The sequence below is a fragment of the Podarcis raffonei genome, chromosome 1 (assembly GCF_027172205.1).
Source record: "Podarcis raffonei isolate rPodRaf1 chromosome 1, rPodRaf1.pri, whole genome shotgun sequence".
Lineage (NCBI taxonomy): Eukaryota > Metazoa > Chordata > Lepidosauria > Squamata > Lacertidae > Podarcis > Podarcis raffonei.
In genome coordinates this window covers 49905247-50135849 of record NC_070602.1, presented here as the reverse complement: position 1 = coordinate 50135849, position 230603 = coordinate 49905247, and the positions used below count along the sequence as shown (strand labels likewise).

Genomic DNA, 230603 nt, shown 5'->3' with positions numbered 1-230603 from the left:
GTTTGCCATGTGCCACAAAACACTAAGCCATGGATTGTTGTAAGCTTGGCTTGTTCAACAAACCACGAGCTATTCGACAGACAAACAAACAAGGAATGGATTGTTTCTCCAAAACTTTCATTCTTTTCCAGCAGTTCTTGCATTGTGCTTTTGTATATTGATGAGGGTCTGATGTGGCCACATAAACCATGCTTAAGCCAGACCAGCGGATATAATACCAAACCATAGTTAAAACAAACTATGGCTTCACATTGTGGTTTGCTATAAGAAAACAAACCATGATTTGTCTGCTGGACTGGCTTTAGATGATCAAACAAACTATAGTTAGGTTAAAACAAACAATGGATTATGTGTGAACCAGCAGAGCTGTCTCACAGGTAAGTTTACAAAGGCTTGAACCATAGAATTACAAAAAAATCCTCATGTCTAATTCTCACTTCTAAGGGTGAAAATGTCTTCCTTGAGAATGTGTTCAGAAGCCTTCCTGTTCCATTCTGAAGATGGAGATTCTCTAGTCTCCTTGAGCAGCTTGTTCTCTTGATGAACTGCTCGTATAATTTGGAAGCTTTCCCTCATGTTTAACCTAGATTGGTCCTGTCAGTTAAACCCACAGCTTTCTTTTGCAACTTAATTTTATTAATATTTTCCAGGTACAACAACATGAACAAAAAGACAGCTTTCAGAAAATAACAAGGAATCAAGATAATCTGGGTGTTCAAGTCATCCTGACCTGTCTTAGTATGTATAAATAACTTTTTAAGACATCCCTTACAGACACCCTTTAAAATATTTAACAATGTTATGTTCACACCTTGATCTTATCTCTAGTTTTGTTTGGTGAGGCATTTTTGTCTATCTTGATCTTTTTCCTGACCTAGCTTGAACCAAGATATTTGTGTTTATTTTGATTAGGCCAGAATACAGAGTGTGTACCTGCCTCTATCCATGGTGAGGCCAGATGTGTGTCCTTTCTAAATGGGCTGATTAATCTTGGGAGAAATGAAACAATTCCCTACTTTTTGCAAAAAAAAAATCCCCCTTGAAAAATCAAAGAGATTTATAGCTCAGATCCTGGTCTGTTACACACCATGTCTGGGACAAGTGAGGCCTCATAGCTGATCTGATTTTTTGATGTCTTAAAACAATTCATGTGATTTCTCCAGAGCAGCAGGATTATGTTTTCTTCACAACTAGCATGGAATTAGCCCTGGTCCAACATTGGTAACTTGATTATTGTTATGCTTAAGTGGTAAGAAAATAGTGATTAATTATGATGGGGGGGGGGACACTGTTTGCATGGGAATCCATGGCAGGGGTGGGGCAGTTGTCCCACAGATTGAACAGTCACTGCCCAGACTGAGCGATTATGGTGCCTGCCTGCATTTTGCTACAACTGCATTGTGGGAGGAGGTGGAGGTCAAGAGAAATCCGCCCTGTCCCAATTGGCAAATGGGGATGGAGGTGCAGAGCAAGCAGCTTGTACTATTTTTCTAATTGCCTAGTCCAAGGATTTAGGGTTGTCATATTTCAAAAAGTAAAAACCAGGATTCCCCAAAAGTTGTTGAGCTCAAAATTGTTGGGCTGGACGTCTATTCTGCCTTTGAAATCCCAGTAATGTCCAGGAACATTCGGACGTATGGCAGTCCTAAAGGATTCCCAAAATGTGGCGTATGGACCATCAGTGGTCTATGAGCTTTGCGGTCTACAGCATGTTTGTAAATCTGTGTTTGAAGATGGGAGGTGAGATATCTGTCACATTAAATATTTATTCCTCCTTCTGTTTCTTCTGCTGTAGCTGATTGCATTACAATCTAACTTTCAAATAATTCAAATAAATAAAAACACCATTAAAAATCTACATCCACCTTTATCTATGCATCACATCCCACTTGGCTTGCTCCTGTCCTTGCAACAACAGCTTGTGGTTATATGTATTGACCAAGAGTCACTAAGGTTGCAGTGTGCGCTTCCTAGAATTTTCCTAGAGAACCGCAAAAGTAAAAAGTGGGTGTTGCAGGCCCAGTTTAGATCGCTGTGGTTAGCATGGGTACAGCAAACATGAGCTGGAAGGTATGCCAAGGCGCAATTGGCTCGAGGCCAGAACCGTAATTATGGCTCTCCTTCTAGAATACTGTATCACTTACACAAAGCATGACGGAGCAAGGTCAAAAGGATATAATACCCTTTGTTCCAGGATTTGTCACCCTAGGTGGCATCTGGGCATATTCACAGTACTCTTAGGATGCTCCAAAGCAGGACACTTTTAAGATGGAGGGGGTGAGCGGGGCAAGAGGCCTATTATGGCTATTTGTGGTGCTGAAAAATATTTGGCATTTGCTATAGTACAGACTTTGAAAACTGCTTCTTCCAGCACAGTTATGTAGCTACTATAGCAATAATTGCCAGAGACCTAGGCAAATCAGATGTTTTAATCTGTCTGAAGGTGGTGTGAGCCAGATGAAAATGTTCCAGTGACTGAGCCTTTTTGAAACAAGACGTTTCCCTTGGAATGGTTGCATGATGTTAATTCGTAGTTATTAGTCTCTGTGTGTCATTCACCCTACTGCTGTGGATGAGGAACTGGTGTTTAAGGAACTTCAGTTAATGAGTAAAAAGAGTTTTCTACTTAGGTTTGGTTGTGCCAAAAAGCAAGGCACAAAACAGAAAAAGAAAAAGGAATGCATTCACAGGCCAAATATCCCATAGAGCTAAGATTGTGACTTAACAGAAGAAACAGTGCAAAAAAACCCACAACAAGATGGAGATCAGGGTGTCTAAGCATATGTTCTTCTTGGTATGCAGTCTTTATTATGTCGTATTTGAGCAAATTCCAGACATATCCCTGCATTGCCACTCTGCACAGCCTTCTGCACGTGTGGCCATTAACCACCATTCTACTCAGTGAAGCACCCCTCCTTGCTCTTTCAGTGAGACCTAAGGAATGGCATGGGAAATGCTCACATTACACTGGAGTTTTGTGCAGCAAATACATAAAGTGGAGACATCATCCAGGCTTATGCCTGCATATGGGAACTGGAATCATGACTGGGTCATGGTTTCCATAAGCATGTATAGTGGTACCTTGGTTCTCGAACTTAATCCGTTCTCGGAGTCCGTTCGACTCCCGAAACAGTTTGAAAACCAAGGTGCAGCTTCCAATTGCTTGCAGGAGCTTCCTGCACTCAAACGGAAGCCGCATTGGACGTTCAGCTTCCAAAAAATGTTCGCAAACTGGAACACTTACTTCTGGGTTTGCGGTGTTCGGGAGCCAAAACGTACGAATACCAAAGCGTTCAAGATCCAAGGTACGACTGTAGAGAGGTGTTTAAAGATAAATGTATACAACACTTTCCCCCCCAAGGGGTGCTCAAGGGTACGCAGTACCAGCACCTCTTTTGTTGTTGTTAAAAAGTGTGGCACTTACTGTAACAACTTCATGGTGAGTACTGGCACCTATTTTTCTAGAAAAAAAGCACTGCATGTATATCTTTATTTATTAAATTTATATACTGCCCTTCATCCGAAGATCTCAGGGTGGTTCACAGTATAAAAATACAGGATAAAAGTGCAAATAAATAATTAGAACAAAACTAAACAAAACCAATCACCACCCACTCCCACAAACAGGTTTAAAAGGCTGTACAATATTAATCAGCCAAAGGCCTGGTTGAAGAGGAATATTTTTGCCTGTAGCCTAAAGGTATGTAATAAAGATGCTAGACGATCCCACATTTTCTGCAGGAAGCAGTAGTGTAACCCTGGTGTTTCTCACCGAAAGCCTAACAAAAAGTGTTGCCCATTCTTTTGGGTAAATATAGTTAGGAATTGCCTAGTATATGCTAAGTGTTTTACTGTCTTTGCCATCACATCAGTCCTGTGATTGATTTCCTATATACTAAGAGTGAACTAATTATCCATTTGTGAATTAGCACAACTCTGATGTCATGTAATGTGAATTGGCTCTCTTTTTAAAAAAAATAATTTTTATTAACAGGCCAATCACATCACATTATCCAAATCACATTAGTTCCAAATTATACAGCCAAATTTTAAATTTTGTTGGGGGTACCCATACATCAAGCTCCGAACGAGTCCAAAACTCCGAACGAGTCCAAACATCACTTATATTACTGCTTTAATTAAACAGTTCTATCCAGTTCAATCCAGATAGTCCTTTATTACTTAATTCATCTTCTTGTTGTTATCGTATATTCCTTTCTTTGCGATCTCTGATAATTTTCACAAGCAGATTGAAAACAGGCATCCTCTGTGTGGGTTTTGTACTCTCCAAAGATCATATCACTCAGGGACAGCCTCTGTTCAACGCTTCCATAAAAAAACTTAATCTTCGGTCTGTCCTTTACTTTTCTCAGGCTTGCCAAATAAATCAGGAGGCTCTGTCAGGTCAAGATTGCGTTCCAACATTCCTTCTCTTTCCAATGGTCCTGATTCTCCTCCCCCTGTCCTTCTTTCTCCGGCAAGCCTGTCTTGGCGAGACGCCATTTTTTAACTGCGTCATAAAAATTTTCCTCTTTCTCACCGTTCACCAATCCTCTCTCCTGTTATAATCCATCCCACACAGTTCTTGAATTCCTGCTTGTGATTAGTAAAAACGCAACAATCTTATTTCTATCTGGGGTGAAGGGTTATTAATATCACATCGTGCAAAGAAAAAAAGTTTTTTCCTCCACCCCCCCTTCATTCCAAACATACAGTCTCTTAATGGTGATTCATCAGAAGATTTACTTATCCGTCCGTCACTCCCGGTCACAGAGATCCATTAGTCAGCAGTCTTATCTCTCGAACGTTACTTGATGTATGTGCTTCAGCTTCTTTCCAATCGTATGTTTCCAATTATAATTCCGAGCTGAAGCTAACCAGCACGCGCTGATTGGAATCGGCGTCAGGAAGATCTGACTTCATCGAGGGCTCGTGCCAAGTGTTCAGCACCCCCATCTCTCGGATCAGGGGGTGCATTGTGAACACCGCTGGCAAGGCAGCCCCCCACCTCCTGGGGGGAGTAGGAAGACTGCATACTTCCCATAGCAGCCCCTTAATTACCTCGTATGGGTCAGAGAGATGTTATTGTCGGCCATCTTCCAATGCGCCACCTGGTGGCCCCCGTGAATTGGCTCTCAGATGCAAATCAGTGTCTTGATTTGGATTGATTTTTTCCCTCAGTGTAAGAAATACTTACTGTAGGGTTACCAGACGTCCTCGATTCCTGGGGACAGCCCCTGGATTTGCAAATCTGTCTCCGGACAAATTCCGTCCCCGGAATATCCCCAGATTTGCAAATCTGTCCCTGGGAAATGTAGTGGCGGCAGTTCCAGCAGCCTGGAGCCAGCCTGGTAGCGCAGTTGGCTCTGGCTGGCTTCAGGAGCTGCTTGATGCTTGCTGCCGTGGCACCTGCCATTTTTCCTTGCCGGAAGTCCCCATATGATGTGTTGCGCACAAGACACATTATATGGGGACTTCTGGGAGGCAAACTGGCGGGCGCCATGGCAGCGAGCAGCAAGCGGCTCCTGAAGCCAGCCAGAGCCAACTTCGCTACCAAGCTGGCTCTGGACTACTGACTGCCACTGCCACCACCACTGCTGAAGGGGAACCGGGGACGTCCGGCGATATAGCTCTCCTGCCCCCTTCCCCCTTTATATTGACTGGGGGGGGGAGCCCCCAGATTCATTGAAAAAAATCTGGTAACCGTACTGAAAACACACAATTATAATAAAAGCCATTATGTACTTATCAGAGTTTAGCTTTTTAAACTCTCCTCACTTGCTGAAGAGCAGGTGATCTCTGTAGCGGATCTTGTAATAAGCAGCTTCAAGCTGGGGCAGGCCAATGGGCAAGCGACAAAGCAGAATAAAGTGTGTGAAGGGCTCAAGACGCAACATCTTGTTTTTATTTGGTTCTCTTTTGAGTCATTAACAGTCAGGCGCCAGTAGTGCTCAAACTTATCATTATTACAACCACAAATGGGCTTTGTGTGTGAAAGGAAGATTTCATCCTTTTAGCTGGTCTTAAGAGAGAGTAAACCCTCACAGAAGCAACAAAATATATTTTGGGCAAAAAGATTTAGAGAAAAGAAGGACCACAGAAATACCCACAGAAATTCCAAATGTAGCTTTTAAACCTACATGCAAAACAGCATGTATAAGTGAGTGGTCCATATAATGACAGATGAAATAGCAATATCTTGAAAAGAGCAAACTAATTAACTGTTACTAAGCCTAAGCACATGTAACTTTAACCATCACACAAAGCTTCCTTGTTTACTCCTGCCTCTGCTACCCTCCCCTTCCTCTGTTGTTCCCGTCTCTAATTTTGGATCGCAAATTCCATGGGACAGAGACATGAAAAGCACCATACTCACAGACAGAGCTAAAAAGCAGCAACAATAAATAGTCTAGAACTGTGCTCTGCTGTTTTCAGTAGCAGAGCATGAAATCCACACCAGACTCTAACATCTTACCCTCTTTATTTGGTACTGGGAGCTGACCGTGCTGTGTGGAGTGACCGCCTTGGGTACTATTGTGTCATCTGTATGGGTAAAAGCCCCTGCAGGTGTAGTTCTGCTGTTCATGTAGTTTTAGAGAATTGGGCTCTGAAGGTAAGGAATTTAAAGTACTTTGAATCTTAGAGAGAACTGTGGAAACTACTGTACTTAAATTACTGATCAAGAAGTATTGCATATGATCAAATAGCTCCTCCAGGCACACATTTTTTAGCAAACCAAAACAGTTATCTCTTTTCAATTTATTGTATCAGTTGTAGCCATATAACAGAACCATTTATAGTATATTGTTTAAAGTACAGATCTGGGTGTCATTTTTTGGAAGAAATGTTTTGTTGTATTGAAACCGAGAGGTGTAGAATAGAGGTGTGGAAGGGTAGTCAATTGTTTCAAAGCAATGCTAAACTAGTACATCAATGCAAATACCAGGGGCAAATATACACACAACAGCAGGCAGTAACCTGTGTTGGCATTTGATAACTGGTTGCTCCAAGAAGTAGACAAGGGTAAACATGTTAGTAATGTCTCAATTAGGAAAGAAAATAAAGGCTTGAATACTTTCTAATATTTGCTATAAGACATTAGGGAGGGACCTAGCTCAGTAGTAGAACCTCTGTTTTGCATGTCACAGGTCGAAATCCTGAGCATCCCTAGGTAGAGCTGGAGATTATTGGGAGGGGGCATGTTTCTAGAACTAAAGTGAAACTGTGAAGCTCCCTTGTTATTTCTGCTATTGCATGCTGCATGCTGTTTAAGTAATCTAGTTACTTGAACAACATGCACAGAGACTCTGTGCTGGTCAGCAGGTAATGTCTTTTTCCACCTGCCTTGCCCCCACCCTTCAACCTTCATAAGGGAGCTGTTTCCAGAGGAAGAACTGTGCGGGGAAAGAGACTCTGCCCTGAGAAGAAGAAGAAGAAGAGTTTGGATTTGATATCCCGCCTTTCATTCCCTTTAAGGAGTCTCAAAGCGGCTAACATTCTCCTTTCCCTTCCTCCCCCACAACAAACACTCTGTGAGGTGAGTGGGGCTGAGAGACTTCAAAGAAGTATGACTGGCCCAAGGTCACCCAGCAGCTGCACGTGGAGGAGCGGAGACGCGAACCCGGTTCCCCAGATTATGAGACTACCGCTCTTAACCACTACACCACACTGGCTCTCAGGTGGTGGATGGTCTCACCTGTGCTGGCCCACCTCTAGCCTGAGGAACCTTCAGAAGGGAGTTGCCATGGGCATCATGTGTATTTTAATGAGCTGAAGAGTGAAAGATTATGAGTCATGGGGGTGTGGAGAGTGCGTATGAAATTCAGTGCTTGCTTTATTTTTTGGTTACTATTTTGTTAATGTCAAATGGAATTATATTTTTATAAATGCTGTATTGATTTGTTAATCATATAATATGACGTGCTATGATTTTGATTGTTCCACTGTTCAATTAAAATTAAAAAAAATGTTTGACGGCTACTGCCGTCATTCCATCTACATTTCAAAAGAAGGGGTCTGGTGAAGTATTATCTAAAGCAGGTAGTTAACCCTGGATGCTTCTGCAGACGCCTTTATTAATAGCAATCACAAACACACAAACAAGCAACCCACCCCAACCCTGAAAGGCCACTTGATCGGGCACCTGACTAAACAGTGGTGCGGGGGAGCGCGAAGAGGGGGGGGTTTCCGGGCGCGGCCTCCCCGCTCCTGTTCCTCTTCCTCCAAGGGGGATCCTAGTTGCGAGGGAGCTTGTTTCTGGCCGGAGACAATTTTCCTGGCCGCAGCGTCTGGTGTCCTAGAGACCGGTGTGGGGGAAAAAGAAGGGAGGAGGTTTGACAGGATGCTGAACGCCGACCGCCTCTCCCCGTCGGGGCTCGAGTATCTGGGTGAGGCTCCGGCGGGCGCGGCACGCGGAGCAGGTGGCCTCCGCTGCGCCTTCCCTGCAGCAACCGAGGGAGGAAGGGAGGGAGCGGCGCGGTCCAGGCAGGCGCTTCCCTGCACCCCTCCCTTCTGGAGGCTCTTCGGATTTCTGCCCGCCCCGTTTTTCTCCTAACTGGCGTGGGTGGGGCATTGGTCACCCCAAGACCCCCGGGCACTGGTTGGAAGGAAGACGGGTGTGAATGGGGGGCCCGCCGCCCGGCGCGTCTTGGGTGGGGCAGGCGATTTAAAGTCTCCCTAGCGTTTCATCCTTTACCTGAGGTGGGAGTCGGATGGTTGCCAGCGGGGTTTCCAATCTTGCTTTCAGTGTTTTTCAACCTGCGTTCATTCATTCTTGAAAGCAAAAGCCGGCGTAGCCAGCAACACAATGCTAGTCGTCTTCCATTTCAAACACCTGCAAAAATCCTTTAGGCTTGTAATGCAAATACAGAAGGTGATTTTCATCTCCTTCTCCAGCCAGTTAATATTACCGGTGAATGGGTTGGCTGGTGGAAGCGCTGTAGACAAGTTTCAGTATAACATTGTTTAAAACGGGGGCGGGGGGCTGGGATGACTGAATGTTGTTCACAATGGGCCAGGAATGGCTCTCTATTAACCGCATTGGGGCATTTTTTTCATCCCTTACGAAAAGGGATGCCTTTGATCAGAGTGGAACGAAGTTAAACTAAGCAACCTCTTGCATCCAGTTAGGATTCTTTATACTAAAAAGCAAACAAACCCCAAGAAGTGTTCTAGCACTTTTGAGATTATATAACAACAGTATTTAGGTAGCACTTTCTGGGTGTTCCAAAGTGTTTCACAATGTTTCACATATATTATCTCAGTAATCTTTGCAACAACTGTATTATTGTTATTATCATATTATTTACTGGATGGGCTGCTGAGAGATAGTGACTTGCCTAAGACTATCTAGTGAGTTTGTCGCTAAGGTAAGTTTTGAACTTGCTGGTTTAAATTTGTGTAGCACAATGTAAAGTAAGTCCTGTTGTGTTCTATGGGGTTTGCTCCCAGATAAGTGTGCCTTACAGCACAGTCCTATGCATTGCTATTTGGAAGTGAACCCCACTGGATTCAACAAGGTTTATTCCATATATATATATATATATATATATATATATATAAGATCACAGCTTTCGCCTCATCAGTCATTTGGCACACTTCTTCTGTCCTTGAAAGTGCGTGTGAAATGTGTAAAGCAATGGAAGAAGTATTTGCAGTACAAAATATGCCTATGGATAGCAGAGATGTTATACACATGTAATCCTGTAATCTAAACTAGTGTTCAAATAAATTTTGGGAAATTGTCTTCCATGCTGAATAGGCTCTGGGAATAGTTCATCTCTCATGACGTGGTGGCTACCAATGTCTGTCATGGCTGTTGTGTTTCTTTAGGAAACTGCATGTGTTGTGTGATATACGTTTACCTGAGTTGCAGAATGCAACTTGAGTGAGCTAGGTGTTAGCGGCTACTGGAAACAGCAAACAAAAGTATGAGATTAATGGAAGTAAGGGAAGAAGAGGAGAAGTTTGGAAGGACTGATGTGGTTTACAGGCCTCCCACTGAGGGACTTAATCCTGCTGGAACATTGAGTTCAGATACTAAAAAATCTGTATTTGCATCGTCACCATCATTTTCCTGCTTCAAAATAGCATAGTTCCTCCTTTGATTACACCCAATCCCAATAATTAGAACTGGACTATAGTATACTGCAAAGAGGAAAGTGTGAGGTGTGTCTCTTAAACATCTCTTTGATCACAATTGGCATGTAGCCACCAATTATTTATTTATTTTTCTATATTCAAAGAACCCTTCCCACATTGGCTTCCCTGCCAAGGAACTCCTGCACATTGCAGAGGATTGAGCAGAATGATCAAAAAGGTATGGTTTTGGCCAGGTCTTTGCTGATCCTGCATGGAACTGAGAATGCTCTTAGGTTAGAACAAGCCCGATATTCCCCTGCAGGAGCAGATTGGCAGTAGTGTGCAAGCTGTCTTCTAGGTAAAATTGTTTGTCCTTGCTGAACTTTTCATTGAGGTACTCCCGATAAGCTCCTTATCAGGAGATAACCCCTTGGTTTTCCAGTAACACAATTCAAAATCTACTCATTTAAGCAAATAAGTAACAGCCCCATAAGGAAAAGCCTTTCTTTGAAGGCACTGGATAAGCCAGTCTGTGGGAAAGCATCATCCAGCTCTGTTATCTTCTTTAACTCAGTATAAAACTGGCTAATTTTATTAGTTGAATGCTCATTATCTTGCTCCATCCAGTGGGGTTGGTCATTGTTATGCCACATCTTATGTGTGGGAAACAAAGGCTCAGATGTTTTGATTTGGCCAACCAAGAACTCTGTTGAGTGGACATGCAATTGAAGCCAGCTCCCTTACCCCCTAGTATTTTAGAGCAAATTTCTCAGCCATCATATGATGACTCTGTGTGTTCGATTTTAAAAAAGAATGTACCCTTTTGTTTTATTTATAACATGTATATACCACCCAATAAACAAAGCTTTTCTGAGCAGTTTACAAGTAAAAATTAAGACCAAAAGTATAAAACTATGACATAAAACACAAATGTAAAACTAAAACAATAGGAGAATAAAACCAGAGTGAAAATAGTGTCAGAGGAAGTGCAAAAAAATCTAAGAAACAATAATTATTACTTTTATTAAGATTGAAAAGCTTTAGAAAACTAAAAGGTGTTAAAAGGACCACAACTTGAGCACCAGGCAAGCCTCTCCACCACTGAAAATACAGCTTCTCTAGTAGTCGCCCACATCAAGGGTGGGTGATAGGATGCTGCCTTATATTAGGTCAGAACAGAAGGTAACATGGCATTTGGGATATAGTTAAATGAGTTATGAAAAGAAGAATTTTTAATAAGGAGGGGGTATGACTAGAATAATATTATGTCAAAGTATATAAGGTGGAGTAAAGGATCAAGATAAGGGAAATTAGAGACATAATAAGTGGAAATATATAATTATAAACGAGGTTGGAAATGGGTTAGAATTTGCTGAATCTGACGGAGTAAAGAGGAATACAAAAAAGGGAGATGTGAGGAGGTCAGGAAAGAGGGATATGGAATTTTGAAATTTAAAAGTGGGATTTTTCTTTCTTTTTCTTCTTTTTCTTGTTAGTTTTTGTCTGTTTATTTGTTTTTGTTTTGTTATATGTGATGTATGTTTTGTAAAACTTTAATAAACATTTTTTTTTAAAAAAATATATATTAGGTCAGAACATTGGTCAATCTAGCTCAGTGTCAGCAAAACTATTAGCACTGGCTCTCCAGAGTTTCAGGCGGGGGACATTTCCAGCCCGACCTGGAGATGCTAGGGAACACGAAACCTTTTGCAAATAAAGTGCATGTTCTACTACTGAGCTACTGGCCTTCCCCTCTTCATCTGGCCATGACACATGGGAAGATGATCTTAAAGGTAAAGGGACCCCTGACCATTAAGTCCAGTCGCGGAAGACTCTGGGGTTGCGGCGCTCATATCGCTTTATTGGCCGAGGGAGCTGGCGTACAGCTTCCAGGTCATGTGGCTAGCATGACTAAGCCGCTTATGGCGAACCAGATCTTAGGGTCTTCTTATGTGGGAGGAGACAATAATAATTTCATGTCATTATGTTGAAGTTCAGGCCTCCCAGCCATACAAATCTTGGCTTTTGTCCCCTAAACTTGAATATCTGCTTTTAGTTCTCAATTACACATTTAAATCTAGGTCATAATCTCCTAAATAATGGATGGATTTGATCTACTTACCTATTTAGCCCATTCATCCCTTTTACTTGTGCTCCTACATTTAAATTCATACTTTTTTGGAAACTGTTTGAAAAATCTGTTGACTTTTACCTGCCTTAAATTTCTGTTCTGCATGGAATTTGGAAAGTTCAGTTCTCTCAAAACTAGGCCACTGCTGTAGTAAAAAATAAGTTGGTTGTCCCATCCCTGTGTTGTATAGATCATGCTCAGGGAGGTTGTTTTTTAAAGAGTTACTTTATTTCAGGGGTGTGGGGGAGCGCCTATATGATTTTCACAAAAGCTGTTGACTAAGGGTTTGTTTGATTAATATGAATCCAGTAAAAGTAAGCAATGTTTGGGAAAGTGCTTTTGAATCTCTTTCGGCATTGACCTGGGTTTGTTTTAAAAAAAATTCTTTGGAAAGAATAGCAGCCTTTCTCCAGGTGCTTTATTGTGTTTCTCAAGGCCTTGTTAATAGAATTAACTGGCTGTGAGACTACAGGTAATTGTGATTAGAGAAACCAAATCATGTTAATCTCATTCAGAAGTCTGTTTGTTGCCCCAGGCTGTGTATCAGGTGTTCTTTGAAGAGACTCCAAGCTCAGCCTCCTCTCTCTTGGGATGGGTGAAGTGTCTTGTAAATCGTCCCCCTCCCCACTACACACATGAGAAGGAACCAAGCAAGTTGGGTCCTTTTAAACCCCCACCCCAGCCCTGTTGTAGTGAACACCCCCTGTGTCAGTTTGTGCTGCAATATTTTTCTGTTACACATTCTGTGACGTATTTTCAGGGACTAGAGATCAAGGTTGTGCTTGGAGGTGCCTGGACTATGGAGGCACCTGGGTCTTGTCCATACCTCTGCATTAGAACCTAATTCATACCAAATGGTGCAAGTTGGAAGGGACCTCCTGGATAATCTAGTCCAGGGGTTGGCAAGGCTTATCGGGCATGGGCCGGATCACTCCTGTGGAGATCCTCCGTGGGCTGGGTTGGCACAGCGCGACACCGGAAATCGCATCTCTGCATGTCCGCGGGGCTGGAAATCGCTTCTGCACATGCCCAGACGCCAAAAACCGCACCTGCGCAGAAATGATTTTTGGCGTCTGGGCATACGCAGAAGCGATTTATGGATACGTGGATGAGAGTCCCTGCGCTGCGCTGGTTTAGCGCAGTGCTTGGGGACTCACTGAGTGGGCGGCTCGGTTCGGGGGCTGCCCATGGGCCAGTTAAGCGACCCTCATGGGCCACTTCCAGCCCATGGGCCTTAGGTTGCCGGCCTCTGATCTAGTCCAACTCTCTGCAATGCAGGAATATGCATCCATACAGGGATCAGGCATGTGACCTTGGCATTGTCAGCATCACGCTGTAACCAACTGAGCTAACAGAACAAGGCTGTCCTGTGTTTGGATTTCAGTGTTCTCATTTATGCCATTCATGTTCAGTTGTTAAAGAGCAAGGGGCTTTTTAAAAACCTGACTGCTTCCTATTGGTAATGCAATTGCCCCCATCAACTGCATAGATGTTTGGGGAGTGGTGCAACCTGTCCTGAACCTTTCTTCCTTACCCTTGTATATGGAGACTGCCATCCTATATGAAAGAATTGAATGCCCTGAACCTTTCTTCCTTACCCTTGTATATGGAGACTTCTATCCTATATCAAAGCATTGAATCCCTGCCCCCATGTAGTGAACATAGCTGCCTTTATTCAAAGTATAATGGACCCAGAAAGTTGAGTCTGTTAAATACGGGGAAATAGTGGATACTAGTTCATTAGGGCAAATGGAACTACTTCGCCATTCCCAGTCTAGCCTCAGCCAGCCGGCACCTGCCTGCATTCTTACTTGCGAGCAGTCTAACTTACAAGCAGTCTAGAGGTGGCACTGGCTGTCAGCTTGCTCCTCTGTAGTCTCAGTGCTGCTTTGTAGAACTCAACAGAGAGGTCGATGGGGACAATACTAGAGATATGAAGGGTGCGGGGGATCGGTAAAACCAGAAAAAATGGGGGAGGGTAAACAGGCCTACCCCAATTTTTTGTTTGTTTAGGGTTTTTTTTTTAAGTTTCCCCCTGAAAAATTGATTAAAAAATGGATCTGTGCCTTCACATCTCTAGACAAAACTAGAATTGGTAGGCTCCATCTGTCATTGGCTCTGGTTCCACCTACTGTTGGCCTCCCTTCCTTCAGCCTGGATACCATTCTCAATGGGCCCAAGCCACCACTGAGGAAGATTTACCATAGAGAAGCAGAAACAACTTGTGAGGAAGGACCTATAGGGGATATGCCGACTGCAGAAAAGGCAAAATTAATGTAAACTTAAACAGGATCATTTTGATATGAAAGCAACAGTTAATGTGGAGTGACTAAAGATGGGGTTGAAGATGAAGATATCAACCCTTTTTGTATGCTTAGAGTACAGTATTTCAGCGACTTGTTAAAATTCAGGATGTTGCAGAGGAAGAAACATTAACGAAATTAATGCTAGGTATGATTGTTTATTTAAAGCTAATGTCCTGCCTTTCGAAATGCATTTCAAGAATGGATTCATTAAGAAATGAAATCAATATTTGTAATCATGCAGTATTTGAAAACACATATAGCAACCAGCTATCATATGAAAATGGTATTAACTTAATATGTCAAGAGGACCACTAGAAAAGTGGTTGCTAAAAACAAACAAACCAGCAGCTGGAAAGGGAATAGCATTAAACAATACAAACCAAGGGGACACAACTAAAAACCTGCTGTGGTCAATGTACTCTAAATATAGAACTTCAGTAATCCTTACAAGCATTCTGTATGGTAGCAGCCCATCAATATCTCCCCGTTGTAGATGTGGGGCTGAGGTGGAGCGGCTTGAGTGTATGGCTGTTCCACAAGGAACTTTCCCAGTTCAAAGCTCTACCATATCTGAATGTGCTTCATAGCTTTGATTTCTTGGTTCTTTTGACGAAGTGCTGCCCTTTCAGTGAAGCTCTTTTCCAACTCCAGGTCTAATGGAAGGCTTACTCTTCTCAGAGCGATTTTGAAACTTTTAATTATTTTCTCTCTTGAGCTAAGTTCCTCTCTTTCCCCTCTCTACCAGAATCCTTTTCCCCTTCATCTTGTGCCAGCTGCGGACATGTGAGAACATGAGCCCCCTGCCAGGGAAGGTCTGTGTTTTGTAAAGCCTGGGACTGGTTGATGCCAGAGTTGTGGCGTCTCTTACGAAAGGGAAGCGCTGTGGGGTGCAGCTGTTCTGCCATTGCCAGTCAGAGAGCCCTTGACTCTCAGTGCATGAAAACGAGCTCTTGGGGCACTGCAGATGCGTTTGATGCTTTCTTCTTTCTTCTAGCTAGCTGTTCCTTCTTTCATGTTTGCCTGCCTGCCTGCTCTCCTGCCTTCGTACATTTAACTATTTGGTTGGCAAGGAGTTTAGAAATAATAAGTACTTTAGTGAAAGAAACATAGTAATTAATATTGCATTCAAAGTTAACGCTTAAAGATTCTGCATCGGCTCCAGACTAAGGCTGTAACTTTCTGCCCAAATACCTTGGGCTAATGGGGCTCATTAAAATCAGTCGGACTTACTTCTGAGTAAATATGTATGGGATGTTAGTGCTGTAGGTTAGCTACACATAGTTCCCATTGAAAGTAGCGGGACTGGAGTTCTCACATTGCTTTCAGTGGGTCCTAAATGCAACTAACTTAGTTTGGATCCACTCCTTTTGAGTCCTAAGAGAATAGGGGAAGGGCCATGGTTCAGTGGAAGAGCATCTGCCTTACATGCCAAAGGTCCCAGGTTCAATCCCCAGCATCTCTAAGTAGGGCTGGAAGAGACCCTGGAGTGCCATTTCTGTACCATTTTAGACAACACTGAGCTTGGTAGGCCAGTGCAGCTCCCTATGTTCCTGATATTTTAGACTGAAAAAATGTGGGGAGACCCTTGGCCTGGGATAATGATTTGAGTAGAAAAGGCAAGGGGAAAGTGTTAGCGCCTTGGTGCAGTGTACCAGTCCAAAATGACATGCCCAGCACAAAAAACAGGGCCACTAAAAAAAAAGAAAAGTGACATCCCTGGCTTGTATTGTCACAATATGTCACAGCCGTCATATACTGACTGGCTAGGTACACTTGAAGTCACTCATCATCCCATCATAGAGGAGAGCAACATACCAGTATTTGATTCTGAGCACATACAAAAAAGGGTGTGTGATACCAGGCTGCATGGCTGCATGAGGATGGGCTATCTGTAAAAGGTTGTGCATTGGCATTGCTTTGCTAGCTAAACACAGAAGTGTTTGTTTTCAGTTGAGCTCAAGACTGAGAAATTCTTTTGTTCTTAATTTAGATTCCATTTGACCCATGTTGTCCTTAGTGGTAAAATACTGCCAGATTGTATAGCCTCACAACACATGTCCCAGATCAGCAGCATATACCCTGCATTGTAACACTATCTGCTGAATGACGTGCCAGACCAGCACATTTGCCAAACAGTGTAGGAGCACCCCCCTGAGTTTCTGAAGAGTGATACTGAGGTTAACAAAGTGTCAGAGTCACAAAACTCTGTAAAACGGAGAGGATCGGTCCTGGCAGCATACAATAGTTGAGCTTTTGTTTGTCTTGGTTATTTGGCCATCTTGTCCTGGATAATCTTTAGGGCTGTCTGGTATGAATCTAAGACATGATTGGAAAGAATCAGTTCAGTAGAATAGAATTTTTAATTCTGCCTGTGTATCTGGTGTCTTAAGTGATGGTTATGAACAAAATGACCCTAGCAATTTTTAGTAGGAGATACTCAGAAATTCAGTCTCTTGTGTTTTGGTATGACTTTGTGCTTTACGTGACAGAATGCTTGACTGGAGGAGGCAAAAATATCAAATTATTACCATTTCAACCCCCCCCCCCACAAACACACACAAACACCACCACCACTACTACCACCACCACTACAGACACAAACACACAACCACTTGTTGGGGGAAACCAGTTTCCCTAAAGGACAAATTTCCAAGCCAACAGACTGAACTATAAAGTTTTATATTCTTTAAGAGCTGCATCCCAGGTGTGTATATCTTTTGCCTCGTGGGACTTCTAACCAAATTAATCCCTCCAATTCTGGGTTTAGCTTTCAAAACTTGTAACACTAGCCAAATCCCAGTGGCTGAAACAGGAAATGGTGAATCTGATAAACTTGCACTGTGTCAAATATTTTTAGTGCTCTAAAAATACATGTTTTAGGACTTATTTACTCAGAAGTAAGTCGCATTGCGGTCAGTGAGGCGTATAACCAACAAAGGTTGGTCTTATTATGCAGCGTAGCTTGTTCCTGACTATCAGCACCTTCAACTTTGCCAGCATGGGATCAGCTGCCAAGGCAAAACTGCCCTCACGTGCATGTCTCTCTCACTCTCTTGGCTGACAGCTTGAATAGTTCAGTGGACTGTAGCTATTGTGGCAGGACACGTTTTTAGAGTGTCAGCTATAGTAGCCTGGCTACAGGCATTTGAAGATAAGGTCACAAACCTTGAAAAACGGCCCAATTTAAAGGAAGAAATCTGCACCGTGAAAATGAAAGCATTATGATAAATGTGTGCTTTGCAGCCTACTGACCAGAGGGTAATGTTCCACTAACCTCCAGACTCCCTGAGTTTAAAAAGCAGTTTTAATATTTTGGCATAAAAACTGTGGAACATTAAATGGATAGGGTTGGGGTCTATTTAAGTTGTGTGCTCTGCTGCTGTTATGCAGGCTTAAGCAAAACAACTGGGTTATATGTGATTGTTACATAAATGCACAAAAATCAAGATTTTCATAGCTGAAAAAGTTTTTACAGCTCAATTATTTATTTCATGTATAAATCATTTCATATGAAGCAATGCAAAGCAATTTAACAATAGAATAAAACTTATAAAACAATTGCATATATAGAAACAATTAAAAGCTTTTATATAAAAGCAGTCAAAACATTTATCTATGTAAACAGTTTCAAATCCAATACAGATATTGACAGATATATTAATAGCAGTGTTTAACACCCTGTGTGTATACAGAGACACGTTTGGCGAGCATAGTTTGGTGCTTTTGTGTGATTGAAACCACTGTACCTCTGTAGACAGAACATAGGATTTTACATGCAGTAACCCAGTTTGTGCCTGCATTTTTGTTTGTTTGTGTCTGTTACGCTTGCTCAAAAAACACACTACGGAACAGTGGCTGTCAAACTGTTACCTGACTGGCAATCAAAATATTAGTTTCATGAATCACTTTTGTCACCTTTAGGCACCAGGAAATGTGCATCAAGATGCTAGAGCCAAGTTATTCTTTTATTTGAAACAGCCAACGAGTTTCTTCCTGAAAATATATGCTTAAGTGGGAAATGTATCTGGTACAGTTTTTATCCACAACATAATTAATAAAATGTGCTTTGATGATAATTACAGATGAAGTTCTAAATGTAGGACTTTTGCAGTAGCAGCTTTAAAAACACTGAAAAATGTTCTTATGGCTAGGCTTGAACAAAAACCACTACCGGAAAGAGGATGATATATGCAGTAGTGCTGTTTGCTATGTGATACTGTTTTAAACCTTTTAGAACTTAATACGAGAGATTTGAATGGTCATCCCTTGTCCATTTCTGAGGCGGTTGTTCACCATCTCTGACTTCTCTTTTTAGTGTTCTCTTGACAGCTCTTAAACTGTAATCCTTCACCCATATTCCTGGAAGTAAGTCCCATTAAATTAATGAGGCTTGCTTTTGAGTAGACACACGATTCCACTGTAAGTAAAGTTGCAGCAGAGCGGCATATGCTTAAGCTCCAGTAATAACTGCTTCATAATCCTCAGCACTTTCTCCTGTTTTCTTACTGAGCAGCATAACAGAAAGTGCTCAGACATACAATAGTGGAGTCCTGATGTCTGTGAGGGAGAGACAGGAGATATGGCAATATGTAATGGGCTTGCTGGCTTTATTTTTACCCCCTCCCTGCAGCATGTAAGCTTTTCGACCTCCCACTGGACTTGACAGCTTATTGAGTGGGTAGGTTTTTTCCCCTCAAGGAAAATGTCAGGAAAATTATGATTACGATTTTCAGTTCGTAGTTGGATCTTCTTGTTTTACATTTAAAGCTAGGGAGCACCCATTACACGACAGTTGTTTCTTTGTAGTGTTTGCCCCTTTTTAGTATGCTCTACCACATTTGTAAGAGAGGTGAAAAATAATTTTTAAAGTTTTTTTCGGCTATGTTCAAAGCAAGAGGAAGAACAAGGTAGTAGTAGGTCCTTTACGTGGAGAAGATTAAGAAATGCTATTGGGTGACAGGAGAGAAGGCAGAACTACTTACTTGGCCTTTGTCTTCACCCAGAAGAAAAGCAGTGCCCAACCTGGTGATAACAGAATAAACAGTGCAAGGAGAGGGCTACAGCCCAAGAATTGGTCCCTCAGATTTGCACAAAACCTTCATTGACAACCCCCTTGGGCTTGCTGATCAGAAGGTCAGCAGTTCAAATCTGCATAACGGGATGAACTGTTGCTTTGTCCCAGTTTGTGCCAACCTAGCAGTTCAAAAGTCTACCAGTGTAAGTAGATAAGTAGATACCGCTGCAGCGGGAAGGTAAATGGCATTTGCGTGCACTCTGGCACTCGTCACGGTGTCCCGTGCGCCAGAAGCGGTTTAGTTATGCTGGCCACATAATGCGGAAACACTGTATGCAGACTAACACCAGCTCCCTCTGCCTGAAAGCAGAGATGAGCGCCACACCCCATAGTTGAATTTGACTGATGAGTGTTGCAACTGGACTTAACTGTCAGGGGTCCTTTACTTTTACCTTTTTAACCATCCAGGGGTCTTTTACCTTTACTTGCTCCCCTACTCTCCATTTTTCAATTGCCTAAGGTAACCCAGTAGACCCTTTCCCTTTCCACCTCATGCTGCTGCTTCCGCCTGAGGCAGAGAGTGGGAGAACCCCCAAATCAGGTACCTCTGAACATTAACAGAGTGCTCTTACCTGGAGAGAGAGGAAAGGCTTGAAAGGCACAAAGGAAAGATAGATATCTCCCTCCCCTCTCCCTTTGGACCTTGCCAAACCTCCCTTCCCCTTACCGCTTCTCCTGTGAGGAAGGGGGAAACTGCAGCAGAAGTAGGCTCAAATTAGCCACAGAGGAACCCCCCCTCCCTTTATGCATTCTCCCATGAAGGGAGGCTGACAGCCTACATGAGCCACAAAGGAAGAGTCACAACAGATCGGGTCAGCTGTTCAGCAACTATCCTGCTCACAGGAGAAGGCTGAAATGGCACCGGCTGTTAGGTGAACAATAGCGGCAGTGGACCAGGACAGTTGCTGAGGAACTGCCCTCGCCTGTCATGACTATTGCTCTGTGGCCCACCTAGGCCACGCTGCCCTCAGACACTGCTGTGAAGGCCCCACAGCTCTCTGAAGGCTATTGTCACACTGTAGTTTACAGTACCACCTGTGTGTGGCCAAGCAAAGTGTAGCATGATGACATTCTTGTGTTTGTATTATATGGCAAGATATTTTCTTTTGAGCCCTCAGGTTTATTTTTATTTTTTAAAGATATTTATTGAGTTTTTCCACCTTTATACATTAAGAAATCAAAAAGAAAAAAGAAAAAAGTTAAAAACACATAAAGTTTACAATCCTTATTTTCAATAACATATTTCCCTGACTTCCCCACACCTCCCCTTCTTATATTCCAATTCAAATTGTTAATTCAACAAGTTCTTGTCCCCAATTTTTGACCTTTTTATATTTAATTCATTAAAAAACACACACACCAATTTTAACTTATAAACATCAGTATTTAAACATCAGTGCTCATTCTTAAAACTTTTTTCTAAAGTCGACCCAAATTCCCTTCCACGAATTCCCCAATTTTCATACTAATAACAAAACAAAATAAAAAAAACAGATTATAATTCTGCACCCTTTGGATTCCCAACCCCCCCCTTTCCCGGTTTCAATCCCCAACAAATGTCCATCAGTCTTAGTCTACTATCAGCCTGGAGACCTCACGTCCGAGGCTCTTAATTCTCTCTCAATTCCTCTCTGCCGGTTTTTTTGGTAGTCCTTAATATTAAACACCAGATCTCGGAGAAGCTCTGTCCCGATAGGGTCCATATTTCTTCCAGCCAGACCGCCATACTTAAAAGTGGAGCCTGAATCTTGTTTCTTACTCCTTTTAAGTCCAAATGTCCCAAAAGCTCCAACTTTCACCTTAATCAAATTTGTAATCCATAGGTCTTCAGATCTCCACATAAGGAGATCTCTCCATTCTTCAATCTTCAATTCAAAACAGATTTTCATCATCCAGTACTTATTTTCCTTTGTAGCCATCATGTCAGGCCTCTGGCTCTCCTTTGTCATCTGCAACATTACATCTCCTCCTTCCTTTTCCTCAGAAACAACATATATCTCTTTCTCCACACTCTCAAATCTTTCAAGTTTCTCTTCTTGTCCAGCTGCATGGACTTCATGAGTCAAGTCCTTATCAAATTCAATGGATTTGTTTACTGTTAAGTCCAGAGTTGCAACATTTGTAGCCAAAACATCAATTTAGCCTTGTAACTTTCTCAAGAGAAGAAACACTCTGTCCAATTTAGCTTGAATTTTTCCTCCTTCAGCCATTCTTGTAATGTCCCAAAATCCCCTCTAGAGGGATTTTGGTTACTTTATCTTCCTTCCAGTTCAAATCCAAAAATCAAGTTAGTTTGTATCAGTTCTTCCTTGTTTTCAACAAAATATAACCAAATTGTAGCAAATATATCCAGCAGAGATAGCAGAAACAAAGTTCTCTTTTTCCTTCTTGACAGCTAATTTGACAGCTGTCAAACTCTTCTATATCTCCTCAACAGGCTCTCTCGCGGATCACTCCCGGGTCCGGGGGGGTGGCACTTCAGCTCTCAAAATTAGCTCTTATCCTCCAGTGAAATTACTTATACTGCCAAATCGTGAAATTAATGTCTTTTACCCAATAAAGAAGAAGAAATTCTCTCGACCTTAGTTAGCTAGTCCTTGCTTTAGATTATTTATAAGACGGGGAGACGGACTTCCTGTTTGCGCCTTCCCCGATCGTGCCTAATTAAAAAAAAAAAAATTCTTTACAAATCCAATTTCCGTATTACTCACGGGTTGTTGCTTTTAGAGTCCAATTGTTCACAAGAAGAAGTCAGCGCTCTCCGACCATGGCTTGCGGCTTCACTCCGCAGGAGAAGCAGTCGACTCTCAGCACCGCGCCGCTCACCCCGTCCCCCGTTCCGAAGCCTTTAAAAAGGCTCCTTCGCGGGTTGGGGGGGGCGCAAATGGTGCCCGCCGTGTCACCAAGTTCACAGGCTTCAGCGCCTGTGATTTCTGAGGGTCGCTGCAGCGGCAAGACCCGGATCCTGCGGAGCCGATTCCCTCCGGAGCTCGGAGGGAATCCGCCATTAGCCGATGGCGCTAACCCGGAAGTCTTGAGCCCTCAGGTTTAAACAAAACCAGAAAACTGCACAAGCAAATTTACAGCTGCCCAATTTGACTGTGAGCTTTTGCACAGCTGTTGGGTAGGGAATTTGTTTCATAACAAGGTGCACACATAGCTATATGTGGGCATACCCTGTTGCTACTTAATTAGCATAATAGAATCAACAAATTGAAAAGCAGGGGAAAATACCTGTTGGTATGACCAGGAAAGACCAAGGTTGTTCTTCATATAAAAATTCAAATACATGCAGCTGTGGACTACTCTGGTCTAATTCAAATGGGGGAAAGCAGATTAACAGCTAAAAAATTCTAAAATGTGGAGAAGCCCAGGGTAAGACAACAGATGGTCAGATTCGGCTGTGTTAGATGTTAATTAGGTCACACTGGGACCTCTTGGGAAGCAAATATATACAATGGTTGTTTCCCTATCTCTGTAATTACAAAAAACAACCATTGCCATGGGTATTCCTGTTCACCATCTAGTCTGATGATGAATTCTGGAGACCTCAAAAGCCTTTACATAATGTTGTGATATTTTCAATTTCCAAATAAAGGTATTGCCCCAGGGTTGATGTTTTTATTGTGTGTTTTTTTCTCCTGGGGCAACACAGCTGCTTTTCTTTCTGCTTCAGCACTACTAGTATTGTACTGCATTTGCCATAATGCCAATCATTATTTGATGTGCCTCCATCTGCTTGGTTACTGATTTACCTCGGAGCAACAGAACCATTTGATTCCTTTGGATCCTGTGTATTAGAACTTGATTCTTATCAGCTTCTCATTGTCTGCCTACAGTGCGGTCAAATGATTTAACTTTCACAGGTGTGTGATAAAATGCTTGTTAGAACTCTGATCAGAACACAGATTAACTTTACTAATACTAAATTTATTTCCTTTTTAAGAGCGAGATTTGTGGTTTAATGAGGCAATAAAAATAAAATGTTACAAATAACCATGTCTCATTGATAAGACCTAAGTGGTGATTATGATAACTTTGTTGTCTGCTTCACCTACCACCCTTCCTGTTTTCTTTCACCTGACCTTTCTTGTATAGATATCTATGTTTGAATATGTTATCTGCATTGGTTGATTAACTGTTTTAACCTTGTACCATCTTACTTTAAATGGACCACTTATCTTTAATAACCCCATGAAAGGAACAAAAAAAGTGGAGAAAGGGAAACTTCAAAAGAGGTGGATAGAAGAATTTCAGAGTTAATTAATTCTTCAAAACCTTCTAAAAACAAGTGAATTTGTTATAACATTTAGCTAATAGATGTGTTTGCTTGTGATGATCAGAAATTGCAGCTGGCTTGGAGATATCTTCTAACACTGAATGCTGTCATTACAGAATTATGAGACTTTCTGATATATAAACTTGTAAATATGGATTGCGCCGTGTCATCTTGTAGATGCAGATTACAAGGTGCTCGTTCCACACTTGTAAGTGTGTGTGTGAACAGTTAACTTATGTTCAGATCTCTGGGCTTGGACACAGGACCAGACCAGATGGGAAGAGCATCTTCAAGACCAAAGTGTGGAGGGGGGGGGAATCCCTGCCTGTTGTAATTGGGTAAGAGGTTCTTAGGTGAGAGGTGAGGACTTTTTACTAGCATGTTGCATTTGGATTTAATGAGTGCCGTTGCTGGCTCAGACAATTTCTGGGAGGAGATCACTGAGCACAGCACTTGGGCACGCAGGGGAAAGGGAGGGAGGAGGAGGAGAAGAAAATAACCTGGTTGCTGTTAACTTAGGAGTGTGACTGAGTTGCACGACTCGTTCCTCCCTGAGGCATCACAGGTGCGTGGAGTTATTTTTCTTTAATCACTCACATAAATTAAAAAAATTATTCCTTTGCATTAAAATAATTAAATAAAGCTACGCCCTGTATCTTTTATTGCCAGATAATATCTTTGAACCTCTGGCTCACAGTCTTACCACCAGCTGCAAGGTATTTTCCAGGGTGTGCTTTACCCATTCTGCCATTGTACTAAATAATGTTCTAGACAGAAAAAGTCCCTGATAACAATCAGAACTCACCTGAAGTTTTAATCATAGTGCCCACTAGCAAATCGTCTTCTCTAGGCTTCTCCTTGGGTCCACCTGCCCTGCCTTCCCACCTGTCAGCTATGACAAGATGAAAGAGCTTTCCATTGTAAGTACCATGTGTGGGTGGAAGAAGTTAGCATGCACAACTACAGTGGCTTGCAGAACTGTGGGTCTTCTGAGTCAGACTGGATGTTGAGGAAGGTGAGAGAGATATGGGGGGGAGAGAGAAATAGTCGCAGTAAGATGGCAAGGAACAAATGTATCATTAGCTGTTCTTAACCAAGAAGTAGGTTTCCTTGTGCTGTTTTCTTAGAGAATACTGTTCTTTTAAAAAAATATCTGTTTTGAAAACAGTTGTACGTATACAAAAATACAGGATCACCTGCAGAAGTGCCACAAAACGTGGTTTTAGTCCTGTTAGGCACATATGAGTGGAGGTCATTCTTCAGGTAACCTGACCCCCAGGAGTAAGCATGGACCAATGGTACCAAATAGTATGGGAAACGGCATTATTAGAAAAAGTATCCAATAAACTGAAACTGACATGGGGACAAATGGAAGAAGACGCCTTCACCTGGTATGGCTCCCCTTTATCACATACACAGTCCAACAAGACATTGACAAGAATCCACCAACAGCATACGAATCAATATGGCTAACCCGATTCAAAAACACACACCCCCCACTCACACATGAAAACAAAGTTCACCACAGCCAATCACAAACAAACAACCACACCCTAGGCCAACCCCAACCTCTCTCACCAGCAAAGGAACACAAGCGAAGAGTAAAGAGAACCCACACAAGTGACGCTGACACAAAACCCCACACATACATTAAGTAAAATAGAAACATAACCACCCGACTCCACCCCCACTCACCATGGCCCCCTCCACCTCTTTCCCCCTTTTCTTCCTAATGTACGGTAACACTAATGTCTCAACAAATGAAACTGATCTGTAGAAAATGTAACTTGAAAAAAGAGACATTTCACATACTTTTGTAAACCAAGAAATCTTTAATAAAAATACGTTTAAAAAAGTAACCTGACCCCAAGCTGCACTTTGAATTGGACCTGAAAACAGACTAGAAGCCAGTGCAATTGACAAAGCCCTTGTGTAAAGTCAGATAGATTTCTATTGTTAGTAGACAGTTGTTACAATATAACTCTCTTTCACAAGCAAATCCCAAGTCAATGTAAAAGTGAGTTAAACATATCAGAAATGCAAGTTAAATTTGTAAAGTTCCCCAAATAATTTTAGATGAAAAAAATCCCATTTGACTGTCAACACTGTACAGGTGGAAAAAGTAGCTGGTAACTTTTTGTACTACTAGCATGTATTAAGCTATGCTGTTGGTAATAAACTTGTCTACATCAGCCAGCAATCATCTGATTTTGAAATTATCTGGATATGAGAATTATCTGCCTGTAACATCTGTCAACCCATTGATTGTCAGGGCTGATTCAGCTGATAAGGTGCTCTAGGTCCCTTTTATCCCTTACCACTTTCTGAAGCTGCTCACTTGCAGGATAAGGACAACTACCCCAGATAAGATTCTAAATATGACCATACCGTCCAGTTTCAGTTGACAATCTTGTACTGGAACTGTTGAGCTATAGTTTAAGGATGGACCTGTGTGCATTAAGAATGGACCTTCTGATAACTTCAATAGGATTGCTTTGTCTGCGTTCCTTATTAGTTGATTCTGGAACATTACTGTGTCTTTTGCATTTCTTTTTAATTAGAAGGATGCATCAGTCCAGATTTATGCACTTCCTTTTCTAACTGGGCTTCTACTGAGAGGACTCTGTGCATGGCTGGACCAACTAAATTCCATTGTTCCAATAAGCGCTCTTGTGCTCTTTAGCAATCCACACACCACTAACTAGAATTGCTTGTAATGCATGATTATGGAGCCCAACAGGCATAACTAGCTGGGTGTCGCAGAATGTGGCAGCTCTATGTTTGAGGTACTTATTGCATGCAGCAGTTATATCAGCACAATGTTTGCTGGAAGTCGAATCTATTTATTCTACCATTTGAAATCTTCCACCATTTGAAAAACGCTTCCCCCTCTTTTTTGTGTTAGTGTGCTCACCCTTTCTCTTGCTTGAGCTTTTACAATTATTTTTATATACATTTATATTACACTTTTTTTTTCATCACATGATTGAAGGTGGCATGCATATGGTTCTCAGGAGACCTCCCTCGCCTGTTGACCAGACCCAGACCAATTTAATCCCAGGAGAATAACTGTCTCACGTGCCTTCATACTAGACCCTGGTCTCTATCTCTTGTGCTTCACAGTTTAAAGCAAGGTTATTCTTAGGCTGGAGGAATAATTCCACCCCTTTTCTTACATGGGGTGAGGAACATTACTGCAGATGTACTGCTAGAACAACACTAAAGCAGTTCAGGAAAAAACCCCTGTTTGTTGTTGGCATCAAAGTGGCTGAAAGAAGGGCACATCCATGCCAATATCCTTCCACTTGTGTGGCCTTTTGTGAAAGCAGTAAAGTTGCTAAAGCATTTCACCAAGTTGTCCTTGTCCAAAAACTCTACAGCAAATGAATAGTGTCCTTTGTCAAGCTCTAACAACCCTTATACCAGCAGTCTTGAAAATGTACAGTTCTGCTTAGTGAGTCATTTGGACTCTAATGTGTCAACTTTTATAAATGCTACTTTGATGGGTACCCAACTGCCCCTGAGAAAACATCCCTTTGGGATCTCTTAGAAGGAGAAGTTTGCTGTGGGTTGTACTGTCCTGAAGACTTGTTTGCCAACCACTATTTTAAGCCATAGGGTTATATCCAAGGCTAGTCATACGTTTCAGTTTCGTTATGTTCCCTCTTTTTCAGCTCAACAACACGTCCTCACGTATATGGAAGATGCAGTGAGCCAGCTGTTGGAAAGCAGAGACGATATTAGTCAATATGGTATTGCCAGATTCTTCACTGAATAGTAAGTACATCACTAGCTAGTACAGCAAAACAAATTTTTTTTTTCCTTCCAGTAGCACCTTAAAGACCAACTAAGTTAGTTCTTGGTATGAGCTTTCGTGTGCATGCACACTACTGAAGAAGTGTGCATGCACACGAAAGCTCATACCAAGAACTAACTTAGTTGGTCTTTAAGGTGCTACTGGAAGGAAAAAAAAAATTTGTTTTGACTATGGCAGACCAACACGGCTACCTTTCTGTAACTAGTACAGCAAACTTAGTCTGAAAGTGGATCAGAGCAACAGGAAGGACAAACACAGAATGGGACTGTGACAGCAAATACCATATTAGCCCATACATATAACATGTCTGCACCAAGTCCAGCTCAACTCTATGCTTAGCCTTAGAAATATAACTTACTATATATACAACCAACTATTGCTGCCTTCTTCTGGTGCATGCACACGAAAACTTATACCAGAACAAACTTACTTGGTCTACAAGGTGCTACTGGACAATTATTTATTTATTTATTTTATGCGTCAGACCAACACGGCTACCCGCCTGAATCTTTTACCATTGTTGTGAACAAGTCTCCTGGCCTGGAGATTGATGGTTGTTTGTATAACAAGGTGGCTGATACAAACATGCCTATCACACCTATAGTTATGTTTATCTTTGTAATTAATTTTTGTTCCTGTAGGGATGGAGATTCTTGAACCCAAACTTAATTTATGGGGAACACGCACCAACAAATCTAAATGAAATTCTGCTCTCAAGGATGACTAGTGTGGATGGGATTTGGCATGTTTGATCCAGCCGCACGTTAAATTGTGCCTGACAACAAGGCTGTATTTGAAATAACTGAAATCAGTTATATAGTGCTGTAACAATAATAGCTTTACCTTTCATATTTCTTCCAAAATTATTTTAATGTATAACAGGTTTGGACAAAAATCTTAAAGCATGGGTGGGGAACCTCTGGCCCTACAGATGTCGCTGGACTACATTCCCATTATCCTTGGCCATTGGCCATGCTGGTTGGAGCTGATGGGAGTTGGAAGTCCAACAACATCTGTAAGGTCACAGGTTCCCCATCCTTGTCCTAAAGCAACAGGTTTTTAGGCAGGGAATTGGTGCTTCTCTTCTTACTCTTCTCGACAGCCCAAATAGTGGAGAAACTCTTAAGTATAAAGTGCTCTTCTCACCATGAGGCTCTTTCACAAGAAGGCTTGGTGTTCTCCATAGTGCCTTGTCCCTCTGATTATCTCCACTGACAAGCACTTCTCTTATTTTTGAGAATCATCTCTTTATTTCATTCCCTCACTTTCAGATATAGCAGGGGGAGGGGGGTTGGTTTAAACAGATTCTTTTGTGGGCATTTGTTGTTGTTGTTGTTTAGTCATTTAGTCGTGTCCGACTCTTTGTGACCCCATGGACCAGAGCACGCCAGGCACTTCTGTCCTCCACTGCCTCCCGCAGTTTGATCAAACTCATGCTGGTAGCTTCGAGAACACTGTCCAACCATCTCATCTTCTGTCGTCCCCTTCTCCTTGTGCCCTCCATCTTTCCCAACATCAGGGTCTTTTCCAGGGAGTCTTCTCTTCTCATGAGGTGGCCAAAGTATTGGAGCCTCAGCTTCACGATCTGTCCTTCCAGTGAGCACTCAGGGCTGATTTCCTTAAGAATGGATAGGTTTGATCTTCTTGCAGTCCATGGGACTCTCAAGAGTCTCCTCCAGCACCATAATTCAAAAGCATCAATTCTTCAGCGATCAGCCTTCTTTATGGTCCAGCTCTCACTTCCATACATCACTACTGGGAAAACCATAGCTTTAACTATACGGCAAGGTGATGTCTCTGCTTTTTAAGATGCTGTCTAGGTTTGTCATTTTAGGCTGTGCTTTACCCCTGGTGCACACACATTCGGCCTTTATTCTCTTGTCAGAATATGAAGAAATGCAATTTTCATTTTAAAAGAGAGCAAGCAGACCGAATAAAGTAGAATTTGGATTTGCAGAGAGGAATAGGAATTTTGTCTTGCCTCTTTTAGCCCTTCGTTTAGATAAGACAGACAATGTGAAGGGCTGAATGAATGCATTAAAGAATTTAGCATCCTAAAAATGAGGCTGTGACTGCTCAAGCCTACAAGCTGGAATAATGGGGAATTGCAGGAATGAAGTGTTTGTCTTTAGGTCAATAGGGATAAGGGAGGTCACAGCTTGTGAAGAAGAAAAAAAACCCCGGCCAAGTGGGGAAATGCCATGCTGTGTGTGACACAGGTGGCTGTCTGTGTAGTGGACATTGTTGGGATTCTTAACATTCCTCACTGCTTCCCAGCAGAATTCTTCTGTAAGCAAAGACATAAAGAAGAGAATCATCCAGCAACTTGTGTATGGAAGGTGCGAACGTATGCTCTGTACAGCTCCCTGATACTGTCCTCTGCTTTAAAAAAAATCAGCATCTGATGGAAAAATGGATGGACAGGAAGAAGCAGCTTAACGCTTCCCTCTCCGTTTGGTTTCTCAGCTAAAAACTTCCTTTTCTCAGTGACTGTTTTACCCATAGTTGGAAAGGTTTGGGGAACCTTCAAGGTCCTTGTATGTTTTGCTAAATTGGTGGAGAAACAGACTGGAGAAGGTGGATTTTGAGCAGAAAAAAGGACTAAAGAAGACAGGCTTAATCAACCTCTTCCCATTTGCCTTTCTCCAGCTCCAACTTAAGAGTCTGCTTTGTGTTAAAAATGAAAAAAATAAGAAAGAAAGGGGGAAGTCAGTATTTATTTGACTTATCCATTGCTTCCTATCAGGACCTGAAAGCAAGTTGTAGCAATAAGAATCATATACATGAAATAAATTCATGCAGTTCATGGAAATACATTTAAAATCAGTCATAACACACTAAACGTATTCCTCCATGATTCATAACTAATGAACAAAATAGCATTTCCTCACGTAACACAAAGATAATCGCCAAAGATCCCAACTAAAATAACCACAAGAACCACAACAATATTAGCACTCAAAATGTGGTTTGAGCCTCTGTCAAAAGCATATTCCCTCCCTGCTGGAATCAAGGAGGCCCTGTTCTGCAGAGAGACGAGCTCATCTTGTGCAGGGTCCAGGCTGGATAGTAACAGAGCACAGACCTTTGATGCTGCTTCAGCAAGTCGGACTTAGACTGAGCCCTATATATGAGCAGCAGCTATATCCCAATTACAAAATCTACCTTCACTGAAAGTTGCCTCGTCTGTTAAAACGGTCCAGCACCAGGGTGGAATCTGGGGATTCTGCACTGGAGTACTCTTGAATCAGAAGTTGTCAATTCGACATCCTCAGGTCACAGTGACACTGGCATCACAGGCTCATCTTGTGTGTAATTCCCCTTTTAATTCAGAGTTGTTGACCTCATTCCCTGAAGATGGGGAATCTGACTCCAGGGTCATGACAGGCCGTTGAAGACCCAGATGAGATAATCATTTGAGCACCTCTTCAGTGCAAGCATTAGAATAAGCATAAATTGCATGGGAATGAAGGAAGCTGCCTTCCTAAGTTGCGCCATGAGTCCATTTAGCCCAGTTTTTGAAGGGGGACACCCCCTGTCCTACCTGGAGATGCTGGGGATTGAAAGGACAATTTTTGTATGCTAAGCACGTGCTCTTTCGCTTAGCTATTGCCACCGCCGCCCCTGTCCATGAAATACATTGTATGTACTTAAAATTTCAGAGTATGAAGACCGCAAAGTAATGATGAAAGGTTCCTCATTCTGCTTTTAAAAACATTTTAAAATATTTATCAGCAGTATTGTCCCACTCCCACCTCATCAAGACGTTTACCTGACTCTCCAGTTCTTGATCTGTTGAGCCTCCACATCCTCTCTTGGCTGTGGTACTCTGGTGAAACAAACATGTGATTGTTTCTGTGAATGTAACATCGCCCTAGAATACGAGTAAATGATTGCCGGTGTGCTCAGATAGATCAAGACTTTCTGAAAGTGGGGTTGCATTTCTCTAACACTCCTAAAGGAAGGATATGAAATTCCAGAAGGGTTTTCTGCTCAAGCTGAATACTCCCCAGAGTCTCTGAAAAGCTTATGCAGGAGAGGAAGACATTTTCAGGTGCTGCTATTCTGTTTTTCTTTTTGACAGTTATAGCTAGACATATCGTTATCCCAAGGGGGGCAAGACCTGGAGTGGGAAGCAGCTGAGGCATAGCTTGAAAAATGTTTTTCCCCCATCTCTTAAGTTTTACTTTGTCAGTGGTTATCTTAAGCTCTGGGGGTTGGCAACGATTTCTTTGGCAGGCTGCTATAATCTTTCTAGGAGGGTCAGAGCACGTGGCAGACTCCTCGGTGTTCCATTTAAGGCACCAGGGTGCTCCTTTTAAACTGGGCAGTGGCCAAACTTGGCCCTCCAGCTGTTTTTGGACTACAACTCCCATCATCCCTAGCTAACAGGACCAGTGGTCAGGGATGACAGGAATTGTAGTCCCAAAACAGCTGGAGGGCCAAGTTTGGTCACCACTCAGTTAGACCCTCGTGTTTTATTCTCTGTACCTTTGTGACAGTAGCCAGAAGAGGGAGGTCTCTTCTGCCATCATTGCAGATGGTGAAAAAATAGTACTGCAGCCACTAGCTCAGCAGCAGACAAATGCACGCGGGACCAGTGATGTTTCACAGCAAACTCAGTAAAAATAGGGTGTCAGTTGTAAACACTAAAAACCCAAACTGGGGTCTACATCCTTACGGTTATTGCTGTAAGGCCCAAACTGAAATAATTTCATTTGTGAGCCCAGTTTCTGCATCTTTTGAAGGAAAATAATTCCTTTTGTACATTTGTATTCCTTGATTTTTCTAATAAATGTAACATCCTTGCTGAGAGCACAATGAAATACACTGCCTGTCCTGAGGTATCTACCTCTTCAAAAGGAACATCAAGAGTTTTCACGTTTGTCAGCTGAGAGATTTTTGTGTCAGCTGAGAGACGATTGTGGGATTTCTTAATTTCCTCTAGATTATTTTGTAGAAACATTGGTTGGGGTACAGGAACCGGGGGTCATTTTGAAGTAAAAATAATAATTGTAGTGACAGCAGAATGTTCTGGCCTTTGATTGAGCCACCAGACAGCAAGATGGGAGAAAAGCCCCAGGGCTTGAGAGTCTGTTTTTTGTCATCATCAAGCCTATTCAGCAGGATGTGGATGTTTTGGTGCAGGGTTTCAGGATATGGTGTGCTTCTCTGAGTGTTTTCACCTTGATATTAGCATTCTGTAGTCCCAGGGCACATGCCTTCCTTCCCTCCTTCCTTCCTTCCTTCCTTCCTTCCTTCTTTTTTTCTTTCTTTCCTTTCTTTTAGGATTTTATTCACTCCCCACCCTACTCTTCCCCAAGGCCTTAGCATTGCCCTGCTCCAGTGAAGAGATGACAATGTTATCTCAGCAATACTGGCTGGCTGCAGCAAGCTGTGTGGCATGTGTGAAACTTCTGCTGTCACCAACCTGGCTGTGAAGTGATCCTTTCGGCTCAGAGCTTCCACTGGGATTTTCTGTTGCTGATTCCTGACAGGTCTTCTGTTTTAGCTAAGATACCCTGCTCCCATAAGTGCTGAAAAGGAAAAGCTAGCTCACAAAGGGCTTGGTATGCCTCTACTGTATACCCCAGTGTTATACAGAAAGAAAGACGTGATACCGGGACATACACCCAAGATATTGTGCATAGGGTTGCAACTAAAGGTGGATCTTGCAGCAGATCCTCCTGTTCACTCAAGAACAGGGGTCAGCAAACTTTTTCAGTAGGGGGCCAGTCCACTGTCCCTCAGACCTTGTGGGGGGCCGGACTATATTTTGAAAAATAATAATGAATGAATTCCTATGCCCCACAAATAACCCAGAGATGCATTTTAAATAAAAGCACACATTCTACTCATGTAAAAACACACTGATTCCCAGACGGTCTGCAGGCTGGATTTAGAAGGTGATTGGGCCGGATCCGGCCCTCAAGCAGGATGTGGAAGTTTTGGCTCAGAGTTTAGGGATATGGTGTGTTTGTTTAGTATCTTTCATCTTGAGTATATTTCACCAGGGCACTATACCATTGCTTGTGCTCACAAGAACCATATTCTTAGCTCTTTCTGTGTCTGTTACCAAATGCATGCACTTGGAAGGAAGGAAGGAAGGAAGGAAGGAAGGAAGGAAGGAAGGACATTGTAGTAATAAACTCCCATTTCAGTATAATAGGTATACTATGCACTAAAAGGTTGATTCTGCAATGTCCCATCAATTCCCTAATATTAGGAAACCCTCTCAGAATTTGACAAGTGCCTGACTGGCTTAGCAGGCAGCAGCCACTACCTGGATTTAGAGAAGCAAGAGCCAGCTGGACTTTGTAGGCTCCTGCCCAATCTGGTAACAGAAGTTTTCTGTTTATAGGTGAATCAGTTCTTGTTCTGTGTGCAACCTACACTCTAGCTCCAATCCTGGGACCTGGTTCAGATATATGGTTGAAGTCACCAGGGTTAAGGCAGCTGGCCACTGGTTTGTGTGCAAGCCCATTCGTCTTTTCCTCTCTTTTGCTTGCTCATGGGTTCAGAATAATGCATGGCCATTGCAAACCCTGATTTGCAAGGCCCTTCCTGGAATTTTGGGCTGCGAAATCACAGTAGATGAGAAGTGGAGTGAGGAGGCGCTTATGTATGACCAAGAAAGGAGAGAGAAATGTTGATCAAGCATTTGCCTGCCGTCACTGCTACTGAGCCAATAGCAGCCAGATGGCATTACTACTTCAGCTACTCTTGCCGGTTCACAGCTGCCGAAGATCTATTGTAACATCATAAAGCTGGATGCATAGAGCTTGTTGAAGACTCTAAGTGAATTGATGAAGTTATACTAGTTTTAGGTTTTTGCTTGGCAAAAATAAGATGGATGGGGCACGCAGTCAGAAGATGGTAACAGGTTGGCAGAAGCTCAAAGATTGCCATATTTGCAGACTCTCAGCTAGCTGCATAGCTTTAGATTTACTTCTGGTAGATTTGTTCATTACTTTCAGAATAAAATACTGAAGCATAGTATCTGAGTGGGTTTCTACATATGTGAGGTTTACTGGAATAGTATCCACCGAGTCTTCATTTCTTTTGGCTAGTTGTGCTTTCCTGTAATTGGTAGCCAGAGATGTGGAGCTGTAAGCATATTCTCTTCCTTCCACTAATTGGGCTTTCCTTTCTGCTGATAAAATGTGACGAGGATTTAATCTAAATGTAGGGAAAAGGCTGGCATGTTGACATCTTCTGACCAGCCTGCTCTTGGGAGCCACTTACTTGTGCTCAGTGAGCCAAAGGTGGTGTTCTGTGCCTTCAGAATAAACAGTAAAATGCATCAGGATGAATAGTTGCATATCTTCTACATGGTATGGTGGGGCTGTTCAGTTTCTGCTTGTCATCTGCTCTGCTCTGAATAGAGCAAGAAAGTGACATTTATTGGCACAACCCTTCCATTTTGCAAGGAATGGAATGGCTGTTTTTCTTGCTTGCATAATGTATGCCGTAAGGAAGAGTTCTGGGTAAGTAATTTGACAATAATCTCCTTCAGGTGTTCCTGTTGGGTGTTAGCATGCAAGGGGGACATAAGGGGAAGTGCACTAGCTTCAGTCCCCCTGCCACTATTCTTGTCATCCTATGTAAGCTGAAAGGCGGATGTCTGAAGTGGGCAGCCTCCTATAATCTGACTTCTTGAGCTATGATATCTCAGCAGCGAGACACTATGGAAAATCATTTTTCTGAAATGCATGGAGCGTTTGCATGAGTACAAGAGTCGCCCCACTTCAGAAGTTCATTCTCCAGCTCATGGAGGTGAGCAATGGTGGGGCAGAGTTCATAGAATCATAGAGTTGGAAGAGACCACAAGGGCCATCGAGTCCAACCCCCTGCCAAGCAGGAAACACCATCAGAGCACTCCTGACATATGGTTGTCAAGCCTCTGCTTAAAGACTTCCAAAGAAGGAGACTCCACCACACTCCTTGGCAGCAAATTCCACTGTCGAACAGCTCTTACTGTCAGAGTTAGCCCACTCATCTTCACAACCCCCATCTGCTGCCTTGCTTAACACCTAACAAGGATACCTGAAAATGGCGAATGAAATATAATAATAATAATAATAATAATAATAATAATAATAATAATATTCAGATCACCACCCCCCGGTGAGGAATAACATGAACCATAGGAAGTCTGACATGAAGCTATTTTTATTCTCAGTTTTAGGATGCCTATTGCCTGATGTTATTGTTAACTACTTGGGTGTGGAAGTGTTGGTGAACTCTGTGGAGAGCTATATAAAATCACTGTTGAGTGAATAATGACTCTGGATATTTTAGCTTAATGGAGAGGACCACAATATTTTAAACCAGTCCAATCAGATTCCAGCTTGAGTGGCTGCCTTGTAAAGGGGAGTGCTTGGGATTTATTTCCCAACCTTCCTAGAATCCAGAGCTTGTTTACATTGGAATAAAGTCATTTGTCCTTGAAGACCTCTCTTCCCACATCCAAAATGCTGCTTAGATTCTGGAATAGGGGTTTTTTTTTTGGGGGGGGGAGAGAATTTGACATTCCTTCTTGGAATGTGCAACGGAGTGACCCAGAGGTTTTAGCTGTGTTGATAGTGTGGATTTAATCCCATCGTTATTAAGTTTAGAGACCTGAACATATTCCCTCAAAACAAGAAAAACAACAACACTTATGTGAATATACACCAGCAAATCTGCAGCATCTCTAGAGCGCCTCTTGATATCCTCTCCCACCAAAGGCCTAAACATCAAACTGTGTAAAAATGTTTTGTAGCTAAATTTGTCTGAAAATGAAGCAGGTGTCTTACTGGGGTTTTTACATCATTCCTTAAAAATGTTTCTATCTAAATTCACAGATACTGAAAATCCCTAAAGAGGCAGAGACTTTTCACTTAAAGTGCTCTTCATGCTCCAGATGACCTAGACAGTGATATCTCTCTCTTTCTGCCTTTATTTTAAGAATAAAACAGCATTTATACAACATATCTAACGGTTCAAAGCATTTCGCACCTAACATTTCAGTGGAGTTCAGTGCTTTCATAAGGTAGGCCAGTGTCATTCCCATTTTGCAGATGGGAACACTGAAGCTAAGAAAATAATAGTTTGCTTAAGGTCCCCTGCTGAGTTGGGGCCTAAGGTGGATTTGAACTGGGATCTTTCACACTTATACCACTATGGTATACTTGAATGGCAGAAGTGGGTTTAATATTATCTTATATTTGACCAAGAGCCTTGCCAGCCTAGCATTCTTTAGGACTGACCCTCCCTCCTTCCCAAAGTATATCTCTTGAAACAAGTAAAGTGATTCAAAGCAAGAAAAGTAAACCGGCATATGTAGGTTAATCATGATGGTAAATCACAATCATAGCGGAAGCAAAATTCCATCAGTTTGGGGATTGTTATTTTTCTGAATGTTGCTTCTTTAATATGCAAGAGGCTTTTAAAGTCCTTATTTTGTTCATCCTTGCAACAGCCCTGTGAGAGAAGTCACTGTTCTCATTTTAGAGATGAAGGGCAAGACTGATTTCCATCTCAGCAGGAGCTCTTCGTCGAACTTCCCCAAAACATGATGTTTTATGCATAAATGTTTGCAATTCTTTTAATGGCATCTAGGATGTGTGAGCAGTTAAGAGTTTGAGCTGAAAGAAAAATATTATATTTGCAATGCAATGCAAGTGCATATATGTATTTAAATTTTGTATTATTCATACGTCGTTGCAGAGTTATGGCTGGGGATATTCAAAATGCAAGCAATAATATATTGGGGGGGGGTTGTGCACATGGGGCTCTGCTGTTCTTTGGTCCCAAGCACTGTTAGATTGTCTTGCTGCCATTAATTCTGTTCCACAGTTAGTAGACAATGGAGACTCGACACATGATGAATTAATTTGCCCTTTTTCTCTACACTGGTATTTAATTTTACTAGTAGCCAGCCAATAGCCTTTCCTTTCCTTGCTATACCGTAAGTTGGATGCAGATAATAAATGATTTCCCACCCCCCACCCCTTTACCTCTGTTTTATTTATCAGATACAATCATTTTGGTACCAAATCCCCTTCTTCAGATAGCTTGACAACTAGTTCAATATAATAATTAAAAGTAACACAAACATCATTTCCCCTTCCACACCCCATCTTTTGCCAGAAGGAGAGCTGCAAGAAATTTAGTGCTTGTGTATGTCAATCAAAAGCATTTGTCTGTGTCAACCACAGTAAACCATGGCAAGTTCTTAAAGAAATGGGAGTGCCTGATCACCTCATCTGTCTCCTGAGAAATCTTTATGTGGGTCAAGAAGCTACAGTTAGAACTGGATATGGAACAACTGATTGGTTCAAAATTGGGAAAGAAGTACGACAGGGCTGTATATTGTCTCCCTGCTTATTTAACTTATATGCAGAATTCATCATGTGAAAGGCTGGACTGGATGAATTCCAAACTGGAATTAGGATTGCCGGAAGAAATATCAACAACCTCAGAAATGCAGATGACACAACCTTGATGGCAGAAAGTGAGGAGGAATTAAAGAACCTTTTAATGAAGGTGAAAGAGGAGAGTGCAAAATATGGTCTGAAGCTTAACATCAAAAAAACTAAGATCATGGCCACTGGTCCCATCACCTCCTGGCAAATAGAAGGGGAAGAAATGGAGGCAGTGAGAGATTTTACTTTCTTGGGTTCCATGATCACTGCAGATGGTGACAGCAGTCACAAAATTAAAAGACGCCTGCTTCTTGGGAGAAAAGCAATGACAAACCTAGACAGCATCTTAAAAAGCAGAGACATCACCTTGCCGACAAAGATCTGTATAAGTTAAAGCTATGGTTTTCCCAGTAGTGATGTATGGGAGTGAGAGCTGGACCATAAAGAAGGCTGATCGCCGAAGAATTAATGCTTTTGAATTATGGTGCTGGAGGAGACTCTTGAGAGTCCCATGGACTGCAAGAAGATCAGACCTATCCATTCTGAAGGAAATCAGCCCTGAGTGCTCACTGGAAGGACAGATCCTGAAGCTGAGGCTCCAATACTTTGGCCACCTCATGAGAAGAGAAGACTCCCTGGAAAAGACCCTGATGTTGAGAAAGATGGAGGGCACAAGGAGAAGGGGATGACAGAGGACGAGATGGTTGGTCAGTGTTCTCGAAGCCACTAACATGAGTTTGACCAAACTGCGGGAGTCAGTGGAAGACAGGAGTGCCTGGCATGCTCTGGTCCATGGGGTCATGAAGAGTCGGACATGACTAAACGACTAAACAACAACATGTCAATCAGAATTGCATTGAATAGTGGGACTCCCCTGCCGCTGTGCAAAACTCTAGGACAACTTCAAATGGAATGTTTTAAAGAAAACCCTTCAGCAATAGCGACTGACCTTTTCTGTTGCATGAAAGATCGTATATAGAAGATCATGGCTTACTTAGTGGACAGTCAAATTTAATCTTTTGGAATTCAAAAGCCTTGAACAATTTGTTTGGAAGGTTAAGTCGCTTAACCCCAAATTAAATAAAATGCCAAATAGCTGCTGGTAAAAAAGTTTGTTTGGAGAGAAGCAAACCACGAGGGTTGGTTTGCACGTAACACTAATCTAAGCCTCATTTGTTTCTCCCAGAAGGCAGCAGGGCGGAGTAGGTGTAATTAAGCAGTGGGCACCAGCATTCTACTCATTCACAGTAAGCCATAGTTTCTTTCTGACTATAGCTTCCTCTTCTGGGCAAACCAGGCTTTTATATACAGTGGTACCTTGGGTTAAGAACTTAATTCGTTCTGGAGGTCCGTTCTTAACCTGAAATTGTTCTTAACCTGAGGTACCACTTTAGCTAATGGGGCCTCCTACTGCCGCCGCACTGCGCTGCTGCCGTGTGATTTCTGTTCTCATCCTGAAGCAAAGTTCTTAACCCAAGGTACTATTTCTGGGTTAGCAGAGTCTGTATCCTGAAGCGTCTGTAACCTTAGGTACCACTGTACGGGTTACAGATGCTTCAGGTGACAGACACTTCAGGTTACAGACTCTGCTAACCCAGAAATAGTACCTTGGGTTAAGAACTTTGCTTTAGAATGAGAACAGAAATCGTGTGGCGGCAGCAGGAGGCCCCATTAGCTAAAGTGGTACCTCAGGTTAAGAACAATTTCAGGTTAAGAACGGACCTCCGGAACGAATTAAGTTCTTAAGCTGAGGTACCACTGTAGTGCCTTTCAGATTGAAACACCCAAGGTAACTAATAGCAACAATGAAAAAACCAACAAGTTTAAAAAACAGCCATTAACTGAATGAAGGACAGCCCATTCAAAACAATGTCAAGGTGTGTGAGAGAGTAGGCACAGTGATTTCAAATGTCTGACAGCCCAGTACAGTCATGAAGTGGTATTGGAAACCCATCAAAGAGGGCCTGATGGATCTCCCATGACAGAGAGTTTCACAGTTTAGGCCAGAGCTTTCCAAACTTTTCATGTTGGCGACACACTTTTTTAGACATGCATTATTTCTCAACACAGTACTTCAGTTTTACTAGCAAACTGGAAGTTAAACTAACCACTTTCCAGCCCTGGAAAGAAGCGTGGGGACCATTCACGCGATATACCTACACACTGCAGCCAACACACTAATGTAACAAGGAAGGCCTCTTCATACATCAGGACATGTGCATATTGGGAGTCACAGTTTGTATAAAAAAGAAATAGATTGTAAAAACATTTGTATTGGTTCCAGAGTCTGCTTAGACAATGCCCTTGCATGGGGTGGGGTGGGGCAGAAGCAGATTTTTCTGATGTATGCTTTTCAGAGAGCTGGGGTTGCCTGAAGAACCATGCTAAGGTATACATGATGGTACATGATGGGTTTATTGTTATTTAATGTGTGAATAGCTCCATGTATTGTATGGTGACCTAAACACCAACTTTGGTGTTTTCCAAAGCTTCCTGGCCCCTCAATGTTTTTTGAATGAGGGGTTGTTTTTTGGAGGGGGGAAGCCTGCCTAATTATTTTTTTGGTCTGAGTTTCATTTGTTTGGCCTGTCTTTTTTGGTGGGTGGGAATTCTGAGCCTTATTGGGGTTTTCCCCTGTGAAATTGTTGTTTTTGGATGCCCATGGCATTTCCTTTGATTTCCTGGTCAAAAATAGTTGGGAAGCCCTGGTCTATATAGACTCTCACTGTTTGCAGCCAAAGGAAATCTTTCCTGTTCTTGGTTATCTCTCCCTGTTCAGATTCATTTGGAAGTTCTGCCCCAGAAACCAGGAGAATATTCAGAAAACATTAAGAGCTCAAATATGAAGTATTCAGTTCTATATATTTCTTTTCTTTGAGCTCTGATTATTCCTAAATGCCTTACTTTACCTGCTTTCTAGCTAGTGTTTAGCTTTTTTTTTTAAGGGGCACATATAGAATAAAGGTCAGAATAGAACACCGATTCAGCTTGTTGTTTCTTGTTTTGTTTTTATTAAAGAAATTTCCTGGAATGTCTTCCACTGAAGATGGGAATTTCCATCAAATACTGGCTACCCTTCCATTGCAAAACATACCCTGTAGGAAACTGAAGGATGATTCCAACATCGTTTTTTTCTTTGTGGAAAAATAAATGTGAAAACCGTCACATCGGAATGCAGAATCCACATGGGTTTTGCAGATAGTCCATAAACATGAGAACTCTTGTTTGCTCTTGCTCGTAGTTCTTTCTCCCATATGGATTTTGCATTTCAGCATAAACATTTTTTAAATGTGTATTTGCCAGTGAAAGAAAAATGTTACAGCAAAATCTGCCCTTGGGGAGATCAGTCCAGCTGTGTTGCATTACAAAATGGCGGCGGTGGATCATAACTGATTGCAACCTATCATGTGGCTGGTTTTGCACCTGTAGAACAGTATGACTACTTTTTCTCTGGGTCACTTTCTTGAAAGAAACAAGAGATGTTTTACAATGTCCTTGTTAATCGTCTTTCCCCCCATGAAAGTTACTATCCTGGCCCTTGAGGGAACTTCAGGCAAGGAATATATTCCGCAAACAAGGAATATATTCCATCCAAGGCTACAAGGTAAGGTTTTGACTTTGTTTTATAGATGAGGGAAACAGAAGCATGAAGCTGTGGATACTTCAACCTTCCTATGCAACATATAATAGGGTATTTTCACTCTGTCCTATAGCCAGTGAAGCATAGAGGGGAGGGTTAAATGTCTCTGTGACTTGGGCTGTAGTGGCACTTAAAAAAAAAACCAGAGGAAGCTGATACTCTTGGGAATGTAATGTAATTTAATTTTGGCTCTGCTTTCCCAGAACTATCAATGATCATTAGATGATCAAGTAATCTTCCACTGTTCCTCACAGTAGGTTTTCGGCTCTGATAAGAATGTGGAAGGCTGGATGTCTCTGTCAGTTACACAGCATTGCGGTGATGTGGACTATATTGAGCAGCACATAGCACTTGAAAGCACTAATTCTTAACTGTTGATGTGTTGCTGTGAACTGTTTCCTTCTCCCCCGAGCTACCTCCAAGCATTTCTCCATGGCGACTTAGCCTTTTATAGGATAGGTCTATCTCCCAGCATACTGGATTTCCCAACTCATAACTCTAAAATGCTTTATTTCAGAGTAGAAAGGACGCGCTATATGTGGCCTATTATATCCATATCAGCTTGCTTATCCTTTTCAAACAGCCATTGTCTTTTAATAGGGCTCTGCCTGGCAGGGGGAGTCCTTAATTCCTGCTACATAAGAATGGCCAGCTTGAGTTACAGTAAGCTGTACTACGCTACTCTGATCAAAAGGCCTCTGTTGTTTTTAAAAGTCTTTCTTTCTTTCTTTCTTTCTTTCTTTCTTTCTTTCTTTCTTTCTCTGTCTTTCTTTCTTTCCCTCTTTTGTTTTTAAACATAGTGGCCCAATAATTCAACACAGCAAAATCGTGCAAGCTCTGATTTGAGAGATTAGGGTATTAAATAACTGACCTACTTCCCTGTTGTACCTCCTGATCTGAAATAGGGGCAGCAAGAAAAAAGGAACTAAGAGAGGGTTGTAATGGGCAACACTGTTGTCTGTATCATTTAATTCTGAAAAAGGTCCTGTCCATCCAGAAGCTATAACTTTGTGAAAGACTAGTATATCTCAAACTGGTGTGTGTTGGATGCCAGCACGAGTGCCTTTGCATGCTTTCTTGCCAATAGGTTTATAAACATACAAGGAGAAGAGTTTCAAATGTGTAGTGTGACTGTTATCACCAAAAGGGAAGAGCAAAGTCAAGTACTGTATCCTTGTTGCAGGAATCCATAAACATGACTGGCGTCCACCAGTGACAAGGATGTATTTTGTTAACTTAGCAAATGCATTTGTGGGGAGTGTAAAGTGAGAGATGGGCAGGGGGTTGTCTCTGATCCCATGCTGTGCTTCAGAGGTGCTCAGAATCAATGACTTTGGAGTGTCCCCAAAGCTCAGCGTGACTGCAGGAGCAGCCCTTTTCCCAGGCTTGGGGAATGGGTGGGAAGACTCCCCTCAGCAGTCACTCTGATCTTTGAGGACACTCCACAGCCACTCCTTCTGAGTACCTCCAAACAGGGGCAGCCCAAGGTGTTTCAACACCTGAGGCCAAATGCCCCACTGCCGCCTCCACCATTGGGCGGGGGGCAGATTCCATAAGGGCTTGTGGAGTCTCTCCTGCTGCTTAGATTTCCAGCTAACATGGGGCAAGTAGTGATGTTGGTTGGCCTCTCTAGTCGGATGTTTCCATAGCATCCCAGGACCTTTACAACCTATCAAAAAGTCCAAAGTCTGTGTGCCCCTCCCTCGCCTTGCTCAAGTGAAAGTTTCTAAACCCTGGCAGGCTGCCTCAATGTAATTACCCAGAAGACAATGCTCTATTGAGCTCTCGCTCTGTGTTCAGAGAAGCAGCACCTGAGTACCAGCATTCCCAACACATCCTTCTCAGAGAGCTTTGGGGCTTTGCTACTTCCTTGTCCTCTGCTCTGTCTTATTCATGTGTCCATACATGCCCATCCCGCAAGCATAGAGCAAGTATGCTGCAAGGCACGTCTTTCCCAGTCCTGGCATCCTAGGAAGATTCCTGTCTGCTTTGGCTTCGGTGGGGCATGTAAAGGCAAGGTCTCTAAGTACAGGCGTTTTTTTGTTTCAAGTGGACATTTCTGTGATGTGAAAGGCAACTATTGCTATTGAAGGGATTGCCCATCAACCCAGCAAAACCTCTGAGTGAAATGCATGTGCTTGAAGTCTATTAGAGTACTAATGAGGGCTTTAGTTTTAATTGCCGCTGCAAGTAGACAAGTCAGGAATTGTGTCCATGGTAACCTTCAGCTTAGTGTGCTAATTTTCCTGTCTCCCCTGAGTGGTTTTGAGGAGGACCAAGCAGCATGGGGCAAGGAAGATCTGACAACTAAGCAGTGCCTGTCATTCTTTTTAAGGGTCACACCTGTAGGCACAATACCTATAGACTAAAGGAAGAAATTTGTTCTATTTAAAGGCAATTCTTCCCTAACCTCCCCCACCCAATACTAACATTGAGTTTTGAACTGAAATACACAACCAGTTTATAGGTTTCATCATTGCTTCAAACGTAAAACAATTCTGATGGGGAATTGTTTTTATTAAAAGTTTTCAACATGAAGTATGATAAAAGGCAAGCTAATACAGTGGTGCCTCGGTTTAAGAACAGCCCTTTTTATGAACTATTCGGTTTACAAACTCCGCAAAACCGGAAGTAGTGTCCCGGTTTGCAAACTTTACCTTTGTCTACGAATGGAATCCAAAAGGTAGAAGGGCACCGGCAGCGGGAGGCCTCATTAGGGAAAGCGCGCCTCAGTTTAAGAAGGGTTTCGGTTTAAGAATGGACTTCCGGAACAGATTAAGTTTTTAAACCGAGGTACCGCTGTATAAAGAAAGAGGATTAAAAAAAAAACAAGAATAAGAAAAGAAAAAAATAGAGAAGTGAAGGGACAAGAAATGCAGAATAAATAAGCACAATTATAGCACACCCCTTTTTCCACACACAGAAAAGTGAACCCTCCCAGGTCTCACCTGGGAGTTTCTCCTTCTTCTCCCAGCCTCGCACCCTGCCTCTCACGCAGAGGCCTTCATCTTCCATCTATTATCACCTTCCTGTGTGTATCTTCATTAATCCAAAATAGGGGACTTCAAAAATCAACAGCAGTAAAACCTGAGTTAGAAATCATAAAGAAATAAGATATGAAAAATCTAAATTAAAGAAAGAGAAGAAAAGAAAAGAAGAGAAAAGAAAAGAAAAGAAAAGAAAAGAAAAGGAGGAGGATCTTCCAATTCTCTGTCTGCCAATTATAATAATAATTATTATTCAAAATATTCAAAGCATGCACTGCAGGGAACGTCTAGCTATGTTATATAGCTGCTTCTCAATCTGCTAGGTGTTGCTTTCTCAATCTTTTATCCCAGGCATCTCCGATTCACCTTCTTCCACTCAAAAAGTCCAAAAGTAGCTCTTGAATAATTATTATTATTATTATTATTATTATTATTATTATTTATTATTAAATGTCCAAAATAGTCCTTTTCCAGTCCAATGTGATGAATTTCTCTCCCGAGTATTCCAGCAGATCTTATAGGGAATTTCTATGTTTCTGTGTTGAAAATAACGTATAACTTGCGTGTTGATCTTTTTATTCATACATAGAATGCTTTTTCTGTGGGGATTTTATGCTTTCCATGTGAAAAAAATGGGCTGAAGTTCACCTAGCAGGATCTGGGAGTTCTGCTGGCATGATCTTTCCTCCCAAGAAACTCATCTGATAAATCTGAGGATAATTTGAAAGTGGTGACTAAACAAAAGAAAGACATGGCCTGGCCAGCTTCCTACTTTGGAGGGTGGTTCACAAAACATGCTAGAATCATCTTTAGACTACAACTTCTTCACCAAGTCCTCACTTATCGGCCACTAGTTCTAAAATGGTGTACTAGAATACTTCAAGCCTTTAACTAGCCCATGGAAAACCAGGACTTGGCATGGCTCTTGTGCCTTCTCCCCTGTAATTCTCTTTCAGCCATGTTCCATCTGTTTTGTACTCCCGAGACATCCTAATACTGCACAGTAAACAACAACCAGTAGTATAGGCTGTTGGGCTAGGAAAACAGTTTCCCCCCTGATCTATCCAGAACATGGTATTTAGCTGCTTGCCACAAAGGCAAGATGACCTCTAAACATTCTTTTTGGGGTTTTGGTGTCCAAAATAAAAATAAACCGAATGAGGAGTACCAGTCTTTGGCCTTTCACACCACACATTGGCTTGGCATGGCCACAATGCCAAACTATGCTTTATCATCATAAGCCAAAGATTCAGGCGCATGAATTCCTTCTTCTCCCTCCCTTCTCCCTCCAATACAGCTGTCCGAAAATCGGAACACATTCACTTCCATTTTCAGTTAACCTCACTGAACTGTTACACCTGAATCTGAAACGGTGGATAATCTTAATTATGGTTTAGGTAAACAAGCAAACTTCATGAATTATTGTTTAATTTCCTCCAAAAACATATTTGAGATTAACCACAGTTTGTCTTGATTTGGGAATAACCGTATACAGCAGCAATGATGTAAGTTTAGGTTTGTTCTTTGCTTACTGACCATGCTTAGTTTTAGCAAAACAAACCAAGTCTTTGTTTCAGATGTACTTCTAAGCCCTGGAATCATGTTTTGTGGCTCCTCCTTGTACTAGGGGAAGAGTGAATCTCTGCATTCTCTGTTAACCATTAACTATGGTCCACCATGAAATGCAAACTGGGTCACTGTCTATGCACTACATGCACAGTTAAAGGCAGGGTGGTGGATGAACAGTCATTTTTATTTTATTTTAATAATATGCATTATGACAGCTCCTTTAACAGATGCTTTGGAGCTCTGCAACACCTAGATTATAATAGATTAAAATAGTAATCTTGAGATCATCAGATGTCAAAAGTAACATTATAGCTATATATTTTTAAATACAGAGCTATAGCACTCTGTGATTAAACAATTTTCATGCTTCTGGAACCTGATCCAAAGTTAGCAAAATAATTTTGAGATTTTGTTGACTTTACTGGGCTTTGAATCAGGCCTCTGGGGCATTGTAGTATGATTTTGGTTGTCTCTTTATCTTGTCATCTTCCACCATGTAACAACTCATGTCTTCCTCTGATTTGTGGAGCACCAACAGTACCTGATAATTATAAAAGAATTCATAATCGTCCAGCAGCAGTTGCCTAAAAATAACAAGTTGTTGAAAGGGTGGGGGAATCAAAATCTAGTTGTATCTTGAAGAAAACTTGCTGTTGCTTTAGTGCATTATTGGACCACTGGGCAACATTTTTAATGCATTAGAAATAGTGCTAACCTAGTGTCTGTATGCATTGGTAGCTAAGTCTGTTCATTATATCCAAAGAAAAATGTTTAGTTTAGACTTTTTTTGGAAATTAAGTAACGTTTCAGAGAATGCTTGATAAGCTTATTGGAAGTTACCTGGAGAGAGCCTGGCTTGTAACTAAGCATAAATGTATTAGGCATTTTTAAATGGTTGCTGTACTATGAAATGCTAAAGGACTAAAACAGTATCCAGTTAGCCAATAGATTTTGGTTACTGTGAAGCAGCTACCTATGGAGACGATCTGCCCCCGCCAAGAATATGAATCTTTTCACTAATTCTCTCTCAGGAGAGTCACTAAGCTGCTGTCCTAGGGGGAATGCTTTCATGATCTCTCCGGAGGATTTGAAACATTTGCCAAGCTTAAAAGAAGAACAGGGACACGCACAGATGAATCCACTTTTAGTGAAGGGACCTTTTATTGTTCCTCTGTTTTTCATTTTATTTGTATCAATGTTTCTATTTAATTTGCACGTTGAACTTTAATAGCATCTTAGAAGGGCACTTTCAGACGTACATGAAACTTGATATTGCTGACTTCTAAGATCCTTCTGAAAAGAAACAAAGAAGATACCAAAAAAGCTTATTAAATGACATTGCCCTGCAGTGTTCACAACTCCTATATATTGAAGTTTTGTAATAGAGCAAGAGACCTTGGAAGTAAAACTGTCAGGTTACCAGATGGCCCCTATTTCAAAGAGTTCTCCTAACTCACAAACATCACAGCTTTGCAGAACATAACAGATGTGCCTCATTTTGGACATTACAGTGCCATACACAGATAACCTTACTTCAAAGTATCCTTTATTTTGGAAATTTTGAGCTGACGTCTGTCACAAATTCAAGGACCCCAAGTCCTGCTCTCAGCCAGATCTACTTCAAGGAACACTTTTGTTTAGTTCATGCTTCTTACAAACCCATTCACAATCTTTCGCACACACATAGACTTTCACACTGACACCATGCTCAGGGCTGCTCACCACCACCTTAACCCAAGCTTCTGATTAACTCAGAGCAAAACAGATAATATTTTAAGGGAGGGAAGAATATTTATGAGAGGGAAAGAACAGAACATACCATCAGGCATATAAGAAAATGCAGTAATACTAAAAACCCTTGCTAACTTAGCTAAAACCTTGCTAGAGGTGTAGAATGTAATTCACAGCATGATAATTGACATGAGTTCCAAAGAAGCATATTTATTTGTTCTCATTTAGGCAGTCCTTTGTTCTCTGTCAGAGAGGAAGCAAGTTTTCTAGTTTCACAACAGTGCTGTACTGGAATGGATTCTACAGGTAGCATCCACGTTACTATACTTTCAAAGCAAACCCCACAGCCCTTTGTATAAATGAGCTTGTGATCTCACTAATCGCATGCTAATCAATCAATCAAAAGCATTTGGTTACATTTTAAATGAGAGAAGAGGGTTAAATTTAATACGTAGATTTTTCTCTCAGCTCGGAGTCAAGAGAAGAATAGATTAAATACAGTAGTACCTCGGGTTACAAACACCTTGGGTTACAAACACTTTGGGTTACAAACACTTTGGGTTACAAACTCCGCTAACCCGGAAGTAGTACCTCAGGTTAAGAACTTTACCTCATGATGAGAACAGAAATCGCGCGGCGGCAGTGCAGCAGCAGTGGGAGGCCCCATTTGCTAAAGTGGTACCTCAGGTTAAGAATGGTTTCAAGTTAAGAACGGACCTCCGGAACGAATTAAGTTCGTAACCAGAGGTACCACTGTACTCAAGACTTCTGTAGCGGCCTGTCTGCCAAGAAGCACCACGCTGAATGTGTCAGCTAAGAAAGTATTTTTATACGCATTCCAGACCAATGGTTGCTTGACATTAAAGCTTAACTTTTTCCTCTTGCAGGTCTGACATTATGAAAATGTCTTTGGTTACAGAGAATAGCGTCAATTTGGTCAAGAGGAATTCCAGAAACCCATCCATTTTCTCCCCACCCATCCATTGAAGTCTTACACTGAGCTGCTAATGAAAAGCATTAGCCCTCTCTTTTTAGTCTTGCTACAGTTATGCAGGGATTCCATGACAAAAGTTACCCCCCAAATTTTTTTTTTAAAGTGTATGTTACTTCTTGGAACATGATGCTGCAAGTACAGCTCAAAATGAATTAAACCAGTGATAGATAATTCTGCTGGTGCCGTACTCATGTCTAGCAGGTTCAGGGCAGGCCATATATTTTCTTAGGGGCTGATCTTTTGCTTATGTAGTGATATAATTCATTTCAGGAACATGGCTAAACAGCCTGTATGTTGTTTGTGGAAAGGCCAGTTATATCACCGCCATCACCCTGCTTCAAACTATAAAATCTATAACTGACATAAGTTGGGTTTGTTTGTTCCAGGGGTTTTTGGGGGGGCAGGGGGGGTACCTTCACTCTTAATGTAAATGCACTGCTTTAATTTTTGCCTTTAGGATACTGAATATAACATTCATATTGTGTCTTTTTCAGTACTCAAAGCACTTCTCATTTATTATCTCATATAAACTTGACAAGGGATGATACCTAGCTAAGACATACCCAGAATAGACCCATGGATTTCAGTGGATCTTCTCTAACTAACATTGGAAATGGTTTTTTCTGCAAATCTCAGATTTACCAAAGACTGGAAGGGATCCCAAAAGAACATCTAGCCCAACCCCAGTCTTTATAGCAATAGCGTGGGTTGGAAGTCAAAATTTGTATTACACAGGAATGATCCAAAGGTATACTGATCTTGTCTAAAAAGAGGTAAACATGCTCTTGCAAGTCATTGGTATCGGTCAAGTTTCTGTTGGCAAAAGTAAATATTGGATGCTTTTGTTCTTCCTGGACATACCTAGCGAATGAATCCTTAGGAAAAAATATCTGAGGTTGTTTTCAGATTACCTTCTTATTGAGCATTTTTCCTTACTACTTTGCACCAAGTTTGTTGGGAGGTTAGATGAAATGGGCTGTTTTTTCAACATTCATTCTGGGTATACAATGTGGCATGGAGCAATTGTTATCCCACACTTTCCAGTGCTTTCCCCATCACTTTCCTTATTGCAGAGGGTCCAATTTTGAGGGGGGAGAAGTTTGTTGTGAAAGGACACCAAATCAGCTTTAAATGCAGAATTATAATTTGCCTGTATGTTATTAGTTCACGCCTGAAAATTGTGACAGCCTGGAAGTGTCCTGAGTTTAGGGCTCTCCAGCTTATTGGAGGTCTGAAATCTGCCGCACTAATATAAGCCTCCTTCTAGTGAGCAGTTGGATGTCAGCTGTTTCGCCACTTTTTTTCTTTCAAAAACCTGTGGGTTTTGTATATGCTCTTTAAGTTGGGCACCTGGCTTTCTTTTGCTAGCGTTAGCTTCCTGTTGGTATGACTGACAATCGTATTTTTTAATTTTCCCTCTGTAGCTTTAACAGCGTACGCCAAGGAACTCATATTTTGTTCCGAGAATTCAACTTTGTTCAAGCTACACCCCATAATAGAGCATCCTTTCTAAGAACCTTCTGGCGATGCTTCAGAACCGTGGGGAAAAATGGAGGTGAGTTTTCTTTTTCTTTTTTAATTAATTTATATAAAATTTTTCAAAAAGTTGAAATTAAACAAAGAAAAACAAAGAACAATACATAACACTGTAAACACACTTATATACATATCTTCCAAAATGAAAACTAATAAAAATAAAACAAAAGAAAATAAAAATTAAAAATATATAGAAAAAAGACAAAAGAAAAGAAAAAATACTTTTCATAACCTGGAATATTACCAAATACTTGCTTCAAATACTGCAATATATAAATCTTAGTTTAAATATTATAAAAGACTTCCACCGCATTCACCACACGTCTCTTAGTTGTCTTACTCGCATTGTTCAAGCTACACCCCATAATAGAACATCCTTTCTGAGGACCTTCTGGCGATGCTTCAGAACCGTGGGGGAAAATGGAGGTGTGTTTTCACTTTCTATCTCTAACACTCTGTTAGTGTCTTGAGCAGAACTGATGACTAGAAGTTTGTTGTCTAGACTTTTGTCTGAACTTCCCATTTGTCTGCACAATTGATGAATGTTCTCTTGCAGCTCTAGTGTTCTCTAAAAGTTTACATAAAAGAAGGGTAGCTTCTCCAAAGATAGAATTTTTAGGAGGTGGCACTGGCGTAATGTGGGAGTGCCAGGGGGGCCGTTGCCCTGGGCACACAATGGGTGTGTGTGAATCAGGCGCCCCCTGCAGAGATCCCCGTCACATGGCTAAGTGAGTGCGGAGGGTGAAGCACACCCTCTGCACCCCTCCCTTGCCTGGCCTGCAAGCGCCTGTCCAACAGTGGTGAGGGCTGGCTAAGGCACAGAGGGTGCTCTTTACCCTCTGTTTGTCCAGCCCTTGACCCCCATGAGCGGCGGGTCCATGGCCAGCAGCTCCACTCCTGGGTCAAGCCTGACCTGGGATGAAGAGAGGAGATTCAGCATTGGCGTGCCACCCCTCTCCTTGGCTGGTTGGCACTGAGCAAGGATGTTTCCAAGGCAGCAATTTCATGCCTGGTCAGGCTGGGTGCAGTGGGCTCCCTCTGGGCCCGCCCGCCTCAGGGGAGCACCCGTCGCAGGTGGCGGGAGAATACACTCTGCCACTGGGAGGTGGGCTTGCCGGTCAAAGGTGTCCTGTGCTAGAGAAAATGAGACTTGGGTCTATCAGTTTTATAACTTGCATCATTAGAATTAGCTTGAGCACATATTTGTGTATTAAAGTGAAAAAACATATTTAGTAGAATTTTCCATTAAACTCATTACATCTAGGCAGTCAATATATTTAAGGTTGTAACTGTCTGACCTCTCCAGTTCCTTCAGAATCCTTGCAGAATTGTCATCAATGTTTGCTTTCATTGTGATTTTTTTTCTTACCAAGCTGTGTAAGTGGTGGCCAGCCATCATCTTGATAATTTCTGCACATGTTCAGCTGATTGTTGTACCCCTAGTGCAGATTAGTGCTACCATACTGAATTATGCCATGCAGACCTTGAACATATTATGCCATGCCAGTAGACCTTAAGACTGCAGTGTTTATTTAACACACCATGGCTTGGCCTGAGAGCCCTTATTGCTTAGATAAGGGACATAAAGATACATAACTCTGTATTTGGGAGATTGTTGGGGTGTTTACAGAGAAAAGAAAAGAGACATGTTTGTGAAAAGGACTCAATACTATTGCATCCAGCACTGTACAAAAGTATTTTTTGTCTTCTTTTTTTAAAACCTAAATGGAAGAAATGCTCAAACCTTCTTTTTCTGTGACTTTTTTTTAACTTAGTTTGACTTTTACAGGCATTTTGTCTTTGCTCAGGCAATTCAAAACACATAATCATTAGCAGCTTATGCTAATTACCACTTTATCCATCCATTGTATCTGTAGTAGACTGGGTTTTCTCTGTTGTTCCAACCAAGATGATTTAGTTTAATCAGTGTATACTCCAGCTTTTAAAATCTAGTTCCAGTTAGGATGCTTTTAAAGCTTGGTTATTTGTTTATAATTTTTTAACAACCAAAATTTGGGGTTTGAAATTTTCTTACTGGGATACTGGTTTGGTTTTTTTGGGAGACAGGAATTGTTGTTTTGCCTTTCAGTGGCTGGAGTGATAATTCCAGATGTCCTGTGGTGCATCATAAAATATAGTCACAGGAAACATGAGCCTCAGTGATGTAATGCAAAGTACATATGAAATCCTCAAATTGCTCTGCTGGTTCACATCTCTTCATTTCAATGAGGTGTAAGCTAGCTGAGAGGCACAGAACCAGTACTGGAAGGGACTGGAAACTAACCACAGTTTACTTATTGACCCAGCAGGTTTATCTACATTATCAGCCTCTCGTGAATTAGCACACATTCTGATACATTGGGGGATTCTGTTATGAATCTGCAAGAGGCAGACACTCTTGGAGTGGAGAAATTAAGGAAACAACAGTTGAAATATTTAAGTTATACTGGCTGGTAAAATTCACAATCTTCTGTTTCTAATTTGAACACTTCAGTAAGTGCAGTTTTACATCTTCCATGCAAAATCTATAAGTGAGGAGACTGAGGAAAAAATATAGTTTTCTGTTCCCAGGAAATGGTTGGAATAGTGCTTATACACGTCAGTTTTTATTCCATTGCTGTGGCATGTGCCTATGTAAAAGCCAGTTCCTGGTTACTTCTGCACTGTATAGTCACACTTGAGCATGCCCAAGAAACAACACGGATGGGTTCAATAGATAGATAGTTTATTACGGCCATAGGCCCATATTCAATACATCATACAGCAAAACAGGTATAACAAGATAAAATTAATAAATTAAATTACGTTTAAATCAAGTACATCTCAAACCGTAAGTTTCTAAATTCCATTAAAATAAGAACAATATATCGCTTAAAATAGCAAATTATCAGTATAAATCAATATTATTTAAGCAAAATCAATAATCATAGAGTAATCCATTTTTCCTTTTATAGGCTACTACTGTTATCAGAAATCTAGCAACAGAAAGGGACCTACTCGGATCAGAATCTTGCAATAAATGTATTAGCTGTGTTTCCAAGGAGCCACCTGAGATTTCCAATAATAAAGGGGACAAAAATCTGGTCCGAGAAACTGAATGTAGTGAACAATAGAATAGTATTTGGAGGCCAATGGCGTCCGGGGGGGTCCGGCACACTTCCTTCTCGGCTCTGGTCTTCCCCCCTGGGACCTTTGACTCAGCAGAGCGTAAAACACAGCGGAAGCAGAAGCAGAAACGTTCTTCGTGTGAAGGCAATAACTCAGGCTGAAACGCAGCAGTCTCCTTATCTTAAAGTCTTTATTCCTTAGCAAAACACAACATCTATAAATCTCCTGGCGACAGTTCGCCCATGGCTGCTGCTCTCTCTTCGGAGCAAACACGCACACTGAAAGAACACAGTAAACCACTCCCTTCAGTGTTCTAAACCCGCCCTCAGAATGTGAGGCGTCATCACTCAGAACTCTTAACCCTGTAAGTTCTGAGCCTCTCCTAACATAGTATATGTTGTAAAGATTCTATAGATCTGTTATCACATACACACACCGCTGAGATCCGACCATTGGAAAATCTATTATTCAAGACATTGGAAGGAAAGGCGTTAAATCTTGCCTTAATAAAGGCATATCTGTGGGCCGCTACAGACAAAGAAGTCAAATAAGTTGGTATCTGCTGTGAGGGCACTATGCCAAGATTTAATGGTGAGCAAGTGCCACTACCCAAAATGGTGTTTTGTTGTAGGTCAATCTCCTCAAGTTTTTGAGTGAGGGTTTTTTTTGCTGTGGCTAGGTCCAATTCCAATAATTCTGATGGGGACAATCCATAGGTCACTACTTTAGAATGGATCTCTTTTGCCCCTAGGACGGGAAAATTATCTCTCCAGAGGCATTGGATCAAATACAGATTCGGGAGCCTATGCCTTAAGGACAACCAGTAACAAAGGCTGCGCCTCCAAAGAGTATTTTCTAAAGATGTAGTTTTTAATTCTAAGCGAATAGCTGCGTTACTAACGCACTGAGGAAGTTTTAGCAGTTGTCTTAGAAATAGTGTGAATAGTGTGACTTCCGTCACCAACTGGAGTGTGAATAGTGTGACTTCCGTCACCAACTGGAGGCTGCAGTATGTCTCTGTGCAAAGTGCCCTTCCAAGTGATCCCTGCAATATACTGGCCTTCCGTTTATACACATGCATCTTGTACACCATAGACATTTTGCTCAAATGAAATAAAGGGCAAGCAGAGGGACTGCATAAATGGGGCAGGAGTACCTAGGAATAATAATTAATAATTTATTATTTGTACCCGCCCATCTGGCTGGGCTTCCCCAGCCACTCTGGGCGGCTTCCAACAAAGATTTAAAATACATTAAAATGTCACACATTAAAAACTTCCCTGAACCGGGCTGCCTTCAGATGTCTTCTAAATAATAACCCAGAAGATGGTTCTGTTTTTAACAATCATGAATCATAATAAAAAGAAACAGCAGACAAATAAAAAAATGCACCAGTGTACAAAAAAATAAAGGCCCAAATCCCCAATTCAGCGCTGTGGAAGCCAGAAAGAAAAGCACGGTGAAGCACATAAGACTCTGCAAAAAATTAAAATGAACCCCTCCAAATTAACAGTTAAAAGTCCAGGTAAATATGACAGGCATTGTCTGGCAGTCAACAGAAGTTGATGCAGGTGCCAATTGGATCTTTGTTGGTGGGGAATTCCACACCAAGGGCATAATGCGGGTGGGTGGGTGGGTGGGAATCTACTTGCCAGAAGCCAACCGCCAAATCTGGCAACCAAACATTACTTTTGTTTGCCTCCTTAAACGTTTTAGAAATGCAGGCTCCATAGTACGGACAATTCAAAACTGGATATATTTAAATTATGTAATATATATTCAAATGACCTTGACTTTTCACCTCCAGGAGAAGAGGTGACAATGATAAAAACAGCCAGGAGCACAGTTTCAGATCCCATCTAGAATTTTAATCGGGCAGTGGATGTTTTTTTTAATGGTATTTTGTGCCACTACCAACTTTGTCCAGGAAATGGAGTTTCCACTCAAACCTTGGGAACGCAGGAAAGAACTGACTCACCAGTCTAACCAGCTTGCCAGATGCTTCTTCTTTTGTATATAGAAACCCCTGTTTGCTGTTTGTTGTTCGATCTTGGGATAAACATGTAGTGACTTGGAAAATGCGTGTTGTTTGCTCTGAACCTTCCTGGTTAAGCCCAGCAGACACATTTAGCCATGAATGTAGAAAGTTGCAGTTGGATGCATGGACAAAGGAATCTTTTTAACTGATGGAGAGTACCTTAAAATATGACTTAAGTAAATATTTGTTAGCTTTGATAATTAAATAATAGATGAAAAGTAATTCCAAATAAATGAAGAATAATTGCTGCTTCCACTGCTCTTCTGTTTTAGTCCATCTCCTTTGCTGCCTTTTAAATCTTTACGCAGCAGTACATCTGGTCAGCTTGGCTTCAGCAGCTGCTTTCATTTTGCATCTTGAAGATGCTACATTTTATGTTGGATCGGTGGCCCATTCCTCCTCTTGCATAATTGGACTGAATAGTACACCACAGTTCAGTGCATAGCGTGGAACAAAATTATATAAGCTGCATATACACCATACATTTAAAGTGCACTCTCCACCACACCAGAATACTGGCAACTGTAGTTTACTACTCAGTGCTACAGCTCCCGGTGCTGTTAACAAACTGTAGTTCCAATGATCCTCTTTTTTCACAGAGTGCTTTAACTGTATGGTGTGTAATGGTTGGCATCCATCTGTCTTGAGAGACAATGGAAGAGAGTACTCCCTCAGGAGTGAAGTCGGAGAGTTATAGCGCCTGCTGTGGCTATATAGAACGATACAGGAAAAACATGTTTTGTTGCAGCTGGGGCAGACAAAGGCATTTGGTTTCGCTGTCACAGATTCACCATGGCGTTTCTTCTCTCTGCGATCCTCCTAGCCTTCATTCCTCCTCTGGTCTTTGCTGTGGAAACATGACCTGATTGTCTCCGGTTATTGCGGTCATCTGCAAGGGATTCCACATGATGGAGTTGAAGTTGCCAGCGTTCATGTCACCTTTGCAGACATCGTTGTGATGCAGAGTTAGTCTGCTAATGGGCCTGCTGCCTAAAGCCACCTCCCTGTAGAGCACGCCCTTGGGAATCCTGCCATCTTCCATTCTGTGGACGTGACCAACCCAGCATAGACATCGCTGAGGCAGAATTGCGAACATGCTGAGAATGTCGGCTTGGGACAACACATCTTCATTTGAGTCTCTCCTGCCATGCAATGCCCAAAATCTTCCTGACACAGCGCATGTGGAAGGCATTGAGATGTTGCTGCTTGCGGGTGTAAGTTGCCCATGACTCACTTCCCATAAACAGCATGCTCAACACGCAAGCCTGGTAGAGCTTCATCTTGGTGTCTTGTTTCTTTACACATATATGCAACTTGAGCCTTGAGGTGCACAGCATTCATACCCCAAGATGTTCTGCACCCACTCCATAAGTGCAGCATTGTGTTCAAACAGACCCCAGCCATGGCTCTTGGACTGTTTCTCCAGTCCACTACTTACTTCCCTGTTCCCCAACATTCCTTCATTCTAAAACACATGGCTTCCCTTTATCTTTAGAGTGAAAGGGGCCCCACCCCATTGTCACCTCCCAGCGTTTCCCTTTGATGCATTGCTGTGCTAACCACAGGCTAACACCTCCAAGGGTATTAGTTTGAGTTAATTAACTTTTTAACACAGGTTGATTTCCTCTTCTTTTGCCGTGTCTAATACACAATTTAGAAAGTTTGCCTAACGTAATTGCCTTTTCACACATGCTAATTGTAGGGGATAAAAAAGCATCTAACACACATCTTAAGACACATGGGTCTGACATCCCGCTTTAACATACAAGCTCTAATTAAATTCTAACATTTACTGAGCCCAGGCATTTAGCACCCACAAACTTGTAACAGGTACCATGCCATAGTGAAGCACTTTAGAAAGTGACTGATCTAGGGGTGCTGAGCAGGGAAATAGGTAGATCAATGCATTCTTCTTAATACCAGACACAAATCTGTAAAATAGAACCAGTGTCCTGCATTTATTAGGGAAGAGCAGCTGCAGAGGGTTTCAGGTTCCATCCTCAGCATCCCCAGGAAGGGTCTGAAACCCTGGAGACCTCCTGCTAGTCAGTGTAGACAATACTAGCTAGATGGACCAATTGCCTGACTCAGAATAAGGAGCATCCTGTGTTCCTAGGGTTGCTTGGAGAACAGACAAAGCATGTATTGTAAATCATTAGAATATAAAAATGCTTTTTGGTGATAATGACACTTGCAGGCAATAAATATCTAACAGTTGTACTGTATTTGTGATGACAAAATCTCATAATGTGAAGAGCAGATGCAGATTAATTCCATTTTACTCTGCATCGTGGGTATTTTTTAAATCTCCTGATAAAAGCTTTGTGCTTGTGCATAGGAACTTTCTGAAATGAAGTGTCTCCTTTCTGCTTTGTCTTCAGTTGACCTTTGGAATCTTGGTGACCTGCTCTTTGGAGTTTGTTGTCTGTTCCCCGGGACAGTTTAATTAAAATTGTATTTCCTAAGTATAAACTGTCCCTCTAGGATCTCCTGTGGAGTTTCATGAGGTCAGCACGTGCCTCTCCCCAACCCCTGTGGCTTGCAAGACTTGGTGACTCTCTGGTTTTAATTATTATATTTTTCTTTTAGTGCTCTTCAGCCAATTAAATACATTTTGCTTTGAGAAGCTCTTTTTTGGCTTGTCATGAGGAGAGGAGGCAGTCTCAATCAGGACAAAGAACATGCTGATTTTTTGGAACGATTAAGAAGCAAAAACATCTCCCAGGGGCACAATCTGTCCAGGGTTACTGTGTATTGTTCTGTTGATTTCAGCAGGGAAGAGTTAAACAACTCTGTAACTCTCACATTGAAGCCAATGGGGTCGAAAGTGTTTCGGCTGAATTGTGCACCCCCGCAGTAAAGCACACTTTTGTTCCCAGCTGCCACTGCTGAGGTGCAGCTAAGAAGGAAACAGCACCCTGTTCCCTTGAGGTACTTAATGGTGGTGCATGTGCTGCCCCATAGCATCTGTGCAGAGATTTATTTTGTTGATAACACCATCAGGTTGATAGCATCATCTGTTTGCATTGGCACAGATCCTCACAGGACGGTATAGAGCATGGGTAGGCGAACTAAGGCCCGGGGGCCAGATCCGGCCCAATTGCCTTCTCAATCCGGCCCGCGGATGGTCCGGGAATCAGCGTGTTTTACAGGAGTAGAATGTGTCCTTTTATTTAAAATGCATCTCTGGGTTATTTATGGGGCCTAGGAATTTGTTCATTCCCCCCCCCCAAAAAAAAATATAGTCTAGCCCCCCCACAAGGTCTGAGGGACAGTGGACCAGCCCCCTGATGAAAAAGTTTGCTGACCGCTGATGTAGAGGCACAGCAGAAACATGGCTGTCAGTTGCTGCTTGATGGCTGCAGCTAATAAAATGTCCTTCACCACTGGCTGCTACTCATGGCTAGCTAATGGAATCTCACACTGCCACATAGGCCAGTATGGCTATTTGAATAGCTCTGGGATGAAACTCTGCTAAACAACTGCATCCCAAGCTATGTAACATATGGCCTACCCTGCCCAACAAAGGACAATGCAAAACTTGAAAGTCCAGAGTTATATCTGACTTGCTCGTTGCAAATCTAACAACCTTGTAATCCACTTTTCATCAACACAACTCATGTGATCAATATTAAGCCTAGCTTAGCTTTCTAAAATTGGGCTTGCAAGGAAGACTAATTACAGTGGTACCTCAGGTTAAGCACTTAATTCGTTCTGGAGGTCTGTTCTTAACCTGAAACTGTTCTTAACCTGAAGCACCACTTTAGCTAATGGGGCCTCCTGCTGCTGCCGCGCCGCCGGAGCACGATTTCTGTTCTCATCCTGAAGCAAAGTTCTTAACCCGAGGTAATATTTCTGGGTTAGCGGAGTCTGTAACCTGAAGCGTATGTAACCTGAAGCGTATGTAACCCGAGGTACCACTGTATATGAAAGTATATATTTGTCATCTACTGCTCAAAACAAAAACCCCCGAACAAAGTAGCAATGACACAGAGGGCCGTGTGGAATGAAACAGTTCATTTAACAGATTCCGCTGCAAGCAATCTTTCCACAGTTGCTTCTCTCAGGACAGGGGCTATTGCCATTCTTCTTACACTTTTCTGAAATAGGCCAGCTGGAGCATTTAAAGGAGAACCTAAGATATAGTGGACATAATTGGAGAGAACCAGTGGTACATAGGCATATCTGAATAGCTCCATAGGAAGGACAGGGAAGGGCATGCTGGAGGGGTGTTGCTCTGCACATCAAAGAATGACATAGAGTCCCAACAAGAAATCCCCAAAGGGGCAGACTCCTCCAGAGAGTCGCTGTGGGTGGCAAAACCAGGCCTCGGAGTAATTTAGGGCTGGAGACAGACTATCTCCGCCCTGAATAAAATGAGGCAGAGAATGAAATTGAGGAGTCATCCAGAGGACGAAGTGCTGCAGCAATGGGTGGCATCAATTAGCCTCAAATGGCCTGGGTAAAATGTGTGTTCCAGTCGCGACAAAGAGGTGACTGGTCAAGGACAAATGTCTAGAGGCTCCAAATGACTGTGCCCCATGGCGGCTGGTCATGGAACTGATCAGAGGAGAGGCAACTCTAGACTTGATCTTAGGTGGTGCCCAAACACCTGTGTGAGTTTGTAAGAGTTTGTTGAACGGATTGTGAACAAGGACCACAATGCTACCAAATTCCCAAGAAAGTTCCAGTCATATTTGACTTGAAGAAACCTAAAAAAAAATGAGAGGGTTGGTGAAAAGGATGTTGAAAGGAAAAGTAAAGAGGGGACTCAGCTAGACTGGTGAAGAAAAACCGATCTATATGCGTTGAATATGCGATATAACATTGTGCCACCAAAGGGCGATGTGGAGTCCCGTTTTTCTCTATCTGTTTTCCCTGTTTAAATTCACACCACTTTAAGCCGAAATACTTCTTTAATGTGTCTAGATCCCGCCAGGGTAAAATCCTTCCAGAATGCTTGAGGGTTATTCACAATCACAATAATAAAAACTCATCTACCACAGATCAGGAAAGCTGCTACGTAAGCAAAGAGGATGCCAGCATGATTAATAAGCAGAGTCAATGAAGCTGTTAGAGGCAAGAAGTCTTCCTTCAGAAAATGGAAGCCGTATTAAAATGAGGAGAACAAAAAGGAGCCCAAATTTTGAGGAAATAAATGCATGCAAAGAATAAGGAATGCTAAATATATATCTATGGACACAATGCTAAAAATATTAAGACCACCACCAACAAATTATTTAAATACACGAGAAGCAGGAGACTGTCAAGCAAAGTGGTTGGACTTTTGAACAAGAGAGTAAAAGGTGTGCTAAAGGAGGAGAAGGAGATTGCAGAGAAGCTGAATGAATTATCTACAGCAGAAGGTGTGGGGAAGATCCCTGTAGCTGGAGTTTTTCAAGAAGGAGGTCTGAAGAACTGAGGCGAATGCTAGTGACTAGAAAGAAAGCTCCAGATCTTGTTGATGAATTAGAAATGGATGAATCACTGGGTCCAGATGGTATTCACCTGAGAGTTGTTAAAGAACTCAAATGTGAAATTGCTGTTCTTCTAACAAAAATATGTAACCTGTCCCTAACATCAGCCTCTGAGGACTGGAAGTGGCCAACATAACACCTTTTTTAAAAAGCAGCAGCTGTGAAAAAGGCAAATTCCATGCTAGGGATTATTAGAAAGGGAATCGAAAATAAAAGTGCCAATATCATAACACTATTATACAAAGCTATGGTGTGACTGTATACAGTTCTTGTTGCTTTACCTCGAAAAGCAAATTGTAGAACTGGACAAAGTTCAGGAAAAGGCAACCAAAACAATGAAGGTACTGAAGCAAATTTTCTATGAGGAAAGGTTACAACATATGAGCCTTTTTAGATTAGAGGAAATGTGACTAAGAGGACGCGGAGATGTAGAAGATTACACATGTTGTGGAGAAACTGTTTGGAGGAAGCTTTTCTTGTAATACTAGAAGCTGGAGGCACCCAATGAATGCTGAATGTTGGAAAATTCAAGACAGACAAAGGGAAGTACTTCTTCACAAAGCAAATTGTCAGTGCGAGAGATGAGAAGATGAGGAAGATGAGGCACATCTATCAGGCCCAGTTCTCTTCTACTTGTTAGTACAAAACTATGCAAGTCTGGATAAAAGTATACTCACACTCTTGACAAATAGAAAAGCTAACTACATGTAGAATTAATCTCCTTAAACAATGTTGAAATAGCAGCCCAGTTCTTGCCCGGTTGGTGCTTCCTTGTTGAAAAAGGCATGCGTCTAAAATTGTACATGAGAAAACCCTCCATATCTATTGCTGTGTACACATATTGTTGCCAGGAATTGGCCGTGTGTGGCATAGGCAGGGCCCCCGGAGAGTGACACAGGAGAGGGGACCAGTGATTTATGGGGTTTGATGCTGCCTGCAAGGTAGGAGCCAGGGGAAGAGGGGTAGTCAGGGCAGTCGGAGGTGGAGGAAGGAGCACCAGATGTGGCAGAAGAAGAAGAGGCTGTTCAGCTTGACAGATGGTTCAGTAGACTCCCCATTTTCCTTTGCCCTGCTGCCTCCTAGAAACAGAAGGGGCTTGGGAAGAGCAACAAAAACGTCTCAGGTTATGAGCACAAAACCTGTCAGGGGAGGGTATATAAGCCAACAGTGGAGCAGGGGTCTCCCTGTTGCTGCAATTGCTCTGCAGGGTCTAGATTTCTGGACAGCTTCCTAAAGGCTAGAAGTCTGTGTGTGCATGTGTATGTGGAGCACTGTGGAAGTGCTGTAAGTGCTTTTCTTGTCAATAAAGGGTTAACTATCAGAAGTGTGCCTTCCTTGACTGGGGAGAGCCAGGACAATTTTGCATTCCTCCACAGTGTGTACCTGGATACAAAAAGGAAAGTGAGATGCAGCCCTAAGGCAACATCAAATGTGTATTTGCGTTGCTATGTTTTAATGAGATGCAGTTGCTATTGACTTTTTTTGGCAGTTCCTCCTGAAGAGCACTTGTCAATTTTAAATGAGAACAAAGGGACGGATAAGAAAGGTGTCAATTTTTGTCAAAGGTTTTACCCATTGCGGCTGTCACCACCTCATCTTACCCAGCCTACCACCTATTCATAATTGAGAATTACTGTGACATTATTATTGTCTTGAAAATAACCTGATGAAACAAGGTAAGCCATGGAGCTCAAATGGCACCACTGAATCTTGAGCAACACCTGGCTAATCCCTTTTACACAGTTTCCTATCTTGATTATTTCTACCTTTCCCCCTATAATTATTATCCAGTTTGGTCATTGGATGCTTCTACACACTAACTTTTGCTGTGGCAAAAGGGAAGCAAAAGTGTTTTGCTTTGTTATTAAATAATTTGTCCTTTCTAAATAAATTTGGTAGATCTCAGTACATCTGGGATACCTGCAGTTTTCCAGCAGTCATCTTACACCACAGATAGATAAGGGGCCTAACGTATGACTTCCTTAATATTGTATTTTATTGAAAGCAATAAAAATGTCTTAATATTAAAAGAGCTACTTAAAAATTACTAGACATTATGTTCACCAACTTATACATCTCTGTACAAGTCTTGTAACATACAGTATTTTTTTTAATGTAGCTTTCTTTTTAAACACCCCACGTTTTTCCCACCCTCTCAACTTGTGGCGTGATTTTAATAAAAGCCTGAAATGTATTTGATGGAGATTAACCAGGGATAACTTGGTATAAACACTGAAAACCACATTTTATTAAGCTCAAACCTTGTTACCCAAGAAGTACATAGTGTATATTAGTGGCTTCAACCATCAAACCAAAAACAATGGATTCACTGCCTTTCATGCATGCTACTCAGATTACACTTGAAATAACCTAGGAACAACATGTTTAAATTATTTGCCCAAGGCTGTGAAAGCCATAGGATTAGAATTTCGGCACTCCCAACTCCTACTCCTGTGCTCATTACCACACCTTGTCTCACCAACGCACAGCCGAGGCAAGCACAGCTTTTGATAAGTGAAAACTCACGACATGTGTTCTGTGTAGCTCTACCTGAGCATTTTGTCTTACTTGCATGAATTGAATTATTTGTGGTAATCAGAAATAATAAATGAAGCATGCCTGAACTCGTTTGCTTTTAACATAAATACTCCTACGCCACTAGAGCAGCAGTAATAGAATGCATCAAGTTAGCATCTTATATAATATGCAAACTTCTCTCCAATATCAGAAGGCAATGGAAGAGAAATAAGGGTGATTTTTTCACCTTAATAACCATGGTTTGTCATTGCACGAGCAAATGTTTTGCTACTATCAACTGAAAAAGCTGGATCGCATTGATTCATAACATTATTCATGCAGGCGTATTTTGAATCCTTGCAAATGAGAGGTGGGGAATCTCTCTTAAAAAGTGGTCTATTTAGGGAGGTATGTTGGGGATTTGGGATGGTTTTCTGTGGACTTCTGTACTGCATTCAGCCTGTATCCTTAAATCCTGAAGAGTTTTGTATATCCTGTTCTAAATGAGAGCTGAACACATTCACAGATTTGTGTTGAAAGATTTATGCTTACCTGAAATCCTCCAGTAAGAAGAAAACACAGAAAACAGAGGAGGGACCAAGATAGCGCTTTCCCCACCCATCCACACCAAGCCAAAAAGTTATTGAATACAACATACTGAAGACTCCAGTTCAATGGGTAGGGCAGAACTTCCTTCTGTACAAATCTATGCTAGACATTAAGCTAACTAAGGGGTCATATTTGCATATCCTTATCTTTAAATTTTCTGCCCATAGCTGCTTCACTCTTGGGGATTATTTTTGTTGGAACTGTGGTACAGGGCAGATGGGTCAAACACCTCCCCTGCAGTGCTGATCTGAATTGCAGGGGCTCAGCCGAATTTAAGGGGGTGGGGGAATTAAAATATGTAAATGTAATCATGCATTTAATGTATTCTCCAGTTTGGCCCTTAGTGTGTCTCGCAAGAATAGCATCAGTGAGCTAAAATAAAGTAAATTGCTTCTGCAAGAACTGTCAAGCACTTATGCTTGACAGTAAACTAGTTAATGTAGTTGAAAGAGATCTACATTCAGAACTAGTTAGTCCTGCATGAAAAAGATTCATGTAAACATGTACCTTGTCAGCAAGATTCCCTAACCAATGATTATTCATAAAGGCTAAAGGGTGGGAAAGAAACCCCAAGAAAATAAAGGCACAGACTCACCCTTCTTGGGATTCATGGCAATCCTATGAGCTTTGGGTGTGGAATACAATTTTCCCAAAGGCATTCTCCTGCTGTTTCCCAAGAAGTCAGTCATTCTTACAGAACTGCCCTTGAAAAGATGGGCAAAGACGAGAACAAGATGGAATGAGCACCCCTTTCACTGCTATAAGGCAAAGCAATTTCCATATTTGAAAGCTGCACACAAAGGCTGCATGCAGCTGTATACCTGGCCTAGCAGGGAGAAAAAGGGCTTACCAAAACTCCTCAATAGAGTTTCTGGATGACATCCAAATATAGGAAAGCCTGTTAAGAGGTTTCAAGGGACTGAAAATGTAAAATTCCCTCCCTCGCCCCTGCTCTGCTTTAATTTTACATAGTAAGTCAGTCATATCACATTTTCTAACGAACAAGCAAAAAGGTGTGAAGAAAATAAATCATGCAGTCTTTTAGCATTTATCTCTTTTCAGAGAAGAAAGGAAAAGTTATACCCCACCCTCTTGGGAGACAAATTCCCTAATTAAAAGTTTCAGTCACTAAAGATATAAAAGCATTTTAGATGTTGTACCTAACAGGTGGTTTCTTGTTCAAATAGCCAAGATTTTACCTCATGATCTGCTAAAGCTGAGGACAGCTGAAGCAAATCTGTTTTCATCAAAGTATTTGCCAGAACAAAACCTACAACGGCCAAATTTATCATCTTGTTAGCTTGGGAATTCCCTACATTTGTGTCAGTATTAACGTTGATGTACTCCTTTCTGCTTATGGAGCCTACATATTAGTTGAGTGTACTGCACTAATTTCAATAGTCTTCAGGTTCAGCCATTGAATGCTTAATAGCATGTCACAATAACCTTTTAGGATTCTGTTTGACAGTTCCAGTGAAGGAAACACAGTCATTTACATTACAGACTTAGAATGTTGACATGGTAGAATGTAAAACATGCTAAACCCTCCTTTATTACATTTGCATCCAGCCCTTCCATATGCATAATAAGTACTCTGAACATTAAGGTTGCCATTTTCACTGTGGCAGCTCGCTAATGCAACATACATACATTTATTTATTTGTTAGCTTTCTACACTACCCTTCATCTGAGGATCACAGGGTGATTTACAATATAAAAACACAAAAATAGATACATACGAACAACAACATACGAAAAACCCACAATTTTGAAAAAGGCCATATATTGCTTAATTAAACAAAGGCTGGGGAGGAGAGGAAAGTTTTGCCTGTTTTTTATTTTAAAGTCATAACATTGAAATACAAAACAGGCGCACAAACTGCTTAGAGGTTTTTTGTCCAAGTAAACAGTATATAATTTTTGTTAAATAATTTACAGCTTGGGGTAGAATAAAATAGGTAGACATGAACTTGTTCCAAAATAATACAAATAAAGACCAAAATCTATTTGTCCGTCTTTCATGTACTAGGTTGATATTGTCAATATGCTAACTATGATGATGCTCAGATTTCTTTCTTGGGTTGCTACAGCCACTTCAGAACTCATCAGTCCATATGTGTCATTAGAATTGTTACCAGTGTGCGTTGCTTATTATCTATTAACTGTCTGCCGTTTTTTGCTATGCCTTTACTGAATTTGAATAGATTCTTTTGGGAACTCCTCACAAACAGTTTTAGATAATAGTCTCCTGAATGTCATCTGAAAACAATTTGACAATTTACCATGTGTCCCGACTATTCAAGTAATAGTTTAAAAGCACAGAATTTGCTTTTTTTTTTAAATCAATCCAAAAATGGAAACACACACACATACACACACACACTCTTGGAAGAGTACTTTTCAAGGTCAAACAATGCATAGATTTGAATCAATCAATCAATAAAAATAAATAATAATTCACATAATTTATTATGTTAGAGTTTGTTTTACATTTAGCATTAATTTCAGCAAACATCCATTAAGAATCTTTTCACACTTAATATAAAAATGTATATTGCATACCATGATCTGACCGTTATTTGTACTGGCAACTACCCAAAAGGTAATAACAAGCAGGAATGCCTCAAACTAGCAAAAATGTACGGTACATTGCAGGGTACCACAGGATGGAATTCAGAGTCCATTTTAAAATAATTCAGTTTCCATTTAGGTTCAGAAATTGCACAAAAGCATAAAGCTTAAATAGTGCCAGAAAACTATAACAATATTAATTTAAGCACACCCTAATATAATTGAATATATTGCATTATGTAGGCTAAATTAACTTTGGAAGCAACAAGAGCTGCAAAATTCCGTCAGGATGGAGTGGGCAGAAAGGTTATGGTGCTATTTATACTAATTTGCCATGATTCACCAAATTCAAAGCCCCAATACATCTGAGCACCACATGTAGGAAAGAAACAAGAGGAGATCACTTAGGGATGTGGCCCTCTAGATGTTTTTGGGCTCAGAATCCCATCAGCCCCAACCTGCATAGCCAGCAGTCAGGAATGATAGGAACTGTAGTCCAGCAACACATGGAAGGCCCATCCCTAGGGTTGCCATATTTCAAAAAGTGAAAATCCAGATACAAGAGTTGTTGAGCTTTTTTAAATGAAATTCGCCAAAATCTACACTACCGACATCCAGATTTTCCCAGTCATTTCAGCAATTTCCTTCCCGACGCTGTTTATAGGTATGAACACTGGGTATGTCCAAATGTAAGGCAACCTTGCCCATCCCTGAGATTCCTTATTTCTAGGATGCCACTTTTTTTTATGCCCTGCTTGTCAGCTTCCCAGAGGTAGAAAACAGAAAGCTAATCTATTTGGACCTTTGGTGTCCACAAGCTGCTGGGGGGGGGCGTTCTCATAAGGCACAATGGAAGCTGAGTCTAGATAAACAAGAACAAGGAGCCATCTTGAACATTGTAATCCGTTCTGCTTCCTACATGGCCAAGACTGTAGAGTTCAACAGAATTTGGTGGAGAATGCAGCCACAATGATCCACATGCTGCAACTACTCCAGTTTAGATTACTGTAGTTTGACCAAACTGCGAGAGGCAGTGGAAGACAGGAGTGCCTGGCGTGCTCTGGTCCATGGGGTCACAAAGAGTCGGACACGACTAAACGACTAAACAACAAAGTTTAAACTGTGTTCTGAAGAGAGAATACTGCTAATCACACCAAAATGAAATTCCTGTCTGTTAATCAAGCACCAGTGTGCATGTTTCTATAATGGCACTTCTTGCAACATGACTCAACCTCCTTTGGTAAAGAAGTAGACTGTATAGTCAACATAATTTATTTCCATACATGTCTCTTACCCCTCCTGCAACCTTTCCATAATATGTTATTTACATATATTGTTGCAATAAGAAAATATATTCAACTCACGCAAACTGCAGTGGAGAGACAGTGTGGGACAGTGGAAGTTTCCCAATGACTTCCAAACCAATATAGTTTTGTGATGCCCGCAGGTAATTATTACATATTCTGACTTTTGCCCCTTATTTTTATACCTTAAGAGAAAGAGAAGTTGATTTCTCATAATTTAGCATTTTGCGAAACAAATTGATACAGTGTAGTTGCTGAATTCCCTGATAATTACAGCTTCTACACAATAGAATTGTCTGATAACCTGTTTCTCTCGCATTCTAACAAAGAGAGTTGGTTAATCTTTGGCTCTGGTGTTTAGTTCAACATGCTGTGGAGCGGAGTCTTAAGAAAAGTCATGTGCCTTGTGGGAAATGATGTACGAAACAGTCAGCCACTCAAAACCATCACAGACTATACAGCAAATAGATCACAGTTTTAGATACAGTGGTACCTCAGTTTAAGAACAGCCCTTTTTATGAACTACAGTGGTACCTCTGGTTACGTACTTAATTCGTTCCAGAGGTCCGTTCTTAACCTGAAACTGTTCATAACTTGAAGCACCACTTTAGCTAATGGGGCCTCCTGCTGCTGCCGCGCCACCGGAGCACAATTTTAGTTCTCATCCTGAAGCAAAGTTCTTAACCTGAAGCACTATTTCTGGGTTAGCGGAGTCTGTAACCTGAAGCGTATGTAACCTGAAGCATATGTAACCCAAGGTACCACTGTATTCAGTTTACAAACTCATCAAAACCGGAAATAGTGTCCCGGTTTGCAAACTTTACCTTTGTCTACGAACGGAATCCAAAAGGTGGAAGGGCACCAGTGGCGGGAAACCTCATTAGGGAAAGCATGTCTTGGTTTAAGAATGGTTTCGGTTTAAGAATGGACTTCCGGAATGGATTACGTTCGTAAACTGAGGTACCACTGTATTATTATTGCTTGATCTACTCTAACATTATTTATTATATCAAGACACGCTAGAATCTTATTACGTGATTATTTTATAGAGAACTTTTAAGTCTGCCTAAAATAGGCATGAGTGCCAACTGTGCCACATGAATGCCATGCTGCATGGCAAGGTCCAGAAGAAAGATAATTTGACAAAGTGGTAGAAAAATAGGTAATCCGTATTTAAGAGTAAGAGGGAAAAATAGTCTGCAGGGTCATTTCAAATGAATAATTTATTTTTTTTAATTATTATTATTATTATTATTATTATTATTATTATTGACACACTTTTTGTTAACTAAGATCCTGACTCTAGAAAATCTTGAAGCCTAAGAGGAAGTGTTAAAAACTCTACTGCTAATTGCCAGAGAACCAGTGTGGCAAGCGTGTCGAACTTTGTCTCGAAAGGCCTGGGTTCAAATTCCTGCTCAGCAAGAAAGTTCACTGACTGTGGGCTGGGCAGTCACAAGATTATTGTGGGGATAAAATGGGAGCCCCCATGTATGTAGCTTTGAGCTCCAGGGAAAGACAGGATGCAGACTCTTGCACAACCTAGCTGACGTAAGGAAGTAAGTACAAAACCAAACCAAAGGTATTGCCATTCAACCATAAAGTTCCATTATTTTTGTCCTTTTCTTGCATTGATGGCCTGTTTCATGAGCCTTATTGTCTTTCTTAGTGGGATATGACCCTCTCTTACTTTGTGTTGTAACTTGCGATCCTGCAGTGTACTTTCTCTTTGTAAAAAAACAAACCTATTTACATATGTTTCTGATCCTTGCATTTTATTTGAAAGCCTTGCCCCTCATTCCATATCCAGCAAACACATCACTAGATATATTTATATTTTATGCAAAAGCAAGCAACGAAACATCTCCTCAACAGATAACTTGCTAAATACCAATCCAATTATTTGTACAGACAGTCCTGCCCTGCCCTTCTACTCTGTCTTGATAGTCATCAATTAAGGCAATTAATTCAGACTTGCAAAATTCCTCTCACCCACTTGCCTGAGGTAAATAATTTTTGATGGGTGCGTAAACTATAATTAGTATGTTCATTATCATCAAGGTTACAACAAAGAGTGGGCACATAAATCTGTTCATGGTGTAGTAAATTGTTAAAAGTAATTTTGCAATTCTAGGAAAAAATGGGCTCTACATGAACCTTTGCTTTCTTAAGTGCCCTGCAGTTCCTCAGACTCTTCTGTTAAATTGCTTTCCTTTGCTGTCGCTGTGTGTATATGGAGAGGATCACATGATTTGAGTGTTTTCTTGAAAATCCTGTTAGACTTCAATTGAGCTGGTGTATTGTGAACATTTCTACCTTGTGCCATGTGGCTGTTCTGCTACTCTGCTTAGCTACGTACTGGACATGCAGTCAGGTGTGTGTGAGTTTGTGGGCTAGGCCGATCAAAACAACAGCAATATAGTCTTGCGGATATCTCCTGTACTTGGGCAGATGAACTCATGATTTTGAATCTCACTTCCCATAAGGTTGTTTCTAGACATTCTTTTGACTGCTGGAACCACTAAGATGATCCGACTAGCCTGCAATTTATTTGTAACTCTGTAGTGATGACCACCTAGAGTCTGCAGCGCTGGAAGAACACTATTCGGCTGCCATTTTGTGTTGTCACATTGGCTCAAAAGGTTCAATTTTGTGGGGAAAGAGGCTAGAGACACCTAGGGTGGATCTACACACAGGAAAAAACTCTATAAATAAGTCAGAAATTATATTGTTATACCAAAATAAAAACAAAAACCCTATGGAAAAACGGTAAAAATTTACTGCTCTCTGGCGCCATCTGGTGTTGCATGTTTATAGCGCATTCAAATCGTTGTTTCTTTACTAATGTAGCTGAGTCCCTAGGGAGATAGGACAAAATGCACTTAGAAGTTCTCACCAAATCCCTTTATTGAAACAGACAAAGGAATTTCTCCTTCCAGTATGCACTGATGCGGGAGCTCCTGAAATTGTTGATTTCCCAGCACAGTCTTCACAGTGGATGCTAATGTGCAAATTGGTCACACATAAAAACAGGATCTGAATGATATAAAGTCCTTGGGTGGAATTCACTGTCATCCTATGGTGAATGTCCTGTCACTGCAAGCACTGTGGCTTGCCAGATAAAATGACCCCCCATCTCTGCCCCTTGCACTGGTCTGGCAAGTCTCCTGAGCACCCCGCCCCCAAGCGAATTTTAGGGAGTGTCAGGGAAGGAGAGGCGAGGAAGCCCCATTGTACAAGCAGAACATCTAGGTCAGGGCTTTCACTGGTAGGACTTGTAAGGTGAACCCTGCCCCTTGCCAGTATGCACCCATTGTCAGTATTTAACTTAGAAAGGTTGCATCCCACTGTAAATCAGCTTCTTTGTGTGGTTACGCCAAACAAGAAGATTGTACCTCACTTTCTCTTACCGCTTACTTACATTCCTGATATATTCCACGGCACCTGAAACTAGTGGTAATAGGCACCCAATTATTGTAATACTATCTCCCTTTGCAAAGAGAACCACTGTTGAGTTGAAGAGGCTTCCTTTGCTTAGTCCTTTCAAAAACGAACATGCGCTAGGGTTGTAGATATTGTTTAAATGGTTAGCTGGGTTGCTCCATGTAGTATGCCATAGTAATTGTGGCTTGGTCTACACAGATTGAGAGCTTATTCTAACCATTAACTTCTGTGCTATCTGTATAGGTAGCCAACTAAGCAAAAGAAAACTATCACCTGTTTTTATTAAATAAAAATTATGATGCTTAGACCTTGTATTGTTTCATGACCTAATTAAGGACTGCGGCATGCATACATGACACCAACACAATAGGGAACAAGATTGAGGCTGGACTTGGGGCTGAATATTTCCTGATCCTTATTCTTCCTAAAAGTATGTGATACAATATATACCATAACATAACGCTCTGTATATGTGCCTGCAGCAGCAGCTGGGCCCGTTACCCTATAAAATTGCAGAGATTCTTTTCACATCATTCTGCTCTCCCTTGAATTCCCACTCTTTGGCTTCAGTCCCTTGCTGAAAACTTCTGTTTCAGGGACAGAAGACTGCCAAGACAGAGACTGGCAAGAGAAGCGAGTTTTCTCCCTTTTCTTTGAAGAGCCAATGTCCCTCATTAGCATTTGAGAAGAGTAGTTGTAAATAGACATGAAATGATGTGGAGTGCTGCATAGTTTTAATATTAATAGTCTCCTCCACGGGCTCTAACTGACTAAGTGCTATACAATTGTACTTGGCAGCTGTGTTACTGGACACCTTTCTGCTGGGTGGATTCCATTACTCCCAGGAGAATGTTTATAACTTTATCCCAATAGCTGTGTCGTAACTAAGCTATCTTGACACCAAACCATGATTTAGGGATCGGGGCAGGCTGCTGGATCTTCTGCACCCATTCTCTCTCCCAGAGGAAGACCGCGTGACAGAGGAGACCCAGAAGAGAAGATATTACTTCTTAATATTTTTTTTAAAATGATTTTTTAAAAATAACTTTTTTCCTCTCTTTTTTTTTTTTTAAAAAGTGTCCCCGGATTCCTTGAAAAAAATCTGGTAACCTTAGATCAGACACCACTTAAGGCTTGGAATTGATGACCTGCAGCCAGCACCAGGTCTTCAAGCTCCTCTTCTTGCCCCTCCAGATCTGACCACCTACTGCACAACACTCCCATGAGACTCATGACAGCCAGCAGTCACACATGGAAGACTGTCTGAGCGATTGTAGGGCTCTTCCAGGCAGCCTGTTTGTTGAATGTTCATCCTGAGTTGCTTGCATGGAGGCTGCTTTATATCTGGGCATTATTGAGCATTTTTTCTGATTGGTTTGGTTAGAGGTTATACGACAATAATCATTTGTCCTGCATTCATCCTGATTTGTTTGCAGGGTGTTTATGTCTTCCCGTTAATAATTCATTCTGCACACAATGCATTTCCCTGTCACTTTCCTAATAGCAAATGGTCAGTTTCTTTTTTGAAGTGGATTAGTTGTGCTAGGGCGACAGAACACTTTAATCCACTTTAATTACACAAACCTACATTTCCCCATGCAGGGACGCGGGTGGCGCTGTGGGTAAAACCTCAGTGCCTAGGACTTGCCGATCGCATGGTCGGCGGTTCGAATCCCTGCGGCGGAGTGCACTCCCGTCGTTCGGTCCCAGCGCCTGCCAACCTAGCAGTTCGAAAGCACCCCCGGGTGCAAGTAGATAAATAGGGACCGCTTACCAGCGGGAAGGTCAACGGCGTTCCATGTGCTGCGCTGGCTTGCCAGATGCAGCTTGTCACGCTGGCCACCTTTACCTTACATTTCCCCATATGTACTTGAACAAATACATTTCCCCATATGTACTTGTACAAATTCCGGACAGTCTGGAGTTTCTCCAAAAATGTCATGCCCATTGGGAGCTGCTCCCTCTTCAGTCTTTAATATTGTCTTTTCTACCTTCTTACTGGTCAGGATAGTAGTATTCTGAAATTTCACCTTCAAGGAAGATAGTGATCTTCTCCTTTGGGATGATCAAGTAGCCTTTATTTTCTGTGCTGTAGGGGATGTTTAAGGAGTCTGGTAAATGGGGCAGGATACATACCAGGAAACTCCCAAATCAATATATAACAGAGTCATGACTTGCTTAAGAGCCCTACCTTACACTGGTGCTGTATCCTGATATGTATCTCCATTACCAGCAGATAATCTGTCTCTTGCCTGTAATTATATTACCACTTAATACATTCTCTGATAATATTGTGCTTGAGAAATATTGATGTAATCTAAGAGAAAAATAATATCAGTGTTGCCAGTGAAGTGTACAGTAAGATAATGGGGAAAGTGTAAATGTATTTAGATTATTAAGATTGCTGCGTAGTTAACAAAGAACAAAATAATTGTTAGACTCAAAGATTGTCTGGACCAGTTCCATTCACTCCCTAAAACTCTTTAAGAAATTAACCATTTTAATAGAAGAATGTGCCCTGTAATCAAAAGCAGTGATTATGCATTACAAGCAGATAGCAGAGGGATTAAGGTGTGCTCAGGGCAGAGGTGTATCTAGGCTATCTGCCATCTTTCCTAACATTTTGTGTTAATTATGGTTAGTAAAATGTATATACTACACAACTAAACACCATGAAAGCTTAGCGTAAGGCAACTAATCAAACTTTTTCAGTGGCATGATACTAATTACTTACTGACACAGAATATGAAGAAAACCTTAGATTTTAAACATGATTCTGAAAGTTCATAGGGAAGATATATAAATATTTGGAAATTGATGGTTTTGTTAATAATAATAATAATAATAATAATAATAATAATTATTATTATTATTATTATTATTATTATTATTATTATTTATACCCCACCCACCTGGCTGGGGTTGTATTCAGTGAAGGCATTGCTAAACTATTGTTTAAACCTAGCAGTCACTTAAATCTTGGTTTATTACATATAGAATACCTAAGAGCACCAGCAAAAGCAGCCAAGCCTTGAAAGCAGTTTGAATGTTTTTGCCACTTCATTCATGGCTCTGTAGCTTTTGGGCAGTGACACTTCCTTAACGGTATGAGGTCCTGGTTTGCACATAACCCTAATCCATGGTTAATGTTAATCAACTGCAAACCTTTGTTAACGAGCAACCTTTAACCATAGTTGATAAATCATAGGTAAAGCTGGTGGGCTGCGTTCACACATAACTCTAAGCCGGGGTTTAATAAACAATAGTTTAATAAGTCATGGTTTAGAACTATATGTGAGCGTGGCCAATGTGCGAATGGTTTTAATGTATCTGTGTGGTTTGTTTTGTGTTTTTTTAGTCGGTTTGTGTGTTTAGTTATAAGTTGCTTTGGGTTGCCCTGGGCAAGATAAAGTGACTAATAAATTCAAGAAATAAATGAAATAAATGAAACAAACAACTTCTGCTTGCTCAGTGGAACTTCTCCACCCTCTCATTTCTCCCCACATGCCTCTGAAACTGCCCAAATCTGCTTCAGGGTGTGTGTGTGTGTGCAAGGAGTGAAGAGATAGGGGAAGTTCTGTTGTACAGGTAGATTTTTTTTCTGGTGGTGCAAGTGTGTGTGTGTGTGTGTTGCAACATTTAATTGATTAATTGGTTAGATTAATTAAGACTGCAGTTTATGCACATTTACCTGGGAGTATGTCCAGTTGAACTCAGTGGGGCTTACTTCTCAGTAGACATGCTTAGCATACAAGTTGAACGTTTTCTGATCGACTGAAATGTTGCTCCTGATTACTTAGCCAATTGACTTTTTAAAAACATGTTTATATATATATATATATATAAATGCTTATAAAAACTTCAAGGGGCAAGAACCATTTTGAGAGGCATTCCTTTTTACTTACTCACATAATGGGATTGCCTCTTTTAAGTAAATCCTTGCTGAATCACACGCGTGCATCATAAAAAAAAAAAAGGAAGTGCACTTTGGGTTGTTTGCTCAGTTGCAAATTTAATAGATTTAAGGGACTAAAACTCATATGATTAATCAAGTAACAGAATGGCAGCGATTCAAGACTTATTACTGTATTTTAAATTGATACAAAAAGTAAAGCCCATACCACATCCCATTTAAAATTAGGGTTCTGAACATTGATTCACTACTAAATTAATATTATTATTTTTTTGCACAATGGGTAATTGGGTACTGGAATTTATTCATAGACTGTTTATTTCAAACCCCATGGTGAGTAATTTTCTAGAAATGTGATTTAGAAACTTCAAAGAGATGGATGATACTCTTACAGGAGCAAATTTTTTTTTACTCACTTAGGGAACCTTAAGGCAGACGTGGCACTTTGTGGAGACACACCTCTTGTGCCCCAGAAACAAGTGGGTGGGACTGGCTGCAACATTTTATTTTGCCCAAGGCAAGGGATGTTCTGACCTATTTAATAAAAACATTAACATGAAGGATGCAGAAGACAACATTTTGATGAAAATTGCACCTGATGACTCATAGTTAATGATTATAACTTTCCTTTTAATGAAGGAGTCTCTGAAAGGTGTCGATAGTTCTGGCTATCTTTACCATTTGCTTTAGATAGTCAAACAATTATACCTTCAACTCTAGTGTAGCAGGAGCACATTATATAGCTTAACAATTGTTGATGGATGGGGCTTCCCTTAATTTCTGACAGCCCTTTTTATTTCCCTTCCCTGCTTTCTATGCTGATGAAATTAAGCTTTAGAAATTATAATGGAATTGCAGTACCTGCAAATATGCCTTTTCAGATAGTGAGGCAATAGAAGACTATGCTATACTCCAGTGTTCTTGGACATGATAAATGCACACATGCAGGATTGGTGACTAATACATATTTTCTTTCTTTCTTTCTTTCTGGAGGACTGTACTCATGTCTAGTCCTTTTTTTAAAAAAACAAACCCTGAAATATTTGCACACAGATAATACTAACCCTTTCCCAAGAAAAATGCAATTCTGTGACTTGTATAAAATTTTGCACATTTCTCCAATTCTGTAGAATTACCGGTAATTCTGCACAGAAAGCTTTGCAAGATCAGAAAACTGAAAACCTCAAGAACTGGAAATCTTACCAACCAACCATCTGACTTCTGAGATTTCTGCAGCCATTGCCCACACTTTTTTCCAGCAGTTCTTTCCAGAAAGACTAGGAACTTACTTTTATTTTAAAATAATAACTGTGTGCCCAGGGCCACAGTCTCTAATCAGTAAAAATTGTGCCATACACACAATCCTGGGTATGTGTTGAGCTGAGAGGACATATTGCTGCTATGTCATGAAAGCAAATATTTATGTTCTGTTCTGTTTTCAAGAAGGTCTAAATAGCTTATATGAGGCTCCCTGGCATCTCGACCTTATCCAGACTGATGCTTGGATACGGAGATAGCCAGGGAGTCCCATATAAACTTCCTGAAAGCCATGTTTGCTCAGAACCAAGCAGGTCAACTTGAATAAAAAATGGGGTGGGGGCTGCAGGTAAGCCTCACCCTACAATACAGTACTTACTCTTAAGTAAGTGTACATAGGATTGCAATCTTAGTCACTATCATTTTTATTGTACCATTGTGTTCTCTGTTCTGCTTTGTGTTGATTAAGATCAGGAGGGTATTGAAGGTTCATACCCTACTGGTATTCAAATGCATAAAAAGCAGACACACTCATTCTCCAAATCGTGGATTGCAGCAAGATGGCTGTGTTATTGTGCCTAGGGGCAAGAGACTTTGGCTGTTCAACAATTATAGGGGGCACATGTTTTCACCACAAACGTATTTCAGGATAACTTAATTGTTACAGTCCCTCAGCTGGCTTCACTTGTAGTGGCACAGCAGAGAGCAAAATGCATAGTCTTGTATTGGTGGGATACAAAACTGTATAATTCATTTGCAGGCCATTGCAAAGCCATCCAAGACAAATAAATCCCTGAGAATGTGAAGCACACAAAATGATTGCTGCCTCCCTCCGTGGAGTGACGCTACACTGAGAACTGGCTAAGCTGATGATTCTCACTCGTTGGGTTGGATAGCATTGCACCTTTCATAATTGGCTTGAGTGTATCCGGTTATATCAAAGTGCTTTCATGTGAAAACACAAAAAAGCTCTGTTCAGACTACTTTGCACCCTCTGTAACTGAGCAGCCGTCATTAAAGCCATTTCTGTTTTATTTCCCTGTGAGTAATTCGGGGGAGAAGCGACTTTGTATTTCAGTACATTTGGTTTAGCCAAGAGGTTTATTCACTGCTGCTTTGTACTTTGAGGCAAACTAGAAAACTCAGATTAATAGGTTGTTTATTCTTCACCATGTTCCTGGAATCAAAGGCAGTGGGTTGCATTATTAAAGAAGTTGTGTGTGGCAGCCTGGAACTTTCTTTACTGAGCTCCACATGAAGAGAAAATATTGCTTTTTATCCTCTACTCATTACGCAGCCTGGAACAGGAGCACTTTTAGATGCAGTATCATGTAGCATTGCTTTAAAGTCTCCCCACCCCATACAGCTTTAGCAGATGCTAATTATGTATTCTGCTTTAGGAAAAGATATCTTTGGAAGGCTGTCTGTGTGACACAGGAAGTGCTATCTCAGTCTGCTTCTGAACTCTCAGTGCTGAATTTGTGTGCAAACTCTTCTTTTGGCAACAAGGAATGCATGTGTACCTGCATTGCCCATACAGTCTGTACCCTGTCTCTTCAGCACACTATATTCATTCTGCATGTCTATTGTGTTATAGAAGATCCTTGAACATAGGATGACTGGAAGGGATTGATGGCAATGGGAGTGTTCTCCAGTGATGCTGTGGTAACATCCCATCCTAGTCAGATGTGTATGCCTACTGTTTCCATTTATTTAATTGGAAGTGGTCCATCCTCATTGCATAATATTAAGCTAGAGAGACCATTGGCTTTCCGTAGTAAGATGGCTCTTAAAGTGAAAGAGTCATTGCTAAATAATCAAAAAATATTCCTTAGGCATCTAATACTACAGAATGTAAGACATCTGCAAATATGTTGAAAGTCATACTGAATCACACCATTGCCTGCCAGATGTTGTTGGACCACAGTTCTCATAATCCTTGCCCATTGGCCATGCTGGCTGGGGGCTTATCAGAACTGGAGTCCCAACACCATCTGCTGGGCTACAGATGTCCCATCCCTGCTCTAGCCAATACCGTTTTGGAATTGCCTGTATAGTATTTTACAGTAAATATCTCATTTCCCCTTTTGTTTGCTGAGGAACCTCTGTATGTCTGCCATAGATGTTTGTGTGTGTCAAAGGATTTTGCAGCATTCTCATTGGGTCCACATATCTCATTGGGTCCACTATTAATCTTGTTATTGCCCAATGCAAACTTGAGAGAACACTCCAGAGCATACCTAATTCTCCCCCCCTTGTGATTGCAGGGAAAGATTTGTAGTAGTGGGTGTGCCGTATTTCACAAATGGTTGCCTGCTATTATTTATCTCTTAATTGAAGAACCACTTCCAAGGAAGCCTGGCATTTCCTGGCCCATAGTTAGAAAACCACTGTACCAAGCTATTGTTCTGGAGAATCAAACACATCAATAGAATATCACATTTCACTTCATACACTTCCCATCTTTGCCATAAAAGTTGTCAAAACATTGCTGCCCTTTCCCTTGAGGCTATGACATACTTCCCATGCCACAAAACCAAAGCCATGCATAAACAGCACAGTCACAGTCACAGTCACAATCCACACTGCTTATGGCTAGTTCACAGAGCCATTTTTTAGTGGTGGAATGTGGGCCAAGTGGTTGTGGCTTGGTATTTTCCTACTCTGGGAGCAGGGTGGAGGGAGTGTACGATTTCTTCACCAGACACATGTATCCCTGTTGTTGCAGGAATCCCCCAGATTTCTCCATTAACACTGTTTACTGCCTCGCTGCAAAATTTTAGGAAGCGTTTGAGCAGAGAAGCCTTAAAAACGCTGGTCACAAGATTTAAAGATATTTAATTAGCAGTGTATTCACAGGAACGGGGTGGGGTTGTACAAATGAGTGAGCAAACAAAATTCATTTTGGGATTCCCCCCGCCCCCAGGGTGAGTGTTCCTTACTCTCACATTCATGCCTCAAACATTACATGCAAATGCCTCTGATCAAAAAGAATCACAGTTGAGCCTGAAATTCTGTTGAGTATGCCCAAGCCCTTACACATACTGATAATAGCTCTGTGAATCCCAACCAGTTTAAAAAGTGAGTACAGTGGTACCTCAGGTTAAGTACTTAATTCGTTCTGAAGGTTTGTCTTAACCTGAAACTGTTCTTAACCTGAAGCACCACTTGTATTTGGTTCATAGCTTCTCACCTAGTCAGTCTATAAAACATACCATTAGTATTTCAATAAACTACTAATAACAGTGAAGGCATTAAAAAACTCAATACTGTTCAATAGTAGAAATATATCCCCTAAACATGCGAACTGTAGTAGACTGTCGTTTTGACTATGTGATGTGTCGTTTAAAATGCAAGCACCTAGGGTGTTATTACAGTGATTAAATGCTTGAGTTATATTTAGTCCTAATCTCAGACAGGGTAACATGATATTAGCCTAGTAAAAATGTCTTTAATGCTTCTCTCATGTCTATGTAGTTCCCTTCTCCTTTTACATCTAGTTATTACTTAACTAGATTTTAGTGATTCATAGGCTAGTTCAGACTCTTCAGCTCTTTTTGTGAGGTGAAGGAAATCTGCTAATCAGGCCACTGCATATATTGGTTTCTTGATATAGGAAAGCCTATATCATGTTGTAATAGATATATGGTGCTAAATGTTTAGGTTTAGTAAATATTAGGATTTAATTAGAACTTGTATGTTGTAACTGGGATATGTTATAAGACAGTCTCAGTGTGTATTAGAAGTGGGTAATGTCAAGGGTTTGAGGTGTTCAATAGGTGTTTGTCTGCCTCAGGAGATAATGGAGGAGTGCACCTTTGGGGGTAAAGTCAAACAGCTGGAAGGTAGCAGCACTTGCTGTGGCTGTAGAGACCGATATTGGAGGGACATGTTGTGTTGCAACCGGGGCAGATGAAGGTGTCCAGTTGTGGTGCTGCAGATGCACCATGGTGTTTCTTCTCTCTGCACACCTCCCCAATGGTCATTCCTTCTCTGGTCACTGCTATGGATGCATGACCTGATTGTCTGTCTCCAGGTTCTGTGGATTTCCACATGGCAGGGCTGATGTTACCAGCCTCTCCTTCCTTGTTGTTGTTCTTTAGTCGTTTAGTCGTGTCCGACTCTTCGTGACCCCATGGACCAGAGCACGCCAGGCACTCCTATCTTCCACTGCCTCCCGCAGTTTGGTCAGACTCATGTTTGTAGCTTCGAGAACGCTACAAACGCTACTCCTTCCTTGGACATTATTAAACAGAGGTTGGGTGGCCATCTGTCATGGATGCTTAGCTGAGATTCCTGCATTGCAGGGGGTTGGACTAGATGACCCTTGAGTCACTTCCCTTGAGTTAGAAACTTCTAACAGTGGTTACGTGTAAAGAATGTGTAGATCCATGTGTACTGAGGGGTGTGTGTGTGGACCTACTTCTGAGCATCAACAATTAGCATGTGAAGAGTTAATTAACCTAGGTAAACGCCTAAGGTGTACCAGCGTTAATCCTAGTCAATCAACAAGTGTTGATGAAGTCAGGCATACTCCTTTGTCAGGCGACACCTGGCTGGTGGGATTAACCATTAGTACTTCAAAGCATCAAAAGAACTGACCATTAGAATGCAAATGAATAAAGGAGGCTTAGCTTTTAGGAACAGCAGAATTAGGAGATGTTGGTACCAGAAAGCAGAGAAGGAACTATGCTTGTATGTGCCCGAGATACCAAGATAGGCTGCTGGTGATCTTGACTTGAGGATAAGCTGGCTGAAGGGAGGCTGGGACAGATGTCTTGGACTCTAGTGCTGCACTGCTGTGGGGAACAAGCCCCTCTTGAGAGGACCATGCTGTAAGATCTGGACTTTCGGGGTGTCCTGGTTTTTACTTTTTGAAATATGGCATCACGAAGAGTCGGACCCGACTAAACAACAACAACAACAACAAACCTTTTGTAACAGTATATTAAAGGGGTGGCTAACATGGGACTTAATGGATGCAGTGGTGCTCTTGAAGTCTTCCCTAGCACTCAGGAAGTTTCTGAGCACCCCTCCCTCAAGGCCATCTTTGCCATAGAGGTGGCTGCCTTTTCCTCCCCTGAAAGCACATAGAACCGAAGGAGGAAGCTGAAAAGGTGACACTTCTTTCCACTTCCTCTATCACCTCTATGTGCTTTTAAAGGCTCAGTTTATTCTACTGCAGTATTTCTCTAGACAGAGGGCTGGGACCCACCAGTGGTCCTTGAGCCACTTTAAAGCGGGCCTCCGTCTCATTACCTACCCGGTGCCCTCCTCACTTGCCTGCACTGCCTCTAGCCATACCATAATCTTTTGCTTTAACTAAAGGCAGCACCAGTAACTCCTTGCATGTGGAGTAAATGTGAACAACTACGCATCCCCCACACCTGAACAACCTCCCACCCTTTACACCTAACACATCCCCTTGCCTATCCCCCTATAGCTCAACCCACCCCTCTCCCACAGATCACAAGCTCCTCCCCTCACACTGCAAGCCCCACCCTCTTCTAAGGGAGTGGGTGCTTCACAGAGCAGTTTGCTAAATTACTGTGTGAAGCACCTCACCCCCTGTTAAACCTTTTAAAGTAAGGGTGGAAGGTATTTCACAGTTCCCCCACCCCGCTCTGTTGAACAGCTCACCTGGCCCACCTTGCCTTTCCTCATTCATATACAAAGTATACATATACAGAGTATAGCAACACCTTGCATTTTTTGCATATAGTAAGAATAATAAATAGAAGGAAGGAAGTGAATGTAAAAGGACCAAGGAGGAGGGAAGGGTTTTTTTGGGGGGGGGGAGCAAAAGCATAAAGTACAAGTATGAAAGGTAAATGAGAGAATTTACAGGAGATGGGTAATGACATATGCAAACAGGAAAGTATGTTTCGTCTTCCCCGCCTAGAGCCTCTAGATCAGCTAATTCTGCCTAAAATGGGGAGATTGTGTCACAATACAATCTGCATTACAGGGGGTTGGACTAGATGACCCTTGGGATCCCTTCCAACCCTACAATTCTATGAATATTTCCAGAGGAAAATTGACTCCATACACCAGTTTAGAGTTTCCACCATCTCCTTAGCACCAGAAAATGGAAATGAGAGGTAGAACTGCATGCTGATGATACTTCAGGCAAAACCTCCAGAAGACATCTCACTGTGGTTTCATTTCTGTGTTAAAAAGTGTGGATCCTTGTTGCACCCTGTAGGCCAAAGGCCGCTGGGTAAAGCAGTAGTCTTCCAGCACCACCTTCTGGGTGGTGAATAACTGAAGAACGAATTAATTCTGAATTGCTGCTTTGTGAGGAGAACCACTGCACTTCATAGAAAATGAGTTGCTCTGATGATAGAGTAGGGAGATGTAAAGAGACCTCAAAATGTTGTTTCTCTGGCAATTGTAGCACTTTACAGAATAAATACCTGTTGTCCTAGGGGTTTGGAGCTGCCATCACTGGCTTTGATTGACAATTACTTGCATACTGCTAAAAATGCTGTACATCTGTGTATACTTCAGCACATAAGCTTCCTAGAGCAGCAACGGAATACAGTGGTGTGAGAGAGAAATGCCATTAGAATGCACGTTGTAAAAGGCTGTATTTAATTCCTCCAAATACTCAGAAAATGGCCCATTTCAGTCATTCTGTGCAACAGTATATCACCCTTCCAGATAATTTCTACACATTGGTTAATAACCACCTGAACTAGACATCAGTTGAAGTTTAGGAAATAGCACTTGCATCTTGAAGAAGTTACACTTGCTGTACCAGACGTATCACTTTCATTACCACAAACATTAACTGGGATGAAGGGATTGTACGAAAACTCTCAGAAGTCCAGGGGGAAGCTTACTCACTTTCTTGTCATATTAAAGCAGGGATCAACAACATTTTTCAGCCGTGGGCTGGTCCACTGTCCCTCAGACCATGTTGTGGGCCAGACTATATTTTTTTTGGGGTGGGAGGGAATGAACGAATTCCTATGCCCCACAAATAACCCAGAGGTGCATTTTAAATAAAAGCACACATTCTACTCATGTAAAAACACCAGGCAGGCCCCCAAATAACCCAGAGATGCATTTTAAATAAAAGGGCACATTCTACTCATGTAAAAACACGCTGATTCCTGGACCTTCGGCAGGCCGGATTGAGAAGGCAATTGGGCCGCGTTCAGCCCACGAGCCTTAGGTTGCCTACCCGTGTATTAAAGGAAGGGCTGTTCTTGTAGCGGTTTAAAAGGCGAGAATGATCCCAGGACTGAAGCCAAAACATTCCCTCATAAAGGAGAGTTTCCTTGGCCCCCCCCCCGCCCCCCGTTCTCCAGGGCACACAGTGTATTCACTGCTATGCACTCCAGCTAATTTTGCAGTGTATCACCATTTATAATTGTTGCCCTTGTTCATTCATATTGTAATTGGCTTCAAGTGTTTTCTGTGGTGCTGCTTGCATCTCCACTGATGGGTGAGAATAAGTCTCTTCACTCGCCACTTTCCTCCTCTTAGGATCCAGTCCGGCCCTTTTGTTAATGGCATGGTGGTAGAGCAGATTGTACCCCAAAATCATCTGCATAATGGGATGGTTGAAAGATGGTGTCACATTAGCTCTGGTTTCTTTTAATTGCAGTTTTTGTTTATTTTCTTCTTTTTAGCGGATGCTGGCTGAAGATTCATCCTTGATGTTATGAAGGGATATCTGGGAGGTTTAATTTCCTTGTCTTTGCAGGATAATATTGTCTTGCCGAGTCTCCACTTCTAAGACATCATAATTACACGTTGGGCCAAAGGCACTGCTCCAGACTAGCGGGGTCAAGAAGCTTTATGACGCAGTTATAGTACATAATGATCCTTAAGCTCTTGCCCTAAGCAAGCATTATTATTATTGAGCAGAAACATTGTCCTTCTTGCCAAAACTTAGTAGTCAGATGTAATGTTTTTTTTCCATGGGAATTGCTGCTAGAACTCCCATGAAGGAAATATGTCCTATTGGAACTAGGCCAGACACACAGTATATCCTGTTTTTTAAATGAAACAACAACAACGAAATAACTCTATTAAATACTTGTTATTAAGTTTGCTTCTTTGGGAGAAAGGGTGGGATATAAATTTAATAAAATGAATAATGTTGCATTAACGCAGGAGTCAGAAACTGGTAGCCAGTTCACCAAGGGGAGCTGTTTGGTCCCCCCATTTATCTGTCTTCTTCCTTATCCATCTCCAAGATTCTTTAAGCTGTTTTGTGGCTTAAGTGGAAAATACAGGCATATGTCTTAGAATGTACAAAGAACAAAAAGAGAAAGGAGATACTCTGGGTTGTATCTAATGTTAGTCCTACTCTAAGCAAACCCATTGAAATGAATAGACGTAAATTAATAATGTCCACTCATTTCAGTGGGTCAACATTGTGTAGGACTAAGAGTGGATGCAACCTTCAGATGCTAATTGAGTGCCTTGAATCTACCTCTTATGTTTTGGCACCTCTAAACTAGGAGTAAAGCAAACATGTTGGACTTAAGGGTGCTGGCAATTATGGGATGTGCACAAATGGCATTTTACTACTGGTATAATGCTTTCCACAGCACAAGCTATTTCTGCAATGGGGGTGCTGTTGTTGCTGTCATAGATATTCTTTGTATGTTTCTTTTAGTCCTTATGATTTATGTGGAAATTGATTGGTTGTGTATTTTTTTATGTTTATTTATTGTTTGTGACTACTTTTGTTATGTTTGTAATTATGTATTTTTTTAATGTTCTAAGCCACCTTGAGCATGGTTTTAAGTATGGAAAGGCAACGTACAAATAAAATGATGTACGCATGCATGCAAACCATGTCTTTGCTTGCTAGCAGCTCTTTCCATCATCATACTTGGAAGGTAGCCAAAGTGGTCTTTAGCTCTTAAGTTGAAGTCTCTAGTCATTTAGATATCAACTGCAAAGTTGGCTAGTATGTGTATTTTCTGGAACATTGTCTGTATTATTTTTCTGAATGTTTGTCCTGGTTTAATCTTCAATCTCAGTAGTGGGAATAATTAAGGACTGCTGTTGCTGTTTCTGTGTGTTTGGAAAATGAGGAAATCGGTTCTTAAAAGCACCACAAATGTACTATCTGTCCCTGGTTCTTATTTATTTTAGAACTGGCCTTGACATTCAAAAAGCAAATTAGTCACAGGAATAGTCCATATATGTTATTCAGATCTTTCATTTAAAGAAAACCCCATCCAGCAGAAAGAGATCTATCTGCCGATAGCTCATAAAATCACTCAACAACAAAGTACCGTATTTTTTGCACCATAACACTCACTTTTTTCCTCCTAGAAAGTAAGGGGAAATGTCTGTGCGTGTTATGGAGCGAATCCCTACGGATGGCGGGGGGGATCTGCTGCAGTTGTGAGCAGAGGATCCATGGTTCCCCTTCCTTCCCTCCTCTGTGGCTCGCTTTGAAACAGCAAAGCGGGAGAAGAACCGCTGAGTGGGGAGGAGAGAGGGACAGAAAGCCTGCTTGTTTTAAAGGAGCAAAGCGGGAGAGGAGAGGAGCCTTCTCCTCTTATACCCCTCTTCTGCATTATTAACAGCATCCTTCTCCACACACCCCACGCGTGCTTAAAATGTGGTTACAAAGCACGGATCCACATGGATCCTCAGGATTTTTGTGCTGGGTCACCCCAAATTCACCATCAGATCACATAGCATGTCCATGGCTACATCTTGCACCCAAAAAATCACGCACCCACTGTTGCCTGGGGCCGCAGTGGTGCAAAAACGTGGTTACAAAGCATGGATCCACATGGATCCTCAGGATTTTTGCATTGGGCTACCCCAAACTCACCGTCAGATCACATGTCTGTGGCCACAGCATGAACCACAAAAATTATATATCCACTGTTTTGTTTAGAATATTTTTTTCCTTGTTTTCCTCCTCTAAAAACTATGTGCGTGTTATGATCGGGTGCGTGTTATAGAGCGAAAAATACGGTATATAAACAATGAACTGTGGATCCACATCTAATCCCTAACACTTTGATTAAATTAAAATAATCTCCCCAACCTAGTGTTTTCTGCTTTGTGCTATAGGCCCCCGTTTTATTCCCTCTAGGTTGATTTACACACACACACACACACACACACACACACACACACACACACACTCGACAGCTCAATTCAGACACCATGGTTTGGCCCATTAGATATGCTCCCCTGCTTTTCATTCCCCCCCCCCGACCTTGCATGATCCAATTCCTTCCAGTGTTTTCTGTTTCAAGGTAACAATATTTTAAAGTGATATCCAGATTAAATGTAAAGGTAAAGGGACCCCTGACCAGTTGTGACCGACTCTGGGGTTGCGGCGCTCATCTCACTTTATTGGCCAAGGGAGCTGCCGTACAGCTTCTGGGTCATGTGGCCAGCATGACTAAGCTACTTCTAGCGAACCAGAGCAGCGCACAGAAACGCCGTTTACCTTCCCACTGGAGCAATACCTATTTATCTACTTGCACTTTGACATGCTTTCGAACTGCTAGGTTGGCAGAAGCAGGGACCGAGCAACGGGAGCTCACCCTGTCGTGGGGATTCGAACTTCCAACCTTCTGATCGGCAAGTCCTAGGCTCTGTGGTTTAACCCACAGCGCCACCCACGTCCCAATATCCAGATTAGACAACTGTTAACTATAGTTTACCTCCAATCAGAATTGGGAACTAATCTCTCTGTCTCATAATACTGGAATCGGGGGTCATCCAATGAAGCTGAATGTTGGATTATTCAGGACAGGCAAAAGCAGGTACAGTGGTACCTCTGGTTAAGTACTTAATTCATTCCGGAGGTCCGTTCTTAACCTGAAACTGTTCTTAACCTGAAGCACCACTTTAGCTAATGGGGCCTCCCGCTGCCGCCGCGCCGCTGGAGCACGATTTCTGTTCTCACCCTGAAGCAAAGTTCTTAACCCGAGGTACTATTTCTGGGTTAGTGGAGTCTGTAACCTGAAGCATATGTCACCCGAGGTACCACTGTACTTCTTCACACAGTGCATGGCTAAAATATGGCATTCGTTCCCACAGGATGTAGGGATGGCCACCAACTTGGATGGCACTGAAAGAGGTTGAGACAAATTCATGGAGCCTAAGGTTAGCAAGAGCTACTAGCCATGATGGCTATGGTCTCTTTCCATTGCCACAGGCAACATGCCCCAGTATACCAGTTGCTAGGAATCGGAAGTGGGGAGAGTGCTGTTGCACTCAGGTTCTGCTGATGGGCTTCCCATGGGTATCTGGTTGGCCACTGTGAGAACAGGATATTGGACCAGATAGGCCTTTGACCTGCTCCAGCAGGGCTCTTCTTGTGTTCTTACATACGGAGTGCATTTCTCACCCCGGTTTGTCCATAGTATCTGAATGAGCTTTAAGGTCGTGTACATTAGCTGTACCCAGTTAGACTTCACTCTTTTGTCATGGAAGGCTAGTACCAGTTCTCAACAGGTGCTGCTTTTCTTTGTGAGCCAGACGTTTGCAGCGCTTACTGGGATTTGCAGTTTCCTTGAGTTTAAGAACATAAGAAGAGCTGTCCTGGTTCATCTAATCCAATATCCTGTTTCCAGCAGCAGCCAAGAAACCACAAAATGGTATCCAATAACAACAGTGAAAGAATATGAAAAATATGTGCATCATATCTCTTAAGCCAAAGGATGCTATTGACAATCAGATCCAAAAACTCTGCAAAAATATATATATAAATGAGCTCTCAGAGTTTTGTGGAATGATAAGATACAAAGGTTTGCCATAATTCAAGAGCTGAGATCCCACTGGGGAGGTAAATCAGTCTTCTGTAGCAGATTAATCAGTTTCATTAGCCAACTGAGTATTTCAATGTTTTCATGTTATAGCAAATACTGGCTTTCTGGGTCAGGGTTCAAGTCCCCCTGGGGAAGCAATAACCATCTGGGGAGAAAGCTGACAGGACAAGGGTGGAATGAGGACAGACAACTACATTCTCATGGGAGCAAACCTCGCTAGTTTACTAATCAGAGCAAAAGTATGGAAAACAGGCAATGTGGATTCAAACCTGGCCAGGAAGAATGATAAAATTAAAGCCAAAGTCACTTCTTGCATTTATGTAAGAAACTAAATGTGTGCTTTGGTGGAGGGAGGAAAGTGGACAAATCTAGAACTCACAGGTCTCACAGCATCTCTCTAATCACTCAGTGACAGCAGAAGATAGGAAGATGACACATTATGGGACATTTGTCATCTGCTAGCTACAGACCAACCAAATGTGCCTTGAGGAAGTAAGTTGCATAAAAAGTGCTAGGGGAACAGCACAAGTTCACCTGCAGGAGGTCTCAGGTTCAGGTGCTGGATGTGACTTCTCATTGGAGAAGGATAGAAAGAGTTCCCACTCATAAGCACACCAGAGTTTTTGCTTAGTCTTAATGCAGGTCTTAAATCTTCATAACAAATAACTGCAGTACAGATGGTGATGTAAGTTATATTCTGTGCATGCCCTTGCAAACTCACTTCATTATTATTCTTGTGTGTGCTTTTAAAAAATATATACATGCCACTCTAAAAAACAACCCACCCATAGCAGGTTGAAATACAACGAAGTAAAACTGTGTGAAAACCAGATAAAATCAGCATAAAACAGAACAGGTAAAATTGAAAGTTAAAAGGCCTAGAAACACAAAATGTTATTTGTTGGGCACTGAAAAGACACCAGTGTAGGCATTAGTCAACCCTCCCAGGGGAGAGCAGTGCCCCACCACTGCGACAGCCCTTTCACCTGTCACAACATGCCCCACTTCAGATGGTGGAGTTATCAGGAGGAGACCTCTGGAGGTTATCCCCATGTACAAGCAGGCTTACGTTGGAGAAGGCAGTCCTTTAGGTACCCAGGCCCCAAGCCATTTAGGACTTTAAAGGCAACCACCAGCACTTCCAATTGTTCCTGGAAATGGGCTTGGCACAAGTGCTGTTCTTTAAGCACTTGTGAAATTTGTTTCTTCCAAGGAATAAGTTTGTGTCTCACATACACTAAAGTTGTGGCAGATGTTCAGATTTTCACCAGCCAGTGTGAGAAATTAAGTGTAATCTATGGCATCCTGCACATGTCTGTAAATCAGGCATGCCAGGTTTCCAGTGGACTCTCGCAGTTCAAACAAAAGCTCTGCCCTTAGTTAGGATTATGTGTGCTTCATGACAAGAACATGAGATTTTTGCTTTAAAACAATCTCATGCAGCAGAATGACTAAGAATCACGTTTTTCTAAAAAAGAAGGATAACCTAGATAGCACTTAGACTTCAATATTTCAACTTGACTCCATGCCTTTTGGAGTTCATGGGTGGTATCAGAGGCTTGGGGTACAGAGCAGATTGCTTTATGTTTTGACTTGCCTATTGTATGTATCACAAATGTGTGCTTTTGAGTAAACATTTAAACTGGTAATTTGTGGCAGCCAATATCTTAATTCATCCAGCAACCTCTCTCCCTGTAGAACAACAGTGAGTCCTGTTGACTTGACTGCGGCCTGGATTGTAGCCTCGGTGCCCAAGAGACAGGAAGGAGAATTGTGGTCATGATGTACCCAAGCCACCTCTGTTTATTCACAGCAGCTCTTGGCAGCCTGGACAGGCCAATGGGCAAATGACATTTTCCCACATGGACCTCCGTGACTTCACCATAGTTAACTGGAAAGCCGTAATCACAGCAAATAGTAGGCATCTCATAAGGGCACTGGTGATCCCTTCTTGTGTAATGAGCAATTAGCAGAGAAAATGATATGACTGAGTGGTAAGTCCTATCCCATGTTCTGAGTATGGCAGGGTCCTTACCAGGAGCCCTGCAGGGACAGTGGTGAGGACATGGGGACAAACAAGAACTCAGTGGCTTTGGGGCTGGAATCTGCAGCCACCAACAGACAGAGGAGATAGCACACCAGGAAATTCCATGGTACATCAACAAACTGTTGGGTGTGCAAATGAGTTGGTGCCAAGGAGGGAGGGAGAAGGGGGAAAAAACAAATGCTCAGCCAAGAACAATTCTTGATGACCTCCTTGGAGTGGGTTACCAACTTGCCTAGGCTGTGGAGAAGAATGTGAGTAAATACTATCTTATGACCTTGAAGCTAACACCAATGAGGCTGCAGCTCTCAGTCTGTGATATGGAATTTCCAGTGGGATAATGAGTAGGGATATCCAGTAGGAAGATTTTCTACTTATGATTATGTTGTTGTCATTATTATTATTAATTTATTCATTTAGTTCTTGCCTCATGCAAAATGTCTCCAAATGACTTAGATGCAGAATTAAAAACATCCATCAAGACTGCCTATCAATATATAGGTTTCATAAATGTTGAAGCTTGTTGCAGCATATCAAGAAGATATATCAGTTCATCAGATATATCAGTGGTTGTTACTGCATCATTATCTCCAGTGGAGCTCTCTTTTAATGTTCATAAAGTGACCAGAATACCAGAATTATTCAACGGGTCATTGTGAAATACTGGTCAGAAGAAATGTGGAATGGTGGCAACAAATGGTGCTTTCTGGCTAAGAGAAGGAAACAAAGCATAGCAATGCTCACAATTCAATGCAAGTGAATTTCTGCCTTAGTTTAGGTGCAATTTAGGCATGACAAAAATCTATCCACAGATGACACAGTGAAGAATCATGTTTACTTACCTTTGAACATAGTGAAGTTTTATTACAGTGGTGCCTCGCAAGACGAAATTAATTCGTTCCGCAAGTTTTTTCTTCTTGCGAGTTTTTCGTCTTGCGAAGCACGGTTTCCCATAGGAATGCATTGAAAATCAATCAATGCGTTCCTATGGAAACCGCCTTCAGACCAGGTCCGGGGACAGTCTGTCCCCCGACCTCTTCTGAAGGCTGGGGGGGGGGGGGACAAGGGCTTTTCTTCCCACCGCCAGCCTTCAGAAGGCTGTTCTGAAGGCTGGCGGTGGGAAGAAAAGCCCTTCTCCCCACCTCCCACCCCGCAAGCTCCGGGGACAGGAGGGCTTTCCTCCCGACTGCCAGCATTTTAAAAGCCCCCAGGACAGCGGAGACTTCTCCGCTGTCCCGGGCGATGTGAAAATGCTGGCGGGCGGCAGCACAGCGTTCGCTGCCGCCCGCCAGCATTTTCAGATCTCCCCGGGACAGCGGAGAAGTCTCCGCTGTCCCGGGGCTTTTAAAATGCTGGCGGCGCTGCCGCCCGCCAGCATTTTCAGATCGCCCCGGGACAGCGGAGAAGTCTCCGCTGTCCCGGGAAGGCAGGCGGGGGGAGCAAAGACTTTTGCCCCCCGCCGGCCTTCAGAAGAGGTCCTGGACCTCTTCTGAAGGCCGGCGGAGATTTCCCTATGGGCTTTCTTCTTGCGAAGCAAGCCCATAGGAAAATTCGTTTTGCGAAGCACCTCCAAAACGGAAAACTCTTTCGTCTTGCGAGTTTTCCATCTTGCGAGGCATTCGTCTTGCGAGGCACCACTGTACTTACATCAGTAGAGATGCCTACACCCCTTCCATCTTCTTCTTAAATGATAGGCAGCAGGTTGAACATGACCTGAAGATATAAGGAAAACATCTGGCCATCTTTCTGTTTTGCAATAACAACTGGGACTTTATCATATATCTCTTAATAAAGATGCAGATTACTGCGAAGGATGAAAATCCATGTGGAATTCACCTGCAGCTGTATAGCTAACTTTATTTGCAGTCATAAATTGTATCATGCTCTTAGCCTTGCAGAATAATTGAACAGTGAGTGATGACTTTATCCTAGATAATTTTCACAAGAGAGAAAAAAAGTTTTACAAGTATTTTTAACTGCTGTAAAATATAATAGGGTAAACCTTGCCACGATTACTGTAGCATCTCCCAATGCAATATTATGTAGTGTGATACCTCAAATCTGTGTGTGCTTCATTTGTATCTGAATCATGACAGTAAAACCTGACTATCTCCAGGGTACATGTAATGAATCCCTGAAATGAGCTGAGCGACTAGGCCTGTTTAGATAGGATGATCAGATGCAAAGAGAGATCGTGTTCATTAACTTCCCAGGGTTAGCCTGATGTAAAAAAATCCCATTTTTCAGTGGAACTGGAATATATAGTGGTTTAGTTTCAGCTGCCTTAAAATCAAGGATGCTTGGCACAGGACTCAAGACGTTGTGTTCTGTGTTTTTGTGGATACTCCCAATACAATTAACGTTCCATAAATAATTATGCAAGGACCACAGAAACATGTATTGCTTTTAAAGGAATCTGGCCTGAGATTGTGAAAAAATAAGTTTCCTAGCCCTCCTCTCTGCAGATTAAAAGTGTGGAAATATGTAGGCAGTGACCCATTGTAGGCATGAAAAGGACTGGCAAGTGTTCATGTGGTGGGATGGAGCAGCTTCTGTCTTCTCTTCTCCTGTGATGAAGTGAGGTGCTTGCTTCCCTTCCACCATGTCACATTTCTCTCCCCTCCCCCACCATCCCCAAAATTAAGCAAGATCACACATGATGTTATTTGTGTGGTGGAAGAAAAGAGGGATGCACCCATGTCCCCACCAAGCAAAGTCTCTCAGTGCAGAGTTTAGCATTTCTTACTGGTTACGTTGTTGTTGTTGTTGTTGTTGTTGTTGTTGTTGTTGTGTGTTTATTGAATTTATATACTGCCCTATACCCAGAGGTCTTGGCAGTTCACAAAATAACTTTACAAGGAAAGAGAGCAGGACTGCAGCTTGCAAGTGTTTTTGTGCATCTTTCCCCACATCCATAAAGAAAGGAGCATGTAGCATTTTGTTGTCTTGTGCTCCTCAGAAGAAGGTCCAGTGTGCATTTTTCTCGATAAGAAGTTTCTACACCTCTGAGAATTAAAACAAAACAAAAAACCCTCAAAACTGGGAACAGCAATGAAGCTAAAGGAAAGTGCTTTGATATCATTTTACTGAGAACCAGTCCCCAGGAATTAGCATTCAGCATAGGATAATACATAAACACACACAGCTGCTGCTTAGGGGGGGGGGAGATTCTGCCGCAGAACCACACCTGTTTCTATAAACTTTGTTAGGGCAGTAGAACTTTCCCCCCCTTCACCTTCCTTGAGATGGTGTCAGATTTTCAGGCTCCTCAGTCATGGCCGCTTTAAGCAGTCACGGGAACCCAGGAAATGTCTGTTGATTAAAATTCAGCACTGAAAGTTTGGAGGGACAACTGGAGTACAAACAACACAATCCCCATGAGAGAGAACAGAGCTGGAGAAGGAAAAGCCCCATCTTCCAGGTCTGCAACAGAAGAGATCTTAGTCCCCTCCATTTACTGCTATAAGCGAATACAGGTTGAATGGAAGGGAAGCAGAATGCTGCCAAACATCCATGAGAAGGATCTTGTACTCTGGCTCTTGTGAACTAACTCAAAATTCCATCTATACTGTATATGGCTATGCTGTGAGTATGTCAAGTCTCAACAACAATGGGGGAAATTGTGAGTACTATAATAGAGTATATTGTGAAACAGAAATCCCATGATTTGTGGAAATATAGGTGAAATATTGACTGGAAATATAGGCAATAGCATTGCACCCATCAGTTTTCCAGGACCTCCCAGCCTACTCCACTCCCATGGCCCCTCTGCTGAAAAGATGCTCTTACATGTCTAGAGTTCCTCTAGAGCAGGGTGGTCTCTCAGCAACATTTGATGCTCTCCCCCCATCCACAGCCCTCACACCGCTTTCCCAAAGTTGTGAAAGCAAGGTGGTGGGCTTTGGGGAGGAGATGTGAGGGTTCAGACAGGGTGCTGGAGTCCTCCCACCTCCTTTGGGAAGGAGATGGGAGGGCTCTAGGAGCCTCCCAGAGCCTCATGCCTTCTTCCCAAAGCCCAATGCCTTGCTTAGCTGTCTTTGGCAAGGCAGTGCAAGGACTGGCGGTGTGTGTGTGTGTGTATGTGTGTGCGTGTAAAATTTTGACCTGGCTCCCCCCACCCCCTATGTGACAAGGCAGTGTGTGAACCACAGATTCTGTGTCAAAGGACTCTTGTGGCCCACTTAGTATGAAAATTTGGACTGCCCATGTGCTAGAGCATTGTTGAATGAGGCACCATGTACTGCAAATGACTGGACCTCTTTGGATCCCAATGGCATTAATGGAACACTGGAGTGAGAAAATGGACGAGCAATAGAAGGCTAACTGAGTAACCCAAGTTCCTTCTAGCCCTGTCCTCCCACTGAGTTCACTTTGGATCCTGCCTGCCTGCTTCCAGCCTGGCCCTCGTTCTACTACTGGCTTTTCTTCCATACTTTGCATTCTTCTGCATATAGAAATACAGCAAAATTACTGTTGTTCAGCCAGTCCTCTCCTTAACTTCAGTCCACAGGCTTTTGGACAGGGAACATGCAATCATGAGCAGCTTTTTGACATCAGTATGTTTCCATTCTCCTTAGATCCCATAAACCTCCCTGAGCTTCACCTCTTTCGTCTCTCCCCCTGCCCCACTTCTGAGCCACAGAGGCCGTTCTCTGCCAGCCTCTCACAAAGCAGCTCCCAAAGAGATGAATCATTGGGTTGGCTGTCTTGTGTATTTTGGATCTGGTCTCTCTGCCTTCCTTTAATATAGTGACCAGATTCGCACACACAATTACAAAAGAGGCCATCCAGCTGCCTCGCTGGATGCCAAAGTAATAATGCCTGTGGGTTTGTGCTCCATACTTCTTCATACATGCCCCTAGATCTTGTTTGCCTTTCCTAATGCTGCCAGATGTTGCTTGGATGGGTTTCCTAGCATGTGGTAGCGAATGTTACCCTGCCAGTGATTTTTAACAAATTTAAGCAACTTTTAATTCACTGGGCTTTTGGCTCTTCACTGGGCCAAAATAGACATTACACACAGATGCATGTAATGTTGCCATCACAGCCCTTTTTAAATAAGAAAAGATGTTTCAAGAGTGTGCAGTCAGGTCCGGAGAAGTTTGCAGCGTCTGTGTGTCCATGACCACCATTTCCCAACCCCACATCATGGGCAGCTCCCCACCCTCACAGGGTTCAAAGAATTGTAGAGTTGGAAGGGACCACGAGGGTCATCTAGTCCAGCCCCCTGCAATGCAGGAATCTTTTTGCCCAATGTGGGGCTCAAACCCGCAACCCTGAGATTAAGAGTCCCTTGCTGTACAGCTGAGCTGTTCTCACTGTCTAAAGGAGAGAAGCTACTTGGCAGATCTGAAGCAGGGAAATGGCTGGCCAGGCTTAGTCATCATCGTTTCTGGCCCAGATTGCCTCTCCAGAAATTACTTTTCCTGTTTAAGTTGGTCATTGGTTTAATTTTACATATATCTGTATGAAACATATAATTTGGCCCTCATGACTTTATGTACATCATGCATGTAAAGCACATTTAAAGCATGACCCCCAAAGAATCCCGGAAACTCTCATTCAGTAAGGGTACTGGGAATTGTAGCTGTGTGAAGGGTGAACTGCACTTCCCTGGGTTCTTTGGGGGAAGTTTTGTGCATTAAGTGATACATGTTTTACTGAGTCGGACCATCTATCAATGTAGCTTTATATTGTTTTTATTGACTGGAAGCAGCTCTCTGGATTTTCAGATGGGTCTCTCTCTCCCAGCTGTATCTGGAGATGAATTCTGATAATCTGCCATTCAACTACAGCCCTTTCTGTTACAACTTTTCTATTGGAATGCCTACCTATACCACTGAAGATAAGTCCTATTGTCACTTTCCATGTTCATACTCTGTTGGCAAGAAAATCTGGCTCCTGTAATAAGAAAACTTACTTGTTTTTAAAATATACTAAGTCAAACAATGTGACATATGCTTACTGAACTCAGAAAACTGCATACATGCATATTTTTTTGCAGAATTTGGATTCTTCTTTTTGGCAGAAAGCAATGTGGTGGCAGGAGGAGAGGTGTTAGTAAATAAGGAACATTTGGAGCCTATGGATAAAGAAAGAAAGAGTCTAGACTGTTAAGGAAGCAGATGTTCCACTCCCCAAATGCTGGAATTCCCTACAAACTCTAAACGTGATCTATGTCCTTTGTGCACTTTATGCCATCACTAGTCCCACTATTTTTTTTTGGTAGTCGAGGATTTGGAAATTTTATTAAATAAATAAATAAATAAATAAATAAATAAATAAATGGTAAAAGAATATACTTCAGCTGTGTGGGCAAAGGGGTGAATTCATCTCACAAAAGATTCAATGATTTGAAACTGTCATCTGCTTTGATTAGCTGGAATAATGTCATAAAGAAAAATGTAAAAATAAAGGAATGTTGGCATATTCCAGCAAAAATGGAAAAGAAAGCGGAAATTGCTGCAGTTGGAGTGTTTGTCTGTGGTCAGGAATGGAAATCAGCCAAGTCAATTAACACCATTGTTTTCCTTCACATCATCGTCACCCCCCCCATGCAAATGATATGTGATTGATGACTTATTAAAGATTGTTATGATATTTCCTTTACATTGAAACGAATGCAAGTTGTGCAAGTCACATAAATAGTCACATATGTTATGGTAAGTTATATAACTTAAGTTAATTAGCAGGCAGTGAGGTAAATAATGAAATATTTGTTGGAAACTGAACTGCAGCAAAACAGAAATGGTGCTGATTGTGACAAATGCAGGTTGGCATGGAAATCGCTTCCTTCTGACTCCTTAGTAGTTGAGTCTCTATTAGGCTTCGCCTACCTTCTTGTCTGTATGACATTGCCTTTTAACACTTCATTCTGCATTGTTATTTTAATTTTTGCAAGTTGTTCTGTGATGGTTGTGGGAAATGACTCATAAACTGAATGAACACAAATAGTAATAATATCCTTCTCTTTCTGTTGCAGACCTCTTGACAGCCAAGGAGTACCACTGCCTCCTGCAGCTGCTTTGCCCTGACTTCCCCATGGAGCTTACACAGAAAGCAGCAAGGTGAGCACTCCTTCAGCAATTACCGTATTTTTTGCTCTATAAGACTCACTTTTTGCCTCCTAAAAAGTAAGGGGAAATGCGTGTGCGTCTTATGGAGCGAATGCAGGCTGCGCAGCTATCCCAGAAGCCAGAAAAGCAAGAGGGATTGCTGCTTTCACTGCGCAGCGATCCTTCTTGCTGTTCTGACTTCTGAGATTCAGAATATTTTTTTTCTTGTTTTCCTCCTCCAAAAACTTGGTGCGTCTTGTGGTCTGGTGTGTCTTATAGAGCGAAAAATACGGTAGATCTGTGGTTATTTCCTACAGTGAGAATCAGCTCCTGCTTTATACTTGGGTAGAAAAAGTGCCTGTACTGAAATAGTGTTGGCACCGCCAGTTGTGCATGGTGCATATGCAGTTCGAATGATGCAGGTTGCCTATGATAAACACAGACGTGGGGACACAAGTCTTTCCTGATCACTGCTTTTGTGTTCAATACAGGGAAGCCCAGCCTTGCAAACAGGAATGTATTATTCACATTTGACTGTACTGCTGTTGGTACCCATTTAAACTTGAATGCTTTTTGTACCCTGACTTAAAACAAAGAATGAATACTGAACTGTCTCTTAAAATTGCAGTATTTGCGATAAGCAATATGTTTACTTTGGGGGTTTGTACTGCATGTTTTGGTTTAATATAAAGAGATCTGTTTCAGAGCTGAACCTCATGTTCAAATTCTGGGAGAAGGGGGAGGGGAGTGGGTTGTATTCTTTATCCACTTTCAGTCTGAAATCTTCCAAGGAACATCTCCTCTGGTCTCAGTTCCAAACCCTTATGGACTCCAGACTGATATGCGAGATTCCCCAGGCATCCTGTTGACATCCAATGATCGGGTAACCTAAGCAATTTTGGCAACGGGTAGCCTGACATATCTCTGGCTTAGATACCGCAGTTGGGGCAGAGTCTATGTTGAATTGGATATGGGCAGATTTATCTGTAAAGTTGCTTGAAAACAAGTCACAGTTGGTGTGCTGATAGATTCAAGCCACTTAAGAGATATTCTGTCAAGCAAGCAGTATATCAATTTTGTTTAAATAAATAAAATAAACTATTGAACATTAAAAGCATGCAAACTGAGTGTGGGAGGGTGTCATACTAGATCAGTGGTTTTCAATCGTTTTATCTTCAGAAATATGTTTCCATATTGCCTTGTCTGCTGAAGACCATCAAGGTAGCTTAGACTCTTAATTTCAGGGTCGTGGGTTTCAGCCCCATGTTAGGCAAAAGATTCCTTCATTGTAGGGGGTTGGAATAGATGACCCTTCGGGTCCCTTCCAACTTGACAATTCTATGATTCTATGAGGATCTTCAGGGAGGCTTCTTGGCCATTACTAATCTTCTCATGAAGAACCCTCCAAGGAACCACCAGGGCTTTTCCAGAACCCAGCTGAAAGCCACTTTTTAAGAGTCTAATAGACATACAGACAATGCCAATAGCAAGAGGATCTGCCTTTTGTTTGTTTGTTTTTTGTTTATTTATTTATTTATTCCCCTTTTTCCTTTTTTATTATTTATTTTATTTTATTTTAAATTTTTTTTTATAGGATCTGCTTTTTGGTTCTCAGCAGAATTAGGTATGGTCTTAAGGGAATTGACAAGACAGGGAGTACAAAGTTTGCCTGCGGCAGCAGGCTCTATGAATCATGAGACGCTTTCTGCAATGCTCTAGCATCTTACTCAACATGCAAAAGGGGAAAAAATAAGGCACATGTCACCTTTATTGTCACTGCTGGTTTAATCAAGAGCCAGTTAGTAGAGTATTAAGAGCTGGCCTGTGAAACCTGGGTATTAATCCAATGAACTCACCGGCTGACTTTAACCAAGTGAGCGAGTCAGCTGTGTTTCAGTTCAGTTTGCAAAGTGACTTGAAGACTTGAAGTTCACTGTGTGCTATAACCTGAAAGAGAATTTCATGAAAATGCTTTACTGTTGGTATCTAACACCTTCAAAACTGGCTAAAATACATAAAATCAGGTCAAGCATTTGTTGGAGAGGCAGAGGGCATGATGATCCACATGTGGTGGAACTGTAAAAAAAATGATTCTGGGAAACAATATACAATGAGCTTTAAAAGATTTTTAAAATTTCCTTTGCAAAAAACCCCGAAGCCTCTCTGCTGGTTATAATGAGTAATGATATTCTGAAAAATCTAAGGAGAATTTTCATGTATGCAGCAAGAATTTTAATAGCTAAAGGATGAAAAGGAGAATCTGTTCCCACTAAGTTGGATTGGCAGGCAAAAATGCTAGAATACACAGAATTAGCAAAAACGACAGGAAGAATGAGAGATGATACAGAACAAAGGTTTATTAGAGAATGGGACATTTACAGAGTATACCTAAAAGAGCATTGTAAACATCTAAATTCTCTGGCAGGTTTTGATTGATTCCTGCATGACAGTAGGAAATTTTAGAAAACAAGACAATTTGAGACAATTTATGAGAGACAATGGAAAGTGTGCAGTTGATAATGTAACCCAGGAAACACGATAGGGTGATCGGAAGTCATAATGGAATCTGTGATGTATGGATTTTCTTTTCTTTTTGTAATTTGTATTGATCTTGTATTGTTTTTATTGATTGTTTTTTGCAAAATAAAGCATTTTTTAAAAAAAGAATTTAATAGCGGCCTACCTCAGAAGCTGATTGCAAGGATAAATGATAATTTTTGCCAGGAATAACTTCATTGGTCCACAGTCTTCACAATGCAAGCTATAAGTCTGAATACATAAATCTGAGAGGAGGCACGGTGCTGAAGATTGTGTCAAGGAATTTAATCTGCAAAGCCATTGTAAACCTGAGGCCCCACTGAAGGGGGATAGGCTTCGCACAACTCCTCTGTTGTGTGCTTGTGCCTTGGAGACAGACAAGCTGGGGGCTTTGGGACGGCAGGTGTGAGAGAAAAATGAGATCTGTGTCTGAGGCACCCCGGCTCAGGTGGGAATGATCTCATTGCCTTTGCTCTTCTGGGTTTGAGAGCTTCCTTGCGCTAACAATTTGCTCTCACCCACGCAGCTAATCAAGGGAAGTCACTTGATATACTGCCTTAAATCTGAAGCTGGTTTTGCCTCTCCTTCCTCTTCTATACCTTCTGATACTCTTGTCTGCATTTTTCTTTTAGTTTCCCCCTACTCGTACATCGGAAGCCCCTGGCTGACGATGGGCCATTAGTGTCACCAGCTGGACAGATCATTTTTTCCCAGGCAGCTGGCTCTTTCGATTCAGTATCGGCAAGCAGGCTCATGCTTGTCACTTCCCCTGCCAACCAGGATTCTTGTTCCTGCTTTCAAGTAGGATATAACTTAAGGCTTACCATCAGTCCACTCAGTTACAGCACCTATCGATAAGCTTTGGGGGCTATGATTTCATAGACAGGCATTGTTCATAATCCAACGGGCCTTTTGGAATCCTTGAAGCTGCATGGCTGAGATGATTTCACAGGGCAGCCAGCTCTTTGGAGGCCTGTTGCTATGTGCTGATAACAAACAGTATGAAAGAAAGAGGTCACATACGACGTTGGGGCAGAGAGGAGAGGCAGCCGCAATGCAGAAGAGAACGAGGTGTGATCCAGCATCTTTAAACACAGGTTGGCTCCATTCGTGGGGTGGCATCTAAAGGGGCAAATGGTAGGTGAGTGGTGGGCTGTGAGCTGCCTGCCCACTGCTCCCATCCGACCCCCCAGTCCCTCTCTCCAAAGACTTTTCTTCTAGTCACCTTCTGATACAGGGAGTAAGCCTGGCTGCTAGAAAAACTTCTGGGAGAGAGGCTGTGTGTGTATTTCTCCAGGTGATGGCAATTGGGGGAATTCCAAGAACCCTCACCCATGTTCCCCTTTGGCCTTATGAATCACACCCCACCCCACATGAAAGGGGCAGACACGGACCCATCTTTAAAGATGCAGGTCTGCTGCTTCACGTGCAGTCTGGGCCTCCATCTCTTGTGACGAAACCACAGAGAACTGGGCTAGTTCCCACAAGCGCCAGTGAGTTCCCTGCAAGGCATCGGCCACAGGCAGTTTGGAGGCTTTCATCTTTGGCAGTGATATGTGACATAGACCTGCTTTGATTTGTGGGGTGGGAAAGAGGAGGGTTATCTGGCTAGAAGCAAACTATTAGGACTTGCAGCAGAATTGCAAGCACACCATATACTATGCCTAACTCCCTTTTTTAAGCAACGATTTGTGCCTGCTAGTTAATATTAGGCTTTGCTCATATTAAGTGCTCTCTGCATGGGCTCCCAGTCCCATAACAGGAGTGATCAGGAAGAATGGGGAGCCTGGACACAGACATGAGCTGATCCAGCTTGGCTCGAAGAGCAGGGGCCATTCTGTCTCCAGCATCATAGAAACAGTGATGGGCTGTGTCCCACACATCAGCTGCTCGTAACCTTGAAACTACCTGAAGTCTGCCCTTCCCAGAAGGTGTGGTGGCAGAGGTGTGAGAGAATTCTGCTTAGTGCCGGGCAGTTCCCTCAGTTCTGATCTCAGGGGCGGGTCAGCCACAAAACACCCAGTGTCAGGTAAGTTAGCTCTTTATTCAAAGAAATCAAAACAGCTCAGTCCTAGTGGTCACAGCAACCCTTCCCAGTAGGCCTAGCCCCAACGAAGCAGTTGCGAGGACTGAAGGTTCCTTCTCCAGCAGCCGACAGCTCCTCCGCCTGGTCTCTCTTTGCTCCGCCCTCTTCATTCCTCTTCTTGTTCTGGGAGACCAGGGGGAAGGGGAGCTGGTCACAGAAGGAGAGCTTTGCTGGCTTCTTCAGCAGCCTGCCTCCACTTTGCCTCTTGACCTCCCCCCACCCCTGCTTCTGCCCTGCTTCTGGATTCATGTCTGTCACAGCCGCTTCCTGCTCACTAAACCCTGTTACCTCTTCAGCTTCCAACACCTCCTCCTCCCAGTCTGCCCCCTCTTCTCCCTCTGACCACTCATTGTCGTCCCACCACCAATCCCCTGGCTCTGAGCCTTCTTCCCCTGGAGGGGGTGCCTCCCACCCCCCCTCTGCATCCAGCCAGTCCATAGCAGATGAGGAGCTTTATCAAGACCCCTCCCTGCATCTCTTCAAAGGAATGATCAGATTTCAGCTATTTCAACAAGGGCCTTGATGACATTGTGCTGAGTAACAAACATTCCCCACCCCATAACATACGCTTGACAGTTTCAACTTGTTGCTGCTGAAAAGTAGGCTTGCTGGAGTTTCATATTATGGCCAATTTCTGTCTGTGACACCCGCTGACTTAGGGCCAAGCTAGATGTTCATTTAATGGGTAGTATACAGTGATGGATCTTATTTTTCCCTAATTAATTACAGGGGTGTGTGATTCTTACTAGGAAGCCAAAGCACGGGATGTGGAGGGAGGCTTATTTCTTCACTCCTCCATGTTTGGAAGAGAGGTTCCTCCCCCCCCCCCAGCAGCTAGCAACCTTAGGAGAAAAATGTCCCCATTAGCGGACTCTACTTTCACAATATGCTGAAGGTAGGAATTGATAAAATGGATGGATGGATGGAGGAAGAGGGGACTTAACTTACAGAAAAGCAGAGTCAGCCTACCACATCTGATCTACAACATGCCTTACTTTCAGCTAGTAGTCCTTCTGTCACCTCTGTGTTTCTTTAGTTTTTGTCATGAACTAAAGGCATTAAATCGAGTGCTCCACAATATGCAAAGCATCACACTGACATGTAAAACCTGGGCTCTGTAACCTTGTGCTTGGAGTGCAATATGAAAAATAGAAAGGGAAGGATGAGACGTTTCTCCTCTCCCTGTCCACAAACATCTGTTTTCTAGAGAGTTCGTGCCGGTCCATTTCCAGCTCCAGGATGTCGCCATAAATTAGGACCACGTCCCTTTCTTGTGGCTCCTCCCCTTCCTCAGATTTTCCTCCCATTCAGCTCTTTAGGAGAAGCATAAACATGTCCCTGGCAGTGCTTTACAGGTTGCTTCAGCTGTGCAGCCAGCAGTTCACTTGGGGAAATAACTCTGTCGCTCACCCTCTTCTTAAGCAACTGGGCCTGCTCTACCCACGACTGGTCTTCTCTGGAGAACAGACACTCGGGCCAACTGGAGCCGGTAACCCAACACCAGAGGACACCTGCTTCCAGCTAGGTGCTTCCTCAAGACACCTTCTGGCATAGCTTTATGGTTTTCCCTTAATTTAGCTTCCTAAAAATACCTTTGCAGAGCTTCAGACAACTATCACAGCCTTCCAGCACTTCTAGAATTGGGGCGGGGTGGGGGGAGAGAAGGAGTGTCGACTTCATTAAGGGTCAGACCTTGAATTCACCATTGAAGCTCAGCATGACTTCAGTGCCCCTGGCTTTTTCTTCACCCTCTTTCTTCCAGGAGCAGAGATTTCCTGGTAACTTCTTTTCAGCCTCTCCTCTGACGCCTGCTGCCTTTGTTGGGGCTACCTGAGGGGTGCAAAGCTTTGAGGCACCGATGCAGCCTGTAGCACTTCCAAGGGCTTGAAGAGTGGTTTTGGATGCCAGAGGCTGTGCTGCATTGCCTGGGAGATGGAAGATGCTCTGCCTTCCAGCTTCAAAGCCATCTCCTTGATGTGGCCACCGACAATCTCCATAACGTGCTTATTAGTGGGAATTAAGAACTGGAGCTGCTGCCGCTCTAGACAGCAGGAGGAGGAGGAGGAGGCGGTTTCTGGGACATAATAAATAAAACAGAAGCACTTCGACATCTTCAAAGGGTTTTGTTTTAAATAGTGGCTTTTCTCCTGGGGACCCTCTTAGCCGTAGCCTTTCTTCTTGGCAATAATTAATTCAAGCTGCTCTGTGTGCTTGAATTTGCCTCACTGAACTGAGCTGGTCCGAGTGGCGGAGAGGGAAGCCTTTCCCGCAGATGCGTCCGGCCGCTCTTCCGTCTCCTCCTCCTGCTCAGCTTCCGCAAGCCTCTTCCACCAGTTGGAGCAACCCAGGACTGATGACTTCTCTCTGGATTATAAGGGGGTCCTAGTCTCAAACCCTCCCCAGTAAAAGGCATTCCTGCTTTGAATGATACAGTTCACTCTGTGTTAGAACCATATGCATGGACAAATGCTGGAGGATGTTTGCCAAAGCCATGACAGAGCTTACTGTTTATGGAAGCAAAATGAGTTTTCACCCTATTTGACCCTTAGTTTTTATGAAGAGCGAATTGTATATCTGTATATAGGTGCGTTCGTAGGCTGTGTTGTGGGCCCAGCTGCCCTAACGGGATCTCTCTAGGCTGGGATGGCTCAGCTGGTACAGCATGAGACTCTTAATCTCAAAGTTGTGGGTTTGAGCCCCACATTGGGCACAGGATTCCTGCATTGTAGGGGGTTGGACTAGCTAGCCCTAGTGGCCCCTTCCAATTCTACAGTTCTATGATTCTTGTCTATCCATTCTCAAGTTCAGCTCTCATTCGTGTATTTCGTGCGTGGGGTCTTTATATGGACAAAAACTGGCAAACAGATGCAAACCAAGAGCCATGCCAGTGTTTGTCACCAAGTAGGAAGCATAAAACACAAATGATAGTTCCATGTTCCCTGCAGAACCCACTAAACAGATGTGGGGCCCCAAACAATTAATGCACTCCCCACAAAGTGCTCCCTTCTCCCTACTCATTGTAGTGAGCAGCCCAGACTTGAGAGATGAAGGAAACAAAAGGATTATTTCCTGAATCCTTCATAGGAGCATCCCAGGTTTCGCTTTCATCTTGTTCTGCTAGTTTAATAAATATCAACGCTATTTGGAACTGCAGCATAAATCGGCACAGTAAAGCCCTTTTCTTTCCTGCTAGCATTAGCTGTGTTTGTCCAAGGTCAGAACAGGAGGAATTTGTTGCTGCAATCTTGTCTTCATTTTATCCTTTATGTGTAGAGTACTTGGCCATTATTGCTAAACCAAGATAGCAGAAGGCAATGTGTCCTTCATTCTTTTAGGATTCCAGAATGTGCTGTCAGAAAATAGTGATTCTGTATCTTACATGTATGACATTTTTATTTCGTACTGGCCAAAGCAGGACTGATACTTGTGGGTTTCCAAAGTTTAGGTGTCAGGAAGGTCCTCCATCACCACCTTTTTAGGAATAAGTGAAATAAGTTAAGAATCTCCTTCCTTGAAAGCACCCAGTCTCTTGGAGGCAGCTCAGCTCTCAATGTTTCATTTCTATTTCCACAGGGTTCTAATGTTGCTTCCACACACCATGAAATCAGATTGACCCAATAGCCACGCTTGTCTGTTTTAGCAGAAGCAGTCTCAGGGCACCTTAAAGATGTTGCCAGTTTATAACAAAACAGCTGAAGCCACAGGTGGTGAACCTGTAGCCTTCAAGCTAAATTTGTGTGGTTGGTGGGAGTTCAGAGAGCAGGAGGCAGGAAATTGTGTGTGTGTGTGTGGCTAGGAGAGAGCCAAAAGAGATGGAGTGATGGAAGACAGGGAAGCCTTTGACATGTGATCAGTTTAGACCTCTGGCAGTTTAGACCTCTGTTCATTCATTCCCTGGCAGCCTGCTGGGTAAGATGGAAGAGAGGCGAGAGAACAGTGGCACACCGGGAGAGAGAGGAAAGGTGTTTCGCCCCACTTTTGGCTCTGCCTCCCATCACCTGCTTTGGGAAATAGGCAGAGGTAATTCCTAGGATTCCAGTCCATGGAAGCTTCTGCATCTGTTCTAGTCTATAAAGGGCTGTGACCCTCTTTGTGAGTTCGTTTTGTGACTCTGAGGAGTCCTTGCTCACTTCCTGTGAACTTGGCCTCAGTTGTAAGTTACCTGGCATAGCAACTGGCTGTTGTTGAGCTATCTGTCTCTCCTTCTCCATTCCAGGATTGTTCTCATGGATGATGCTGTGGACTGCTTGATGTCTTTTTCAGACTTCCTGTTTGCCCTCCAGATCCAGTTTTACTACTCAGGTGAGCCCATCTTACTAACCTTGTCTCTCTTACTACAGTGACCCATTTAGGATTGTAGACTCTGGACTTAGCAGCTTCACACCATTGCCCACCCCCCTTTTTCACATGGTAATATGTATTGCTTCACTTACTTCAAAACATGATAAGACAGCAGCCCTGCACTTCACTCTGCTGAGTGTGGCTCTGCCCTCATGGTGCCACTGTCCTCCTGCACAGCTACAATAGACAGGAGTGTGGCAGGAGTGCGGGCAACACAGGCCAGGAAGCCTTGTCCTACAACACAGATCCTCCTGATAGAGAACTGCATGTGAAGATCATTCACTCTACACATGCCTGAGTCAGAGAGACACTTTGGACGCAACTCATTTCCAGAAAACATTGAAGTTAAAGCATGAAAAGTACATGTGGCTCCTCATGTGTGAACTTTGCATCCATTTCACCATATATTTATTATTATTGGTTTATATATTTCTACCCTCTCCTTTAAAGGCAAGCCCTCGCAAGGTGGCTTTTGAAAAACAACGGACAAATAGCACAATAAAAACACACAAGATAAAAGCATATACAGGAGTCCAGCTTGAAAAATAAGAAGCTTGGTGAAATAAAGAAGTCTTTAGAGTCTGCTTAAGAACGACAAGAAAAGGGGACAAGCAGAGTTCTTCTACAAGTGTGGAGCTGACACTGAAAAGGCCCTGTTTTTTGGTATTTGCCAAGCTTAGTAGGAGGTCCTTAGCCTGGGTGGGTTCATATGGGTGTAGGCAGCGCTTCAAATAATCTGGTCCTAAACTGTTCAGGGTTTTAAAGGTTACCACCAGTTCTTCACACTGAGCCCAGAAACAAATTGGTGGCAAGAGCAACTGATGCAAAATCAGTGTGATGTGATCAAACTGTCTACTCCCACAAGCATTCTGGCAGCTGAAGTTTGTAGCAGCTGAAGTTTCTGGACTGTCTCCAAAGGCAGTCCTATATGCAAATCACTGTAGTAGTTTAGTCTGGATGTAACCAATGCATGTGCAACTGGGGCCAGCTCCACTTTCTCCAGACAAGGCTGCAATTGGTGAATGAACCCAAACTCCCAGCCACTGAGGTCACGTCCATAAATAACACTATGCCCAGGAACACCCCCAAACCACACACCTGATTCTGTGTAACCCCATCAAAACCCTGTTGTGAACAAACCTCCATTGATATGTGCACCCACCATACCTGAACACTGGCCATGCTGCCTCAGATTGCATTGTAACCCAAAACATCTGGAGAAGAAAAATATCAATATACAACCAGCACGACCACAAATAGGCATCATGTACATGGTTTTCTCACATCTTCACAAAAACCCTTCACATGTAGCAAATTCAAAATGCTTGAAGCAGCCCCAAGTATTTTATTTCTGGAAAGCAGTTTCCTTTCTGATGGTAACCAGCCAGAGAATGGGTCTGAGTGAAAACTCTAGCACCTGTCAGGGGTAAAAACCCTGAAATTTGGGAACAGTGTATATTCATGGTAACCGTGTGGAAATGCCTGTTTACATTTTATTGCCTCTGGGAGATGGAACCGTGTGCTAAATTCCTTCATTCTTACGACACGCCTCTCTGTTGTTTATCTCTGGGCAGGGATGGAATCCAAATGCACAGCAGATAATGAACCCCTCTCTCAGTCACTCTCTCCTGCATGAATGGGGTCCATTTCAAGAATGCAGCATGTTCTGAAAGCTGCTCTAAACTCTGGACCTTCAGGATAACCTCAGAAAGCCACCCATCTTGGTGACGCATCATAGCCTTCCAGGCTCTAGTTGTGTGCGTAGAGGTCGGCAGACACAGACCACAGGTCACCACTTCCATGCTCATCTGCGCACGTCAGCTTTCCAGGCTACCCTACCAGCCCACATGCATGCAAACCACTCAGTGTGGAATCTACATCTGTAAATGGCTGACCAGGTCCATAAACAAACTTGTTTAAATTTAGATTTTGGGAGTAAACAGCGGGGAAGGTTTGGAGCCTGGGGGGAAATGCTTTCGGCCAGCTTCTCCCCCTAATTTTCCCTTTGGACCCTGTCTTGTGTTTACTTTGGATTTGTGCTGAAGTACACTGGGCTGCAGGCTGGAGACTGCTTGACCCAACTCCCTTGCCTCCTCCAACAATTCCAAACAGCTTCTTCCTAACTTGGGTGGTGTTTATCTCTGTGACCATGAAAGTTTGCGTGTTTAAGAAGCTGGTCTGATTGGGTGGCCTTGACTTTCACTCTCCTTCGTAGAATTAAAGTTGGAAGGAATTTTTCTTAAAAAGCACACTCAAAGAGCAGGACCAGCAATTCATCCACAAGATTTTCAGAGGTGGCCCTGTGAAATCCTCTTGTGGCTTTCTTGTCCCATCCTGAAAAGGCTAAGTGCTGGGCTGTGTCACGAAGGCACAGAGGTTGCCAGTGTGATTTCCTCCCAGATGTTGTGGGCCACAGCACCCACCAGGCCCAGCCAGCATGGCCAAGGGCCAGGGATGATGGGGCTGCTTGGTTTTTTGTTTTGTTTTTTGTTGTTGTTTTTTACAATTCTAGACCACCCTTCATCCGAGGATCACAAGGCAGTTTACAATATTAAAACACAAAAATACATACCATAGTATTAGTCCAAAACCATGTGAAGGGAACCATGTTGGCGTCCCCTGCACTAAGGCCTTTTGGGTCCTCATCACATAGTAACACAAGTAAAATCACAGTATTGCATGCTCTAAGGCTTCTTTGCCAGTATCATGCGTAAGTAACTGCAGGAGGAAGAATGGGATCGATTTGCTACACGTCCCCAAGCCTTGAGAATTCCCATGTGTGCCAATAACCATGATTTCTAAATTGCCTTTCTGTTTTTACAGAGTTCATTGAAAGCGTGGCTGCCATCTATCAAGAGCTCTTGACGGGCAAGAACCCAAACACTGTCATTGTGCCTACATCATCCTCTGGGCAGCATCGTTCGCGCCAGACTCTAAGTGAGTGCAGCCCGCTCGATGGGGTGGAGGCACCTGCATTTTACCAGTGCCTTGAGTCTCTGTGTGACAGGTCCAAATACAGGTAAGGCTTGTGACTGGCTAACATGAATAAACCATGGTTCATCTTTGCCTACCTTGCAGGGAGGGGAGGGGCTCCCTGAAGTCTAGGCAAAGACACTCATCACATCTAGGAACTGAGATGTGGCAAGCTGCCCTGTATGCCCATTGCTGCCTCTCTGCTCTCTGAAACTAGCGTGGCTAAGTACCACTGATAGTGTCAGATGGGTGACAGAAATTATGATACCAACTTCTCAAGGAGCACACAACTGCAAAAAGGCAGTTTTCCCTGTAACAAGTGAGCACGTTTTGAGACCCCTCTTAACTCTGAGTTCTGCCAGATGGAAGTGGTCTTTTGACTTAAGAGTACCGCAGTATTCTCAGGCCCATCTAGGCGTTTCAGGCTGAGCGTGAAATAGGGCCATTTCTCAATAGAAACAGTGCTGACAGTATCATTCCTTCAGTATGAGAGCTATGCCAGCACTGACAGAAATGGGTTGCAGTACCTGCTGGTCAAAGTTGTTGGGAAATGCCCTTCAGCAAAGCACTTTTCACCTCCTCACATTAAAAGGCAATCGTGGTTGCCTGTGGAGATTGATTATTTATTCATACCCTGCTTTATAGCCCCAAGACACTCTCAAAGCAGCTCACAGAAGATTCTCAAAAATTAAAGCCATGTTCAAATCTAGTACAGAAGCAGGAATTGTACAGGGTCTGCACAGAGCCAGGCTTGTCCAGGCATCATTTCCTGTCCTTGTCCTCCTTCCTTGATGCCATAGCGGGCAGCAGTCCTCCCCTGAGGCAAGGGAATGGGACTAACTGACTGGATCCTGTCAAGCCTATGGTGAAAGGAGTCTTCCCTTACTGGTAACATGCCAGGCGGCAGCTCCCACCAAAATCCCTTGAGGCAAGGGGGTCCAGCCCAATTCACGCCATGGCCAGAGTCAGAGGGAGTTATGGGGAGATTATTTCCTCCTGTGTACTTTTAAAAGACAGCTTCATGTTGCAAAGTGACACCTGATCCATCCCTCCATCCATAAGCTGAAATTGCTGAAATTGATGCGTCACAATTTCTTCCTGTGTTCCTCTCGTTTGCCTAGCTGTCCCCCATCTGCTATTGTGAAGGAAGTTCTGAGCAGTGTGCAGAGACTGACCTTCTATGGATTTCTGATGGCTCTTGCAAAGCATCATGGGATCAACAGAGCCCTCGGTAAAGAAAAGTCCCACCCTGTTTCTTCCCTCTCCCTCGCAATGATGTGATCTAGGGAAGTTGACAGCAGGTTTTAAAGTGACCACTGAGAAACATGCCTTTGCCATGACCAAATATGCCAGAAAAACAATGTAGGAGCATTTTAGAAAGGTCCCTTTGGAGTAAAGAAACTTGGAATGAATCCGGCAAGGAAGGCAAGCGGGACAGTACAAAAAAGGAAAGAAAAACCTTTCATTTAAACTGCTTTAATTCCTTCCAGTTGCCCAAAGACCACATCATGCATTATCTTTTAGTTGTAAAGTGTGACTGTGGCAGATGCGTGTTTGGAAACATGGGTTTCATACCGGTTCCCTTGTCAGGCAGCTGTGACTGGCTACAACCATCTGCTGAGTGTACATTTGTTGATTTGTTTCTGCAAAATGAGGGAAGTGGTTCTTAAATTAATTGTTTAATTGTTAGCCCAATCATTTGTGGCCTGCACTGGATCAAATGAATTATGATTGGCTAAAGTGAGCCCATCAGATTTCACATTTAATCTCATGTATTCCTTTGTGCTAAATTTCTAGCTATTGTTGGGTTCTGTCCTATACAGTGGTACCTAGTGACTAGTACTAGTGACTTCTGAGTATCTTCAACCCATTGCAAGTCCCTGTATGAAGCTGCTTCTCAGTCCCTCTGCCCTCTCTCGTTTTCTGGCCCGTGTGAGCCGCCTGCCAAGGGTCTAAGTCACAGCACAGCCAGCGCTGCTCTCTCCCTCCCTGTGCCTCAGCCAGCCATCTGAGCTGCTAATGCTCTCCTGGTGCAGGGCTGTTTACCCAGCAGCAAGGAGATTATATATCAAAGGGGACAGAGCATACAAGCCTGCAATCCCCTCTGCAAACAGGCTTAGAGAGACATCCATTCACAGGAGGAAGAGGGTGCCTGGACTGTGCCCAGCCAGGTCTGCAAAAGCCACTTTCCAGTAAAGGTGCAAAGCCAACATATGGGCTGAGCAAGCCCTGCCCACTGCCATCGCTGTGCCATGCACAAAGTGCCTGGGTTTTCCCTTCCATTAAGGAAGGCCTGGCCTCTGGCCTCTTGCCAGCTTCCTGCCGAGGCCTCTCACAGGGAGGGGCAGCAGCCGCAAGTCGAACAGGTGCTCTCGTCTTGGCAAGGGAAGCCGGATTCTTCTCCTGGTGCCTTTTCATCTTCCCTGCACGCAGGCTGATTTGAATAGGCTTTGGTCTGCAGGGGATCACAGGCTTCCTGGAGCCCTGCAGCGAGGGCAGTTCCAGGCGAGGGCTGGGAGGCGCCTTCAGGCAGGGGCCTTGGAGAGGCGGCAGCCCTGCCATGACGAGAGACAGGGATTAGAGCACAGTGGATGAGTTTCTCAGGCAGATGGCAACGCCCAGCCTCACGTCAATATTGATTCACCAGTCCTCTAAGTGCTGCCTACCGACTCTCCCAAGAGACTCAAGCGTCCCAGGAGACTTTCTTACACATGCAGGAAGATGACCAGCATTTGGCTGGGTTCGGCTAATTGAGGCTGTGGAAGGCTGGCGGCAGGCAGGAGCATTTTCTTGGCTGCTGCAGGCTTCTGTGACATGGAGCCAGGGGTGCTGAAGAACCCCATTTCTTGGAGCGTCAGAGAACACAGGAAGTTGCCTTCCTGTGTGATCAGACCATTGGTCGATCTAGTTTAGCGGCTCTTCCAGCTTAGCTCCCACCCCAAGCCACTACATCTTTATTTACCCTCTTGCAAACATGCATTCAGTATATTGTGGGAAGCAGAAAGGGTTAAGGCATTTTCCCCCCACCCCAAGTTGTCTCCTATCAATACTGCTTTGCAGCAAGGAAGCAGGCCATCAGGATTTCATTCTACACAATTGTGCAATTTCTGTGAAGACACAATGGAAAGACAGCAGCAAGGGTGCTTGCTTTCAGCTCCCCCCTCCAGACACCTCAGTGGGTTTATGTGTTAAGATTTTCTATGAGGCATCCCTCAGAAGACGACAGCTGCATAGGCACCCTTGTTACAAGCGGCCGAGATCATGTAGCTCCTTCTAAGCAAGAAAACAAGCAATAGAGCATGTAAAAGGTAATCAGTTAACATAACTGAGTACCCGCAAATCCCATTGTTTTGGGAAAGAGATTGACCAGCCTTGACTTAACTGCATGTTCTCAAAGGGATGTATCATCCACTCTGCAGAAGGCTCTATTTGCATTATGAACTTAAGTGGACATAGAAGTTGTCAAGTTCCTATGGCATATGGATGACAGCAGCTTTTGCTGAAGTATCAGGCTGATCTTCACCTTGTTGCTTTTTTTCTCTCCTCCAGGTGCTCTCCCAGATAAGGCAGACCTGCTGCTTGACCCACATATGGATCAGGAACTGGAGAAACTGTAAGTCCCTTTTCCAGTGGAGAAAGCAGAGTCAGGCAACATGTCCCTCTAGCTCAGTAGTCTACTCTGCAGTGCCTCTTCCTTCAAGGACATTTCCACCCCTGTCTGCAGATGCCAGGGACTGAACCCAACACCTTCCGCTTATAAAACATGCATTTTGCCCCTGAGCTACAGGCACAGGTTATGCAGCAGGACTCCTCTTTGGATCCGTCTCAGCTCAGTGGTGCAGTTGATGAGACGGTAAATTGCCTTTTTAAGCAATTACTGCTAATTGACATGGAGGGAATGGAAGACTTTCCAGCCCAAGTCTAATCCCAACAAACAGCACCTGGGCAAGAGTGCAAAAGGTGTCTCACACAGCAGTTTGGCTAGCCACCTTAAAAGAGACCCAGAGGCTCTAACTAAGGAGGCAGCCTTAGCTGTGCAAGTCAAGAGTCCTGTCACTTAAACAAGAGCAGTTTAGGAAGTGGAAGCTATATGCCAGCAGAGGAAGCAAACAAAGTCTTCCATGCGGCAGAGGAGCCCTCTTGACGGCAACTTGCGAGCCACATCCCTTCCCCCATGTACCAGTGCACAAGATTCTGCAATGACAAATCTCTCAGCCCCATTTTTTCTTCTTGCAGGGTAGCTCAGGTTTCCGGGCTCTCCCTTTCCAATTCCAACCCTGCCAGCGGGGATGCGACCAATGTGCCTTCCCGCCCCTCTCTCCGCTTCAGCTCCCCTTGGAGGCCTCTCCTCCACCGCCGGAAAATGGATGTGGAAAGCGACGGCTCCACTGAAGAGACAGATTCTTCTGAGAACTGATGGATAGATATGCATGGGAGTACAAGCTTATTTCCAGCCCTTGTAACTGAAGCCATGTAGGCGTTGATGAAACATAGCTGTTTAAGCACCTTCCTCCACAATCTCAACGTGTGACCTACTCCTTTTTACTCTTTATCAGTATTATAGCTCAGAGCTCCCTCTCAGCAAGGCACACCCCATTCTAACAAAAACTGTTTTCTCCTCATACTGGCAGAGAAATTGGATGGCTAGGCCATGAAAGCTGACATCAGCTGCAGGGTTCGATTGCCCTCTGGTGGCAAACAAGTCAAATTAGTAGAAACGTTCTAGCACTAGGGCAAGTAGTAGCTACCTTTGAAGAATCAATTCTAATCCCAAAACTATGCACTGTGAAACATTTTCATCCTCATCCAAGGATAGGAAATATACAAGATGAAGCCTGTAACTCAAAGCACTCTTCTTGTCCTCGCGAGATTTATTTTACTTTCTCCTCCTGTATATGCCCTATCTGCTAGTCAGTTAGCTATTCCAATACCTTCCAAGCTTTCACCTCAAAATTCAAACAAGTTAGTAAGACATGACCCTGGTTAAGTCACCAGATTTGAAATTTGGGGCTAAGCTTCCATATTTTGTGGGATGGCCATTGCCGATAAGCATTTTCAAATGCTTACTGGGCTCTATCGTAGGAGAAAGGAGTAGGGCATTATTTATTAATTTGCAAAGCTTTAAACTTTCCTGCAAACAAAGTATAATATATAGTAAATAAAGCATGTTGTAAAAGGCAAGTAATGTGTCTGAGATTCATTACAACCTTGAGGGAATGCGAAAGGTGACAATACCGCTCAAAACTCCACTGAATCATTGGTAAGTGTCTTCCTAAGGAAGGTACAAAGTTTTTTTAAAAAACAGTGTATTAATCAGACGGTGTTTCAAATCAGCTCATTTTTCATAAAGAAAAAATCAACACAAATTGGTAATCCTTTAAGGCTGCTTTCACACCCAGACTCTGTCCTCTTCACACCTCACCTGAAGTCTGCTAACTTCCCTTCCTAGCCCATGGCATAGAAAAGGGAGTAGCTCTGCCTGCCCCAGTGTCCCTGGGGTCCATCAGCTACATCTGAATTAAAAAAAGGAAGTCACAGAAATGGAACACACACGTATTTGATTTTATTCACTTGGGGTGGGAGGGAGAGAATCCATATCACTCCCCTTTGGACCCCCACACACAGCAGAGGCCCAACCTTGGCCACAACAAAGCTCATTAATACTACCGTTTTAACTCAAAGTACACAGACAGCCCAAGAAGAGAACCCTCTTCCAGTCGAGAGCACACCAGGCCAAACCAAAGCTCTGCAAACTCCTGGCCTTGGAAAGGAGCACTTTAAGACAAATTTGCAATAATCGAAGTTAAAACATCAGTGCATTTTCAGAACCCAGGGAGCAAAAAATGAGAAGTGGAGCAGACCCAACGGGGTGGGGAAGAGATTTCCAGTAAGCCCATGCAGCCATTTACCTTCTTGGGGAAGTGTGCAAGGAGAAAGCAGGTCAATTGCACTAATGAATATGCAGATATGGAAATAGGCAAGATGTTGCTCCATCATAAAGTGGGTCCTCAAGCTACCCTGGTAAACCTCATCTCTCTCTCTAGCAAGAGCATCTTATTGAAACCAAAGTCATCATTCCAGTGTACTCTTAGTGGTTGATTTCCCAGTGAAGAGCGATTAGACAGACTTGCTACCTTCACAGAATGTACAATGGGCACGACGCAAGTCTTCAGATGAACCCACAGCTGCAACAGCAACTATCATGCAAGGTAAATGTAAAATGGTTACAACAGCAAGCACCGCTTCACGTGGATTGAGTTTCCCAGTCTGATGAGGAGATCCTTCTTCCAACAGAAGAACATAAACCAAGGCAGGGGGGAAAGGCATGCAGATGCAAGAGGGGGCTTTGTGGCAGGATACCTTCTGTCCTGAACATCAAAGCAGCATTGTGGGATGGAAGAGAGCACTTTCATTTGCTCCTGTTCTTCATCTACACCAGCAGAACTGTAACTGGAGTCATTTAAGAAAGAAAGAAACCCAGAATGCTGGGCTAGAAGGAGCAAAGGGGCAGCAGTGAAGCTTCGACAAGGGGAAGCCGCTTTCCTTGAAACTACTTCCTTTCCCCACGTGCAGCACAGATGGGGCCATGCTATTCAGGTAGATCTCGCCGGGGAAGGGAGGCCAGCAACAGCAGTGGTTGCACAAATAGCACCAGAGCCGGTGGACTGAGCGGCCACTGCCCCGTTTTGTTAGCAGTTTCCATAAGGGTCTGAAAGGAAACCAAGAGGGCACCAAGGAGACGAGGCAACAGGTTATATGAAACAGCAGGCCCAATAACCTCTTCATTCCTCAACTGAAGATGCTCAACAGCATCAACCCACAGTTCAGGGTGTGTGTGACAGGGTAAGAAATGTACGTTTCCACAGCTGTCCAGCATATTTGTGTAGCACTGCAAATATCTTGCACAAGCCCACCCAAGCATGCCTTGATCCTTTGCTGCTTGCTACAGATGGAGGCTTTTAAGTCGCTGCTCTCAAAAAGGGATCTAATTATATCACATTGGTTCAAGGCATGGCCAGCAAGAATGACCTTGTGCCAAAATCAAAACTTACCCCTGTTCTAGAAGACAGTCTAGGCCCTGGGGATTCCCCACTATTCCCCTGTTTACTGCCATTTCCCTTGGAAGAGTTTCAGACACAGCTTCCTTCTCCCCCCAAACATATCCTGCTAATAACAGCCAGGGGCTGGGGGAAGTGGAAACAGCAGCAGCACAGAGGTCAATTGGCAACCCTTGTGCAGTGCGCAGCAGCAGCGGGGGGATTCTCTGGAAGGGCCAATATTCCATTAGCTGAAGGTTGGGGTCATTTCAAATAGAAAATAATGTCCAGAGAGTTTTTGAGCAAGTGCCAGGCATGTCCATTTCTCCTTCTCAAGAAGCCCCTAGCCATGCTCGGCTAAAAAGCAATCCTGTTCAATTCTTCCAGGTGGACTCAAGGTGCAATTGGTGTTTCGCTGATGGCCACAAGCTGCAAAGTCTCTCCTGAATCCTCAATATGAGCCATAGCGATCCTAAGAGGTGGGAGAGGGAGGACAGAAAGAGGCAACTTAGCACATTGCCCACAGAAATGATGCCATATTTCTCGGCACCTGAATACAGCAGCTAACCCCCCAAAACAGTTAAAACTTCAGGCCAAATATCAGGACATAAAAGTGCCGGCTGGAACAGGTCCATGGCCCATCTAGTGCAGCATCCTGTTCTCTAACGGCCAACCAGATATGGGGAAACCCGCAAGCGGATATGACAAAAACAAGCCCATCCTACTAAGCTCTGAATAAGAGGCTTATGAACCATGTAAAAGGTTACTTTTGCTGGCAAAGAATTTCCATGCTGCCATCTCAGATCATGCAACATCTCCACTGTAAGCAAGGAGCTGCTCTCACCAATAACAGAAAAGATCAGAAGGAGAACTGGCTGTAGCTCCTGTCATCCCATCATTTGACAAAAGCAGCTCCTTGCACAGGAGCATTAGGGGAACAGCCCAAGTGTGTAAGCAGGTGAGCTTGAGGTTTGCACACACAGCGTTAAGTGTGGATGAGGCCTGCATTAAGATTTCCGTTTTAACTTCTGTTCCAGAACTACAAAGTATAAAAACACCAGTTACTTTGCATATGTTTGCATCATCTACCTGAGTCCAAGTAGCTTTGCAAAAGCTGGGAATTTAAATTTAGCATACATGGTGCAGTAATTTATTATCTTCTAGTGGACTGACCAGCTAGCTGCTTTAGAAGTGTTGGAAACTTTTTGACCCCTACATGAATGAGAATGAAACAAAAGCCACAGACATCACATGGCTTCCAGGATTGTAACCTTCACTATCGGAGTTTGAACCCTGTGTGAGGCACTTAAAGCCTCTTGCCATGACTACACAACAGGTGTGCTACCTCACCTGAAGGGAGTTCATCACACCATTGGCTAGAACAGCCATCTTGCCAGCAACAGACTTCACCCCTTGCTTGAACTGGGCAATATCAGCAGCAGGCAGTACATTTCCAATTGAAACACCACCTAGAGAGATGGAAGGAAAACAACACCATCAGAGAGTTCTGCTGTATGAGGAAGATGCTCATCTTATGGAAGAGGCCTTGCTGGCTGAGATCCTAGGTTGGGAAATCCACTATGAGATCCTGTAACCCTGAGTCAGATATGTAATCTGCTCCGTGATTTGACACTCGTCAGCTGAGCCCATCCCTTTCTGAGTAATAGGTGTTAAGGGCCACACCAGCCCCTTGGTGACAGAAGAAAACCCGACATACCCGAGTTCCCTGTCTCAGACTCTCCAAACAGATCAGCAGAGCTGATGGCATTGCTGCCAGAGAGTTGTTGGAGTCGGGATCTGGCCTCATACTGGAAAGAGAAAACAAAATAAGACGCAGGAAACAGAAGCTGGTGGTTGCCAGGTGATGGGTGGCAACAGCTTGAAGACAGAGAAATCATCCCGCACTTGCCTCAGCATCAGCTTCCCGCCCAAAGAACATGTCAGACGAGATGGCTTTGGCCCCAGCAAACTTCTGTCGAGCTTCACTAGACTCTACTACTGAGACCTTGCTCTCTGTCTCTCTTCTGTTGGTGGGTCTGAGTGGAGGAGAAAGGAAAGCCCTGTAACAGCAATCCATAGAGTCACAACCCAGCGCACAGGTATTCGGCCATGGCGAGAAAGCAGAACTCCATCTGTTCAACTCCAAGTTAGTTGGATGTCTTAAGTCCCCTCAGCTAAGAGCTATGTCATACACTGGATTGATTCACACCGCACATTAAACCATAGCTGAAACCCAGCCAGTTTTAAATGAATAAGCAGTGTGTCATGTTGCAGGCTGTTCCAAAGTTTCCACAGCACTCTTCCCGTTCCTGATGTGCCACGGTCAAAACCAGGCAGAGTTGGGTTTGTTTCCCCTGAAGAAACCACAAGTAGCTAGCCAAGAACAAACCTTTGTTACTGCTTGTGGTTTGGAGGAAAAAAAATTTCAGGCCATGACCCAGAAGCTACAAGAAGCCAAACTCTGGCCTCTTTTGTCCACAGAACAGCAGGAGCAGGCAGGGAGTGCAGTGAGAACCTTTTGGCAGCACGCTTAAGGCACATTGCTTGTTCACATTAAGCCGCAGATTTAGTTAATCGTTTTTCTAAACTATGGTTTCTGCAGTGTGTAAACCTGGTCACTATTTTCCTCAGTTAAACAAAGACAAAAGCCCCCAACTCTCATCAGCAACAGAGTGACCATCACTCAAGCAACCAGCATTTCTCAGTGGCTTAGTCAAAGCATTGCTCTGAGATTCAGTCATATTGATTGCAATTGTTGTTGTTATTATTACATTTATGCCCCCCCTTTCCTCCTGGGAGCTTCGGGTGTCACATTAGGTTTCTCTTGCTCCCTGTTTTGTCCCAACAACCACCCTGTGGGATAGGTTAGGCTGTGAAACAAGGTCACCCAGGGAGCTTCATGGCTGAGTGGAAATTTGAACCCTCATCTCTGAAGTTTAGTCCATCAGACCACAATACGGTGCCATTTTGAAACTGGTGTCTTTTGGACAGTGCTTGAGGGAAAATGCCTTGGGAAAGCCTAAGAGGCCTTTTTGTTAGGTGCTGGTTAAAGAGCAGTCATATATGTCCCTGACGAGTTCCTTCAAGAAACTCATTTCCAGATGGGACTCCACTCATCACTTTTACCTTTCACCAATGGGCCGGATACTGGAGATAGTGATGTCTGTCTCCTCTTCCCCTTTGTCAATCCCCCAGGTGTTGTCTGTTTCCCACTGCGAGCCAAAAGCATCTCCTAATGAGAAGGGATTATCTTTGTACCTATGAAAAAAATATGAGAGGAGATTTATCCAGGCCAGATAAAGAAAAGCTGGGCAAGAGCGAATAGCACTGCAACCACTCAGTCTTACTTGGGTGGTCCGGATGTGAAACTTCCAGTGTCTTCAAACAGATCCAGCTGGGACCGAGAGGACTTTGCAGTCACTGGTGTTTCTTGTTCTATCATTTGCATCTCGGAAAGGACAGAGTGCGAGATGGAACTAGGAGGAAGAAGCACCAAGATAAAACCCTACTGGCAGAGCCCAACACCTACTTCTCACCATTAGAACTACATTGGCTCAAAAATAAGGCCCAAGTCAATCTAGTCTGCCTCCCTTTAAAGGAACTCAAGGTGTTACTCATCAAATTCTGCAGGCAGCCTCCCATCCTGTCACTAACCAGACCTTCTGGCTTTTCAGAAAGGCTGCTACATCACTTCATTAAGGCTGTGCTCTGAGCTAGCCAGAATGTAGAGATCATGGCAAAAGCAGATGTGAGACTTAAAAGACTGCAAGCAGGGGTTTCTTATTGCTAAAACTTATGCTGTATACAGTCTGGGTGGGTAATAAATAAACAATAAGGGAGCCAGGACAGTGTCTCATTTTCTAAAGATACAAATTTCATTATACCTCAGATCAGATTCTACAAGATGGAAAAGCAGAAGAGCCACCCAAGGCTGAAGATCTACTGGAAAGAAGCAATCTTTTGATTGGGGCAAATATAGATTACATTCAAGGCTAATATTCAGGATTCACAAGCCACTCCAAATAGAGTAGACTGGAACTCAGCTCACCAATGATGTACTCTTGAACCACAACCTTCCTGCCTATTGAGACAGCAGCAACTAAACCCCCAAGTGATCCTGGGGCAGATGTTACACTAAAATCTACCCATTCGGCACCTTCTCCTTGTTCTTCATGTATAGCAAATACCTCCTGGACACCAATCCCATGCCCAGTCTCTCAGCTTGTTCACGCTTTTTTCCTTCCAGGTTCTGGAGTTTCTTCTCCTCCTTCTTCCGATCAATCTGCAACTCCTGGTATGCCAGTCTCATTGAGGCAACTCTGAGGGAGACAACAAAATCAACTGGCAGGTGAGTCCAGAATACATATAAACTACCCACATATCTCATCATTCTGAAATGAGGAAATGGGTAAGCAGGACAGACTTTATGTACTCAAAAAAGCTCAGGCCTGGGCAAGACAACACTTATTTAGTCCTGACTTTGTTATGTGCCAATTGCTTCATCATTCCATGCCAAATACAAGTTTTCCTATGATAGGAAGCTTGTACCAATAACTCTGCATGCAAACATATACAGATCCTAACTTGAGGATGCTGCAAGTGTGCCTCACTTACAGGGACTCCTCAGCTTGCTTCTTGCACTCTGCAGCCTGTTGTTCCCTCATCTTTTCAGCCACCTGGGCCTGTCGTTCAATTTCAGTGAAACTCTGGCTGCTCACTTTTTGAGCTCCAAGACCCTTTTTGGCCCCCAGCTGGAAGAAACAGAAGCAGAATAAAGGTTCCAAGAAAAGCCACAGTGAGCCTTTAAAATGGCAAAACCAAAGGATCAATTACTGCAAACGATGCAAGGGGCGCAGAGAGAGTCAGTGAACAAATCTGGCCAGTTCAAGACAAATTTGATAGGCCCCTCCAAATGCTGAAAGGGAAGATTTAAAGGGTGGGAATTCTTTTGTGCTCAGCAGGCCAGATCCTTATCTGTCCCCATCCCTGCAGAGCAACTGTGACAGTTGCTTGGTGCAACCCACCTGTTAAAAGTTGCTTACACAGGGCTTGGGAACTGCAGCACAAGGGGCTTTGCCATCCCTATGCTTAGTTACCAGTGCTGAGCACAAGGCTGGCCAAGCTGCTTTCTGCAGAGATCAAAGAACCATAGAGTTGTAGAGCTGGAAGGGATCACTTGCACTGCAGGAATCAAATTGGCTTCATGATACAGGTCCCCCCACCCCCTGCCCCCGGTAAGAAACTTGGGTTGTTCAGCCAAACCTGCCACATCTCTGACTGCCCCACAAATCTCATCCTATGGTATGGGCCAGGGAGACACGGTTTGGGGAAAATAGCCTTACAGGCCAAATTTGGTCTACAGGCTGCAGGTTCCCCACCAGAGAAAAACAGCTGCTCACTATTTTGCAACCTTTGCTGTATGCAATTCCACTATTTACTCATCAGGTGTACTTCATATGATGTTTGAAATTTTATAAGTTTACCAATGATGTGATCTCTCCCTGCCTCCCCCACCCAGCTTTTTCAAGCTCATTCTGAATATTTCTCTATATGCACAGTATTTGGTTGTGTGCACAATCACTGAAATCAAATCCAGTCAAGAATCAGGCAGATCCCTGGAAGCACTGATACCCACAAATAGCATACAATGCAAAACTGATTAGAGAAAATCCTTATTAGATACTCAAGGCAAATGGCAAGGCCATTTTCTGGGTAGATGTGGACTGGGGAGCAAATCTTTATCAGAAAAAAGAGATGTGTGTAGTTAGACAAAAACCCTCTCAGCAGACATACCCCTTTCTTAGTAGCACCTGGCTTCTTCTTTCCAATGAGTGAAGGTTTTATTTCTGCAACAGGGAAAAATAATGAGCAGACATGAAAGACAGCAAGAAATCTGCTGTTAGTCCCAACACTAGTAGCAGTTATTTAAGGCTTTTGTGGCACATTGAAAGCTATGCCAAGTGTGCCAGATGCATAGTTAATACACCCAACAGCTCTGGCAGCAGCATAGAGAAATCCAAAGGCAGTATGACAGGCCACACCATGCAATTTCAGATTAGCCGCTTTGTGGTCCCCCTTCCTGAGTTGAAAAAGCAGCATAAAATCACCCCAAGAAGTGGTGCTTCAAAGAATCTGGTTTGAAAAACTAGACTGATTTCCCAATATGTTACATATATTGCAACAAAAAACTGGTGCTTGAGAAGCCAAAGGGTGCCTGGTAGCTCAGGTTGGCCTTGGAGAAGAGCTCTAGTGGCAACAAAGCACCGCTGCAGGACTGAAGCTGCATTTTCTAGGGAGGCTGCTCAGTATTCTAAAGCAGTTAGCAACGCAAGTGCCTCCTTGAAACGAGCCACGTGTGTCCACTTGGCTGACTGCAAAGATAGCAAAGAGCAGGATGGATCCTCAACTTCACTAGTGAGGAAGATCAACTTCCTTGAAATGACCATTTGAATGTACCAGACAGACAACCCCTGGCCTGAAGGCAGAACCACAGAAAGAGAAGGCAGAGGCAAGGCACCACAAGTAGCCAGTGCAGGCCCTTAGCCAGTTACCTCTGGCAGGAGCAGCCCCTTGCCGAGACAGACACATGGATGCGTCTGAGGAAGAAAAAGACATGTACATGTTGGAAACTAAAATGGTACGTCCTAGGTATAGTCTGGGCTCAGATCGAAACACATCCTCCACAGGAAGGCCCAAGCAAAATTGCAGGCACAGGATAGGAGCATCTATACGCCGGAATCAGACATTGTGGTTTATTGGACCAGGCACAGATCCTGTGCATGCAAGCTCTCTCTGTCCTTCTCCACACACACACTGCTTTGATGAAGGCAACCTAGTTCATAGTGACATCTGATCAAGAAACTGTGCTTTAAGGTCCTCCTCCAAACCAAATCCGATTCTAGTTTCATATTCTTGAGCCCGTTTCCCTGTTTTGACATCAAGGGAAACTGTGGCTAGAATGCAAAGTTGAATGGATATGGGGGAGGAGCAAATATGCATGTATATTCCTGGTCCAATACACCACAGTTTAGCAGACTGGATTGTTAAAATCAGAATCAGATCGTAGTCTTCAGAAATGGCTAGTTCCTCTTGACGAATAAGTCAATAATAGTTCTAATTTGCATTTATTCGCTCGATACTACCCCAGTCCCCCTGGTGAATTATTGCTTTTGACCTAAACAAACACTGGGATCTCAAAGTCAGAAGGAACAGGCCATCCAGAAATTGCAAAATATATGGTATGCCGATACCATATATGGGAAGAGTCTCCAATATTGAATAAAATATTTTTCTTAATTCTGTGCAAGGATGAATGGTCATCTTTATATCTGAAGGCCATTATACTGATGGAGCAGATTTGTTTTTTGATGCTCTGGAGGATAGGGTCCAAACCAACAAATTAAAATTACAAGAAAGGGATTGTGACTAAAAATTATGAAGAGCTTTCTGATGGAACAAGCAGCTGACAGGTGAACATACTTGTGTGGAAGTGAAAGACTCTCTTTTGTTAGGAATCTCTAAGCAGATGTTGGATCACCCATCTGGCATTGGATGAGGGACCACGTATTGAGATTCCTTCATTGCAGGGTGAATACTCTAATTTTATGATTAATCACTGATTTCCTCCACCAGCCAGTTGGACTAGATGATCTTTAGGTATATTCCAACTCTATAGTTCTAATTTTCAAAAGCCAAACTTAGAAGTGATCCAATTCCTCCTCCAGAGTCAGAAGCACTGGCCTCCCTTACCTGATTCAGCATCTGAAATAAACTCTGTTGTTAATGCAGACCATCTACTCAAATTAAATGTCGATCCACTGAGACATTATGTTTAACATAATAGGAAACAAGGGAGCTTACACTTACCAAGAGACCCTTTAGGAGAAGTGCTCAGCAGGTCGATAGATGGACCCTGGTCAGGCTCTATGGGCAAGAGCACACACACTTATTTTTTAAAATGGCAACTAAGGTAGAGCAAAGAAGATGCATGTCTTGTGTCCAGTATCTTGGACAATTAAAATGATTTTTTCTCATCCCACAAAACGTTGATGTTCCAGGACCACTGCTTACTATCCAGAAAAATCCCTGCAGGAAATTACTGGACAGCTAGTAGAAACCACCAGAGTCTCACTGACCGTCAAGAATACGCATCTCCAAACTCGGCCCTCCAGATGTTTTGGGACTACAGCTCTCATCATCCCTAGCTAACAGGACCAGTGGTCAGGGATGATGGGAACTGTAGTCCCAAAACATCTGGAGGGCCGAGTTTGCCCATGCCTGGTCAAGAATATTCCAAGCAACAGAACTGCTTCCACACACCTGATACTTTTAAATCTATATAGAAGGGGTGTGGAACCCATGGCCTTCTATATATTGTTGAACTCCAGCTCCCATCAGCTCCAAGCAATGTCATTACTGATGTGGGTTGATGGGAACTGTAGTCCATCAACTTCTGAAAGACAGAGGTTCCCCACTCCTGCCCTATAGGAAATGCAGGACTCCTTAACTTAAGTCACGCAACGTAAACACCCTTTTCCAAGAGACAAATAAAATGTCCACTTCAAGAGAACATGGGTATGGCTGCCAAACGTTGTGGAGAGATGCCACAACATGCATGCAACAATGAAGCAATTCTTCAATCCTCTATATTGATTCGTGTTACACTGCACAGATCCTCTGCTCATCATCCATCCTGAGAACAAGCAAGATCAAGTGTCTTTCCAGCCAGGCTAGGAAGATTCAAAAGGGGCAAAGGAGCTAAATAGCGATACTCACGTTGAACTTCATTATTCTCAGTAGACTTTGCTGTTCTCTCCAATTCTAGCGAAGGCTCTACTGTGCTCTGGCCTGTTTCAACCACATCCCAGGTATTACAATCCTTAAAAGAAAACGAACTGGCCCTCAGGAAGATGCAACAATTTGGATCGGACAGTACAAATAGATCAAACTCAGAAACCCTTGGTTAACAGGATATGCATTTCAAACGCATAACACCCAGTAAGCATTAACAGTGTTCTCAAGTATTACAATGTATGCCCTCAAGGTGGCTTCTTGTGGGGAAATCTGGAGCCAAGCCGATTTAAGACTCAGGCCATGCTGTCCCGTATCTTTAGATATAATCTCCTCCGTGGCAAGAAACAGTTTTGGAGAAGGAAATCCAATCCCTTGAGACCAGCTCTACAATCCTAAGCATGCTTAAGTAGATGGTACCCTGATATCAATGAAACTTCCAGTTTAGAGTCAAAGTGGAAATCTCCCAGTCTTGCCCTTGTATGAGAGAGAAGGTATTCTAGACAGGAAAGACATAAGCTATGAATCATCTTGTTGAACAAAACTAAGAGTTCATCTAGTTCAAAACTCCATTTCTAGGAAGCTCAGAAGCAGTGCAGAAACTAAAAGCTATCATCTCTTTGAACCCAGGATCCAGTATCTGGAAGTATACTGCCCCTGAGCAAGGTCAGGGTGGGGGGATCCTAAGGAAAGAGCTCTGATTATCCTTTGTGAACAAGACAAAAAAGAAAAAAGAAGAAGAAGGGAAGGGCCTGTATCTCAGTAGAAGAACACAGGCTCTGCACGAACAGGAATCCCAGGGTCCATCTCCAGTTGGAGGGTTGTGGGTGGCAGGGCTAGGAAGACCACCTCTGACTGGAGAACAGCCAACACTCAAATCAAAGAAGGCTGAGCCAAACAGACCACTGATCTGACTCCGTGGCCCTGTCACACCAAGTCAGTTCATGGCTTAGCCTGAACACACTGGCTCACAAGGAGGAGGTTGCAGCTACTTTGCTCCTCCTCAGGCTTTTTAGGTCAGCACAGCACCTCAGCTAGGGTTTTGGCTCTGCTTGTCATTCGAACCTGGGACTATGGTTAATGTCTCTCTTCCTTAACTATGATCTGTAGCCAAAAATTTTCCTATGGTTACAGGTGGTGGTCAAGGAGGAAAGATCTTCACCACAATCCAAGCCAAACATTGATTACTGTGACATGCAAACCAGGCCAGTTTGCATGTATGAATGTAAACAACCACCTCAAGGAGGCAAACGTAGTGAATATGGCAGGTCCAAACCACTGAGCAGCACGGCCCCTCCAACTTGACCTATGTAGGTTACAGAGTTTTGGATCAAATACATTCATGACCTGTAGTTCCCCCATCAATGAAGGTTTCTGATGGAAAGGGGCAATCCAAGTTGGCTCAACACACCTGTGTATGTTCCAAGAAGAAATCGGCATCACTCTTTTCTGGGGAGTGGCCTGGAGTTCCACTCAGCCCATCAATCAGGAGCTGGAAAAGGAGAAAATAGTTTGTCGTATTCAGTAGCAAGCACCATGGTCCCTGATCCTTCCCAACAGCAAAGAGGCTCATCTGCACTTACATCATTCCCATACTTGGCCATCGCAGCAGTTGCCAGCTGCCGGATCTTCTCCCGGTACATCTGGGCTGCGCGGCTATTATACTTGGCACTGGCATCTGTGGTGGTGCAACCATACTGGCGGAAAAAGGCAGTCTGGCAGGGGTGGAGAGGAAATTTAGTTGAAGTCCAGGATTAGAAAAATGAAGAGCAAATGAAACAAACGGGTGACCTCCTGCAGCTAAAGGGCCCGATTCCAGACATAGACCTGCATGAATTCGGCTTTCTCTTGGAAGCAGGAGTTTCAGGAACACAGGCCACCATGTTCTTTTATTTTATAAGCAAGTTTGATAAACAAATATTTATTAAGAAAACACCAACCACTTGACTATGACATCTACCAAAGAGGAGCATGGTAAAAAGGTCCAGGCATGCAACTAAAGATCATCAACTTCAAATGGCTCCTTACCGCATTGGCATTGCTACCCACTTGCATACACCTCAGCTGAAACCAGCTCCAGTTGAAATCAAGCTCTGTGGACCTGACAAGAGAACAAAACCTGGAGTCATTATCACAGAAAAGTTCACCAGTTCAGGCTCAGAAGGGTTTGAACAACACAATGCACAATGGAAGCAGATCTCTGGGAATATATGAGCTACTGTTAGTGCCCCTGAACCAATAAATATCTTCCATATTAGTTTCCGGGTGAGGGCAGTGGCCAGAGGTGTACCTTGGTTTCCTTGTGCCCTTGGGCAAGGAGATGTTGTACCAGTGCCTCTATAGCCAGGAGAGAGCAAGGACCAGAAACTCAAAAAGTCTGCTTTGCATTGCCTTTTGCACTGCACCAGTGACTCCCTTTGTGGCCATCAGGGTCAGATCTGCTCTGCTCCACACCTCCTCCTCCTCCATTGGTCCATCTGTCTACCTCCCTCCCTCCACTCCCTGCTTTCCCTTCTGCCTCCTTCCTCCCTTCCTTTTTCCTCCTCCTGCAACTCTTACCCGCTCCCTGTCTTTGTTCCCTAAGCCTTGCTAGGCACTCCACTCACACTTCTGACTGGGAAGGGGGCACCACAGGGTTGCTGAGATGGCCCATGTCAGCAACCGGATTCCTCTGGTGAGGGCGCCCAGATTCCTAGCCACTCCAAGCCAGATGGAGAGATGTGATTTTTGTGCCTCCCTGACCCTGCGTCCTTGGTGGGGGCCAACCTGGCCAGCCTCTAGGAACACCCCTGGCAGTGGCTCATGTGTTACCAGAGCTTTGACCCAGTTGTATTTGGCTGTTTGAACTCCTTCAGTCTGGCCTGTTAACCAGAATAATTTCAGACTGAATACAAGGTAGTGGGTACCCAATAATTCAGATGCAAAAGTGTTGGCAAGCACACGAGTTTTGAGCACACGAGCAAAAAGCCTCTTCAGATGTATCCAGCTAGCATGCATTTATCTTTTTTTCCAAGAAACACACAAAAATACCAAGTGGACAATTTTTTGGATTAGGGAAAAACAAGCACACACAAAGGAAGACAGCTTGCTTCTCTTAGGATCTTCTGTTGAGGCCCTGCTCTGACTTCTTTATCAGGAGTGCACCATGAAACAATAAAGGAGGGTTTTTTCAGTGGTGGTACCCTGGCTATGGAATACCATCTCCCAAGGAGGAATGCCTGAGGCCAACTTTACAAGCTTTTAGATGCCAGATTCAGACACTTTTATTCAACTAGGTATTTTTAAAAGTATATATGTCTCAACATGTTTTGAGCTTTTATTTGTTCTTTTGTGTTTTGGTTGTTTGAAATTGTATTATGAATTACATTAGCAGTGCCCTGAAATCTGATCCAATGAAAGGAGGGACGGTATAGAAAGCTTCTAAATAAATAAATGGCTAATTTCAAAGATACAAAACTCATCTCAGTATGTGCTGGTCAACAATACTTTAAAGAAGCGTTTGTACTCTCTGAAATAATGTTTCCTCCCCCCCAAAAAAAATATTGGGGGAGGGATGTCTGTTGTAGGACAGGATATGTTTACATGCTCTTTTTATTGAAAATCAATTTTAAAATATTTTTAAAAGCAGCAGCAACAGTGTTTGTACTGTTGAAACAGATGTGATGGCTTTAGCACTGCTGTCAAGCAGCTCTGCAGAAACATCTTTGACATGTTCTTCAAAGCCTTATCTAATTTGTGTACATACTTCTATAGGCTCATAAATACAGGAAGAAATGGCCATGAAAACCACCAGAGAGAATTATGTACTCCAGAGCTTGGGAAAGCTGTTGTACCCATACTTTGTACATTCATTTACTAAAATAGAAATACAGAAATACAAATGATTCTAGCTGATACTCTTCTAACCAATGAAAGTTTCCTCTAGATGTATGAATTTCATTTCTCCTGGTATGGTACTGTCAGCCATGAGATACTCAGAAATCAATATGTATCAAATATCTCACTTCTGTCATATGACACAGCAGCCAGAAGAAGCTATGTACTTCTTGCTTTGCCAAAATTGCATGGTCCTGCTCCAACACAGAATTCTACTTTCCTTCTGTTCACCGAGGACAAAGAGAGAGCATTTCAGGTAAGGAACTATTATAAGAGCCAAAGAGCTTACACTGTAAGAACAAGAACTAGGGCTAGCTAGCTAGCCTGTGTGAGTAATCTGATACTCTCACAGAAGTAGGTCAGGTAAAGGGTAAGTGCGGGCTTTCAAGCTTCACAAATGTATTGAAATGAGACAAATACTTCAATGTATTAGAAGTCAGCAAAAAAAAAGAGCACGTTAAAGGGTCTGTTCAAGCATGTTCACTGCTCAGTTTTTATATAACATACTTTACATGTGCAATAAAGTCAGAGATCAAGTGTTAGAGATGGACAGCTTTTATGACCATTGCACATCACCTCAAATGTAAAATCTTTCAACAGACAGCAGTGGAGGAGTGTCAAGCGGTGGAAAATTCAAGTATGAAATCAGTCTCAGTGCACTACAGTGAACAGTTGTTATTTTTATACATTGCCAAGGAAGGAGGAAGCTTTACAGAATTCTAACACGGCCCCCAACTCCAATGTTTTCTTCCATTGGTGTGGAAACAGGTTTTTAACCAAAGGAATGCCTGTAGCAACTCTCTTCCTTCCATAGCTAATCACTAGGATTGTTGCATGGCAAACAGAAACATTTCCTGAAATGATGATTCCCTCTTTTTGAATTTCCCTTCAAATGCTGTATAGGTACAAACAAGCATGCACTCACTACAACACAAAATATTAACTAATGCCACCTATAAAATGACAATAATACCAGAAAGAAACACACAAATCTTATCACTCAATTTGCAGAAGTATATAAATAAATTAAATAGTGCAAACTTGTATGCAGTCACACATCATGTGCAAAATAATTTTTAAAGATCATAGCAATCAGCAGTGCATTTTCTGAGTATCATAATTACATCTGTAGATGAACGGAACATTATAAAGAAGTTCATTCAATACTTGTCTAACTACGAAAGTAGTCGTCTCTTGTTACAAAAGTAGCCATCTCTAAGTCATCAAGAACAAACTTCACCACAAATATATTACAGTGCTTTTTTCTGGGGGTACTCAAGGGTACCCAGTAATAGCAACTTTTCCTTCCAGATGTTAAATGTGTGGCACTTATTGCAACAACTTCATGGTGAGTACCAATCTGTATAATGAACTATATAAATATCCTGCCTGTTTTCAAACAGCAGTACAATGAACAAGTGAGAGAAAGGGGATTAGGCTAATCTTAGGATCCTCAAAGATTACCTAATCAAACACGTTTTACTGCACAAGAGCCATTTTAGGAGTAAGCCTAAGTACCACAATTACACAAGACACTGGAGTTGCACACAATGAGCCACGTTGATCGTTGGTCCCCGTACGACTAAAGCAGGGATCCTGTATCTCTCACGTTCCTCATCTTACCTCCCACCCCTCCAAAAACAAACAAAACCCTAGTACTCACCGGATAAAGCTGAGGTGCACACCCAGCGACCGGTGAACCCCAGAGCAGTCAATGCAGAGAAACACTCCATAGGTGATGCTGGCCCAGCTCGGGTTCTTCGCACCGCAGTCAAAGCAGGACTACAAGAAACAGAAGAGAAGCTAGGAGGAAGACCAACAGGGAGCCACCGGGAAAGGAAGGACAGCAGGCCAGCTTCCTTATAGGGAGCCAGTATGTCTGGTCTGGCGCCAGTGACTCTAACTATGACGAGTCTTTCCCCACCCTGTAGCTTGAAACGAGGGGACTGCGGGGATGAAACGGGCCGCTGTGCTTTGAGGGGACGCAGGTGCCGTCCTCCTTCAAGGTCTCAAACCTGACGGCCCCAGCCCTGCCGCAGGTGGACGGGGCACTGCGGCGGTGGCAGAACCGAACCGGAAGGGGACGGTGGGGAGGGGAGACGCTGGGCCGGCGGGCGTCTGCCATCGGGAACAGCGGCCAAAGAGACACTCCAGAGCCTCCTGCCTCAACTCCCCGCGCTCGGTACCTTGTTGGGCGGCGCAGACCGAAGCCGCTTGAAAAGGGTCTGAATCTCCGCCTTGCTGGGCCCGGCCGCCATGTTTTCTTTTTCCCAGCACCCACCGCGGCCGGCAACAGGTCGCCGCGGGGACCAATCCGCGCGCGGGGTGTTTCCCTCCGACGGGTCGCCTCCGGGGTCAGTTCAGAGTGCGCCGCGGACGTTGCCGCCATGACGCTCGAGGCAAAGTAACCGCGCTTGGCGGGAGCCGGGATTGGGGCTTTTCGCCGCGGAGTCGGACACGATGCCTAAAGCCTGCTCGGCCGTTAACTGTCCCAACCGGGACACGCGGGAGAACCGGGCCAAGGGCCTCTCATTCCACAGGTCTGCATCTGAATACCGTAATGGGGCCTCCTCATGGAGAGTGTGGCTGGTTCTAAGCCTATTAGCGGAGGGGGCGGGGCTTTGGTTAACAAGGGGCGGGGCCAGGCGTTGGGTTGTGGGCGGGGCTTTGTGTCGGTGTCGTCACCTGCACCACCAGCCCATGTGGGGAAAGTCAGTGGGATTTATAGTTTCCCATCTCTTCTTCCTCCCCCAGCTTCCCCAAAGCCCATGAACTGAGGAAGAAGTGGATGTTGGCTGTGAATCGCATTGAGCCAGGCTCCAGGAAGCTGTGGATCCCAGGCTCAGGCGCCTGCATCTGCTCAGATCATTTCTTCCAGGATGAGTTCGAGGTGTATGGAGGACAGAAAAGGCTGAAGGCGGGCGTGATCCCCTCCGTGTTCTCCTTCAAGGTATCCTAGCGCCAGAGAAGGGAGGAGAATGCTGCCAGGCAGGGCCACCAAGTAGCCAATGCTCTACCATGGTTTAAGGCAGAATATTAGCCTCCATCTGTGATCGCTCCCCCAGTGGTGGCCACCAGCTTAGGTGCCTATAAAAGAGGATTCATGGGTCTGCACTGCTGTCAGAGGCAGTGATGCTTTTGAATCCCCAGCAGGGGTGCCAATTTAAATAAAATATTGTGGGGGCCCAGGTAAACCCCGCCCCGCATAATCAATCACATGACACAGTGCGCGCACACACCCCATTTGAATAGAAATGCCCATCAACATTGTGGGGGCCTGGCCCCCTTAAATATTTTATTGTGGGGGCCAAAGCCCCCACAGCCCCTAGGAGTTGGCTCCTATGATGCCCAGTTGTATAGAAACCATGTGCTCCACCAAATTCTTAAAGACTACAAGTGAGGGATGAATGTCCACATTCCCTCCCACTGATAATTTTTCTGCACAGACAAGTGTATACCTAAAATATCAGAAAGCATTTCTACATTTGATCACCCACCCACAGTCTGAAGAGGCACAGTCAGCTAACAGTCGAGTTGTTAAGAGGATTTAGATAATCTTATTTCCCACTTTGCTTTTAAAAGTATCAGTTGTAACTAATCATGATGGTCATAGGCCAGCTCCAACTGTCTCTGAATTGCCATTTACTGGGGGGGGGCGGTTTTTGCCCAGAGGCATCTGGTTGGTAACTGGGAAACAAGATGTTGGTCTCAGTCAGGGATGGAGAACCTCAGGCCTGGTGACCAAACACAGTTCTCCAAACCTCTCTCTCTGGCACTTGGAACTCTTCCCAGGTGATACCCTTCACACCCTAAATATTGTTGCCTAGTTGGAATTCTAATGATGTGGCTTGCTTGTCTGGATAGATGATAAAGAGAGGTGTATGAGTATGTGTGTGTATAGAAAGGTTAAATTTGCATTCATTGCTCTGCCTTCTTTTGCTGCTGCCCCACCCACCACTGACATGTGGCGCTCAGAAGGAAATAGGGAGCCTGGTCTGAAAAAAGGTGTGCCACTACTGGTCTAAACAGCCCTTTGATATGATCCAGCAGGGCTCTAAACTTTGACATGCTGGTCATGTGTTTTTGTCAGTAATTGCTACTCTTCTTTTCGTGTGTGTTGATGTTCTTGCTCATGATCCAAGCCATGCTGCCTTATTTCATGGGGTAAAAACTGTTTCTTTTACCAAGGCAGACAAGACTGCAAGTAGTCATAATAAAAAAAAGTGCTGCTGACACTATGGTGGTACACTTGAAGATTATCTCACACCAATTCATGTTGTTGCCCTTGCTCTGTTCCCAGCAACAAGTAGCCTCAAAGTTTGGAGAAGTGTTTGATTCCCTCTCCCAGTGCATCAACAGCATGATCCACTGGAGGGAGCCGTAATATTATTATACAATATATGCTGTGTGGTGGAAGACATGTCAGGTGCTTGGAGTAAGAAGATACCAGAAACCTAAGGGCACAATCCTACAGTGAAGATGATGATGATGATGATGATGATTATTATTATTATTATTTCAGTTTATATACCACCCTTTATCAGAAGATCTCAGGGTGGTGTACAACATCAAGAACATATTTCATGGAGCATAATAATAAAAAACATAATGCAGAGCATAATTATATACGCATGCTAAAAAAATATACACAATAACAGTCCCTGCCACAAACACATTTAACAAGCCGTAGATTATTTAATGGCACATTATCTAGTTGCGCTGTTCATTTCTATGCTTCTGGAAGATTTGCTTGTACAGTGGTACCTCAGGTTAAGTACTTAATTCGTTCTGGAGGTCCGTTCTTAACCTGAAACTGTTCTTAACCTGAAACACCACTTTAGCTAATGGGGCCTCCTGCCGCCGCTGTGCCGCCAGAGCCCGATTTCTGTTCTTACCCTGAAGCAAAGTTCTTAACCTGAAGCACTATTTCTGGGTTAGCGGAGTGTGTAACCTGAAGTGTATGTAACCTGAAGCGTATGTAACCCAAGGTACCACTGTAATAAAATGTCATCTCCCCCCCCCCCATTTCCTCTTTATGTCACAGTGTCACTCCATATTTCATTGCTGTAGAGTAGGAAGGTTTTAACAGTAACATTATATTGGCACACAGGAAGAATGGAGGTTATATTTAGCTATTATTTCCATTGTATTCAACTTTTCTATACCACCTTGAGCATTAATTCAAAACGTGTTGACTGACCAATTTATGTGTATTTCAGGGTATCTCTATGTTTCTATTTCTTTTTTAGAGTTCCTCTACTTGATCCAGATTTTAGTTTCCTCCAGGTTGCTTATTAGGTTTACATAACAGGGGGACGGACATCTAGAAGGTTGGGGCTTTGTTTTTTTAACACTGGAGTGCTTTGTGGGGAACCCTGCAATATGCAAACCCACACACGATTGCTCGGCAGACAATGGCCACTTTGTGTAACGTTTCACTGAGTTTGCGCCACACCCTGGTTGCAGTGTTTCCATTTCTGCTTGCAAGTTCAGGCAGAATCTATTCAAGTTTAAGAAATTTCAGGTCTCACTGATTTCATGGCCTCGGCTCTGTATACCTAAAAGAGCAGCTTCGTCCCCATCATTCAGCTCTGAGGTCCAGTTCTGAGGGCCTTCTGGTGGTTCCCTCATTGTGAGAAGTGAAGTTACACGGAACCAGGCAGAGAGCCTTCTCAGTAGTGGCACTCGCCCTGTTGAATGCCCCCACATCAGATGTCAAAGAATGAACAATTACACAACTTTCCAAATACAGCCCTGTATCGGGAAGTTTTTAATGTTTGAGGTCTCACTGTGTTTTTATATTATGTTGAAAGATGCCCAGAGTGTCTGGGGCAAGCCAGTTGGATGTCTGCGGTTTAAGTAATAATTAATAATAATAATTAATAATAATAATAATTAATATTATTCAGTGGGAGAGAATTTCATTGTAATTCGATACTACAGTTAAACTAGCTGAGTGGGCATGGGTTGCTTCTCAGCTCCATGCCCTATTCTGGAGTGGGGAATTGGCTGGTCAGAAGACTTGAGGGTCCTTATGTTCCCCACCACCCAGGGGCCAACTTTAATGGGTGGATGGGGTTGCCCACCTGTCAGTCAGCCAACATCACCGTAATGTCAGGTGACCCATCTTCCTTTGACCTGCACAGCTTGAAATCAAACCAAGAGCACAGTACTTTGTAGGTGCCTGCAATCAGCTGCTTTGCAAGCAAGACCGTTTTTGGCCCAGCTTTGTCTTTGTTTGCCTGACACCTGATGACATATATGACATCCGGTGTAGGACAGATGGGCTTGGATTGACCAAAATGCCTTCACAGGCCAAATGGGGCAGCCTGGTGGGCCTAAATAATCTTGCAGGCTGGAGAGCCCCCACTACTGCTGCTATGTCAGGGGTCAGCAACCTTTTTCAGCCGTGGGCCGGTCCACTGTCCCTCAGACCATGTGGGGGGCCGGACTATATTTTTTTCGGGGGGGGGGGAATGAATGAATTCCTATGCCCCACAATTAACCCAGAGATGCATTTTAAATAAAAGGACACATTCTACTCATGTAAAAACACGCTGATTCCCGGACCGTCCGTGGGCCGGAATGAGAAGCCGATTGGGCTGCATCCGTCCCCCGGGCCTTAGTTTGCCTACCCCTGTGCTATGTATTAGCTGGAGAATTCCTCATCTGAGGATGACCTGGAGCCCCCAGTACTTAGCAAAGCCCCAGACCTGACTAGATCTGGGGAGATGGGTAAGTTGGGACTCTTGGACAAGGCCGCTGTGGGGCAGTTGGCACAGTGGGAGAGTTTGGCCTCAGAAGCTAAGGCTGGATGGACCCTGAGCTTGTAGGAGCAACAATGTTTTAAACAGCAAATGGAAACCTGTCCATAAAGGGAAGTACCAGACTTGGGAGTCTTTCTTTGACAACAGCTCATGAAACTCAGCTGGACCCCTGGGTGTGGTTCCGGTAGCTCCAGCTCAAAGACCTCAGCACCAGGCTGGAACACTTCTTGCCTGGACCTTGAACTGCCCCTCAACTTGCCTCTTTCCGGCACCACTTGGGATCGGCTCTTTATGTGCTATGGGAACAACATGAGTGCTGTGTTGGGTGGGATCTTCTTCCTTTCCTTTGCGTGTTTTGGCTACAAAATTGTGTTTGAGAGCAGCAAAAGGAGTCTTGAACCCCTGCTTATTGGGATGTTTTGGGGCTTCCAGCAGCAGAGTTACTTCTGGTTTCTCATGTTGTGATGAAGGGACATCTGCTCTTTGTGTGTGTGTGTTTGAGTCATTAAGAGTTCGCTGACTCCCTCCATTTGCGGGCACCATCACCTAGAGTCCCTGATTGGTGGGCTTTGGCACAGTTTCTTAGTACTGTAGTAGGAAGTGTGGGGGAGGGCGGTCTGCTGTTTTTATACCATTTCAATGTTTTCTGAGTTGTGTGTTTTCCTCAGATATAAAGGCTGGTCTCCTGGTACAGTAGCCAGATATCTCCCCTCCTCTTCCTAGAGTATTTACAGTATAAGATTGCTACCTCATTCAAGGGTAGCATTCAACTAAGTTTTACTCAGAGTAGACCCATTGAACTTAATGGCCCTAACTGAGTCATGTTTATTCATTTCAGTGGGTCTGCTCTGAGGAAAGCTTCGTCAACTACCACCTTAAACGTTTAGTTGTTAGCTGGGATGTGTCCATGTGACTGCATGTTGACACAAGTTAGCATTCTAGACTCTTACCTTACAGATAAGTCTATCCTGGATGCACATCTTTGTAGGATCTGAGATTGGTATAGCCCAATGAATAAAGATGGAAGAGAGTTGAACTGAGGTTTTGTTTCTGTATCTCACTTATTTAGAGCAGAAAGGTCTCGATTTGTCTGTAGCTTGTAAGTCAGAGGTAGGGATGTTGTTAGATACAATTCCCATCATCTCTGTTGGATTCACAACAACATCGGAACATCATGTTTTCTGTCCTTGCTATGACGTTTAAAAAGGGGGGGGGAGACTGTGTGTCCCTCACTCTTTATATCCACTTCATAATTCTTTGTGTTTGCCTCATATCTAATCTTTTTTCCACGCTTCCATGGTGTAGGGAGGTGGTGGTTGTTTTTCTGGAAGTATTGCTGATCCAATCTAAAAGAATCTCTGCACAGAATAACGTTTTGGTTTTGCCACCAGAGGGAACATCAGATTTGTCTGCAATGTGGGGCCCTTCCCCCTCTCTCCCCCCTTTATTGCCGGTTGTATTCATCAGTGCATAGGCTGCCCAAAATGTAGCTCCCTGAGGCTTTCTGTCCTGTGTTTCCTGTTGTTTTCTTTCAGAATGGGTGATCTGTGTGCCTCTGAAGCTGCAACATAGGCACACTGCTCTTAACTGCCAAGTGTTTGTTTCAGGAGAGTGCCCTGCCTCCTTGTCTTCAGTCCCTGAATAATGCAAGCACTGTCCACGAAAAGTTTCAGTATGTACAGCTGTTGTTAAATGTCATGCTACGGCAGGAACAAAATGTCCAAGAGGACAGGGTATCCTGGGTTACATTAAGATTTGAAGCAAGTCCCTAGCAGCATGTGGCTTGTTACTCTTTGAAGCAAGATGCTGGGCTAGGTAGATCTCCTTTGTGGATTGAGGCAGAAGATCTTGCGCTACCTATGGCAATTGAAAGCTTTCATCTTGGGTCATAGAAGGTAGAAGGAAATGACAAACACAGAAGATGGCCGGGGGTGGGGGTGGGAAGCACCCCAAAAGAAGTGATTTTATCCATATGCAGCCTACCTGGATGTACATGGCTTCAAGCTTCAAAGTGGCCTGTTTTGTAATCCTTCTCACAGAAGGAGAACTGAGTTTAGTTTGATGCCTTTGTAGAACAATCACAGGCCTCTTAAAGAACTAGGCAGATGCAAAATGCTTTCTAAATGGAGTCGTCTTATTTGGTACTGTTAGGACTTTCTGAGGGGGTTTCTCTCAGCCTTGATATCTTGCTCACATCTGGGAGAGGCCTGGGTTACTGCATGAAGAAAGCAATGGTCTCTGGGATCCTCAACATCTGGTTTGGATTAGTGAGGTAACCGCAACATCCTGTGAGAAGGCCCTGGTGTAATAACTGGATTTGCTACCTCAGTCCAAAAAATGAGCGCCTGGGGAGAGTGCACCCTCCTTGCCTCTTTCCAAAAGTTGAAATAAATTCATTTGAATGGAAAGTCATTTGAATTTTTTATAGCCAAAGGGGTGGGGAAATGACATTGCACAACTCACAGAAGCAAACTAACTTCCCAGGGACTTGTCTCTTGTCCTCCTTGGTGTGAGTCATGCTGTTCTAGAGGGGAAAGAGTTGTAGTACAGGAACAACAAGGCTGATTCTCGTCCCTAAATCTTACCCAGGTCCCTCAAATGCCTCATAATTTCTGTCAGCATTCCTAGTCTCTGACAATACAGAGCTGCAGAGGTGGACGCTTCCGATCCCATCCCCTGGTTTTCTGTGAAGGCAGCAGAAATGTAAGAATTGCTGGCATTAGGGATGTTTGTCTTCCTTGTACAGGACAGGAAAGGCTTCCTGCTAGTGACTCTTCCCTGGTCAGGAAAGCTGTAGTGCAGCTCACCTTGGCAGCTTAGCTGGACTTTTTAATTGTCTGCCTTGCTCAGCAATTTGGGCCATACTGAGGGATTTCTGAGCTGCAGCTTGGTTCTCATTTACTAACCTCAAGGGCTCTCCTACTAGATCTCCTTTGTCCCTAAAATATGTGCTACCTCAGGTTCTGGTCCAGTCTAAAACCTGCAACTTCTAAGGGTTGACTCCAACTAAATTCTGCTTGGTGTAGGCCCATTAAAATTAATGAACCCAAGTTAGTCATGTCTGTTAGTTTCAGTGTGTCTTCTCTGCCTATGAATAAGATTTGATACAGCCTCACTTTTCCATGGCACTTTTCCCTTCTCATTCAGCAGTGTTAGGAAACCTCAGGTTTGAGGGTGAATGTGGCTTTCTAGGCCTTTCTATCAGGCCCTCATGACTCTCACTAGGCCACACCCTTCATTGTCCCTGTTCTGTGCCCTCCTTGAGAACTGTTGCCTGGCTGGAAGATGTCTGTGATGATGCCTTTTGCTTGTGTGAATGGAAAGGTGTGTGTATGTGGGGGTCAGGGAGTACAGATTGTTAGGACTTTTGCATGACTAGGATGTAGCCTATGGTACAAAGATAAGAGTCCCATCTGGTGCCCCGCCCAATTTTGCCTCTGGCCTCCTCCATGACTTGCATGTGGCCCTTGTAAGGTTCTACATGGGGCAGTTCAGCTCTTGGGCCCAAAAAGTTTCCTCACCCCTGCTGCTCAGGAAGCAATGGCTTCTAAGACCATCCGTTAAATGAAGTAAAATAAGCTGTAGGTGACTGTGTTTATTTTTGAAGACAATTGAGTAGATAGACACATTTCCTAGTATGTAATCCACTGAACATAGGTGCAAGAGCGTGAATTGAAAGTGGGAATATGGGAAGGAAAAAGACACATTGCCAAAAGCAGCGGGATTCAGAATAGGGAGAGGATTTGCAAACTTGCAAACTTGGGTTGAAGGAAGGAAAATGCAGCAAGGGAGGACGAGAGTTTGGGAATTGGTAGTGGGCCTTGTGGGTGTATGTGTAAAGGGAATGGAAGAGAAGAACTGTGGTTCATCAGCTTTTTGCTCAGTAATAGCAGGAACTGGAAAGCTGAAGAAGTGCCAACACATTTTATGAGTCTCTGATCCAGCTGCTCAGGGTCATATAGTGAAGAAGGAGCCACAAAATAACTTATTTATCCAGATACCTGCTAGGACAGACCATTTGTTGTCAATGGAAGGGGTGTCCAGATGGTAGCCTGACATGAAATATAGTATGTAGAAAAGGAAGACAGGAACAAGGAAAGGATTGTTGTACTGTGAGCAATATTCAGTGGGGAAATCTATTTATTAAAGTGCTTAAATGTATGTTAAGTGTTGTACAGTAGTCAATATATTGGCACCCTGCCAAAATTAGCTCACGCTTCAACAGAGGGACAAGACACAGAAGGATCAGGGAACAGCAGGAATAAGGTGGTCAGGCAAATGCACCAAATTCAGGGACACTTTAAGTAGCAGTAGTTTTTGAGATACACACACACACACACACACACACACACACGGGATTTATCTTATTTTGAAAATTTGTATCCCACATTTCAGCTGATAACTCTCCCAGAGGAAGACACATTGCAGAGTTTCCCTTCTTTCTTATACACTTTGTTATCAAACATTTCCAACAGTCCTATCCATATTTAGTCAGAGGTTAAGTGTCATTGTATCCTATTGGTTGTACCCCTCTTTGTGTAAGTGCATTTAGCATTGCAGCTTTTGATCAAGGTCAAGGTCTCCCAGCACTTTTCCTGTTCTGCCACCGGCTTGTGGGCTCAGCAGAGGATTTCCATAGTCCTAAAACAAAAAAAGGGACAGCTGCAGAGATGGATATGGTTCCCACTACGTCAAAGTGGGGGTGGGGGGAATATGCTTAGGTGTGCTGCAGTAGGGTGGGGGAATGTTCCAAGCAGTTTTTATTAAGAAGGTATCCCGCCCCCCTTTGGTTCTCAAAATGCCTTAGGAAACATATTCAGCTATGCAATTTTCTTCCTTTTCTTTTGTCTTTGGTGTATTTTCTGTAGCGGTCATTTGGCATAGATTTTTATAGTCTTTTCTAGTGTGTACCTTGTAGCCCAACAGCATCGGAAATGTTTTGGGAAGTTTGATATATACGACTAACAGTTCACAATAATCTGCACCTGAAGAGCTGGCATGCTTGAGATTAGGCCTCTGTCTGAAAAGACTGCGAAGCTTTACTTCCAAAGCCAGTTTTCCTTCCATATCCCACTGATAATAATGGCGAAGCAAGGTGATGCAGGGGCAGAATATTTGCATTGCATGTAAAAGGGCCCAGGTGCAATGTCTGGCATCTCGAGGTAGTGCTGGCTAAAGACTCCTGCCTGGAACCACGGAGAGTTGTTGTCAAATCAGTGTAGGCAGCACTGAATTGCGTGTCTCTGTTCCGAGAGTCCAGAATTCATTCCCTTCCCATGCCTGACAGCTGGTGTTGAGGAAAAGGGATGTGTCTTAACCTTCAGACTATACTATTTCAGAGCACAGGTAAGGAATTCTGTGTTTGAAGTCAGACACTTCACTGGAAAACCAGCACACCACGGAGGAGGCTAAGAGAACAACTGTCTCTGACAATGTTACCTTTATTGTGCAGTGAATTAGGTTTGCAGTGGATGGCTATTCCAATACATAAGCCCTCATCTGTATTCTGGTCTCAGAAATACCTTTTTTCTTCATTTGAAATAAATCTGGGTTTGCCTGACAATGAGTAAATAACGTAGAGAGTAGGTTGGATCAAACATAATGCCACAATCGACACATGTCTACACATAAGTAAATCCCACTGACTTCAGTGGGACTTTGAGATAAGTGTATCTAGGATTGCAACCGAGTGGTTAACTTTTCACCCAGTTAAATTGATGAAACTTAAGATACTCATGAGTAAGCTGTGTGGGACTAAGGCATAACCTGGATCCAGCCTCTAATGTTTGAAGTATGCTTAATTAGTTCCAGTAATACCATGGCAACTTTGTTGGGGATTATTTTTTGTTCACTTTTGCCTTCTACTACAGCATTAGCTTATCCAGTCTGTTTCAACCAGGCCTTTTTCTTTTTTTGGTCGAATTGCTATGTCTAATTCATTTGAACTCTTTCTCACTACAGGAACCAACAAAAGGGAAACATCCATCAAAGTCTGTCAAAACCATGGGCATCAGTTGGCCAGTGGCTAGTATCAGCGAAGCTACTCCAGCAGCTGACTCATCTCCTGCACAAGCCAAAGCAGTACGTATACCAGCGAGGGTAGCTGGTGCCTTCTCCAATGCCAGCAATGCAGCTGTTGGGAAGGACTTTGGGGCAGAGGTCAAGGGCCCCACACAGAAGAATGAGCAGGAGGACACTAAACACAGCAGAGCTGGCTCCAAATTCTGAAAAAAGTAATGCACATTACCATATGAAGAGCCCCTCCTCCCCACCAGGAGACCGTTAAGTCCAGAATCTAGAATTACAAAACTGTGTGTCACTAAATGCTGTAGCATGTAGCTTATATTACCATAGGGACTTGGACAAAGCCTATAGCAGAGATGGGGAACCTCAGGCCCATGGGTGAAGTGTGGCCCTCCAGGTCCCTCTCTGGCCCTCAGGACACTCCCCAGGCCACACCCACTCTTCCAAGGCCACATCCCTCATTGTTGTTAGATTGCATCCTCCTTGAGTGTTTGTGCCTGGCTGGAATGTATCCTTGACCTCAAATAATGCTTCTTGTGGGCCTGGATGGAGGAGGTGTGTAAGTGTGAGTAGAAACCAGCCTACTGTACAAAGGTAGAACTTTACATTCTTTGCTCCTGGAGCAAACTGCAGAACCTGACTTCCATCACGGTATCCTAAGTTAGATTTAAAGAGGGAGAGTGGCCACATGCACTAATTATTGTGAATCTGATGGGAGAAGGGAGTCTGGGAAGGGTTTACTCTGGCTGTGGTGAGAGGCTAAAAGGAAAATCAAGGCAAAGGAGAAAGTTGAAGTCAGTTTAGTTTTCAGGAATAAGCAAAGCCAGCCCTTTGTGGAAAATCTGCATGGACAAACATCGGGTGCCGGGAGGACATGGAAGTTATGGTGAGAGAATTAAAAAGATGGAGCAACGGGTCTTCTTTGTCTTCCTGTAGGTGGAACTCATCCAAGCGGAGCATCAGTATAGCCTGAGTGAAGCTATGGGCAGCAGAACCAAGTCTCTGATCCCCACCGGCCCAGTGCAGGGGACTGAACGGGAGCAGGACGCAGCCCAGCGCCGCCTCTCCTATTATCAGCAGGAGCTGTGGAGTGTGCTGGAGAGCCTGCGGGAGCAGCATCTCCTCCAGAAGGACATGGAACACATGCTGCGCTCCCAGTTCAGCGGTAAGCACTGTAAGCCTTGCCAAAGAGGCTCTTCTTCATGCCAGAGGGCCTTTACAATAAGACCAGTGCAGTTTCAGAATCATTCAAGGTTCCAAGGAGGGAGCCATGATACAAACCAGCTTCAGGGCTTGGTTAAGATGAGTGGGGTACTTTTCACAGCCCTCTAGCGGCTCACATACCAGAAGTAATGTATTTAGTGTTAACTCTGGGAGCGTATACTTGATTCTAACCAAACTATGCCTCCTGATGTATATTTTGCTGTAGGAGGCTTAGTTTGGTCAGAATCAAGTATACGCTCCCAGAGTTAACACTAAATACATTACTTCTGGTAAATGAACCACCATAGCTGCTAGAAGGCCATGAAAAAATTGTGTCCTGGGCTTTTTAGACTCATCTACCCATGTACTATCTGAAACCAAGGGAGCACATTGGTTGCCAGATGTGGAATATATTGGCATTGTTTTGAGCCCCCCTATCCCACTTGATTGCCTCAGCATTTCCAGCTGGCCAGTTGTGCTCTGTATGCAATTGCTACAAATGTCCCCCACTTCCCCAAACCCTTAATAACTTTAAGTATGTGCCTCTCTGCTTTCTTGGCCATCCAGTCCTCCTGGGTTTTGGACTCAGTTTCCTTCCCCATGAAAATAGAGGATGTTGAATCTTCTCCCAGCCTCCAGTCTGAACGCAGCAGAGTCACTGCTGAGGCCAATGTTAAAGACTCTTCCTCTGCAGCATCACCCCAACTTAGCTTCACCTCACTGTCCATCCCTTGCTTGAGGAACCCTCTTTACTTCAGCAGACCTGCAGCTCACTTTGCAGTGTGAGGGATCCCTGAGCGAGAACTACCCAGCTGCCACCCGCAACTTTGCCGTCTCGCTGCATTTGTTCTCAGCCAAGGCCTATGAATTTGTGAAGAAGACATTCCAGCTCCCAGAGGCCACCACCCTTTGCACGTATGTCTTTCTTATTTGTATCTTGTTTGTGTTAACTAGGGGCAAACGTTGCAAAGCAACAGTGCACAGACATATGCACTATATATGCATTCTAGCTTGCTGAAGATACTACTTTTTCCAGTGTGAGACTTTTAAGATGGGAGAAAAGAAAGAGGGGTGGGGAATGCCTGAAAACACACTACTTCATTATGTCGGGACACCTCACATACAGACCTAGAGGAGCTCCTGATTGTAGTCTGCAAGCTTTCTTTGTAAGATTTGCCACTGACTGCTCAGCCATGGATGACACCTCTTGGGCCATCTTCTGAAGGACCACAATGGCAGAGGATCTGACTTGCAAGCAGAAGGCCCCTGGTTCAGTCCCTGAGCTGGGAAAAGGCTCCTGCCCCGAATCCTGAAGGGTTTCTGCCAGCCAGAGCAGACACTGTGGAGCTAGATGAAGCAGTGGTCTGACTTGGTATAAGGCAGCTTCCTCTGTTCTCATGCTACACAAGTAAATTCCACATCAAACAATCCACCAAGGCAAATAAAAGTTTGAGGTGCAGAGGGGAGAGAGAAATTCAGCTAAAGGTCCAGATGAAAAAAAAGTTTTTCACTAGCTGCGAAAACTCCTAAGAGCTGCCGTAGATGTTATCTGGAGGGGAAGGGAGTTCCACCCTCAGAGGCCCTGTATCAAGAATGCCTTCACTCAGGTTGCCGGAAACCAAATTCCAGGCAAATGTAACAATCCCTCAAGGAAAGTAGGGCAAATTCCTTTGTTCCAAAAAGAAGAGCCCAAATCTGAAAATCAGGTTCCTCAGAGGAGATATTTGCAGATCCCCTGGAAAAGCTTTCATTAAAAATGCAATATTGGGCAAAAGGAGGAAATTGACAAACCATGAAGATATGACTGTTGGTGACCCAGGATTTAGGGCTGGAAGACTGAGATAAAAATGAGTTTGACATACTGCAAGGGACAGACGGATGCCTGTGGCACCATGAAGACTATTGATGCATGGACTTAAGTAAACAATAGCTTAGGCTGCCGCCCAACACCATTTATTCTGAGTAAGCCCCATGGAATTCAATAGGACTTACTTCTGTAGAAGGGGCGCGGGTGGCACTAAGGGGCACGGATGGCGCTGTGGGTAAAACCTCAGTGCCTAGGACTTCCCGATCGTATGGTCGGCGGTTCGAATCCCCGCGGCGGGGTGAGCTCCCGTCGTTCGGTCCCAGCTCCTGGCCACCTAGCAGTTCGAAAGCACCCCTAAGTGCAAGTAGATAAACAGGTACCGCTTTATAGCGGGAAGGTAAACGGCGTTTCCGTGTGCTGCGCTGGTGCTGGCTCGCCAGCTGCAGCTTCGTCACGCTGGCCACGTGACCCGGAAGTGTCTTGGGACAGCGCTGGCTCCCGGCCTCTTAAGCGAGATGAGCACGCAACCCCAGAGTCGGTCACGACTGGCCCGTACAGGCAGGGGTACCTTTACCTTACCTACTTCTGTAGACATGACTAGGATTGCACTGCTACTTCACCAAATGCAATTGGTCAAGAAACTTCTGACCTTGAAGGCATGCTGGGGGGAAATGGTTAATCTTTCATGGTTACTGGAATTGAACCTCAAAAGATTTAAGTAATGTACTAGCCAACTGATTGATCACTTTACATGGGTTATTATGGGAGGAATTCAGTGTAGCCCTAAACAGATCACACTGTCAGCTCATGTTTGCTCTTCTGGGGGTTCTCCTGACTGCCTCAGAGCTGATATCAGAGGTGCAGTGGGAGGATAGGGAAAAACCTTCATTGCACTAGCGGAAGTCCTTGCACAGTCTTCCACAAGTGAGACTGGTTAGTTGAATTGGGCCTTTTGTTTATATCCCAAATTCCTCCAGGGAACCTAAGGTAGCATACTTGGTTCTATGTCCAAACCCCATTTTATCCACACAACAACACTGTGAAGCAAGTTAAGCTGAGAGATGGTGACTGACCCAAGGTCATCCAGGGAGCTTCAGGACTGAGTCAGAATTTAAACCTGGGCTGTCCCTTGTTTAGTACAGCATGCTTAGTACAACCTCTGCACTGGCTTGGCATCACATTGTTGTATGGAAGCAATTTGAGAGAGGTAAATGATGCCCGAAACTCTGATCAGGGGAAAGTCAAGGTGAACAAAAAGACTTGAATGTAGTGTGCCCCGTGTGTGTGTGTGTGTGTGTGTGTGTGTGTGTACACACACACAGAGTGAGAGAGAAGTTAAGCTTTTCATCCACTGGAGGTTAAAGTAAGATCTGATTTATTAGCAGGAGGAAGCAAAGGAATGGACAATTCACAAGGAAAAGGAAACAGCTGTGCTAGTTGATAAAACTAGACTTTGGAGGTATAAGCATCACTGCAAGCCTCTAAAGGTTTTCTCAGAAATATGTCTTGCTCTCTCAAAAAAAGTATGATTCTCTCTCTCTCTGTCCCACATACGTACATATAGGCTTGCAACCTAAGAAAGATAGTCTGAATTGGTTGGTCTTCTCCCATCCATCCAAACACTCAGTGGCACCAAAGAAATAAGCTAAAAAATATCATAAGATGCACGTGCCACTTAACTACAATAGTCTCTATGTGGTTTACAGTGGTACCTCGGGTTAAGAACTTAATTCATTCTGGAGGTCCGTTCTTAACCTGAAACTGTTCTTAACCTGAGGTACCACTTTATCTAATGGGGCCTCCCGCTGCCGCCACGCGATTTCTGTTCTCATCCTGAAGCAAAGTTCTTAACCCGAGGTACTATTTCTGGGTTAGCGGGGTCTGTAACCTGAAGCGTCTGTAACCCAAGGTACCACTGTACAAGAGATATAATGCAAAATGGTAAAAATCGGTTAAAACACTAAAATCAGATGTGTCACTAGAAAACCTACTCTTGCTATTCTGTGAGAGCCCAGATATGGGGGAAACAACTTTGGACTATGGAAACATCAAGAAAAGCAGACATAGCAAAGGCGTGTGTATCACAGAACCACACAACCGGCACTTGGCAAAATCAAAGTACCGTGCTATAATGATGTGCCTCTTTAATTTCAAGAGCCAGAAACATCTTTCAGTGATAATTAAAATATAGGTGTTAAAAAATGAACTCATAAAATAGTGGGGTAGAGAGCGTTGGACACAATGTAGTGGGGATGTACACGTGGGAAAAACACAAAGTGCCCTGTACTATAGAAAGTCAATTGTGATTCTTCTTGTAGTTTACAGAAAGGCAACAATTAGATAGCACTAGGAGCCCATTGGGAAGCAACCTAAGAGTGACCTACACAAACTGTGCCAAACACACTGTTAGCCTAAAGGAAACCACATGGATGATTTGGTGTGTTGGGAAGAAAACAGGCTTTTGAGCTCACCTGATGGTTTATGGGAGATTTTTTCTTCTTCTAGATTTCAAATACAGTGGTACCTCGTGTTAAGTACTTAACTTGTTCCGGAGGTCCGTTCTTAACCTGAAACTGTTCTTAACCTGAAGCACCACTTTAGCTAATGGGGCCTCCTGCTGCTGCTGCGCTGCTGGAGCCTGATTTCTGTTCTTATCCTGAAGCAAAGTTCTTAACCTGAAGCACTATTTCAGGGTTAGCGGAGTGTGTAACCTGAAGCGTATGTAACCTGAAGCATATGTAACCCGAGGTACCACTGTACTGCAAAGAGAACCAGAGTATGAAAGCAGAACTGATGCAGGCTCTGCCATCCCACGTGGAACTATTCTCAGGCCCTCTAGCACAAGCATGGCCTAAAATAGTTTATGAAAGTAACATCATGATTTGATTTTTCTTAAGCACGAGGGCAAAGAAACATACTATCCTCAGGCTCTGAGGTTTGGCAGGAGAAGAAAGATTTTTGTTTGAACCAAACATGGAGCTGATTAGCTTTCTTTCCCATGCTTCTTCCCTCATAGGTGGCTCTCAAACCTGGATTACAAGCCGGGATTCAGCCAACAAGCCTTCGATGCTCTGGCAGAGAGATCTCAAGCAGGGGAGAAAACCTTCAAGTTGTGCTCTCTCCTTATGGGCTCAATCCCTTTGGAAAGAAGAAGCCACTATGACCCTTCCACTGGGCATTTGCATGGTTTGATGGACTTTGGTGCTGGTAAATATGATGCGGATGAGGTTTCGGCAGCCGGAGAAGCCCTCCTGTTTGTGGCTGTTGGATTCCAAGGCCGGTGGATAGTGCCTGTTGGCTACTTCCTCCTTGCCACCCTTAGAGGTGACATACAAGCCCAGCTCCTATGCCACTGTATCCTCAAACTGTACGACATTGGCGTGCAGGTGGTCTCTGTGACGTCTGATGCCACAGCTCCCAATATTGAGACAGCCAGGCGGCTGGGAGTGGTGGTGGACGGCCTCTTTGTCAAGTCCACATTTTTCCATCCAGCTACTCCTACGCTGGAAATAGCATACTACTTCGATCCCAGCCATTTGTTGACGCTGATCCACCGCTTGCTGCAAGCCGCCGGCAGCCTCCAGGTGAGCGGCAAGGCGGTCTGCTGGGATTACCTCCTCCATCTTGGGGCTCTGCAGGAAGAAGTAGTGCTCCAGGCGGCATGCCAGGTCGGAGCGATCAGCCCGCAGGAACAGCAGGTGTGGGGAAATGGGGCCACGCAGTTGTTTAGCGAGGGCACGGTTCAGGCCTTGCATTTCGCAGCGAGGCTCGGCCTGCCTCAATTTCAGGGTCATGAAGCCACCGCCCACTTTATCGGGCTGCTGAGTGCCATTTTTGACACATGCAGCAGCTGCAGCAACTATGGGAAAGGTTTCAAGGCACCCCTCTCCCGCGCTACTGCCAGCGCCCTCAACAACCTCTGCAACGAGTACGAGAACCTGCTTCGCAAACTCCGCACTGCCACCGGGGAGCTGGTAGGGCTGAGCAGGCATCGATGGGGCTTCATTGGCTTCCTGGTGAACCTGCGCAGCTTTCAGTGGCTGGCGCAGACCCACCTACAGGCAGAAGACGAGCCCACCGCTTCTTTGCTGTCCTGTTGGTGGAGCCTGGACCCTCTGGAGTGGTGCAGGGGAGCCATACAGCAAGCCCGTGGGCACAAAGGTGTTGGCCCCGCCTGGACCTTCCAGCGGGCGTACAGGGTTGTCTTGAACAGAGCTCTTTCTGGTCTGGGCCTCGATCCACCAAACCTGCTTGACATATCCTTACGCAGAAGAACTAACCTCCAGTTGCAGGCTTCCTGGACTCTGGCTCGCGGGCAGATCTGGCGCTTGCCTGGGGGCACTGGGCCTCCACGAGAGACACAGAGCATAGCCCCAGCCTTTCTGGCCGAGTTGGAGGAAGACGCCATCGCCTGCATTTCCTGCGTTGTTTTGGGGAAGCTGCTGCCCCTCCTCTCCTGTGCCGAATGCCGCGCTGCCCTCTTGTGCCCTTGTAAGGGTGTGCCTGCGGGCAGCGCCCTACTGTGCGTGGAGAGCAAGGGAAGAAAGTACCTCCCGGCAGAGTCCGTACAGAAGGTGATCCGCCGAGCAAAGCAGGTTGTTGGCCTGCCTTCCTTGTTCCTTGGAGACTCCAGCCACCGCGGGTTCTTGGCGCGGCAGCTGGCCATCTTGGCAGATGTGAGTGAGGAGCCCAGTCTTTTCTCATCCCTGGGCAACCACCTCTTTGAGAGCAACGCTGTGGTTTCCAACCATTACGTCACTCTGCTGCAGGAGCTTGTGCGAACCTTCTTGGAACTGTGGCTTGAGGCAGGGCAAGGGCAGTTGTCCACGCCACCGACTCATGAATGTAGCAGCTCTTTGAAAGTGGCTAATGGTAAACAGCAAACAGGGAATGCAAATGGCCCCAGCAGGGACTGGCCTCAGCAAACGCGTGGACTCATGGAATGGTACATGCCTATTTGAAGGTGGCGGGAAGCTGAATGCTTATGTTTACATGGCCTTGTAAGAGAAGCGGTAGCTTATGATATGCTGCAAGCTGGTAGAAAACTACGAGGCTGCTTTGCACTTGGCTTTTTTATTGGAGCGGACACAGGCAGGGAGGGCCACGCGGAACTGACATGCAGGAAGGTCATTCTAACTTTTCACATGAAAGTGACGTGTGTGTGCCTTTGAGAAGCATTTTTGCAGGGCTTACAGCATGGAGATCACAGAATTGTAGAATTGGAAGAGACCCCAAGGATCATCTAGTCCAGCCCCCCGCAATGCAGGAATATTGGTATCCTATTTACATTGGCAAAGCTGGTCTTTATAAAGTTGTTTCCCAAGTGGATATTGGAATTTCACTTATGGACTTATCATGGCTTCCTTTGTTGTGCAGTCCCAGCTCTGGAGTTTTAAGAACCATATGCCTTTTTTCCAACTAGTCCCCCAAATTGGGACTTCCCCCTCCCCCAGCACTTTTGTTACCAACCCCACTCTGGTCTGTAGAAGCAAAGCTGAGGCAGCAGCCCAGATTAGAACATAACTCTTGACCTTTGGCTATCAAGAAGCAAAGTCCAGCACCAAGTGGCTGAAGCCTTGGGCCAGGTCAATAAACAGCACAGGAATGAGAGCGATTACTTGTTGCAACAGCTGCACTCCATATTTCAACAGACTTGCACCTGTTGCAAAACTTCAACCCCAAGGCAAAGCATGTTTGCTACATAAAAGACACCAACTACAGCAAGTGATCTTTGCAACTTCTTGCAAGATTGCTAAGGACCCGACCCAAAGTGGTCCACTGCCTAACAGTGGTGCTCTGTAAAAATAGCTCCATGGGGCATGTGAAGAAGTGAGGCGAAGGCAGTTCTTAGCAGTCAATTATAGGCCGAAATGCTGTGCCATTCATTCTGTGCAAACCGTCCTTGGGTGGTTCTGAACACCACTAGCACCTCCTCTCACAACTATCCTGATGTAGCACAGGAGCCCCACATGTATAGTTGATGTACATCTGTTACCACAAACATAATGCCTATTTGAGTGCTTTCCATCTAATCAGTGTGACTATACTGAAGGATACTATGGTTTGTCCTGTAACAGTCATATCAGATCCTAGTTGCACTTCTTAACAGCAGTTTTCAATACCTCGCTTCCATATGAAGTCAGTACTGCAAACCATCAACAGATTCAGCAGTTGGGATAGGAGCTTATGTAATATAGTTGCTAGACAGGTAGTTGGGGTGCAATTGAGATGGCTAGTTTGACTCTTGCCTAGAAATAAGCTGCTGGAGAGTTGCCATTCCACAGCTGGCTTCTAACTATCCTTTAATGTTCGTTTTTAGAGCAACTGCCACATATTCAGCTGGCAGACAATAGGCTTGTTGGAATCGCTGCACAGAAGAGGAAAGGAGTTTGGGTGCTTTGCATTTTACGGGGCGTTTTCCACCTTCTATTCCATTATAACACACAGGATTCAGAAAATTTTATATACCTTTATTAGAAAAAAAATCATCACCATAATTCTAGATGTTTAAAAGGAAGCATTGGTTACAATAAGAGTGTCCTCAGAAAGTTCCAGATTGTTTTCATGGTTTTTGATGCAAGTTGGAGGCCAATGATTTGGTGACCTCTGGAGAAAATGCTTGCAGGGTGCACACCTTAAGGGGGAAGGGAGGAAGCAATCATGAAATGACTTTCTCAACATAATTAGCAGGATATAGTCCAACCTGACCGGTCTGAAGCCGGCCTTTGCACCAGCCCTGTTCATCCTCTTCACTGATCTTCATGAGCTCTTCACCTAGAGGAAGAAAAATCTCAGAATGAATAACAAGGCAAGTTTCATTGGTTTAGATATTTACTAAAATGAAATGAGACTTGCTTTCTTTTCCCTTCTGGTTTCCAGAGATGCTGGCAATGCGCACATATGGAAGTGAAGCTAAGGTTGAGATACCATGCACACTTATTTAATAACAATTCCACTGAAATCTGTGTGTCTCATTTCCAAACGAGTTTAGGGTCAGTGTTAGCCTTCATTCTCCATACAACTATATTATAGTGGCCTACTGGAACAAAGCCATTATTGTACAGAGAAGCCCCTTAAAAGCTCTTGGGCATTAGCAGCCAGAAGATGCTTCCTAGACAGTGATACCCTCTCCAGCTGCCCATGTCATCTCAATTGACTCATGCTGAATGGTCAACTACCATGCAAAATTCACACATTAGTGAAGTTAAAGACCACCTGAAAGGGGTGTAACCATCCAGAGAATGCCTTTTTAAAAAACGCATCGGCACTTGCTCCAACTTTCTATTTAAGGAGAACAATTTAAAATATCATTTCCAGAAACAAAAGGAAAATAGTGCATCAGTTCAACTGACTCAGTGAAATAACAAATTGTCTGCATTAACTATACAATTGCATGTTATTGAAGTATTTAGATGGGGAAGATGCACCAATAGGTTTTAAAAAGAGGAGTGACCCAGTTCCCATAAGCCCTTGGGGATACACTACTACCCTGGCAAAGCAAAAAGAAAAACTGATGAATTGTTCTTTGACAGAGATCAATAAATTCAGCTCAAATGCAGTAAGCTAGACAAACCACAGCAAACCAAGTATAGAAAGCTCAGTGTCCCTATCTTCATAGACATACTTTTTTAACTTTTTATGCTTTTACTGCTGTAAACTGCTTTGATATAGTGGTATACAACTATATTATAAATAAATAAGACAACATGACAGACAGAAGCAAACCAGGGTGGTGCCTGGAAGGAATTTTCACAAATGATAAACCAAAAAGCAGTTTGGATCTACTTCTTGTACTTATTTCATGCTACAGATATTCTTGTATTACTCCTGTTTTAATTAGTTACTACAGGCAGATCAAGCAAAGTAAGTTGGTACTAGAATATTTAATAATGATAACTCAGCAATGCATGTTTCATGCAAACCCAAGTGCTGGGTTTTGAAAGATTTTAGTACCTGTAAAAAAGAAAAACAATCACATTTCTATAAATACAATTTTAAAGCATGAATGAAATCCCCAAGATCCAGATGGCCCCTATTCCTATGTGCTTCCCAGTAGATCAGGCTGGTGGATATAAAAACTATTTTAGTGTGGAATCGGATGATCACTAACCATAAGGCATCTATTTAAGTTTATTGTGTTGTGGCTCTGGCCATGTGGCAAGCCACTAGCCCCAGAGCAAGGCTAGCATTACCATGCACACAACCCTCCAGAGAAACAGGTGTGTGATAACGTTCATTTTATGTCACTGGTGACAACAGATGACTGCCTCGCCATCTGGGCTGGCATATAGTGCTGAAAGTTTATGTTAAATCACTGCTCAGTTCCAGAATTTGCCAGCTTCTCGTGAAAGACTCCTGCTCCCAAGTTCCCCTTTATGTGTTATTTCTCAATACGCAGCTCTGCTTTCACCGCCACTGAGCAGGGGAACACAGTCCTGGTATATTGAAGCATTTTTGGCCATTTGGCATGGAAAATAAATGGAGCACAAATGGCCAGGCCCAGCTACATACAGGAAGTCTCGGGAATAGCAGCATCTCTATTGCCAAGCATTGGAGATCCCTGGATGCTAACTCAGCAGTGGAATATTCAAGCACAGAACTTGGCGCTAATGGAAAAATTGACTCACGAATTACATGCCAGAAGAAATGAACAACCAACCAACAAGTTTTATGAGATCTGGTCATGTTTTGTTTCAGATATTGAGACAAAAGAACAAGATTTCTGCCCACCTGGAACACAAAGACTTCTATGGAAAGACAATTTGGGATGAGAGTTGCTCACATCAGATTAGGGGAATCTAGGGAGGGTAGGACTCTTTTCTTCCCTATCTTCTGCCACTATATTCCTGTATCTACAAAACTTAATAAAAGCATTTTTAAAGAAGGAATAGCAACTTGAAGCAATTGCCATCTTCCTTCAGAGTCTCATACCGCAGAGCCCGTATTGGGAGCAAGTCCATGCCTTTTCCTGTCCCTTTGGAAGAACTTTGAAGTAATTTATCTATCCTCCGTCTTTCCCAGTAGTTAAAAAGTGCCCCATTGGTTCTTTCTCTCTCTGCAATTTCTTAGCATGCTGCTGACCCCTTTCATAAATGGTTTGGTTTATTATAGAATTCTCTCAGAAAACTCAAGTGTTTGGCAAAAGGCGTCCTGGGGCCATCCAGGTCCTACTGGAAAATTTCCATCCATACCCCAAAAGCACACTAGCAAGCAAGTTAGAAGATTAGTGCATTTGTACCTGCTTTAAAGCTCAGCTCATCAGCCTCTTGTCCTGCGTAATCATACAGTGCTCGCACCCGCACGCCTGGTACCTTTATGTCGTCCTCATGCCCATTGACTTCTGGGCGCTTCTTGGGAGTGTCCTCATCCGACCACTCTGAGATTTCTTCTTTCCCTCCACTGTGCAAGGGGATAGGGAAAGAGGAAGAATGGGAAAGAAAGGCCATTTAAAACCCAAAGTTCCTTCTTTATTTAAAGCGTCCCATTGCCAAATCATGCATCTTTCTAGGAGAAGAACAAATAAGAGGAAGATGCAAAATATGAAAGGCAAAGAAGTCACCATTAGCTGGGGGGGGGGGAGTGAGGGGAGCGAAAGAACGAGAATGAGCAGAATAGCAGGTCTTCAAAAACACAATCTTTCCAGTAACCTTGACCAGTTCTGGAAATAACTACATTAAAAGCCCTAAGTGACTACAATCAGGGTAGAGAGAAGGTGGTCTATTTGAAGAAAGCTAAAAAGGTGTCTATTTGGGAGAAATTGAAAAATAGTGTGCTAACACTGCCCATCTCCTTAACTAGAAAGTATTAAGAAGCTACAGCAAAGGAGAAGCAAGGAAACAGGTACCCTAAGTAGTCTTAAGTTTCATACTAACTTCATACAGGCCGAGGCCTTCAGGGTATCATAGAAGTGACTGTTTTGCTCCTCCTGGTATGAATACCTGTGGATTGGCAAACAAGCCTTTTTAAATTGAGAAAAGGGCAAGGTTATGCTGCAGAATAGCTACTGCCGGTGATATTCGTGTTAACAAAAGCAGACTCTACATTGCAGTAAAGGTTAAGATAGGAATTTATTATTTCCTGTACTTCTCTTGTCTTTTCCTTCTTTGTAATCTTGTGCCAACAGCCACTGGACCAGCATGCTCAGTATGCCATCTGGTCGGGTTTTGAATGCAAAGCACCCAGCTACGAAAGCCAGAATGTTTGCTATCTACCAACTTCACTGTAGAACTAACATGAACTGTGTTTGAGTAAGAAGGGCCTGGCTAGCTGACATCTCTCTTCATAGTGAACAGATGCAAATCAAGAATCCAGAACTGCCTTTGTTGCAGCTAGAGGAATATTCTTCTTTCCCTGAGATCAGCAACAGCTGGAGAGGAAAATCCTGCCAGCGTCCTCACTCTGAGACTAATGGGTGGAACAAGCAGAGGCAGAGCTATATCAGGGCGGGACAGAGGAGAGGCACAGTGCCAGTCATAGCTTCTGCCCTTCCAGCAGGTCTATCAACAGCCCTGCATTCCATTAGACTAGGACATTTATCTCAAAATTTGCAAGGACCTAGCCTCTGTATGCTCTTGTTAATGGGAATTCATATTCTCAAAGGGAAGCAGAAGGTATTGCTATACCCATTTTTGGTGAGTCAGCCATCCTGCAATAACATTGCCCTCTCTGCTCTAGAACCCGGGTGTTACAGGTTGCAACTTGCCTTTGCTTTGTCGGTGTAGGGGTCTGTTTCACACCATCGCCTGCAGGCACAATGCTAGTCAAAGTCACATCTTCACCGCTTTTCCCACTTTTTTCCTTCTTGCTGATTGGCCTCTGTGTCTCCAAAGACCATTCCTAGAGGGGAGAAAGTTATCAGTCCCTAGTTCCAAAAATATTTCAGAAGATTAATTGAATGCTTCCCCTCCCCCTCCCATCCAACACAGACAATGGACATCCTTTATGTGGAGGGGGGCTTCTTGCTTATTTGCAGAACAAGGTCCCAGGTTTGATCCCAGACAACGCCACTAAAAATGGAACAGGTTACACCCTGGAGTGCAGTGTAGTCAATATTTGGTTAGACTGACAAATACTCTGGGCTGGTAGCTTTGCATGTTCCTATCATGCCAGGTATATTACGCATCTCATTTCTATTCTATAGAAAAATAGTGGCGAGTGCTGATTTCAGCAGGATGATACGAGACACGACTTACTTTACAACCTAAAGGGGGCAAGTTCCCTAGTATTTCCCACCAGAGAGAGATGGCTTACCTCAAACTGAGGCCAGTTCATAGCCATGCCTGGTCCATGGGTTTGACGCCACCACTTCAGGTCCTCTTGGTCATCTGCAGCCATTATTCCCTGATACAAGTCCCGGTAAAGTGCATGGAAGCTGCAGGCATGAAGAAACACACAACAAGCATAAGGGACTCTGTTTGGAAAGCTACATAGGCATGTAGGAAAGGACAAACAAGAAATATGTTCCTATAGTACCAGGAGATGTAGCCTTTCAAGGAGGAAAAAACTTTAAATAGTTCTCATCCCAAAGGATGCTATAAGGGCAGAGAAGCCCTCTTTAACACACACACACACACACACACACACACCTATCATTGGTAGACAGGTTCAGATGGTTGTGCAGATCCAGGAACATCTCTTTAAAGAAGCACAGCCGTTTGCATTCTGCTTCCTGACAGCCCTCAAAGACCTGTTCCATGTCCTCCATATACCGAGGGTTGTAGCGATTGAGCTCATCCAGCATCTTCTCATACTGATCCTTGCACTGCAGGGAACCAAAACAAAACAATTGTGAGCTGTTGACTGCCTATAATGCTCAGAAGTACTGGGACCGAGGTGGGACCCATGTTTCTTGCTGGTTACTCTTTTAGTTTCACCAGTTGAATGAGAGTATAGTAATTGACTTCTACAGCTCTCTTCCATGAGCACCATTCAGTTTAGGGGCTCTACAGGGCCTTGATGCTTTCTGAGTTCTCTGTCTGGTTAGGAGGCAGCAAACATTGCCGCCAAGGGCAATGGCCCATCTGCTTAAAGGACTATCCATTGAAGCACTGGGCTGCCTCTCCACCCACAGAATTTAGCCAGTGACAAAGATCCAAAATCAAGTTTGTTTATTTAATTTTTTAAACTGCCATGCCACTTTTCTGGTTGGTTACCTAACAAAGCAGTTCACAAACAGTAAAATGCTTTTCAAAACACACCAAACAATTATACAACTATAAAATCACATTGTATTCAAACATGAAAATAAAACAAAACCAGCAATTGCTGCCATCACCTTTCAATCTCTAAAGGTCATTCTAAAAAAGCTTTGAAAAGTCTGCTTACAAGAGATCTGTGACAGAGCTTGCCTAACTACTCCCTGGCACCGTTCCATAGGCAGGTGGGCCACCACAGAAAAGACCCTGATTTTTGTTCCTGCTTTTAGGACTCTCCCTCATCTTAAGAGAGTCAATGGCCAAAGTACCACCTTCCAACATTACCTACCTTCTCTGCTTCTTGAGCACACTTCTCGACACGCTCCTGCAGTTTACGCATCTGCTCCTGCGATACAGAGGAATCAGCTTTGGCATGATTCTCGCGTGTCTGAGCCGTCTTTTCCTCCTTACGAGAACTATGGTAATTCTTTTTTGAAGTTTCCACCTAACAGAGATGTCATATGGAATAATGTATCAGCAGTGTTATTTCCCATCACATACAGAGACAAGCAGCTGTATTCAAGAGGAAGTGGCAGGAAAGCAGCAAAGTACAATTTACATCTCAACACTGCCTAACCTATGACCAGCAACATGAGGCTGGACAATAGGCTGACTGAGCTGTTTTGCCATCTGTTAAGTCCCAGACCATAAAGCTGATTAATCAAATAATTCCAAGGGTGCCTATCGAGATGTTTGATAGTCTGTTTATTCCCCCATCTCCTGCTTGCAACTTCTTACTCACATCCTTCAATTTTTTCACCCAGGGCTTCTGGGCCTTGCGGAATCCATCCTCTGCTTCCTTTGTCTCCTTGAAGCCACCAATCATCTGTTTATGGTAGGCTTCCTTCTGCCAGGCCTTAATCTTGTCCGAGTCTTCAGCGGCCAGGCGGTTCCGCACTTCCAGATGGATCTCACTAAGTTTGTCTGCAGCTGTCAGGAATGCATGCCAGGCTTTTTCCAGTGTGCCATATTGAGGGCCTAGATGAACCAACAAAGATGACATGGCAACGTAATTATGCAAGTACAGAAGAAACCAGGTTTGGAAACCAGGCTTTGTTTGTTACCAAAGTCATCTATCTCAAAAGTACATTTACTGCTCAAAAAGAAAGAGCTGCGTGGGAGGAACACATATTGATAGTAGTGTGAGGCGGTGCATTTGCCTCCTACAGAAAGTTTGCTGAGCTCAACCCTAGGTAACTGCAACTAGAGTGTGTGCCAACAAACTTCTGCTCAGTCTCTGTTGCATAAAGTTTTGATTGACTCCCCATCTTTATAATCCAAGAAATGATCATCCAGAGTTGTACTGGCAGTCCTCCAACCTGCACCCAAGTCTCTCATCGCCTACTTGTTACCATCACACATAGCCTTCCCAGTACACTGTGCCAGGTTATTTTTTGCTCCTCCGCTCCTCCTACATGTCTTTCTGTTGACCAGATTCTGTGGGCTGATGAATTCTTCAGACCTGTGTGGCACTTAGCACTCAGTTAATGGGACAGTAGCTGAAAGCCATGAAAGTAGAATTGTCTTCCCCTCAGAATTTATCCTATAGACGAGGGATGGGGAATCGTTTTGGCCCAGAAGGTCAGATGGTTATCCATGCCCCCACTCCGCAAGCCAACTTTTGAGTGGTAGGTGGATCAACCCACCTGTGAGGCAGCTTCCCCACTCACCTGTCAAAGTATCTTGTGAACCACAGCACAAGGGGTGTTGCCAACCCTATGCTTGGCAAAGTACCGAGTTTAAGGCTTGCAATGTTGCCTCCTTCAGGGATCAGCTCCATGGGTCATGCAGCCAATCAAGCAGGTTTGAACTCAAGTGTCCAACAGCTAAAGGGAAGTGACTTCAACCATGCTTTCTGCAGAGATCACCTGCATGATTGAGTTCTCCACAGAGAACTTGGTCACACAGCTGATAGAGTTGTGTCTCTATCTGCCCCACAGCCGTTGTCACATATGGGGGCAGGTGGGTGTGGTTTGGGGAACATGACCTTGAGGATCAAATCTGACCAGTGGGCTGCAGAGACCTCACCCCTGCCACAGACTTTCTGAGGGCATTCCCACAAAACTAAAATCCTTCATCAGCTTTACTTGTTTTAACAAAGCCATTTCTTGTACGATAATTAATTTGATCAGATTCCTCCATAGCAACATTTATTTTCTTTTATTAAAAAAAAATTAACCACACAATAACCCAACAAATGAATAGTTAAATATTTGCTGGGTAGGTAAATACAAAAGGGGGAAATATAGAGCATACCAGCCACATGTCAATTAGACTATGTTATGTCTTTAATCCTAGAAAAATGTTTATACCGACACTTAGAAGAACAAACATGAAAACCGAAAAGTTTTTCCCATAATACACTTCAAACTAAATCAAATCCTTTACTATATCCCTGCTACATCTGGAAAGATTTCTGTCCTCTCTCTCCCCTTAAACATTCCTCTCCAAATTTATTAACCTTTTGTTTTCCCTGCCTAACCCCAAAATATGATGTTATCTTGCTCACGGTTGCCAGGTCAGCACCTCTATTTCATTAACTCTTAGCTGAGGGGGCAAGCCAACTCAGAGTGTTGGGGTTTCCCTCCTCCTCCTCCTCCCTAAAGAGACAGGAGTTCCATCTTGAGTGATGTGCTTTCTGTACCGTACCCTTCTCCACAGCAGTCCTCCATTTGCGGGACCAGTCTGTTAGCTGCTGTGCATAGCTCTTCTCAATTTTGGCTCTCTCCTGGAAGCAGGAGACAAGGTCGTTACACAGCCGGCTGCCATCATCCACCCGCTTCACTGTCCGCTTGTAGTTGCCAGGCTGAAATTAGATTAACACCATCAGTCATTCTTGCACACATCTCAGATATATCTTTAGGCAGAACAGGCAAGCCTTTTGGAGGCTTCTGAGCTCTAGGTTCACTGCCATCCCAGCACCCCACCCAAATTCTCAGCTGGAGCAAGGAAGGTGGGGCGGTAACTGGCTTGTCTGTTATGGACACATTCCAGGGACTATTATTATTATTATTATTCAGCACTAAGGATCGTGGAACCATTTAAAAAAGGGGCATCCAATGACAACTTGTCCTAGGCTTGCTGTCAGTGCTTCTCTGCCACGAGGTACTGAAACCAAGGTCGATGTAGTATTTCTTAGCACATCCTATGTGACTCTAGACAAAGGGGAACCCTTTTATTTCCATCTTGCCCTCTCTTACCTCCCAGAAACTGCCACTGGGTGCCTCCCCACCAGTATCATCTTCTGATGACATCACTCTGGTTTCCTTGCAGCAGAGAATTTTTGCAGATTTTGGAGCAGCTGGGAAGAAAAGCAAAATAACTGTATATGTAGAAGAACATGGCAATTCCAATGAGACACTGAAAAGGAGAGAGTCATCCAAACCCAAACAGGCTAGCCCCATTATATAGGAATGTTGGTCACTATCTACAGGGACAAGAATGAGGTAGGCCTTCTGGTTCCTTGTGGGGGAATCTTCACATACAAGTACCACTAGTAGCACAAAGTACTTACAGGACAAGTCTTTTCCGTAATGCTGGGAGGAGTTGGGTTAGGGCCAGACTGGGACATGCCCAAGTGTGCAAAGGCACATTCACCCCAGCTGCCTACTTTTCCAATTCAGTTCACAGTCAGGAGTGTGGGAGGCATCTCTGGTAAGGGATCTCTGTCCCAGGGGAGAAATCTGGAAGCTGCTCCTGCAACAGCTGAATCCACTGAGGAACACTGTATATAGATTTTTAAGGGACTAGATGTGTCATTTCAGTACATCCAAGCCCCTATGAAATATTCAAAATTACTACATTGCCTACAAAAAGCTAATGTCATCAGTCAATCTCCAAGGTTCTGCAGACTGCCTTGATTCTTACGGTATTATCAAAGGACTTTTGTTTGTTCCCTTTCTGGGAGGAAAAGAACTTACCAAGCTGTTTAACAGAACAAAATAATATTGTCAGCGCTTGAGCTCTTGGGTTTAAGCAGACCATAGTTATATCTTACCACCACACGAGTGGCTACACTTAGTGCATTTGCTCACTTTTCACCCTAGCAGCCTCCAGTGGCAGACTTTGGGCTCTCAAATTTTAGTGGCACCTGGCACCCCCACCTCTTGTGCTCTGACCTATAGCATTGTTCTGGTGCACTGGTCATGCTACCCTAAAACCACTTCCTCGGTCTCACTTTCCTAGATATTCACTCGGCAATATACACATGCTTATCTAGTCACTACAATTCTAGTAAGACTGTGTCAGTGGTCTCAGCTGGCATGCATGTAATGTATACAGCAAAAATAGAGGTTCCCAGGCACCCTACACAGCCTGTTTTGGTGACAGGAGGATTCCATTATCATAGCTCATTATAAAGGTTAGCTCATGGTTAATGACTGATGGACATACTTGACTGTTGCTCATTGCCTCTTGCACATTCCTTGCTATAAAAAGCTGCCCCACACCCTGGAAAGGTATCCAACTTGCTCCCATGGCACAAAGGACTGGGTTTCATCCTCCCTTCAGTTTCCATGATACTGAATGCTCCGAGAGATCCTTAAGAGAAAAACTGGCACCCAAACAGAAGGAGATTAAGCCACTGCTATGTTGCCACATCGGCCCTCTCCTGTTACGTGGGAAAGCGTTTTTAAAATGCATGCTCCTGGTTTAGGTACTGAAAACTCTAACAGCCCTAGCTCACCTGACCATCAAGGAAGTTAAATCAGCTACCAAGCAAGCCCAAAGACTCCGTCCCAACAAACTAGGCCCACTTTCTCTCACACACGTTATAAGAGTCCCAGTTTCGTTACAGATTTACATACCCAAACACAAGGCTGCCAGATACCAAGGGATGGAAGGGACGTCTCTAGGTTCTTAAAGTGCTTGCTTAGTACACTGGAAAAAGTGGAGTCAACACAGCTTTGTAGCCAATTCTCACTGGCCTGACTCAAATACAGCTACTGCATCTGACAACTAAGAAAACCCTCTCACCCAGAGTGTACTTCTCAGTTTCAGCAGATCTAAGGAGGGGCACTCTCAAATATAGCAACAGGAGCAGCTACCCCCTGCAATCCAAGGTGTCACTCTCTAGCAAATATACTGGAAATGTGCCAAGTCCTACTGTAAAAAGATATTACCCCAGAGTTTAGAAGTATCAGGGTGGTATGAAAAGGCCCAGTCAGGACAGCTGTACAAAGCAACAGCTCCTCACCAACCGGAAGGAGCCAACACAAACATGGATCTCCTGTCCAGGCAGCACTGGCCCACAGCCCAGCTCTCCCACCTGCCCCAATTAATCTGCCTGACTTCCTCCTCTGGGCATCCTACAGCCAAGATAAAAATGATACTTATTTATGGTTTTCAAAGATGCATCTCATTTTTAAATAAAAACACCACTCATTGAACAATAAATATCCTTTGGACAATCAAAATTCAGCTTCCACATAATTTGAGTCAACAAGTGATTTCGTCTATCTGAAAGGCTAGGAAATGAAGTTTACCCAGCTGGATTTGCTCCGACTGGGCCCCAAGCAATGCTGCAAACTTCTGCAGGCAGAATATATATTGACTTATGCACAGCACCATGTGGGGATGCTCATACAGGGACCACTTAAGTTATTAAACACATCTACACAACTGCTGATTCCTTGTGAGCTAAACTAGGGAGAGCCCAGAGTGTAATAATTAAGAAGTCGTTACTGTAGGAGTGACCCATGGGGTAGCCCAGTCATTTTGTTTTTACTTTAAGAACTTGAATATACTTGTTTGGGAAAGGTTAACTCCTACAGTGGATTGAGTTTCTCTAACTATAGTAATTGTGCCCCTCCAACACCCTCCTCCCTCTCAAATTATAAGCACTTTCTCTCTGTCTGTGGGTTTCTTTTGTTTTTTGAACATACAAACTCTAGGTCCAAGGCTACCATTCTGTAACACCAAAGTCACAAGAAACGTAGTCCCGAATTTGCAGCTCAGGGGTTATTTAAATGACTTTAAGATGCCAAATCAAACAAATTAAAGCATCTAGTTCTTCAGTTTCTAGAGTTAAAGCTGAGAATGTTTGTGTTGGAGGGCAAACACAGAACAAGCCAGAATTTAAAGGGGGGGGGAATTCCTCATTACTTGAATTATTTGACCTATAGCTTTGAAACATATGGACTGCTGTCATCACATGCCCACACATTCCAGGAAGCCTGGCTATAAATTATCCACCTGTATAGGTTTACTGAAAACAGAACCTCTCCCTGTGCACCACCCTTCACCCAGGTGGTGCCTGGGCACTTGAGTGGAAGTTTAAGAAAAGTGCAACCATCTGAAGCTTTTCCACCAACAGGACCACTCGGTGCCTCTGGGGTTGGCAGCAGCACACACCAATAGACAAGCTGCCCACGGGGTATCCAACCTATTGTGACCAGATAAAAGCTAATGTATTTTATTACCCTATGTTGCATCCAAACACGCAGCACATCAGCAAGTAGAGGTAATCTTTACGGGACTTGGGGCTCAAAGTCCAATGAGGTTTGTCAACTGGGATAATCTCATGTTCCGGTGTTTCCAAACTGGAGTAAGGGATCCAGCCTGACATGGTTCTACTTGGGACCTGCAGGACCCCCTACCTACTCATTACTTACTTTCTCTTCATACTTCAGGAATATTTTCTCAATCACTCCATTGAAACCACATTACCCACAGTCATTATTATACTATTAATATTAATTATTCTGCAAATAAACAAGAATAAAGCCAGCTTTCAGTAGACCCCTGGGAAAGTGGATTCCAAGACAAGAAACCTTTCCAGGTCCCCGCTGTGTTCTCTATCTTCCCTGTCACCTTGTGTCACAAGAAGACCTGTTTACAATACTAGCCAGGATGTGAGCACAAGTGACGGAGCAACAGCCACCAAGAGCTAATGACAAACTTTGTGGTGAGGAGCAGAGGCTGTTCTGTATCAACTTCAATTATAAATAATCTTAGTTTAGATTTTTACAACGTATTATTGAGACTTAATATAATATAATCAAACAAACCAACAAAAGTACATTGCACGCAATACAAATCAGACACCAATAACAAAGAAAACAAAAAAGCAAGAAACATGTCATCATTCAGTAAAGAAACAAGCAAAGCAACAGGAAATACCTGTACTGCTTAGAATAAATTTTAAGATTTGCATTGCCGCCACCTGTAGTTAATCCATAGGGCCTTTAAGATGACACATAAAGAAACACTAGTACTCACATTTTTGGAGTGACCCAAAGTTCACTTTGTGGGCTGCAGCTATGGCACAGTAAAGCTTTTAAACACAGTATTCTTTTTGAAGAGGAGCTTGATAAGCTAGTATTCAACAAAGGAGCTGTTGCTCTTGTGCTGAACAGCAGCAAGTAAATCCTATGCATGCACACTTGTGCAATGGGTGTTTTTCCTTGTCCAGGGGGCACTCCCTAAGGAAGAGTCACCTGGTTGAGAAAGCAGCCAGGAACAAGCATTTCCCGGCCTCTCCCTTGGAATCTATGCCTATTTCAAATGCCTGATCCAGTTTTAGAGAAGATTTAGCTAAGTGTTCCAGTCCCACAAGTGACACATCTTCCAAGCAGGAGATGACATTTCCACACCAGAAACCTTGGCAAAACAGCAAGCCAGAGAAGAGTCAACTTAAGGGATTTCAAGACACTCAGCTTCTTAAATCTCCGAGCAGTTAATAACTGCAAATGGAACCATATTGGATGTCTCCAATGTAAACAGACCAGCTTGCCAGATCAAAGACTCAACACTCCTCTGTGCTCCTGATAGTCAGTAATATGGGCCCAATATATTTCTGTACCTCAAAAATCTGTACTAGACTTTATATGCTTAGCCAGCCCGTCTCCAAAGCTATGACTTCGTAGATGTTTCACTAACATTAAGCATATAATTTTCTTAGTTTCAGGATACTGTAATTCGTATTGCCAACAGACACCAATTTATTCAGAATGCAGTCCACAGCAGTTCTACAGACAACCATACATTTTATTTTGCCTTCAATCCAAGTGGGGAACAAGATAGATATTGCTCAATTGAGAAATTAGAGCTCTCCAGCTTCTACCTTTCTTTCATTATCTCTGAAAGTGAACAAATGTGCCACAGCTAAAGGAAAAGACACCATTAATTCATTAATGCAGAAATAGGTGAGAGAATAAATCCTCCGCTTTCTCCAAGCACCTAAATAGTACCATTTTATAGCATATGTGCTCACAGCTAAATATTTGCTTGTTACCACCCTCATCAGCTGAAGGTGGGGTATTTTTAACTTTAATATGTAATGGTATCACTTCTCCTGACTCATCTCCAGATGAATCAGCTGTATTACAGTACTTCAGTACTTTCAAAGCATTTTGCCATTTGTGTCATGTACATTTCTAACCTCAATGTCAACTTACTTATGAAAGCCAGATCACTTCCAGCTCAATAAATTTAACCAATCTGCTCCCTCCCGTCTCTATGTTGCAGGAGTGAGTTCATTCCCAAACCATCCCTCAGAGGACAGGATCCATTCACTTCTAGACAAGCCTCAAAGAGCTTGGCTGTCTTTTCCTATTTGGCAGCTTACATCAAAGTCAGATAGTTTCCCCAATATTTAAACCAACCTTTCTTGTTATAATGCAGCCTCCCCCAATCTGGTGCCTTCCAGTTATTTTTGACTACAGGGCACTGGGTTGGGGAAAAGCTACTGTAGCACAACAAACACAAACACAGTGAGGCTTTTCTCTGATAAATTGCAAATGATTCATACATTCTTCAACCTCTTCCTAAAACAACTGAACCAAAGACATAACTGGATCAGTAGCAAAAACTGCATGCATTCCTCATGTTTCCCTTAGAATTCCTGTTATTTGCCATGGCATTCTCATTGATTACAAGTGCTTTTATGAACAATGATGACACAATCTGTGTACTGTGCCCTAGCCAAGGAACAAGAGGAGCCAAGTAGAGCAGAAAAATTGTGCATTAACCAAAAAACAAAACACCAAACCATGGGGCAAAATTTCTAATTTTCAACCCATTGCACATGGATATTTCATTTTTTAACATATTTACAGACTTAAAATAGTTTGTGGAACTATATTTAATGTGTTTTATTTACATTAGGAATCACTGCAAAAAGAAGAAGAAAATATTGGCCACCAAGTCCTATTTACAGTTTGGAGAGTTTGATGAATTGTTTCACTGTGAAGATTTGTGGTTCTTTTCAGTGCAGAGGATTATTATTTTTTTTTACCTATTTCTGTAATGTAGAAATTGCTCTAGGTTTAGCAGCACTCAATATTTGCTTCAGGCATGTACCCAAGCAAGTTTCCCAGTCAGACTACCAGACAACTCTGTTTATTATTATTAACATACAGAACATACATTTTTACCCTTTAGTTGTGCCCGATGTACTCAAGGAACAACTGAATGTGTTCCAGCACTTCAAAGCACCAGCCAGGTGAACACTGCCTGATATAATAATCCCTATACAGTGGTACCTCGGGTTAAGTACTTAATATGTTCCAGAGGTCCGTTCTTAACCTGAAACTGTTCTTAACCTGAAGCACCACTTTAGCTAATGGGCCCTCCCGTTGCCTCTGCGCCGCCGGAGCACAATTTCTGTTCTCATCCTGAAGCAAAGTTCTTAACCCGAGGTAATATTTCTGGGTTAGCGGAGTCTGTAATCTGAAACGTATGTAACCTGAAGCGTTATGTAACCCGAGGTACCACTGTATTTTGGAGGGGGGTACTTCCAAGCTATTATATCAGAACAAAACTCTTAAAAAAAAACTTTGTGAAGACAAAGATACATTTATTGGGATTCATTAATATGAAGGGCTGTGTAGCTATTACAAAATGGAGCAAAAGGAAAGGAAAGGGGGGTATTTACTCTAACTCCATTTTTCTGTTACTCACTGTAATCAGTTCCTCTGCTTTGATGATGGAGAGATTCATTGTTCACACTTCTGCTGCTATTAACCAGTTTACTCAATTACTTCCTCCAAGAAGTTAATCCAAAACAACATGAAAGGCAAAGTTCAGAGCCATCCAGAAGTAGAACCCTAGAGACCAACAGCTGTACACCAGCCTATTCTGCAAAATTTAGAGGCCTCTTTGGTTGGGGAGGGGAAAAGGAGTGCAGGGAGAAACATGCCTGGGAACAGCAGGTGGAAGAGTTGAGTTGGGAGGGCCCACCATCCATGAAAAACCTGAAACTGACAAGGGGACAAATAGAAGAAGATACTTTCACCCCGGTATGGCTCCCCTTTATCACATACACAGCCCAACAAGACAACAACAAGAATCCACCAATAGCATACAAATCAGTACGGCTAACCTGATTCAAAAAAAACCTACCCACCCCACTCACACATGAAAACAAAGTTCAACACAGCCAATCACAAACAAGGAACCACATCCGAGGCCAACCCCAACCTCTCTCACCAGCAAAGAAACACACGCGAATAGTAAAGAGAACTCGCACAAGCGACGCTGACACAAAACCCATCACATACATTAAGTAAAATAGAAACAATGCCTCCCGACCCCACCCCCACTCACCATGCCCCCCTCCATTTCCACCCCCTTTTCTTCCTAATGTAACCCTAATGTCTCAACAGATGAAACTGACCTATGGAAAATGTAACTTGAAAAAAGAGACATTGCGCATACCTTTGTAAACCAAGAAAACTTTAATAAAAATTTTTTTTAAAAGAAAGAATAGATGTTAAGATATTGATTCAAATTTGTTGAAAGTGAAAGTACAGAATGGAGTTAAAAACCTATGAATTTAGATATGCTCAGACATGTTACCAGAACATTTTTATGAGCATTGATTTACAAAAATTGGCATGGTTCATAACAAATAGTTACTAATTTGCTGTGTTTTATTATTTTCCTTAATAAATGGTAAATTATGAAAAACAACAACCTTGATGACGACATTTCCCTCAGCATGGAAAGGAGCGCAGATTTAACTGATTTATCAGCTCTCTCAACATTAAACAAAATGTACCACTTAGTCCTCAAATAGAAACAACATTCGAAGGATGGTTAGTGCCAGTGGAATGGAAGTGACTACTCTGAAAATCCCAAGTACAGTACTTAGAGCTACATTCTAAAAAGTATAATGATGGCTGTCTTTCAAAGCCTAGCCTCTGTGAGCCTCTGGAGGTGCCCTTCCAACTCACTGTACTTTCCCCCAATTAGGTCTTAAAGCTTTTAACTTTCCAGCTGTGCAACATGGACATCTTTAAAAGACATCTGAAGGCAGCCCTGTTTAGGGAAGTTTTTAATATTTAATGCTGTATTATTTTTAACACTCGATTGGAAGCCGCCCAGAGTGGCTGGGGAAACTCAGCCAGATGGGCGGGGTATAAATAATAAATTATTATTATTATTATTATTATTATTATCTCTGTATGTTTTATATCTGGATCTTCCTACTGATTGAGAAGTTGCCAGTAACAGCTTTTCACTCCTCTGCAGTCTATGCCTCTAACCATGTACGATGCCACTTTCTTCCTTATGATCTGTCCTGGGCTAGAGTGAGATGCCACCAACCAGATCTGCTTAGCCCATGCTTCACATGAGAATTTTGCTTTAGAACAGCCTTTGCTGACTTGGTGCCTTCCAAATGTTTGGTGCTCTCCAACTCCCATCAACCACAGCTGCTTTAAAGGTTTGGCACATCATAAAACCAGAGTCTGATCTAAAAACGTTATCTATTTACCCTCTCATGCCGATCAGCAGAACCAAGGGGTTCTGAACCACTTCAAGCTGCATGTGGGATGTGCTTGCCTGACTCTTCCCCCATTTAAAACAAAAACAAAACCAACTTAAAAGTGACCATCTGAGAAAGTTAAGCTAGACACTTTTTCCAGACGTGCCAATTAATTTTTTTCACATATTGAAAAAAGACTGTTTGAAGCCATACAACAGCTCACAGAAACAATATGACATTATAGCACAATTATGTTCCTCGCCACATTGCCAAAGCTTTAATGTTTAGGAATGCAGGATGCAACTGTGTTATTTCCCCCCAACAAGACACTGTTCTAATGTCCCTTTCAAAACAATGGGCATGAGGAGCTAACTGTGGTACATCCCTGTTGGAAAAAAGGAAGTTAGCTGGCAATTCTTAAAACTGGTCCACTGCTCATTTCCACTTGGTTCCAGTAGTAATTGTGCCTGCGTAATGCACACAATACTGTGCAAAATAATGCTTCCTCCTCATTACTTTGTTTTATTACAAATATTTACATTAATTTTTAACAGAAGATAGTGTTATACGAAAAACAGAATCTTGGTGTGGGAATTATACTCCCTTCTTGGCCATGCAGCTTCTGTCACAATATTCTAGAACTGCAAAACAAAGTTTGCACTATATGCATTAAATTGTCATCACTGTATTGACACTTTCTGAAAAGCGCTGAGATCATGGGCTCAAGTGGAAGGATGTTGCTAGCATTAGCCGGGTTTACAACCCAAACCCTTTAGACTGATAGCTGGTTTCTGAGAATGTAATTACCACCCTATAGGCACATTCCTCAGAATGTTTCTTCACCCAGTTAGTATTGCTGGCAAATTGTTTCTCTCCATACAGCCTCACACACCCTGCCCATTTCTACATGGAGAATCATGATCTCACTCCAGAAGAAGAGCCCTAGTCTGCATTCTGTAAAATTAGAGTCTTTTAATCCCAGGTTTTCTGTTTCAGATACTATCTCTGCGGCCCTCTGTCAGACATATTATAAGCACAGGCGAGACTTATCAACATGCTTCCAGTTTGGGATCACTAAGTCTGTTCTCCACCACAACTACCTCCATTTAGATGTTGGCAAAAGCACACAGTAAATATACAGAGAGCAATTTCTGTATAAAGTTATACATAGCAGGTCATGTGATTTAGTAGAACCACCCATAGCCTTCACCAATTGCCTTATCCAGGTGTAGACATCTGCCAAGGACTTCAGCCTAGAAAAACTAGTCATTTGAAGAAATCCTGAGCAGCAAAGAAGAGAACACACACTGATAAAGGGAAAAAGGCTGGGGGCAAAAACAGAAACAACTTGAAAACATAGGTGTATGCTTTTTTTTAGACGTTTGCCACGCCACCTTGTACTGCAGATTATTTCCTACTCTTTATCAAGGTACACAGAAAGAACTCTAAGCTCAACAATGCCAATGTTGGGTTGCACTGTTGTTTCGCAGTCCCTACTCCCAAGCACAGGCAGTAACAAGACAAACTCACAAGAAGTGTGTGCAACAAAATGGGCAGGAGCATCATAGAAGAAATTAGTTTAGACTTTGAGCAAAGTCCACTTGATAGTTAACCCAGTGGCGTAGCGTGGGTTGTCAGCACCCGGGGCAAGGCAAGTAATTTGCGCCCCCTAACCCGTGGATTTGCGCCCCCTAACCCGTGGATTTGCGCCCCCTAACCCCCAGATGTTGCGCCCGGTGCGGCCGGGCCCCCCGCACCCCCCACGCTACGCCACTGAGTTAACCACTTTAAAAATTTAATCAGGATGAGAGGAGACTAGACAAACTGCATACTATGCATTCCTCTAGAGCTGGTAATTCAACTGTTAAGATTCACCTATAAAACTTTATTTTTCGTAGGATTCCAATCGTAGCCAAACAAGTACACTTAAACCTGAAGCAAAACCTGTTTAAACCAGGATCAATCAATGTTTAATTTTGAAATAAGTCACAGTGGCTACAATGCACATCAAAGCTGACGAAACCACTTCGAAACACCATGTTTATGTCCCTCGGTTTTCATTCAATCTTACTGGGGAGTGGAGAGAGGAAGGAGTGGGATACTTAAACATTTGTAGCATTGGCAAAAGGCTGTTTGATGCAATGGTTAAAGAAAAAGCAGCTACCAACCCTCCATTAGGGCTATAAACACTTGTGATTAAACGGGGGGGGGGGAATTCCACTATGGACTTCAGGTATACAATACTGGGGAACTGATATGTCAGGCTCTTCTGCTATAAACAGCTATATAAATGACTTGTTATGACAGTGGACCCTCTCAAAAATCTAACATTAACCATATGATTGATTATTCAAGTCAAGCTTCGGGAAAATCCAAACACATCAGGAACTACGGAAGAGATGCTCTGAAACCAAAGAACCAATGAGTGAGCAGACATGCCTTAGAACCAGTAACAGACATGCTGAGGCACACACTTTTACACTGTGTGAGGTTAAGAGAATACGCTTGATCCCTAGTCCAATGCTCAGCCCCACTATTTATTCACTGCTTAGCCTTAGTAAGAGCTTCTCTCTCAGCTTCATCTTTCTCACCCATTTTTAATATGGGAGTAGAATAATACTGGCCCGCCAGGAGGTTTATTTTGAGGATCACCAAGATAAACTGCTGGATGGGACAAACACTAAGTGGCCTGGAAAGTAGCAGATCCCATCAATCTCTACAGCCCTAGGTGATACACAACAAATCAGTTAAGGAGTTTAACCCTAGGCCATGGGTAGGCAAACCAAGGCACGGGGGCCAGATCCGGCCCAATCGCCTTCTAAATCCGACCCACGGATGGTCCGGGAATCAGCGTGTTTTTACATGACTGTGTGCTTTTATTTAAAATGCATCTCTGGGTTATTTATGGGGCATAGGAATTCGTTCACCCCCCCCATAAAGTCCAGCCCCCAACAAGGTCTGAGGGACAGTGGACTGGCCCCCTGCTGAAAAAGTTTGCTGACCCCTGTCCTAGGCTTATTATCTGCTAGAGGGCATCTGAAAACAGAAGACTGATATAGATAGATAGATGATAGACAACCTTTCTTACATTCTCATTTTTGTGTGACCTTAAGATATTTACCAAGCCTGTTCCCAGAATGGCTTTTTCAGACCTTGTAGAACACAGAACTTGTCTTAACTTGTGATAAAGTTAGTTACGTAAAAGGTTACCAACCGATCAGAGCAGTTCATTTGCATCATCAAGGCACGTTACAGAAGCAACAGTGAACACTACAACATTGTAAATAAAAACACTTTTTAAGTCAATCCCGTATATTTTCTAGTCTAGTTCTGGTGTCAGTGATTTAAACCTACCCTATGCTAGTCTATTGATATGACAGCTCAGTACTAGCAAGCAGAAACTGGCCCTGTAATTGACTAGAAACTACTGCGTAGGAGGCATTGTGTGGTCAATACTGTGCTCGGCTACCTCTTTTGAAGGCTGTGGATCAAGCGAGGCAAGTGCTGACACAGATGACTAGAGAGAGGTGTGGGCAGCTTGCCAGTATTCTGACCTCTCCCTTCTTTACACCAGATATAGCAATCCATACCCATGTAATGTCAGTGTAAAGGTTAGAGAAGGGAAGGCCAACTTCTATAGTCCTGAGTCACTATATTCTCCAGATGGTGGGCTGGGGCCCGAAATTTATTTGGCAGGTTAGTCAGAACATTTTATCAGTATTCAGGTTCTGCAACATCGTTGGCATCGTCTAACAGTAAGGGCTCCAAAGTCATAGCGCACATGGCAGAGAACTGCATCTCTCTTTGGCTTTTGTATTTATAGCAGTATGACATCTTGCAACTTTTGAAAACTGTTTCCTTTTCAAAAGGAAAACTTTAGAAAATATGTTACTATTATCATGATTGACATTTAGTAGGGGCCTGAAAAAAAAGTTAATTTCAGGACTGGAGGTCACTCACAGGTCACCAGCTGGCCATCCTTGTTTTACAGCAGCGATGGGGAACCTGTGGCCCTCCAGATATTGTTGAACCACAGCTCCCACCAGCCAGCATGGCCCATGGTCAGGCATGTTGGGGGAAGGAGTCCAATATCCTCAGGAGGACCACAGAGTGCTTATCTTGGTTTTAAAGGAAGTACAGTCACTTGAGAAGCAAACTTCTCAACCGTATAAGCAACAAGCCTATCTGTTCCAGTTCAGTCTAAATTTGAAATTCTTTATTTTCTGTCCCCCAAAAAGAAATGAAAAGTATTTCACAGAATATCCAGTCTCAGGATCTGGAATCCCACAATACAGCATCTCAATAATACTTGTCTTTGGAAAACAGAATAGGTTTTTAAACTGATAATCTACGAAGCTCAACCCATACAACGTACAACTGAGAATGCAGTTTAAGAATCAAACAGAAGAATGAAAATCCTGTATAGCTTCACTAGTCACCTCATTAAACTCAACATTTTGCTCTTGAATGAAGCAGCTACCATGTCTAGTTATTTATACCATTATAAATATACCTACAGAAAGTTGTTACGGATTTTCAAGCATTAAAGGTTAGCAGCAGGCAATAAGAACATCAGTATGAACAATTCAACTGAGTTCCATAGGACAGACCACTGTTTTTAGCTTTCCCATATAGTTATAGCAAGGCCTTCACCTTTAAGGTGGATTTTACTGAAGCCTCTATAAAGCTTTGTAAACAAAGTAGTGGCTGCTGTCCTAAGACATCTTTGCCATTCTGTATGATTCCCAATAGCTGACTTTGTACTTCAGCTTTTACCCAACTGATACATATCCATCTCTACAGAAGACATACACTAATACTGTACTATCATATTATGTTGCTAACATATTAATGTCAGATCCTGGTCAGAAAGAGCTTGAGTTTTCTTGCCTTCCAACATCCATCTCTGTCTAAATGCTGAAATGTTTTTGTTATGCAGGAAGAATATGTCTCCAGGTGTTGTATGAACAAACCCAGCATGGAGAATACTAGGCAGGCTACCTCTAGAATTCATCAGGAACTTGGAAGTAATGCAATTAGTGCCTTGGGCATGTTTAGTTCAAGTCTAGAAGAATGTTGTTTTAATGACAGGCAGCACCGATCAGTTCAGTTTTATTTAAAGCACCCAAAAGTTTTTTTTTAATGGAAAACAAATCACAGCAGATTTGCAGAATGAGGCTAGCGCCTTGGTTCATCTTACACTACATGTTTAGCCTGGAACATCGGAGGTACAATTCACAAGCGAAGCAGCACCCCACAAATGGACCATAATCCCCAGCTATCCTGTTAAAAAATAAAGCACTTGTTTAGTCAGGTGCTTCAGTCAGGTTTGCAAGCAATGAATGAAATAATAACAATGACTGATATTCAAAGAAGCAGAGCTACTCAGTTCAACAAAGAGAAGTCTGGAGAAGGAACTTCCTGGTTCAATTTTAATTAAACCCTTTTTTGGTCTTTCCTGGTGGAGAAGTGACTGCTGTCCCACATTATTATCATTCAGGATTTTTGTGTGGCTGTGAACAGGCACTAATATGTCTACTAAAAACAAAAATGTAGCAATAAAGACAGAGTTCATGATCTTTCAACTCTTAGGTAAAGGTAAAGGTACCCCTGCCCCTACGGGCCAGTCTTGACAGACTCTAGGGTTGGGCGCCCATCTCACTTAAGAGGCCGGGGGCCAGTGCTGTCCGGAGACACTTCCGGGTCACGTGGCCAGCATGACGAAGCTGCTCTGGCGAGCCAGCACCAGCACCGCACACGGAAACACCGTTTACCTTCCCACTATAAAGCGGTACCTATTTATCTACTTGCACTTAGGGGTGCTTTCGAACTGCTAGGTGGGCAGGAGCTGGGACCGAAAGACGGGAGCTCACCCCGCCGCGGGGATTCGAACTGCCGACCATGCAATCGGCAAGTCCTAGGCACTGAGGTTTTACCCACAGCGCCACCCGTGTTTCAACTCTTACCTCATACCAAAGAAAAGTGATCCCACAAGTTTGCAATGTGTTACTGGTATAGAGTATCATTATTATACCTATATAATAATGTGGAAATATGGCTGAGAGAGCATGGGCTACGCTAACTTGCCAAATGTGTCCCTGTAGAATAGTCCAGTGTCATCACCCCACCATGCTGAATGTGTGTGATTTTTTTGTAGGCAGTAGTGGCCAGGATTTGATTGATTTCATTTATTATTTTTCTATGCCACATTTCATTCAAATGAAATGCAAAGGGGCTTGCAAATGATAAATAACACTAACAAAATAAAACAATAGAGCATCACAAATACAGCACAAATCATATAAAATAATTGGGTGGCAGTAAGGCAGAGAACCACCCTCCTATCACTAGCATTCTAGCAGCTTCCCTTGCCCATTTCCCCATCTCACTCACTGAAGCCAAAAGCCACCATTCCAAATGGGCAATAGAGCATTCCATTCAGCAGGAATGGATAAGGTAAGCTTATCTTTTCCAGCAAAAAAAGTCTTTTAGAAAAGGAGTTCAGTAGAGAGAGGAGGAATGCCATAAGGATACACATTTACAATGCTAAAGCAGAACAGATTTACAATACTGTACTAAAACAGGATAGATTAGTCACAGTTTCCTTCAAATATATTAATCAGTAGAGGCCACACGTATGTTTCTCACTATTGACACACAGATCAAGCAGTTGATTACTTTCGTACATGGATACTCAGTGCACAAAGTATGTGCACAGCATAAGCTCTGAAATGCACACAAATGCACAATATGGCAGCTTTGGTCCAGAAGATGTCCCGGTTGTGGGATGACAACCCCCCACAAGGGGCATATTGCAGCATCAGGAAGCTCCTTCTTGGGGGTCACCCCCTCTTTACATAGGGTGTTTTTTGGGCAGGTGTTTTTCCTCCTCCTGCATTACTATTCTGTGCTGTTTTGTTCACTTTGTCATTGGCTAGTTTGTTGTTTTATTTTCTGGTTTTAACACATATTTGTCCCTCTTTTAATTTGGTCATTTTTGTAACTCACCCTGGGACCATTCAGTGAAGAGCAGGGCACAAATAATAAACAAATACATGCATAGTAACTTGCAAAAGATAATGCCTCTTTATCTTAAACCTTGTAAACTCATCACCACACATATATGCTCCATTCCTAAATGCCGCTATACATGTTATGACTTCTTTTTGAGCTTCTAGGGCTTCCATGGTCTCCCAGGTCAAGAACCGACCCATTTGCTATACAAGGCAGTGAAACGTGCCCTCCGCCAGGATGTTTTTCTTCAGCTAATCAAACTATGTTTCAAGTTGGCATATGAAGATAAAGGAATTCAACCCTTATTTCAATTAAACCTGGTAAATGGGCCTAAAATGTTAGGTCCCCTGACAGGAGGGTAAGAGGAAAGATCTGCTTTAGAATGGTGTATTCAGCCTGCTTTAAAGATTTACAGATCTGCTGGGGTGATGCTAAGTGATAAAACCAGTGGTTGGCGTCTGTTTGAGCACGAGGCCCCAAACATGCAAATTTTAAGATCTCAGTTACTTGATTACATATGCTAACAGTGCAAAGAAGCATCAAAGACTGACCTAGAACTGAATATCACAGTTTATCATGCCAAAAGCTACCTTGTACCTCTGGAAATAGCCTAGTATATTTGTCTCATTTTCCCTTATTCCAGTTGTTTCCAGGGTGAGTTTATTACATCAATTTATATTGAACAAGTATTGCAGTTAAGGTGTAAGGAACAGAGACAAACTACACTTTGCAAGCTTCCTGCAATCCACAAAGTTTGTGCGCCTATTCTAGTTTCCCCCATACACTGGGTTTAGGGCAAGCAGCAACATGGTTCTGCAGAGAGTAAAAGTCAGGCTGGTGGAAACAGAGGAGCAATCCTATACCTCACAGTACCTGGGGTCCTACACCTAGCAGACATCAAAGTGGTTTGAGAAGCAGCAAGGCTCACTTGTGTTTGGCATAATGAAGGGATTATTTTGTATGAAAAAGACTATTTCAAAAAATAAAATAGCCAAAACTGATGGCAGAACAGACAGTTCACACATTTCTACTTCCTAACTGGCGACTATGTGTGTCAACTTAAGCAGCCCTTAAGTTTCTTCAACAGCCAGAACTGTCAGAAGACCCAGAGGCAAAACAAACCTCCCCTGAGCCACAATGCATCTAACTCTGTAATGCAGTAGCAGAAATTCCATTCTTGCTCCACCTAGCAATCGGCTCACACCTAGAAACAGTCAGTTCTATCCAGCATTTGTTTAACGCTCTGCTTCATAATTGCAAATCCTCTTAATGTTATTCAAGGTAAAGTTTAGTGGAATGAACATACGCCTTTTAAAGCAAGGTTTTAACTCTTTAATACAATGGGAGGCATTTGAGAGTTATATTATTAACCATAGGTAAAAACCTCACACATTTCCATGCAAATAGGTTCATGGCTGACTTTACTGTCCCTGGTATTTGTGATTTTTGGAAGCCATCTGCTGTATGAGAAATCCAGAAGGGCACATTTAAAGCTGCATGTGGCTTTCTCCCTCCTCCTTTTGACCAGCCCTTCAAATAAATAGATCGTGTTAAGTGCAACAAGTAGGGAAATTTTAGCTGGCACAGAAAGCTGTTATACTGGTTCACAGTTTGTACAGCTTGCAAAGCTCCTCTGACATTTCCTTTGAGGAGCTTCTGACCTCTTCCATGACCAAGAAAGGACAAAACACAGATGGTCTTTTCTCTCTTGCTACAACAGAAATCCAGTATTAAGTTCCCTGTACAAGAATATCAGCACAGCATATTAGCTTCTTTCCTTCATGGACAGTTACCCAAAATAAAAATATCTGTGGAGCCAGGTAACAAGATCACACAGGTTCAGAGAGCAACCCCTGGTGTCTGCATGTCCATACCTCAGTCGTCAACAAAATGCCACTCAACCGTACAGAGATAATATCCTCAGCATCTACAAGGGGACCTTCCCTTCCACTTTTTCCTCCCAGCACAAAACTGCAGTAATACTGCAGCTGTTTGCATCTCACCTTCTGCTGGCAAGGCTTGCTACTTCCATTTTAATTCTGTAGTGTACAAGCTATACAGCTTGAAACTGTCCCACCCCTTCTTTCCAGTCGGAATTCCCAAAGCTTTAAATACTAAATTAGTTTAAAAATCCAATCTATATATTACAAACAACTAAATTTTAGACTACAGTATAAGCTAGCCAATAATATAATATAAATGGCTCTACTCAGAGTATGACTTAGTTTGATATCACCAATTGTGTGTTATACTCTTATTTGGCACCCCACCTTTTAAACAAATCAAATTCCGATCGGCCCAGAACTGTAATATTCAGCCATCTCCTGCTGGAGGAAATTTCATTTTGGTGGCTAAGCAGAAGCGTTTTTACCCAGCCCTTCAAACATCAAGTTGTAGATGGCGGAGGGGAGGAATGATAAGTGTGGAGGGAAGGATCCTAGTGGCTTTTACTCTCTTTGGCAGCCCCTCTTGCTAAACTCCCCTGCAAGGCCTGTGGCTTCCAGTTTCATTGTGGGAAGCAGCTCGCACCAGATCCTCCTTCACAAAGGAACTCTGTCATCTTATCTCCCGCGCCCGAGCCCGGTTCCGCACCAATCAGACGAGGGTGCTCCCTAGCAGAGGGGTTCCCACCCGAAAGTTATCGGCCTTGGCGATGACAGGAAAGGGAGTGGGGAGGAGGGAGAGGAGCACAAGTATGAAACAAACCTGTTCAGAACGCTGCCAAATCCTTAGTTCCTAATGTTTAAAACCGAAGAAGTTGGCGAGCGCGTGTGTCCCTCCCACCCGTTATAAGAAACCCATGCCTCCCCGCCCCCCATTCCCACTCTCCTTCATCGGAGAGATCTTGGAAGTGGGTGCGGCGGCAGCGGCAGTTTCGCCCCGGACAGAGGCTACGACCTACCTGCCCCCGCGCAATCCAGCGGAAAGAATGTCCGCAGAGAGCAACGTGGGAGACCCGAAGCGCGCTCGCGCCCCGCCGCCTCCGCACGCGCAGCAGCCCTGACTGGGGAGGAGGAGGAGGAGGGGAGCGAGGACGACGACGGTGGAAAGAGGGCGAGAGCAGCCCCGGGCGCCCGCCAGCCGTCCTGAGAGGAAAATAAAGACGACTCAGTTATCCTCCCCCCCCCTCCCTCGAGAGTCGCTGCTGCGTTACCTTCTCGAAGCTGCCGCAGCTGCTGCCTCGAGGAGGACAATCGCTCTCTGTCTGGCGAGGAGAAAGGGCTCGGAGCGCCTTTTCCACGACGCAGAGCAGGAGGTCGAGCGCAGCAAAAAAGGGAACAGGGATCCTGTGGCTCCTTGCTCGGGAACAGCTCCAAGAAAGAAACTTACCTCCTCGGTCCCACCCTCCCAAAACGGGGGGGGGGGACACGGGACCCAAAAAAGAATCTCCCTTTCTTTTCCCTGCTAGAAGAAGAATGGGCTCTCGTTGGAGACGCTGCGAGTAGTCCAGAGCCCGCAGGGAGAGAAGGAGGTTACTAGGAGACTTACCTCTCCAAGTTGCTACTCCGGAGACTCCCGCTCGGAGAGGAGTCCTGAGGCTCGCCGGGATCAACCAGCGAAGCGTCCGAGGGGGGAAAGGCTGGGCACGTTCCTCGCCAAGCCCACCCTGCCCGGATCAATCCGCCTCTCGCTCCTCTCCTGCGGCGCAAACTCTCGCTCTCGTTCGCTCCGTCGCCCCTCCCCCTATTTCAAGCGGCCCGACGGACAGCGAAGCGTTTGGGGAGGGGGGAGGCCGGCCCGCCTCCCGGGCGGTAGGCGGACCCACGCAGCCCCCCGGAGACCTCCGAAGGGGAGCGCGGCGCGACTCCCGCGCAAAGAGGCCTGGGCTGCGGGCGAGCGAGCGAGGAGCGCGAGCTCGCTGGGCAAGAAAAAGAAGGCTCCCTCCACCCTCCTGCCTCGGGCCGAGAGGGAGGGAGCTTCTGATCCAATTATCCCGCTGTCGTCGTGGGGATGAAGGGAGGCCCTGCCCAGCAGCAACAGGAGAGGCTGAGCTGGCCACATTTAAAGCGGCGGGGTGGGGGAATGGGGTGGTGATATTCGCATAACCGCAGCCGGGGCTCAGCTTCCGAAGGAGCCAGGTTTCAGTCGGGACAAGCGAGGGAAAGTGGGAGCGCCTCTGCACATGTGAAGAGTGCGTGACTCTGGCGCAGCCCTCACGCGAGCAGGGATTCCAACCGGTGCGGTTTGCAGGCCCTGTCGCAACAAGCAGGCACCGAGGAGACTCCGGGGATATCGAGGTGGAGGGTTTTCTGCCATGGGGCAAAAAGGGAACAGACAGTCGCACTCGCAAAGCCTGTCGAAGGGCTGTGGGGCTCTTTCCCTGCCAAAAGAGGAGAAAGCAGTGATTCACCCGGGCGTCCTCCTTCCCAGATTGCTTTTTAGTGGTTTGCTGGGCTCGGCACTGCCGTGAGGAAACTCCTTCACGAGGCTGCTGGCGCTGGCGCTGCGCTCTTGGAACAGCCGATTCACCTTTTCTGCTGCCCCACTTCTCCCTTGGGCACAAACAGCCAGTTTGTTGGCTTCCAGGAACAGAGCACTGAGATGTTTGTCTGAAGAGAAACCAGAAGTCTTAAATAGGAAGCTGCCTTGTACCAACCCAGGCCATTAGCCTTTCTACCCCAGTGCTGTTTACACAGACTGGCAGCAGCTCTCTGGGGTGTCCAGCTAGGATCTTCCCTTGCCTTCATCTTTTGCATGTGCTCGATCACTGAGCTACAGCCCTTCCCCACTCACCCTTTCTGAAGGCCATGGTGTCTTCCTACGCTTAAAAAGATGCCTTGTTGACAGTGCTTTTTTCTAAAAAAAAAATGTTTAGGGGTACTCTTATTTTCTTACTCATATTGAAATACTGCCCCTCAATGAGGCCAAACCTGGATTCACAAAATATTTAGGGGTATGTGTACCCCTGCATACCCCCCAGGAAAAAAGCACTGCTTATTGATGCAGTAAAAGACATGTTCTTATTGCCAAGTTTCTCCTTTCCCTCATCCCCTAATTTGGTTCCGGGTTTTTTGTTTTGTTTTTAAACAACCCATTTTCTCTTCCCCTTCTCTCATTTTAACACTCCACCTCCAGTTTTCAGTTCTTACCTTTTACAGCCCCTTGGGATCCTTGGAAAGTGGAGCTGCGTTCTCCACCTCCCTTAAACCAGTTTAGCTATGACTCAACATTTGAGACAAGGTTTTGCATTACATGCATGGGAACATTTTCCTTTTCCAGCCTACTTTCTGTTTATGCTAGCCCTAACAATCTAGAACTTCCGTTATTGCAGAGGGTATAGGTTTGGATTTATTACTATTGTTTTGTTAGGTGGAAAAAGGCTACTGCCCACATAGAGTCTCAGTTTCTAAAATAAAACTTGCCAGAACTAATTTCTATCTGGAGCTTACACCCTGGACAATTTTTTCCTAATCACATATGGGTGAGAACCATTGGTTGGTTACATGGTGATAAGCGAAAAGACTTTGCACACACATTGCATCAGGAAAACAAGCCACTGAACATTGATGGCAACTGGAACTTCCCTGCAGTATGTTATAGGTATTACACATTTTGGAACATAGATGCTAAGTTTTCAGAATGGAAAAATACAACTTCAGTCATATAGCCCAGTCCTAAACATGATTACTCTGAAACAAATTCTATTGAACTCAGTAGGATGTAATCCTAAATGCATATCACTGTCACCTAAAATGTAAGGCAGCAGCCTTTAAAGTCACCACACTTAGTTTATGTTGCTCCATCTGTTCTAGAAAAACAACAAATAATAACTCAGACTCCAGATAACTGACTCAGACAAAGGCTAGTGGCCCCCATTAAGGTATCTCTCTGTTTAGACCATATTTTGCGCTCTCCTCTTTCACCCTCATTAAGAGGAATTAAAGAACCTTTTAATGAGGGTGAAAGAGGAGAGCGCAAAATATGGTCTGAAGCTCAACATCAAAAAAACGAAGATCATGGCCACTGGTCCCATCACCTCCTGGCAAATAGAAGGGGAAGAAATGGAGGCAGTGAGAGATTTTACTTTCTTGGGCTCCATGATCACTGCAGATGGTGACAGCAGTCACGAAATTAAAAGACGCCTGCTTCTTGGGAGAAGGGCAATGACAGGCCTAGACAGCATCTTGAGAAGTAGAGACATCATCTTGCCAACAAAGGTTCGTATAGTTAAAGCTATGGTTTTCCCAGTAGTGATGTATGGAAGTGAGAGCTGGACCATAAAGAAGGCTGATCGCCGAAGAATTGATGCTTTTGAATTATGGTGCTGGAGGAGACTCTTGAGAGTCCCATGGACTGCAAGAAGATCAAACCTCTCCATTCTGAAGGAAATCAGCCCTGAGTGCTCACTGGAAGGACAGATTGTGAAGCTGAGGCTCCAGTACTTTGGCCACCTCATGAGAAGAGAAGACTCCCTGGAGAAGACCCTGAGGTTGGGAAAGATGGAGGGCACAAGGAGAAGGGGGCGACAGAGGACGAGATGGTTGGATAGTGTTTTCGAGGTTACCAGCATGAGTTTGACCAAACTGCGGGAGGCAGTGGAGGACAGAGGTGCCTGGCGTTCTCTGGTCCATGGGGTCACGAAGAGTCGGACACGACTAAACGACTAAACAACAACAACTGTTTAGATCTCATTAAAATACCTCATTACAGTCGTACCTCCGCTCCTGAACAATCGAAAACCAGAAGTGAGTGTTCCGGTTTTCTAATGTTCTTTCAGAAACTGAACATCCAACAGGGTTTCTGCAACTTCCAATTGGTTGCAGGAGCTTCCTGCAACCATTCGGAAGCCGCGCTTTGGAAGTTGAATGTTTCAGAAGTTGAACGGACTTTGGGAGCAGATTCTTTTCGACTTCCGAGGTACAACTGGAATCTGATCAAGATTAGGTCTCAGACTTGTAGTCCATACTCTTGAGTAAACCACATATTTAAAAACATTAATTTCAGCCTTGCTCTGGAGCAGGGTTCATTCACATGCTCATCTTCCAATGTGATTTACTGCATCACCAGCCAGTGATTCCCTTGGGCATTCAACATGGGACAAATAGGCCAGTCTCTATGTAGCCATGGAACAAATGAAGTTCAAAGGGAGACTTGCTGAATTACAATAGATCAATAATTTCAATGCTATCACTTGTGGATTGAACCAAGCCAAAGGATTTTTAGCACATTATATGTATTAATTGGCTTACCAATGCTAGGATGTCTGTGCCATCAAGAATTGTTTTGTGAATTATTGCTGTTAAGTATGTAATTTTCAATGTCTGTACTTTTCTGCATTTCATTTCCCTCTGACCTCACTTTTTACAATACCCTTCCCCCCAAAAGAGTGTATATATACTTACAACTCAGAATAAAACTTCATGCATATGATGAAAATGGACTGTAGTGCACAAAGGCTTACGTCATAAGAAATGTGTTTGTCTTTAAGGTGCCAGAAGACACTTCACTGGTTTTTCCACAAAAGACAGATAACATGGCCAGGTATCTGCGTGGTGTTGTTGTTGTTTTTGTTCTTTTCCAAAAACATAACTCTCATAATATTTAATGAGTCAGTTCAATTTTTCATCTTTCATAAATATTTACACTGAATCCTGAAGTTGAAATAAGGACACTTGAAATGGAACATACAGGGTGAGTCTTTTAAAAGAGGCCCCATGGAACATGTGTACTCTGTATCCACGGGGCCTCTTTTAAAGGACTCACCCTGTACAACAAAATGTTGCCTTGTATCTGCAGACTGACAGGAATGCTTCTGTCCTTCCAGCCACTGCTGGAAGAGAAGACGTGTAATGCTGTTCAGAGCTTGCAGGAAGGGACAGAGAAAAAAGAGAAAAGTCTTAAGGCGCTATTCCCCCCCCCCCAACCTGCCTGCCTGAAACCTTTTCCCATGCTATTTATAATGCTCAAAGGTCTCAGGTTCAGCACTGACATCCAGCTCTGAACCTAAACACATTATTGATACATAAAGGTAAAGCTTCCAAAGAGTGTGAAAATAAAATATTTCTTCCTTCCTGAAACTTCCCATACAGAGTGCAGGTTGGCAGCTTTGAACTCCATGGAACACAGCCTCAGCTTCCTAATTCCTATCTCCAGGATACTGTGCATCAGGACCAGGGAACATGCAGCTCTACAGATGCTGGACTCCATCTTAATAATAATCCCTAACAATTGGTCATGCTAGCTGGGACTGATAGGAGTTCCAACAATGTATAGAAGATCTCAGGCCAAATAAGTCTTCTTGCTCAATTTCCCTTCTCCCCCGTACCAAACTGACACCCTCAACAGTTGTTCTCAGTATTTTGTAAGGCCTAGGAACAGATTAGCACAGGTCCTTATCAGCCTGCTTGGTTATTTATTTATTTACACGCTGTTATACTTCCGCATAGCTGGGGGAGTTTGCTTTGGATGTAGGATCCACTAACTTTTCTGTGGGTGGCATCCATTTGCTTCAAAACCGATAAAAACAGGGCTACCCAGGTTCAGTGCACCAGGTCTTTCATTATATGTTTCCACTTTATTATACTCCGCTTTTCCTCCAAGCATCTCAGAGTGGCTTACACAGGATTCCCAGGTGGTTTCCCATCAAAGTACTGCTCAGGGCAAGATCCTTCCCCCTTCAGTACAGCTGCTCAGCTGTAATATTCTGTCTACAGACAATTGTCTATATTAAAATCCATCTTAAAAAAACCAAACCCACAACCACTTTGGGAGTTAGCAGAGATGTGCCAAGTGTGCTTACTCAGAAAGGTTAGTTCCTGGTCTTCTGGTATGCAAAACCGAGGCAATGGTTGTGTTGAATTACAAGGAAGGGTGGCAGCCGTTGGGATTCATGGAACAAGGGAGGCAGTGGCCCTGATCCAACTAAGGTGTGTTGCAGACACTGATGATCAGCTAATTGTTGGCACAGGGGAAATCCCTTCCTAGCACAGCACTGAATATCACACAGGCCCCCTCCCTGCTGAACCTCTGGTGCCTACTCCAGACTTTTTTTTTTATCCCAGCATGCATTTTAAATTTATTATAGTTTCAGATTATTTGTATTGCTTCTCTTTTATTTCTGTAAGCTGCTTAGAGGCTATTACAGTTAAGTGGTATGTCAATTATTGAAATAAATAATTGGATGGATGAATGAAATAGACCTGTGCACAGGGCTTCCCCACTCTCACCCACCAGCTGGTGGTTGGCAACAGACAAATGTTGTGCACACTTCACAGGCAAAGTGACATCTAGTGATTGTTAGACGGGTGGATCCACCTGTCAAACTTGGCCCATGGGGGAGGGGCAAGGGGAGATGGCCTGCTGGCCACATCCAGACCCCTGTTCTAATGCTACATCCACTTGTGGCATTATTTTTAACATAATTATAAGGCTGCAGTTCTGTGCACATTTCCTTGGAAGTAAGTCTCATTGAACAAAGTGAGACTTCTTTTTCAATATGATCTTTATTGTATTTTTTAATATAAAATAAAAAGGAACAATACAAATATGAGAAAGTATGAAAAAATACTGTTGTCTAAAGAAAATAAAAACAATGAGACTTCTGGGTAAGTGTGCATCAGCTTAAGTTTGAAGGAACATACAGTATGTTTTATGCTTTCAAATATGAAGCAAATGCAAATTAGTATGACAAAAATCCCAATTAGTCCATGGCAAAGTATTCCCTTTAGCTGTTGATTTATATATCCTTCTCAAGCCGGTGAAGTAACTGATGTCTCAGGGTTTATGAATAGGATGTAAAAGGAAACATCTATATATTTTTTTGACAATTTGCATTTAGTGAATAACCATTGACAATGGATGGGAATCCATAGGTCTCTGAAAAGAAGACAATGAGAGCAATGAATAATCCAGAACAGCAGCATAGACTATTCCAGAAAAAGTAGCTTGTAAACTGCATCCAATATGTGCCTTTTAATTTACTCAAATGAGGTTTGACTGTGGATACAATTAGAGCTGAAATAATGAATTGATTAATTTGGCTTTTTAATCAATTGCAGCATCAATAATAGATTAAAACATGCCTGATACAATTTGCATTTGATTGTTCTTTCCCTCTCTCATTTGGCAGCTCTTGATTGCTCTTTCCTTCCTGGCAGAGTATTGCCATTTGCCCATCATTTTGCTTTCCTAATAATGAATCTGTGCTGGAAGTCCTTTTCCTTTTGACATTGACACAGTGCATGAAAGATTGCTGCTAATTTAAAATTATTATACATGTAAAAAAATAATCCTAGGTGACTTCCGCATGTTTTAAGGTACAGAATGAAATGAAACTTAATTTTGATGAGCTACCTAACTATGTGTGCCTAGGATCCCTGGCCACACATAAAAAGTTTGTATACATATGCAGGGAGTGTACAGATGGTTTGGTGAATGTATGCAGGCCAGAAAGACGGTTTCAGGCTGATATCCCTGCCTAATGTGCAAGGAGGGCACATGATTTAGTTAGTGGTCAATAACCTGAAGTATAGGAAGGGGCTGCCAGCAACACAATCTCACAATACAACAGCCACCTAAGAGAAGCATAGAAAAGCTTCCATCTTCATGAGAATCAGAGTACTGAGCTACATAATCAGAAACATTCAATGCAATTCTTAACTTGACCATATAGCTTCAGATTGTAGGATGAGAAATCACGTTCGAGTGGTTCCTGCCTAAAATCTGTAATGTTATTTATTTAATAAAAAAATTATACCTTGATTGTAAGAAAAAAAATACACCTTCAAAATTGTTTATAAAAATAAAACAATGGAATTACCAGTAAAAACAGTTAAAAATAGCTATTTAAAACATTGCAAAAACAATAACTAGCAACTGCTGTATTTGAGATACCATTCTTGTCACACCTTTCTAACATGCCTCCCCCCACCCCCCATGCATGGGGTTTCTTAAATGAGGAAACATTCATATATGAATCCATGCTGGCTTGGAACTTTCCATGATTTCCAGCTTTTTATACGCTACTGCACCATGTCCACGAGTGTTGTCCAGTAGGAGCTGGAATAAACAATGTCACAAATGTAGCATACTATATTCATGGATTTCTTTTCCTTTTTAGGGATTTATCTCCCAACCTCCACTTTCCCACAAGTTTCCAAGTGCCAGGGGTGCCAACTTGAATAAAATATTGGGGGGGGGGTGAACCTAGGTAAGCCCCACCCGCATAATCAATCACCTGACACAGTGCACTCAATTTGAATGGCAATGCCCATCAGTTTTGGGGCGGAGGGGGCGAAGACCCCCTCGGCCCCTAGGAGTTGGTTCCTATGCTAACTGATTCCGGGGCTCGAGTATGGTGCAGGCTGAACCTGTTTATGCACTTGAGCTGCCAGTGGTTATGGCCGTGGCACTCTGCACACGCTCAGATAACTTATTTCCCCTCCCCGCCCCAGGATGCTTCCAGGCGGCACTTAAAGAAGCAACCACCCTCCTATATCTCTCTTCCTACGATTTAAAGAACAAATAAATCAGCCGCCAGGGCCAAATTCTGGTGTAACCAGGGCCGGACTAAGGTTTAATGAGGCCCAAAGCTACTGAAGGTAATGGGGCCCTTTCTATGTCCAGCTGTCCTTTGTCAACAACAAATTGTCGCTGTTTTTTGTGTTGAATATATACTATATGGTAATTTATGGACCTAATAGGCATCTAAAGCCATTTGCACATAACCAACAGGAGCCTATACAAATCACTGTTGCTGTAGATAGGTTTTTTTGTTTTCTGTCTTGTATTTTGGAAATGTACGCCCAGGTTTTCATGCTTTATTTGGGGGGGGGGCTTCAAGAGAGTGGGGCCCGAAGCTATAGCTTGTTTAGGTTATACGTAAACATAAGGCCGCGGGGAGAGCTACTTCTCGGTGCAGCTGCAGGCCATTTCGTGGCGCCTCCTTCCGGCGAGAGGAAAGAGAAAGCGCCCAGCCGAGGGAGGCTGCCTGCTCGCCTGCCAGCCACACGGTTCCCAATCCGAAGCCACGCCTGAACCCGGCTAATTTCCCGCGTAAAGCTCTTCTCGGCTCCCTCCCTCCTTCCTTCCTCTATACCCCCCCAATCAGGTTATGAAACCGGCGAGGAGGCGGCTCCTTCTTCCCGCGCCTTTTGTCCATCCCCTCCTCAGCCGGGGCGGCCTCGTTAGCAAGGAGCGTGCGGTCAAGGGAGTTCAGGTGAGGGGCGCCCTTGGCTACCGCTTCCCCTTTGCACCCCTTGCAACTTGTGGCGGAGGCTTCCGCGCTCGGGAGGCGCTTTCCCCCCTCGGAGGATACACAGCCCTCCCCTTCGCTTGCAGTCCCTGCTTCTCCCTATCCGACGCCAAGGACCTCCTTCTTTGCTTCAGGCTCCGCCTTGCTGCCCCCAACCTTATTTCAAAGTCCCCTCAAGCTCGAAAGGCGGTGGGCTTTTTTCGTTTTGGTCCAGGGTGAGGAGGGCGGGCGGTTCTACTTAGGCAGCCTTGTACTATTTGGCCCGCCTCTGGTATGCTAATAATATTGAACTTACATAAAACTGAAAGTTGTTTCACGTGCTGTATTTGAAGGAGAGAGAGAGGAGGAGCATCCCCCCTGCAGTATTTGCTTTTAGGTGGTTTCTTGAATTTTTCCCTCCCTTTTCTGATCATTGCACTTAGCTATTGTTACTGGTGAAAATATTTTGTGTGTTAAGATCAGTGGTGTAGTATTTCAGGGTTGCAGGGGTCAAAGACCCGTTATTTTTTTTCCTGCAGGAAGGTTCCTGTCTCCAGCGTCCTAGAGCTGCCCAGTCAGCATGAAAGGGGAGCTTTATAGCCACTGAATAATGCCCCAAAGTATCATCATCATCATCATCATCATCATTGTTATTATTAAGGACACTGACAACACAAGGTGTTAAACAGGGATTTTGTTTTGAGGGTCTCATATTCAAATGCACACCGCCACACACTAGCTATGCCACAACTCCTTGTACTTAGCTATTTTGATAATAAACATGTGGTAAAATAAATTGCTTTGTCATTAAATATCATATGGCCATTTGGAAACTATTATAAATGTATTTGGAAAGAGCAGGAAGTGGCATAATTTGTCTAGCAACCATTGGCTACATTTGCTTCCAGTGCCTTTTGAATACAGGTGGACCCAGGACCACTAACAGATAAGTAAAAGGGGTAGAATTTGGGGCCCAAAGACCAGCAGAAAACCCCTTCCCAATTTTTCACTTTCCTTTTTTATAAAAAAGTAAATCACTTGGCCATTTCTGAAGAAAGGGCACAAAACATGGAGGTAGCTTCAATGCTTTGGCACTCCGCAGGCAGCATCATTGTTAAGGACTGTCCCTAAGCAATCAGAGGAATGAATGTTGACCTCCTCCTCCCCACTTGGGACTTGGGATAAGCCTCTCAGAGCAGCAGGGGAAAAAACAGGAGAAGCTGGATTGAGGATACTGGAGTATGTTTGTCAAAGTGCTTTCGCTATTTCTCATTATTTCACCCCCCAGACATGTTGCCTTTACAGAATAAATATAGTCAGTTCGTTTTGGTATGTTTTATTCTGAATTAGGGTAAATGAGGTTTTATTCCTGTTGAGAATAATTGATATATATGAACGCAGTCCCACCCCACTCTGATTTTTCATCTCCCTCTGCTTACAACCACTACCGGTCTGCTTCTCATTACTGGGCTGTTGTTTATTTACCCTAGCATTTGGCATCTGAGATGTGTGTGTGTTTCAAATTACCAACCTTTTCCTGTGACTATTTGTTTGACCTGTTTTTAACACTGAATTTTAAATTGTTGTAACCCACCCTGGAAGCTGTTGATGAAAGGCAGGTAATAAATTTAATAATAATTCAAAAAAATAAATTGTGAAATGCAACTGTAGAATAATTAAACACCTTATGACTGCTTCAAGTTAAAATATCTATAGACTGTACACAAGAATATTATTTTATTGAGGTCGATTGAATAGTTTAACTGTGTGCTGCATAATGAAGTACTTTATCTGTTCTGAATCTCTGTCTTGTCTGGATTAAGCTTCAGTCTGTTTTGCCCTCATCCAGTCAATTACTAACATCTGATGCTTCAGAGATTGAACAACTTCAATTATGGCAATTTCATGGCAATTCTTTGTTTTCTGATATTCCTTGCTCTTATCCTCTTAAGATTAAGGGAAGGGAGAAGAATACCTACACAGTACTAAGCGAGCAATCCTTAGTTTCTGGGAAGAAATTAAATTGACTGAGGGGGTTGTTGGATCCTGCAGAAAGGAAAGTCAGTGTGGTGTAGTGGTTAAGAGCGGTGGACTCATAATCTGGTGAACCGGGTTCGCTTTCCTGCTCCTCCACATGCAGCTGCTGGGTGACCTTGGGCTAGTCACACTTCTCTGAAGTCTCTCAGCCTCACTCACCTCACAGAGTGTTTGTTGTGGGGGAGGAAGGGAAAGGAGATTGTTAGTCGCTTTGAGACTCCTTGGGGTAGTGATAAAGTAGGATATCAAATCCAAACTCCTCCTCCTCTTCTTCTAGGGCTGGGAAAAGGTTTGTTAGCAGTGAGGGAGGGCCCCAAGGGCCCCAAAATTGATAGCCTAGGATTATTTGTCGCTCCCTGACTTCCGCAGGAGTTCTCTGTAAGGGGGCAGTCCCATATCCACTTACCTGGGAGTAAAGCTCATGAATGTGTTGTGAAAAGGGTTAATGTCCTGATCTGGAGCAAAGGTCTAGTTTAATAAAATTATTTCCCAGTGTAGTGCAAGTAAAATGCTAGTCTTTCTAGAGACAGGGATTTTGAGAGGTATAGAAATGCAATTTTCAGTCTGTAGTGGAAGTTAATGCTATGCTGATCCCATGTAAGGGGCAAAATTGATGGCATTGTAGGGTATATCTGAAGGCTCATGAGGCTTCAACCTGAAGCGAAGTGGTCTTGGTCCTGGGACCTCCTCAGAACTTTTGCATGCTATCTAGAGTTCCCTGATGGAAGAAAACTGGGATATAAATGTAAAAAGACAATGCATAATAAGAAAGTATTGGTGAGGATTTATGAAATTGTGGGGCTTGAAATCTCATGTTACATTTGCTGTTTACTTCCATTTTAAGCTACTTTAAAAATGTATGCTACTTTTCGTAAGAATCTAAAGAGTTCTTTTATAACTATATCCCCCACTCTGTTGGTCTTTTTCAGTGATTTACCAGAATGGCCCCTGGGAAGCAGTCAAGGGACAAGAAACTGCAAAAGTCTCCTGAGTGTCCATCAGAAAAAGAGGCGAAAACAACTGGGAAAAGGAAGCGAGACACCAGAGAGCTGGAAAATGAGCCATTTGCAAATAAATTACTTGTGAAAAAAGCCCCCAAGATTCTGGAGAAAATGGGTAAAGGCCTTAAAACATACATTTCTCATATGTGTCAATGTAATGCTAATGCAATTTGATTCTGTTGGTATTGTTTGTTCTGATAGTTGCTATTGCTAACAGACCATGGGTACATGTAATTTGATCTCTTCATATTTAATCTTTTCCCCTGTCATTTTTTCTGCAATCCTTTTGCTTCTCTCTAGGCCAAAATAGTAATAATGAAATCAGCTCTAAATGCAGCTTGTTTTGGTGGTTTGCCTCTTAACTAACAAAGGTAATTTAATCCCCACATAGTAAAATTGGGAGATTTTTAAAAGTTTGCTTTGTACAGCAGTGTGAAGCAGAAATCAAATTCTTTGTCGCTTCATGTGGGGCTGCTCAGTTGTAACACTTTTTGAGTTAATGTTCTGGTAATTATTTAATTTGGTCCTGCAAACTTCATTATATTTCAGATATATGCATGTTTTACAATTGCATTCCTGCTATTTGGAATTTACCACTGGGCCCTGAGTCGTGTGCTCCAGGGTCAGAGAAATGAATGGTGCTTCAATGCTGGAAGGAGAAGCTGTTCCTTTCCATACAACAGTGAATGAATGGTTTACACTCCCTTTCCTTATTTGAACTAGTAATGCATTGATGTGAACACAAAGACAAGTACAGGAACATTTGGTCAACTTTCCTTGAGACTTATTTATCCCATTCAGCAGTCCAGTATATTTTGCCTTCCTAATTTATCTGGTAAAAGCACTTTAATCTATCTTTTCCATATCTCCCTTTATGGACCTATTTTTACTCTTCACTTAGTTTTTGTTTGAATGTTATTTTGCGAGTATTGTTCAAAAAACTGCACTGGCTTTAAAAAGAAGATGAAGCTTTGTACAACCCGAAAAACGTTAGAAAATAAAGCCTCTTAAAGAAATAATCTTCATGATATAAGCAGGTCCAAATATAACTCTCTGTGTTAAAAGTCTTTTGACATTAGAAGGCTCTCAATAGTGCAGATAAGGCTAGAAGTGTAAAAGCACTGCACATATGCATGTTCAAAATGGGGCTGTCCTGCTCTCACTAGATTCTTTAGGGAACAGGGTTAGGGTTAAGGCAATACTGACAGGAGCAAAAGCAGAAGTGGTATCCAAGGTTATGGTCCAAGTAATCGGGGCCTAAAACAAGAAGTCTAGTAAGAGGCAAGCTCGGGATAGTCTGAGGTCATCTTCAAGTTTAATCCATGGGCAAACAAAGGCATGGCAGGTGACAGGTCTGAGGTCAGGCTTAGGCTAGTCAGTCAGCCAAATCTGTCACAGTTCTGGTACAAAGGCATTGTTCCAGCAGTTCTTCCAGCCAAGCATGGGGGGTTTTTTGAGCTGGAAGTGCTGGACTCACACTCTAAATCCAGATGACTCCTATCAGCTGCCTTCATCCAGAAGTCTCATTGGCCCCTATGGAGTGCTTGTCTGCAGTCAGGCCCTTCTAATGAGGTGAATCTTGTCTAGCATTTGAGGTACCATCTCTCCTCCAGGCTCAGGACTTGTGCACACGAACCCCAGAGGCTGAACTCACTTGTGGTGTGGATGGCCTCACCTCAGCCTGAGTTTGATCCCAGGCTTGTAGTAGTGCTGGGGAGTACAGGTTGTCCTCTGATGAGGAGTCTCCCAGCTGAGGAATGACAGAGACCCAATACTGTATGTGGCAATAATGAGACTGCATCTTTTGAAATCTGGGTCTGCCCCATTCATGTGGTGGAAAGGGCCAGTAGAGTGTGGGAATTTTTAAACCCTTTTCAGGCACTCTCATGCTCCATGTTTAAAGCAGAGCTTTCCAAACTTTCCATGTTGGTGACACACTTTTTAGACATGCATCATTTTGCAACACAGTAATTCAGTTTTACTAGGAAACCAGAGTTTAAACTACCCCGTTTCCAGCCCCGGGAAGAGTGCAGGAAGTGTTCACGCGATACACCTACAAAGTGCACACTACGGTGTCACAGCACACAGTTTGGAAATCTCTGGTTTAAAGTAAGACTGACTATAAGAAAAGTACTTGCCAGGGATGGGGGAGTGCTCAATACCTCTGTTTGTGCCCCCTTTTAGTAGCAGCCCCACTGCTTTGCATATGAATGTAGAAGATCTATATTTTAAACAGCAAGTATGCTGCTGTGACATAGAGATTTACCAGGCCAGTTAAAATCAGGGGGGAGTTTTGCTGTTATTTGAATGGGGGTTGCATCCTTAATATTTTCTCCTTTTGGTTGACTAAGGAAACACTTTTGTTTTATTATGGACCCTTCCTTGCAAAAATACATGTTTCAAGAGTTTCATTTGATCTGCTTCTACCTCATGATGAGGACTGTTGACGTCTTGACTCCTAAGAAATTGCAATATGCCGTATTCCTTTGCTTTGGGGGTGATTAGATATGTTGCAGTCAGATTCTGTGTTGCTGTAGATGTCTCTGGTAATTAAACACAAAACACAGAACCAATGTTCGAAAACAAATCCCAAGCTGAGTTGCTCAGCAAAATTCTCCCTGGACAACAGTGTTTTTAGACTTTTCCATGAAGAGTCAGCAGGTTTGTTTGTTGAGAACAGCCTGCCAATAGCTCTGCACATTTTCTGTAGACTACAGAACAAACCTGGAATATTCTGTTTCTGCAGGAACTCCAGGGGGCTTGGCTGGGGTTTATATTCTCATTCTTTTGGAAGTATCTGGAATATTGTGCTTTTATCCTAAACTGGGCCAATATTTATTTTCTTCCACTGTGCTTTAAGAATGATGTCTCCAGCTACCTTACTTTTTAGCTCATTTTTAACCTGGTAGAGCTATACTGACTCCTAACCTATTTCAGTTCAGAAAGGGGGCAAAATACAGCCTCTGTGGTTTTTCCAGGCCTGTTGCAGCCATTGTTATTTCCTTGCATAGTCTTCTCACTGCCCTGTTTTTTCTTTTGCTTAACACCCAGCCAGCTGAAGAGTTTGAGTAGCTCAGAAACTTGAAGCACTCAATATTATATGCCTACCTAACCAGTGGTTGCCCATGTTTGCTGCCCCTAATCTAGTGTAAAGTAAAGGTAAAGGCACCCCGACCATTAGGTCCAGTTGCGGATGACTCTGGGGTTGCGGCGCTCATCTTACTCTATAGGCTGAGGGAGCCGGCATCTGTCCACGGACAGCTTCCGGGTCATGTGGCCAGCATGACTAAGCCGCTTCTGGCGAACCAGAGCAGTGCACGGAAACACCATTTACCTTCCCGCCAGAGCGGTACCTATTTATCTACTTGCACTGGTATGCTTTTGAACTGCTAGGTTGGCAGGAGCTGGGACCGAACAACGGGAGCTCACCCCGTCGCGGAGATTCATTTTTTTAAAAAATATTTTTATTAAACAGTTTTTATAGTCACACAAACAAAACATAACAACGACAAATACATAAACAAACAATAACAGAAACAAAACAAAAAACAAGTATCATTTCATATCCTAATTTCTTAAACCTTTCTTCCTCGACTTCCTCATGCCTCCCTTTTCTGTATTCCAAATTCTGATCAATTACTCAGCAAATCTTCCCTTATTTTACTTTAAATTTAAGCTAGTCTTCCTTATTCTCCTTGTCTTAACCATTGCTAATAGTAACCATTTACTTTCCAGTCCAACATCATTCTAACTTTCATTAATTTTGTAGTATTTCTTTAAATAGTCCTTAAACTTTTTCCATTCTTCTTCCGCTGCTTCTCTTCCCTGGTTTCGGATTCTGCTCGTCATTTCTGCCAAGCCCATGTAGTCAATCACCTTCATCTGCCATTCTTCCAGTGTGGGTAGATCTTGTGTCTTCCAGTACTTCGCAATAAGTATTCTAGCTGCTGTTGTAGCATACATAAAAAAAGTTATATCCGTCTTTAACACCCCTTGGCCGTCGCGGGGATTCAAACCACCGACTTTCCGATTGGCAAGCCCTAGGCTCTGTGGTTTAGACCTCAGTGCCACCCGCTGTGTAGTGGTTGCCAAAGTCTGCTGCTCCTAGTCTAGTTTAGTGAGAGTTAGCCTGCAATGCTATTCATACTTAACCTGAGAATAAGCCTCATTGAACTCAGTGGAGTACTTTGCATGTAGTAGTTTAGCATTCAATGTGTAAGAAGCTGGAATGAGTCCAACCCAAACTTGGGCTTGTATACTCCCTACCTTCTTCAACGTGTCCAGCAAGAGACTTCAGCAGTGTTTTATTTTGCTTTCACAGAATCCTGGCTTGTTATTACAATTAAACCAGAGACTGCAGTTTAAAATAGGCTCTGGTTAATTTAACAAGCCAGCCTTATAACTCATGATTTGAAGTGGCTTGTTTTGAAAACTGACTAGAATTTGTTTTAAAGTATGTTTTTTGTTTCGTTGCACCTGGCTCCAGTTTGGGGTATGTGTCCATTTTTATTTTATTTTTTTTAAACCTGAAATCTGTCCTAAATGAGCATGTAAGTAGGTAGTAATATAACTTTTGCTGTTGTCTGGCAGGAGAAGCTTTCCATGGATCCATGGTCAGAAAAACAGGGGTGTTCTTCAATCAGCGAGAAACACAGAAGAACATTGTCCATTATCTACATCAGAATATGCTGGGTGGTGCTATTGGGACACAGCTCAGAAAGGTAGGTGTTTTTCCTTACAAACTGGCTGAACACCTGAGGTTCCTGCAGTTTCTATTCCTATCTAAATGCATACTCTGCATAGTAGTGTGGAGGAGAAAAGAGTTGCAGTTCTGTTATTATTGACTGTTTGACCCATGTTTATGTTCCCTCCTCCATAGTATGCATAATACAGCCATGTGCAGATTTTTCCTTTTTTAAAATCCACCTGACTGCATGACACTCTGGTTGCATTTGCACATAATGCTAAATGATGGTTTAGCTAGAATGAGCTTGAGAAAGACTGACTCTCCATCCTCCTCCTCCTGTGCAATTGGGAGAGGGATACTGGCAGAGTATATTGGCTTAGCATTATTTTTGAACCAGGAATCCTGGTTTAAAACAAAACTATAGTAAGTTTCATAACAAGTCAACTCGAAACCATGGATTATGAAGCTGGCCTGTTTTGATAGGCTAACTGGAGTTTCTATAAAAACTCCAATTGTTTACAATGTTTACAATTGTTGGTCCAATTGTAACTAAGCTGGGATTCTTTAAAAGCTAAAGTAAATTCTGCTGATTTAGCCATGTGTGACTGTAGTGCTTTGCTCAGGCTCATAGCATTAAGGTTATAATGAGATGCAACGCTAAACCTTGGCTATCTACAAACTTTTCCTTTGCTCCACCACATCAAATGTAAGCCTTTAATTATGGAAATACATAGTACCATTTCTTTTCACTCTTGCCTCTGTATGGACAGGATAATAATTTCTCATTGTCATGTTGCCCATCTTCTCACCATATTCCTTTTCCCTTATCATTTCTGGAGAAAACCAGTTGGGGAGGGGAACAATTTAAAGTAGAAAAACGAGCAGGTAAAGAGTTCCACAGCTCCTCTTGTTGTACCTCTGGTGAAGCTTGCATCATCTAGATGCAGAAATGCATGTTGACAACATTATGACATAGAATCATAGAATCATAGAGTTGGAAGAGACCACAAGGGCCATCGAGTCCAACCCCCTGCCAAGCAGGAAACACCATCAGAGCACTCCTGACATATGGTTGTCAAGCCTTTGCTTAAAGACCTCCAAAGAAGGAGACTCCACCACACTCCTTGGCAGCAAATTCCACTGTCGAACAGCTCTTACTGTCAGGAAGTTCTTCCTAATGTTTAGGTGGAATCTTCTTTCTTGTAGTTTGGATCCATTGCTCCGTGTCCGCTTCTCTGGAGCAGCAGAAAACAACCTTTCTCCCTCCTCTATGTGACATCCTTTTATATATTTGAACATGGCTATCATATCACCCCTTAACCTCCTCTTCTCCAGGCTAAACATGCCCAGCTCCCTTAGCCGTTCCTCATAAGGCATCGTTTCCAGGCCTTTGACCATTTTGGTTGCCCTCCTCTGGACACGTTCCAGTTTGTCAGTGTCCTTCTTGAACTGTGGTGCCCAAAACTGGACACAGTACTCCAGGTGAGGTCTGACCAGAGCAGAATACAGTGGCACTATTACTTCCCTTGATCTAGATGCTATACTCCTATTGATGCAGCCCAGAATTGCATTGGCTTTTTTAGCTGCCGCGTCACACTGTTGGCTCATGTCTAGTTTGTGGTCAACCAAGACTCCTAGATCCTTTTCACATCTAGTGCTCTCAAGCCAGGTGTCACCCATCTTGTATTTGTGCCTCTCATTTTTTTTGCCCAAGTGCAATACTTTACATTTCTCCCTGTTAAAATTCATCTTGTTTGTTTTGGCCCAGTTCTCTAATCTGTCAAGGTCGTTTTGAAGTGTGATCCTGTCCTCTGGGGTGTTAGCCACCCCTCCCAGTTTGGTGTCATCTGCAAATTTGATCAGGATGCCCTTGAGTCCATCATCCAAGTCGTTGATAAAGATGTTGAATAAGACCGGGCCCAAGACAGAACCCTGTGGCACCCCACTAGTCACTCTTTTCCAGGATGAAGAGGAACCATTGATGAGCACCCTTTGGGTTCGGTCAGTCAGCCAGTTACAAATCCACTGAGTGGTAGCATAGTCAAGACCGCATTTTACCAGCTTCTTTACAAGAATATCATGGGGCACCTTGTCAAATGCCTTGCTGAAATCAAGGTAGGCTACATCCACTGCGTTCCCTTCATCTACCAGGCTTGTAATTCTGTCAAAAAACGAGATCAGGTTAGTCTGACATGACTTATTTTTCAGAAATCCATGCTGACTATTGGTGATCACAGCATTCCTTTCTAGGTGCTCACAGACTGTTTGCTTAATGATCTGCTCCAGAATCTTCCCTGGTATTGATGTCAGACTGACTGGGCGGTAATTATTTGGGTCCTCTCTTTCCCCCTTTTTGAAAATAGGGACAACATTTGCCCTCCAGTCTTCCGGGACTTCGCCTGTTCTCCAGGAATTCTCAAAGATGACTGCCAGTGGTTCTGAAATCACATCTGCCAGTTCTCTTAATACTCTTGGATGCAGTTCATCTGGCCCTGGAGACTTGAATACATCTAGACTAGCCAAGTATTCTTGTACTATCTCCTTAGTTATTCTGGGCTGTGTTTCCTCTGCTGAATCCTTTGCTCCAAATTCTTCAGGTCGGGCATTGTTTTCTTTATCGGAGAAGACTCAGGCAAAGAAGGCATTGAGGAGTTCAGCCCTTTCTGTGTCTCCTGTTTGCATTTCACCATCTTCTCCTCTGAGTGACCCCACTGTTTCTTTGTTCTTCCTTTTGCTACGAACATACCCATAAAAGCCTTTTTTGTTGCTTTTAACCTCTCTAGCAAGCCTGAGTTCATTCTGTGCTTTAGCTTTTCTGACTTTGTGTCTACACGTGCTGGCTATTTGTTTGAATTCCTCTTTGGTAGTTTCCTCCCTTTTCCATTTTTTGTACACATCCTTTTTTAATCTTAACTCAGTTAAAAGTTCTTTAGATAGCCACCCTGGCTTCTTTAGGCACCTTCCATCATTATGACATCAGCTGATTGACAGCTCATTGACTCACCTATCAAAGTTAGCCTGCAGGGTGTGGAGAGATGAAGATCTGGCCAAAAAGCTTCCTGATCCACACCTGATCTAGAGGTTGTTTTCTGTTAAAAAAGAAAATTAGAGGGAAGATACATATGGATGCATGTAGTGTAGTATGGTCCACAGTTGAACCTGTTAGCAGTATACAGTAGTTGGAAGAGTAGCACAGACTTGAGTATATGGGAATTGTAGGGCTTATCTCTCTCTCTCTCTCTCTCTCTCTCTCTCTCTCTCTCTCTCTCTCATTGTCTTTGTAACAGTGTCTTCAGGTGCCCTTTGTACGTTCCCTCTATTCGTACCGCCTGTTCCGCACAGCAAGTCCCTTTGACAGGAGGGTTACATGCTTGGAATGGCACCCAACGCACCCCAGCACAGTTGCTGTGGGCTCCAAAGGTGGAGACATCATCCTTTGGGACTATGAAATGCTTAATAAAAGCTGCTTCATAAAAGGGGTAAGTCATTGTGAAGATCGAATGCAGTGTCTATGCAAGCTCTGTGTTAGAGCAGTATGTAGATTAATGATGAAGGCTTCTAGTTAGAACTCTATTGCACTGGAGAAATCTGTGTTGTAATTTCCCAGCTTTCTATTCAAGGGAATGATCTGGCTACACATTTGAGTTAGATAATTTTTACTCTAAAATAGAAAATACATAATGTATTTGGAGAGGTTTTTTATTTGTTTTAACTCTTTACTTCAGCTTCATGCTTTGTTAGATGTGAAAGTACTTCATTGAGTTGAAGGAATGAGGTCCCTGCAAATTAAATAATATTTTTCATCGGCCTTGCTTTGAATTGTTAATAATGCCTTGGCAAAATACACTTGTGTTTATCTGTGGAGTGAACTTCATCTTTTTTAAAGGTTGAGCAAACCCAGAGGAAGAAAATAGCTTCCTTGAGAATTCCAAGTCTTCTCCAAGGATACTGAGCTGCTATGATTTGTATATCTGTCTGTATTCAGGCAAAGATTTTTAAAATAATATCGTCTCAGACATTCCAAAGAAAAGCTCACAAAAGCATAAGACTAATACTCTGGGCAGAAACATGACATTGGACTTTCGTTTGCACCTTTATCAAACAAAAATAAGGGCGAGTATTATGGCAACAATGAATATGGAAGTTTCAGAGTTCCCAAGCTGTTGTTTATCATCCAGAACAGCTTTCCAGGTATCACCTCCATGTTGCATTTTATCCCCTCAAATCTTCACAAGAAGGTAATAATTCAACCCCCAAATTGAGCTCCTGAAACTCTTCATATATAGTACCCCCTCCCTCCATTGGGACATTACTTGTCTGCAGTCTTATCCTTTATCCCTTTCCCTACTCCCACCACTAGTACCCTTAGGTTCAGTCCTTTAGCAACTGTTCACAGAACAACCCATTCTTGTAAAGAGGTTGAGTAGGTGACTTTCAACAGTTTAGTTCATGGTGGCAACCCTGAGAAGAAGCTGAGCCAAACCACTCAAGATGTAGATGGTGCCAGGAGTTCTGCAGGCTTGCTTTTCAACATGGCAGTTATTTAACAGAAATGGTATTGCCAGAGGAAACTTCTCCTCTATGAGGATATTTGTTCAGCTTGGCTAATGCCACTTAAAGATGAATGCTGCCTTGTACTGGTGTTAGATGAGATAACAAGAGGGACTTTCCTTCTTCCTCATCTCTGAGTGGCTTTCTGTTTTTATTCATCCCATTCATTATAGATGAGAACTGGAGGGGCCATCACAGGAATGAAGTTTAACCCTTTTAACCCTAGTGAGCTGTACACATCATCAGTTGCTGGAACTACTGCCCTGCAGGATTTTAATGGAAATACAATTCGAGTCTTCACCAGTACCGACAACTGGGAGTAAGATGTGATAAAAGTTTTTCCCTCCTCTCACTGCTTCTAGTATTAGAAGGCAACAAAACAGAGGAAGTGGTGTAATTTCGGCATGGGTCGGCCCTCACCCTGGTCTTACCAGAGTTATCCACTCAGAATGTGAATGATTTGCTCTTCTTGAATTGCTACTATTTGCTTTAATCATGTACTTTATCTTTTAGCCCCTTGAAACTGGGCCTTAAGGCAGGTTACATAAGTAAAAAAAAAACAATGTGGAGGAAAACAGTGTACAATTTGATATCGCTATGGAAAACATAGTGAATCATTTTGCAGAAGCCTATCTCTTTGCCTAAAGGGTTCTTTCTAATTTGGCAGAGATATATTTCCCAAATATGCATCAGATTGAATTTATGGCCTTAAATGTGCATGATCTGTCTGTAAATGTGACATATACCCGAGCAATAACAAACATACTGTAATGAATAGATAGATAAAGAGCCATAACAGAACAAATTAGTGTTGGAAATGTGGTAGGAGATTGGTAGTTTGGGAACTCCCCTGTGCACGTGACAAAGGAGTGGAAATTATTTTATTGTGTTCCTAAGCTTATTTTGAATTATATTTACAAATGAAACATACACATTCAGTATTATAATTTACATTTATTCTGGGCACCAGTGTTTCGGATTATGAGCAAACACAAAAAGGAGCCTTGTAGCACCTTTAAGTGTTGCATCTATTAAGCATCCATCTAAGCACCTATTAAGAGGTGCATCTGATGAAGTGGGCTCTTCACAAACGTTCTTGCCACAATAAGTCTGTTGAATCTTGTGGCATACAACTGTGTTGCCAGCTGTGAATAAGTGATGCTGTTAACAGAGATCTCTGTAGGCTGCTTTTCATTTTGACACTTGAGGAAAGCCCTCAATGACAATAGGCTGAGATACATTAGGATTTCTTTTCTTCTTCTTTTTTCATCCTTATTTTGTCAGCATCTTGTGATACCATATCCCTTATTTTTGGGTTCATTTGAATGCTTACCAGTTTCACATTTTTTGTTCTTAAGCTATCTTAGGATCTCTTGAAACTTCATTGAGCACTTTATTTGATGTTACTTTGTCCTGATACTGATATTAACACCAGCTTTGGGAAGAATGTGTGAATAAACTTTTATCTGTGTCGACCTGAATGTAGGTTTGGTTGCATGAGTGTTTTATTTTACTCCCAATTCAGGCATCAGGAACCTGATTCTCACAGTAGTTATCTGAAGCATATATCAGAAGCAAAACAGACACATGCTTGGATATCCTCGTGTAATATTTTTATACCTCCACAGATGGAGGTCCTTGTGTAAAGGAATAAATGTGACATAAGTTCTTGTGTGAAGTCTTCACATTTTGATGCAGCAAAGCGAAGATTGATGGAATTAGATTAGTTTTCCTCTACGCTATGGAATCTCCAGAAGCTCCAATGGGTGTTGAGAAGTAAAATAAACAATGCACTGGATGCAGCTGCAGAGAAGTTGTGAACGAATACCTTCCTAGAAATATATAATGGACAATTTCAGTGCTGAGGTTCAATAGGATGGAATAGTGTTCCAATTTATTCTTGGTTTTTCAATTGTGTGGAGGGACATCAAGTTGCGGTTGCCACATTCACATCCTTTAGTTGGAACAAGAGGAACCTTAATGTAGCTGAAGGGAACTTTTTAATATGTGAGAAGTTGCCTGGCTTTATCATAAAGGTGCAGAACTTATTTGCGTTTTCTATACACAGTTGGGAATATTTAGTTCTATACTTGTTTAAAGACGGAGGGTGTGTGTCATGACTTGAGACATAATGTTATATGTTGTCCTTAGAATTATCCTAGCTCTGCAAAGTTCTTTGTTTGCTCTATGTTTAAATAGGTACTGGAAGTGTTAAAGAATGTAAGAGTAGAAAGTCAATATTAATAGTTCCGCAAGAAGGAGCTTGATAAACCAGTCTACTAGCACACAGATGGCTTAATGTTTCTCTCTTAGTTTTTTTTAAATTGCTTGGTGCTTTTGAAGAGGATATTGTCAACATTTTTGAAGTGGAACTTCTGAAAGAAATTTGCATGCAACATCTGAGAAGTTAACTAGTTCAGAGCTAGTACTGTACAAGGTGCAATGTTCAGTATTAAGTAGGTAGGTGTGAATTCACCTAGAGCCTGAACTCAGTGCATCTCTGCCAGGTTGTGCTGACTGCCTATTCCCATCCTTCCGCAGTAACTTAGGCATATTCCTCTCCTCTTCCCATCTATGTTCCAGAAAGGCCCAGGAGACTCTCTTGGAGGCATGAAATTCAGCCCATTGGAGTCGGCAAATCTTTATGTGGCTTCAGGGGATGGTACCCTTAGTCTACAGCACCTTGAGGGCCGACCAGCGCAAGTGATCTCCCACACCCCAGTCTGTGACCATGAATTCCATGATGTTTGGTGAGGAGTGAGAAGGGCAGTGTCATCGTTCAGCTCATAATTTTCCTTTACCCTTCCTTTGAATGTGCCAGGACAGATTATTAGCATTTGCTTGGGCTGTTTCCCCGGGCCTATTGGAGGCAATACATTTCTGATCATGTGGATTGGAATATGATTACTGTTGTGCATAATAGCAAATGGAAGTAGTTTTTCGTGGGCATGAGCACTTGAGTAATGTTTTACTTGATGGAGTGTTGAGTAGGATCCTGGAAATCCCTCTTTCCTTGGGTGCAGAGCATACCCTATATAGCACACCTGATACGTAGAGAAGGCAAACAACTTTTTCAGTAGGAATTCTACAAACAGCAGCACTCTAACCATGTCACGTATGCTCAAAAAGAGTGAATAAGACAGGTTCTGGGGTTTTATCTTTACACTGCCTATTGTCCCGAACTGAGCGAGTGTGACTGAGCATCAGAGCCAATAAGGTCTGCTTTCATATAGCAGGCATGTTTATCAGCTGCATGTCTCCCATTAAAACAAAGTAATACAGGAAGGGAAACTTTTTGAAGATATAAATTGCACCTCATGTTTGGGAGTTAGTATTGGGAGGTAGAGTGCGATATGCTCAAAGAAAGAGGAACGTATAGAATTCTAATGCTTTAGATCTGGGTTTCTTTTTCAAGCATTCTGGAGGTTCACTGGAAGGCATGTGAAAGATAAGAAGCAATCTCATCTGCCACAGAAAGTGTGACTCTCACACTTGCAGGGCAAACCCTACCATTGGGCAGAATATGTTGGCAGATGTTTTAGGGCAGTAGTAGAAGCCCCTTGCTCTACTTTCTGAGCCCCTCAACTATTTCCCTATAAGAGCAGTGTGTGCCACAAGGTCTGCCTTCTGCCCCCATTTCCTGCTCCCTAAGCTAACCTGTTGCTCTGAAGTGTGGTAGATGCTGTCTCACCCCCAGTGCTGAAATAAGAGTCATCTGCCATTCTGCTCAGCTTCTGTATCCATGGAATGGGAGTGTGTGTGTGATGGTGGTAAGCCATCTTGACCTATACTTCAGGCAGTGAAGTGTCTTGGGCTAGCTTTGGGTTCCTGTGTTTCACAACTTCCAAACTTATCTACCCCTTTTCCAACACTTAAAATTAGCGTTCATTTCAAATACTTAGAACTGATGTGATACACATTATGAATTTTTTAAAGAGTGTGCTTGGTCTTTCCAAGTGATGCCTGTTGGCTTTGTTACACTACTTGATAAATAATCCAACACTGATCCCACATCAGAATGCCACTAGGGTTCAGTTCAGCTCAGCTGTGATTCCATTATTTATATAAATACTGTTTGTGCATTCTGCTAAGAACAGAGAACCACCTTAGTTATACATGTAGGGGGTGAACATGCTGAATTTGTACTTCTTTCTTTTTTAGTTTCTGGTACTGCAGTGTTGATGTATCTGCAACTTGCCGGACTGTGGCGACAGGTGATAATGTGGGCAACGTAGTTCTGCTCAGTACTGAGGGCGAAAAGGTTAGTGTGCCCCTCCTCTTTGCCTTACAGCCTGCTTTGATCAGACATACATAGGTTTTTGGTATTTTTAACACCTGCCTAATGTTACCCTGACTTAGAATATATATCATGGATGATTTTGGACTCCTATCAGCCCCAACCAGCAAGGCCAATGATCAAGGATTATGGGAGTTGTAGTATTACAACATCTGGAGAACCACAGGTTTCCTTTACTGCAGAGATCATATTCCCCAGGAGGAGAACCTGGAAGTTCCTTATTTAGATCAATCTTTGATCTCCGGTAGAGTTTTGGAATTGTCTTTATTAGGCTCATTTAGAATACAAGCATATATTCTCCTGTCTTCCATATCATTATTATTATTTTTTTAAAAAGAGGTTTTACCATCTCCTAGAAAAGTATGTTTGATGTCTAAATCTCTTGCTCTGTAGTTGTAATGCATTTTGGCTTTTGTTTTATCCACTGCAGGTATGGAACCTGAAACTGCACAAAAAGAAAGTGACTCACGTGGAATTCAATTCTCACTGTGATTGGCTCTTAGCTACAGCCTCTGTGGATCAGACAGTAAAGATCTGGGATCTGAGAAACATTAAGGACAAGTCAAGTTCTCTTCATGTACTTCCACATGATAAACCCGTTAATGCAGGTAAGATAGCAAAGTGGCTCATGGCTTATACTCTGCCACCTAACCATTCTTGGCTTGTGCGTGCTTCAGCTCAGTGCCACATGCCTTTGTCTTTCCACCTTTCATTCACTGTACCAACTGTTGGCCTTGTAAAGGTCAATGCCAGTCCTGCTACCTCACAAGATTGTTTGGATAAAATGAGATACAACCACATTATAAGGTGCCCTCAAACCTTGGCATAAGTTGTGAAGGAAATTGGAAGATGTGTGGGGACACTAGTCCTAATCATGTCATAGTTTCACATGTCTTGTCAAAAAGAGGAAATGTGTGTCTATACAGGGTGTGTCTATAGACTTGCTAAAATTTAAATCAAAGTTTTAATAGAAATGTTAGCCCCACAAGATAAAAACAACAACAGAAAATAATGGAGGTGGTGGCTTAGTTATTATTTTCCATGTTAAAAAAAATGCAACACTTGTATAACATAGATAAAATCTTATTCTTAATGTCTGAATTGTGTTCATAAATAAAGGGTAATAAGAATTGTTTACCATCTCTTAAATGCACATCTTTCAGCCAAATTCCAAATCATAGTAATAATTTCCCTATCCTTCAGCATAGGAGGTCTTTGATTAGGCCATTTACTTGCAATCAGTATTTGGGCATCTGAAAACAGATTCCAAATAAAACTTGAGATGTTTAGGCCACACTATGTATTTCAAATATCCAAGTACAATATTCAAGATTTATTTTAAATGTTACTTCAAAATCACTGAATTCTAAACCAGTCCCTGCCTCCCCAAATTCTGCAATTGTGATTTCACATTTTTAGTTTGTGAATCTTGCAAGTCTTGTTTAAAAAGTGTGTGGTAAAGCTAAAAATGAAGTCAGTGTGAATTTATTTAAGTCCAAGGAAACTGAATTTAGAGACACCAATAACCTACTGAAATCAGTGGTACTTAAGGATTTATGCAGATAGTTTGGTTGATTTTGGTGGAAATTCAGCATTTTGTTCTTAGATAAGATTGCTTGTTACATTCTAGTTATGTCTATAACTGGTGCTGTTTAGGACATATTCAAATGTTGCTCTTGTCTGTTTTAGAAGAGACCATCACTCAACAATTACACATTTATTATAATTCTTCTAAAGGACTAATAATAATAATAATAAGCATAGTGAGATAGTAATCATAGCTGCAAATATAATATATAAATATAATATTTCATTGGTAATTTATTTTGTTATTGGCCACAATACATTTATACATATTCCTGTTTTCTCCCCCTCCTCCCCAGCTTATTTCAGCCCAACGGATGGGGCTAAGCTACTGAGTACTGACCAGTACAATGAAATCCGGGTCTATTCCTCTTCTGATTGGTCCAAACCCCAGCATTTGATTTCACATCCCCATCGGCAGTTCCAGCACCTTACACCTATCAAGGTGAAGAAATAGGAGTGTTGACCTGGGAGCATGGCCCATTTGATGCAGAGAGCAGAGAGTTAAGAAGAAAAGCATCCTACAACTCCTGTATGGAAAATTGCTGGGAGCCTTATGGACAGGATCTTTCTATATGTATAGATTCAAGAGTAGGATATTGAGGAGAGTGGTTCATTCTGCTTCTGATTATGGATCTATATAAATAAGCATTCCAGTATACAACCTTAGACTGGAATCTACAGTGACAACAGGCCATTGTTGATGGCAGGGTTGGGCAGAAGGAATCCTAGGGCAGTGGCACCTAGTTGTAATCAGAACGTCTCCCTAGATTTGTACACAAGTTCCAAGTGGTAGGGTTAGTAAGAACCTATGGAAATTCTGTTGCTACATTATGATGCCTTGAAAGGTCTGCAGTTTGTTTGCTCCCATGTGAAGGGTACGAGCTGAATCTGAATGACCCACAGAATGCCAGCACTTGATAAGATTGTTGTTGTCATCGTCATCCTAGTCCTCTGTAACACGTATCAGTTTAGCACTGACCTTGCTTAACCACCTCTTCTTTATTTTAGGCGACATGGCATCCTCGCTATGACCTCATTGTGGTGGGTCGTTACCCAGACCCTAGGTTCCCAAGCTACACAGTGGGCGAGCTGAGAACCATTGACATATTTGATGGAAACAGTGGGGAGATGGTTTGCCAGCTGCACGATCCAAATGCATCTGGAATTATCTCGGTAAGTGTAGATAGCATGTCCAAAGACCGACTGTGCCCCCACCCCAAAAAAGTGGGGTTAGGGAAATAATTATGTCTTTTCTTATGTGGTGCAACTGATTGATGGGTTTGCTTGTGACAAACGTTTGCCTCCAATACAGGGCTTCTCCTTAAGAATAGCTCACACAGCTATTTTTTAAGGACAGACATATTCACAGCAGGAGTTCACTTGGGTGGGGAGAACCTGTGTTACCACTTTTTGGTAGGACCACTAGTGCCTAATGGAGAGAAATCCTCTGAAACCTGGACTGCCCTATTGTACTGGATGTGGCCAGGGCTTCACACATTTTAGCTTGCCTTGGTAGCCAGCATCTGTGGTTCCCATTATTCTGACCTTCCTCTGTGTCTCATTTCTGACCCCATGTTGCACCTGGGAGATCTTTGGAGGCTTCTTGCTGCTACTGAATCATCCAAAGCATGGTGTAAGGTCAGAGATGAGACCCCTTCCCCACCCCGGAGTTTTCTGTACATGTGGGATGACTTAGGTATGGTCAGTCGGTGGAGACCCTTAATCTCAGGGTGGTGGGTTCAAGCCCTACGTTGGGCAAAAGATTCCTGCATTGCAGGGGCTTGGAACAGATGACCCTGGTGGTCCCTTCCAACTCTACAATTCTATGATTGTGTGTCTATGCATTTGATGTGTATCTCTTGACCAGCAAGAAGTGTGAGAGCTGTCAGAGTTTCTACATTGTGTGGAGACCTCAGGGAGGAAGAGGCACCTTCCACTGCAGGAATCGGTTTTTTGTTGTTGCCACTGATGAATGTGTTTGTGAACTGTAGCAGAGACATTTGTATTTCCTTTCCTTTTTTTAGGTTTTCTTAGCTTTTTTTTAAAAGAGCTGCTGAACTAGCCATTTCCAGTGTTGCAAATTCCAGCCTTTCCACTGAATGCCTGGACAGACTACTGTAATAGCCCCACCCTTTCCTCCAGAGGCATGCCTTTCGTTTCCTAAACTCCAGAAATGAGGAGATGCACAGCTGTCTCCAAACTTCAATAAACAAAGTTCATGTCAATTCATTTGGTGTGTGGGCTGTGGGAAATAATACCTGAGTTGTTTATTTCCACACCAGATGTTCAGAATTGAAATCAGAGCCCTGGTTTGTTTGTTTTTAAATCTATCTTAATTGTGCGCCCATGCAGTTTCTGAGGCAGAGGTTCATTTCCATTCTTGTGGTGGAAGAAATGTTTTATCTCCTGTTGCCAGAGCTGCCTCTTCCTAAGCCAGATTTCATGAGAGCCGCTCACTGAGGCTCCTGGTTAGATCCCTCAGTTAATTTTCTGCAGGAGGCTTTTAAAAATCTTTTTATTCCTTTGCTTCTTGTCACCATACGCATCTCGTGATAACGTAGGTGGGGGATGGCGGAGAGACCTGCTATTCAAAGCTCTGCTGATTTGTGCAAAACTCTTTCCACATCCAGCGCTGGGCATTTCTCTGTCCAGAATGTTCTGGTTTTTTATTTGATTGAAGATGTTAAGTGAACAACCGACACTGTTACAATGCATTATTGTGTTTACATTTGCAGCTCAATAAGTTCAACCCTATGGGAGACACACTGGCTTCTGGAATGGGTGAGTGGTTGGTTTAGTCTTACACATTTGATAATGGACCACTGTTCTCACCAGATAAAAACAATCAGGCACTCTCCAGATAAAAGCATGCTGACAATGGGGTGGGATTTTGTGGCTATACCTATAACACTTTCTAGATGTTCATTTGGGACATTTTTATCCTACCTTTCCTCAACAACTACAAAAGTTGTATTTTAAGATGGTTTACATACACAGAAGAATGGGTGGTACTTTAACAATAAAAGCACAAGAGAGAGTGGTGCTGAACCCGTCCCATGCCTTACCTTCCAGCCACCTTCTTGGCTCTGTTACCAGAAGCGAGCCAGAAACAGAGAAAATTTGAGGTTGAGGAAAGTTCATCACCCCATTCCTGTGGGATCCTCTTGCTGCTAAAGATACCAGTCGCTGCTTAGCATGTGAACGGGCCAGTTTTGTGTCTTTCCATATGCAATCTCTTGCTGTCACAGTCACACCTACCATATTTTTCCATGTATAAGATGCCCTCATGTATAAGACGATCCCTATTTTTTTTAACCCAAAATTAAGAAATTAAGTTGTTTAGCTTTTTTGGGGGGTGGGGGAGGTCACTTCTGCCAATCACACACCCACCTGCCCGCCACTGCTGATCACTTGCTGCAGTCATTGCCGATCGCACACTTCACCGCAGCCGCCAATTGTCTGCCCGTTCGCAGCCGCCAACAGCCCACCCGCCCACTTGCCGTAGCCGCCAATTGCCTACCCGCCTCGCCACAGCCACCGATTGCCTTCCCAATTGCTGCAGCTAATCGCCAGCAGGCCTTGCCACAACCACCAATCACTGCTGCCAATCTCCTGTTTGCTGCTGCCATTCATCACCTGTCCCCCCTCTGCATTCATTATCCGTGTATAAGATGACACCCAATTTTTGCCTATTTTTTTTTTAAACAAAAAGCATCGTCTTATACACGGAAAAATATGGTACCTTGACCCTTGACTACTTTGTTCTTTTCTTTAGCTTAGAAATGATAGGGTGGAACAGTCTATTGAAAGGAGGGTACTGCTGCCATCTATTGGCCTTTTAGGCAGTAATGCAAAAGACAGAAGGCCCAGAATAAATTAACCTTGGCAGTTATATGGATTCTTTATGTAAATTTACCTAGCACCTGGGACAAATAAACATTTTAGCAGTACCAGTATACCAGTGCCTTTGTCTGTTACACTGTACCAAGGATTGTGGACTGAACCTGTACATTTTTGCTAGTTTCCAGCAGTCTGCTTCATATCTTAAGTGGACCCTTCCTTGCTTGGAGGTAATTTGGCAACATCATAAAGGCATGCAAGAGAGCAAGGGACAGGGGAGAACACCAGGTGATAAGTAAATGGCGTATCAGGATTCCTTGGCAAGAAGAAAGGAGGCGTGGGGGGAGTCTTGGGTGGGAGGCAGCAACCTGAGTGACAGGCAGATTGCTGTTAGGAGCAGTAAATCTGTGTGCTTAATGGGTTGCAGTTAGTTTTGTTATTTTCTACGATTCAGTCAGGCTATAGCTTCATTGTCTTCTGGTGTTTTTGCAGTACGTTTTTAGCTGAGTGCACAGTGTGATTGGTGATGATGACTAGTGACTGAGTGGGAGATATTGTGGGAGTTAGTGTGTGCATTGTGTGTGTGAGCGGGTGGATGTGTGAGAATAGAATGGAATGAGTGATACTGAATGAGCAGCAGATGTATGATTTGAGTAGATGTAAGACAGAATTCGGATGTAATGTGTGTGTGTCATTGAGATGGATGCTGTATATTGAGAGTCAAGGAAGAGGGAAGGGATCATTGACTCTTAAGATGCTTTTATAATTTGCCACTTTGTGTTTGTTTTGGGGGATTTTATTGTATTGTATTTTAATGTTGTTTCTCAGTTTCCTTGTTTGCTCTCTCTCGCTCTTGCTCTCCATATATATACTACACATAATTGCAGGGGCGCATACACACACACACACAATTTTATAAACCACTAAGAAACTGTCTTAAGTGTTAAAGAGGTTTATAATGTGTTAAGAGGTGTTTGAAAATATGAAATAAAAAAAATACTCAGGCATAGCTGTCTAACTTAAAGGTACTGTTAAGTGTTGGGAAAGATGAATTACTGATATACCTGATTATTAGCTACTGCTTTGGATGCTGTTCCTGTAATGAGACTTTGTAGATCTAACATCAAAAGCCAATTGCTCCATTAAACTTCAGTAGCTGGGAAGTAAGCAGGTCTGGCAGACAATGTCTGAGCTCTTGGATGTATCATCATCATCATTTAAAATATGTACTTGGGTAACAATAGTACATACAGAGTCTCTGTTTTCAAGTCAGATATTTCTTATTACAGGTCAGCCACATTCAGATTGAGACATTACTGTTACAGGCAGTATGGGTTTGGCGGGAAAGAAAGTGGGAAGAGAGATGGGGGAAAGAGGAGAGATAGTAAAGTTTCATTCTTTTGCATAGTATATAAGCAAAGCGTTTGTGTCAGCGAGAGCCAGCGTGGTGTAGTGGTTAAGAGCGGTGGACTCGTAGGGACTTCCGGGTTGGCGCCATCGTCTAATGGCGGATTCCCTCCGAGCTCCGGAGGGAATCTGCTCAACAGGGGTCGGGTCCTGCCGCGCCGGCGACGCGGGGACCCTTAGAAACCACAGGCGCTGAAGCCTGTGGACCTGGTGACTCGGTGGGCACCATTTGCGCGCCCCCCCCAACCCGCAAAGAAGCCTTTTTAAAGGCTTCGGAACGGGGGACGGAGGGAGGTGTGGTGCTGAGAGTTCGACTGCTTCCCCTGCTGAGTGAAGCCGCATGCCATGGATGGAGAGCGCTAACTTCTTCTTTTGAACTTTTGGATCAAAAGTAACGACCCGTGAGTAACACGGTAATTGGACTTAAAAGGGAAATTTATTTCTGGGAATTCGGCAAGATCGGGCAAGGTGCTAAAAAGGAAGTCAACCTACCCGCCTTGTAAACATCGTAAAGCAAGGATTTTATTACTAAGGTTGTGTGAATGTCTTTTTTGTGTGTGGAAAAGAGCAATTAACTTTATATTGGGCCAATTTAAGTGACTGTGCTGGAGGATAAGAGAACGGAATTTACCCCTCCCCCAAAACCCGGGAGCGATCGGGGAGAGAGCCTATGGAAGAGGTTTATAGATTTTGACAGCTGTCAAATTAGCTGTCAAAGTTGGAAAAAAAAGGAGAACTGTGTCTTTGCTGGTCACATTTGATACAATTTGGTAACAAATTGTTAAAAATAAAGAAGAAAAGGTTAATTTGTTATTAAGTAACTAGAATCCCTCTAGAGGGGGTCCAGGACATTACAAAAATGGCTGTAAGTGGAAAAATACTGGCTGAACTGGAAAAGACCTTCCGTCTTTTGGGAAACCTACAGGAGCAGACAAATGTTTTGACTATGAATGTAATAACAATGAAGGGAACAGTAAACAAAATTGCTGAACTTGGAAAGGATATGATTCAAGCTCCTGCAGATGAACAGGGAAGTGTTGTAGCTGATCCAAAAAACCTTATAGCCAAACAGGAGAAAGAGTCTGAGTCATTTGAGATGCCATTTAAAGAACATGAGAAAGAAGGAGGCGCTGGGATGTTGCAGATCGCTAAAGAGAGCCAGAGGCCTGTTAAGCTGGAAATAATTGAAAATAAGAACATGACGTTGAAAGTTTGGTTGGAAGTGAAGAATGGAAATTGGAGAGATCTCCTCTTATGGGGATCTGAAGACATATGGAATATAAATATGGCCAATACAGAATTTGGAGCCTTTGGGACATTTGGACTTATGAGAAGTAAGAAACAAGATTTTGGCTCCATTGTTAAATATGGAGGTCTGGCTGGAAGAAATACGGACTTTACTGGAACAGAGCCTCTTCGAGATTCGGAATTTAAAATAAAGGACTATCAAGAAAACCGGCAGAGAAAAATTGAGAGAGGGTCAAGTGCCTCGGATGTGAGATCGCCAGGCTGATTCTGGATGGACTGATGGACTTTGGTTGGGGATCGAAACCGGGAAAGGGGGTGGTAGGGCTTCGGGAATCCAAAGGGTGTAAAAATATGATTTTGTTTTAATTAAGTTGGTTTTTGCCACTAACATAAAAATGGGGAATTTGGGGAGAGATTTGGGGCCGACCTTAGCAAAAGATTATCAAAAATAAGTGTTGGTGTATAAAGACTGAGATTTTTAAGTTTAAATAGGTTTATTAAATTGATGGAGGAATTTAGGAGAAGTATGTTAAGAATAAGTTTTGAAATATAATGATAGAGGTTTAGAAGTTAAAATTTGTTTAAGTTAATTGAATTAGAGGAAATAAGGTAAAGTGGGGGGGATAAAAATTGCTGAGCTAAAAATTGGAATTGGAATACAAGAAGGGCAGGTGTGGGGAAGTCAAGGAAATTGGGTATGGAATGTAATTAAGGTAAACTTTTTTAACTGCTGTTTTTTCTTCTTCTTTTCTTTTTTCTTTCTTTCTTCTTTTCTTTTCTGTTTTCTTTTGTACTCTTTTTTGAAAATTGTAATAAACATTTAAATAATAAAAAAAAAAGAGCGGTGGACTCGTAATCTGGGGAACCGGGTTTGATTCCCCGCTCCTCCACATGCAGCTGCTGGGTGACCTTGGGCCAGTCACACTTCTCTGAAGTCTCTCAGCCCCACTCACCTCACAGAGTGTTTGTTGTGGGGAAGGGAAAGGAGAATGTTAGCCGCTTTGAGACTCCTTCGGGTAGTGATAAAGCAGGATATCAAATCCAAACTCCTCTTCTTCTTCTTCTTCATCATGTGAATGATTCCTTTATTTTTGCTGGCGATGGTCAGAGCTCTTAGAATGTACTCTTTATTTTGCTTTCTAAAGCAGAATTCCTAAAAATGTCACTTTTTCTGGCAGGTTTTAATATTCTGGTCTGGAGTCGGGAGGAAATGGTAACCCAGAATCAGGAGTGTCTCATGCAGTCCATGACAGAGCAGGGAATGAGATGCAGACGCTTATCTCGACTGGGGACACCGAAACAAAGACAATCAACCACAGGAGCAAGCAAACTTAAAACTAAACTATTTAGTTTTGAATTAGAGAGCACCAAAACAAAGGGCAAAGAGCATAAATTACAAGAGAAGAAGAGAGGAAAATATTCAGAGGACTGATCAGGCAAGCATATGTGGTGTTCATTTAGAGCAAAGCCTGTGCTGGCATGGTAGGTAATGGTGGCTTCAGAGAGAAGCAAGCCCTTACCCTAACCCAGCTTCTCTGGATCATGGATGTTATGTTCCTGGATCACGGATGGTATGTTTCAAAATCCTTTATTAAGAGCAAAGAATGGGTCCACGCTCAATACTCACATGCATTTGACCCAGTTAAAGGAGCACCATATTTGTGCACACTTGCAGATTTTTAACTGTCTGGGACATGGCACAGTGCAGTGAACTGGGCTATGCTGACAGTTCAGTTTGCATTTTCAGAACACACTATTTCCCCTTCCAGTGTATTGAGCAACCTGGGTTTGTCTTCCCATGCCAGTTCAAAATGTGAGAATTTCCCTTCTCAAGGGTTCTTTCCCAGCACTGCTTCCTCAAAACAGATACGTTGTGAGGCAACTGTTAAGCTAGAAGCATTTTCTTGATTGATAAACTGCTTGTGGCCTAGGTATAGAAGTACAGTCTTCGTGAAGAGGCTGTTTGAGACTAAGGCAGGTGGCTTGGGTTTTATATTGCAGCAGTTGCTATTGGGATTTTGTTTTGTTCACGTCATTTACAAAATTGTAATACATTCAATAAAGTTTTGTATGGAACATTTTTTGTTGTTGTAATGCCTGAGAAGCTGAACTGCTCTCTAAGGAAGTAGGCATATCCAAAGACCAGATATGAGGAGCTTTACAAACTTGATCCCAAATAAACTGAAGTTCTGTGCATAGAATGGATTATGCAAGTTTCAGTAACTTGCATAATTTTGCTTTCAAGAACCCCCCCTTTTGGTCCAGCTCTAAAACCTGCTCAGAGGAAGAAAGAATAAGAGTCCAGTCTTGATTTTCTCCACTTGGTTTTTAATGGGGGGGGGGGGAGGCTAAGAAAATTATCCAAGTGAATTACAAAGACAACAATCAGAGACTCAAACAATAAATCACAGAAACCTTTTATGCCCTCAATTTGTACCGAAGCAGACAACTTTAAAATTTGCCCCTCTGGCTTGCAGGAAATACATGTAATAGTAATCAACCCATTGTGCTGGACTTCATTTGGCTCTGTGTTTGCATCCTGCCCTGCAGGAGCCATGCCATGCAGTTGGGTGATCAGCAATGGGAAAAATTAATATATGCAGGTTCATAGAATCATAAAATTGTAGAGTTGGAAGGGACTCTGAGGGTCATCTAGTCCAACCCCCTGTAATGCAGAAATCTCAACCAAAGCATCCGTAACAGATGACCATTCAACATCTGCTTAACAACCTCCAAGGAAGGGGTGCCAACCACTGTTGAACAGCTCTTGCTGTCAGAAAGTTCTGGTTGTTTAGCTGGAATCTTCTTTCTTGTAACTTGAATCCATTGGTTCTGGTCCTACACTCTGGAGCAGGAGAGAACAAGACTGTTCCATCTTCCATGTGACAGCCCTTTAGATATTTGAAGATGGCTATCATATCTCCTCTCATCCTTTGATCATCTTGGTCACCTTTCTCTGCATATGTTGCTGCTTGTCAATATCCTTCTTAAATTGTAGTGCCCAGAACTGGACACAGCACTCCAGGTGTGGTACAACTAAGGCAGAATATTATTTCCCTTGATCTGGGCAATATACTTCTGTTGATGCAGTGTAGAATAGCATTAGTTTTTTTTGCTGCTGCATCACACTGCTGACTCATGTTAAGGTTGAGGTCCACTAAGACCCTGAGTTCACTTTCTACTGGCAAGCCAGATGTCCCCCATTGGTTATTCCTGCCTAAGTGCAGAACCTTACCTTAGTCCCTATTGAAATTAATTTTCTTAGCTTTGATCCAGTTCTCCAATCTGTTAAGGTCATATTGAATCCTGATTCTGTCTTCTGTGGTATTAGCTACCCCTCCCAGTTTGGTGTCATCTGCAAATTTGATGAGCATATGCTCAATACCTTTACATAGTGCTATTTTTCTGGAAAAAGGTGCCAGAACTCACCATGAACACCTCCCTTCTTCTCTTATAATGGCAATGGCGCCCACCTGAGAGGTGCTGGAATTGAATTCCGCGAGTTCCAGTTGAAAAACAGCCCTGCCTTTATACAAGTTTATAAAGACATTGAATAACAACGGGCTCAGGACAGAACCTTGCAGCACCCCACTCGTCACTTTTATCCAGGATGATGAGGAACCATTAGTGAGCACTCTTTGGGTTTGGTCAGTCAATCAGCTACAAATCAGAGGCGGAGCTAGCTGCTCCGGCACCTGGAGCGGCACACATGCTGTGCACTCGGGGGGGGGGGTAGCTGCCCATGGGGAGTGGGGCAAGCATCCCAGGGGGGCGGGGGTGATGTCACACACCCCAGGGATGACACCCCCCCAGGGATGACACCCAGGCACCCCCTTCCTCTGCCAGTGCTACAAATCCCCCTAACCAATTAACTCATCCAGCCCACATTTTACCAGCTTCTCTGCAAGAATATAACGGACTTTGTCAACCCAGAACTCTTCAGGTCTCTTATCAACAGTGAGAAGCTGCAGTGCAGAAAGTGGCTTTGGGTGACTTTGAAAGACCAATTCATGGGGACTATGTTCCACTTCCATTGTTGGAGGCAGTATGTCTCTGAAAGTAGTTGTTGGGCAGCACAAGTGTGGAGAGTGCTGTTGCACCCAGGTCCTGTTTGTAGGCTTCCCATAGGCACCTGATTGGCCACTGTGATGAAACTTTGGCCTTACCTAGGAGGGTGGTTCTTATGTAGCGCTAGTTGCAATGAAAGCATCAATAAATATGATTACTAGGAAGATGGGTAATGTAGCGAGGGACAGGAATACTCTGTCTTTATTTTAATGCATGTGCTGAAGCCTCAGAATGAGCAGCACATCTTTCTGGGGGAAAGATTAGGACTGCCAGCTCCCCACAATCCCCTGCTTAGATATGTCTGTTATTTCCAGTGGTTTTTTCCTAGGGGTACTCAAGGATACGCAGTGCCGGCACCTCCCCCCCTCCAAATGTTAAAAGTGTGGCACTTACTGTAAGAACTTCATGGTGAGTACTGGCACTTTTTTTCATCTAAAAAAAAATAGCACTGGCCATTTTAAATATTGATTGCTGTTCTCCCAGTAACTAACTCTTCCCACTTAGCAGAGCTGCTTTCTCATCCAGCTCCCATATTTAAAAATCCTGGCTTCCTCTCTGCATCCAAGGGAAAACACCAAACAAGTGAAGTTCTTATTAAGCACCTCTTGTTCTTTTCAAGCCTTTGATTCTTTTCTGAAGAATTCAGTTGCTGCACTTGGGAAAGGTGGGGAGAAAAACCAGCATGGGCTACTTTTAAGGAGGGAAAGGAAAGACACTGTTTTCTGGATTTGGCCTCAGATTTCCTGGACTGAACCGTGGGTAAATACGAAGGAATGAGGCTTTCTTGCCTATGGGAGCAGGACAGAGAAATGTGCAGAGAGAACACTTGTTTCTTGTTTTGAGGAGCTATGTCTGAAAGGAGATGGGAAGCAGCAGGGAGGAGAGAAAAGCAAAGAGTGTGTTCAGTTTTTTGGAGAGGAGGACTGTATTATTTGATTGCAAAGTATGCTGGGGAACTCATGCCTGTGTTTGCAATCATGCCTGGACTCTTATTCCTTAGTGTATGTAGAGAGCAGGTAAGCTGTAGTTTTTCAAGCATGAAGGAAACACATTCTGTATATGCTCAGAAGCACTTCTGTTCAAGACTGGGTCTGGGCTCGCTTTTTCTCTTCTTGTTTGTAGCCAAGACATTTGTGTGCAGCTGTGAGTGTTCTTAATTTCTTTGTGTTTTTAGAACAGCAGAGATGCTTATTTTGGGTTCTTTGCATGTCAGATATAACATGCATGATGAGAAAGTGCTTGAAGATGTATTAGAAAGAATATGTATGCTGTCATATATAAAGTGTGGCATGACAGGAGGATTTTCCACAAAAGCTGCCGATCCTTACTGTGAAATTCTCATGCTACACTTGATACACAAAGATTCTTTCTATAGGGCAACATACTTAGCTACTTTTTCTGCCTCAGAGACTTACCTTTGTTTTTAAAACAGCAGATTTTCTTTGAATCTCTGCTGGTCCAGAATATTGTGCATGATATAGGGCATTTAAAGAATGATTCTAGCCAGGCCTTTGCTAATACGCACTTCTAAATTCCACTAGTTCACTTCCCATTAAACACAGGGCTGCACTGCTTTGTAAGAATACGTTGAGGCTGAAAATAGTGGGGAGACAGAGGAAGTGTACTGCGTTCCACTTACTGAATTTCTGTAGTCAGTGACAAATGGGAAGAAGGCTGCTTTTGGGAAAGTCATTTTTTCCTCTGTTATATAAGATTGGGTCCAGCCCCAACCTTATCCTTCTGTATGGACCCTGTGGCTAAGAGCCAAGTACGTAAGACAGAGAGGCAGTGGTTTGATTCCCAGGTAATAACTCAGCTGGAGAAGGCAGTTATAGCACCAGGCCCCTTTCCCACAGTTCAGGGAGGTTCAAGTAACAACTGCCAGGTGGAAGCAAGGCTTTCTGAGGAGCAGCAGGTTTCAGTTGGGAAGGCTGCCCATTCTGCACCAGTAGCAGACACTTCAGCATATTGGGTTCAAAAGAAGCAAGACGGGGTCCTTGATAGAACCAGTCACGTACTGGCAAACAGCAACCCCAAATCATGTTTGCATTTCACTCCTAGTTCATGACTGTATTATTTGCTTGGCAGCTCGACTGCATCCGATAGTCACAACAGCTCCACCGCAGAGTCTGGGCCTTTTGGCTTAGAAGCAGCAATCAGGACAAATGAAGAAGACCCTTAGTCACTGAAAGAAGCCCCTCTTGTCTCTAGAGTCAGCACCGTGCTCTCCTGCTGCCTCAGGAGGGGCTGGAGCAAATGTCAAGGCTGTTCCTCTCCTTCATTGGAAACGTGCCGGTAGCCAGGAGGCTGGGACTTGGAACGGAAGAGTACTGTCAGGAGCAGTATAATAAGCAGGAAGAGGATGGATCCACAGACAGCCAAAACCACAATAAGTTCTGCAGAGGGTGAAATGGAAAAAAAATGCTTATGGCACTTGAAATCACTTCCTTCTTTGGCTTATCTCCTGGAACAGCCTCCACTCACCTGTGTCTTTCATGGTGCTTACTATCTGACATTCTTGTTTCCAGTCCTGTGGAGTAACAGGCTCAGTGAGTTGCAGGAAATTCAGCAGGGGACAACGCTGTGTGCAGCCAGGCAGCTGCACTGGGTAAGGCTCCTTCCCACTCTCATTCCTAAAGAACATCTCCACTGAAAAGTTACTAGGAGCAAAACAGGGAAGAGAGGAACTGAGATTCTGATTATTTGCCGTCCACCTTCATATCATGTTTTCTACTGGAATCAAGCCCTGAATCATCGTACAACCCCCTTCCACCCTAGGATGCATGAGGAATGCTAGAAATTAACAAATGCTGGGTTGTCCCTCCTTGTTTTTGAGCAAGGGGCAAAAACCAAAAATTAGACTGGAGTTACAAATAACTCATAAAAGTACAGTGGTACCTTGGGTTACAAACAGGACTGTTAACAGGAATATACTATATGTGCTTTGTCAGGTGTTCTTAAATTCAGAGATGCATAAAAGTACTGTTGATATTCCTGCTTGTGATTCTAACAGAGTCATATCAGACATAAGGCTTTACTAATATATTCACTGGTAACTCCATCAGCACAGGGGAGAGAAGTATAAACCCTTCTTCATCTTAAGATTGCAAGTCTTACTTTTACCTCATTTCATCTCCTGTGAGTATGTGGACAAAAGTTAAGGTACAGCAGGCTGATAGATTATTGCCTCTGAATACCATTTCCTTTGATTGATATGCTTCATGAAGCCCTCACCCATCATCCTCCTGATACAGCTCAAATATATGACACGAGGCATACGGTGGTTGCCTCCCGCTGTAAACATCCAGAGCCATCTGCAGTGCCACAAGGGTGGTGTCATGCTGAGAAAGAGGAAGAAAAATGTGAACATCTCCTTTGTGCATATGGAAGGGGACTTAAAACCACATTTCAGAAGAAGGCAGATTGGCAGAGATTCCCAAGGGGCTGGTAGGAAGAATAAGAAAGGGACTCCAGGACCATGGAAAAAAGGCTGGCACCTATTTCAACACCCTGTTTGGTTGTAAGTTGCTTTGGGTTGCCCTGGACAAGATAAAGCGACTAACACGTTTAGTAAGTAAATAAATAAACTAAGCGGAACATTGGGAACTGCGCTACAAGGAGATGCTAAGTGACAAAGTTCTCTGTTGCTTGTGAGAGCATCTGGGGGTTTTTCTGTAGCATCCGTAGTTGCTGCAAAGAGACGGAAGTGCTAATTTGCTTATTTCTTTCACAGAGCAGGAGAATCTCTGCTGGAAGCTGCAGCTGGGTTTTTTTTTGTTCACAAGATGGTAATAAGGAGAAGGCAAGCACAGCTCCCAGAAACAAACTTACTGCTGAGTACATTAGCATTTTGAAGTGGCGAGGTGTGGAGGCATTTGCAGCAAGAGTAAGGTTTTTCCTTATTTGAGACAGAAGGACACCTGCAGAAACAGAACAAACTATCAGAACCCAGTTCTTGACCAGAGAGTGAATGCTCCTCCACTCCTTCCCAACCTGCCTTCCATGTTCTTTCACTTACCACCCTGCAAACGAGCTTTTTCCACCCGTTTGTGGATCCCAAAGAGGAATTCGAAGCTGAAATCTTTCAGCTGCTTCAGCTGAGTCATCACATTGAGAGTTACCCAATCGGGAAGATGTTTTTTGTGTGTTTTCTGGAAAGATGTCGCAAGAGAGAGAGAGGCCACTCAGAGATACAAACTAGGCGAACAAGAATGAAAGCCCCCCCCCCCCCCGAGATATGGCAGCCGGTCCGGAATGAGCTAGTCCTAGGATCCAAGGCAAATCTTTGCCCTCTGAACTTAAATGCCTCAACCCAGGACCACAGACGCATATGTAAGGCAATGCCATTTGGATCAAAACTCAACAGCCAATATGATCAGAATTCATTAAGAGAAAATACTTTGCTTTCAAATTTTTGGTGTGCTCAAGGGTTGGGGATGCAGAGGAAGGAACTGTGCTTTCCTAACAGCCTCCAGTAGCCTTCATTTTGTAAACTCCCAACTTTCCTTCACAATAAGCAGATTAATCTACTTATCCAAGTGACACAATATTCATTATTACTTGCATGGAGTTTCAGGTCTAACGTGTCTGACTGTGATGCTCGCACTTTTAAGTAAAAACTGATTATGCAAACTTTAACGTTGCACTAACACCTGTTTCTCAACTTGACAAGGGAAGCTTCTTCGCACATCTGTGGCTGACTCTAAAGTAGACAGGATAAGCCTTTCCCATAGAAAAGAATTTCTGTGAACAGAAATTGTGTCGGAAGGAAGCTTCAAATCTGCTCTGTTCTCTTACGATCATCTCCCTTCTCAATGCAGTTTTCCCATTAGAGCACAATTAAGTAAAGGTAAAGTACTCCTGGACGGTTAAGTCCAGTCAAAGGTGACTACGGGGTGTGGCGCTCATCTCGCTTTCAGGCCGAGGGAGCCAGCGTTTGTCCACAGACAGCTTTCCGGGTCATGTGGCCAGCATGACTAAACCACTTCTGGCGCGACGGGACACCGTGACAGAAGCCAGAGCACACGGAAATGCCATTTAGCTTCCCACAACAGAGGTACCTATTTATCTACTTGCACTGGCATGCTTTTGAACTGCTAGGTTGGCAGGAGCCTGGGACAAAGCAACACAAGCTCACCCCATTGTGCAGATTCGAACCGCCAACCTTCTGATCGGCAAGCCCAAGAGGCTCAGTGGTTTAAACCACAGTGCCACCCACATCCCTAGACCACAATTAGGGCCATGTGGATGGGTCTGCCAGAAATGGAGCCCCTAGTGTAGTGGGCAACTCCCTTGGTGCCCACTAAGGCCTTTTGCCCCCCCCCCCCAGTTTTTAAAATCTTGGGGGGGGGAGGCTGTTGGTTAATTTGTTTGGGTGGTCACATGTCAGTGGTGGGTGAGGACAAAGGCAAAAAGTGGGTGGAACAACAGATGTGACTCTTTCTTTTGTGCAGCTGGCTATGTTACAATCACACAGAGACCAGAGCTTTCTATACACACACACACACACACACACACACACACACTCACAGCTAGCTCTGCATCCTTCAAGCAAGCAAAAGCACTCAATGAAGGTGCAGAGCAGGGGTAGCAAGAGGTGTAGCCTGGGGAGAGAGAATGTGGCCTAGAGTAGGGCAGTCCAACTTTTCATACCAAGTGGGCCACAAGAGTAATTTAGCATGGAACCTGTGGGCCACACACGGCTTTGTCGCACCCGTTGGGGGGGGGAGAAGCGAGGCCAAATTTGACCCCCCCACAGTCCTCATACTGCCGGCTAACCAAGGCACCATACTTTCGGAAGGAGGCCAAGGCTCTGGCAAGGTCCCAGAGCCCTCCCAACTCCTCCCCAAATCTAGGAAAGTACTAGCTAGGCTTTGGGAAGGAGACAGGAAGACTCCAGGACCCTGTCAGAGCCCTCACACCTCCTCATCCGGCAGTGCAAGGGCTGCTGGGTGGGGTGTCTCATGTTGCCAAGGGCTGCCAAAAAGGCCTTGAGGGCTGCATTTGGCCCCAGAGCCTGGGTTCTACAGCCAAGAGCACAGACAGCTTCTGATACTAAATGGGTTGTAGGGCAAATGACTAATGACTACAGATGGACAGCTCACCTCACAGAAGAGTGTGTCATATACACTCCAGACCGACTCGAGGGAGACATCCTGAATTCCCGTCTTGTTTGCCACCATCTCCAGAAATCCCTGCAGGAGCAAAGGACAGTCAGCTCTTCCATCTCTCTCCATGCCGCCACCATTGTATAAAGAGATAGAGAAGTACATCAAGCTTGACATACCATGTACTGGATGGTCTTATTCACATACTCTGCTGTCTGCCGGGTCTCATTTTGCAGCTGTTCGTAACGGGGACAGGGAGATAATGGAAACTTCAGGAGCTGGACAGAGGCAAAATAGAGATGTTCACTAAGAGGATCATTTGACCGTGAATCCATCTTTACAAGCAATGCTAACTGTTGCATCTGCTTGTTAATGGGCTAATTGCTGAAAGCAAAGTGATACTTCTAAGAGAGGCTGCCTGCCTCCAAACAGGTGAAACAGGGCCTGAGAAATGCAACTTGCTCCAAAACAGGAATCGCTAAGGAGTCAGGATGAAGAAGTGGAATGGTAGCATTCAGGGTAGATGAAAACAATTGAAGAGAGAGAGAGAAGTTTTTAATGCAAGAAGGTCCAATCTACTGGTACTTAGGTCTGAAAGTGACTTACATGCTCTGCTGAGTCAGGTACTGTGTGGACAGGAATCGGCTGCCAAGAAATATTGGGGTTAAACACTTGCCACCCTTCTGGAGGGTACAGTCCTGCCAGATTGGCCTCGGCACTCATCAGGGTGCGATCAAAATCTGTGCTGCGTATGTAGATCTGCCAGAGTATAGAATCAAATACAGAAGGTCATTTATGTTCATGGTTCTGCTGCGGTGCTGATCTGATTTAGATATGCTATTAACAAGAGACATAGTGAGGAAGCTGGCAATAAACAGGTCCCAACAGAGTCTGATCAAAGAACAATTTGATACACATTGCTATTCTGAATATCTGAGCTGCTGTAGAAAGCAAGGAAAGAGAATGGGAGCTTGGGAGGGAAAGTAAAGTAGAGGCAGCAGATGAGCTAGAAAATCAAGCATAGCTGTGGTTAGGGAAGCTACAGAAATGGCAGTGGAACTTCACAAATCCAAAACACAATGTTCTAGCCTTGAGTTATGTGTGTGTCACTTTCCAAGGCTACAGGCCACGCACGTTGAATGCGGAGTTGAGTGCTGCTTGAAAATGCGAAGTGTTGTTCCAGGCTAACTACAAGGACAGATCATATAGTGGTCCCCTAATTATCTAAAGGACATATGGAATGGAGGGGAATTGGCACAGACTGAAGGAGCCTGCATATGTTGTCTGTGGAAATCAGATATATTGTCTGTAACCCCTATCTTAGAGCCCTACAGATGTGCCTCTATGTATCATTCTCCACAAGGAATTTAATGCTTCAATGACCCTGGTGGGCAAGTCACTAACAGGAGTGTGTCTATGACAGCACAAAACCTGCAGGGCAAAATAAATCAGCTCCCTCCAAACAGGATATTCCACTTGAATCTTCACTTATGCAAATAAACAAATTGAGTTCTAAGAAGGGAATGTATGTCATAGCCTAGGACTTAAGAACACCAGTGCATAATGTAATCAAACAGTGTGGAAATAAGCACCCTTTGAGATAATTCCCAATCCCTTAATTTATCCCTGTTTCTTTAACTAGTCTTTGTTTTCAACAGGCACCTGATGTTGTTATTCCCTAAAGCATTTCAGAATGTGAACCTTTACTCCACATATTTTGGTCTGCTCTCAAATGAGTTCAGTGGGCTTGGCGCAGTCTTTTAAAAAGACAACTGTCAGCACACAGTATATTAGGTTTTTTTTTTCATTAGTCTTCCAAAAAGATAGCAAGCTGAGCTACCTGCAGATAAGCAACAGATAGTGGAAGCTGAGAGGTGCCAGGGTTAGATTTAGTCTCCAGCTCTGAGGGGAACGGGCTGAATCAGACCAGGTGCGACACAGGCTTTCCCAGGTAGTTCAGAAGCAACTAGAAAAGTGCTGCTTGTCCATATATCCACTCTACAAGGCATATGACATGGGGTGCAGGTACATTCATTCATTTATTTACATTTGTTGGTTGCTTTATCTTGCCTAAGGCAACCCACAGCGACTTATAGCCAAATTTAAAACAATGTACAATTTTCAGGCCTCAATAGCTATTCAATCCTACTCCCATGTACAAGAGCTAGGACTCTTGCCTTCAAGCCCCATAGAAGTCACTTGACCATCCTGTTTCACCAAGAAACAATAGATGCCTGGAGAGCAAATTGCTCCAGAGCAAGCCCAAGCTACATGTCACAAGAGAAAACCCTCTGCAACTTTCCCTCTGACACCTCCTTCAGTTGCCACTACTGCTGTATTTCCAGGTGCAGCCACTAAGTCAGCAATGACTCTAATGCAGGCAAGAGAACAAAGATGTGGGGCTTGAAAAACGTCCTCTCTGCAATATGTGCAAGTTACATGCAGCATACCCAGACTGGCAGGGCATCACCTTAGAAGGCATGAGCAGTGAAGGCAACAGAAGCAGGGCTCCTGCTCTGAATTCATCCTGGGCTGGGCCAGCAGGCGGATAATATGGGGGATGATCTGTGGCCAGGCTGAGTTGATATGGCTTAAAGTTCTACATCTTGTTGCCACTTCACACATTGCAGCCAAAGAGCAATTACCCCACTTGCAACAAGAATTGATTGCGTTTTGGACACACCTAAAGAGCATTAGTGGCGCTCTTTAGGTGTGCTAAGCAGACTTCTGGAAGCCTCAGCCAATCACAGTTTCTAGAACTGTGTTTCCAGGCTTGCAAATCTCCTGGAGATGTTACACAAAAGAGAGCCCACAGTTGACCATGGTGGAACTGCAGGGCCCATTGCATGAAGCAGCACTTAGCTTGGAAACTGACACAGGAAGAAATCCCCAAAGCAGCACTGCTGTTGCCTACCTAGGTTGAGCTCTAACAGGATGGGCACAAAGGCTAATAAAAATGTTCCTGAAGAGCTTTCATCATCATTTAAATTGTAGCTTTCGCTGGAAAATTTGAGGGCCTACAAGAAGCTGTTGCATAGGAAGAACACGTTGTCTAATATATGCTGCTGCTGTAGAACAGTCATGCTATGCTATAACACCACACCAGCGGTGCCACAGTTAGGACTGCCAGACTAGACCTGGGAGTCCAGGATTCAAATCCCCACTCGGCCAGGCAGCTCCCTGGGTGATCTGGGGTGAGTCGCTGTCCCTCCGCCTAGCCTACCTCACAGAGCTGTTGTGAAGATAAAACGGGGAAGGAGAACTGTGTATGCCACCTGGAGCTCCTTGGAGGAAAAGGTGGGATATAAATGTAGAAATAAATAAATAAAAACAATGTTCCTAACAGGAATAAAATAGGCCTATTGCTCCATTTCATATTGTCCTTTATGCACATTTAAAACTGTTTACTGAGTGGCACTGAGACAAAGTTAAATAAAAACACCCAGAAGGTGGTTAACAATCCAGTTGGGCAGGTTTTTGTGCATGTGGCAAGGCAAGCCAGACGTCATAAATTCCTGCTTGACAGCTGAAGTGCATCACAGGGTTTGGGAGATGTTCTTACTGTTGTATTTACCTGAATTTGGTTCATGGGCCATGCCTTCCATTATCTGCTTTCATCACTGAGAAAAAGGCAGTGGAAAACTACAGGCCAACTCACCAGAGAACTCCTGACAGTTCTCAAGAGATTTTTCAACAAACACGCTCAAACAGGTCCATCCACTGGCATGAGAGCAGGAGAAAATCATCTGATCTATACCCTTATCAAGTACCCCAGTCTCTTATTGTGTCCCGTGCGAATTCTCTTTGTCTTGAGTGGCCTGTTTGACCAAACAAAGTCCAGTCCATCTCAGATGCCATCTTATTCCTTTTACTTTCCTTTACATCACTGCCCTGGTCAGCAATTGTTTATTGTTCCTTTGCTATTTTAACCCAAGCAGGGATTTGACAAACTGTTTACACGGAAGATGCCATTTGAAAAAACAGGCTTTCATGTTGTTCCATTATTTTCCTCAGCCACTTACTTAGAAAGAGAGAGGAAAGAGATTTTAATACAGGGAGGGCAAAGAGGACACTGCATGGTCATGATACCTCTAGCAATTTGCGACAATGCACTAACCTCTTGTCTATTGTATGAGGAATTGAGGAATCCATTGTATCGGCTTCGAAGCGCTCGACCAAGGTCCCACTGCTGCTGCATTCCTTCCTACGCATATTAACAGCAACAAATTAACAGCAAAGCAGGTTTTTGTGCTTGCTTGCACAACCACACACCAACGAAAATGAGAACAAATAGAGTTACAGCTTGACCACTGCTGACACAGGAAATGTTAACCAAAATCTGTTCTGAAATGAATGACACAGTCCTCCGCTCCCCCCGCAACATGTTTTGCAGGTTTGTAAGCTATACATATTTTGCTTTTATAAAAACAACAATAGGGAAAACTCTTGTCTTTTAAATAAAGTTATTGCTTTATCTGATTTTAAAAGGCACTGTCATTTCCCTGGGGTAGGAAAGAGAAAAGGAAAGTGGAACTAAAAATAGCTCCCAAGAGGAAAAGCAGCAGCAGCGGCAGTGGCAAAAGAGGAAACCTCAGACTGGAGCTGCATGGAGTATTACCCCACCACCACCACAAATAATAACATGTGATGTTTTAACACAATTTCTTCTTCAAATAAAATAGTTCTGCATTCTCCTGTTGGGAAATGGGTTTCCTTGGGGTTCAAAGTTTCCCACAGGTCGCTTTTTCTGAGATACCCACCTGAGAAAGTTGCCCAAATCCCTGAGGCCAGGCGCTTTCCTGATAAGGATCTCTGGGGTATGCCTTCACAGGAGAGCGGTCTCCATGGCGGTATAACTGAAAACCAAAATAGTTCACCGTTAGACAGCAGGTGCTGGCGTCCTCTACCTCTCCTGTTTGCCCAATTCCCATGCATTTTGCCTCGGGCCAGAGATCACTAGGGCTCTTGCTCCACCCCAACCCTGAAGCGAGGCGAGGTTGCTGTCAAGCCCTGCCGCCGGATCTCGAGATAGCCGAAGGCGCTGGGAGATACGCAGCAAGGAAAGAACGTGGCGGGCGCGGGGGGGGGGCAAGCACCCTGATCTTCTTGGGTCCTCCCTGGCTCCTGCTATACCAACACTTAGGGCGATGATGATGATGATGATTAAACCCAAACCCTTGCAATTTTCGATTATTTTCTTAACGGAGAAATCGCGATCTCGGCTTCGATTGCAAAGCGCAACCTGCAGCGAAGAAAAGCCACTTGTTTTCAACACGAATTTCATGGGTGTGTTGTTGTTTTAAAAAGGGCCGATCGAGATTTTCCTGCCTTTCCTTGCTGGCCATTTGGAGCTTGGGAAGCCTTCTGTCACGTGGCAACCCCCCCAAAAGATCGCCCCCCCTTAATCCCTTTCTTGGCTTGCCTCCCTTTCCTGCTGCTCACCAAGGTAACAAAGCGGAGGCTCCGAGCCTGGGCGACCGGCAGGACCAGCTCAAGGGCGAGACTCAGCAGCAGCAGCAGCGGGAAAGAGGCGCTTCGCCAGCTCCGCCGCTTCCTTCCACCCTCCATGGCTTTGCTCCCTATCCGCGCCGAGGCTCCCTCGCTCGGCATCCGTACCTTGGAAAGAGGGAGTGAGCATGCTCCACCTACCCCGAGCATGCTCAGTATCGGCAACCGAAGCTGCTGGTGCCCATCTCGCCTATTGGCTCTTGAGAAATTCCCTTGAACTTTGTGACCTCTTGACTAAGCGGGAGGGGGTTCCCTCCCCACCCCTCCCCGAGGGAGATTTTGCTCAGAAATGGGACAGTCGCGAAATGGCTGGGTGTTTTACTGTTATTTTTGAAGAGCCACTAGAGGTAGTGGAAGTCCCTGAAGAGGTCGCGGAAATTGTTTTCCTGCAACGATCACAAAGGGTATGCAAAATAACAGCAACAATAATAACAATAAAGTACTGTATACAGTATACAGCAGATCGGGAAAGGTGCCACCGAATGCACGAAGATACCGGCGTGGTAAACAGCAGAGGCAAGGAAGTTATTAAAAGCAAGACAATGAAAGTCTTGCCCAAACGGGAACAGATGTTGACACAAACCCATGCACACGCACACGCCCACACAAACGCGAGACGAGGCAATCGGAGATTCTTAAAAACAGAATTCGAGGAGCATGTTGCTTATAACAGTGATATCAATTAATTAAAAAACCACACACATTTAATACACCAGAAGCAGAAGCCAGCTAGGGAGGCAGTAGGACAATACGAGAAGGGAAATTTAAAGGTGTGGTTTAAAAGGTTAAGGAGATTGCAGAAAAGCTGGATGCATTATTTGTGATTGGTGTAGGGCAGGAGGTGTAAGGCAGGGAGTATTCAGAATTGATGCAACAGTGGTGACGTGAGCCGTTGAAGGCTTTAGCAACAAATGAAAAATTAACATATCGCTAGATCTAGATGGAATCCAGCCAGCAGTCATGGGGGTAGCAAAGGGGGGTGGGGAGGACAGCTGCCCCCCAGATCAAGGAAAACAATAGAAATACTTAATAACTGACCAATCACATCGCTTCTACACCCCCAAAAGTCCTTACCCCTCTAACAAAAATCCTGGCAACACCCATGCCAGGAGTTCTTAAAAAACTCAGATGTGAAATTGCTTATTTATATGTATGTGTGTGTCTGTATATTTATATACCATCTTGCAAGGCAGTGTACAACAATATACACTAATGCAATAAAACATAAAATACAATTAAAACAAGATAATCCTTGAAAAATTGACTGCCTCCCATCAACTCCAGTCAACACAGCCATACTGACTGATAAGAGTTGTCATCCAAAACATTATTATTGGTAGTATTAGTATCATTATTAGTATTATGCCCTTTATCCACAGATCCCAGAAAATATGGAGGGCACCAGGTTGGCAAAGGCTGCTGCATACTATTGCTGCTGCTTCATTAGAGCACCTGTTGCCACCACTGAAAGGTGGGAATCGAGCTGTCTTTCCCAGCCCCTGCTGGTGGAAAATGAGAGTGCAACTTTAATTCACTTCCCAGAGCCCTAAGCACCCAAGTGATGAGAAGGAAGAGCCCCTTCATTTATAGGTAATTTTTGTAAAACTAATGACTTCACTGTGACAAGCAATGTGCAAACGGTCCATAGATATAGATATTCTGGTATTTATAAACCATTTGATATTAATTATTTCTAAGTGGCGTACATAAAATGTTTAAAAAGTGCCGTTCAAAGAATACAGACAATTAAAATCCATCCTACAAACAGAAAGCTACCTTAAAATGCTTGCTGAAACATGAAAGTCCTTGTCAAGCACCTGAAGTCTAGCAAGAAGGGAGCCTGTCTAATGTCACTCAGGAAGAAGTTCCACAGGATAGGTCCCACCATACCAAATGCATGGCTTCTGGTAGTTACAAGCCATGCATCTGAACCCTGCAAGGACCACCATTAGAGAGACTCCCCCAGAGATGTCAACGATAGATATGACAGTGATAACAGGGATCAGGCAGTCAGTCCTTCAGATATCCTGGACCCAAGTTATGAAGGGCCTTGTACATTAACATGAGAACCTTGA

The 230603-nt window shown here is 43.3% G+C and overlaps 6 protein-coding genes across 24 annotated transcripts; 3 read left to right on the top strand and 3 right to left on the bottom strand.

Moving 5' to 3' along the window:
• Window positions 1-650: 650 nt before the first annotated feature.
• CSTPP1 (centriolar satellite-associated tubulin polyglutamylase complex regulator 1) lies at window positions 651-114780 on the top strand. Of its 6 annotated transcripts, XM_053386756.1 has the most exons (10): window positions 8206-8387; window positions 24540-24586; window positions 27545-27647; window positions 50442-50572; window positions 97589-97673; window positions 106502-106587; window positions 109450-109645; window positions 110721-110830; window positions 113149-113212; window positions 113836-114780. In XM_053386756.1, the coding sequence occupies exons 3-10, from the start codon at window positions 27568-27570 to the stop codon at window positions 114014-114016; spliced, it is 933 nt and encodes a 310-aa protein (XP_053242731.1). In that variant the 5' UTR covers window positions 8206-8387; window positions 24540-24586; window positions 27545-27567; the 3' UTR covers window positions 114017-114780. The 6 variants fall into 6 exon arrangements, with proteins under 6 accessions (XP_053242741.1, XP_053242759.1, XP_053242721.1 ...); XM_053386766.1 differs by lacking the exons at window positions 8206-8387; window positions 24540-24586 and adding an exon at window positions 651-738; XM_053386784.1 differs by lacking the exons at window positions 8206-8387; window positions 24540-24586 and adding an exon at window positions 6592-6613.
• A 360-nt stretch (window positions 114781-115140) lies between these two features.
• Window positions 115141-131637, bottom strand: ARFGAP2 (ADP ribosylation factor GTPase activating protein 2). Of its 2 annotated transcripts, XM_053386523.1 has the most exons (17): window positions 131489-131637; window positions 130966-131084; window positions 127455-127527; window positions 127010-127141; window positions 126838-126918; window positions 125412-125514; window positions 124503-124559; window positions 123188-123232; window positions 122430-122482; window positions 121251-121387; window positions 120824-120955; window positions 119984-120112; window positions 119763-119894; window positions 118546-118672; window positions 118354-118444; window positions 117987-118105; window positions 115141-117108 (listed from the first exon to the last, which is right to left on the bottom strand). In XM_053386523.1, the coding sequence occupies exons 1-17, from the start codon at window positions 131558-131560 to the stop codon at window positions 117088-117090; spliced, it is 1623 nt and encodes a 540-aa protein (XP_053242498.1). In that variant the 5' UTR covers window positions 131561-131637; the 3' UTR covers window positions 115141-117087. The 2 variants fall into 2 exon arrangements, with proteins under 2 accessions (XP_053242498.1, XP_053242508.1); XM_053386533.1 differs by lacking the exon at window positions 123188-123232 and having other exon boundaries at window positions 131489-131632.
• Window positions 131638-131657: 20 nt separating this feature from the next.
• On the top strand, window positions 131658-150164 carry THAP9 (THAP domain containing 9). 2 transcript variants are annotated; one of them, XM_053386509.1, is made up of 6 exons: window positions 131658-131842; window positions 132057-132252; window positions 142031-142150; window positions 143030-143258; window positions 144058-144211; window positions 148120-150164. In XM_053386509.1, exons 1-6 carry the CDS (start codon window positions 131763-131765, stop codon window positions 150062-150064), a joined length of 2724 nt encoding a protein of 907 aa, XP_053242484.1. In that variant the 5' UTR covers window positions 131658-131762; the 3' UTR covers window positions 150065-150164. The 2 variants fall into 2 exon arrangements, with proteins under 2 accessions (XP_053242484.1, XP_053242478.1); XM_053386503.1 differs by having other exon boundaries at window positions 144055-144211.
• Window positions 150165-151552: 1388 nt separating this feature from the next.
• PACSIN3 (protein kinase C and casein kinase substrate in neurons 3) lies at window positions 151553-180077 on the bottom strand. Of its 10 annotated transcripts, none has more exons than XM_053386635.1 (12): window positions 179508-180077; window positions 160498-160598; window positions 159947-160103; window positions 158040-158275; window positions 157587-157742; window positions 156689-156864; window positions 156354-156474; window positions 155806-155939; window positions 154976-155041; window positions 154415-154502; window positions 152319-152384; window positions 151757-151877 (listed from the first exon to the last, which is right to left on the bottom strand). In XM_053386635.1, exons 2-12 carry the CDS (start codon window positions 160549-160551, stop codon window positions 151863-151865), a joined length of 1269 nt encoding a protein of 422 aa, XP_053242610.1. In that variant the 5' UTR covers window positions 160552-160598; window positions 179508-180077; the 3' UTR covers window positions 151757-151862. The 10 variants fall into 10 exon arrangements, with proteins under 10 accessions (XP_053242565.1, XP_053242579.1, XP_053242585.1 ...); XM_053386626.1 differs by having other exon boundaries at window positions 151810-151877; window positions 154342-154502; window positions 179508-180073; XM_053386590.1 differs by lacking the exon at window positions 152319-152384 and having other exon boundaries at window positions 151553-151877; window positions 154342-154502; window positions 179508-180065.
• Window positions 180078-188060: 7983 nt separating this feature from the next.
• Window positions 188061-214921, top strand: DDB2 (damage specific DNA binding protein 2). Of its 3 annotated transcripts, none has more exons than XM_053386545.1 (11): window positions 188061-188175; window positions 191157-191343; window positions 195819-195949; window positions 199203-199394; window positions 203050-203216; window positions 204628-204727; window positions 205194-205371; window positions 206647-206792; window positions 207359-207523; window positions 209086-209131; window positions 214024-214921. In XM_053386545.1, exons 2-11 carry the CDS (start codon window positions 191169-191171, stop codon window positions 214275-214277), a joined length of 1554 nt encoding a protein of 517 aa, XP_053242520.1. In that variant the 5' UTR covers window positions 188061-188175; window positions 191157-191168; the 3' UTR covers window positions 214278-214921. The 3 variants fall into 3 exon arrangements, with proteins under 3 accessions (XP_053242520.1, XP_053242537.1, XP_053242528.1); XM_053386562.1 differs by lacking the exon at window positions 203050-203216 and adding an exon at window positions 200640-200785; XM_053386553.1 differs by lacking the exon at window positions 188061-188175 and adding an exon at window positions 188421-188482.
• Window positions 214922-217083: 2162 nt separating this feature from the next.
• Window positions 217084-228657, bottom strand: ACP2 (acid phosphatase 2, lysosomal). The gene is made up of 11 exons (XM_053386575.1): window positions 228463-228657; window positions 227781-227876; window positions 227138-227224; window positions 223627-223779; window positions 223200-223298; window positions 223018-223107; window positions 220932-221064; window positions 220745-220833; window positions 220148-220254; window positions 219398-219573; window positions 217084-219309 (listed from the first exon to the last, which is right to left on the bottom strand). The coding sequence occupies exons 1-11, from the start codon at window positions 228628-228630 to the stop codon at window positions 219173-219175; spliced, it is 1335 nt and encodes a 444-aa protein (XP_053242550.1). The 5' UTR covers window positions 228631-228657; the 3' UTR covers window positions 217084-219172.
• Between the last annotated feature and the right edge of the window lie 1946 nt (window positions 228658-230603).

Excerpts from the sequence above, each read along its gene's own strand:
- CSTPP1 (XM_053386736.1), top strand. The coding sequence starts at position 8,342 with ATGCTGAACGCCGACCGCCTCTCCCCGTCGGGGCTCGAGTATCTGG. Across the intron at positions 106,588-109,449 it reads GATCCAGTTTTACTACTCAG|AGTTCATTGAAAGCGTGGCT; the intron begins GTGAGCCCATCT and ends CTGTTTTTACAG. Across the intron at positions 110,831-113,148 it reads TGGGATCAACAGAGCCCTCG|GTGCTCTCCCAGATAAGGCA; the intron begins GTAAAGAAAAGT and ends TCTCTCCTCCAG.
- ARFGAP2 (XM_053386523.1), bottom strand. The coding sequence starts at position 131,560 with ATGGCGGCCGGGCCCAGCAAGGCGGAGATTCAGACCCTTTTCAAGCGG. Across the intron at positions 131,085-131,488 it reads GGTCTGCGCCGCCCAACAAG|TCCTGCTTTGACTGCGGTGC; the intron begins GTACCGAGCGCG and ends TGTTTCTTGTAG. Across the intron at positions 126,919-127,009 it reads TGGCCAAGTATGGGAATGAT|CTCCTGATTGATGGGCTGAG; the intron begins GTAAGTGCAGAT and ends CTCCTTTTCCAG.
- THAP9 (XM_053386503.1), top strand. The coding sequence starts at position 131,763 with ATGCCTAAAGCCTGCTCGGCCGTTAACTGTCCCAACCGGGACACGCGG. Across the intron at positions 131,843-132,056 it reads AAGGGCCTCTCATTCCACAG|CTTCCCCAAAGCCCATGAAC; the intron begins GTCTGCATCTGA and ends TTCCTCCCCCAG. Across the intron at positions 142,151-143,029 it reads CTCCTGCACAAGCCAAAGCA|GTGGAACTCATCCAAGCGGA; the intron begins GTACGTATACCA and ends GTCTTCCTGTAG.
- PACSIN3 (XM_053386590.1), bottom strand. The coding sequence starts at position 160,551 with ATGTCATCAGAAGATGATACTGGTGGGGAGGCACCCAGTGGCAGTTTC. Across the intron at positions 158,276-159,946 it reads GAGGACTGCTGTGGAGAAGG|GCCCTCAATATGGCACACTG; the intron begins GTACGGTACAGA and ends TGGTTCATCTAG. Across the intron at positions 157,743-158,039 it reads GGGTGAAAAAATTGAAGGAT|GTGGAAACTTCAAAAAAGAA; the intron begins GTGAGTAAGAAG and ends CATCTCTGTTAG.
- DDB2 (XM_053386545.1), top strand. The coding sequence starts at position 191,169 with ATGGCCCCTGGGAAGCAGTCAAGGGACAAGAAACTGCAAAAGTCTCCT. Across the intron at positions 195,950-199,202 it reads TTGGGACACAGCTCAGAAAG|TGTCTTCAGGTGCCCTTTGT; the intron begins GTAGGTGTTTTT and ends TCTTTGTAACAG. Across the intron at positions 209,132-214,023 it reads CACACTGGCTTCTGGAATGG|GTTTTAATATTCTGGTCTGG; the intron begins GTGAGTGGTTGG and ends TTTTTCTGGCAG.
- ACP2 (XM_053386575.1), bottom strand. The coding sequence starts at position 228,630 with ATGCCGAGCGAGGGAGCCTCGGCGCGGATAGGGAGCAAAGCCATGGAG. Across the intron at positions 227,225-227,780 it reads GATTTGGGCAACTTTCTCAG|GAAGGAATGCAGCAGCAGTG; the intron begins GTGGGTATCTCA and ends TAATATGCGTAG. Across the intron at positions 219,574-220,147 it reads CTGTATCAGGAGGATGATGG|TAACTTTTCAGTGGAGATGT; the intron begins GTGAGGGCTTCA and ends TTTTGCTCCTAG.